Source organism: Phodopus roborovskii, unplaced genomic scaffold, assembly GCF_943737965.1.
Source record: "Phodopus roborovskii unplaced genomic scaffold, PHOROB, whole genome shotgun sequence".
In the NCBI taxonomy this organism is placed as follows: Eukaryota; Metazoa; Chordata; class Mammalia; order Rodentia; family Cricetidae; genus Phodopus; species Phodopus roborovskii.
This window is the reverse complement of record NW_026126412.1, coordinates 1,105,158-1,358,196: the sequence shown is the minus strand read 5'-3', so window position 1 is coordinate 1,358,196 and position 253,039 is coordinate 1,105,158. Positions and strand designations below refer to the sequence as shown.

Sequence of the window (253,039 nt, the reverse complement as noted above, 5' to 3'; positions counted from 1 at the left end):
ACAACTGCTTCCCTCTGGGCGTGGAGCGCAGCACGAGTCCAGACAAGTCACTGCTGACTCTACCTGACAAATGGGACCTGCTTCTCCTACCTTGGCCCCCTCAGCAAGCGGATGGTTTCTCTAGACTGTCATCTCTGTGGAATGTCTACTTCATAAGTGAGGGGCTGCAGCAGGGGCATGACTGATCCTTAGGACTTGCAATAATGTCTGGTCTATGTAGCATGTATGAAATACTGTATGGGTGAACGGAGACTGACTAGACAAGTGATTGGTGGGCGGACAGAGGCAGAGTAACCTTTTAGCATCTAAGCATACAGGTCAGGGCTTCCAGGAAGGAAGTACTGGACTGAGTGGCTTCAGTTTTTGTCTTCCTACTTTATGATGATGGGCGTTGGTTTGCCCCGATGAGTGGTAGGTGATGAGTGTTGGGGCAGAGGATGGGTGGTTGGGCTGAGCTGGTATAGAACAAGGGCATCACAACTTTGTAATTGGCCACCAGGTTTGCAATCTTGTTGCTTATTTGGGCATCTTGTATGGCGAGTTTCTGGAATTGCTCCCAGTTCATATGGTCAAACTGAACCTGCTGTTCCCAGTCACATTCCTAGCCTCTTGTACTAAACGAAAGCTAGAGGAATGAGAATCGTCTAATTCCCAGTTCAGATGTCCCTGGGTAAACCTAAGATGGAGCATACTTTCTAGATGTTCTCCTTGTATTTACACAGGAAAGCCAGATCCCATGACAATAGTGTGTCCATGATGTCCAACGGCCCTCCAAGGATTTTATCTATACCTGCCTAACCCAAGAGACCACAACCAAGAGCCCACACAATTCCAACAGAAGCCAAACAGAACTACAACGCACATGTGAGAACTCGATGAACACTGGTTCTATCCCTGACCATTAGTGTGATGTGCCACTTACACTACAAGCCATCTAAGAAAAAGGAAAGCATGTCTAATGGAGGAGAGACAGCAAGGAGCCCCTGCAATGTCACAGATGAGAGCAAGGCACCCTCATAACCCACTACTCATTGCTCAGGTGAGCTTGGCTATGTGTAGGGGTTTGTGGACATTGGGAATGAAAGTATGTGTGCCTGACTAGAATGCTTCAGCAATGAGTGTTCCCACTCTCCCGTGCCTGGGAAGAGTGAGGCAGTGGTCATGGACACCAGCCATGGCAAAAGCTGTCATGATAGGTATACGCTGTTGCACCTCATCAGTGAACTGGGGCCAGGGTGCAGGCAGCTCTCATTGCCTGCTTTTCTTTTACAAGGCTATGGTTTTAGAAAGCCTAAGCCATCGCACAGGTACCCACATTTGGAAAACTCTATGAACAGTGACCTCCTATGGTGATGTGGTAGCTGCTGATTACCTCCTCCCTCCGACCGGCATGTGTAGCCTTCTTGTGGCCTAGACCTTTGTAGCTCTTGGGCACTTTCCTGTACACACCTAGAGGGCCCATGATTCAACTGGGGCTCAAAGATATTGAAAAACAGTACAAGAAGGACAGATAAACACACAAGCACCTAGGCTTCAAAGTTATGGAAATAAAAGTGGACAATATCTTACTTGATCCATTAACTTCTCATTATGAAGTTCATTTGCATGGTTTGTGAAAACCTAATAAAGCACCTAATAGTCGAAAATCTACTTGATTGTTGACAGTACGTGAAAGACAAAAGTTAATTTTCAGTCTAAATTCAAGAGGTTTGAGAACCTTTGACACACTGCCTACAGGTTACCACCTTGGGGGTAGAAGAATCTTGGAGGAAGGATTCATTACAGAGCTGCCCTGGCCTCCCTTCTTGGGCTGTGTATTGAAGGTGCTCACTGGGTGCCAAGCACTTAGAGTTAGAAGAGGCCCACCTGGTAACTTTTCCAGGAACCAAAACCCAAATCACCACTCAAGGTAGAGTTATTGTTACTTTTATTTATCATTTAATTTTTGGTTGCAAATTGCATTTCTCAAAAAATGAATCATGTTTTCAAGCCTTCCTATTAGTGCCTCTGACACTCCCTGCTCATGCCTGGCCTTCATCCAGTCTGGAACTTGCAGGAGAGTCGTTCTGAACACTTGACCTGTATTCTACTCCAGCCTGTATCAGACAGGCCTGAAATGGGTAGGCTGCTGTGTGCCTCTGGATTCTTGGGAATCTTAGAACTGATCAGGCTAGGCACATCAGAGGCCAACCCAGCAGCAGAGCCACTGCAGGGCAACAGGGTTTGTTGTGTTGCCAATCCCAGATGGCTCTCCACGGGAGGAGCTGAGGCTAGAGGCCTCTCTAGCTCTATTAGAGACAGTAGGCTGCCAGGGTCTCAGGACCACATCTTCCATAGCTCCTAGCCCTGCACTGCTCTCCCTGTCACCTGTTCATTCTGCAGCTGTCACCTGTCACCCGCCTTCTTCCACTCCATGAGGCTGCAAGTTTCCTGAGAAGTCTCCTAGTTTTTTGTCATCTCTGTGGGGTTTCAAGCTCTCTTCCTAGCTAGATCTGATTCCCAGAGGGCCTGAGCCATATTAATGTCCCAGTACAAAGACCATCATTATATACTCCTCTTTTTCATGGCCTCTGGGCTGGGTCCCCATATTTCTACTCCCCTATGGGAGACAGCCCCATAGATCTTTTGCAGATCTTGGCTGTAGTGCAGCCAAGCCTATGGGGGACTAATAGAAAAGGGTCACACGGGCCTGGGACTCATTCCCAATCTGACTTCAAGTGACAGGGTGCCCAACTGGGTTAGCCAGGGTACCCAGGCCAACCACTATGGGAAAGAACGAGGCCTAAAATATTTGGTAGACTGGACTGGGACACACAGTCACCAATCCTTTAGCAGATGAAAACCTCAACAAGCTGTGGCCAAGCTTGACAGGCAGGCAGGACAGTTCACAAGCTTAAAATAATTCCTCTGACCTGACAACCAGAAGACGAACTGGTGTCTCCAGGCAGCAGAGGAAGCGTGAGAACAGGGGACAGAGTAGGTACCTCCAGCCCTCTATGCATCTTGGTGTCTCGGTTGAATCTCTTGCTCTGAAATTGTACTTTGAGAAGGAAGGGAATATACCAAATTCCAAAAAACGACTCACAGGCAAATCACCATCATGCAGGCACAACTTTCACTATATGGGGACCCAATACACTATAGTGGGGTCATGAGTTGTATGGCCTATTGACCTCACCATAGGCTTACTTGGTAGGGGCAAACTGTGATGTTTACAGAAAGCCAAATGCCCACTTTTAGCCATGTGGGTCAGTCCTCCACTGCTGTGTTCTAGGTCTTGTTCACACAAAGCTTGGTGGGCATTGATGTCACCCAAGTCACACGCTTGGGTGATCATCCAGACATTCTCCTCTGACTCCCTTCTGGGCCCCAAGGACCCTCAGGATCTTTGGAGTATGTCCAACCAGGTTCAGGCTAATCTTGCAGGCGGGGCTTATGCATCTGCTTCATCACAGAATCCATGATCCTGATTCTTTGCTTATGTTTCCTGGGGTGGGGGGCATGTCACTAATCACACTGAAGACGAGGCAGTTCTTTTACCTGTGGGCTTGGATGAGTCCAAGAACCATCATGTGGTCTTCGGGGCCCCTGAAAACACCCATAATCAAGTGTAGCTGGTGAGAACAGACTGAAAACGAGCAGCTCTGCTGTCTCGGGGGAGTAGTATCACAAAAATGCTCCACCCCTCGACATTGCCTATTCCACTCTGAAAAATGTAGTCCTCGACTACAAAGTCTTCATGGGGTTTACTGGATTTCAGTCTGTGTGTGGTGTTGCCTGCTTAGCCTGCTGCCTCAGTTGCTCTCAGACAGCCGACCACTTTTGGAGGCCCAGCACTTACAACCAATCTTAGTGTAGTTCCTTTGTGCAGCTCAAACCCTTCTGGAGAAAATCTGAGACCTTGGCTCCTGTTTGGACTTCGCATTTTGAATCAGAAAGGGAGGGCAGTGCACAGATACTTCTGAACAGAAGCTTGATATGAGAGAAGAGTACTCTGAACCTGGCTCTTGGATAAGATCCGATTCTATCCGCCAGCTTTAGTTGCTCCAAGTGTCTATGTTTTACATGTATGAACAGCAACAAGAAGATGGAGAGGCCTCCTCTGCATTTGTATTGCTCCCCTAGAAGATGCCTGACAACACAGTCGTGGCCATAGTAGGCAGTGCCAACCTACCTCCTGTACTTCAGACCTCCTGGAGCGTGAGCAACCTGCAGCTCCCCTATCAGCCAAGGAGAAGGCTCCAGAGACAGGAACAACCCAGGGTGCTGGAAAATAGCCAAGTCCCTTTGGGCCTGAAAAGTGCAGCTGTCCAGCTGTCAAGGGCCCCTGCCTTGTCTGGAGATCAATGGTCTTAAGCCTTGAAAAGCTGGATGACAATAGGCCCAACGGAGAAAGACTGCTGGACTTTGTCTGTGTCTGATATGGTGTGTGCTAAAGGATTGAGGTTGGCACGGCCTTAGAAGCACTGTGCACATGAAGATATCCCATCCTCCAGGTCCAGCAAGGACCCCTGGATGTCGGGATGAGCTCTACTCCTAACAAATATTTATGCAGCTTTGTTTGCAGAATCGCTCCTGATAGCCTTTCTTAAGAATGCAGGGGGATTTCCCTGATGAATGACACTTTTGTTCATTGGAACAAGTCCAGAGATCCCAGAGATCGCATGCTGTAAAAATGGTCATGCATTTGTCACCAGTGGCATTCTTAAGTACAGCAGAGGCTAAAGTCTGTCAGCAGGCTTCCACATCACAGTGTGTTGCAAATCCTCAGGGAACCAGGTTAAGTGAACCCCCAGTTAGACCACTGCCCTCAGTACCAGGGAAACTTGTTGGGGGTAATAATGCTGTCCTCTGGAAAGTGAGAAATGGCTACTCCCAGGAACAGGGTGGACACCACTTCTCCGTCAGAAGCTTAGGCAGGGACTGACTGCAATGGTTATGGCAAGTGGCAGCCCTATCATAACATTTTCATGGTCATGTCATTCCTCTGTTTTGCTTTCAGCATATGCTGATCTGGATTGGTTGGAACCTCAACGGGTAAATGAGCCATTTTGGTTACCCACCAATCCTAGAGCAATCAGAGTAAGAAGGAATCTGGCCACACACTTGGTTTGGAGGGCCTCTTTTCAGACTGGAAAAGGAACTAGGGGCTTTTACTAACAGAGTCTCCGACCCTGGTCTGCACTCCATAGGCCTAGAAGAGGAGAGCAGACAAAGGGCCTCGGGGAAAACCCCAGGTCTTATGTCCCTGGCCACTACTGTCAAGGGCTCTGTCCACATGGAAGAGAAAAGCATCGCCCAAACCAAAGGTAGTACTAGATCCTGAAGCATCAAAGCAAGGCAGCATCAAACTAGCTCAACAGAGGGTGGAAAGTTTTCAGAGAAGAATGTTGTAATTGTGGAAGGATGGGGAATTCCTAGGCAGAGGCCAAAACACAACTCATTTGCACACATTAGCCTTTCAGATTGGAATGTCACTCATGCCAGACCCTGGTGGCACAGAATAATTTCTGGGGAAGGACTCAAAGTCCCAGCACACAAGGGCCCCTTGGCTCCTTCCAACCCCACAGACTTTTCCCTTAAATCTGTCATTACATTCAAGGACTATAGAAATGGGAATCCACCTACTAGCCCAACTCAAGCAGGGGGAAGTGGAGGCACACCAACTGAGCCAACCATTCCAGGGGACAGCAAGCGGGCTGCCAGCCAGCCTGCCCTGTTCAGCTGGGCCTGGGGACCCTGTGGGATGTACAGCTCAGGCTGCAGCTGGCCCTTCCTGAGACCCTGCTTCATCCCATCTCCTGTTCTGTCTCCACCAGAAGGGGACCTATTCCATCATTAGTACAATTCTGCAGCCCCACCCAGACCCACCTGAGACCTTGAAGGAGGAACTCAGCCACACTCTCACCCGAGGTGGGTACAGGCTGTCCTGGACCAGCCCTGGCTGGGCTTAGGTCAATTGGGTTATAAAGGAGACATGGCCATGCTGGACATAAACTCTGACTTCTTCCCAGAACCAGGAGTTGCGGGTTTATGGAGTGTAATCCCGAGGGAGGATTAGATTGCCAGCACCATCTGAGTCACCCTTTAGTGGCCCTGGAGAGGGTGTGGGAGCCTCCCCACCTGAGCAGCCCACCTGGGCAAGGAGATCTTGGAGTGGGAGGAGGAAGAGACCTCTTTCAAGATCAAGCTTAAGCTGGGGAGAGAGGGGCACCAGTGAGCAGATTTGATGTCTTAGTGCCAGGAACACCAGCTGTGAGTTTATATTTCAGGAATAATATTTTCAGAGATCAATCTCATGCTTCCACTATTTCAGCTTGTGAAAACAAGGGTGTTTTCCTTGGACATGGGTGTGGGGTGCATTCCCCTCCCTGAGCGAAGTGGCCTCTCGGCAGCTTTAGATGCAAGCTGACACATAACTCCTACCCTAGCCATAGTGCCCTAGTGTCAAAGTGTCCAGACACACATTGCATGGATTCTGCTTTTCACTCCAGTTCAGCAGCAGCTCCCTGATAAGAATATCTCTCAGGGTCTCTCTTCAGCATCTGTCCTTACTGGCACAGCCAGGGTGCTCTGACTGTGCAAGAGAAAAGGGACTACTGGAAAGGAATGTGCCCTCCTTGAACTGAACACCCACTAGTGCTCCCTGTCTCCCACTATACTGGCTGCTGTGGGCCCCTGTAGTAGGCCACATGGATGGCCCTTTGTGCTGTCTGCACATGAATGCACTCATTGTTCTGTCTATGAGTTTCCCTATTTAGAGACTGGTATTATATACACAGAAAAACAACAACAGCCTCTAGCGGGCACCCCCTTATGTACCCTCACCTGGGTTTCATTTGATACTCTTGGGAACCATGAAGGCAGGCTGGCCTGGCATTCACATTGTATTCCTAATCCCATTTTAAAGCCAGGAAGCTGAAGGCTTTGGTGGCTGGCATAGGGCCACTGATTCACAGAGCCAGTGTTCTATACCCATCCAGCCCTGATACTCACCCTCTGCTGTTTATGCCTTGGGCATTCTCAGTAAGAGCCAGGGATTCTGCCCATGCCAAGGGCCTTTGGAATCTATACCATATCTGCTGTGTGTGAGGACAACAAGTTTGTAGCTACCTACTCTAGGAGAAAGTCAAGAAGCTAGGCTCAGTGAAGACAAATTGGGTAAATGGCACCCTGGGTATGAGTCCTGTGAGGGTGTTCCACAGGCACAGAAGGCTGTTCATAATGAACACAGATAAACTAATTTTCAAATTCAAGGCTAATATGGAACTTGGTCAGTATAATCTGCTCACCCTGCTGAGCTGCAGGTAGCTGGTAGACAAGGGGTGGCAAGCTACTAGAGAAGTTGATGACATGGACAATGAATTGGTTTATTTATTCCATAACTCTGATGGCAATGCTCTGTTAGTCATTGGTTGGTCACAGACTGTGGTGATTTGAATAAGAATAACTCCCAGATGCCTAGTCACCAGGGAATGGCAATATTTGAAAGGATTAGAAGGATTAGATGGTGTTGCATTGTTGAAGGAAGTGAAACAAGGTGTGGGAGTTGGCTTTGAGGTTTCAAAAGCCCAAGCCAAGTCCAGAGTCTGTCTCTTTGCCTGTGGATCAGTGTGTAGCCCTCAGCTACTGCTCCAGCTCTATGTATGCTACCATGATCTCTGCCATGATGATAATGAACTAAACCACTTTAAGCAAGCCCCAAGTTAAGTGCTTTCTGTCCCAGTAATTGCCTTGGTCATGGTATCTCTTCATATAATTATAGCAGGGACTAAGACAAAAGTTGGTACCAGAGAGTGGGGTATTGCTATGGTAGGCCTACCCATGTTTTTTTTTTTTTTTTTTTTTTTTTTTTTTTTTTGGAGGAATATGGAATACTTTGGAACTTTGGACTAGAAAACTGATTGAATGCTTTAGGCGGGGGTTCAATGAACCATTCTAGTAGGAAGATGGTAAATAATAGTGCTACTGATGTAAATTATAATGACCCCGACCTAGAGGTTTCGGGACGGAAGGAATATTAATTAGTAAGTGGCCTAGAAGCCATTCCTGTGATATTTTGGTATCATAAAAATCTCCCTAAGAATATATTGAAGAGTTTTGCATTAATGGCATTGGCATAAAAGATTTCAAGAAAGGCTAGTATTGACACTGTCTTGTGGTTATTAGTAATCACTCTTACGCAGATCTATAATGAAAAGAAGCAAGCTAGACAAGGAGAAATACAGTTTGAGGAGAAAAGGAACACCAGGAAAGCTGAAGTTTTTTTTTTAAAGCCTGATACTAAATGGAATAAAAGAAATTCAAGACTTCTCTCAGCTAAGCTTCCAATTTGTGAAAAGAAAAGCTTAAGCAATGAAGGAAACCACCAATAACAGGAAGCTAATGCAAATGTAATTGAACCTAGGAGCAAAGTTTCATCCCCAATTTGGCAGCTTCAGCCACTTGGTTCTGGCTTTGTTAAATGTATAAGACAGGGCTTGCAGACTCTTTCTCCATGCCTAAGGAAAACTGTTGAGGTCAGGGTGTGACAGGGGTATCTCTACATGGAGGGCCAGAAAGGCTATTTATTGCATGAAGGTGTAATGGTAATGGTGAAGCCTGGATTGTGTTAGAGATCCCAAAATGTTGCAGATGCTATATTCATGGGATATTCAAGGAGCGCTGCAAACTGGGTGTAAAACCGGCCCCAGAGAGGGGTATGCAGTCAACAAAGCTGAAAGGAGATCTGAAGAGCACTTTCACATGAGACATAGAGATTGCAGAATTTGGCATTTTGGGGTTTTTTGTTTTGGTTTGGATTTTTTTGTTTGTTTTTTGGTTTTTGGGTTTTTTTTGGGGGGGGGGTCTAGTGCTTCCTTACTATGCTCCCTTTCCTCCCTTTTGGAATGCATAGTCTGTGTTGGAATAATGCGATGTATTTTCCATTTTAATTTTTTCAGGGGGGTTACAGTTAAGAGATTGCCATGAGTATCAAAAGAGACTTTGAACTTTGGACTTTTAAACGATGTTCAGACTGTGATAGACTATGGGACTTTTGAAGTTAGACTGAATGCATCTTTTCCATTATGGGTACAGGCCCATAGGGGCTAGGAGTGGGACCAGTGGTTTGAACAAGAATGGTGGTCTCTGAGGTTTCATAAGGTCATGCAAAGGCCAGAGTCTCTTTCTGTCTATGGATCAGGATGTAGCTCTTAGCTACTGCTACAGCTCCTGCCTGCATGCTGTCAAGCTTCCCACCATGATAACAATGGGCTGAACCTCTGAAACTACAAGCAAGCCCCCAACTAAGTGCTTTCTCTTCTAATAACTGATTTGGTCATGGTGTCTCTTCACAGAAATAAAATAATGTCTAAGACACAGACCATGGTCATTGTCTCCAGCTTCAGCACAGATTCTCAACCTACCTAGTGCCCTGCCATCAGGAATTCATGCTCCTCAAACCAGTAGTCAGCACGCCACAGAAATTGCACAGGGCGCCTGATGAGTGCTGGGGTCGGGTCCAGGAGTCCCAGTTGTCCCTTAGCAGCATGTGGACATGCGTGGAGAACAGAAGGATCACTGGTCCACCACACACATCTTTGTGATGTTGCTGTCTGGGTGCAGGCTTGACTTGCCTCTTCTGACTTCATTCCGGCTTTGGCTGGTCAAGTGACTAAATATTTGCTGAAGAGCACCTTGCTTCCCTGTTAATGCTACAAGCTCCCAAAACTACAATCCACATTTCAAGGTTGTACCAGCTATGGTTTGTTTTGGCTGGTGACACCAGATACTGGACACCAGAATATTTTCTTCTAGGTTTGTTTTTAGGTGTTCCTAAATCTAAGCTCATAACGCCCATAATGGCTGTAGTCAACTGGGCCAGATATCACATCATCCAATACCAGTGAGGGATCATCCCTGTTGTGAAGTAGCTCCTCCAAGTAGCCTCAGCACAGCGTTGTAGTGGGAAAGGGCAGGGCTTGGAACCAGTCCTCAGCTGCAGCTGCAAGGAGACTGTCCTCAGGACTAGTTGTCTGAACCAGAACATGTTAAAGCATATGTGTGCTGGTGTATTATGATCTAGGAAGTAAATAGGAACTTTGCTTCAACCTCTTCAGCTTAAGGACCTCAGGTAGCAGCTGAATCTGTGGTTCCAGGCTCATGAGCCTGTTCTCTTTTTATTTGTTGTTGCCTGAACATAAATTCCCACTTTCCCCTCCTATAATCAGCTCACATAGAAAGCTCAGAGGGTGCTACCCGGGGCTCTGCCTCCCTTCCTGAGGAGTTTACAACTCCACACCTCCTGGACCAAGGAATTTGGTACAAAGTGACTGACTTGGCTGGTGGGACGAGCATGGCATATGGGCAGTGTTGAAAAGAGTTATCAGTTCCTTCTCCCGAGATTAATTCCTCTGGGCCCTACAAAGGGACAGACACCTGCCCCCAGAGCCTCTCCTTCTCTACTGGCAGCTAGGTCTCTCCATACCGCTACATAGTCCATACCTCTACAATAACATCTCCCTATCATCTCCCCTACTCTCACAACAGGCTGTGAGGGGCACCGTTTAAGGCAGACTAGTTTCCTTCCATAACCTGCCTGCAGGAAGGGGGCTACTGGAACTGAATAACTGTGATGAGAAAAAGGGCTTCTGTAGGCAGGAACATCCTGACTCAGCCTGAGCTCCTGTGACAGCTGCTTATATAAACAAGTACTCACCATGGCCTGAGATTGAGTGGACAATGGTATGAGATGCGTCAGTAAGACAACCTCCAGAAAAGTTTCCAATAGCAATGGGTTCAAAGAATCCACAGTGGTGGGTGCAGACAGAGGGCCAAGACCTAGGTAACTCCACGCCCTTCCCTGGTGTGTTGTCAGGGGTCACTGGTTCCCTTCCTTCATGACCTTGGCATCTCTCAATGAGAGAAGGCTCTTATCAGTTTCCCTTCTCCTCATTAAATCCTTATCGAACAATAGCTCTGGCATTGATGAGATACTGAAGGGTGTGGAATTATATATTAACTTGTTCTAATTAATGTTTATGACTAGTGTGCCACTAGTTACAACAGCAGCTTTCATTCAATGGTGTCTAGAACCTCTCTTACCCTTCCGGGACATAGGAATGGCCAGCCTGGAAAGCTGCCTCTGTAGCTCTTGACTTCCCAGGCTGACTGGTGTTCCCCACCAGAACCCTCCCTCAGCTCCCATAAAGTTGTCCTCAGATACCTTCCCTGCTTCACTTCTGAACAACATTGAAAGGTGGAGATACCACTACCCCGAGCCCAGTCACTATCTGCAAAGGGTCTGGTTGAAGTGGAAAGAAAAGCGTCACCTCAGCCCAAGTTCCTCACTTGTGTCATTTACCATGACACCAGCTACAAATGGTCCTCTTCTCTCTCTTTGCAAGTGTTCAGACTCCACCTTGCAATTCTCTTTAACAAGCTCTCCCAAATCAGTTTGCTGAGGGTTACATGTAGTTTCCGTGCCGCCATCTCCCACCACTGGAGCAATATTCCATTGCCCTCTACCTCCTGCCCTGCCTTTCACCTCCAATAGAACCAAGGAAGTTTCTGTCTTCATGGTCTCCAGATGGTATCTCTCAGGCCTCAGGGTCTTTTCATGATGAAGGTTCTCAGCTTTCAGAGTTATCCTCTAACCTATGGACCCTACCAGCCTCTCCTCTAAATAATCTGGTTTCTCTCCTAAACTCCAAGCTTGCAGTTTACTCTGGATTCATCCAGACATGATAAGCTTTCGTCTACAATAATGAAGATGACAGTCATGTCTGTAGGTCAGGACAACAGTGAGCTAGAGTGACCTTGGGAGACCATCACAGAATGGCCAGAGAGGACAGTGAAGTAATCTGTCTAGTGGGCCTTACAGAACACTGTGGATTGCTGTGGTCATGCAAAGGCATTTCTAAAGTCCAGACACACTGCAGACCTGGATGGCTTGAGTGAGACAGGGCACACTGGGAAGCCTCGGGGTGACCTTGACTGAGAAGTAGCCAGTTGCTAGGCATGACTATGAAGGCCAAGAATCCTCAGGGTAGGTATGCTAGACATCAAAGTCAGAGGGCCACAAAGGGACAGGAACCTCACCAGTATAGGGGCATACACTGCCTGGCTTTGAGGAAGTTTGGGAGCACTAGAATAGAAGCAACTCCAAAGGAAGAAGCCTAGTGCTGGGGACCACCCACCGCTGTCCTGATGACCCAGTGCTGGGAACCACCAAGAAGTGATTCTCCAGGAGATGCACTGCCTTCACAGATTATGCCTCTGTGATCTGGCTTCCGGTTCACCAAAACACAGCTTTCAGTTTCCAAGAGCATGTAGTCCAGATCGTGAAACTACCTGTGGGCCCAGCATACAAGGAGTTTTTTCTCGGCATAGTGAATTTCAAAATTCCAGCCAGGCCAGCCAGGGAGAGAAGCCTCAAGATGATATTGAAGAGGCAGACGATGACACAGGTTGAGATTACACTGAAAGGTAGTTGGGTTGTCCCCACCCATCTGTCACTGGGCCATCATCAGGTGCCCTGGTTCTTTTCCATTAGGGCCTCTTTTCTCTTCCAGCAAAGCTCCTTCCAGGATCCCTAGGAAGGAATTCTATGGGTGTCTCCTCAGACTTCCCAAAGAAGGGGAACACATTGTGAAAGGCAGATCCTACTGGCTGTTACTAGGCCATACTATAGCAAATCTGGGTGTGTGCCGACTTGGCTGGACAGCTCTCCCGCTGACTAGGTAGCCCAGTGTCTGTAGGATGGGGGAAGACATATCTGTGCTGACCTTTGGGGTTGTTATATTTGTCCATAGAGTCAGCCATATAAAGATATTATGACAAGGCTGGGACCAGGCTCTTCTATCTTAGCATCCTGGTATCCTTCCACCCACAAGGCTGGATTGAGGGTATTAGATATATAAAATAAGAAAGGAGGTGGGACAGAAAACCAGAGATCCTGGGTCTCTGTCTGTAAACCTCATATATATTCACCAGGGCAGAACTGCATCTAGATAGCTTTTTCTTGACAAAACCCTTATCTTCAAACTGGAGAGCACCACACATTTCTTTTGTTGGATGCAGACAGAACTCAGAGAATGGGTATGTGTTCCATGTTTCTTATCACTTCATAGGGAATTCAGAGGATCTAAATCTTGCCTCCCAGCATGACTATTGCCTGTTGCTTGTCCCTGCTGAGGGTCTGGGATCAAGTTAAGGACCAGTGATAGACTTCTCTCTTGGGTAGCTATACTTTGTGAGAAGCAGGTCTCTAAGAAGAGGCTGAGCCTGGAGCCAGGTTCATTCTGGATAGCATAGTCCTCACTGCCTTGCATCCCTGGGTCCCTCCCATCCTTCTGCACCCATGCAACTTCACCAACATCCCTTCTGGACTAGAGCAGGCCTGTGGGTGGGGCCTGGAGGTCAAGGGCTTTAGCAAGGTCAAGGCTGGGCATAGTCTCCCCTGGGCTGACTGAGGTATGCATTACTATTGGCTATAGGTAAGGCAATGAAAACAACATGAGTGTTCCAGGGCCATTGGTTCTACCCAGCCCTACTGAGATTGGCAATGACCCAGACTCTCAAATGGTAGTTTGGAATCTGCCATCCAGCCTGGAGATGATCTGTTTTCCAATCACAAGCCTGAGATGTCTATAAGTCTGGGAAGTCCTCAGCCCTAAGGCTGGTGCCAGGTCCTTCAGTTGACCTCCTTGGACCCCAGATCAGAGCAGTTATACAAAGGGCAGTCTAGCAATGACACTGTGGCAATGATATTCCATGGAGCTGGATTCGCAGGAGTAAAAGTGAAAACCATAAGGGCTGAGCTCAGGGCACCAGGTGATCCTTCCAGCAAAGAGACAGGCATGGAGCTGTGGGAGTGTCTGGGGTGTGTGTGTGTGTGTATGTGTGTATGTGTGTGTGTGTGTGTGTTGTTGTTGTTGTTGTTGTTGTTGTGTGTTCAGCAGGAAAGACACAAAATGTGTTTAGATTATGGAGGAACTAACTAAGCTGAAGTCCCTGAAGTACAGTAGAGGTAGGCAGGTCATGATTAAGTATGCAGTGGCCTGGTGAGGCTGCAGAGGTCAGGAATATTCATTTCCCAAGGTTCCTTAGAAGAACTCTGAACACAGAGAATGGGATTCTGTGGTGACTGTTAGATAAGGTGTCTGGAGAAGACACCACCACAGCCGAAGGGTCCTTCCAGGCACAGTGGGGGCTCATGGCATGCAATGAAGCTGTCTTTTGAGAGAAACAGGAAAAGAGTATAGGGAGTAGAATGGGAGCCATCTGTAGTGTGGGTGACCCTGTGACCACAAAGAAAAAGTAGGAAATACAATGCCGCCTCTGTAAGCGGCACCATGCACTGGTGACCAGGATGTGACAATGAACCTGGCAGTGGAAGTAGAGGCTCTCAGAGAGAGACTAGAGGAGCCAGGCCATCGGGGGAGAAATCAAGGAACAAAGGCCACAATGGCGTCCATGATTTGGAGGCGTGAAGTCTGTACCTCTCAGAGGAGCTTCAGAGATGTGGCTCTGACTGATTATCATCACAATGGACATTCTTGGAGCTGAAAGCTATCTGAAAAGTCAGTGTGATCTGTTCTTGAGGGAACTCTGGACAACTGCTCTATGACCCCAATGGCTAGTCCTGTTGCTCCCTCTCTAGCCCTGCAGGAGGCTGAGCTATTCTTTTAAAGATGGAGCAAGTCATCTTCTTGTGACAACCCTTCAAGAAATGGAAAGTTCACTCTGACCTGCCCCTTCCGAGGGAAGCAGAGCATGGAGGACCCTCTTACTGGCCAGTCTGTTCCCCTCACACTCTTATTCCTAATCTTTCTCAGTTGGGTTGAAGCCCAGGATAGAGGAGGAGTGTGAGGCATAAGCTTGTCTAACCTCTGTAGGCCTCTCAAGGTCTTCTGGGCCCTAATCAGTTAAGGAGAAATGTTTCCCTTCCAGGAACTAGGCCATTCTCAAAAGCCACGTCCAGTCTCACCTGTATTCCCAGCCAACAAACAGGACTACTCTGAGGAAAGTCAGGGAACTGGAAATTATTCCACGATCTCACCTTGAGTCACTCTTCGTACTGGGAGGAGGTGAAAGGCCGGGAAGCCAACAGGGCTGCCAAATCAGGCCAGTGCTCTGCAGAGGCCAAGGGAGGGTGGGGGCCTCTCACTTCCACTTCCTCACCTCATTTAGGTTTATATGCTTTTAAACTGCACTGGTGGAGCCAGAGGGCGGTGTGTTCTGCAGCGGGGCTGCAATCAATCACAAGCTGGGCTTTGGGTCCTTGAATCCCAGGCAGGGGAGCAAACAGGGACAAGTGCTTAGAAGTCCTTCTGGGTATCAGCCTCCTTTCCACAGGCATGCTCTTGGTGGTACTGTGGGAAGCCCTTGGTGAACTACACAGCAGTGAACAACCATCCAAAGGCACTTGTTTCCTGCTGTTTGATCAAGACTATGGTGGCTAATCCCTCCCAAGATTCTGTCTAGCTAGGCCATCAGGGAAGTCCCAGCTGTCACACAAGCTACATAGGGCCCAAAAGACACCAAAGGAGTCTACCCTGAGGCCAAAGTAGAGGAGCCAATGCTTAGAGCAGGCTGGTCCTGTCACAATGTCTTCCTCTGCCACTAGCCTCTGAAGAAAAGAGATTATTACAGTATGTTCTCAAAATCCCAAGCCCTCAAACAAACCATAAACGAATAAACAGGCCTTGTCCTTCTTTGTTTGTTTGTTTGGCTTTTTGAGACATGATCTTACTATGTATCCTAGGCTGACCTCAAACTCACAATCTTCTAGCTGCAGACTCCCATGTGCTGGGATTCCAGATAAACCTAGCTTTCTATATACTTTTCCCCCCCTGTCTATGCCTCTCTTTCTTTCTCTTTTTCTGCTGTATTTCATGTGCATTTGTATATATGCAAGTACACCTACATATGTGTGCATATGTATGTGGAAGCCAGATGTCATCCTCACAAGTTGTCTTTTTGTATAATAAAGGACCTCTTCACTGGGCCCTGAGAATCACCAAATAGGTTAGGCTGGCTGGCTTAAGAGCCTCGGGGATCTGTTTCCTTAGCATTAGGAGTAGAAGCCCACACCACCACCCCTGGCTTTTTACCTGGGTGTTGGGAATACAACTCAGGTCCCCCTGCTTGCATAGCAAGTATCTTACCAGCTGAGCTGCCTCCCCAACCCCAAACCCAACCCCAACCCCAACTCTGTCTCTCTAAAAGTGTAGTCATCTGGGTATCCCTGTTGAAGTTAGTCCCTGGTGGTTAGGAGCCAGATAAGCTCATTGACAAGCCCTGGTTATTGAGGGAAACTGATCAGCATGGAGCTCTGACAGGTGCAAAGCTCCTGGCTAGCTGCCCGGGTGTCTCTTCCATGGGTGATGCCATCTGTGGGCACCCAGGGTTGCCTTATGGTAAAAGGTTCTGCTTCAAGGTGAAGAGTTAACATGTGCTACAGGTTGGGGCATATATTCTCATGCCTCAAAAATCTGTTCCAATAATCTCTTCAGACTAGCACATCTATTATCTAGTCCTAGATTTTCCTACCCCTTCTCTTGATCATCCACACCCTGTCATCACCACTGAAAGTAGTTTTATGGTTTATAGTTTTAAAGTATCTCAGTAGTTTTTATAACCAGTGGTCATCACTGGCTAACTGCCCAAGTGGTCAGAGGGCCTGCACTCTGTGGATGACCTCAGTCTAGTGTATGCCTTGGACTACCTGCCAGCAAAACCAAGATAAACACAGATTACTCAAGACCATGACTGAGGTAGAAAACTTACTTTCTATTCAAGCAATAATTTAAGGGGTCTCCTTCCCTCTTAGGCCAAGGTCAGGGATTACAGTTGTGCCCAAGGCCTCAGGCTTCAGGTACCCTGCCCTCCCCAACCCCATTGATGTATAGTCACCTATGAAGCTTACAGAGTCTATGCCTCCAGCTTGAACTGGTTTATAAGCCCCTTGCTATCTAGTAGGCCTAGCGCCATAAGTTTGTGCCCTTTTCCAGCCTCTGTAGTTCCTGGAAAGCTTGGAGAGCTTTGGGAAGATACCAGGAAGGAGAGGTATGGAAGGTAGAGAAAAGTCACTTTGTTGGACCCTGCCAAGGCCAGAGCAGCTGCCAGGGGCTTATCAGGAGGAAAGTCCGCTCAAGGCCACACCTGTCCTGGTATGACCCCAACATTGACATTAAAGAAACCCTGTGATTTTGCTGGGGGTTTTAGTCTGAACTATGGGTGTCTCAGTGGGACCTTGGGTCACACAGTGACAGCACAGTAACAGTATGCCAGTGGGACCCCACACACTGGCAGCTCCAGTCCCAGGGAGCCAGACCTCAAGGTCTTTCTGTTCACTCTTCCCTGTCCTCTGCCCTTTTCCCCACTGGAGGCCAAGGCTCAGAGCCTCATGCACTCATCAGCCTTGCTCTGGGTTGGGACATCGTATGCTCGTGCCACAATGAGTTTAGGATGGGGTGAACATGTAGGGAGACAGCCACTCCTACTAATAAAGTTCACAGAATTACAAGGCTTGGACTTTGTGACATCTGATTATTCCTGCCGCTCAGACAGCCACACAAACTTCCTGCTCTTGAATAAGGCAGGAAAGGCCCCTTCACAGTGTAACCCAGCTCCTCAGGTCCAGGCCCTCTTGATGCTTAGAGCACAGCTCCTGCCTATATCCTCCTCCATCTATAAAGAGATTAAGACTTCAGTTTGTATGGAGAGACAAGAGGCTCCCCAGAGTTCAGCTAGAGGTCCTCAGCCCACAGGGAGAAATAAGATTAGCTAAGAAGTCAGAACAGATATTGCCTTGGGGGTCTTTAAAGAGCCACAGGGCCTAAGGAAGGAGGGAGCTGCCATAAATGAGATTTCTAGGTATTTCACAGGCTAAACATTAGAATCACTAACATGAGGCTATTTTGCCTGCCAGGTAACTAAGGCAGGCCCCACTTTCTTAAGACCTTAGAGCTCATTCACGTCCCAGGCTTAGTATACAACACTGTTAGATGTCAGTCTGCTATCCACAGTCCAGAGTTATCGGCTGTCAGGTGGTAAAGGTGAGATTGAGCAGTAGACAGACCTCTACTTTGATAATGGTGGAGATTAAGATAAAAAGATGGAGTGCTCACTCTGGAAAAGGTCCAGGTCAATGTCCTCATAGTCCAGGAACATGTTAACTTGAGGCAGCACCTGCCCAGGTAGTAGGACTTCCCACAGGTCCCAAAAGGTTCATGCCCAGATTCAGGTGTGTCCTCTAGAGGGTATGAGTTGTCAAAGTAAAAAGTGGGGGGAGGCCATCTTAGCAATCCACTGGCTATACACACATCTATCACCATATGGTGTACCTCGACAGAAAGAATGGAGTGTGGTCCCTGTCTAATATTTCTGAATGGCCAGCTGACCTCCACACCGCCTTGAGGAGAGCAGTCCAATTTCCATAGATAATGGTGCCACTTCTGTGACATGCCAGTTCCCACGTAGATGGTGACATGCCAGTTCCCACGTAGATGGCCATCTATTTCTGGAGTTTTAGCTCTCTCCTGACCTACTTTCACATCAGACCGGTCGTTAGTCATGTACCTGAAGCTCTGTTAGTCAGTATGGACCCTTATGTGAACCCAGCAAATAAAAAGTTATAAATAAACAATACTATAACTGAATTTTAAGGATAGGAAAGCTATATGATGTCAAGAGAAAAAATTCAGACCCGTATTCATTATGATTGTCATTAAATAGAAAAGTAATATCATACACAGATGTGTGCAAAAAAGTATCTGGGCAGACAGTCTGGACTTCCTGTACACTGGAAGCTGATATTTAGGGTACACTGTATTTATTTTCTTTTATTAACCTTTACTTTTTGCCTAAAGCTTCCTTTTTTTCTTTTTTACTTTGAATACAGATGACAGGGAACAAAAAAAAGCTATTTTTAAGTAGATTATTTTTGACAACTATTTTAGCTGAAGCCTCTTCCAAGTAAGGAGTAGCTAGGACCAGGATTACACTACCAGTGGTTTGAACTAAATAAAGACTCAGAAGTAAAAGTTTTCAAGACATGGGACATCTGGCATTGTGTTGCATGATGTCTAAGATATGAGAAGCAAAGTATCACGGTATAATAAATAGCATTATGGCATGTGTAGGAAGAGTGTGTGACAGAAACTGCACAAAGGCCAGGAGAGACGAAATGGAAAACAATTTTAAGATCCTCATTTCAATGTTGTCAACTGAAGATAAACTATTATTGATCATAGATGTAAATCACAGAGTCTAATACAACAAAAATAAAACCAAACCCCAAAGGAAATAAAATGGAATCATAGAAAAAAAAAAAAGAAAACAAAATAAAAGATAACAAAGAGCGGGTGGAACAAATAGAAAACAAAAAATATACTTCTTTAAAAATCCACCTTTCACAATCACATTAAGTATAAATGGTTTAAATGCTACAAAAAAACAATGTCATATTGGAAGTGGGGATATCGAAGGCCCAATCATCTGCTTCTTACAAACAGAAAACAAACAAAAGAAGCAAGCTAAAATTAAAGTCTGGAAGGAAAACCCTATTGTTGGTTCTAATCAAAGGAAATGAGAGTAGCTAAGGTAATGTCAAAGTGGGGAAGAGTTCAAAAGGGCACAGTAAGGATGGAGGGTTGCGGTACACTTACACAGCGGAATGCAACTGGCCTGTGAACGGGACTAAGGCTGTGCTGTGATCAGAGCTGAATCTCAGAACAGGTCTTCTTAGTGAAGGCAGAAGGACAAAAACATTGAAAGTAACAATGCATAATCACATTTCTGTAAGAGTTTTAGAAGATGAAGCCTAGTGATCAGTGACAGGGTGCGCCAGTTTGGCTGTGCTGAGATGGGTCATGAACAGGGAGGGAACTTCAAGGGACCCAAGGACCTATGGGTGATGAATAAATTTCTTATCTTGTTTATGGTGGTATTTTCTCCAGTGGAGACACATGTCAGAACACTGAATTGATGCTTTATATGGTTGATTGTATGTCAATTGCCCCTCAGTAAAGCTGTTAAATGAAAAGTGGGTGAGTGAGGAATGAGTGAGGAACTTTATATTAGTTCCACATTAAAAAAAAAAAAAAAAAAAGACCTCCACAGTCCAGTGCTATGCAGCTCCCAGTGGTCCTTGCCAGAATAAATCTCTGCTCATTCCTGTCTTAGTGTAGGGTCCAAGCCTTTACATCTTTCCTAATAAGCTATATGTACAGGAGGAAAAGAATCCATTAGGGAAAGAGGAGCCTGGGATCTGGTAGGAAAACCATAGCGTAACCTCAGCAAAGCTACTGACCGTAATTAGTGAGATGTCATATGGGATGTGCATGCTACCCTCTGAGCACCACTCCCCCTGGGATCCCTGTTCATCCTGCATAAGGACAGCTGAAGAGGCTGTCCAGACACACTGAAAGAGGAACCGGAAATCAGGCAACTGGGGTGCCCACCCTTGTTCTATTCTTTCTAGAAACTTCCTTCTCATTTTGAGTTTTTGTATGCAAATCAGAAAGTGCTGTTTCCACCTCCTGGGCCATCTCCCAGATTGTCAACTCTTGCTTCACTCAGATTATAGAACATTTTTACAACAGGGGAAATAAACGAATGTTACCTTTCACCAAATCACAGGGCACCTTATTTATTTATGGTGTACACTCCTATCTACTTCCCAGAGAAATTTCAAGCAAGTTATAAAATCAACCTCAACATAGAACAAGATAACTAAAAATAGAAAAGAAACTCGGCAGCCAGCCTCTTCTGGGGTGCCTGGGAGGTTACAGAAGACAAATACTGGAGTGGGCTCTAAGATGACGTGTGGCCACCTCATTGGGTGACCTTGCACTTCTATGAGACTCTGCTTCCGCATGCACAGCCAGGGACAATGCTGCCTCCACACATTGCTATCTCCTGAATAATCAGCACAGCAATTCCAGTCAGCACAGGGTAGGTATGGCAACTGGACAATCTGCCTTCAGGAACCGTATCTTAACTTGCAGCTGGTGACTTAACCCTACAGAATGAGACCCTTAAGGAATTGCCTCTTCTCTTAAGAAGGGTAAACTGGTAGTGCCTCTGGGAGAACCTGCATCCCCTGGCTGTCTGGGGAACAGAAGCAAGATCTTCTGCTCGGATGCCTAGCCACGCTGCAAGGAGCTCTGACTCCAGGGATCCCTTAGGTGTGAATCCCACCAAATGTCTACTCACCACCAATGATAGGGGTTCTTAGTACATGCAGAAATGTAATCAGTGTCACCGTATTACCAGTCCAATATAAGGTAATTATGTGTGGGAAAGGCCAAGTTCAACTGGGCATGGCTCCTAGATGTGTCCATGCAGAACAAGTATAAAATCTTGCTTGTGGCTGCAAATGCTCACACAAATGGCACGGTCAATATAGTGGCACATCCCTAGAATTCCAGCACCTAGGAGTCAGAGAAAGGAGGGTTTCCACAAGTTTGAGGTCAACCTGGGCTATACAGTGAGTGAGGCCAGCCAGGGATACATAGCAAGACTGTCTGAAAAGAGCCAAGTTCAGGAGCTGGGGAGATGGCTCATTCAGTAAATCCCTTGCCTTGGAAGGCATGAGAACTTCAGCACAGATCCTCATTATCCATGTGAAAACTGGTTGTACTAGCATGAGCCTGTAATGCCAGTACTCAGGAGTCCAAGTATAGGCTTGGATCTCTATGACCGGCTATCCTAGCAAGTGATCTCCAGGTTCAGTGAGAGTCCCTGTCTCAAAAATTAAGATAGGGAGGCATAAAGGGAGATATCCAATATAACCACATAACTTCTGGCCTCCACAGATGTCCATGTACACACACACACACACACACACACACACACACACACACACTCACAGGTATAGATAGCCAAAAATCAAGAACAAAACTCAAAATAACAACAAAATTCCTCATGATGTAAAGGTGAAAACAGCTCCAGGATCTGCAGTGAGAAAGAAGTGCAGGCCAAAGGAAGTTGGCCATCTGCTGGACTAGTCTGGGTCTGGGCCACTGTCCTGTGGTGGGGCAGCCTTCTCTCTTCAGAGTTTCTGGACCACCAGAAAATGGGGGTCCCAACCTCTTCAACCCCTTTAAGCCTGGCTGGTAGGAATAGGGTGGAAATGAGCACAAGACTGAACTTCATACCAGTGTGAGCATAGTTTTGAGGCCTGCACATTCAACAGTAGAATCGTGGCCAAGTCTGAGTGTGCTAACCTGCCCCTGGGCTGAGGTTTGAACCACGGGAGTCTTGGACAGGCCAGTGCTTGTTAGTCTTGGAGGAACAGGAGCCACGAAGAAGCTACAGGTCATGACTGTACCTGAGTACTAAGCCATGAGACATTCTGCAGTTTCACTACCTCTGACACCAACCTAGAAACTTGCCAGTCCTAGAAAAATCTCCAACATTAGAGTCTTGTTGAAAAGTGGCACAAGGCCTCACATAGTGACAGGAGAGGGCCAGGTAAGCCTCCACCTCAGCATGGCACCTAGAAGCACATCCTTTCTGAGCTCTGATACAGAATAGTATGCAAGAGACAGCACAGCCCAGGAAGCTACCTCAGTGTCTGCAGCTATGTTAACCATGGGGATTAATAGGGGTCAGGGGCCACAGAGAGTGAAGTTCTGAGAAGGCCTGGTCCTATTGTTTCCTCAAGCCCACAACAATAGGGAGGTGGGGCTGAGGAGGAGACAGCAGACTCTCATCCCTAGCCTGACTCACCCTTCCCAAGGGTGATTTTCTTTTCAGCTGTGGTTTCTGACTTCTAATCATTATTTCTGATAAAAAGCAAATACGGGGGGGGGGGAGGGAGAGAGGAGAGGAATGAGCACATATGATCCCAAGACAAATAAAAAATGATTAGTAGAGCAGAGTTCCCCTGAGCTCACTGTTGGTGGACCTGAACAGGTGACTGCCTGCCCCCTGCTGGCTGTGACATAGTAGAGGCCCTTGGAAGGAGAGCCATTGGTTGCCCACATGAGCAGCACACAGGTAGTTCATGATGGGGATAGACGTCTTGATAGTCTTGCTGAGAATATGGCAGGCTTTGTTGTGTATATCGAGGCAAATCTCTACCCCAGATCCAGCACTTTCATCCACAAACCCAGCCCTGCATAGACCCAACACCTGCATAGACCCAACCTTGCCCAGACTTTGGGCATGAATAGACCCCACCCTTTGCAAGCATCAGTCAAGTGAATACTTGACAAAGATTTTCTCCCATGATTTTTTTTTTCTTTTTTACTATGCAAAGACTTTTTAGTGTAGATGCAGTCCCATCTTCAATTACCGCTTCAGTTCAACTGCCCTATATAAATACATTAAAACATTTCCCTATGCTTTCCTCTAGTAATTAGTTTCTCCTCTCCTCCTCTTCCTCCTCTTCTGATGCTGATGCCAATGCTGCTTCCATTTCTTCTCTTCCCCAACCCCTTCCTTCTTTCTGTCTTAGGAACAGAATACAGGACTTAGCATATGTTAGACATTTATTTTTCCAGATGTAGCTTCTGAGTTTCAGAGCTTACGCTTTGGTATTTGATTCTTTCACTATTTATTTATTTTTGTACAAGATGCAAGATGGTGTTCAAATGTCAATCTTTTATGTATGAATGCCCAGTTTCCCTGTATCACTTGTTGAAGATCTGTTTACCGATGTATATTTGGGTGCCCTTGTTGAGATTTGGTTGGCTATAGCTTGGTGGGTTTATTCCTGGATTCTCCGTTCTGTTCCATTCCCATTCACCTCCATGCCTATTTTTATGCTATACCACACTGTTTTTGTTACTCGTTCTCTGTTATGTAGCTTGAGATCAGGTATTATGATATCTTCTGCACTGATGTTCTTACTCAGGATTGATTGTTTTGGCTATTCTGAATCTGAGTGTCTTTATAAATGTTAAAATAATTTTTCTGGCTTTATGAAGAATGCCATTGGTGCTTTGATGGGGGAGTATGTTGATTATGCAGATTTCTTTGTAGTGTATACATTTTAGCAACAGCATTGCTTCTAACTCATTAAACATGGGAACCTTTCCTTCTTTATTTTCTTTCATTGGAATTCTATAATTACCATTGTAGAGGGTCTTCACATACTTGGTTAAATTTATTCTTGGTTTTATTTTATTTACTTTTATGGATATAGTAAATGTGATTGATGTTATGACTTTTTTCTCGGCAAGTTTACTATTAGCATATAAAAACCATAGTGGTGATTGAACTCTCCCACAAGAGTGCCTGGAATGTAAACTTGTACAGCCATTGGAGGACAACACTATGAAGGCCCCCAAAACACAAAAACTAGAGAACTATCATATGATTCTACTCTCTTCCTACACATCCACAGGAAATTAAATTATCATGCTAGAGAGACACCTGTGTTTGTTGTACTATTCTCAAAGGCTAATATATGGAATCAGCCTGGGAAATATTGACATTTTCTGCAAAATACATGACGCTGCAAGACATGTTAACAGGGGAGGAGCCGGACACATGTGTGCCTATTCTTGCTTATGTGGAGCCTATACATGTCAATCTGAATATAGGAGTGTTTATTAGAGATTGGAGCAAAGGAGGGGGAATGAAGGGATTTGACCAGTGCAAATATCACTCAAAATGCCACTAACATGTATACTTAATACATGCCAATGAAAACAAAATAATTTAAGGGGACTGTGTAGTCAGGAAGAGTTGCTTCATGTTCTCAGGGCCTCTGATGACCTCAAGTAAAGGTTGGTAAGCAAGAGCCCTCAGAGGACCGCCCCCCCCCATCCTTGAAACCCCGTACTTCCCTAGCTGGGGGCTTGGGGAGCAGACCTAAGACTACCAGTAAAATGATGGTTTCTGCAGTATCTCTGATATTGTCCACTGTCCTCAAATGTTGGTATTCAGGGGGATTTAAAGGGACTGATGAGGAAGAGAACATTAGTATGGTTGCATTTAGGCTCAAGGGCAGAGGTCTCTCCCTGAGAAATCAAAGCTCAGGAGGCCAAATGCTGAAAGGTAGGAAGGAAGGGTCAAATCCCTGGGAGGACACACATCCTTGGTAGGCATACATGCCCTTCCCTCACTTCCCCTGGGACAGCTACTGCACAGGCTACATAAGACATCTCAGCACGCTTGTGCTCTGGGCTGACAGGGGAGTGAGCATGCCTGCAGCCTTCATCACAGTCACTGTGCCAAGCACAGTTCTTTATACATACACGAGCCCCCTGGGCACACTTGAGGCTGCTATTAGCAATATTATAGACAGGAAGCCCAGCTCTGTGATCCTCTATGGCCCTGTACTTCCTCCAAGATGGCAGAGTTCTGGGAGGTCCTGGGTCCCTGACACAGTTGGAGAGAAACAAGGTCTTCCAAGGGCATCATTCCACATATTTAAAATGACCCACTAGCTTATCATTAACGGAACCAACATATGCAGACTTGTTAAAACAACAGCTTTAGTAAGAACTGTGTGGGCTTCAGGGGAGGTAGGTTAGTGGAAAAGTACCACTGAACCATGCAAAGACACAAAGGAAAAGCTTTACAGCAGATTAGTTTCACATTTTAATACATTTAAATTAAAACAGAAGCTACTACTGACCAGGGGAAGTTGGACACAGCTCAGAAAACTGACCAAAGATTCATACATGGGAAACAAAGTTCTGTAAGGACATGCTACGATCTCCTGCTACACATGAGCCCGTCCTGCATGGCTCTTCTCAAATTTCACCTCCAGCCCAACTGGCTGATCTATATTCATGAGCCCCAATGGAATTAACACTGGAACTGCATCCAATAATTTTTGAAATTTGTTTCCAAATAAGCCACAAGGAATTTACAGGTCATTTTAAAGGAAATTATGTGTTTTGGCTAATTGTGTGTCAATTTGACCCAAGCTAGAGTTATTTGGGAAGAGGGACTCTTGATTGAGAAAATACCCCCATAAGAAGGGCTGATAGGCAAGTCTATGGGACATTTCCTTGATTAATGATTGATGTGGGAGGACCCAGCCAACTGTGGGTCATGCCACCTAGGAAGATGGTCCTGGATAGTACAGGAAAACAAACTGAGCAAGCCATGAGGAGAAAGCCAGTGCACAACATTCCTCCATAGCCTCTGCGACAGTATCTGCCTCCAGGTTCCTTGCTAAGATTTCTCTGGATGGTGGACAACAACTGTAGATGAAATAAACTCTTCTCTCTCTGAATTGCTTTGATCATAGTGTTTATTATGTATGTGTGCATATATGAGTGTGGAGGAGGCCAGAGGTCTTAACTGTTGCTCCTCAGAGGCCAGCCACTTTTTTTGAGACAGTGTCTCTCACTGGGGCCTATAGTTTTCTGATTAGGGTAGGCTAACTAGTAAGCCACCACTCCAGCACTGGTGTAACAAGAGCACATTAACTTTTCTTTTTTTCCCTTTGGCTTTTCCGTAGCTTTGGAGGCAAGGAACATGTCCCTCTCTGTGCAGCTTGTACACAGATGGACAGCAGCCAGACACAGGATCCCTCCCCAACTGTGGATAAGGTGCTGTTGTACAGCACCTGTATGCACTCAGGGGCTACTTCCTAGTGTAGAAAGAACACATTTCACTTCAGTGTGCCCTCAAAATCTAACAGGCTTCAAAGTGCAGCCTCTTTTTTCCTGACCAGCTGAGAGCCCTGGACTGAGAGCCCAGAAGGCATCTGGGTCTCTGTGAAGCCTTGAGAAGTTCACCAAGTGACAAGAGCCAATAGTTGCATATCAGGGCTTTGGAGGCCCATTCCTGAATGGGAAGAGTAAGGCTACTGTATTATTCATGATGCCTAGGAAGTAGGACAAGAAATCAAAAAAGCTCTGTTAATGAACATAGAAAAAAACCTCAAGCCAATGCAGGCTGCTTACCTAGGGCAGAGAAAAGAGCCACCAAGGTCCATGAAGTGATGAGGAAGGGAGCCCGTACAGAGATCCACTGTAGACTGACCACTGAGTACCCACTGTTGTTCCAAGGATGGAGAAGCTCTGGACCCAGGCCTGGCCCAGAAAGTGCCTGGGGGTAAGCACTACCCACCAGCCAGGCCAGTAGAACAAGGGTGCACAGACTGTCCAACTCCCATGTCCACATGTTGGGGAGTATGCTCCACAAGGTTGAGTTTCTACTCGAGCTTCTCAACAGGCAATCCTGATCTGGAAAGGCACATACCCAGTTGCTCTATAGCTATCAGAGGGACAGCCGGCTCCCCCTCCTCTGCCTAGACCCTCCCCTTTACTCAACACAAGCCCAGCCTTGTTCTAGGCAGCCCATGTCTCCTGCCATCTCAAGACATCTCCTACAAAGCAGCAGGCCACTTCCTCCAGGCAGGAGTTCAAAGCCTTTGCCCACTTCCCTGTCCTGGGAGATAAAAGGCCACCTGTCTGCAGAGATTAGTTACTGCTGTCACATAAAATAACAGTGGATGAAGAAGCAGGGTTTAATTGACTCTTTATCAAGGGTTTTGGCCCCTGATAGGAGCACCACATGAGACAAGAGAAACTTCAGATAACACCCAATTCAAACCAACATCACGGTGCAGCCTCAGGTTTCCAGGCTCTTTCACTCCTCATCCTGTTTGGGGCCCTCAATCCAGCTGGTCCTTGGTGCTACTGACTCTCCAACTTAATTATAGTCAGGTAGGCTTACTGCAGTGTAAGATCTCTGCCTCCATGGTTCCTAGAGGTATACTCTGCACAGCCAAGCCAAAGCATACCGGGAGAAGGGACAGAAACAGCACATGACCTGTTGTGTGGCCCATGAGAGATGGAAGGATGGTCATCCACAGGGCCTGATGAGATGGGACCTATGCTGAGGACAGCTGGTATCTTCCTGTCAGAGAAGCCCAAAAAGAGAGACAATGATGTTAAACTGACTCATACTGAAACTGGAGAAACCCATATTAGACCCAAAGTGAATCGTGAATCAGAAATAAATTCTAGATAACCATGTGTTGTCTGAGCGTGCATGTATCTGAGTATGCACATGAATGTGCTCCCCATTTCAGGCCTGGGAGGGGCAGGAAGTAAAATGCCAGGTGCAGCAAGCCACATCCAGTACTCATATTGTGTTTTCTAAGATCCTTCTCTACTAGGAGCACACTGGGCTGGGCATAGTGGCATGAGCCTTAAATCTCAGTTCTTGGGAAGCAAAGGCAGGTGGATCTCTGAGTTCGCTGCCAGCCTGGTCTACAGAGTGAATTCTAGGACAACCAGAGCTACACAGAGAAACCTTGTCTGGAAAATAAAACAAACAAACAAAGAAAGAAGAGGAGGAGGAAACTGGAATCCCTGGAACAGGTGAACTCCAGCCGAACACAGAAAGCTTGAGATGAGACGGGATATCTCACTCCAAAGAGTCAGGAAGCAGTCAGAGAATAGCAGCCCCATGAAAAGAGGTGTGGTGCCACCCTAGACCACTGCCAAATAAAGTTCCATTTATCCAAGTGGATCATAATAGTCTTGCAACTATTACCAATAAATTTCAGAGGGAAGAAGATACTCTCATAGTCTTAGAGAACCTCCCACAAAATGCTTATGAACGCAACAACATACCACCTTCTTCCAGAGGATCCATGGCTGTGACCAATAGGATGTGTACCAGCAACAGAGAGTGGGAGATGTTCACCTGTGCTGCTACAGACCCCTGACCTGAGGCCAGTCTCCAGCAAACACCATAGCAAAACGGAGAGTTATTTTGCCCAGACACACTGAAGCCTTTGGGGTGCAAAGGATAACTGCAGGCACTAGTAAGTTTCCAGCAGGGTCTTTGCCAGGAACACAGGGAGGAACATTCTAGATTCTAAGCTCATGTCCAGACAAAGAAAGAAATGGAAAGTAAGGCCCCGAGCAAATAGTTCCACCCTGTCTGTCTAGCATTCTTAGCAAAGTAAAGTTTTAAAAATACCTTATTTTTTTAATATATTTATTTATTTTTATTTTACATGTTGATCCCAGTTCCCTCTCCCTCCCTTCCTCCCTCCCTCTTACCCTCTCTGCCCCCTCACATGCACTCTGACTACCTTCCCCTCCCATCCTCCCACCCCAGTTCCACATGTAGGGCAATGCCATCCAGGTAGGGTCGTGTAGATCTGTCAAGTCATTTGAAGTAGGGACTAGGACTTCTCTCCACATTTTTTAAAAAACCTTACAGAGTTCAGGGATAGGCCCTAGATTCTATCTTCAGTACTAAATAAATTCTACAGATAAATAATACTTTACTTCTGCTTCTGGTAATGTTATAGGAAATCTTGTTCTTGTTATAGGAATTTCTGTTCATTACTGGAACAAGCCACTTAAATCATAACTTAGATGAACTAAGCCATAGCAAGTCAGGGACCTCCACAGAAGGAAAGGGTCTCCACAGATAGGGAAAGAGAACTTTTGGTGCACATGGTAGGGTACGCTACTTTTGAAAACAAAAAAATAGGACCCAGTGATGAAGGTAAAACTAGATCCAAGCAATAATTAAAGGGTGAAGGCCAACGAGTTCCACAGTGGTAACTAACATCAGTGTGCATTCAAGAATCTTGAAGAAGCCCGCAGGGTACACTCAGAGACTCACTTTGACCACACTGTGGTCAGACTCTCCAGCCAATGTCAGACATTTAATAGGACAGTACAAAAAGATCAGGGTCACATTTATGCATATAAACTTGACAATTTGCAAAATAATTTTAAAACTGCAATTTATCAAAATTGGCATTGATAGAACAAATTTAATAACCCTGGATCTATTAAGACCTTGATTTGCTGTCAACCTTTCCACAAGAAAATCCAGAGCAGGATGGTATTAATGATGAATTCTGTCAAGTTGGTGAAGATACAACAGATGCACTTAATAAATATTGCAAACTGTCTGGGAGAGAGATATGTCCAGCATAATTTGTGAGGCAGCTGTACTCTGATATGAAATATTGCCAACATTCATCAAGAAATATACACCAAACATTTGCCAGCAAAGCACCTGTAAGCACAAGTAGAGCTTAGTAAGGAATCCAAAATTACTTTGCTATTTTACAATCAAATCAATGTATTTTAATATATTAAAATGGGAAAATGTGTAATCTCAATGGGGAAGAAAGAACATTTAATGAAATTCAAAATTTATGCAACATGAGGGTTGGTAAGATGGCTCAGCAAATAAAGTGCTTGCCAAAAACCTGATAACTTGAGTTTGGTCCTGGGAACTCACAGTAGAAGGAGAGAACCAATTCTCCAAAGTTTCCACTGACCTTCACACAAACATACATGCACATACATGTACACAAAATAAACATAATTAAAAAAGTATACAAGACAAAAATCTCTCGGCAGCAAAAGGCATCAGTGTAAGACATCCAGCTGACATGGCACTGTACACAATTCAGTGTGTCACTTGCAATGGGAACACAGCAAGGGCCCAATGCCATACAGAAAGAAAGGAATAAAAAAAAACAAACTTTAGCAGGAAAAAGTGAGATTATTTCCACTTACTAATATCATTATTTATGTGAGAAACTTCTAAAGTTCTTCAAAACAAGTGCTTGAACTAATGTGGATTTAGCAGTATCTAAGAACATACATGAGTTCTTTTTCTATACACTAGCAACAAATTTCAAATTATTCAGTCTACAGTAGCATCACAACTATAAAGTACTTTGACCTAATTTAACGAAAGATGTTTTGTATACCTGATTGGTTGAACAAACATTTTTCAGGAACTGGAACGTTTACTAGTATTAATTAAGATGCAATTTCTACACAGACTTGTCCTTGGGTTCAGAATTATATTATACTAAAAGCATCCCATGAGGTCTAAAATTGATGCAGGATGAGAGTGGGCTGGAGCAGAGGAAGGAGTAGGTATTGGAGGGGCCTTAATTTAAAAGGAGAAAGGAAAGAAAGGAAAGCAAAGCAAAGCAAAGCAAAGCAAAACCAGTTCTTTGCTCTCAATAAGTGACAGTACTGAACAATAATGTTCTACGTCCTCGTGGCTCAGATAGGACCCCACCAGCTGTTGTGGAAGGCACAGAAAGCACAGAAGAATGTATGGCCAGGCCAGAGCCACACAGTCCAGGAGAGGTGAATCTGTGGTCTCACTGGTCATTTTTATTTTTGCTTCATACATTAGAGTGTCACAGATTTTCCTATCAGCATTTTGTTTTCTGGAGGGTGTAGCAGGATTAAGGAGTCCATTAGAAGCCAGTTAAGGGAAAGCCTTTATGAATTCTGAGTTGAGAAAACCCTGATGATCCCAGTCCGTGTCCTACCCTGAAGCACAGCTTCTCATATGTGGATCATAATGTCATACGAAGACAGGTAACTGAATATGGAGACTGCAAACTAAATTGGCAATAGTAAAAGGTTATGAGAACCCGATTCTTAAAACTTGACTCAAACATACCCTGTATATGTTTGTACAATCTCACTGCAGCCTTGATTCTGAGAAAAAAAAAATGTGTATTTTGCACTGTGCAAACCACTTGGTGTGGTATACACAACACCAAGAAATGCTGCCCGTTAATACCTTGGCTCAGATTGAAGATTACTGTATGCTATGAATTGCTACATTTGTTTGTTTTTTAAGATATGGCTTCTCTGTATTGCTTTGGAGTCTGTCCTGGAACTAGCTCTGTAGACCAGGCTGGACTCAAACTCACAGAGATCCGCCTGCCTCTGCCTCTGGAGTGCTGGGATTAAAGGCATGCGCCACCAATGCCCAGAGAATTGCCACATTTTTGCTATGCATATAGAGATTTCTACTCTTCAAGAAATAATTCTTTAATTATGGAAAACACTTTTAGTATTTTGACTGGGCCCTTCTACGTCAATTAGCAATTAAGAAAATGCCTCACAAACATGAATGCAGGCCAATATGATGGCCTCCTCAACTGAGTTGCCTCTTCACAGGTGTGTCTAGCTTGTAACAGTACAACACAACTTAAATCCGACAAAGACATTGCTTTATGTCCTATACTGTCAAATATTTAGCAATATTTAATTATTTATTTAAAACTCAAAAGCACATCTCATTGGTGTATGATTTTTTTGTTTTTAACAAGTGCTTAATTATAAGTATACTATGCCAGACTTTGTTGACTCCCCAAGGAAGATCTTACCCCCTATGAGGAGTGGATAGGAGGTACGAATGGGGATAGGTGGGGGAGAAGAAGGGGAGGGAGGGGGAACTGGGGTTGGTGTGTAAAATGAAAAATAAAGTTTAAAATTAAAATAAAAAATTATGTGTATATTAAAGATTGTTTTAAAATACGATTTTTTATGTTTTATCATAAAATGTTCAGTTTACACACACACACACATTTATATATCTATTGTGTAAAATTTTTGTGTGAAGAGTCACAAGTTTATAAAGTTTAAGAAGCCCTGCACTTGGAATGGGGAAATAGTCCAATGGGTAAAGTACTTCTTGTATGATCATGAGGACCTGAGTCTGGGTCCCAGCACAAATATAAAAGCTGAAATCAGAAGTGCATAGCTGTATCCCAGGGCTGAAGGGTATCCTATGATCAGATATTTCAAGTTCCCTTTATCCTGTATAACAATTAGTCTCCCATATTTTTCTAGTCACGCCTGAATATCTTCCTTCTGTATCATGCACAGACCTAATTAAAAGAAATGGGACCCAACCCTCCTACAACATCCCATAATAAAGACCACAATCACCTCTTTTCAAGGGACAATGATTCAGTCCTTATATGACTCTTCATTAGCCTGAGTCAACTCGTAAATTAAAAAGACTTTTTGCTTTTGCATCAGATCTGGTCTCTTGGTGGTTTGAGTGGTTCAGAGCCTGGGTACAACACATATAAGTGCACACATGTGCTCATGTGCACTTCCCTAAACAAACACAAACAAAACAAAAACTAAGAACGCTCAGATGGACACTCATACTATTATCAAGGTTAAATGCCATGTGTATATTACTGGTAATTCCACCAATGTCTCATCTGCTTTACAAGATCTACAAAACCAGAGTCAAACCTCGCCAGGGACTATCATTCCTTCTGGAGGAAAGTTTTACAACAGAACCTTCAGATTTTCATTGTAGAGGTGGTTTTTTTATTATATTACAAGCTTAGTGCTAAGTCTATTAGTCTTTTTATCTGTGTGCATCACTGTTGCTGTAATCTTATCTCCTCTTATTTGCAGTCAAGTCACCCTCTTATGGCCCTATGGCAATACAGAGCTGCATACCTGGGTTCCCTTGATCATTCCAGAAGACCCAAAAATAAACAAGAGTGAAGACACTGCCTACATTCCAGAACCAGGTGCTCCCCCGCCCCCTACCCCACCCTCAATCATCATCATTACTAAGGGCCAATAGGACAAGTGCCATGTCACCACAGTCATGCATTTTTCCTATGTGCATGCTCCATGCCCCCCCCACACCCACACATAAAGCCTGCACTATCCTGGCCTGTTCCCTCTCTCCCTCTCTTTCTCTGCCTCTCCTTCTCCCCCCTTCAAGCTCTCCTTTCTCTCTCTAATATCTCTTCTCAGAGGCAGTCTTTTGCACAGCCCCCCCCCTCCCCAATAAATCTCTCCCATAAGGTCTTCCACTGGTGTGATTTCTGCAGCATTCCTTGGCCTTCCGTGGCCTCCTATTGCCAGGGTACCCTTATGCCACAAAACCCAGATACTGAATCCTTCATGCACCATGCCAGGTCAACTTGACATCCCTCTTCATTTTAGGGTCTCAACTCTAGAGTGAGCATTATTAGGAAGTTATTTGGGAAGTAGCAGGCCTGAAAGTCACTGGTGAGGGACCTCTATTTTACCATTAGCTTTGGGCCCTACCTTATGTGTTTTTAACACAATGATTTTAAAGAAGGGGAAAGTACCACAAACGCTGTCTTTTGAATTTAAAATATCATATCAAAGAATAGCTAAAGATGAGAGGAAGGTGGAGGTAGCAGGACTTTAAGACCTATTGAAGAAAAGCTGTTTCTTAGTAGTAAAAGGTGGCTATTTGTACAGTATTTTTTCTTTCTTGAGTTTTTAAATCTACTCTAAGATATGCTTTTTGGTCTAAGGGAAGAGTCCTGTCACTGGCCCCAGATGTAAACACAACTTTTCGAATTCCCAGAAAGATTGTAAGATTATCTAGTGGCTGGTTTACTGGTGAAGAACAAAGGCATGCCGCTGCCCTCCCCTTAAGAGTCCATTCAAATGGGCCTCTCAACCACCTGGAAAGTTGTCTACTGTAGGTAGTTTAAGAAGATAGTTGATTCTATGGGTTTTCTTGTGGTGTCCTTGATCCTTCTGGCTTTTATAATCCTTCCTCCCCCTCTCTGGAGGATTCGCTGAACTTTACCTAATGTTTGACTGTGGTCTCTGAGACTGAATCAACAATCAGAGAGTCTACATGGGTCTGCAGGTACTCTGCATGTATGTTATGATTGTGTAACTTGGTGTTCTTGTGAGACTCCTAACAGTAGGAGTGGGGGCTGTCTCTGACTTTTTTTTTTTTTTTTGCCTGCTTTTTGGACCCATTTCCTTCTACTGGGTTGCTTTGTCTAGCTTTAATATGAGGAGATGTGCTTAGTCTTATTGCAACTTGATATGCTATATTTGGATATAGCACATCCCTGCTCTATCCCTGGGAGCCCTGACATTTTTCTGAAGGAAAACAGAAAAGAAATGCATCTGGGGGAGAGGCGATGTGGGAGGAGGCACAGGGAGGAGAGGAGGGAGGGGAATACTGTAACTGGGATGTAATATATAAGAGAAGAATAAAAATTAATAAAGATGTACCACATGTTCTTTAATGATTCTTCAGTTGAGGGACATCTAGGTTGTTTCCAATTTCTGGCTCTTACAAATAAAACTGCTTCTGGGTGGTGACAGCACACATGCCTTTAATCCTAGCACTTGGCAGATGGATCTCAGTGAAGTTGAGGCCAGACTGGTCTACACAGGGAGTTTCAGGACAACCAGGACTTTACATAGAAAAACCCTGTCTCAAAATAAAATCAAACAAACAAACAAAAACAAATAAATCTGCCATGAACACAGTCAGGCAAGTGTCCTTATGTTAGGATGGAGTATCCTTTGGGTAGATGCCCAAAAGTGGTATGGCTGGATCTTGGAGTAGATTGATTCCCAGTTTTCTGAGAAACAGTCATAATGATTTCCAAAGTGGCTGTACAAGTTTGCACTTCCACCAGCAATGGAGGAGTGTTCCCACTTGCTTCCATTGCCAGCTTGAACTATCATTTGTGTTTTTAATCTTAGCCATTTTGACAGGTGTAAGATGGAATCTCAGAGTCATTTTGATTTGTATTTCCCTGATGTCTAAGAAGGTTGAACATTTCTTTAAGTGCTTCTCTGCCCTTTGAAATTCTCCTGTTGAGAACTTTCTGTTTAGATCTGTATCCCATTTTTAATTGGATTATTTAGTTCTTTTATGTCTAGTTTCTTGAGTTCTTTATATACTTTGGATATTAGCTCTGTCAGATGTGGGGTTGGTGAAAATCTTTTCCCATTCTTGTAGGCTGTCGTCTTGTCCTATTGACAGTGTCCTTTGCCTTATAGAAGCTTTTCAGTTTCATGAGGTCCCATTTATTGATTGTTGTGATCAGAATCTGTGTCTGGGGCCAGGGAGCTGATAGAGGGACAGAGTACCGGGAGAGACCACTGGAATTGGAGGTTATTTCAGGGTGAGCTAGAAACCTAATACAATGGAAACTCCCAGGAATCCATGAGGGTGACCCTAATGAAGACTCCTAGTGATGGTGGATATGTAACCTGAACTAGTTATTTTACATAACCAGACCAATGTCTAGCATAATGGTCATCAGAGAATCTTCTTCCAGCAACTGGTGGGAACAGATGCAGAGTCCCATAGCAAATCATTAGGCAGAGCTCAGCGAAGCCTGTGGAAGAGAGCAGGGAAGGATTATAGGGCCCAGAGAGGTCAAGACACCACAAGAAAGCCCACAGGATCAGCTAACCAGGGCCCACAAAAGCTCACAGAAACTGAACCAACAATCAAGGAGCCTGTATGGGTCTGACCTACATCCTCTGCATGTATGTTAAAGATATATATCTTGGAGTTTCTGTGGTATTACTAACAATCGGAGCAGGGACTGTCTCTGACTCTTTTAGGACCCTTTTCTTCCTTCTGGGTTTCTTTGTCCAGCCTTCATGTGATGGATTATGCCTAGTTTTATTATAACTTAATATGTCATGCTTGATTGATATTCCTGGGAGGTCTTCCCTTTTCTGAAGAGAAAAGAGGAGTGAATCTTGGCAAGGGGGGTGTTCTGAGAGGAGGGGGGGAGGGGAAACTGTGGTTGGGAGAAAAAAAATAAAAAGAAAATAGTACAAAATCTATCTAGATACACATGCCAGCATAATGTCCACTTGGTCCATTGTTCACTGCCACCCTTGAGAGTGCCTCCTGCTGTCCTATAATAAATTGCCTTTCTTCCACACCATACTCAGAGACTTGTCTGCATTCATTCAGCAGGGACAGAGACCAAAGAGACAGAGACAGGACCAGAGAGACAATGGGAAGTCAGAGTGAGATCCTAATCCCCAAGTCCATAAAATGCCATAGGCAGCTTGCTGGAGTACCAAGCACATATAGCCAGTTCCCTTCAGGACTGTGGCGAACCACAGGGATGGCATTATTCTTGACACCCAGCTCTCCCACAGTAGCATGTCATAGCTTCTTCTTGTGTGCTACAGCTCAGGTCTCTACCACCTGGTGAGAAGGTAATTCTGTATTATCTGACTTCAGAAGCCCTAGGCTTAGCAGAATGTTGCTATCTAGACTCCCAGCTGAATAGGTGATCCTCAACTTCATTTAAGATCGAGATCTACTTCCTTGCCCCACTGGATTGAACTTTAAGAAACACAATTAGATGCATGCTGTCGACCCTAAAGACTTAAGGCTGCTGAACTATCACTGAACATGAAAGCGAAGATGTCAATCATCCACAGAGATCAAACTACCAAATTGTCCCACCTAAGTCATCCAGTATTGCTTGTTTCTTTGGGGTTTTTGTTTTGTTTTGTTTTGTTTTTTCAAGTCAGAGGTTCTCTGTAGCTTTGTAGACCCGGCTGGCCTCGAACTCACAGAGATCCACCTGCCTCTACCTCCCAAATGCTGGGATTAAAGGCATGTGCCACTGCCGCCCAGCTGTCATCCAATATTGCAAAGAAACAAATCTCTGGGAATGTGGCAGCTTAAAACAGGCACAAGGCTTTACAAGGAACGTGGGAGAGATACAAGGGGCTGGTTTGGTGACAGTGTTTTATGTGGCTGTATCAAGTCTGGATAAGGTGATGGACCACTGAAAGTTGTATCTTTTCCAGGTCATGTTCATGAGGTTGACAGAGACACTGAAAATTCTCCTGAGGCTACAAATTCTGTCAATCCAAGAAAGCATTCAGGCTGTCACCACAGCCTTCCACAGCTGTATCTCAGATGACACCTTCCACAATTTATACTTTTAAATGGTTTCCAAGTCTACCCACGATGTGATGGCAGATGGCCACACACCCATGTGTTTCCTATAAACAGGACCAGGATGGAGCTGACAGTGTTTAGAGGGTTTGTTTTGCTATGAGTAAATGCTGATTAGATGCCTAATGTGTTTCTAGACCTTGAAAATGATAGTCATTCCTCATTCATGACTTCATCTTCCACAGGCTAGCCCAAAGTCAAATGTGGCATAAAGATAGTAAAAGAAAATTTCCAGAAATAGTCTTTAAATTGCACTCTTCTCTGAGTGTATGACTATACCATGACAGTTAATCTGACAACTAAGACACCTAGTCTATAATTAATAGACATCAGCGTCTGTAGTGAGAACATCTGTACAAAGTCTTGATTCTTGTCCAAGGCTGGAAGGACAGAGTTGGGCAGCCTGCAACTCAGGGCAACTTCCCAGTGAATGGGGATTATCTCAGCAGATGCTTCACCACCTCATTACCTGGGCTCTGCAACCTGCCACAGATTCCCAGGAGGAAGCAGAGGCTAAGAACCATACAGGGAGGTCCTGAGGAACACACTCACATAAGGTATATTGTGGCATATGGTAACGATTTCTCTATCTTACTGTTGTTGTTAATCTTTCCCTTTGTCTGATATATACATTGAGCCTCACCACACACACACACACACACACACAGGAAAGAACATGTTAGTACTAGCTGAAGCCCTGGGCATCCACTGAGACTCTTGAGCATGTCCCCAGGGACAAGGGAGATAACTGTGTATTGTTGAATCTTCCTATTGCTGCAAAAGGGACTGCTTTCACCAAGATGGACAGAGGGTTGACTCAAGTAGCTAGTGACAGAGCGGTCAGTCATGAGACCATACCAAAATTTATGGAGGAACCTCTTCATGACTGGACTCTGTGGTCAGAGAGGCATGTGTGACTGAAGAGAGAAGAGGCTGATCCTGGTTGTTTCTTGGATTTCTGGGTTTTGTCAACTTGACACAAGCTAACGTCATCTGAGAAGAAGGAACCACAGTTAAGAAAGTACTTTCATAAAACTGATTTGTAGGCAAGTAAGGCATTTTCTTGGTTAATGATGGATATGTGAGGGTCCTGTCCATCGTGAGTGCCACCTGAGGTAGTCATGGGGTGTTTAAGAAAGGGGGCTGTGCGAGCCTATAAACAGGGTTCCTTCGAGACTTTGGCTTCAGCCCCGGCCCTGAGTTCCTTCCCTGACTTCCCTCCGCCATTGAGTGTGCTCTGAAAGTGTAACTGAAATTAATCCTTTTCTCTTCAAGTTTGTTTTGGTCATGGTGTCTTATCACAGCAATAGAAATCCTAACGAAGATGAGGCGAAATACATGAGCACAGGAATGTGGGGTCTTGGGGGCTACAAAGCAGAAGACTACACACCAGGTAGCCGAGAAGGACAGACATTCACAGTTCTGAGCTGTATCTCACCAACACTGTCAGGACCAGTCTCCCTCCCTGGGCTCTAGAGTGGAAATTTACCAGCCTCTCCTTGGTATCTACACATCACCAGCCTCTATGTTTCTGTGTGACCAAGTTTCACTCTCCAAACACACACATTAGTCACAGGCCCAACCTTATTCAAGAGGACCCCCTTAACTTAGTTACATCTGTAGACTTTTTCTAAACAAAGTTTGGGTGTTGGGATTTGTGGGATTTAAATGTTTTTATTTATTTTTGTGGAGTGAGGGCATGCACTACCTAGTGTTTGTGTGGAGGTCAGAGGGCAATTTTCCGAATTGGTCCCCTCCTCCCACCTTTATACAGGTTCTGGGAGTTGAACTCAGGTCATCAGGCTTGCTCAGCAATTGCTTAGCCACTGAGCCATCTTACAGTTCTCAGGGTATAAGGATTTAAATGAGTTGTTAATGAGATCACAGACCTATAGGGTGCTCTCTCTTGCAAGAGCCTGGGTTGCTCCCTTCCCTTAGAACCTCTTCTGCTCTTTCCAAAATGCCACAGTAACCAATCAACCTGCTTCCATAGTTCATATCAATCAGGGAGAGCATCTATCAGCATCTGCTTGCTACTAGATGAGAGATCTTGTGCCGGAGTTTCATGAATGGCAAGTATTCAATAAAAAATTGATTTGAAAAGGAGATTAAATTACTTAATTTAATGCCATGGAAATAACTGGAGAAAAAAATAAACATTCTCTATGGACTGGAACAAGAGGCACAAAGTAGGATATTAAAATTCCCAATCAAGTAGGGCATGGTGGCACATACCTTTAATCTCAGCACTCAGGAGGCAGAAGCAAGTAGATCTCTGGTGTATAAATGGATGCCATGACCACTCCATTATATAGTTAAGAGGAAGGTTTTTATTGTAGAAATGATAGAGAGAAAACAGTCAGAGATACCTGGGAGAGTCCAGAGCAGAAAGAAAAAAAAGTAGACTGAATATGGCCAGCAGACTGGACTTGGGCAGGGCTATGTGTGAGAGAAGGAAAAAGCAGCGCAGAGGAAACAGTGAGAGAAGCAGAAGGGAGGGGGAGGGGGAGAGGGAGGGGGAGAGGGGAGGGAAGAAGGAAGGCGGGAGGGAAGGAGGGAGGGGGAGAGAGTGGGGGGAGAGGGAGGGATGGAGGGAGGGGGAGGGAGAGAGGGGGAGAGGGAGGGAGAGAGGGAGGGAGGAAGGAAAAGAAAGGGAGGGAGGGAGAGGGGGAAGGAGGAAGGGAGGGAGAGGGGGAGGGAAGGAAGGAGGGAAGGAGAGGGGAGGGAGGGGGGAGAGAGGCAGGGAGGGGAAGGGAGGGGGAGAGAAGGAGGGAGGGAGGGAGGGGGAGGGAGAGAGGGAGGGAGGGAGGGGGAGGGAGAGAGGGGGAGAGGTAGGGGGAGGGAGAGAGGGGAAGAGGGAGGGAGGGAGGGAGGGAAGGAGAGGGGGAGAGGGAGGAAGGAAAAGAAAGGGAGGGAGGGAGAGGGGGAAGGAGGAAGGGAGGGAGAGGGGGAGGGAAGGAAGGAGGGAAGGAGAGGGGAGGGAGGGGGAGAGAGGCAGGGAGGGGAAGGGAGGGGGAGGAGAGGGAGGGAGGGAGGGAGAGGGGGAGTTATGAGGAGAATGAGTAGGTGGGGTAGGAAAGCCTGTGAGTTGGAGTGAATCTGAGGTAGGGGAGGCGTGGACTTTGAAATATGTCACATGTACCATGGCACTGAGGGGACTTGGAGACCAGGATGAACTTGGAGATGCTAACAGGCACCTCAGGTGATCATCTGCTTCTCCTGCCAGAGGTAAGGGAGATGACTCCTTTTGGTAGATGGGAACCAGTGTCACAAGTTCCTGAGGAATTCTGACTTTTATCTAACAGCCAGAAATCCTCCTATAGCCCAGGCTGAGCTCATTTCTGTATATTTGGACTGACTTGCGGAATTGGAGTTTCCCTTGGACCTAACATCTGTGAGTTTGAGGCCAGACTGGTCTATAGAGAGAGTTCCAGGCCAGTCACAGCTACATAGTGAGTATCCATCTTTAAAAAATTCCATGTATCATCATATCATAAAAATAAATGATTTGGGCAGAAGAAAGCATTATAGGCTACATTCTACACCGGCTACGCTAGCTGGTTTAGTCCACAAATACTCTATGTATTCTAGTTAAACCACATCATGGTGGAGCCAATAGTGATAGTAAATCAAAAATGTAATAAAAGCTTTTGAGTTAAACAAAACAAAACAAACAAACAAAAACAAAAACAAAAGCAAAAAAAAAAAAAAAAAAACCCAAACCAACGGTTGGGAAGATATCTCAGTCAGTGAAATGCTGTCTGTGTTAAATATGAAAACCTGAATTTGGATTCCTAGCACCCTCCCACCTCCACCCCACCCTGCAAAAGCCAAGAAAAGCAGCATGCGTTTGTAATCTTAGCAGTAGGGAGGTAGAAACAGATGGATCTCTGAGGCTTTATGGTCAGCCAATCTAGCCAAACTGACAAGTTACAGATTCAGGGTGGGGGGAGGAGGAGAGGGGAGAGAAAGAGATAGAGATAGCGACATTAAAAAAAATAAGATGGAGGAAAAATAAGATGAAGGAACCCTCCTACCTTTGACCTATATATACATGCACACTCACTCACTCACACAAATAAGAAGATAAAAGCTAAACCAAGAGAACCATTAAGCCAGAGCAGTGTGTCTGCAAGCACACAAGAAATTGAAAACCAACTAAGAGAACTACGTGGGTCAGCCAAATATGTTCCAGAATCTGGGGCTCCGATAACCTCCAGGAAGAGAGAGGAGGCTGCCCGCAGGGCCCAGATCTGGAAAGGAAGGAAGGGAGAACAGGTAAGATTTTCCCCTCTATTTGTCCCTTGCTCTGAAGTCAGTTTTGTCCAACATTCACACATCTGCTGGAGTTTCTATTTCGTTGGTGTTTGTCTTGTGTGTCTTTCCCATTATCCTTAAACAGTCCAAATCATTATGTTTAAAAAGGTGTGCTTGTAGGTACCATGTGGATGAGTCTTTAGAATATATATGATTGAAAGCAGTGTTCCAACATTGAGCCTACATTACATATAAATTTTAGGGACACAAATTAGAAAAAACTACTGAAGTAACAAAATAGATGTTAGAGTAGCCAAAGGGCCCAGGTCATGAGAGGCACCACAAATGACACCATAAAATGTGGGCACAGCTAACAAGAAGGCTATTAAGTGTCACCTGGACTGAAGGGAGACAGTTACATTAGTATTAGAGACTCGGCTCTTACAGGGTCAGTTCAGCCTACAGGCCAAAATACCCATAAGCAGTGCTTTTCATCAGGCTAAATTAATTTCTCACAGTTCTGGAGCCCAGAAGCTCAAAGTCAAGGTGGTGCAGAACTGGAGTCCATGAGGCCTCCTCTTACACTCTAGAGGCTATCTACTCCCAGTGACCTCTGCTTTGTTCTCGTGGCTTAGTGCCTAGTATCTCCTCCTGTGGTGATCCTTGTACCTAGCAGGCCAAGGTCCACCCTCTATCCCTCCTTTAACATCCACTGCCTCTTCAGAGCCCTCCTCTAAATACAGCTGCATGAGGGCTCAGACTTCAGTGAGGCAATGATGGGGCACATCAGTCCTTTCCACTCACCTCAGTAATCCCACACAGATCGGAAGAATATATCAGTGTGAGCGGCACTGAGTACCCACAAGACACACTCGGTTTTCTGGATCTCACCACTGAAGACCGGCACACATTCACCTGTAAGTACCCAGGGGATTTTGCCTTGATACACCCTGGCTGTGGTCACACCCTGACATAGATAGAAACTGGAAATTAGTAACATATTTCTCAGCTAAACCCCCAAGTAAGCAGAAATTGAACATTATTCTAAATAATCAGGCCCAAATAGGAATAAAATCATTTTTCAGGATGAACATAAAATAAAACTTACCCAAATTAAATAGTGCTCAAAGGGAAATTCATTAAACTAATTATTTCTATTAGCAGTATTTAACTACTGAATAAATTTATAATAAAAGATGTTTATATTGGGAGCAGAAGAAAGTTAGAAACAACAGTCTAAGTTTCCATCTTAAATTACTTTTAGGGGAAAATGAAACTGAGCTCAAGTAAAGGGATAGAAATAATAAACATGAGTAAAATTGTGTCAAAAACAAAGACAATAAGGAAGGAAGTGAAAAGCCGTTTTCTTTATGTAGCCCTGGCTGTCTTTGTAGAACAGGCCAGCCTCAAACTCAGAAAGCCACCAGCCTCTGTCTCCTGAGTGCTGCAATCAAAGGTGTGCTCCACCATTGCCCAGATGGAGCGAGAGTGGAAAGAAAAGGAAAAAATTCTATTTTCAACCTTACATACACTTAGCAAACTGAGATTGGAAGGAACATCGTGTGTGTGTGTGTGTGTGTGTGTGTGTGTGTGTGTGTGTGTGTGTGTGTGTGTGTTATTTTTTTCTTATTTTACATATCAATCCCAGTTCCCTCTCCCTCCCATGCCCCCTAACCCCCCTCCTATCCCATCCCCCCCACTCCACAAGGAGGGTGATGCCTTCCAAGAGGGATCATCTAAATCTGTCAAGTCTTTTGGAGTAGGGACTAGGCCCTCCCTCCTGCCTCCAGGTTAAGGGAGTCTCCCTCCATGGGGAATGTGCTCCCAAAGTCCTTTCGTGCACGAGGGATACATCCTGGTTCCACTGTCAGAGGTCCCTTAGACTTCCCAGGCCTTCTGAGACCCATGTTTGGGGGTCTGAGTCGATACAATGCTGGTTTCTCAGCTGTCAGTCTAGGGGTCCATGAGCTCCCCCTTGTTCAGGTCAGCTGTCTCTGTGGGTTTCTATAGCCTGGTCTTGTTCTCCCTCTCTGCATCTGGATTCCAGGAGTTGGGCTCAGTGTTCAGCTATGGGTGTCTGCTTCTGTTTCCATCAGCTACTAGATGAGGGCTCTAAGATGGCATATAAGTTAGTTATCAATCTCATTATCAGGGAAAGGCATTTAAGGTAATCTTTCTACTAGTTGGGCTCATTCTTGTAGGTCTCTGGACATTTCTCTAGAGTCAGTTTTCTCTTCAAACCTATAATGGCTCTCTCTATTATGCTCTCTCTCTCTCTCTCTCTCTCTCTCTCCGTCTGTCTGTCTGACTGAATTTGGTCTCATCTATTCATCCCCCAACTCAATCTTCCAAGTCCCACATGTTCTCCTCTCCTCCCCTTCTCTTTATCCTAACTCCCTCTCTACTCACTGCCCTCACTGCCCCCCCCCCCACTCCCAATATGCTCAGGAAATCTTGTTGCTTTCCCCTTCTTGTATGAATCTCGTAGGTTTCTCCTTGTATCCTAGTTTCTCTGGCGGTGTGAATTATAGGCTAGCTATCCTTTCCTCTATGTCTAAAACTCTATGTCTAAAATCTATATATTCCATATATGAGTGGGTACATACCATGTTCCTCTTTTTGTGACTGGGTTACTTCACTCAGGATAGTTCCTTCAAGTTCCATCCATTTGCCTGTGAATTTCAAGATTCTGGTTTTTGTTTTTTGTTTTTTTTTTTTCCCCACTGAGTAGTATTCCATTGTGTAAATGTGCCACATCTTCTTTATCCATTTTTCAGTTGAGGGGCATCTAGGTTGCTTCCATGTTCTTGCTATTATAAATAATGCTGCTATGAACATAGTTGAACATATGTCTTTGTTGCATGGATGTGGATCATTTTGGGTATTGTCATTTGGGGATTGTCAGGTCCTGTGGTAGACTGATTCCTGAGGAACTGACATACTGATCTCCAAAATAGCTGTACAAGTTTGCACTCCCTCCAGCAGTGGAGGAGTGTTCCCCTTTCTCTACATCCTCTCCTGGTAAGTTGTCAATGGTGTTTCTAATTTTAGCCATTCTGACAGGAGTAAGATGGTATCTCAGAGTTGTTTTGATTTGCATTTCCTTGATAGCTAAGGATGATGAGCACTTTCTTAAGTGTCTTTCAGCCATTTTGGATTTCTCTATTGATAATTCTCTCTTCAGTTCTGTACCCTACTTTTTAATAGGGTTATCTGGTGTTTTGGTGACTAGTTTCTTGAGTTCTTTGTATATTTTGGAGATCAGCCCTCTGTCAGATGTGGGGTTGGTGAAGATCATTTCCCAGTCTGTGGGCTGCCGTTTGGTCTTGTTGACTGTGTGGAAGGAACTTCTTTAACTTGGTGACGCTTATCAATTGAAAAACTTACAGCCAACACTGACCTTCACTGTGGTAGTAGAAACTCGGCCCTTTCTCCCAGAGCTGAGGTCACAAGGAGGTCTGCTCTTATCATACATTGCAAACACCAAAAATAATCCCAGCTAGTACAAAACACGAGGTGCCAAGGCTCAAGGCCTGCAGAGGAGGAAATGAAACCATTTGCCTGCTGATGGCATCACTGTTTATTCGTGTAATTCCAAGGAATTAATAATAAGACAAGCCTTGCTAGAACTAGTTAGGCAAGGCCCCAAAGCCCAGTGTTGACACACAGAAACCCTTCTCTGCTTTATTGATAGGCAGGGAGCACACAGGGATCACAACTCAGAGTTCAGTACCATCCCTCATGAGAAGGATTAAAATATGTTCACCAAAGGACATGAATGGATGCTCAGCATTGTTAGTCACAAAGGAAAAAACTCTAAAGCAATAATGTGATGCCACCACCCACCTAGGAGAGAGCACAAAAGAAAGGAAAGAAAGGGAACAGTGTGTGTGAGACAGCAATGCCTTGCCTTGGATTTAAACAAGAGGAAATAGCTCACCCCAACCAGAAACCATGACTGCGGTTCATGAGAAGAGCTAGAAAATGAGGCTCTTACTCAAGGGCAATTAATATAGGACCTTTGAAAAACTCTTGGTCACAAGCATTGATTACTTGTTTCTTCTACTTCCTTGAAGTTCTGCCCTGAATCTTTAATTTTTCTTCAAATCCCTAAGGGTTTCTGTTCAAGAGTATTAAACTAGTCATTTAATGCATTGCATAACAAATGTGATATTCATCTTGAAAAGCAAAATAAACCTAAGTAAAGTATGTGACATAGCTGCCCTTTGATTTAGTACAATGCAGGTTGGCACAGAAGTAGAGAAAGATCAAATGCAGAGAGTAATTAGATAAAGAAAAGGGTCTAATGGAGACAGCTGAAAAATAATCCCAAGCAAGAAGAAACATGAGGTAGAAAGAGTGGGGTCTGGATGCTCACTTGGCAATGGTCAGTGATGGCAGCATCTGTTACAAACATGACAGGTGCACATCCCCATCCCCAGTCTGTGTGGCAAGGGCCACCAAGTTGCCTGAATCCTTCTTTGTTGGATGGCTCCCTCCTGGTCAGCCTGTATTTCCCCGCCTCATTCAGCCTCATTCTGACCTGCAGCTTTTTGAGGTCTGTGATCCCTCCCTGTTCAAGGGCTTTGCACACTTCACATCCTAGCAGAGGACCTAGAGCCTAGAGGCTTGCAACAGACACTTGGGAGCAAAGGGATGAAGCCCTTTTTTTTTGGAGAAAGCCAGCAAAGTTTTTGGGCTCTGACACAGAGCACCTGCCTTCCACAGGAAGCCAAGAAAGATAGCAGTCAGGGAACAAGGCCAAGGGTCAGATCTTGAGACCGTGTCAGGACCCTGAAACTGGGTGGAGAGACTGGCATGGGTGAGCCCTCCTGTGATGGAGCTCCCCCTACTCCACCCTCCGCCACACCCCCACCACACACACAATGTCCCTTTGCCAGGTGGGTCAATCTGCCCATCCCTGCATTGCATGCTTTTCCGTTTTCCTTGTGGCTTCATGTCACACTGCGAATCCCACCTTGGGATTCTAAGACATCAGTGGTGCCGGCAGATCAAGAGCCAGTTGCTAAACACACCCCCTTGAAGTTGCTGGGAATTCAGGTGTGTGCGGGCTGGCCCTGCTGGTGGACCAGGTGTGGGTGACTTAGTACTTCAAAGGTCTGGGCAGGAAAGAGGTTGTGAGCTCAAATAGGTGAGTCAGGCCCATTGTTTTATATATCTGAAAAATCAATTGAGTCCAAAGTAAAACATGTATTTAACTAGCAAAAGCGTATGGCTAATTGGTTTTTAAAAGATGTGCTTCCTGATCCTTGATACCAAAAAGGACCTGAGATTAAAAAACAAAACAAGACAAGAGAAGACGAAAAATAAAAACAATATGCAAGGACAGAGTTCTGGAAATGGCTATCTGAGGCCAAGTGAGTACAGAGAATAGCAAAATAGCAGACTCCGCGATGGTAGCTCAGTCTTCCTTTTGGCAGGCAGTACTACTCCAGTGAGAGATAGAACAGAAAAACCTATAAGCATGTACCAACAAAAACATCAGGCTGATAAGGAATCCCTATATCTAACAAATAAAAGCTTGACCTCTGCATGGGTTCTGGGTCAAAGCCAGGCAGGTCCATGGCTCCCTGGCTCCTCAGTTTATTCTTCTGTAAGTTGGGTCTCAACTTAGCACTTACAATACTCCTGCCCCAAACAACCCAAAGGTAAAGTTGCAGGCTGCTGTGCCTCAGGTGTCCTCAAGGAACAGATTCTCAACCTGAAGAGTATCTGGTAGGTTTGGTGCCTCTTAGGGCAGCTGTGTCTGGATCCTTATCAACTTTGGATGCTCCTGCAAGGAGGAGCAGAAGCAGGTGCTACCATGGGCTACTACAGGAGCCAGCTGGACAGTATTATGTGATGCCTGCCTGGATATAATAGCTTCTACAAGAGAGAAAGGACTAGGACTCCGGAGTCATCTTTTGTGTCCCCACATGCAGATTCAGGACTGATACACCCTGGGAATGTGAATGAGAAGTCAGCATAATAGCAATGTGATCTGACCAGGCCTCTCTAGAATTTCTGAAGAGCCAGTGAACATCCGTCTCATCAGGGTGTCTTCTATATTCTATTGTCTTGGTACATTTTTGGATTTGGAATGTATATAAGTTGTCATATCAAATGAAGTTGTATGTATAAAAATTAACAAAAGTACATTGAAAACCTCCAAAGGTTGTGAAGAAGGGGAATCGCGTGCTCACGTGCCTGAATAGCAACAGATAACCTCACACCAGCAAAGCCCAAAGAAGGGAAACACGCAAACACTAACACCACCACCAAGACCAAACATAACAGGAATTAACAATCACTGATCATTAATATCTCTTAATAGCATGGTTTCAATCCATCTATAAAAAGACACAGTCTATCAGAATGGATATGAATACAGGACCCATCCTTCTGCTGCATACATGAAACATATGTCAACCTCAAAGACAGACATTACTTCAGAGAAAAGGGTTGGGAAAAGACTTTTCAATCAAATGGACCTAAGAAACAAGTGGGTGTAACTATCCAAGTATCTAACAAAATAGACTTCAAATTAACATTACTCAAAAGAGACAGTTAAGGACATTGCATATTCATCACAGGGACAATTCATCAAGATAAAGACTCAAGTCTAAATATCTATGCCCCAAATACAAGGGCACCCACTTTGTAAAAGAAACATTACTAAAGATTAAATTACATATCAAACCCAATTCACTAATAGCAGGAGTTGTCAACACCACACTCTCATCTGCCAGACAGAAACTTGACAGAGAAAAAAGGGAAGTAACAGATGTTATGACTCAAATGGACTTAACAGACATCTCAGAACATTGCACCCAAACACAAAAGAATATACCTTCTTTTCAAAACTTCATGGAACCTTCTCTAAAATTAACCACATACTTGGTAACAAAGCAAACCTCAATGGATACCAAAAAAAAAAGGAATAATCCTCTGTATCTTATTGAATAACTGTGGCTTAAAGTTAGAATTCAACAACAACACTAATAGCAGAAAGCCTATAAACTCATGGAAATTGAACAGTGCTCAACTGACTCAACTGGGTCAAGGAAGAAATAAAGAAATTACAGACTTCCTAGAATTCAATGAAAATGAAAGAACAATATACCCAAACTTACAGGACACTATGAAAGCAGTGCTAAGAGGAAAGTTCATAGCACTAAGTGCCTACATAAAGAACATGAAAAAATCTCACACACACACACACACAAAAAAAAAAAGAAAGAAAGAAAAAGAAATCTCACACTAGTGACTTAACAGCACACCTGAAAACTAAATAACTAAATAAAAAGAAGCAAAGTCATCCAAGAGGAGACAGGAAATAATCAAATTGAGGGCTAAAATCAGAATCAAAGAGAACAATACGAAGAATTAATGAAACAAAGAGTTGGCTCTTTGAGAAAAGCAACAAGATAGACAAATTCTTATCCAAACTAACTAAAAGGCAAAGAGAGAATTTCCAAATTAATAAAAGTATGTGTAAAGGGGGACATAACAACAGACACTGAGGAAATCCAGAGAATTATTGGGTCATAATTTGAAAACCTGTATGATGGGAGATGCCATTCTGTAAATATGTTTCTCTTATTGGTTAATGAATAAAGTCCTATTAGCCAATAGGAGAGCAAGATAGGCAGGACTAGCAGACAAGGAAGATGCAGTGGTAGATTCAACATGTAGGACTGAGAGAGCAGAACTTTGAACCCTCTCTCTGGTAAGATAAGACCACATAGAAATACTTAGATTGATAGAAATGGGTTAATATGTAAGACAGAGTTAGCCAATAAGAAACACCAGTAACATGCCAACAGCTTTATATCTAACACATAGTGTCTGTGTGTTATTTGGAGCTGACATGGCTAGGAACCAGACTGGCAAAAAACAACTTGTAACAAAATGGCACCAAAATGTGGACCCAAGGACATTCGCTTAAAACTTAATAAAGCTTAAAAGGGGGTTTTAGAAAGCAAAGAACAGACAAGCAAGTCTTCTTGGTAGCAGCATTTTTCTCGGTTGGGCTCTATTTTGCTAGAGACAGAGACTTGCACAGCTCCTTTAAAGATTTTCTGACTTATCATAAGCAGCAAAACAAACAAGCAAACAAACAAACAAAAAATCGCAGGGCTTTTAAGAAGCACTACTAACAATTCAATGGTGTGTATGAGCAGCTGGAGAGAGTAGCTGGATATGGTTGCACATGCATTTAGTTCCAGCACTTGGGAGGCAGAGGAAAACAGAGCTCTGTGATTTCAAAGAGAACCTGGTATACAGAGTTAATTCCAGGACAGGCAAAATTTACACAGAAAAATCCTGTCTCAAAAAATAAAAAATAGAAATAAAAGAAATATAGTAATAAAAAAGCCACGTAAAGATGGAAAGCACAAAAAGAGTCTGGATACTGTATGTTATTGTGTTGTCTTTGTTTGACTGCTAAGGGAATAGCAGCAATTGTTAAAAGAAATGCTGCTAGATTATTCCAATTTACATAGCTTAAAAATGCTTTGACTTCAAAATTTAAGTCCAAGGACAGGTAACTGGGGAAAAGGATTTCTACTTTTGTTTCCACAGAAAATGAAAAGCTATGGATTCCTTCTAGACTAACATGGTTTGATCAAGCAAGACCCCTTGAAGCAATGTCCCAGATGATCCAGCATTCAAAATAGCTGAGACAAGACAGTCTTGCAGACTACAGCCAGGATTTCTGCCTCTTCTTAGGTTTCCAATGACAGCGCCCCCTACCAGCAGGAAGCAGTTTAGAAAAAATGACACCCAAATTCCCAAATATTGTCTATAAATGTTTGTTTTCATTTAAGTAGGCTTGATTATAAATGGTTAATGATCACAACCAATCTCTTTAAAGGTAAAAAGGGAATTATTGTATAGATACTAATGCTTTGTTTTGGAATGTTTTCATTTATTGATACAAATTTAAGGTCAATTTTGTGATATGTATATTTCTCCTCTTGTTTGGGTATTGTGTTTATATAGCTCATTTAGAAATGTAATGTATAATTTAATACAGATTATAGGTAGTAACCTATGATAGTCAAAACTTTTAAGTTAGTTAGTTTTTCAAGATATACAGAGATGTATTTGAGATGAATAGGAATTCTTCAAACCTTTCAAAGACCTACAGAATATGGCATTTAAAATGGTTTAGAGTTTTTCTTGACAATGAGACATAACTGCCCCTGACACCACCACCTGCATCAGAAAGGAAGATGAAGATCAAAGAAGCTCATTATGGAGTTACTTCTAATAGAGCAAGACTAGCCATTTGGGCAAGATACTGCTCTTGTCTGGACTGTTTGACTTTATGATATATGAACTGAACATGCAGGCCACACAGAAAAGTGACTGCTGATTCTAGATGGACATTGCTACGTGGTTCCTACTTCATGGAAGAGTTTGCCAGACAGTCTGCAGGACACAGAGAAAAGTGACTGACAAACTGCCGATACAGGTGGACAGTTTAAAATTTCCTGCTTTACTGAGGAGTCTGCCAGACACACTTTGGCCTATAGGCTGAAGATGGAACATTACAGAAGAACTTCGGGTGACTGACCAGGCAGTGAGTTGTCTCTGTCATTTCTAGAGTTTACATATTATCCTTCTGTGGTTTTTGATGGAGTTGAAGACAGATAGTTCTGGTTATAGTTTTCCTTAGTTAAAGATAAGTTACATATAGACTCACAAAGATAGGATAGATGATGAAATATTTTCTTTAAATCTTGCTAAATGTTAATGGACTGAATATTGTTAACTGTAGTTCTTAGTTGATAACTGTTTTGTTATATATTTTGCTATGTTAAGTTTAAAACCCTTTTTATTTTAGACAGAGGAGATGATGGGAGATGTCACTCTGTAAATATTTTTCTCTTATTGGTTAATAAATAAAGCCCTGTTGGCCAATAAGAGAGAAAGATAGGTGGGACTAGGAGACAAGGAAGATTTAGGGATAGGTAGTGGGAGATTCAACATGTAGGACCAAGAGTGCAGAACCCTGGACTCTCTCCAGTAAGAAAAGACTATGTGGAAATACTCAGATGACTAGAAATGGGTTAATATTTAAGACAGAGCTATCCAATAAAAAAAAATGCTAGTTAACAGGCCAACAGCTTTATAGCTAATACATTGTCTCTGTGTGTTATTTGTGACTGATGCAGCTGTGGAACCAGGCTGGCAGAAAACAACTCATAACACCTGTACTCCATAAAAGTGGAAAATTTAAAGGAAACGGACAATTTTCTGAATTGATATCACTTACCAAAATTAAATCAAGAACAGATAAGCAGTCTAAATAGACCTATAACTCATAATGAAACAGAAGCTGTCATCAAAAGTCTCCCAACCAAAAAAAGCCCGGGGCCAGATGGTTTCAGTGAAGAACTCTACCAGAAATTCAAAGAAAAGCTAAGACCAATATTCCTCAAAGTGTTCCAAAGAATAGAAGCAGAAGGGTCAATGTCAAACTCTTTTTATGAGGCTACAATTACCTTAATACCCAAACCACACAAAGACACAACTAAGAGAGAGAACTACAGACCAATCTCCCTCATGAACATTGATGCAAAAATACTCAACAAAACACTAGCAAATCAAATCCAAGAATACATCAGAAAACTCATCCACCATGATCAAGTAGGCTTCATCCCAGAGATCCAGGGATGGTTCAACATAAGAAAATCTATCAATGTAACCCATCATATAAGCAAACTTAAAAAGAAAAACCACATGATCATCTCAGTAGATGCTGAAAAAGTCTTCAACAAAATCCAACATCCCTTCATGATAAGGGTCTCAAAGAGATAACAGAAACATACCTAAAGATAATAAAGGCAATAAACAGGAAGGCAACAGCCAACATCAAACTAAATAAAGAGAAGCTCACAATTCCTTTAAAATCAGGAAAGAGACAAAGGTGTCCACTCTCTCCACATCTCTTGAAGTTCTAGCTAGAATGGTAAGATAACAAAAGGAGATTGAGAGGATACAAATTGGAAAGGAAGAAGTCAAACTTTCACTATTTGCAGATGATATGATAGTTTACATAAGAAACCTGAAAAATTCAACCAGGGAACTCCTACAGCTAATAAACACCTTCAGTAAAGTAGCGGGATACAAGATTAACTAAAAAAAAAAAAAGCAACAACAACAAATATCAGTAGCCCCACTGTATATGCACAATCGGCTGAGAAAGAAATCAGAGAATTGTTACTGTTTACGACAGCCACAAACAACATAAAATATCAATATCTTGGGGTAACTCTATTCAGTGAAAGACCTGTATGACAAGAACTTTGAGTCTTTAAAGAAAGAAATTAAAGAAGATACCAGAAAATGGGAAGATCTCCCATACTCATGGATAGGTAGGTTCAACATAGTAAAAATTGGAAATCTTACCAAAAGCAATCTAAAGATTCAATGTAATTCCCATCAAAATCCCAAAACGATTCTTCACTGACCTTTAAAGGATAATACTCAAATTTATATGGAAAATCAAAAGACCCAGGATAGCCAAAACAACCCTGTACAATAAAGGAACTTTAGGAGGAATCACCATCCCTGACTTCAAGCTCTACTATAGAGCTATTGTCCTGAAAACAGCTTGGTATTGGCACAAAAATAGACAGGTAGACCAATAGAATCAAATTGAAAATCCTGATATTAACCCACACACCTACATATACCTGATTTTTTGACAAAACAGCTAAAATTATACAATGGAAGGAGGAAAACATCTTCAACAAATAGTGCTGGAACAACTGGATGATGGTGTGTAGCAGACTGCAGATAGACCCATGTCTATCTCCATGCACAAAATGCAAGTTCAAATGGACCAAAGACCTCAGCATAAATCCAGCAACACTGAACCTCTTAGAAGAGAAATTGGGAGGTACCCTTGAACAAATTGGTACAGGAGACTGCTTCCTGAACATAACACCAGTAGCACAGACACTGAGAGCAACAATTAATAAATGGGACCTCCTGAAACTGAGAAGCTTCTGTAAGGCAAAGGACACAGTGGATAAGGCCAAACGGCAGCCCACAGACTTGGAAAAGATCTTCACCAACCCCACCAGACATAGGGCTGGTCTCCAAAATATACAAAGAACTCAAGAAACTAGTCACCAAAACACCAGATAACCCTATTAAAAAGTGGGCTACAGAACTAAATAGAGAATTCTCAATAGCGGAATCTTAAATGGCTAAAAGACACATAAGCAATTGCTCAACATCCTTATCCATCAGGGAAATTCAAATCAAAACAACTCTGAGATACCATATTACTCCTGTCAGAATGGCTAAAACCAAAAACACCAAGGAAAGTTTATGCTGGAGAAGATGTGGAGAAAGGGAAACACTCCTCCATTGCTGGTGGGTGTGCAAACTTGTACAGCCACTTTGGAAATCAGTATGACAGTTCCTCAGGAAAATGGGATAGAGTGTACCTCAAGAGCCAACAATTCCACTCTTTGGCATATACCTAAAGGATGCACATTCAAACAACAAAGACACCTGTTCAACTATGTTCATAGCAGCATTATTCATAATAGCCAGAACCTGAAAGCAACCTAAATGCCTATCAACTGAATGGATAAAGAAGATGCAGTACATTTACACAATGCAATACTACTCAGCAGAAAAAAAAACATTGAAATATTGAAATTCACAGGCAAATGGATGGAACTAGAAGAAACCATCTTGAGTGAGGTAACCCAGACACAGAAACAGAAACATGGTATGCACTCACTTATATATGGATATTAGACATAGAGCAAAGGATTGCCATCCTACAATCCACACCTCCAGAAAAGCTAGGAAACAAAGAGGAACCTAAGAGAGACATACATGGTCCCCCGGAGAAGGAGAAAGGGACAAGATCTCCTTACTGTTCTTTTTGAAGATGACTGGCCCTATATTTTGGGGGCCCACAGGTTCAAGAATTCAGGCTGGGGAGTGAAAGCCTCTAGGGAAGATCCTAGAAAATGACAAGGGGTACCAGGTAAAAAGAGTCAGGGAGGCCTCCTCTAGCTCCCACTAGTGTTCTGCTGACTTGGATTGCGGGTCTTAAGCAGCACACATTTTGGCATGACCTGCAGAGATACCATATTAAAAAGAGGCAACCCTCATAAGCCCTATACATGGTCCAACTCAGACATCTAATGAATGCCAAGACAGGAGTCAGCATGGAGATTGTATGTGAGATTAAGAGAATGTTCTGGGTGGAAGAGCTGCCTACCAACTCTCTTGGTGTTAAGGAAGATGACACAGTGGGCCCCCAGCTAAATAAGGTTCCTGCGATGGGAAATCTTTATGAGCCAAGAGGCAGGGGGAGTAGCTCCTGATGTTGGCCCAGCCTGGTTCACAATCTGAGTCCATGTCACATCACTGTCCCTGCTTTGTGTTTTCACCAACACCAAATCCATTCACTAAAACACCTCAATGGAACTTAAGGACATTATCCAATTAGGTGTTCACCCGAAAGAAGTAGAATTTAGGCACATTAGCCAGCTTAAATACATTTGGGTTTGGCTCACAATCTAATGTTTCCATTGCAGATGGTATTTAATAAATCACCTTAAAAAGTACTTAGTAGTAGTAATCATTAGCATAACGCTTACTGAGGCTTGTGGGAATCTCTTCAGGATGCACAGCTAATCCTTGTCCTTAATTTCTCAGTGAAGATGCAAAACTGTAGTAAGCAGAAGTGCTATTTCCAAAGTTTCTGCTGGCACTTGCATTACAGCAGAAGAGCTGGTCCCAGATCTCTGTCCCAGATAGACTACCCCCCTCCCAAGGACTCTTGACCTCGGGTCTGGCAAAATAGGATGAAAGAGCATGTTTGAAGGTTGTGCTGTGTCTTGAGGTACCATCCTCTTAAGTGGCAAGCACAAAGGCTTTTATTTTGCTTATGAAAAGCTTGGGTATCTATCTGTTCACTGCCTGGAAGTGTCCCAGATGAACAAAGTTCTACTCAATGGACCCCGGGTTTGATGAAGGGAAAGTTTTGTGAAAGTGTGAGAAACTGTGAAACTTTTGCACCCAGCCTGTCTCTCCAACCACAGAATGTGAGCTTAAGGAAGCCTCTTTAAGATGAGACCTGGAGGGAAGTGGGAGGAGCTCCCCAGTTTCCATGAAGGAAGGAACCTCAGGAGGGAAGGCTCCAGAAGGAAATGGGGGAAGGTGAACCCAAGTGGGAGTGGATGCAAATGCACGGGCCACTAGCAGCTGCTACCACAGACCACACTGCGCCCAATGGTGCTGTCCTGGGAGGGTCCAGAGCAGGGTGAGATTGCACCTAGTTGGTGACGGTAGTGTAAGTGAAGGTGTCTCACAGAAAGTTCCAGATACAGCCCAGATACGGGCCTGCTTCTTGGGCCCGCCCCTTGCAGTGTTCGTCCCGCCCATCCAGTTCACCATACTGCGCAGGCGCTGCGTGGGGGTCCGGTTTGAAAACATGGCGCCAGTACAGCGGTTGGTTTTGTGCGAGGAGACTGTCCGGGAGCGCAGCGGCCTGGGTCCCCATCGGGACCTTGGTGCGTGCGGGGCCGACACCCCGGGGCTCAGGGTTTCTCCAGGGAGGCTTGCCTAGTCTGATAGCTCTGCCCCAGAGTGGATGCCGCTTCTCCGAAAACGGTCGTGGCCGGTTTTGGGGCGGGGCAGGGTGTGGCCGGTTGTGGGGAGGGGCAGGGTGTGGCCGTGGTCCCTCAGAGCCTTCGGATCTGGCCTGCGCATGCTTGTGTTAGGAGTGGTGCGGTGGTCAGGCTGAGCCAGCGCCTCTTTTTTTTTTTTTTTTTTTTTATTTTGCAGCAGTTTCTTTCTCTGTCTCCTTGGGTTCCTACATGGTATTTCGTTGAGGGTTTCGTATTTGTGTTTATGAGGGATGCCGGTCTGTTTTTATATGGTTTGGACATCAGGGCCTCATGTTTTGTGCAAGAGGTCATGTAGAATGTGTGTTTTTCTTCACACATTTTTCATGGACTTACCCAGTGAAATCATGCAGGCCTAGATTTTCCCATTTTTTGAATATTTTGTTACAAATTCGACTTTGAAAACTAAACTGGTTTCATCTAAGTGAATTTTTTGTTATTTTTTTTCTTTTTTACTAAATTCATGTATTTTCATATATTTTTTGGTTGTGAGCCTAGCCTTTAATGGCTGAGCCATCTCTCCATCCCTAAATTCATGTATTTTCTTAGTTGTCAAGCATGTGTACATAGAGCTGTCTATAGCGTTCTCTTACTAGTCTACGAGTGCTTGTGGGGTCTGTAAGGATATTACATTTTAATATTAATATTAATATATATTCTTATTTTACATATCGATCGCAGTTCCCCCTCCCTCCTTCTTTTCCTCCCTCCCTCTCTCCCTCCCTTCCTGCCATGCCCCCCAACCCCCCTCCCAAGATATCCCTATCTTCACTGTTTTTAAATCTTTCCCATTTTCTACTTATTTTCTTTGTGCTTGCTTTGCATTTATTTTACCCATTGGACTATAGAATCAAAACCTCATAATATGGATTAAAACTTGTTTTATAATTTAAATATACATTTTCCTGTAAGTATCACTTAGCTGCATACACATTTGTTAGTATTATATTTCCCTCCTGTTTGGGATATTATTGGAGATGTACCCTAGGGATTCACATATATTAAGCAAATGCTCTGTCATGGAACTTCACCCCAACCTTTTATAATTTTTCAAGTGTGCTATCAAGCCAGTATGACCTTGATTTCCATATTTAGCCCAAGCTAGCCTTGGATCTTTAGTCAGATTCTCAAGTAGATAGGATTATAGGCAGTTGCACCATGACTGGCTCTGAGTTTCATTGATTTCAATATGCTTTCCAGATATCCCTTTAGGTTATCTTCTTAGATCTATGAATTACTTAAGAATTACTAACTTTTTTATTACTTACTTTAGAATTTTGTTTCTAAAAAAGAAAAAACTCATGTTTGGAGGTTTTCTTGTTATTTTCAGTTGTTAATTTTATTATGGCCAGAGAAATATACTGTGTATAATATTAAGTTGTGTTAAATCTGTGGAGATTGTTTAATGACCCAGAATCTGGGTTTCTTTTGGCAAGTGTTCCAAGTACACCTGAAAAGTGTGTCGTGGAATTGAATGTGTGAATGTCTGGTTGATCTTCTTGACTGTTAGTGTTCAGTTTAGTCAGAGGATTTTCTGTCTAGCGATTTTGTACTTTACCAAGAGGGTATATTAGTTGATAGTGTGTGTGTGTGTGTATGTGTGTGTGTGTTGTTTGTTTGCTTTTTCATTTCCTGCATGAAATGCCTGACAAGAAGCAGCTTGAAAGAGAAAAGGTTTCTTTTGACTCGCAGTTGGGGGAGATAAAGTCAAGGTGAGGAAGGCATCGTGACTAGAGTGTTCACATTGCATTTGCAGTTAGGAGACAGACATTGATGAATGCTAGTCCTCAGCCTGCTTTCATTTGGTGATTCTTTGGGAGACAAGGCTCTCTACATAGCCCTGGTGTCCTGGAGCTTGCTAAGAAGGGGTGGTACATACCTGTAATCCTGGCACACAGGAGACTAAGGCAAGAAGATCTAGCATCCAAGGCCATCCTTGGTTGCCTAGATTTGTCTCAAAAACAAACAAACAAAAAAATGAAGAACATTACTGAAAACTATTCTAGGCTGTTGAGATGGTCACAACCCTGTTGCAGTAGGATTTTGCAATGTAGGGGAAGAAGATTCTATTCTCAGTACAATATGGACAAATAGATGTTTTAGCTGACAAGCAGGGGTCCATACATGGGATGTTACTAAGGAAAAGAGGGAGCAGAATCTTGCTGGCAGTGGAGGGTGGTGAAGAGTAAGTGATAAGATGAGGGTTCAAGGGGAGGAGACACGGAGGGCAGGGAATTCTTGATAAAATGACTGATCAGAGTTCTCTGCTAACCTTTGGACTGATAAGAAGTACACTGATGGGCCTAGGATAGGCTTTAAGCCTAATTACACTTTGGTCAAGCATATTATCTGTCAGTATCTGCTGTACTCATCCTAAACTGAATTACTTTTACACTATTTTCAATTTTAAAAAGGATTAAAATCTTACAATTTTCTGTTCTTAGCTGAGCTTCGATCTTTATCTATTCCTGGAACATACCAAGAGAAGATTACTCACCTGGGGAACTCTCTGATGCGTTTGACAGCTCTAAAATCCTTAGATCTCTCACGTAACTCCTTGGTTAGTCTTGAGGTATGTTTTAGACTTGTTAAAATGTATCACTATCATAAGAACATATTTTAATGCTTAAAAAATGCAACATGTTTTGAAGCTACACAAAGAATGTGTATAAACTGTACATTTGGAATGATTATGTTATATTGTCACTGTTCATCTAAAGCTAAGTGTCTTGCCCATCCCATTATGTATTTAAACTACTTTGAAGGCCAATAAATTTCTAAAGGAGATGGATTATCTTTAAATGGAATGTAACAAGATCCCAAAGACTAAAGTGTGCATGCCCATCCCTTCCATCCTTTTTTCTACTGTGTGTTCTCTTTCTGTACTTTATATTTATTCATGGCCTAGCATTGACCTTCAGCCCTCAATGGCAGTGTGTGACTTTGAGGCTCATTGCAGGTACCCAGTCATGATGAGAAAATAAGGAGTCCCCCAAAGTGACACAAGTGGAAAGTTCATATAAATACTACTTATGGCTCAATTCAGAGAGGAAGGCCTTGCCTTGAAAGAAATGCATGGTGTCACTGCCTAGGAAGATGTTACTTAGTAGAGACCATTCTTGACATTGTTTTCAGTGTCTGACTCAATTAGGTATAGGCTCCAGCTTCAAATAAACTAAGGGTTGGCTCCTTTCTCAAACCTGAACATCAGCCTCCTGATCTGGGTGTGTGCAGAGTAAATGAAATGATGTAAATTGTATAGCTTGATTATACTGGACCCTCAAGAGAAAGAGAGTAGCTGTGCTTATTACTGTTGGGACTCACAGACCTGTCTGTATTCAGACACCCCATATGGTTGCTATCCTATATGGAACACAGAACTTCACAAATGATAACATGTTGCTTTGTTATTTTTTTTTTTCTGGTGATTAGTATGTGTCCATTATAAGTGTGTTTAAATTGGTTAGCTCCTATCAGTGCTTTGCTTTTCATAATACACTAATTGAGATGTTTTCTTACTTAATAGGGCATTCAGCATCTGGCCCTCTTGGAGAGTCTCAATCTCTACTACAACTGCATTTCTTCATTAGCAGAAGTATTTAGGCTCCACTCCTTAACAGAGCTCCAGGATGTGGACTTCCGGCTTAACCCGGTTGTGAAGAATGAGTCTGACTATCGCCTATTTGTGGTGCACATGCTCCCCAAGCTCCGACAGCTAGGTGGGTGGAGTAGCCATTGTACTCACACCCTCATGCAGTGGAGTCATTTTTGTGACTCCCTGGTGGAAACTGAAGCTGTGTTTTTATTTTCACTGATGGCCTAAATTCCTATTAGCTCTGGAATATCCTTCATCCTCACAGGGTTGGTCTTTCTAGCCAGTCAGCCAGCCCGGCCTAATCACCAAGTTCTAGGTGTAGTGAGAGGCTCACCCACTACACCTCAAAAAACAAGATGGATAGCATCTGAGAAAAGACACCAAGGGCACTTTACATTTGACCCCCATGTGCACACATACTTGTGCATGCACTAGCAAACACATGTACTTAACACAACACACACACCAGCAACAATAACAGCAACAACAGCAAAATGCCAAGTTTTCAGTTCATTCCTGAGTTGATATTTTTAAGTTCCCAGGATAGTTTATTGTAGGACAAGGAGCTTCTAAACATTTCTTGGCATTTCTTTTGTTATTGGGGTCAGACCTCCTGTCATAATGATCATTGAAATCTTGCCATTCTGAGCCCAGAAGGTCATCAAAGTAATAGAACTACTGAATGTCTATTAGAAATATTAGAAAAATGGACCACTTTTCCTTCATGGCAAATGCCTGCCAGCAAAGATGCATTCAGAGTCTTTTGGAAGGAGTAAAGTTTAGATGCCAGTTTTTGGGTCAGTAGGTAAAGTGAGTAAAGATACTTGCTACCAAGTCTGAGCTGGTTTAATTCCCTGTAACCACGTGGTGGGAAGAAAGAACTGACTGCTCCACGTTGTTCTTTGACCCCTACATGTGCACTGTGACACATGTGCACCCACACTCTTGTACATAAATATATTCATAAATTAGATACAATATTAAAAATATAGATGCTGCTTTTCAGTTAACAGTAGCAAAAAGAGACTGAGATGGCTTGAGTGTCTACAAGCTTCTCTGGGTAATTCTGCCTGTCCCTTGTATGTAGACAGGAGTGGGTTGGCCAGATCTGAGTCAGCCTTGCTTTTTTATACCCAGTACATAAATGCAGGAGAAACATTGTCAGTCAGCCTTCCCATAGATAGTCTACATGCCAGCCTTGCACAAGCCATTCCTTAGCCCTGTCATAGGTCAAGATCTTTCACGAGTGAACATCAGACTGAACTCATCCATATAGTCGGTGCTAAAATGTTTTGATCATGAACTGATCTTTCATGTGTAAATGGTGTTCTGATACCTTAAATTCCCTTTCTCTGCATCTTGGAGATGTTTCTCGAGATAGCAGAAGAATTTAGCATCACGCAAGCACATGTTCCTTTTGTTCATCCTTCTGTAACAGTATAAATTAGTAGGGATGAGTGACTCCTTGCCAAGCAGTCCTCTTCTCTGGTCAGCTATAGTTTGGATGTCTCCAGAAGTCACCTATTTAGTAACTCGGTTGGAACTATTTTCTTCAATCCTCTGAAGGTGATCTGAGAACCTGACATAATAGCCTTGAGTAAATAAGCTAGACTCCTAGCCCAGCAGGTTTCATTCTACAAGAGCTCAGCTCCTAGGGCAGAATGGGCCAGTAACAGTGGTGGGCAGACTTGTCTTATTTGTAGCTGGTAGTCCATTGCCCCTACAGTGGTAACCATGTGTCTCTAGCCTCAAAGTATAGTGTAGGGAGTACGGTTTTTCTGCCCGCCACCTGGTCTTGTCCCGCCGCTGCGCCAGCCACAATTAACACACCGAGACTCTGTATTAGATACAGTTCTGTTGGCCAGGTACTAGTTTCTTATCGGCTAGCTCTGTCTTAATTATTAACCCATTTCTATGTATGTCCATGTGGTCTTACCAGCGAGAGGCGGCTGGCGGCTCTATTCTCTCCAGATTCTCCATCTTCATTCCTCCTTCTTACTTCCTCTCTCCTCCTTGTCTCCTAGTCCCTCCTATCTTTCTTTCCTATTGGCCAACAGTGCTTTATTCATTAACCAGTATGAGAAACATATACAGAATGACATCTCCCATCAGTATAGTTGTTGGTCAAAGGCTAGAGGGTGCTGAGTACCAGATCTTCTGTGTCTTGACTCTGAAAGCCAGCTCCATCATGTTGTGAGCTCTAACACTAATGTTCCAGTGTTATGTAGAAACCCACGTCATACAATTCAGTTTTGTTTTGTTTTATTTTGTTTTTAATTGAGACAGGGTTTCTCTGTATTGCTTCAGAACCAGTCTTGGAAGTTGCTCTGTAGACCAGGCTAGCCTCACAGAGATCTGCCTGCCTCTGCCTCCTGGGTGCTAGGATTAAAGGTGTGCACCACCAACGCCCAGCTCACAGTTCAGTTCTGACAAAAACACAGATGTGTACTGTGGATCTCCTGGGGGCATGAACACCATTAGACCACAAGTGCTAAGCAGATGGCCTAAGTCCCAGAGCACATTGTTTAGTTAAAACATACTTGGAATTTCTATGTTTAACTTGAAGATAGTTGGGAGGGATAAGTGCTTATGTTCTATTCTTTATTTGACTGTTAACTTATAAACAGTTGAGTATGGCTTTGTTTGTAGAAGCATTACAGCTATGAGTAATATGAAATTCTTCAGTTTTACATTACTGCCTTCCCCTTGCCAAAAAAGTTTAGATTCAGAATCATAAAGAGTTTATATGGAGAAAGTATGTAAGATGTAACTTCATACACAGCAAAGGGATGTTACTGAAATCAGAATCATTGGGAAAATCCTGTCCAAAGGTCCAGGATCAACAGATGCTAGAAGAGGAGCTTCTTAGTCCTCTACAGGGCCTGCAGAAGGGCTTGGTCCTCATTGGAGGTGGGAATTTGGAAGGCTCTGGACAGGTTGTAGAGGAAGGAGCAAAGGATGCTTTAGGGTCAGGGAGGATGCTGCTACAGGAAACAGTGTAGAAGGGGGTAAACTATTGTCTTTGGAAGTTTTGCATTTGAATTCTGGTGGAGTAATCTGGGATTTGTACTGCCTCTGAGGGGAAAGTAGATCTGTTTAGACATTTTCTGCTAGTCTAGAGAAGATACATGTAATTACATTTATGGGTTTTCCCTCACTTTTTACTATTTTCTATAATTTTGTGCCTAAATGGTAAATACCATTTAGGAGATAGCATGGAAACTTAACCACATTTGCAACATGAATACTGTGATAAAATGGGAAAGTTCCAAGAGTGAGGGCCTCCTCACCCTCAAGTATTTATGTAAGAGGTCCCATGAACTCTTGGTCAAAGTCTTCTGAAGCCTCAGATCTCTTTTTGGGACATTTGGGATTTCTCCTTTGTCTCCATGTTCCAGCACTGAGATTCTGAGGACTCAACTCACCCTTAAGAGTAAACTCATGTAGTCTCAGTCTTCTTCAGTGTGCTGCTGACTCATGGTTTGCTTATGTGACAGGACTCATCCAGTGCCTGGCATGCACATGTTTAATAAACATTTAAGGAGCATGTCTTAAATGTTTGTGCACCTCACATGTGTCCTGTTTTTACAAGGGACATCAGCCTGTTCCAGTAGCAGCTCATGGACAATGAGCTTTGAGGGCATAGGCTAGCCTCATGACATTGCACTTGGCATTATTGGGAAGCCAAGTGTAGCCAGCAGAGCTCATCATTCTAGGATGATGCATGCCATTTGCTGATGAGAGCTTGTGGTCTACGTCATCCCTGAAGCACCAGGGTGTTTCCTGAAGCACCAGCTCCGGAGTGGGGGAACTCAGCATGTCCACTCTCATGAAGAGTAAGGCAATCACCTGTCCCTGTTGTTCTCTACAGTTGTTGGGAATTTTCTCTCTAGATGATCGCCCTGTGAGAGAGAGTGAGCGCAAGGCATCTCAGCTTCATTTTTCTTCAGAGGATTCATTGGACTCAAAGCAGAGCTTCTCAACCGCTTTAACAGTTGGAAGGTATGGAGTGATGTGGTTCTGCTCAGAGGTGGAGTTCACACATGCCATCAGGCATGAATGTTTGTGTGCCCCTGCCCCTGAGGGACAGTATGCATAGCAGACTGAAGACGTTCTCAGTACTGACTAGGGCTCAAGTAGATGGTGGTGCAGGGTCTGTCTCTCTGTTTCTTCAGGCATTCCCCCAATACTGCCGGCCCATTTCAAACAAGGTAGCTGCTGTGTAGGCAGCCATACCACAGAACATTGCATTTTGGATCTCTTGGTGTCTCTTCTGTCAGCATGTTCCTTTATTTTGCCGTTCACATTATGGCAGTAAGGGAGTTCATTAGCATACCATCTTTATATCTTGACCTCTATGTATAGTTTATGGAGAAAATGTTTTCCTTTTGTTTTTAAAACTTAGTTTGCTTTCATATATGTATATTGTCATATATGAATGGAGAATATCTGTAGATATTTAATGTCATATATGTTAGGGTTTCTATTGTGGTGATGAAATACTATGTCCAAGGCAACTTGAAGAGGAAAGGGTTATTTCAGTGTCTACTTGCAGGTGGCAGTCCATCACCAAACAGAGCAGGACCCTAGAGGCAGGAACCGATGCATGGGCATGGAGGGTGCTGCTCACTGGCCTTTGCCTCATCCTGTTATCTTATAGAACCAGCCCACCCACCATGAGTTGGGCCCTCCCCAACCCATCGCTAATAAAGAAAATACCCTACAGGCTTGCCTACTCCCTTGATCTTATGGAAACATTTTCTTAATTGAGGTTCCCTCCTTTCAGATGACGTAAGCTTGTGTTGAGTTGACATAAAACTGTCCAACACACATATATTTTTAGGAAACTTCTACAGTAGCAAATTTTCATATGGCTCCCCAAATGGCTTTTAGTGTTAGTTGTCCCTCATCGTATTCCCTCCTTTGCCCTTTACTTCTATCACCTCATCCCGCTCCAGTCTCCTCCCTATCTTTCCAGAACAATGCATTCCTCTTCCCCTTCCTTGGGAGATCCTCGCTTCCCTTCTAATCTCTTATTAGTTTCCTAACATCTGTGATTATGTGGATTGTAGCACACATAACAATATCAAGGGCTTACAAGCTAACATCCATATATGAAAGAAAGCATATAGCATTTGTCTTTTGGGGTCTGGATTACTTTACTCAGGATGATTTTTTTTTTCATAGCACTATCCAGTTACCTGCAAATTTCATTTTCTTAACAGCCGAATAATATTCCATTGTGTCAATGTACCATATTTTCATTATTCATTTGTCAGTTGATGGACTTATAGGCTGTTTCCAGTCTCTGCCTATTATATATAAGCAGCAATGAACATGATGAGCAAATGTCTCTGTAGTGGGATGTAGAGTCTTTTGTGTGTACCCAAGAGTGGTATAACTGCATCTTGAGGTAGATCTATTCCCAGCTTCCTGAGGAACCACCACACTGATTTCCACTACCACTGGACATGTTAAGACACATCTTCCTGTAGGTGATGCCTCTTCTGACACTGTTCATGTTATAGGTGTGGCCGTGAGTCACTGGGTACTTGTCAGTGTACAAGTACAAATTCTTTTTTTGTTGTTGTTGTTGTTTTTTTTTTTTTTTTTTTTTTTTTTTGCTTGTGAGCCTAGCCTTTAATGACTGAGCCATCTTTCCAGCCCTGTACAGATTCTCATACCCCAGTGCTGAGAATTATACCAGGACACGTGGTTAGAAATAGAGTTTATTAAGAAAGGGAAGTAGGCTCGTGAGCAAGGAAAAGCATGCACTCCAAAAGAAGAGTCCCAATGCTCCTTACCTGACACCTCTATCAGGTTTTTACTGTGGTGATATTTTGTTTGTGTTCTAACAAATAAACCTTGCCTGAAGATCAGAGGGTGGAGCTAGCCACTAGTTAACCATAGAGACCAGGCAGTGGTGGCACACTCCTTTATCCCAGCACTTGGGAGGTGGAAGCAGGAAGATCAGGAGTTCAAGGCCACACTGGGCTTCATGAGATTTAACCAGTCTAAAAGAGAAACAGAGCCCATGCCTTTGATCCCAGCACTAGGGAAATGGAGACAGGAAGTGATAAATGGAGAGATAAAGCAGAAAGAGATGGGAGCTCAGCCCTTTTCGGTCTGAGGATTTTGTAGGAGAATTTTAGAGGCTGTCTGCTCTGATTTTTTGATCTTTCAACTTTCACTCCCTAATATCCGACTCCTCGTTTTTATTATTAAGACCAATTAGAATTCGAGCTACATTTTACATCACAGGCCTTTCTTGCATATGATGTATTCATTACATGGAACCCAGGCAAGAAAGGATTTCTAGCTTTTCCCTGCAAATTCTCATCTTTTGTATGTTAATATTGATGCTTCAGCTGTAGCCTTTTCTCTCTTGTCGTACTCCTTGCTAAACTCTGTATCTGGGCTGTCCAGTATCCTTTTCATTGGGCTAAGGCAGTTTTTCTTTCTTCTTTTTTGTTTTGAAGATATTCTCAATGAAGTTTATCAATGGCAGTAGAAATCCATAGAAAAAGGAAAAGAAAACTAAACAAATTACCAAAAGAATAATATTCCATTGTGTCTGTCGACATACCATGTCTTCATTATTCTGACACTGCTCAAGTTTTAATTATAGGCAATATTAATTGCCTATAACATCTGGCAGATATGGCTGTCAGCTTGAGTTCCATCTCTGGAATGTACATGGTACAAAGGAGAACAGATTCTTGAAAGTTGTTTGATAACCTGCACATGTATGCTGTGAAAATAAGTGCTCACACATACACACAAAAAATATTGCTTAATTTCCTTTGCAGAATTTTGTATATAAAAATTTTAAAACAGCACATATTTTTCGTGACATATATAAATGTTAACATACAAATGTCTTTCCTGGCCTCACTCTCCCTGGGGAGCAGAAAGGGGATGGGATGAGGGAAAAGTACCTGATATTCATTGTAAAAGTTTTAATTTCTACTCCTGGCTTGATTTCCCCCTCTCCCCTTCAGTGGTCAGTATCTATGCGTAAATTTTAGCCTGTTTGTCTCTTTGTATTTGAAGTGGGTTTCTTTTAGAAAATGTGTGGGCATGGTTTGTCAGAAACAAAACATGTTTGTATTTGCATAATGTTAGAATTTATTGAATAACAATAAATTACAAGTTACAGCAGCAATTTGTGAAATAATTCCACTTTCCCAGGTAGGCTAGCCAAGAAAAACACAAATTTTTTATTCACCCTTAATTACTAATATTAGCTATCAGGTCACACATCACCCAGTAAATATATCTGTCTGTCTGTCAGTCTGTCTGTCTGTCTGTCTGTCTGTCTGTCTGTCTCTCTCTCTCTCTCTCTCTGTGTGTGTGTGTGTGTGTGTGTGTGTGTGTGTGTGTGTGTGTGTGTGTGTGTGTGTATTTTCCTTCTTTGGGTTTTGCTGGTATGAGATTATCTGTTGCCTGTGTTTTGTGGGTGAAACTAACTTCCTTCATTGGAATTTTTCTTCTAGTACCTTTGGACTAGATTTGTGGATAGGTATTGTTTAAATTTGGTTTTGACATGAAATATCTTGTTTTCTCCATCTGTGGTGATTGAAAGTTTTGCTGGGTATAGTAGTTTGGGTTAGAACTTTGTTTTCATAGCTAATTCTAGTGGTCACTTGTGCTAAGTAAGTAACTCTTTCAAAGAGCCATCCTACCACTGAACTCTTCCCAAGAGATGCATGTGTGAAGGTCTCCTGTGGGCTGTAGTATACATGGACCTGCTGACACTGAAGACTTTTCTTTTCCCTTGCAGAACACACCACTCCAGAACCGATGCTTCAGCTAAGAAATGCTTGGTTATGGATGCTGATGATGAGGCTGTCCTGAACCTCATTGCTGAATGTGAGTGGGACCTAAGCAATCCTCCCGGAAGCACAAGCTCCAGCCAAAAGGAACATGAGGCAGATCTCCATTATGCTCAAGGTGCGCTGGGCAGCACAGTAAAGGCTCCATGGTTTAGGCAGGCTCCGGCCTCAGCATGGACTTAGGATGCTTATAGTATTGACTTTGAATGCTAATATTTGAACTATGGAATTACAAAAGGAAAAGTTAATGGATCTAAGTTGAGTTTAGTCATAATTACAGTTGTTTGAATGTCATTCTTTCTCAGAACATAGAAAAAATACCCAATGTAACGCCCATAGCTCCTGTGAGGAGGAACAGTCAGTCGCTTGGCTCTTATGATATGCCAGGTGCTCAGGAACCTGATTTGGCCTCTACACCTACCAGGGTCTCAGAACTTCACAGTATGTGAACTTTATGTGCACCAGAGACTTGTTTATAAGTTTTAATTCAATGTCTTCCATTCTATGAGTTAGTTTTCTAGAGCCATTCATACTGGAGCCAGCAGCTCTTGAACCTTATCTTCTCAATTCTGCTGTCCTCGGTCCTCTTATCCATGACTCTCTTATGGATGTGTGGGTGTGTTTTTAATTTTACCTTGCCTTTTCCTGAAGGGTTTTGATGCCACATTGGCCATTGTTGTATCTTCTCTTATACTTTAAAACCTGCCCACCCTGTTATTTAATGGGCTTATTTCTCTTTTTGGTCTTGAATCATACAAATGACATGTGGGTTTTGGATCTAAGACCTTTTTCTCAATCCAGTTATTGATTGGTTGCCTTTTCACTTTCCTAACAGTGCTTCAAAGAACAAATAAATCCAATTAACCATTTTTTGGTATACTAGAATGTGCTTTATTGTGTCCTAATCTGTGACTTTTCCCACCTCCTGCTATAGAAAGACTGACCAGATTTGCACACAACCCACAAGTGAAGTGGGTGCTGAGTGGGATGAAAGTACTGCATTACTGGTCAAGACCTCTCCCTGTAGTTGGTTTGGGGCTTTTTGTTCTGTTTTGTTTTGCTCTTATTTTTCACTCTTTTGGGGCCCATCACCCAGCTCCCAATGGCTTGTTACTAGCCAGCTTTTCTTAACTTAAATTAACCCATCTACCTTTTGCCTCTGGGATTTCACCTTTTTCTATTTCTCTATATCTGTTCTTTGCTTGCTGTGTAGCTGGGTGGCCTGGTCTCCTCTCTCCTCCGTTTCTCGCTCCTCTCTCATACTGTTCTCCTTCCGTTTATCCTCTCTGCCTGGCAGCCCCACTTACCCTCTCCTGCCTTGCTATTGGCCATTCAGCTCTTTATTAGACCAGTCGGGTATTTTAGGCAGGCAGAGTAACACAGCTTCGCAGAATTAAACAAATGCAGCATAAAAGAGAGTAACACATCTTCACATCATTAAACATATTCCACAGCATAAACGAATGTAGCACAGGGTCAACTAATATTCCAGAACATCTCCCACTTCTCGTTATTCTGAGTATCTGTTAAGAGTCATCATGTAATAACTCTGGACATTTGTTGAGGCAGCTGATCTGTTTCCTGATGTGTAAATCCTGTCTTCCATGCACTGCCTCCCCATTTTTGTTACTTGGGAATGAGTCTTGTCACCCTTGAGCACTGCAGTTTCCTGCCTGGAAACTACCTGGAATTCACTGCAGTGCTGACTGCTATATTAACCTACTCAGTCCTTTGTTTGTCTTGCTTAATTGATTTAAGGAAAGTATATTTTATAGATTTCATGTGCTCTTGCTTTTAATAAAATAAGACTTAAAGTGTTTTTAATAAAATAGAGTCTGGACATCTGTTGAGTCCTTTGTCCATCCAGCACCAGTGTGGGGACTCAGTGAGAAGGGGCCATGAGAAGAAGAAAGGCACCTCCAGAGGGTGCTGTCCAGCTCATTCACCACAGGACCAGCTTTGTGGGGAGCTCACTCTGCAGCATGGAGTGCCAGAGGCCTGCCACGTGCATGCTCCGCACACCCGCTTCCCTTCACACCCAGGTAATCACCGAGACCTGCCAGGGCCTTTCTCAGTAGTTACGTGTTGTTCACAGTGTTTGCGGCGACTCTGAGATTTTTCCTGGTATCTTTATCCTTATTATATATGAAGTTCTAAAATATTTCTGGAAAGGATTTAGCACATTGGAATTTATCACATACCCATTTTTTTGATTGAAAGTGTGTAAATATCTTGGTATTTTCCTACCGCGCACACATACTCTTACTCGGTGGCTCACATTTCTCTCTACCCTATGTAGCCCCATAGGCACACATTTTCTTCTAAATACACAGGCCAAGCTCATTACATTTTTAATACCAAAGATGAGGAAAATTAAGTAAGTTAACTGAGAGTACTGTGAGCATCTGTAGTGTAAGCATGAAGACTTGCCATGTAATGAGCCTGCCATCTTGAGGCCCCTTGTTTTGCTCACATCTGTGAGACTTCGGAAGTACAATGGTCAGTTATAAGGCTGCCCAGAGTTGTGGCTGTGGTTAGCCAGGGTCATGCTGCGGTGTAATACCTTCCCTGCTTTCATTGTTCTTCCTGGACAGGAGTACGTCTGCCCCAGCAAAGAGGGTAGCAGTGAGCAAGTACATGGGATATCCATGTCACTTGGCCATCCTGGCCCATTTAAGCTCTCGACAACACACATACGGAACGTTGTATGGAAAATTTTGTTGGCACATCTCTTCTGTTGAGCTGATGCAGAGCAAGTCCTCGCAGATGTCTGCTACTTCACAGGGATGGATTCTGTCCACTTCACCCGTGTTGTCACATTTGCCTCTGTGTGCCGCCCTCCGTCACCTCCTGCTCCTTCCTCTTGGGTGTCCTTTTGTGTTTGTGTGTGCATGGATGCTCATGTGTCGGTTGCATATGCCTGTGTTTGATGGACATACATTCACATTATGGATATATTTTTGAAATTATAATACCAGCCTCTATATCCCAGAGAATTCAGTTTAATGAGGACCGTGCTCACTTTTCCTGTGTTACAGACTCTGTGAATGTTGAAGATTGTGGTTCATCTTCTCAGAAGTCAAGTTTGTCATCACAGAATATATTAAATCTTTTGCCTCTTCCTGAAAAGTACAGGAAGCGAAGGATGCCTGGTGGGAGATTCCAGGTGCCTTCAGACCGGGAGTGTCTGAGCTGCCTAGAAAGGCCTGATGGATCCTCTGGCCTCGAGGACAGTCTGAGCAGACAGGATGGCTTGGAGGGCCACAGTCAGGCCATGTCTCATTCTGAGGCTTTGGAGGTTGAAGAGCGGACATCTCATGGCACAAATGACCCCAGAGTGGTAAGCATCTAGAGTGGAGGGGTCAGCTGCTGGAGACGTGCCTCGTTTCCATTAAGTGTGTATTAGCAGCACAGTTGTCTTGCTTGCTGTGTCTTATTTTTCAGTACTAAGTGACTCCACAATGAGTGTTGCTTTTCAAACTGTTTCCCTGGCGCTTGATCTCATGCTCCACTGTTGAGTGCTCTGGTTCTGAAAGGCAAGCATAGTAGGCACGTGGTAGGTGACTTTCCAATATTCACTTGTGTCTCCAAAGTTGGAATCAAGCAGGCTGAATCATCAGTGACTGCCGTGAAGGGAGAATCCTGGAAATAGATTTTATGGTTTCTGAAGGATTCAGTCCTGCTGAGGGAGCTAAGAATTCTTATACCCTGAAGGCCCTAGAGGCTTCAGGAACTACTTCATTTGGCTTTGAAGCAAGAGGGCCTTCAAGGTGGTTGATTTTCTGTTTGGTCCTAAGCTGGATCTGAGGCAAAAGCAAGGGAAGCCCGTACCAGGCTTTTTCTTTTGGGCCACCACTCAGCTCCCAAATGGTGACTTGGAAACTTCTCTCCTTCTTTTCGAGCCTAGATTTCTTTACTTATTTACTCTCCATCTGCCAACCCTGCCTACCCTTTCTCTGCCTAGCTGTTGGCTATTTATCTCTTTATTAGACCAATCAGGTGCCTAAGGCAGGCAAGGTGAAACAAAAGCAATACATCATTACGTCGTCATTAAACACACATCCTTACTTTGTTAAAGAAATGAAGCATAAAGGCTGGGAGGTGCTGGCACACATCCCTAATCCCAGCACTCAGGAGGTAGAGGCAGGTAGATCTCTGTGAGTTTGAGGCCAGCTTGGTTTACAGAGCTAGTTCCAGGACAGCCAGTACTATTACACATAGAAACCCTGTCTCAAAAAAAACCAACCAGATGCCAGGCAGTGGTGGTGCATGCCTTAATCCCAGCCCTTGGGAGGCAGAGGCAGGCAGATGTCCGTGAGTTCAAGGCCAGCCTGGTCTACAGATGTAGTGCCAGGAGAGGCTCCAAAGCTACACAGAGAAACTCTGTCTCGAAAAACAAGACAAAACAACAACAAAAAAACAAATACAGCTTACCCAAATGAGACACACCCTTACACAGTTAAACTAATATTCCACAGCATAAACAAATGTAACACAAATTTACCCAATTAAAATAATATTTCACAACAGAAGCTGGCTTTTTGGAGCCACAGATAAGGTCACAGTCTGGAATTCTGGAACTACTCTTAGAGACAGTAGTTAGTTGACTACAAAGTGTTAGTTCTGGGAGCTGTTTTCGTATGTGATGTAATTGTGTTGCTTTGCAGCCTCTGTTTCTTAGGTTCTGGATTGAGGGAGAGAAGGGAAATGGGGGAGGGTAGTGATATGCTACCATAGCCTCATGAGGAGCTAGCTTCACAAATGAGTGTCTCCAAGAAAGATGTCTCTCGTTCTCGGCTCAAGGTTATGACCCTGAATGTGAGCTTCTGCCATTATGGAGACAAGCATTTTATACTCTTGGCATGTTGTGCTAGAGACCTAGTTTTTGCAGTGAACTGCCAGCTTAAAGCCAGTCTTATGATTGTGTCTTCGTCATAGCTGTCTCCTAAACTCTGCTCAGCAGCAGTGCCTGAGCGGAGGCCTGCTCTGGAGGTGGCACTCCTGGAGGCACTCCTCGACCTGATAGACAGGTGCGCAAGCGGCAGTGGATCCCTGCATGGCAACGAGGCATTCCTTGGTGAGTCCTGGCAGCATCTATTGGTAGATGCTGCTCGACTGCTAGGTTTGGGGCTCCGAGTGTTCACACAACCTGGGGTTCCAGAGAAATAGATTAGTGTTCCTATGCTAGATAACAGACATCCTCTTTTGCGTATTGCATGTTGTTACATGTCCTGCCTCCTGTTGCTGCCCTTCTTGGTGACTGGAGTGCTTTGTTGTTAAGGGCTGCACCTGCAGTACTATAAATGCTGTGCCCTTTGTTGATCTCTAATTACTCTGTCCTCTTGTGGGCATTTGGAAGACTGGGAACCTCTCGGCTGTCCTGTGATTTGTGTGTGTGCATCTGGTTGAGTACAGGGCCCTGAATTCATAAAGCTTCAGGTATGTGATAGGAACCTGAAAAGATGGTCTTCCCTAGTGACGACTCAGGTCTATTTGCTTCTGCAAACTGGAGAGTGAGGATGAGAGCTTGCTACAGTTCCTCGTGTGGTGTTGTGCTTTGAGCCTAGGCAGTGGTTGCTTCCTCCAGAAGCCTGGGCTACAAGTTCTTTGGGAGCCAGGCCCATCAGCACTGAGCTGCCTAAGCTACTGCATGCCGTGGCTCCTGTCATGGTTACTATTGCTGTGATAAATGATAAAACACCATAACCAAATCAACTCGGGGAGGAAATGTTTTATTTGGCTTATTCTTCCACATCACAGTTCATTATCAAAGGAAGTCAGGATAGGAACTCAGACAGGGCAGGAACCTGGAGGCAGGAACTGATGCAGAGGCCATGGAGGGGAGCTGCTTATTGCCCTGCTCCTCATGGCTGGCTTGGTCTGCTTTCTTACAGAACCAGGACCACCATCCCAGGAGTGACCCCCCACAGACTGGGCTCCCCCATTAATCACTAATTAATAAAACGCCCTACAGGCTTGCCTACAGCCCTATCTTATAGGGCGCTTTCTCAATTGCAGTTCCCTCGGGTGACTTTAGCTTGTGGCAGGTTGACTTAAAGTAACCAACAGTTCCTGACCACTCCCCACGGGGGTTGTGACCCTTTTAGTTATTCCTGGATCAGAGACCCTGGGGACTGCGGTACTGGATCCTGGTGACTGTGTATCTGCTCTTTAGTCAGGGCCAGTGTCTTGCTGCTACAGAAGTGGTCCATGGTAGCTGTGATGGTCGCAATGCTGTTGCCACCTTGCAGTTTTCAGGCCAAGCTACCATGCATTCACCACACTTCCTTATGTGGCCACCTAGCATATTGGGCCTTCTCTCGAGGGTTGCCCTTTGTGTAAATTAAAAAGCCATGTCCATCATTCTCATAGAGAAGCAAGCAAGGTGATCTCAAGGTACCAGTGTCAGTTTTTTTCTGTGCTCTGCTTTCAAGTCACATAGCTATGTAGAGAGCATTTTGTTTGTTTGTTTGTTTGTTTTTTATAATCCATCCTTTAGCTATGATACAGTAACTGTGTTTCCTTTTGACTTCTAGCTCAAGCCAGGCATGTTTTGTCATCTCTTCAAGAGGTCACAGCAGCTCGGGACAGTTCAACCCTTGAAAAGGAAGAACTTAATTACCTATCTCTTGAGAATAAGTCTCTGCAAAGCCGCCTTGCTGAGCAGCAGCAACAGTATACTGCTACACTGGGCAAGGTGATTGCAGAACTCAACAATTCAAGGAAGGAGCTGGTGAGCTATGCTCTTCGCTGTTGGTTCACGGGATAAGGGGACGACAGGTCTGGCCCCTCAGAACAAGGACCGTGCTGACTGTTCTGCCCCACAGCCACCGTTGGGCTCCCTCTCGCTGCTCCAGGACCAAGCAGTTCCCCCCTATTAGCAATTGTCGCCTCAAGGGTTCCACCTGACTGTTTCACACCCAGAGCCCAGAAAACAGTAAGCCTATGATGGTGTTGCCAAAATTCTGTGTGGTCCTGTTTTCTCAGAGTCTGGGTGGAAGAGATGGAAGGAGATAAGAACCAGACTCATTCTGTCTCTGCCATAGGCTTCTAGGTCCAGTTAGCTGGGCCATCTGTGGTCTTTGCTCTGTTCTGCACCAACCAGGCAACATTTGAAGGTTGTATCGGAGTTTAGGGGACTCTCTAAGAACCATGCAAACTTGATCCTGGCCTCTTAAGCTTATCCTTGTGGGATTGTATCGTATTTAAAGATTGGGGTGCCCTTAATTCTTTTGAGTTTATGCTTATTGTTCTATCAAAGGCAGAAGGGCTGGACTACAGAGCCACCTACCAGGGCACCCACCCACCAGAGCAAGTACTAACCTTCTGCTTAGCTCAGTGGCTTTGTAGTACATAACCTCAAAATGAGCCATGGACCAACACACTGTGGCCAACTTCTGCGATAGACAGATTAACTAAGCACACATCGGTTGCCAAGACTTGACCCTCCAATATGAAAGCCCAATAGGTCTTGATGCCGTGTGGGCCTCTGTATGGGCTGAAAGAGTCTTTGTGATACCAAGAAGGGGATACCAGTCTGTCCCCTCTGCCAATGTGTATTGGTTCACCCCTGGCAAGGTGAGCATCTGGCAAGGGACCATGTACGCTCTAGGTCAGTGGGTTCCTACAGCAACTGCCTGGCTTGCCGCCTGCATTAATCACCTCATTTGTAAAATAGATAAATATACCACAGTATTTATGGGGGAAAGTTTAAAGTTGCCTGGCAAATATCTTGATTTGTGGAAGATAAGAGATAACATGCAAAACCTCATTTTAGAGGAAAAAAAGTGAACTGACACAGATGGTCTCTGGAATTGAAAACACTATGAATCTCCTGCATGTGCACAAAGCTCTTGCATTGGCGAGGGCCAGAGCCCAGTGTGCCTGGACTGCAGTGCTATGCGGAGTATTGTCTTTGTGGGATTGTTAGCCACACGGGGCACAATATAGTCTTAACAGAAAACAGTCAGTAGTACCTGTTAAGGCAGACACAGCAAGTACAAGTCAACCCTGCTGTATCTGGAACAGCAGCACCCAGAAAGACAGAGTCTAGAAGTCAGCATTGCCAGCTGCCGTATGGAATACACAGAAGTATCTGTGCTGAAGAGCAAACTTAAGTGCCCAGACAAGAACAGGGTAAAGTTCCCTGTCTGAGTGAGTGAACTGAGCCATGCCCCTGCTTGTCCTCCTTGAAGAAGGAGAAGTAGCCCAGCATGTAGATCAGGAGTGCATATAGTAATAACCACCTCCTGGGATAGCTAGAAAAGTGCATGTAAGAGACCAACAGGAGCCACCATACAGAGCAACTATTGTCAAGGCCTAGTAAGCTTCACAGGGTAAAGACATTAGCCTGCATGGAGCTTGTGTGACCTCTAGAATTATGTCTTGAAACAGAGGCTCTGCCCCTAACCTGTTAACTTGAATATAGTTTCCGAGGCAGATGTACCTGCCCAGCCCAGGTGTGTTCAGTCCCCTGCTGCCTGTGACCATCACGGCCTGGAGTATGTATGATTGAGAGGTAGAAGCCAGCACAACGCACCACCGAGAGCTAGTGCCAGAAGGAAGAGCCTGTGTGGGGAGGTGTTGATTTAAAGCTGCAGCTGAAAGAAATGGTGTGGCATCTGGCAGTCAGCCTTTAATAGGAGGCATCATGGCTGGTGGGCATACATGTGTGGAGAGGGTGGGCTTGCCACAAACATAATAACCTCATCAGATGCCTGTGAACTGGACTTGGGTCTTGGTGCAATGCTAGTTCTCTCTCCTTTTCCAACCCTTGGTGGAAGGAAGGGGTCCTGTCTAGAACTTGACCTTTATGAGTATGGCTTCTGGTACCTGGGCTGCAGGCAGATGAGTACAGATCTGTGGGAGCTCTGACTTCACAGTTTGCATGGCTCCTGTCAAGAAGCCTGGTAACTTGCAGGACCTTTGCCACCTTTGCTGTTACTGGCTGTGATGGTAGTCTTGGTCTCTGTCTTATGTTTCAGTCTTAACACCCCAGCTCATGTTCAGCATTTCCCTGCCTGTGAAGATACTAAGGAGCCCAGGCTCAGTTCCTTCTTGTGTATAACAGATGGAATTCCCCACATTTGTAGACTGAGAAGCCAGCTCATAATAGAGTTCCAATAGGAAGGATGCCAATAACCCTGAATAGTGTAGAGGCCCTGGGGATGCTTGTGATGATGGGATCCTTGAGGAGAGAGGGGATGTACCAGCTACCAGTCATTGCTCTCCTAGTATTGCACCTGAATTCTTCTGGCACATACCACATCTTCCCCCTCCCCTTTCCTCGTGTTCCTCCCCTTCCAGTCAGTAGTTAGGGTAGCCTACTGGTGGGAGAATGATTTTTGCTTTGTGTTGTGATTCAGAACTAATGCTATGAAAAGGGAAACTTGAGACTGTGCCCAGAATTTTATTCCATTCATTAAATATATTGACTGAATTTGAATTGTCTACATTTGTTTTTCTCTGCCTCTAGGACACATTGAGACAGCATTTAGACAAATCTTTGGAAGAGAATAGTAACTTAAAATCTCTTCTGTTGAGCGTGAAAAAAGAAGTAAAAAATTCAGACACTTCAGCTGCATTAACTTTGCAGATCACTGGTAAGTCCACAGTTTACACGCATAGAGTAGACATAGTTCCAAGTCACTTTATGCCAGGAGTTGGAGTCAGTAAATACTGCCTGAGTGGGTCTGGAGACTCAGTCCGATTGTCAATGGCTGCCTATAGCAGCTGGTCTGGGGCAGTATGTGGAGGTAACTTCTTTGGCTGTTTCTGCCACCATTTGGATCTTGAATCTTCTGCTTCCTGAGAAAACAGGTGTCTTGATGGTTGTTTTTGATGACTATTTCTTTCAGGTCCAGATCATTTTTATTTTTTTCCCTTTTGGGGGTGTTTTGTTTTTCCATTTTAAGAAGAGGCAAGTTCCAATGCCTAGAGTGTTCATCTGTGTTTCAGGAGGGTAGACTGTTGAGCACACATTGCTCTTGTTTCAAGGGAAACTCAGAAATAAATAAAAGTCACATCGATGGAAAGAGAACACCCACTTTGGCACTGGTAGGAAGGAATCGATGGATACATCAGATATGTGGCCACCACAGACTTAATAATGCTTCTACCTCAGCCATAGGCTCCCTCATGGGTCCAGGTTGCTTCCTGAAGAAGGAGACTCTTCAGGCAGATCCCGGAGAGGAGGCTCCTGCTGGTACCGGGTCTATATCTGTCATCACCCTCTCCTTCCACATAGGGATGTGGCTCTTCAGGGTTACCAGCTTTAGGGTATCAACTATAGGTAGCAGTGGTATTAATTCCCACAGAGGGAGACAAGTGTTGCCCATATCTTTTAAGTCTGGTATTCTTTTTCTGGCTTTAATTGAAACCAGAATGTTTAAAATGTGTGAGTGAACATCTCTACACAATACCACTTCCTCTCTTCCTCCCTCAGGACTTCAGGCAAGTATGAAACAGCTCTCGGGGGAAGTTGTGGAGTTGAAGCAGCACTTGGAGCACTATGACAAGATCCAGGAGCTCACACAGATGCTGCAAGAGAGCCACAGGTCCATGTCTGAGTGGGCCACGGGTGGGGGGAGGGGGAAGCTGAGGCACGGGGTGTGCGGCACCGAGAATCAGCGTTAGTGTTCAGGACCCACATGCATTGCCATGTTAACTCTGAACATCAGTTAGTATTCCCTGCTAGGTAAAAACTGACAGGATGAAGACTGCGAGGAGTGTACACTGAGGGTTAGACTGGAAAGTACACAGCCTGAGGTGGGCACACTGAGGTGAACATCCTGAGGTGCATGTGAACCAGGAGGTATGGACTAGGAAGTGTGAGGGGTAGGTCCATGTGACAGACTGTGAGGGGTAGGTCCATGTGACAGACTGTGAGGGGTAGGTCCATGTGACAGACTGTGAGGGGTAGGTCCATGTGACAGACTGTGAGGTATGATACAGTGTTCTCCTCTAGATTGCAACTCCTGTGGGCATGTACTTTCCCTTCCGCCGCAGCCCGTGGCTGTTCACTTCTTAAAAGGGAAATTTTATTTATATTTCTTGCTGTGTGGGTAGTCAAAGGGGGACTAGGAACGTTGGGTTGGACAAGGCAAACCCTCACTTTATTGAGGAAGTTTGTTCTGGGAAGAAGGCAGGTGTCTGAGCGCGAACAGGTCATCAGAGCAGCCCTATTCCTGGGGTCTACGATAGGTTACCACTCTCCCTTTCTCCCTTTTAACCCTTCTCATTGTTTCCTGACTAGGTGACCACATACCTTTATGTGGAGTCAAGCAAAGCCAAGCTCTCCCTTTAAGTCATTACAGGCCAGCCGCGGGCCCATCACAGACCTGGGTTACAATAGTTAGAGGGAAAGGCTTTTGGCGGAGAAGACCGAGCTGAGACTCAGTAGGGAGGAATGGAAGGAAGGAAGGAATCTGAGCTACTAATTTGGGGGTAAAAGCAATAGCAGGCAAAACAGTACACTCTTGGAATCCAATTGGCCATCCATGGTAGCTCCAGTGACATTGGTGGCTGAGCTCTCAGCATCCTGGCCCAGATATGGGTAGAAGAAGGTACAGAGCTCTGGAGATAGTGGGGCAGGCTTTTGTCCATCCGTGTGCATGCTGGTGCTATTCAGCAGCTGTTTTCTGTGATCTAAACAAACAGGGCCAGCACCTGCTTGTACATTATTCAATGGGGTGACTGTCTTCAAAAGTGGCAGAGGTTAGTTAGCATTGCCTTGCTTTGTCTAAACTTGTGATGCTATTCACTGTGGCCACCTTGAGGAACTGAGCAGTACGGAGAAATCGTGAAAAATGCACTAGCACTTCTGAATCCAGCTCTGCACTGTACTGTCACTTCATGGCAATTGAATTAAAACATTGTGGTATTGGGTCTTCCTAGAGTCAGAATATGGTTTTATTAGCATAAACGCTATCCTTGTTTTGTCATAGAACTGTGTGGTATGTCAGGAAGACATCACCATTTACTCCTGCAGCTTATTCCCAAGCTCAGCTCACGGTGACCAGCAGTGCCTTTAAGAGGCTTGCTCAAGCCAAGGGATCAGGTTGCACCCCATGTGTAGTATGGAAAAGTCACATACAGGGCAGAAGCCAGTATAAACAGGAAGAAAATGGGGCCATGAACAAGTGGTGGCCTTGCATCGCTGCAGTTAGGAACACCTGGCCACGACAAGGGTCAGGGATGCCTTCATGCTGGAGGATCTTGAGCTAGGCTGTGGCAGTTGCGACACAGCAGCAGTCTGGGTACTGGGAGGGACTCAGCAATTATTCTCCTTTTATTTCTAGTTCCCTGGTCAGCACCAATGAGCACCTCCTGCAGGAGCTGAGCCACACACGGGCACAGCATAGAGCTGAGGTAGAGCAGATGCACTGGAGCTTCCAGGAGTTTAAGAAGACTGCTGCCCTGTTTCCACGCCACAGCTCCCGGCTTGGTGGCCGCCAGTCCTGCTAGCTCCTACTGAGCTGTGCTGTCCTCCATCAGTCATAGCTCCAGAGCTGCACCTAGGCATGTCCCTAACTGAATATTCTGGTGAGACTGCAGTTACCTTGGGATCCTAAAAATGTGTTGATGGTCTGAAGTTTAGCTGGCATATGTGTCCTAAACTGACAAAGTCGACCCTGGGTCTTTGCCATACTTGGAACACTTGCTTTGCCATTACACATCCAGTTGTAAAGTACCTGTAGTATTTTCCTTCCCAATTTGTGAAAGTTTTATATATGTAAAGTAAGTTTTTATGTGATAAGCAGTCCTTATATAAAGAACTAATATATTGTTATGTTTAAAAAGTAAGCCTTTTATGTGGTTCTTTATAAATTATAACTGACTTTCTCATTCTTCTATAAAACAAATTACACATAGTAAATAATCAGGGAGAAATAGTTCCAAGTTTAATAAAAAAAATTATAAATGTGAAAATCATATTAAGAATTTGTATGATGTTAACATGTCATAGTTTAAAAAAAAAAAATCTTCCACTCGCTGCCTCACCCTTGCTTGCAGTAAGCAGACTCCTTAGCCAAAAACCAGGGGCAGACTTAAATACTCACTGTACAAAATGAAACCCAGATGACTGAATGTATGAAAAGTGGTCATAGAAGAGGCAAATTCAGTCCCCCAGGAAGATAGTCCTTCTAGAGGGAAGCGTGGGCAGACAGACAGATGCTCTTATGCACTGGTGTTGATGCTGCTGACCACAGTCACTCTGGAAACTGCTTGTGATTGTCTAGAAAAGCTATTGTGAACATGCTGAAGGAGTTAAAGGAAGCATGAACATAACCTTACTAAGAAAGGACTGAATTTCTGAAACTTTCTGAGCATTATGTTGGTAACCAAACAGTTACACTTGGACTAGAGGTGCATCTCTGTGTGGACCGCCTGCTGGACACACAAGAGGCTCTGGATCCCATTTCTAGCATCAAAACAGCATGATACATAGAAAGATCTACATTTTTCTCATTAGGAATGCTCACCTAGATGTCTGTAAATTAAAAAAAAAAAAAATGAAGGAAAAAATCTGAATCCTAGAACATTTGTCCCACATATGAATAGGGGAAATAGCCCATGATTCTGTGATTTGGGATCACATCTATAAACAGCTGCTTTCCATTTATTTATTTGTTTATTTATTTATTTTAATTTTTTCCCCCACTTTATGTTCTAACCACAGTTCTCCCTTCCGCCGCCTCTTTCCACCCCCTCCTTTTTATTTTTTTAATAGTGCTTCTGAGAGAACTTTTAAACTTTATTTTAGTTCTGTGTGTCAGTCTTTTATAACTCATTCTGGGTACTGATTTTTATTTTTAAATTTTCCCTTTGGGGTCATTGTGCTATTGTAAAATAAATATTTGGGTTTTGTTGGTTTCCAAACACACAACACCTAAAACCATTAGATTCTCTGAAGGATGGTATCATTGTGTGCTAACGAGTGGTCTTCTGTCCAACTCCAAGTAGCTTGAGGATGTGGCTGGCCACTGGAAAGATACAGGCAGTATGGCCCCAACCCTAATCTCCAAGAAATGAAGGGGATGATAGTTAAATTGATCACCAATGACTAGAGTTAGTAATGCCTACATAACACAATTTCCTCAAAAAGACAAGAGGACTGGACTCAGATGCCAATCAAAGAGGTGAACAGCTAGAGGTTCCTGGAGGGTGGTACCTGTTACAAGTAGTTTTCCACCAGCCTAGTCCCACAGCTGCGCCAGCCCCAAATAACACACAAAGATGCTGTATTAGCTATAAAGCTGTTGGCCTGTCACTAGTGTTTCTTATTGGCTAGCTCTGTCTTAAATATTAACCCATTTCTATCAATCTAAGTATTTCCACATGGTCTTGGCTTACCAGAGAGTGGGTCTGGAGTTCTGCTCTCCCTATCCTACATGTTGAATCTTCTCCCACCTCTTCTGAATCCTCCTTCTCTCCTAATCCCACCCATCTTGCTTCCCTATTGGCCAACAGTGCTTTATTCATTAACCAATACGAGAAAGATATTTACAGAATGACATCTCCCATCAGGTACCGAGAGGGAGTTCTACACCTTTCCACACCTCATTCCACATCTCTTCCATCTACATCCATTGTAGGGACTTACAATAAATCATTAATGTGCTTTCTAAATTCTGAAAGCTGTGTAAGCAAATTGACTCTAAAAAAGGAGGTTAGAGGGACCATAGTTTTTGCCAGTCAAAAACAGGAGAAAATGTTATGTTCTGAAGTTCTGAGGCAGCCTTGGCCCTCAACCTGTGAAAGCTGATTCTTCCAGGTGGATAGTGTCTGAATGGATTTGAATTAAAGGATGGCTAGCTAGTGTCTGCTTCAGGGTTGTTTCCTTGTTAGAGGACAGAAATCCTGTATGTTTTAAGATGACATAAATCTATGTTGACTGCGGTGTGGCGTATGTTAAGTAATAAATTTTGTTCTTTTGAGTTTGTCTACCATCATATTTGGTAGTTTTGTCTATTTGGAGCTTTTGTGCCTGTTAGGAAGGTTAAGGGTCTAATGCCATTGTTCTCCTGGGATATGCACAGCTGTCCTAGCTCCAAGATTCCCAGAAAACACGTGCATTTCCACCCTCAGTCACTTTCCCAGACTGCTACCTTCTTTAGGACACATCCTTCCATCTTATATTCAAGATGTTTGCCTGGTTCTGATCCTTAGCATTTCACAATGTGCTGAGTACTGACTTCCTGAATGAGTGATTATAAATAAAAGTTCATAGCAGTATCTGACACTTAGTCAACACTATACCATTCATTGTTGCAATACAGTGAGAGATAACAGTGGCTTACAATCCATTTGTCCTTTCTTCAACTGGATCTGCAGGACTGTGCTGAGAATAGAGGTGTAATTTTTCATCCCTGACATTTGGTAGAGCTTGCTGGTGAAGTCGCTTATGCCTGGAACTTTCTTTGTGGGTATGATTGTTTTAACATGTGGCAGAGCCTGTTCTCACCAACAGCCCAGCCTCTCCGGAGCTGATTTCAGGCCATGTTACTAACAGAGGCAACAGTGTGTGAGGAACTAAGGTGTGTCCTAGCAGGACCAGGCAGAGGAAGAGCCAACTGCTGAGCCACTTCAGTAGATGCCCTAATGGACCTTGGTCTCTGCCTCACAAGGTCAGAAAGATTTCCCTGCCCAAGCTCTGCATTGGCCCAGGTGGATTTTGTGTTCAGAGTAGTGAGTTTCCAGCCTGGACTTGGAGGCTTTGGGGGCTCTCAGCTGGGTACTGTAGCTCCTAACCCGAAGGCAGGAGTTGTATCGTCAGCTGTCTGTGAATTAATTTGTAGACATGTTGTGGCACTTGAGGTTTTAAATAGGAAGAGCTCACTATCTGGGTAAGAAGATAGCCTGTGGCCATTGGCTCTACCTCAGCTTCCACACTACAGACATGCTCATCAAGCCAGTGAACCAGGAGGGAGGCCAGGTGTTCCCATCTTCAGTGAGTCACTGGTGGCTGGACTTGAGAGCACTCATTCTGTTGGCTGCCCTTCATGTTTCCAGCTGTGTGTCTGCTGAACCAGCTTTCTGTCTATCCTTCCCCTTGATGCCACTCGTGGCATTATACATTTTCCAAAATTACAAATGTATTTGGGTTTATTGTTTCATAAGTTTTCCTGTATTTATTTCTTTGGTTCTATCTGCCATTTCATTTTGTATGTTTGTTCATGGGTTTTTTCCCCCCTCTGGCTCCAGTATTGTTGTTTTTGTTTGTTGGTGGTTGGTTTTTCTGGGGGGGGGGCGTTGTTTGTTTGTTTGTTTTGTTCTGTTCTGTTTTGAGAGATGTTCCTACCATGTAGCCTTGGCTGTCATGGAGCCCACCAAGTAGACCAGGCTGATCTTGAACTCACGGAGATCCTCTTGGAGGGATTAAAGGTGTGCACCACCACTCCTAGCCTCTTTTAGGTTGTATCTTTTCAGCTTCTCTACCCTTACTAATCAGGAAGCTGGTCAGCACTTTGGATAACTCCAAAGCACACAAGAGCCTGTGAACACTAGCCTCACTATTTACGTTTGGGTTTGTGTGTGACTGTTTCCAAGTTTCTTAATGAAATATTTTTAGTCTCACACAAAATTCTTGCATAGCTACTATTAATCTGAAGCTACCTGCCTGCTTATTCTCTTTGCTTTACTTTATGTCAATGACATTTCCTTATGATCATTTTGTATTTAGATTTTTTTGTTGTAGTTGTCTACTTGTAGCAAATTATTACATTTCTAAAAAAAAGAAGAAAAAAAAAACCTACACACCCCCCACCCCTGTTTTTGAGCAGCAACCACAGCAACCTCTTTGGACCAGTGTTTGAGGTTGACCTGAATTTTACTCAGCAAGTTGATAATGTGCCTGCCTTTGGACTGCACCCTAAGTCTGGACCTCACCTAAGGGCTGTACCAAAGCCAGACCTGGCCTTGAATCTGACAGATGGCTGGTCTGTGTACCATTGCAGTCCTGCCTAAGCTAGGAAGCAGAAAGTCCCTTAAGTAGGAATAATGTGAGACTCTCTGCTGGTGAGCTTTGATTCAAGAAAGACTCTGGGTACCTCTATGTTAGTATCCAAGTGTCAAGGCCCTGCTGGCCCTGTGACAGCTAGTATAGACAGCATAGACTTTGAGGAAAATAGAAATCCACATTTTAACACCTTTATTCATCACTTTACCAACTTGACACACAATGTTAATAACAGCAAACACAATGAACAAAATGTTGATAGACACAAGCTATTCACTAAAGCAGGTTGAGCCAGGCCATGATGATATGTCCAACAGGTGACTAGTTGCCTTGCACTCTACAGGAGGGGCAGGAGGGCCATCCTGACCTGACAGACATTCTGAGCAAGTGTGGTTTAGATGTCAGCATAAGTGCCTTTCTGAGCCAGAACACCCATGACATCAACATTATCCATCACTGATAAAGTGATATACTCCATATTCCCTAACATTAATAAAATAGTGTAAAAATATATATCACATATATATATATATAAACTTAACTCCCTTTCTTGGAAAAAAAACTTAGTACAAACTAGTAGTAGTAGTAGCATATTATTTCCCTTCAAGTTTAAGTTGTACAGGCTTCCTTTGTTGTTTGGCTTTGTTTAGTTTAAGAGGTCTAAAGGAAGAGATAATTTAAGCGTCCCAAGATGGCCACACCCCTGAACCATAAAGTTCAGAATGGTCAGTAGTATGTTGGTGAAGAAGAGCAGTTTGGCTCAGTGTTGGAAGGATACTCTTGTCTATTGATGTCTTCACAGTACAGCTAAATTGTCACCCTTGCCATACTTGAAAGGTGTTGGCAGGGCTTTCCCATGTGCCCATGCTGTAGCCAGGTAGTATACAAATCTGCAGAGAGAGAGAGAGAGAGAGAGAGAGAGAGAGAGAGAGAGAGAGAGAGCAAGCCAGGCAGACAGGCAGTTTTCCCTGATAGGGGACAGGTGGCAAATACCACAGGTGTCTGTGCCATGGCATTTGTCTCAATCCTCCCAGCCAGTTCTAATGCCAAAGCAGCTACAGAACAGTATGTAAACCCATGGGTACAGCTGTGTGCCTGTAAAACTATTCATTAAAACAGGAACTGAAGCAACCCAGGGCCTCTGGGAGTGGGAAGGTTGAGTCTTGGCTCAGGGCAGGCACCTGTCATCTCCCTGGAAGAGACTGCAGGAAAGTGGCAGAAGCTGCCGTGCAGCCCATTTCAAGACTGTCTCCATCTGTCATAATGTCCCTGTGCCCTTATGTAAGATAGGATACTGAAAGGTGTAAAAATACTCCAGTATAAATATAGAACTTTCCACAATGTTTAAACATAATTTGAACTTTGATTTTGGTAAAGCATTCCCACTAACTAGTTGCTTTTCCTATAGCATTAAATAGAAATAAATAAATACTCTACTAGAGTCAGTGTTCTCAAACACTCTCCTGCCTGCCTACCTTCCTTCCCCGACACTTAAAATACCATTTACATTGTTCTTCCTGCAACCTGTACCTTTCTCCTGAATATCACCTCCAACAGAATATGTCCCTGTATATAACGCCCCCACAGAGCATTTCTTGAGGGTCACCCCCGAAAGAACATGTCCAAGTTTCACTCGGAACATATCCTGAGTGTCACCTGCAACAGAATGTCTCTGTCACTCCAACCTATATCCCTGAGTATCGCCCCTGACAGAACCTCTTCTTATTTTCTTGCTGTCACACCTTAAGAGAACCTGTCTGTCTCCTGGGTGTCTTCCTCTGATAAGAATGTATCTTTTTTTTTTTTGTCTCCTGGGTGTCCCCTCCAGAAAAGACCATGTCATCTCTTGGTTGTCATCCCAAGAGAACCTGTCCCTGTCTCTTGTGTGTCTGTCACCTAATAGCACATGGTCCTGGGTCTCAGTTTGCATGCTATGCAGTTGTTGTTGTTTTTGTTTTATCTTTTTTTCTTTTTTTTTTTCTTTTTTGGTTCTTTTTTGTTTTATTCACAGATAGATACTGAATTCTATGTATCCATGATTAGTAAAAGCTAATTGGTATCGCATAAAACATGCAACAGAGACAAACACTGTGCCTCTGTGTTCACATCAGAGACTGAGGGAAATGCACATCTGTTCTGTGCAGCGGAGTTGGAGTCCAATCAGTTTCTATGTTGAGAGGGTACACAGATGCCACAGTGAATTCCAAACACTTTACACTGACAGTATGGAGAGACACTGAGTCTTTGTAAGCTCATTGTTACCACCCTATCCTTGCCAGATGACCTCTCATCTAGAGGAAGGGTGTATTTTCCAAGTTAGACTTAACACTGACTAAAGAAAGGTGCTGTGTGAGGAAACTGGGAGTGAGAAGGGACACAATGAAGACCAGTTGTCTGGCATAATTCTGGGTGCTGCTGAAGGACAACACGGGAGGGCTTAGGACTATCCCTCAGGAGCCCTAAGGTGCTTAGGTTCTGTGCTAGGACAGTGAGGACCAGCAAGGCAGTGACGTACTTTTCATTTACAGAGCCCAAGTTGTGTTAGAGCAAAAGCTCCCATCTCACACTAGTGGAACAACTTCCCAGGACTGGTCTGGACCAGATGCTCTCTGAAGTTCTTCTCCTGCTGAGGATTTCTCCTGTGTGGGCTGAGATAGCAATTCTGGACCTCTGCTGCCCAGAAGTTATGTGTGCATGCCACTCGGAGCTGTTCTGTTCAATCCCCAGCACATGGGCCAGGTGGCCAGTTTGTAATGAAGCTTCTCCAGGAGGCTAGGTGGTTCTGTGAAGGTGGACACTTACATTGTTTCCTAGATGCTCCTAGGTAGCTAACCTTGAACTTCTCCTGGATCTTCATCTGGACATTATTAACCTGGCGTCTTGGCTGTTTGAATGGGAGACTCTGTCCAGGATCCTTCGACTACTATGGGGTCAAGGAAACTTCTGACCTACTGCATGGTGTAGGGACCCTCAGACACCACCCTAGCCTGTCACTCTGCCCTGGCTCATATGCAGTCACCTCCTGATTGATTTGTGTGTGTTCCATTTCACTCAGCTGTGATGGTGGCAACTGGGCTGTTACTAGGCAGTAGAAAAGAATAGCATCAGACCAAGAGACTGCCAGCCACATGGGGACTAGGGGCTCTGAAGGAGGGTGTGAGGAGGGCCAGTGTCCTCTTGTTTCCTCAGACCAGCAAGGTCAGGTTTCAGAACCGAGGCTCCGCTACTTGTTTTTTTTTAATGCCTGGTACTGAAGACTCCCAGAACCTTGGGAAGAAGCTGACGGCTATACCACCCCATCCTCCAGTTGTGGCTGTGTTGAGGGGCTTCATAACCTTGGACCTTCTGAGGGCCTTGTGGGAGGTCTGGTATCGAGGTCCCTGCCTTTCTCTCGGGCTAGTAGGCAGCCTTCCCTCATGCTGCAGTGAAGACATGCTCTCTGGGCCGCTGAGGCGTGGGTAATGTCACTATGTGCCATGGCAGTGAGGGAGGCAACTTTGCTGTCTACCTGTGCTGTGTCAAGCCATGTAAGACGTCCCACCTTCAACAACCACCTGTTCTGGGAGCCATGTCCTGAGACCACTGTGGGTTCTTTCTAGAAAATGACCACGTAGTCCAGCAAGTTGCATGCAAGGGCAGGGCTATGTAATGCAAAGGAACAGTTGCTGTGAGGCTGTAATGATAGAAGCACATGCCTATGGGACTGCCTAAGTGGCATCTTCACACATGGCTGAACTACTGAGTCAGGTGTTCTCCTGTGGCAGAAAAAGAAACCCTAGTAGATGCTGCAAGAGTTTTGGGGTGGCCTAGTTCTGGTGTCCTGTGCCCTACACTTTCACTCTAGAGAAAAGTTAGGAAACTGAATCCAGACGTGTCTTCATAGAGCTGAGGACACATACTTTTGAGCAAAGCACAACAAAACTTGGCCCTGGCAAAAGCTCCCATCTCACACTGGTGGGACAACTGCCCAGGTCTGGTCTGGACCAAATGTCTCAGCATCACATGTGTCTCAACCTGGTGATGAGTCAGGGCAAGGAGGAAGTCAAGGCAGCTTCACGTTCCTGAACCATTCTTGAGGCCAAGCACATAGTCTTGTCATGTCTTAGAAGAGCCCTGAAGAAACGTTCAGCTTCATGCTCCAAGTCACTCCCCTGACCACCAGGGGGCTTCCGTTGTCTCTTGGCCACTCAGCACAGACTTTGTTGATGAGCATGCACATGAGTGTGTGTGTGCATGCATGTGTGTATGTTTGTATGTACATGTGTACTGTTCCACACACACCATGGCACAACAACCAGGTAGCCCCAGTCATGTCCTGTGGGTAGAAAGGACAAAGGGACCTGTTCAAGCTAACTTTATGCAGTTGGTTAGTTCCTTAGCTCCTACTGCCCAAGAAGTGCCTGGATAAGGTCAGTGTGAGTTCTGATGTCTGACCTGCTTGTCTTTATACCTACCAATGCTCAAAACACCCCTTTTTACCTGCAGAACAAGTGGCCAGTGTGGTATGGTCCTAGGAGACAGTTTGGAAATAGCAGTCCACTTCCCATTTGTGAACAGGGTAGGTATGTTAGGAAAGGACAGTGAATCATGGCCCAAACCTGGGGTCTGAGAGAGAAGTGTCAAAGCACCCAGCAGGAGGAGGCCTGGGCATTGCCCCCACCATTACCTAGTGGAGGTGCATTCTGAGTTCTGCCCAGTTGAACATAGGAATGTAATGAAGTGCAGTGGGTGTCAGTCCTGTGCCTGGCCCCCGCAGTGTCCAGAGTTTTGGCCTGTAAGGCTACTTGCCCCCCTGCACCTTCTGGTCATAGGTGCCTGCATGCTTGTAGCCAGGCACATAGCCTGACTCATCCACCAGGTCCACACGGCCAGCTTTGCCTTTGCCCTTTCCTGATTGGTCAAAGCGCTCTTTGTGGGAGCCTGTGAACTTGGTTGTGTCTGTGAGCCGTGACACGGTAGGTGAGGACACAGCTTTCTGAAAGAGAACAGAAGAGGGCGTTATCACAAGCCAAGTGAGGGAGCTGGGTAAGAATTGCCGCCATCTCCTGCAGCATGAAAATGGGAGGCGGCAGGGGCTGTGGGAGGAAGTATCAGGGACTGTGAATCTGCTAGGTCACAGGTTCAGACAAGGGATTACCACTCCTGGCTCCAGGCTCTCCCCAGACTCATGGGGCTAACAAGTCTACCAGGCCATGGTCTCCCCAAGGGCAGATGCAAGCAAGAGTACCAAGCCCCCGCCCGTGCCTCATCCCCTCACCGTGACACCAGAGATGACTGGTGATCGTCCCTCAATGAGCCGGTGCACCTCACGCACAGCCTCCTCGCTGCTCTTATCCTTGAACCGCTTCTTAGCCAGCTCCTCCAGCGCCTCCTGGAATTGCTCAAAAGTGATGGTCCTGCAGGACTTCCCTCTGTGGGGGACAGACCTTTTAAGTCCTCAGGTAGCGCGGTCCTCCAGAACCAACCCCACATGTATACCGTCCCTTCCTGCATTCTGCAATAATCCCCACTGGTCATGGCCAAAACCCACCAGCCACTGCCAACAGGCTGGAAAGAGTGAAGAAAGCATATTCTTTAAGAACTGCTGAGTGTCAGGACGTTTCTGTCTGTTCCACAACAGGCAGTGTGGTCTCTCCTGGGTGCGAGGACAGAGGGAAACCCAGGAGAGAAGATCCCTTTATCTCTTGCAGGAACACACCCTAGCCTGTCAAGAAGCAAGAGGAAGCCCAGGCCTACACCCCGGTCAAAAGCGGTCCAGGAGGGGCCTAAGGCTATGGCTATCACAGTAGGCAAGATTAGAAGGAGCTCTAACACCTGTCCCTGATCAGGGTCCTAAGAGTGAGCAGTGCCGAGCAGCCTGGTCAGCAGGATGACTTGAAGCACTAACCCACCACGTGAACCCAGCCACCTGGGAGCACCCTAGATACCCTGTCATTTCACAAAAACCTCTCTCCAAAGGCTGTTCAGGTAGTACCTTTAAAAAGTTATAAAGTTTTTATTGTAATTGTACTTTAAACCATTTTCAACTTCACCTCCAACTAACCCAAATTCGTTAAGTTTTCAATGTTCTCACATACTGTGAATGAAGCCCAAGTCTGCGAGGCCTGCATGTTGCTGGGGAGTTTTAGACAAATGGCCTGATATAAGCTACCTCTTATGGCCAGGCATGCCACTGACCCCAGCTGCAGTGCTAAGAGTTCAGGACTTTAAAATAGCTGACTGGCAAAACCCCAGGTGGCTTTTATGACTGTCTATCAGCATAGGCTCCAGAGCAGACAAGATGAGTTTAAGAAAACACTAGTCCAAGACACCTCACCAAGTATCATGGAGGAGACAGTATGAGAGAGACATACAGATCAGGGTATCTGGAGCCCAGAAATGCCCACACGGGTACCTAACTTGAACAAGTGCAAGGAGAAAGGACTATTTCAAAAAAAAAAAAATTTACTGGAATAACTGCTACCTCTGCAAAATAAACCAACAGCTCGCACCATGTGCAGAGATAACTCAGAGCAGGACTCCAGAGCTAACCTTCTCACATGTATCTAGATAACCTGGGTGACCTTAGGGTGGGCAAGGTTTTCTTAGAAATGATGCCAAATCATCGTGTTCAATAATAGAAAATGGGCACGCTGGACTTCAGAATATTAAGAGCCATGTTCTTTAAATGACATTGAAGATAAATACCACAGAGTTGGAAAAAAAAAAATACTTGGAACACACTAACTTGAAAAGGGCCTTGTATCTGAAATATGCAAAGAACTTAACAGTAAGAAAAGAAAATTTCAGCATCTCTGTGAGTTTGAGACCAGCCTAGTCTATAGGTGCTAGTTCCAGGATAGGCTCCAAAAGCTACACAGGGAAACCCTGTCTGGAAAAACCAAAAGAAAAGAAAATTTCGAATGGGCCAAGTATTTGGACAAGATACCTCCCCAAGGAAAACCCATTGATGGGAAACCATCAAGTCACCCAAGAGAACAGCATACACACTGGGGGAAAGTAACTGCTGCTGCTAAGGAGGAATGGCCATGAGCCAGTCTTCCGGGCTAGGGAGAGCTGCTTGAAACGAAACGAAGAAAGATTTAAGCTCATGTTAAAGCCATCCGTGAACATTGTACAGATTTTCTTCAGTCATTCAAATCGGAAAAGCACCCAGATGTCCTTTAGCAGAGGCCCCATAAAGCAGCCTGTGGGCAGCACCGTGAGGATACACCTGGGACAACACAGTGACAAGGTGGACCCCTAGTGGCTGGGCTAAGGAACCAGAAGTTCCCAAACACCCTCAATTTTTACTGCTGCCTAGAAGAATCTCACACTTTACACTAGTCCTGAACACATGGGCATTCTAAACAAACAACTAGGAGCGCTGAGCCAAATATCCTTTGGGGCATGCACAGAACCCCATGCCGTGGGCTACACCTACATCTCAGGAGATTGGGGAAGCCACTGAGGCGTTACACTTGGATCAAAGATACAACATTACAGTGGGACAGCAGGGTCCTAGAATCTTGCAGAACTGCCTGTGCTTCAGGTAATGCAGCCTCAGTAGATGCCTGTGTCTTAGAGGGTGGGTTCTAGTCCTTCAGTGCTCAGCCCCAGCACTTCCCAGCTATCTCCGACATACTGGGTGGTCCAGGGCAGTTGAGCAGCTTGGCCTCATGGTCCAGTGGTGCCTGGAGCTGACAGCTTTCCCCTCTCTGCTAGGACCTTGGAGGATGTGTTGCTTTAATGCCCCTCAGGGCTGCTCTGTTTGTCCTGAGAAGTCAAAGGCGCTCTTGTCTTCTACTCCCAACCCTTCCTGGGCTGACATGAGGATGCCAGGCCTAATGCCCAGCCTGGCAATCAACTGCTGGGGCACACAGCTCTTTCTGGGCAGCCTCGGCACCAGGCACCACCAGCATGAGTCACTGGGGGATGGGGTAACTGAGGGGTTCTTCCATCACAGACCACATTCAGATAGAGATGGGTGTTTGTTCCACTGGCACCAAGAATCCCCTCTGGCCCGTGTCCCCATAAATCTAACTGTGCTGTTGGGGAGAGGGGGACCTGCTTCGGTTCCCAGTTCACAAGGAACTCCCAGGAGACCCAGGCACTTCTTGAAGCAGAATCCCCAACTAGCTCTGGGAAGACAATGCCCATTTCTTCCTCATAGAAGTGAAAACGGCAGGGTTCTCCTACACAGTGAGCCTGTACCTAGAGGCCCCAGGACTGAGGGCCCTTTCTAGGGCTTGGCCTTCCCTGCCTTTGGTTCCCAAGCTGTCTAAAGCTGGCCTACAAGTGGCTGTCTGCTCAAATGTCCTCCAGGAGCCTGGGATTGCACCCCAGGCCCTGTCCCCATACGTGCAGGACACTTTCTCAGTCTCTTGGGAACCCTGGGACCTGGCTAGGTGCGTTAGGACCTAGCGTCAGGCCACAGAGCCCTCTGAAGAAGGTCTACTCCTTTTGTGGCCAATCCCACAAATACTACCACTCCCCATCTCAGCTTTGGGCTTTCACAGAGCCCCTAGCCCAGCCCATCCATCGCCTTTGTGAAGGGGTCCCTGTCAAGGCTTGAGGAATAAGTAATGAAACTGGTAAGGGGTGAAGGAAGGAGTGGAGTGTGCAGGACAAGACGGGGATGCCTGGGCTTCTCAGTTCCTGGAATTTACAGAAGCTGTTGCTTCTGAAGTAACCACCAGGGAGTACCCTTGTTAGCTAGATACCACGCAGACAGAGAGGGTGCTTCTGAGAGTAGAAAGATATACCCTCTCCGTACCTGTGATGGTCGAAGGGCAGCTGAAGGACCTGGAAGGGGCCCCTGGGCAGTGAGGACCTCTAGTCCAGGACCCTGCCTAGCAGGGATGCTACCCCATAGGAAGCCCCCCCCCACCTTGCAGGCCTTCTGTATAAATAGGGAGCTGACCTGTGCCTGCTGAACCACAGAGCAGTCTCAGCTGCCATGGACCTCAAGTTGCCTGTTGCTATCAATGTCTCTGACTCTTTAAATGTGTTCGGGGGGGGGGTGTGCAGAAACCTTGTCATTCTCTTCAGATGCCACTCTCTTGTTCCTTTCTCAGGTCTCTCCCATGCCCACTGACTCTACCACAAGGCCCCGCCCTGCGCTCTGTTCGGAAGACAATGCTGATGCTGTTGAAAGCCTAGGCCTGTCAGTTCTCTGTACCCTCAGCAGGTCACTGGACTCAAGAAGTCCCCTGGGAGCAGGAGATGAGCTCTCTGCCCAGAGGGGCCTGGATGCCGGTCAGCCGCAAGGACTCTGCCTGTTTCAGGAAATCAGAGGCCGTACAGCAACACTGCTGTGTTCCTGCTCTGGACACATTCCAGACGTCCGTTTACAGGCAGTCACCAGCTTGCTTAGAGTGGGCATCTGTGGCCTGCAATGTTGCTACTTCCCTCTGTTGGGATCAAATCATCTCAAAGCGTCTTCTCACTTGTCACTTAGTGTTTTCCAAGGGGCTGGAAGTTGTGAGATTACCATTACCCAGGTGACCCCAAATGAGCACCACGTCTGCCCGCCCCCATCTCCTCAAGGCTCTGGCCTGGACTGAGTAGGGGTAAGCCATGAGGTTAGATGTTCCTGCAAGTGTTCGGTAAGTTATGGATGTTCATTCTCCTGCATGTCCTTCATGCACTGGCCAGCGAGCTTCCCACGGCAAGGTGGAGGAGCCGAGGAGCAGAAAGATGCCTCCCGTCACAACAGCCTGATCCTTACCTGGTTACTGCAGACTCACCAGAGCACATGAAGCCTTGACCACAAAGGATCACTAGCCCAAATGATTATCAGGCAAAAAAAGTTCTACATGTCCTGTCTGTCCTCCACCTGAGTTTCCCTGCAGACATCCTGAGGGGTCACACTGCACTGCTACATGTAACCACTAGAGGGCCATGCAGAAGTAAGAATAGCAGCAAGGCTTCAGGCTCTGGGACACCTGAAGACTATGCATGCTGGATCTTGCTCCATTCAAAGCCTGCAGGGTCAGGCCACTTTTCCCTGGAGCATGTGACTGCTAGTTCTTACCCAAGACCAAGGGAGTAGAGCCTGAAGGAGGAACTCCAGGGACATGTGTGCCATAGGTGACTGGAACTGGGTGGGTCCCACAGTCAGGGACAGAGGCTACCTCCAAGGGTCCTCACATGTCCAAGGTTCTTTACATCTAGATTTCTGTGACGTTTGGGCGGGTAGACACAGAACCCTGTCCTTCCAGTGGGTTCCCAAAACTCTTGCCACGGCTCTCTCCAGCCCTGGGGCCTGTTACTGGGAGTAATGGGCTACATTAGCCCAGGTGGCTGCTATGCTGAGCCTTGCTGACTAGCTGTGGCATGTAAGGAACACAAAGCAGCTCATATACTCAGCAGTGGCTGACAAATCCTCAGGCCAGACAAATCTAGACCCTAATTTCTACATGTAGGGACTGGCTTTAGTTCCTTCTGACCTGTATCCAGACATAATGGACACCCAGCCCTGACACCCCAGCCAAGTTACTTTCTGACTCTGCACAGTGTTGGCAGGAATCCGTGCATTTACTCTGGAGGGTACCCAACACACAAACAATCCAGGCCCAGAAAGGCCAAAGATTTCTGGGCCTCCTCATCTGGTAGTGTGGTGGTCAAAATAACGAGGCGGGCAGGAGATAAGCCCAGCCCAACCCCGAGGCTCCTGCACCTCTCCTTTCACAAGCGCATGCAGGTTCAAACCAGACACTCAGGCACATAGACCCATTATAGACAGTCACACACAGATGTGAGCCCTAGGGCCCCCAGGTGTCTCCCAAGCTGCACCCACCTCCCTAGCCTCGCTTCGGTGTCAGGTCTCCATTAACTGTGGAAACTGGCCATGCTGAGCCTTTTTTGCAGGATGGAGAGTCTAGATTAACAGTAGTCCACAATAAAAGTTGGTATAGAGCTTCAAGAAATTTGTTTAAAATTTAACACATAGTAACATCAAAACAAACAAGCGCTGCCATGGTGACAAGGACCTAAACAAAGGCTGCAGATACCCCAGCTGGCGCCACGCCTGCAGAGCCATGGCAACCTGCCCCAAAACAGAAATAGTTGAACTTTTTTTCTCTCAAGTCCTGTCAGAGTCAGCAACTTCCTGGAGGTACCTAAGCAATTTCCTCCCAGGCCCCAAATTCCCATAGGAGGCAAAGGCCTCTGCAGCTGCCATTGCTGTCCCTCAAGGGACCACAAACACCCAGCTCTCATAATACAAACAGTGCCACCACAGCCACAATTTTCCTGGAAATCTCAGTCCCAGAGCGGATCCCTCTCAGTGTTCTCCCACCATCCTGGTACTCGGGATACTGTCCCCCTACACTTGAAGACAACATGAGCCTGACTCTTCTGTTCACACATGCCTGTGAGGTGAGGAACTTCCTCAAGAACAGAGATGTTCCAAGTGGGACATAGGTCATAGGAAACCTCAAAGGAGTCTGGGCTCTGAGAGAGAAGGAGAATTCAAAGATGGTAGAGGTGAGGGAATGGCAGCCTCTGGAGTCCCAAGGATCCACGTGTGAAGGCAAAAGGAATGTCAGAGTTTCTGGGCCTCCCCTCAGTGCAGGATCCTCATCTGGGCTTCCCCAGCCACCCAGTTAGACACCTGCTCAGCAAGCACAGCTGGCATCAGAATACAGCGCTTACAGCTTGTCTGCCTAGACTAGCATAGCCTTGAGCCTTCTCTGGGCTTGCAAGGCAGGGACCCTCCAAGGTACCCAGGCAGCCCAGAGTCTACAGTGAAGGATGGTCCTGGAGTCTGAGTGTCCAAAGTTCTTTATTCAGGGAATAAGCATTCCCTTCACATGGCTCCCTCATATGGGTCTAATGCCCCCATCTCCACCCCCACAGCAGGAAGGGCATGTGGAGTTGGAGTTCTCTCTCAGTCCTTTGTGGCCCACATCATCCATGACCACATAGTACCACCCACTAGGAGAAGAGCTTGGTGATCCCACTGGCTTTGCTTAAAAGACACCCTATGTGCTCCCAGTGTAGGAATAGCTTCCAGGGGTTCTGGTAAGCTCAGGGCTGGGTCTGAAAGGGCCACCTGCTATGGAGAAGAAACATGGGGAGAGATAAGGCAAGGAGCTGTCCAAGTTCATTCGCCAGCTTAGATATGGTGGTGAGTCCCATAAAACAATCAGCTTTAACTGTATGCAGATGCTAGACATAGCTAACCTGGTTTTTCTAGGTCTCTGTTGTGGGGCATGGTTACTGGCCTAACACGAGTGCTTGATACTAAGATGAGAGATTTGGCTATAACAGAGGCTCTAGTGCTGATCATTTTTGCAGCCTGGGTCAGTGCCCCTCATTCATGGTTGGTCAACCTGCAAGAGCACCTTTGTTTACAAGGACCCACCTGTCTGTTCCTGCCTGGAACCGTCCAGTGGAACCGTTAAGGCCAGTTTCTTTGAGGAGGCTACACATTTCCCAGCAGTTGACAGCTGAGACAGGCCATGTGACCAGCACATTGAGCTCTACCAATCCTGGGTAAGCTCCCCACAGACAAGGCCAATGGTGGTGTCAAAACCCAAACTCAGAGGTAGTGACTTTGGTGAAATTTAGAAGGTCTCAGGGACTGTAAGTGTCAAGATATCCTGGTCATCTATGGAGCAGCATCAGTGTGGAGGTCCTTCAAGCTGATAGACATTTTGCTGCATGCATATGCCTGTGTCTTTATCCTGTAAACTCCTCATGGCTCCCTATCAACAATGACTATGCTGTCCTATTTAGAGACAGAGGAAAGAGCCGTCTCCTGACTCTGTGTCTTGGGTCCTTCCTATAAAAGCAATAGAATGAATATATGGTGTTCAGTAGACCCTCCTCTTTGGGTCAGTGCTACCTAACAACATTGCACACAGAAGAAGCTATGGAGAAAGAACGTGTTAAGAAACCCAAAGACCACAGTCTAGAAGTACATAGGATCCCTGGCCAAGTGTCTTTTCCTGATAGGCTTTGAAGGAACTGGTCCTGGACTTATCACAACAGAACCCAGCCAGAGTAGAGATGAGAGCTTTCGCAGAGACAACTAGGAACAGGGTCTGAGATGGATTGGAAAGGGTGACTAGAGATAATTAGGTACACACAGCATCTGCTTCCAGAGGTTGAGGCTTTGTGGAGGCTCTTCTCATTGGAGCTGAAAGCCTCAAGGAGACAGAGCATGCAGAATGCACCAGTTCAGACTTCCCTTCAGAGTTCTCTGGGGTCAGTGGAGCCTGGAGAGGGTTAGGATGCACAGCCCCTTCAGGATACTTTCCTCGGCCTTTCCAGTCCAACCATTCAAACCTAAGATGCTCCAGACACAATCTCATGTAATTTGTGCAATGGGAAGTTCGCCAGGAAGCATGGAATTGAGATTTTCTTCCTGGCAGAACCTCAAACTCCCAGTACACAGCAAGGTTGATATCAGCATTGGGATGGGTGGAGACAGCTAGGCTCTGGCTCATGATCTCCACAGAACCCCTTCCTAGGGCCTAGGACCTTGAAAATTCTCGCTCAGCCTTCTTGCATCTCTCTCAACCAGGATCTGGAGGAAGCTATAGAGGGCTTCATCTAGAACTGAAAGATGTCAACATCCCAAATCCCCTGGTCATGGTGCCCTGCATCTGGGTTCTGGCTTCCTTTACCTCTTTCCATTAGGACACATGTTAAATCCTCCACATTGCCTGGAATGCCTAGATTCCTGGCATGAGATACTTGTTGGAGCTCTCAGGAGCCATATGCCAGGCCGCTTCTACCTTCCCACCTGTTAATGAAAGACCCTCCAGGCAAGAGTGCACAACCGGGGGGGGGGGGGGGAAGCAGGGAAGCCTTCCTGTACCTAGAGAATACTTTCAAGTCCACAAGCAAAATGATGATCAGCAACCATTGTTATGAAGAGCGTATGGCCCACCCAGAGCCAGAGGAGGAAGTAATGTTCAGCTAGCACACCCACAAAGATCAGCCACAGGACCTGACAGCACATAGATTTCTGACAACATAGTGGCTGAAGGGCGGTTTGTTTGTTTTTGTTTGTTTTTTTTTTAATCTGTGTCACTTTGGCTGCATACGTGAGCATTTCTCAAGTGCAAAATTAACGGAGATGGACAAGGAGCTGGAAGAGGTTGTCCTGTGAGACTGTCATATCCCAGAAGCAAGGTCAAACAGGCATGGCCCTCACACTAACCTCATAGACTCAGCCCATGGTGGCCAGGTCTCTGTTCACCTGAGCAGATCCTGATCACGTCTAGGAACAACTCACTAACCTGGGTATTGGTTAGAGTTAAGTAAGTTTTCTCAAGGCCAGAACACCCCCCCCACACACACACACCCTGGCTACATCCAAGACCAGACAGACTGAGGCTCAGGTCATGGCCAAGGAATTCCAAGGCACTGAGAGCCAATGTACTCCCAAGACTGTCTTAGACACTACAGGTTCTGTGCCCACTTCCTAGCTTCAAGCATCCAGAATCTGCAAGCAAGATACTTCACAGAGCCACACAGCTGATATAAGCTGTGGTACCAAAGCATGCATGACACTTACTTGATCTTGCTGAAGACAATGTCCACATCAGTGACAGTCACATTCTTCCCATCGATCACGTGGCAGTCCTTGCACAGTTTCGACCAGTTCTTGCCATGCATCTCCTTCCCTGTTGCCCTGGTGTCCCCATGCACCGCGAACCGCCGGAAGGCTTCCTCCAGGGCACTGAGCTCAGAGGCTGCAGCTGCCCCCTCATTGGCACCCTCTGACTCCAGTGACAACCGCTTAGCAGCCTTGTCCTTGGCTGGTTCTCCTGGGGACTTGGGTGGTGTCTTGTTGGCAGCTTTGGCAGGCTTGGCCTTGCTGTCAGCCATGTTGCTAGGGAAGAGAAAGAAAGGGGTCATTCTGCTCCTCACAGCCCATCTGTCTCCCTAGTTCTAGCTGCAGTATGTGGTACCAGGCAACAAGATATGTCAAGAGCTGAAGAGCACCCTCCCTCTGAGCTGAATGCCGCACAGGACACTGTTGGTCCAGCTGTTGGACCTGGCACTGACCCTGACAGCCTGACAGATGCAGGCTCTGGGAAAAGGAGACAGGGTCTGACTCAGCAACAGTGGGTTCTACGTTGACTCCACCAGCTGCTTTTCCATGGCCTCCCTGGGCCTCACTTGCTGTGAATGATTGCTTGAAAGAATGCTTAGGGTCTATAAAATGATGTCATCTTTAGGATCCAGGCCAGTCATACCATGCTTACTGTCCCTCAGATCTGAGCCTTCTGAGCGGAGGCCGAGTCTAGGGTGGTAAGTGACCCTAGACACACAAAATAAGAGCCTGCCCTGGGATCTTAGAACATGTGGTTGGTCCTTGGGCTCAGAGGAGGGAACCCATAGTGAATTAAGCCTAAAGTATAGCCATAGTATTTGGGTTTTCTGGGCTGTTGATTACCAAGACAGGCAGACATCCCTGAGAGCTAAGAACACCTAGGAGGGGGTTATCACTTCCCAACAAGACTCGGAAGCACAAACATATGCAGATAATTCTGTCATGGCCACTGTTGTTCCAGCAAGGGTGAGCACATGCATTTCCAGCTCAGGGGGTAGGGATGATGAGCTCCCAGTTAGCACATTTCTGGGAACTGAGAGCTTAACAGCTCAATGTAAGGAGAAGAACTCCATAGAGAATCAGTGACAAAGCTAAAATGTGCAGACCCTGTCCAAACCGGAGATCTCAATGGCAATGTGGCCAAGGCATATCGTCACCACCAAGGGATGAGAAATATGGCCCCTGCTGAACTCACAGTGGTGTGAGTTCCATCAAAAGGCAGAATAACACAGATGGCAGTCATTCACTGGGCCAGGTGCCCTTCTTGCTCACCTCCTGTGAAAACAGTAATAAAAGTGTAACAGAAAAGTTCAGCCTTTTTAATGAGACTCTTCTTAAGGCACTCCAACTCACCCCAAAATGGAGCTTCTCTGGGGGGCCAAAACAGAAAAGATGGGAACGGCAAGGTTAAACGGGAAGCTCTATCAGTGTGAAGCTCAGGAGTTCCTGCATCCCCACAAGACATGACTCATGGTGAATCAACTCCAGGCACCTGATAGGTTATCTGAGCATCTGCCCTGAGCCCTCACAGGATACTGAAACACGAGAGGGGCTCTGCCCCTTCTGAGACTGAGGGACACTAAGGCAGGTCAGATCTGGCAAGCAACAAATTCAAACCAAGCAAAAGAACAGTGAGCAAACCAGCAGCTGGGTAGTGGCACATTAGGAATGAGGGCATGTCTCATACTGATGAGGCCACTCCTTCTCAGACAGGTGCCAGCTGCGTTCTGTCCAGGTTCCTACAGCACATTGGCCCCACTAGATTGTGGACAGAAACCAGGGTGAGGATGGTCCTCATAGAAGGAATCAGAAGCACAGGGGTTGGGGATGACCCTCACTTGCAGCCCCACATCCAGGGTACCAGGGGTTGCAGAGAGAGCTCAGAGAGCTTATTGGTTGCTGTGACACTCTAGAAAGATGAGTGATCATTACTCAGGAGTCAGGGCATCAGTGCAGACTGAAAGGCATCTGCACAAAGCTATCAATCGGAGTCTGAAGTAACATTCAAGTTGCTGCTAGTCTGCAAAGCAGAACCCGTCTAAACTCAGCCCTGGAATAAGTCAGCCTGGAGCTTTTTTGGACCCCGTGGCAGAGCAGCTGACATCTATGGCTTCACTGGGTAACTGACAGCATGGCCACACTATTTTAGAGCCCGAGTGCCAAGATTTTTCAGCAGGATCAGCCCAGTACAAGACGTACGTAGCAAACACCGAAGGGCACCAGCAACACACTTACATGAAGGATAGGCTGATACAGGAGGGCTGGGACCCTTCCCTGGGTGATGCTTGGGGACTGCAGTCCAGACTCTACTTACGTCTTTGCTTGGTTTTACCCTGATCATGTATCACCTGCATAACATACCACAAAAGTTCTTTAAAATAAGAATGGGTTAGGTCCAAACTGTGGCCATACAAAGACCATTAAACTATTACTTGTTCTGTGACAGAGAAAGAAAAGGAGCTGTGCTATCAGAGCATACCCAGGAGTAGTCTGTGAGGACAGAGGGCTCTTATCTACAGGCTGTCTCTTCTAATGTGAGCTGCTCCATTAGCTCACAACAGCAGCAGTGAGAAAAAAAAAAAAGCTGAATCTAAAGAGAATTGAGACTGCAACCAAGGCACCCTGGAATATGGAGGTACCTACAGGCTAATTCTCCCCTTCACTCCTCTAGCACTGCAGGGTGGCCAGCTACAGCCTCTCTCCACCTCCATTCAAAGGCCCTGGCCTCCTGGTTTTCCTGCCCCACGGCACCTGAGGAAAACTTTAAAGAGACCTTGGTGTGTCCCACCATGGAAGTTAGGCCACTTAGAAGAGGTTCTGAGAAGGCACCTGATCCACCAAGTGTGGTGTTCAAGGGACAACATCTCACGTGTACTCTGCACTTCAAGGTGTGGGTTTTACACTTCAAGTATGTATCCTAGATATGCATTGTATCCCTAGGATATGGCTTATAACACTTTCCCGATGGCCTATAATTCATTATCTCTCAGCCAGAAGGGAAGCACCCCAAACTCCATCCTATCGGCATGGCACATGCCCTTTACTGGACCAGCCTCCTTCAGAGTGATTGCCCTGGGAGCAGGTATGGTGGAGGAGGAGGGTGGCGCCAGGCGGTGGCCCAGCAATGACTGCTTGTGTTCCCTGAGGGGTCAGGAGGACGGGAGATGGTAATGTATCCACAGCAGCACTGGTGTAGGGACAGACTATGTTACCAGATTTGCATCTCCAGACCAGGCCTGAGGAGGGCAAGAGAGGCCAGATAGAGGTAGAATTACGGATCTTCAGTGGAAGGGAACAGGGACAGATGCAGGGACTGGGTTTTCTGCAAACCCCAAAGACCCCCTTAGCTCAAGCAGATTTTCTTGCATCCTATACGCCCCAAGTCTTTGTTGCCAACTCCAAAGGATTGACTTGTTCCCAACAAAGCACACAGGAAATCAATTGAACCCCCCTTTTTTTCAGAATGAAAAATATTGAAGCAAATCCTAAAAATAAACTAATTTTTTAAAGAAAAACATACCAGTTAGTTTGGGAGAGAGATCAATTAGTGCTGAAGAGATGAATTTGATTCCTAGAACCCATGGGTTTTTTTGTTTGTTTGGTTGGTTGGTTTTGGTTTTTTGTTTGTTTGTTTTGTTGTTTTTTTTTTTAAATCAGCTGGGCAGTGGTGACACATGTCTTTAATCCCAGCACTAGGGAGGTAGGGGCAAGCAGATCTCTGTGAGTTCAAGGACAGCCTGGTCTACAAAACTACATAGAGAAATCCTGTCTCAAAAACCAAAACAAACAATTGTAAGTTTGTACTTACAATCCCCCTATACATTAGGGAGATGGAGACAGAGCAATAGCCATTGAGCCTAATCTAATTAGTGAGTTCTAAGAAATGACAGTGAGGTTGCTTTCTGGCTGCCAAATGTATACACACATGCACAACCATACATGGTACACCCAAACACATACCCACATGTACCTCCACCATCAAAAGGAAAAAAAAGCAAGAAAAACCTAAAGGTGACAAAGGAGAGACTTTGTCACCAAGAATCAATGCTACACACCTCAGGGCACAGCCCCATTAAGGAGAAAGGGAAATGAGGGCATCAGTAAATAGTCTGTAAGCAGAGAAAGGAATCTATTACTACAACCAGAAGCCTACAACCAGGACAAGGTGCCCATGAGCAGAGAAGGCATCTGTGAATGTGACCAGTGCCCATGAATAAGACTCATGCCACTCAAATCCCTGACCACCAGCCAAGCGGTTCTCAGTTCCACAGGCCTCATCAACAAAAGTGAGCCCAGGCACAGCCAACTAGAAAGACTGTGCCCTGAAATGAGAGAGAGAGAGAGAGAGAGAGAGAGAGAGAGAGAGAGAGAGAGAGAGAGAGATCTGGCTAAGATGAGGAGAAGAAATGGACAGTATCCACTTGGAGCTCGCTTCCCCCACACTACATCCCACCAAGGCTTGAGTCCTATGGGACCCCACGTAAGAACAGGGTGAGGCTGAGTGTGTGGGATGTAGACACATCCGACCAGACCTAGAGTGCTCATCTGAGGATGGGACACAGGCAGCCTGCCCTGTACCAGCTCTGTACTTTAGAGTGTCCTTACACACAACACATCCTTTGATAATTGTTCGTTTCACTAATAATACAACCATACACCCTGCTCCTCATCAGGGTCCTCCATGTGAGAGGCCTCTTATCTCAATGGGGACTGCCGTCCCTTGAAAAAGTGAACTCACACAAAGTGGGCATTTTCTGAATGTGTGTATCCTGCAGGCACACAGAGGCAATGCCACAAGCCCAAATCTATCAGGAAACCCAGCCAGGCCCCTTGTCACCCATGCCACATCTGCATAGTGCATCCAGAAGGCTACAGCCCGGAGTATGACTAGGGCTGCCCAGGATGGAGCACAGTCTCAGTCACTCTTGGGGTCCGAAGGCTAGGCTGCTGCCTACAGAGTGACCTGAGAACCAAACTCTATGCTTCTCACTGTTTCTAGGCCAAACAGAACACAAGTCTCCTGGGCATTGTAGGGAAAGGGGAGCCCAGTATTCATGTCCACTCATTTCCTATACCCCTGGCCTGAGCTTGACTGTAGGTAGAGCAGAGCTACATGCTCCAGAAAACCCCATTCTTAAGTTAGGAGAGGGGAATCCTGGGCAAGGAGAATGGGAAACCAAGGGAGGTAGAAAACTGAAGAAAGTCCTAGACCCCTCTATCCACCTACACCCTGCTTTGTATTCAATATCTAGAGCAACAGAAATGGGCCCAGAACTCCCCAAAGCCACTGGCTGCTCTGCCCGGCTACCCAGTGTCCCTACCTTCCTGGAATTCACATGCCAAGCCTTGCTCACAATGTTGCCCTGACTGCCCCTTAGTAGGGAATAAGGATTCGGTGTGACCATTTGAACATGTGGCTTACAGTTCTAGAAAAAGAAAAGAGAATGAGAATAGCAACCATTCTTGGTTGTGGCAGTCACAGAAATACCTTCTAAAAATGATGAATACAACAAACCCTTGTCAGTCACTAAGTGGAAGCCTAAGACTGAGCATGTAGAAGAACCAGGAGACATTCCGGAGTGTCCAATGACTCCGTAAGGTTGTCCCCACTGTCCAGGCAGAGACTAGGTTTCCCCATTGTCTTAGATGGCTGTAGAAATGTCAATGGAGAGTAAGAGAGGGTAGCCCCCACATTCATAGCATTTAGTATGAGCTCTAGGCTCTAGACAACTAAGGCCAGTAAAGAGTACTGAAATCAAATCCCATCACATCATCTGATCAAACACCATTTCTAAACCATCCTCCAAAATATTTGCCAACACAGAATTCTACAGATGCATACAATTCAAGATCAAGAGGTGTGGTTATTGTGGGTTCACGTTCTGGGGCAGAGTCACAGCAGAGATGCCACATAGCCACTCCCTCAAGTGCCTATCTTACAGTAACATGCCAGGGTCTGCCATCATGTTCCCTTTAGAGGCTCCATGTGGCAGGTCCTAAGGATGCTGATGAACCTGTAAATCTCTAGTTCCTAACTCAGCATCAACACAGCTTCATGATCACCAAATGTACATAAGCACTCCCAAATTGCATGCCACACATCTCAGCATTGTCCTTGAATAGTGAGAGGAGCTGTGAAGACTGTTGCAGCTGAACTTGGGCCAGGCAGCTACCTAACAGGGGCTGACCAACCAGGATCAGGATCTCTGCATGGAACCTGGTTTGGAAATAAGGTCTCGACATGAAGTCAACCTAGATTATCCACAGTTGGAAGGTAAATTGTATGCCAGTTCCCCCTGTAAGACAGAAACCAGACAGTGCTGAGTCTGCATGTATCTCTCCAAAAGCATGAGACTTCTGGGAGGAAGGGAATAAATCAGGTCCTGGGCTCTTATGAGTGGAGTAAGATCTCCCAAGAGGGCTGTGAGGAATTGGCTGAGGCCTTTTTTATCATGTAATGACATGGGGCCTGACCTTTCCTCTGGAGAATGCTCCAAGAAGGCACTACCTTGGAAGCAGCTACTCTTAATTGTGGACTTCAGCCCCCAGAATTGTGAGAAATACATTTTAGCTCTGTATAAATTCCCCAACATTGGTAGGAGTAGCATAAGTAGGCTTGAGAGAGAGTTACAAGAAGACCTCTAGACTGTCAGAGTGTCAAAGCATAAGGCCAGCAATGCCTGAGTAAACCTGAAGCCCAGAGGCAGGAAGGACCTGCCAGAGCCCGGGCCAAACACATCTTACCTGATACATTGAACTTCTGGCTTCCAGAACTGTAGCAGAATGGGCTTATGTCATCTTTAGTCACACAACTCCTAAACACTGACCAGAAGAGGAAGCAGGGCCCCATGAAGGCAAAGCCATGGGAGGGGGTCAGAGGGTCAGATGGGACTAGAACAAGAGGTCCTGGGAAGTCAGTCCAAGTAGACTGAGTTTTGCATGTAACTACATATGGCACTGTCTTCTGTGACACCCATCTCACCTTCGACTGTTATGTGCAGGGGCAGAAAACAGGAAGTGCACAGACAAGGTGAGCAAAGATGTAGAACAAACACATGACACACCTACAGGGAACTTGAGGAGGCTGAGCTCCTGTGCCCATCTAGTACTGCCCGGGGTCAAATACTCTTGGGTAGGGAAGATTTGCCACAGGAAATACAGTACACACTGCCAAATGGAAAAGATTGTAAACAGCACCAGAATGGCATTAAAGACTAATGCTTATCAAAGGGTATTAACAGACTAAAAGGGCAAAGATCAAATAAGGAAAGATTCTTGTTCTATACAACAAACACTGATTTGTCCAATATATACAAAAAACATAACAACAATAACAGAAACACAAGTGTTCGGGGATAAAGTGAGATTGGTAAGATCCTTCTACCCCCACACTTTCTACCACAGGACAAAGGGCAACGGGATTGACTGCCAGGAGGTGCTGAGCAGGGTCCCTATGGGAGGGACCTTGAGAAGCCAGCCATCTGGCAGGCAGGAGAGGAGCCTGAGATACGATTCATGAACCACTCTCCTCACATTTGCCTGAAAGACCAAAGAAAACCTTGTATTTGGACATCTAGACATCAAACACAGCTTACAGCTGAGTGACATCACTCAGTTAGGAGAGACGATGGACCCAAGAAGGTTTCATTCTTCATCAGGAACTGGCATTCTGTCCGTGGACTTTAGCCTGATAACAGTAAGCCATCTGAAGAGCACACAAGTACAGGTTTCAGTTCATTGAAACCGTATCCTCTGGGACCCCAGCAGAGATGTTCATGGGACTGGCATAAGACATTGGGAGGAGGCTTCCCACATATTGCAGAGGTAAGATGGATCTCAGATCTGACGGTGCTATGGAATGATGCTGGGGGTCCTTGGTGGGGCTGCCTTAGGTTGGGAGTGACCTGAATGAGTGATGCCATTGGTGGAAGATGCCATAAGGAGATTCCTGTGGGTCACTGGTAGGGCCATGGGTGGTGGCTGCCATGGGCGAGGTTGCTTTGATTGGAAGGTGTTGTGGGTAGTAGGATGCTGTGGACAAGGGAAGCCCTGGCTGTAAATAGAGGATGCTAAGGTTGAAACACTGTGACCCTTGTCTAAGAGGAAGCTGGTCTTACCTGGCTCAATCAGCAGCAGGAGACACACGAGGGTTGTAGGGCTGTTCACCGTATCTGAACCCAGGCTGTGGTTGAACATCTCTAACCCTTCCCCTCAGAGGGAAGTGGGAAGCTCTACTCTCCTGCATGGGTTCTCTGGGCACAGCCTTGCTGGGCATTGGGGAAGACTGGACATGACTGCAAGATTCCCTTTCCTGGCAGAACTGAAATCACACCTCCTACAGGCTCCTCCTTCAGTTGTGCACTATAAATAGGATAGCAGGCTCTGCTGAGGAAGCTAGTTTTCACCTCTGTGGAACCCAGGAGGGCTCTTTTCGGGGCCCAGAAATCTCCACAAAAACCTCCACCCCTCATGGGTGGTTTCAATTTTCTTCAATGAAAATTTCCAATGCTTATTAAAAAAAAAAAAAAAAAAAAAAAAAACTTAGGTGACTGCTAAAATTGCTATTTTCCCCAACCTCGAAGAATGGAGAAGGTGGATCCCAGGGGCACCAGGAGGATATCGTGCCACTGCGCGTGTTACTCTCACTTCGCCATCGGCAAAGACAAAAGATTTTCAATATGCCACTTGAACTAGGGCACCTTTTCTAATGGTGGGTCCCTGTGGCAATCACGAGCTTTTCTGAATAGAGGAGTCCTTTGCAGACACTAAGCTCAGATTGTGCCCCTCCCCCTCGCCAGTCCTCCAGGGGGTCACGTGACGGGAGAGGGGCTGGCACGCGAGCAGAAACAGCAGCCCGCCGCCTGAGAACCCAGCTGAAGGCTAATCAAGCTGCCCCCCACCCCACCTCCCACCCCATTGCTCCTAGGGAGCTCAGGCCGCCTATGTGAGCCACCTGCGCCGCTAAGAGAGGCCAAATACGCAAATGGGCGCTGGGTGGAACGCCATCATAAGCCCCAGGACACGCACAGAACCGATCACCAGGACAGCAGAGCCTGTCCAATGCCGCGCCACAAACGGCATTATTCGTCTTCCTCACCTCGTTCAAGGCCTCGTTTACATAACCGAAACCTCCGAGTAAGGATCGGATCCTCCCTCTCCCGCGCGCAAACATGGGCGTTCAAGACACGACCCTGATAGAAACCTCGCCGTCTCGACTGCGAGAGGTGGGCTCGCAAGGAGAGTGGAGGAGCGAACAGGCTCTGTCACCTGCAGGACGCAACGCGGGCTCAGGATTCGAGACCCGAGAACGCCCGGGCAGCTCCTGCTCCCCTATATGCGCGGCTCGGGGCAGTGGCTTCTCTATACACCGTTTCCCACCAGGTTCCAAGGGAAGCGACCCGAGGACCGGCGAGGCCTAGCACCTGGGTCTGGTGGGGAACCGTGGGGTGCTTTCGGTCCACCGTATTAAGTAGCGACGCAATGCGCTTGGCTCAGTGTACACGCATACCCATTCTTGACACCACTGCCCCGAGGTCTCTGAGGAACCACTGCTCCAGCAGTGATCGAGCCACCGCAGAGTGGCAGGTGGCCAAACTCACAGACCTGAGCTCGGAGCCTATGGCCCTGGAGCCGCGCCTCGGACCACGGACAGCGCCCAGTGCTAGCTTACCTCGGAGATGAGTCCGCTGGTGCGCCTCCGCGACTAGACTTGCGCCCGGGGGCGCTGAGCTCTCGGAGCCTCCCGCCCGGGCCCCGCCCTCCAGCCCCTCCCACATGCCCCTCCTCCTCCTGCCCCTCCTAGGCGCGCACTGAGACTCCTCCCGAACCGAGCGCGGCGCACCGAGACAGGAGGCCGCTACTGCCTTACAAGGCTGCCGCACGCACCGCCGGCCTATGGACGCAGCTCGACCCAGGGCGCGGTCGGCTGTGGAGCTGTGGAGCGTGGGAACTGGGTGGTGGTTAGGGAAGAGCGAGTGAGACACACCTGGCCCTAGGGCCCCGGGCGTGCAGCCAGTCTCAAGAGGGGAAGCTGAGGCTGGTGGCAAAGTCTCAGCTTATTCTGAGCATAGTCGGTTGCTGATTCCTACTTGCGTGGAGAGCTTGATGCCTGTGATGAGATGCTGGCCGCTCCGGTTACCTGTATGAGAAAGATCCTGAGAGCCTCTGCTGATTTTCCTTCCTTCTAGGGATGCTTGCCACGGGATCTCTACCCCTGCTGACTGTGGTGAGGTCATGGCCACACTGCCTCAGTAGAAGATTATGGGATTGGTGCGGCGCAGCGGGACTGGAGGCCGAGGCGGTGCAATACTCCTTAGTCCTCCAGGTTGTCTCAGAGTTCAGCCTCTAATTTCACTTCAGACTCTAGTGAAGTCAACCCAAAGGGGATTGTGTGGAGGGGAGGGCGGTATTGAGTATCTAACAAATTAACTCATGCTTGGAGTAACCTTGCTTTGAAACTTTGAAACGAGACCCACCTGGGCACTTGAAGCAGTAACCCCCCCCCATGGTGATCTCTTGACACTCAAATCCCTCAGACTCCCTGATATCTTCAGCTACTCAAAAATGACTAAAGTCACGTCTAATTCTTGCTCTCCTGCAAATTCCCACTATAGAAGTCACATGAATACAGGACTGTGGGGTATGAGGAAAGGAAAGCCAGACCCAGTTATGGGGCCCCAAGCCCTCTCATCCCCTGAACATCAAAATGTAAGCCAAGTACTGAAAACTGGCATTCATGGTTATGTAACTCCTAGCATATTTTCAAAAAGGTGACTTTTTAATTTTATTTTTATTAATTGCATGTGTATATGCCTGTTGGTTAGTATATGCACCATATGCAAACCCTTGTAGACCAGGTGGGTATGTTAAATGCCTCAACTGGAGTTGCAGGTAATTATAAAATGCCCAATGTGGGTGCTGGGAACCAAATCCAGACCTTCTCCAGACTTGTATCAATATTATAAAGTGATGGAGGGCCTGCTGTTAACAACCATGGTCCAAAATGTCAGCTTGATGGGCCTTAGGGTTTGGATAGTGATTTCTGAACTGACCCTCCTACAGCATGACAGCTGCTGAACCCTCAGGATCTTGCCTGTAGACAACCGGTACAGGGGACCTGCACCAAATCTGTGTGGAAGTGCCTGTGGTAAGCATCCCTCATAGTGACCCAGCAAAACACCCCTGCTGGGATAATGATGGGCCCCAAAATTCACTATATTTGAAACCTCAAAATGTGACCAATGTGTAAACAGAGTCTTTATCTGGGGGTATAGTTCAATGGAAAAGACTTCTTCCTATCTGGATCTCCAGGACCACAAAAAAAGTGCCTAAAAAGTGTCTACATATGAAATTAGTATGTATATCTTCAGATGAAACCTTGTCCTAGATTATCCTACTGGACCCTAAACCCAGTAACAAGGGTGTGTCCACATGACCCCTGCAGGATCAGAGTTCCTAAGCAGACCACTGTATGAAGGTCCAGGTTCCCAGGGATGCAATGCTGAAGACCAACGTAAGGTCCAGCTGTCTTCTTTGTGATCCAGGCTTAGGGGAGACACCCAGACCAGAGTAGTAACCTGGCTAAGAAGGGTCCTATTAGAACAACATGGAGTTCAGAAAGGAAACAAATGATCATTAATAACCTCCAAAGTCTGAGAACAATGGCTGGGGGAATTGGAGCTATGCTGAGGTCAGGAGGATGTAGCAGAGGAGACTGGGACACTGGCAGGTTTCCAGCTGGATTGTACAGGTGCTCCTGTCTCTCCAGGGAGGGCCTCAGCAGTCTGTGTCCTAGGAGTCTCCCTCAGGGTCACACAGAGACCAGAAGGTGCAGCCTACTGTGTAGTGAGATATTCACGTTGTCCACATCTGTGGCACTGACCATGCCCATTGGGGTGGAGACAGGGGTGGAAGTGACCTGGGGGAACTAGGTCTGAGGAGGAGCCCAGGAATGCCATGGAGTTGGGTCCTGCTTTGCAAGTGCACATCAGGGAGGATGTGCACAGGCCTTGAGCCAAGACAGTTCCAGGAAAGTGATAAGGGTAGCTGGACTGTGGGGTGCCGGGGCTGTTCTGAGGATGGGGGACTGTGAGAATGCTCTTACTATCGGGGAAACAGTGGCATATTTCAAAGCATCATGGACAGATATGGCCAGTTTCTTTTCACACCACTGCTGAAGATACCAGGGAAGCCCCTGCCTGTGGCCCTCACTGACAATGGGCCATGAGCAAGTTTCAGCCCCTCTGTGGCTGTCAAACATGAACAAAGCCTGGCAGCTAGACCAGGGGTCTCATAGAGCTGGGGCCTGGGTCAGAGGTTAAACTCCAAGGGAAGAGAGGCATGCCTAGCCTGGGTGTCCTGCCACCCCTCTGTTCAGTATGATCCTGATAGTGTCCTCAAACCCGGTCACTACCTGAAGGCCTGAAAATGGCAAAGTGTTCTCCCTGCATAGCACCTACATCTTCCTACCCATGTGGGGCCAAACTTAGAGACCCTTAAACAAGGATCTGCTTTGAACCTCCACTTAACTTACATTTAGCACTGCTCCATGCAGAGAGCTTGTCTTCTAGAGTCACAGGCAGGGTCAGGTTGTCACTGAGCTACAGTGTAGCCCAGCCAAGGAGTCACAGAAAACTCTTCAAGCCTGGGGTCCTGCTGACTGTCCCCCTTACCAGCCACAGTAATATTCTGGTTGATTTTGACCCCCAGAAATCCCATGTGAGACAGAGAAAGAGCACATTGGAGGCAGCTTGGCCCACGGAGAACACAGAGCTGGGCAAGTGGGCCTTTCCACTGGGAGGCATCTGAGCCAGCCCAACAAGCCCTTCTCACCTGGCCAGGGGTTCTCACTGAACCTCTGCATGACAAAATTATATTTATGTATTCATCACATATGAAAATCACATACTATTATACACACTATTAACTACATTGTCATATTTTAGTTTTCAGCTATAACTCTACAAATTTAGTATTAAAATTTTTCAAGTTTTAAGAACCTAAAGTCTTGCTTCTTTTGGCTAAAAACATCCTTGACCATACAGCTTCAAGGGTGTACATGGTATCTCCCTCCACAAGAGATAACTTAGCTTGTATGGATTGCATTTGTAGCCATGAAAGAAACCTGTGGACACAAAATGTGGCTCAGAGTGGCTATAAGACATCCATCCTGCTACAAAAGAGTTTTTAAGAGCTTCCTTCTTCCTGGGAGCACACACTGGAATTTGCCTATGCAGCTCTGTCCTGGGAGTCCAGTCACACTGGTCAACAATGGGAGCTTAGCCATAACGGAAGATGAGATCCAAATGGAACTACAGTAACCTGTTATGGAAAGGAAGTCTCCATCCCTGTAGGAGGGGCACAGTCATCCAGCTCCACCTTTCCTTCTAAGCCCATATCAGTGATGAAGAGAATGACATCTTTGTACTCTACCCCATGTGGTAGACATCTACTATATCCTGACAAAAGATCACCCACCTTCCTGTGTACAGAGTGGCAGGACAGGTCTGAAGGCCCTGATGTATGAAGTGTGGTTCACAGCCCACCCAGTAACAGAAGGAGCCTGAGTGTGTCTGAGCAATGTTTTGCTCATGAGCAGTATTTATAAAGACATGTATTTATTAAGAGTTGTAAATAGCTGTCACAAAGGGCCTCCCAGCAAGATGGAGTTCTCTATCCCTAGGAAATAATACAAAACAGATGTCTGGAAGCAAGACAGCAAAGGACTATGGTCTCTGAAAGATGAACACCCAGCTCTAATAACTCCCCAGCTGTGAAGCAGAATGGAGAACCCCAGGGAATGATCTCCAAGTTGGGAAAGCCGTGAGACCTAGGAGAGGGAATTCCATAAGGTCCTTCAAGTGTTCAGCCAAGCACAGACCACTCAAAGGGAAAACCATCTAATCCTGGAAGAGAATGTGAGAGCATGTCAGAGAGACCAGGGCTGGGACAGAGTCAGGAGGCTCAAAACTCATGGTCACTACAACTGAACTGCACAAGTGTGTGCCTTCACTGGGGCATTCACCCCAGAATGAGCTCCACTCTGGTCTTATCCAATACATAATAGCAAGGCACAAAAAGACAAAACTTTTTAAACAATGTTATCACAAAATAATACAAAATAGAAAAATAAACTCCAATAAAAGGTAAGTGTCACACATTCTAGCCTCTAACTAAAAATATTAGGCAAAACAGCAAGAACATTTGACCCATAATTAAGACACAAACCAATTTACGGATCCTAGACAAGCAAAAGAGTGTTTTAAAAAGTATCTTAGCTATTTCCTTGTGTTTGGGAAATACAACAATCCAATCAAATTTCTAGAGGTGAAACTGTGTAACTTGTGATGAATACACTGGATGGGATGAGTAATGAAGTAGATTTTCATGAAGGAAAGACCATCCATGGGAAGCCAGAGTTATATCAGCTTTTCATAAGGAAAAGCCGAGACCTGGGTAATCACCCGGGTGATACAGGGTTTCAGAAGAAAAGCAAGGTGGACATCTCTGAAGTTGTCCTCTGGACTAAATACACACCACACACACAGACAGACACACAGGCACACACACACACACACACACACACACACACACACACACACACACACACACCAGAGACAAAGACACAGCAAGAAAATATGAAAGAGAATGAATAGAAATCCCTTATGATACACTGTTAATGGGAATCTTAGAAGTAACCACGGGAAGGAAGTAAAGCCCTGACCTGGACCCGGACACTAGGTAAGAAACAAAGTCTGTACCAGAGACAATTCTACATTTCTGGAACAAAATTTGATCAGTTGTGGCATATAATACTATATTTACAGTACCAGGCTCGATATTTCTATTTTGTTAATTTTTTTCAACAGCATTAATGTATGAGCAGGTTAGCAGAGACAGAAATAGCACTGATGCTTCCGTTTATGGAAAACACAAATGGGTTAAAGATGGAAAGTTAGGTTCCTTCCGTCTTAAGTCACAGTGACCTTCCTCTGCCAGTGACTCCCTGGCCATTTGAACTTTAGTCCCACTGGATATGAGAAACCAGGGTGGACTGAAGTGAGGGGATATATGTGGAAGGTGACCTGGAAATGGTGGTGACATGTGTCTACAACACCCTGAAAAAGCTCAGGTATGCGATATTGACCACAATACAGGGAAGCTAAGGAGTACAGGGAGAGGAGTGCAGTGTGAAATACATAACCCGCTTCATCACGACACTCCTCATAATGTTCACTCAGGTGAGAGCCTCCACGCTCGCCATCACACATGCGCTCAGGTGAGAGCCTCCACGCTCGCCACCACACATGCGCTCAGGTGAGAGCCTCCACGCTCGCCACCACACATGCGCTCAGGTGAGAGCCTCCATGCCCGCCACCACACATGCGCTCAGGTGAGAGCCTCCACGCTCGCCATCACACATGCACTCAGGTGAGCTCCACGCTCACCATCACACATGCACTCAGGTGAGAGCCTCCACGCTCACCATCACACATGCGCTCAGGTGAGAGCCTCCACGCTCACCATCACACATGCGCTCAGGTGAGAGCCTCCATGCCCGCCACCACACATGCGCTCAGGTGAGAGCCTCCACGCTCACCACCACACATGCGCTCAGGTGAGAGCCTCCATGCCCGCCACCACACATGCGCTCAGGTGAGAGCCTCCATGCTCGTCACCACATATGTGCAGGTTCTCCTCTGTGTGAATTTAGTGAAACCTGCAGAGATGTGACTTTTGGAGAAAGGTTTTCCACATTCACCACATTCTTAGCTATTTGTCTTCATAGCATTCACTGATGCCAGATTTTCATTTAAAAAAAATGTTGACTTAGGGCACTTTTTTATTTTGTTTTTCATTTTTTAAAATTTATTTTTCATATCAACCACAGCTTCTCCTCCATTCTCTCTTCTCGCTACCTCCCCACCCCCATCCACTCCTCCTCCATTTCTACTCAGATGGGGTAAGGACTCCCATGGGAATCAACAAAGCATGGCACTATAACTCTGATAAATTATCTGAAAGAAACTCTCATTGTTCCCACTGTGGTGGTTAGGACTACTTGACGAGAACTATCCACTCGGAAAGAGACCCAGGAATTCATAGTTTTCACTCTACCTGCTGCGGGACAAATTTTCATCTGCTTAAAAACATAAGTGCCCAATTCCTGGAAGTAACATGCTAAGATAGGCACAGTGATGTTAATGGATCCAGCCTCATAAATCTTTGTCTAGTTCTAAATCTTTCCAAGATAACTGTTTGCTTTCTAACTGGCACAGTTGCTTTTCTCGGACAATGAACACAAATTATTATTGCAGGTTCAGTAAGACATAGAAAACATCGTCTATAATAGGAAGCCAAATTGCTGATTTCAGTTTTTCACCCAATGAAAATTCTGGCTTAATGGTTTGTGAATTAAAGAAAAACAAAATTATAATAAACTTTATGCAACCTCTTTCAGGAAGTGGAAAAGGAAGGAAAACACACCAACTCATTCTCTTTCCATCTGATACAAAGACTGTGATGTGGTCATTAAAAGTGCTCTAAGTCATGACAAAACTAGATTCAAACAATACCTATCCACAAATCCAGCACTACAAAAAGTACCAGAAGGAAAATTCCAACCCAGGGAGCTCAGTTATATCCACAAAAACACAGGCAAAAGATAATCTCACACCAGCAAAACCCAAAACACATACTACCATCACCACCACCAAACCAAAAACTAACAGGAATTAACAATCACTGGTAGGCATACACAGCACATATATCACACAGCAGACATCACTATCAAACTCCAGACACACCACGCAGACACATCACAGACATCTCAAACACCACACAGACACACAATTCTCCATATACTATACAGATACAATGATACTATAGGTGCCATACACTATCACACAAAATAGCCACACATACATTACACACTGTATACCACATTATACACAACATAACACATGAACTTTTGCCATGTTTATTTATACCAAGTCATATCTCAACATTTTAATGTGAAAATTTTCAAACATCTAGAAAATTTGAAAGTGAAAATTCTTATGTACTTAACAACTAGAATCTATTATTGCTAACATTCTTCTATATAAATGATTCTTGAATGGCAACGGGGTTTGCATTCTGAGGAACTCATCATAAACTGAAGATATCTTAAGTCCAAAATATACATAATGCACATACTCTACTGAAGATCACAGCTCAGCAACATCATGTACCACATAGTAGAGGCGTCTCCTCATGGTCTTGGGCTGATGGCTTGAAGCTGCCATCCTGAGAGAGGCTCATACTTGTCACTAACCCAGGAGAAGATCAAAATTCCAAATTAGAAGCATGGTTTGTAGTATTAATATGGTACCATATCAAAACCATCATCACATCAGGGAACATTAGTTGGCCACATAACCATCTGTCTTCACCACTTAACTGTAAATCTTATTTCTAGGTATATGTTACAATTGTAGCCTCCAGTATGCTTTACTGACATGTACAAATGTTGCTTCAGTTTTAGTAGTTTCATTTCTTTACTTCATTGTCTACCCCCACCTCCTCTTGTCCTCCAGACACCTTATGGTTGAGAATCTCTGTCCCTCCATTTTCCTTCTGTTTCATACTTTTGTTCCTACCTGAGTTCCATTCAACAGCTGTAAAACTTAGTATCAGTCAAACAGGAGTCCAATGCATTGCTTTCTTCAGGTTGGGGAAGCCGTGGACCTACAGGTGACTTAGGCATATGTCCTGAAGGCCCAGTTAGCACTCACCTTCACTGTGGAGGAGCCTTTGGAGCTGGAGCTATGAAACACACATTTGACTGTTGTGAAAGAGTAGACAACAGGAACTTCTGGGGCTCCACTCTGAGGAGAAAAGACAGACAGCAGTTTGGGGGAGATCCCATAATTGGGGCTAAAGAATCTCATCCTGGCTTCTCGAGGGCATAGCCATGTGTACTACAAAATGGGAAACCAGGATTTAATTCTAGCATGATGGACCCTCACTTCTAGCCAGTGGCATACACAGAAAGGTAAATCCTCATACTGCTTGGGCCCTGTGTCAGACCTCTATTTCGGTAAAAGGTCATACCATACACCGCCAGCATCTCTTGACTCATGGGAGTTTCTTGTAGCAGATCCAGCAAGCTAATGTAGGAGGCTGATCTGGAGTATCCAGGGAGCATAAGAAGGCAGAAGAATGCAGACTCAACATGAGAATGACAATACTAGCCACGCTGCCAACAGTGTTGAGGGTGAAAGCAGGAATCTCAGGAGAAGTAAATTTCAAAAGCTTCCCGAATGTACTTAGCCAGATTCATCCTCAACCCCTCTGGGTAATTCTGACCAATAGGAGGCAATGCTGCGTGTGAGACACTGGAGAGCCCAGCTGTGTGTGGAGACAATGAGCTTGTGCTAATGTCTTCTGTGCTAATGAGAAAACCAATTCATACCACATGGAAGGCGGCAGCTGGCCGGAACTCCCTCAAAGTCAAACAAGAACATTCTCCCTATGTGAAATCCCAGTCCTTGTTCCTATTTGCTTTCCAACTCTATCCATCTATTTCATGGAATATTTCACAACAGACACAGATGCCAGAGGAGATATTCCCAATACATGAATGGTCTACCAACCATTAGAAAAAGTTGTCTGTGAAGCTAGGCCCAGAATACTCCACTAACCAATAGCTATAATTGATACTTATATCTCATGGGCACTTACTGCTTGTGCAGTGTCACACAGGACTAAGACAATAACCATGCTCTCTGGAACTTGGGCTGTGGTGTGCCAAGGCACACCAGTGTCTGTTTATTATCTACATCCACATTGTTAGGTTGTCATAGAAACAGTTTCTGTATCCGAAAGTATAGGGACTCAAGAAAGCCCTGAATGTGTCAAGTCCTGGGTGAATGTGTGTGTTTACACAAGCCAATCATCTCAAGAAACCCAGAGCCTCAGACCAATGGAGGAACGGCAAAGTCTTCTCCCTGGGGTGAAGTTCAGAGGCATGTCAAAGTGTTCCTTGGGAGACCGATTGCAAATGTTGACAGTGTGCAGAATATGTCCACTATAGCTTTCTCCCTCCCAATGTTTATGGCCTGAACACTGTCCCTTGCAGAGGCTGTGCCTACTGAGATTAGCTAAACCTGTCCTCTTGATCCAACTGTATATCATAAACTCTGACTCCTTTATTATCTGTATGTAATAACCCTCTCTCCTTAACTAGCTGTATGCAATAACTCCACCTTTTTGTCCAACTCTATGTAATAAACATGCTGAGTTTCTGGGGTGCTGTGGCTTCTCCAGAAGAGAGCCCAGACCACCTGATGTTGGCTTTCTGTCTTTCTGTCTGTGAACCTGCCTATGCTTGTATTTTTTTTTTCTTCATTACTTCATCACCCCAGTCAGGTCCAAGTGCCTGGAGCCATGCTGGATGTGGCACTAAAGGGCAGGTACTATTATATTGACCATTACATTCTGTCAACATGCACACACACACACACACACACACACACACACACACACAGATCTTTCTAGTACAAGGCTAATTCATCATCATGTTGGAAAAGAATACTATAAAATAAAAATAATATTTGAGGCATGTATTCGCCCCAAAGATGAAGGTATTTATCTCCACAAAAATGTGGTTCTCCTTCTTTTAACAATGTTGAAAATATGTGGAGTTTAAAAAGTTGTCTCCGAGAGTGAAAGGTATGATTACATTTTTATTTAACAGCGGATTGAATATTTGATGAAAAAGGACTCAAAAGGAAGACCTTGGGAATGGCAACAGGGGCTCCTGGTAGTCAGGAGACTTGAGTGAGGGGACTTGTTTTACTTAGAAAAATTTGTGATTTCCATAATTTTCTGTAATATGCATCCACTTGGTAATCAGAAACAAAATGAAGTGGATTTGGGTTTGGAATGGAGTTAATAGTCATGACCACAGTTAGATGTTGCCAGTCTTTCAGGCAAAGGAGTGAGGAGGGGAGAGAGAGGTGGACGGAGGGGGGAGAGAGAAAGAACACTCGAAGTCTGCTTAAAAGATTGGACAGCATTTCAAACCAACATTCACAATGATTTGGTTACACAATGGTATTGCCAATCAAGTTTCTAAGAAAGGCAATTTAGACAAGAAAAACAGTTCTTTAAAAGAAAATGCTTTTTCTTTTTCAGAATAAGCTGTCCTCACTGGTCAATAGATGGGGGGAAAAAACTAAAGCAACTCTCAGTATGTTAATGTATGAAGTGTGAACCTTCAGCTGTGTCTTGAGGCCTGGAGTACTTCTGACCCTGAACAGTAGGGAGGAATGGGCTGACTAGCAGAAAGATAGTAAGTAAGATATAAGCTTATATCTGACAGAAGTAAGATGACATAAGCTTCCTGGGCACAGAGGGTGGGAATGGGCCACAGGGCCAGCCTATTGCTCATCCTGTAGAGATGGGCCCCTGGGGTTTCCATTGTTCCTCTCTGAACAAACACCAACTTTTCCTCAAGAAAAGGGAGTATCTGATTCCCAGAGACTCATGGAGAATGTATCCTCTCTCCACTAGACATGAGTGAAGATTCTCCCTTCCATCTCCTATTTAGTTCCTGCCTCCAGCCTGCCACCTCTTGGTACCTTCCATGGAGAGGCCTGTGGCTTTCTCCTCAGAAGAATAGCTTCCTGAGCTCATGACAGAGGCCCCTGAGGTTTGGCCAGCAGGGAAGCAGCTAGAGAAGCCATTATGCAGATCTAAGGCTGCCCTGGGCAGGGTCCAGAGTAGCTGCTTCTAGCCTGCTCAGCAGACATGGTCACCTGCAGGGTCCTGACTGGGGGACCATGACTGACGGCTGGGTCGGGCTATGCATATGTGTGTCTGAGGAGGCTCCGGTGAATGCTTAATTATTTCTGCTGTGACAGAGGCGAGAGACTAAAATTGCAACATCCACAAACCTGAAAATACTTTGTATGGTAAGTCCTCAAAACACACATGCATTTGTGCCTACGGTGTGACGAGGAGAGCATGACAGAAAACCAAGGTGGAACATTCAGTTAGTGCAAATAGCCCTGTCTTGGTTATAACTTTCTTTGGCTATACAAAAAGCTTTTTCCATAAGAACAGAGAACACTATAGAATGTGTGTCATCTCCACAATCCCCCACCCCCGCTCGCCCGGCTTTGTGTTAGGGCCAATTGCTTCCCGTGGCACATGCCTTGCTCTCGGGCAGAGCCTGTCGCTAGGGAGCATTCTTACTCAATATCTCCTTGACTCAAGATTGAATTGGATGACAAGCTCTGACTCTCGGGATTGTATAATCTAAGCCAAACACTGTTAGAGGTTAATAGGGACACATCTAACTGCATGGCTATACATGGATGTAGAAAACAACAAACAGAGCTGGGGAAACCATTTAACAGGTCAAGCTCTTGCCCTGCAAACGCGAGGGCATGAATTTCATCCCTAGCACCCATGTGAAAAGCTGCATGTGGCAGCACATGCCTGTCATCACAGCACCAGGGGAGCAGAGACAGAAGATCCTGCAGCTCACTGGTCTGCCAATCTGGCCAAGTCAGAAAGCAGCTGGTCGCCTGGGGCTGGGGGAAAGAGAGAGACAAAGACAGAAACAGAGATGCTGTGTCTCAAAGAGTAAAACGGAAAGCAACCAAGGGGAGACATCAATCTTTGGCCTCCACACACATGTGCGCTCGTGCACACACACACACACACACACACACACACACACACACACACACACACACAAACTCAAATGGGCACAAAGAAGCAGCCTTATTTATGCATTAGTACAGCGGTCAGAAAGTTTCTCAGGGTATACAACTACATAAACCGTGATGAATGTCAAGAAGCTAATGGAAAACCATATTTTACATTATGCCATCCCGTCATTTAAAACATCACACCACAAATTAACTGTTTTCTAAAGCCCCTTAAGTGAAGATGCCATAGCCGTTTTTCAGATAAAACATCACCAGGAAGCTACCACCCACTCACCTCTGCGAGGACTGAGACCAGCCCGTGCTGTTACTCTTCTCCTGCAGAGAAAATGAAAATGCATGAATGAGACAAGAAGCTACTTATGGTGAGCATCCTGCCTGCTACTTACTAGAGTCTGTCTTCAGTTTTGAGAGACAACACCTGGGAAGGTCACCATGGGGACAGCTCCCTTCCTCAGACAGCACACTTCCTTAGAACCACTTTTGTGTGCACATGTTTTCCTCTCTCAGAGGCTAGGTGGGAGAGGGCCTGAAGCTGGCGGGTGGTGACGTTTATGTAGATTTCTGAGTACCACTTACTGTTCTCACCACTGGTGAGTTTATATTCCCATTTCACCTTCTGCTCCTTGGGAAGAGTCGCTAACATTGGTACTGTCAGACATTTTGGTGGAGGTGAGCTGGTGGATGTGTGGGTATCTTGGTCTTATTAAAAGATGCCTACCATTTTCCATAGGCTTCCTCAACCATCCCTGTTCTCCTTAGCAAAGGATTTGGTCAGATGTAGGGCCATTTCATTAGGAAGCTCTTTGTGTTTTTAGTACAGGTGTGTGCCTTGGAAACACCTTGACAATGCCTTACGCTTCATTTCCTTAATGACGATTTTTGAAAAGAAAATCTTTTATCTCATAAATTCCCATTGTATCATTTATGTAGACATTGATTTTTCACTGTTGCATTTGGTGGCAATTGCTGAGTTCAAGGTCACAAAGGTTTTGTTTTCCCTGGAAATTTAGCTCCCAAACATAGACTTATGTCTATGAATTTTCTGCAGGGATAAAAGGAAAACTCAAAATGGTTTTCAGTCTTGGGCATATTCAGTTCAGGATCAGCCAGAGAAGCCAGCACTTCTCCCCAGTTAGCCTTGTTCAACACAGGCTGGTCAGAAATGAAAGCTGTAATTCTGGGCCCTTATTCCATTTATCTGATACAAGGCTGTTGTAAAGCCGTTAAGCTAGTAGTTTGCCCGTTTTTTAAGGATTATGTTGCCTATAAACAGTTTCCTGTTGTTTACTATATGCCTTCAGCTATCACTGCCCTGGCTTTAGTATGATGTCAGAGGTGGTGAGAATGGATGTCGTCCCCTGTTCCCAGCTGGGGGAGGGGCAGGGGGAGGCAGAGGAGCTCATTGTTCACCATGTAAGTGGCAGACTAATGAGCTCTTCATAGTTTTCATCTTAGTTTTGGGCTGTGGGCATTTCTTTTAAACAGAAGTAGGGTTTTAACAGAGTCCACATTTATTTTCTGTATGAGTTGATATGGTTAAAAGGTTCTTAACCCTAGCTGGGCAGTGGTGACACACACCTTTAATCCCAACACTTGGGCAACAGAGGCAGGAGTAACTCTGAGTTCGAGACCAGCCTGGTCTATAAGAGCTAGTACCAGGACAGGTTCCAAAGTCACAGAAAAACCCTGTCTCCAAAAACAAGCAAATAAACAAAAAGTTTCTTAACCCTTATTCTATTAGTTTATTACAATAATTGATTTACAGATATTAAACAAATGCATTTCTAGAATACACATCACTTACTCTTGGAGTACAATCAGTCTTATGTGTGCATTTACTATATGTGTTGGTTTGATGTTTCATGTATTTTGCTTGCATTTACTGAATATCTTTGGCTCACTATAGTCTTCTCTTGTGCTATTTTCTGGCTTTAGTATCAAGTTAATCCTGGTGTCACTCAATGGGTTACTCCCTCTTCTGTAATCTGAGTTTGTGTGCAACTGTTTTCCTCTTCCTCCTCCTTTTGTTTTTATGGAGAATTCCATACAATATATTTTCATCAAATTCTTTCCTCTCCCCAAACTCCTCCCAGATTCCTTTCAACTTCATGTTCTTTCTCTTAAAAACAAGACAAAAACAAAAATCAGAAGAACATGCACACAATAAGAAAGAAAGAAATGGAGTCTGGTTTGTGAAACTACTCCTGAGAATGAAGCCTGGCCTGGAGTGTGCTTGAGACAGAGATACTGCACCACATAGACAGGCCATATAAACATTATATACTTCACACACCACACAGTCACACCACATACACCACACCAGACACCACATAGACACATCACACAAACATACCAACATCTCACACAGCATATTCCCCACACACCACACAGGCATATCAATGCCATGCACATCACATACCAAACAAACACAACCCATAGACACAGACGTACCACCACACAGATGTATCACATACCACATACAACATATAGACATACCAGCTAATGCACCACATGCCACATAAACATAGTATACAAAAACATCACACACAAAGGCATATCACATACCATACATATACATCACATGTTACACACTTAACACATACACATTATATGCCACACAAAGATACACATATACATTGACACAAGCCAAACTATACTTATACCATGCACTATGCATACCACATAGAAATATATACCATACCATATGTATGCACATACACATTACACACTATGCAGACAGCCACACTAAGTACCCTATGTACACAGACATGCTACACATCACACACTTCCAGTGACTCTTAGGAAAGTAGCAACAGTGAAACTCAGTGCAAAGCTGGGAGGTCCCCACACATTGGGCTCAGCCTTCCCATGAGCATGACACAGAAGGACAAGCACACCTGGGAAATGGTCCCCCTTTTCCGTACAGATAGCTCCTTTTTTTCTGCTGAATGGGAATTCTTCTGGAATCGAGTCTTCATCATGTAGTCAAATGTGCTCAGGTTCTTGGCAACTTCAAAGGGGAGGGCAGGAAAGGACAGGGTTATCCAGCAGCCATGCACAATGTCATATAGCACCCCATGTTCACAGTTCACTTTTCCAGGGAGTGACTGCCTTTCATGTGCCCAGACCAGGAGGAGGAACAGGTATGCTAGACTAGACAAGCTATGTTCTGCACATTTTATGAGTGACAGGACCTGACTGTTTCCTGTTGCCCAATGCAAAGCCTCTAGTTAAGCACAGAGGTGGGGTGTCCCAGAGGAGCTGGACTGTGACATCTCTCATGGGTCCCATGCTTTCAGCATCTTGACAGATCCCAGGAGGATCCCAGATCTGGGATCCTCCTGGGATGGCTCCCGCAGGTCAGGCTCAGGAAAAACTACTCTTTCCAAGGATTCTAGAAGCCTTCATCTTCAGAGGGATAGCTACCTAGGGGCGACAGAGGTCCTGCTGGTAGGAGTACTGGATCCCTGGGCTGACCCTGCTGCTTACCTACCAACCCTATGCCTATTTACCTCCACCCCATGCAGCCACCTCACCCTAGGTACTCTGCCTCAGATAATACAGGGCTACCAACAAATGTGAGGCATAACAAGCAACCCCAGCCCAGGCTGAGACTTTGGCAACCACACCCAGCAGAAGTAATTTGGGTTATTGCAAGAAGACCAGGTGTGTTTTTTGAGAAAAGAACTGTAAGTGCCTATTCTAGCCCCGTGCTTCTAGTGAGGAATCTGACTTTTCAAAACCAACACATGTGAACCAGTACTTTGGAAGTATTTCTGAGGAGCTACAGGGCCACCCAATGGCCTTATCTGTAGCTAAAGAAGCAGATGCCCCATCCCCAGAGGTCCTACAGAATTTGGCTTTGTGTCGTTGGAGTGATGAATCTCCCTAGCCCATCTAGCTGTGATCCAGTCTCATCAGCTTCTAGCACATGGGTAAGAGTAAGTAGCCATAGGTAAGTCAGGGTAAGCCTGTGGGCCTGCACTTGCTTACATTCTCATTAAAACATTCCTTCTCCCCATGGTATATGTAAATGCAGTCCAGGCCAGGTGATGAACACATCTGAAGCTGAGTAATGTCCCTGTGTGTCCTTTATGGTGACCAAGCACCAACAGCTTGCTCTGGCAGTGTATGGATCCTGTCCTTTCTCCACTGAGTTCAACACACTATTCCTCCCCCAGCATGACCACACAACCCCTCATCCCTCCATCGCAGGCTTCAGCTTCCCACACTTGCTGGGCACTGGGCCCTAGAATCTACAGCCCATATTCAAAGTGGTACCTGATAGAGGACAGTTCACATGGGTATTCATAACATGAGGTCCAGTCCTTGAGTGTGGGCTAGATCTGCAGACTGTGCTTTTAGTGAGTTTGGGGCAGTCTTACTAATATATAACACTAGCCAACATGCCCTGGAAATATTTGATATCTAAATGCCCTGAACTCAGCATGTTCAGCCTGACTCCAGCTCTCCCATCTCAGAGGAACATCTTCATAGCGAACAGCCCTAGCCTTAGTGTAAGTCCAGCTCCAGCTGCCACTGGATCTACCTTGTCCTGCTTTCGGCCCTCTGAGCCCATTCTGAGTGGTGGCAGCAGCTCTCAGTGGCTGGCTGCCCTTGACTTGTTCTCCAGGGTGTGGCCTGGAGAACCCCGACATTTTTGAAGCTTAATTTAAGTGCCAAATCTGTGCATGTCCCTGGCCCACTGAGGATACTCTGAATTGAAAATATTCTCATGGCTCCTCTCAGTATCACCTTCTCTCAGAGGTTATGAAAGGAAGCATGTCATTCTTCAGGAATATAGCACCCTGGCTCTCTATGAATCCCCTAACCACTATATGAGGAACAGTGCAGGCATATTGCAGCTCACCATGGGCAAAAAAGCCAAGCCATATCAGCAGCTACAGGAACAGAAGTCTAAATCTGTGGCCACGCCACACACATTTCCAGACAACTCATAGGCCTTTGGCTTCAGAGCAGCTGACCAATGGGATTACCTTGGCCACCACATACCTTGGTGATATTTCTGGAGAGGAGAGATGAGAGCAAGTCCTAGTCAGTGTTCTGGGAGGGGAAAGCAGCTCAGTGAGGGCACCTGAGTGTCACTTCACAGCATGAGGCCTCTGTCACCTCCCCCCTTACTGGTATACCAGTATATCCCCTTACTGGTATACCCAAGAGGCTTGGTTGACCCTGAGTACTATGAACAAATCATTCCCAGCATCAAGCATCTTGGGACCAAAAGCTAGTAGGTAGTCAGTCTCCTACACCTTGAAGCCGGAAGTTCTGTCAAGAAATGGAAGAAGCCAGATGTGGTGGCACACGCCTTTAATCACAGCATTCTGGAGATAGAGGCAGGCAGATCTCTGTGAGTTCTAGGCCAGAATGGTCTACATAGTGAGTTCCAGGCCAGCCAATGATGCCTCAAAATAAATAAATAAATAAATGTAGAGGAATTCCAGGTTAGAGAAGTCACCCTGTAGCCTAAGTTATCCTGGAAGTCAAGTCAGGGATGCCATAGCAGAAGTTCCTGTCTATGCACTGGGCCTTCCTCTCAGCATATTTGGGCCTAGTGCTCAGGCCTTAGAGGTTCAGTCAGGGCTCTCTGTATCTTCATCTCTGAGTTTTGCCAGGATAGAGCCCTTGGTTTCTGAAGTTTTCAGTCTGGGGGTCTATGTTCACAGAATCAGGTAATGATATCATGAAGAGTTAAAGGGCATGCCTGTCTTGGGTCATGTGAGGCCTCCTCACTCTTTCTGGTCCTGACAAAAGTTGCTATGGTGTATCTTTGTCCAGGAAGCTTGTTTGAGAGGGCAGGCGTGGTGGTAGAAGATGAGAGACCTGGGAGAACTGGGAGCCAAAATCCTGACTACATCTTGGAACCAGCACTCCTCAGGAAGTATGTGGCTCTTCTGTGGGGTTTGGGTCTATGAATGTCAATGACACAGTTCTCATGACACCAGTGAAGCATGCAGTATCTAGGGTCCCCCAAAGTTCTGAGTGAGATTCTCTAAGACTCAGGATGTGTCAGTCAACATGTCGTTAGGCTGTACTTCAGCCTGAATGAGCAACCGGGAATGCACCAGACTGTCTGGCCTCCCTGTGGTGTTGGATGAAGGAGGAAGACTGGGTGCAGGTTTTAAGCTCTGAAGCTTCAGTTCTGGTAGCTTCATGCATGGGCTAGACTGTGCAGTCCTAGAACCTCGTCTTAAAGAGTTTCTATATAAGAGCATAGATAGGAACAGCTGACAGCTCCTAGATCCTTGCTGCTAAGTGACTCATATGTGGCAGAGTGGGACAAAGCAGATCAAAGTGTCTGGCAAGTTCCAGGGGACATAGTCCCTTCCTTCCAGGGACACGGTTCCTTCCAGGAGCCTTCTGTGGGATGAAGCCTCTTGTGCTCACTATTCTGGACTCAGCACATTCAGACCTCACTGCAAGTTCACCTCAGTCCGACGTCCACAAAGTGTGTCTCAGCAAAGTTCCACTCACACAATGCCCCTCACTGCCATGGTCCCCCTCTCTGCCAGAATGTGGGTGCCTCCAAACCTCATCCACACATGCAGAACTGACCCCTACGTCAGTAGACACAATCGCCCCTCACACAGCAGACACAAAGTCCTTACTATGAAGTGGAAAGATAAAGTGACTAACACCAAATGTGTGTTCCTAAGCAGAATGGGCCCAAGTAATCTTCAGGCTTATAGGTCTAGGTTCTATGGGAATCACTGGGCATGACACCAGCTGCTGGACCTAACTCAGAGAGAGAGAGAGAGAGGCAGAGACAGAGACAGAGACAGAGAGACAGAGAGAGAGAGACAGAGAGAGAGGGGGAGAGAGAGAGAGAGAAAATGACTAGATAAAGAGGGAAATGAGTTCTACATGAGGTCAGGTGCTAAGAAAGGTGGTATTGTTGATAAATCTGAAAGCATTTAGACACGAGAAAATTTTCCTGATAAGCTTAGAAATTAATGTTTTTATAAATCCCGGTTTATAAAAGCATGGAGGTTCTAAAGGCAAACCCAAAGATGCATCATTCTGAGGGTTTCAGTCACAAGGAATGTGAGGTGCCCTCCCGGCCTTGTTACCGATGAAATAGCATACGGTGTTCTGTTGAAACATATAGGTTCAGCTGATGCAGGTTCTATCTCACTCTACAAACACATCTAAACACAAGTAAATAGTAATGAACCAGGTCATTCCTAACCCCCCAAAAAATCTAAAACCTCAAGTTTCACCAACAAGATTTAACTCATGGCTCTGCACTATATTAGGAGGAGGAGAAGAGGAGGTGGAGGAGGGGGGAGGGGAAAAGGAGGATCTAAGTTCCAAGTAATCACAATGCTGAAGTCAGGGATATGTGCTACTAAATACGCTCGTGGGTTGTGAAGCATGAGGTTCAGGGTGATGCTGCTGGTAAGAACAACTGGCCATATGTGTGGTCTTTCTATGGGAGGAGGTCAGCACTCAGTCAGGCACTGGCCTCACAGCCACAGGCATGGCCTACACCAGCCTTGAGGTCTGGGGTAAGTCAAGCTACAGGAAACCAGCACTGTACGAGTAGCCCTGCTGCCCTCCACCAGGCCTGCCACTGTAAAAGGCCAGAGAGGTTTCATGTCCAGTTCCCCACAGCAGGGGAAGAGGTGGCTCTAACTCAGCAGAAACAAGTCCTTAGGCAGGGGATCTTAATGGTATTACCAGGTGTCTGACACATGTTTGTAGATAGAGACCTCTTCTTTGGCTCTATTTGGATGAGGAAAACCAGTCCCTTGGGCTTTAAGTTTCATTGTTACAATTTCCACTTGGCACTTTCCTAAATCTTCCTGGTCCTAATGTCCTATTCTTGCATAATAGTAATATTCCTTTGTCTCTGAATATTTTAGTATCTCCCGTGCTTTCTGCAGGCTTTCGACCATGAGCTCAGTTCCTTGCTGTACGTGCTGACCTTCTTTGCCTGGTATCTACTTCCTATGGCCTGTCCTTTTTCTCTATGAGTTCATTTCTGGCAAGGCTTCACTGGGCACTGTCTACCTCGGGACAAGGGAACTAAAGCGGCAGGTCCAGAGTGGGTACATACTCAGGTAGAAGTGGAAGATGAGCAGGTGCCCGAGCAGCACAAAGCTGGCGATGGCTAGCAGGAATACCACCACCGCGATGGAAAGGACCACGGAGGTCTTCACAGGCACAGGCCACAGTGGGAGGAACAGCAGCCATATTTCCTTAGAGCTGATCTCTATGAAGACAGAGAGACATGTCCATCTAGCACCTACCCAGACTGCAGCACCTGTAGTCAGGTAAGCAGAGGGACAGAGCATGCTAGGGTGAGTGAGGACAGCCAGCCAGGGGATGTGCTTTTGCCCTGTTCTACTGTGGGTCCCATGGGCTCACTGGCTGTGGCTGGCCCTATGATCCCCATTTTATGAATTCAAGATGATGGCTAGAGAGAAGTTCCTGAATACTGGAGTATAGAGCCAGACCCCCTCCTTCCCTTCCCCGAAGCCTCTCCCTTTTATTTCAGATAAGTCGCCCCACAGACATCCATGAAAACTAAGCTCCTTTCTTGGTACATTTCTTGAGCACTGTCCACCATGGCCCTCAAAATCAAGACCATGGATAAGGGGTTTTCTAGCCTATGTGACATAACACTAGATGACTAGACTTCAAGCCCAAGCATCTTGACCCACATCACATTCTAGAAAGGTGCTTAGATCTTTCTAGAATGGCCTCCTATATGTGCTATCTGAAAAGGAAATACTACATGCTGCCGCGTGGGTGTAGAGGGCCATGGGCCATCTCAGTAATGGCGTAAACTCCAGTCCATTAGATTCTGAGCTCAGACCATGAACTCTGTAGGGTCCTGGAATGGCAAGTCAGGAAGTGACCTCCACCCACACACACTCAAAGAACCACAAGTCTGCTCCAAGGAGAGAAGTGATCCACTCCCCTGCACCACATCTGATGTCATGGTCAATGGCCCCAGCCATATCACCACCACTCTGAACATCCCTCTTCCCTTCGTTTTGCTTTTTGTTTCCTTTTCTCTGCTTTCTCAGCATGGCAATTGTTTAAGAAAGGTAACATTACTAATGGAGAGGTCATTGTGGTGGCTTCCAGAGAGTGCTCCAGAGTACCAAAAGTCCTAAGTGGTTACAGGAGATGTAGAAGCTGAGGTCCTGTCACATGGAACTTAGAAAGCTCTTTCTTAAAAGAACATTCTGTCATGTTGACTCCAGGGATGCCCCAAGATAAATGGCAAACAGGCCTTATCATCTCCTGTTGCAGGACTTGAGCAAATGCCTATGATGCTTGGAGCAGAGGTGGGTGGTTTCCCCCTGGCCCATAGGAAAACCAGCAAAGGGACATCCCACTTCAGTCACCTGGGTCAGTATCTTAGGGCTGTTGTGACAAATGGCCATAAGCTGGTGGCAGTTAGACAATACAGTAATCCTCTCTTATCTGTAAGCCACAAGCCCGAAAACAGAGTATCCTCTCTCCGAGGTTCCAGGAAAAGGCCCTTCCATCTTCTTCCTGCTCTGAGTGCCACGGGCACTTCTCATCGTGTGGTCATCCTCTGCCTCCTACTTCCATTGGTCCTTTACAAGTCCGCATTTCCTCTTTTTTCTCCTGAGGACGTTGGCATCAGATTTGGGCACATGGGGGGCTTAAGATGGGCTCCTCACCTCAGAATCCCTAACCATATCCAAAAGATCCTTTTCCAGATAACAAACCACCTCAGGTCTGAGTCAGGACTTAGACACTTTGGAGGCCAAGTTTAGCCCAACCCCTTCCCCTCTTATTTCAGACATTTGTGCCATTGGCTTGTGCCTCTGGACCTATTTAATCATAGAATCTCTGAGCTTCCCCTCAGAGTCTGTGGCTCAACCTAATAGCCTCACTTTCTGTCGTTCTTCTCTACAAGTAATTGTGTCCTACAAGGTAGGCCCCTGCCTTCTCCACTCAGCACTGCTAAAGGATTCATTGTCTAGGTGCTCAAGAATGACTGAAGGGACAGAAGGGTCACAGGGCATACCTCACTCCAACCCCTGAACATGAGGTCTCAGAGAAGCTCGGGTCAACTGGGGAGTGAGGGAACATGGAGGGGGAGGCTGGGAAGCCTAACACGTGGCACATGGGAACCAGGTAGAAACAGTCCCCGAGCATCAGAAGGGTACCTTTATACAGGGGGTCTGTGCGAAGCTCGTCGGGGTTGACAAAGTACTGGATGAAGATGTACAGCAAGATAACCATCGTGCCAAGCAGGGCAGCTGCCGCTGAGGCCACAGAGCAGAAGAAGAACCTGCGTGAGAGGAATGTGATCCTGCTCAGAGATGAGAGAGTGGGACGTCGGGACAGACTGGCACCCACCAAGCACATGAGGGCATCATACAGGTCTGGTGTGGGTAAAGAGCCCAAACTCTACTGGCGTCTTCCCTACTCTTTCTTCGTGTGCTCTTTCTACCATGTCCTTCGCATACTCTAGGCAGATGTTGGCTCCTGATTGCATGGACCGTGCTCCACATTCCCTACCACCTTTTGTCCTTTCATCCTGCAGTCTAGACAAGAATACCATTCCCACCTAATGGGAAAAGCTAATCCCCCAAATGGCAAACGATCACCCAGGTAGACAGAACCTCTTCCAGCAAGCATGCTGTAATCATGGCCATACAGGAACCACAGTCTTCTTCCTCCTTCTCCTTCTCTTTCTTTTTCTTTATTCTTTTCTTCCTTTCCTCCTCCCCCTCCCTATCCTCTCCCTCACCCACTTCTTCCCTCACTGCCTTCCCATGCATTGGGCTGACCTCCCCCAGCCTTTATTGCACCCCATTCTGAAAGATCTATTTGTCTTCCTGTTTATTAGGACTATGAGACATGGGACTCTCTTTCAGGGTTTCTGTTCAACTCAGGTGCCAAATTATATCAAAATTCTATTGCAGAGCTAGAAAGATGGTTCGGTGGTTAAGAGCACTGAGTGCTCTTCCAGAGGACCAGGGTCCAATTCTCAGCACCCACATAGTTACTGTCTGTAACTCCAGTTCCAGGAGGATATGATTCCCTCTCTTGGTCTCTGAGGCCAAGAAGTACCCCAGACATACATGCAGGCAAAATATCCATATACATGGGATGAAAATAAATGCCACTGCCTCCTCATGCTTTTTTGGGCCACAAAGAATGAGGAGACAGAGAGTGAAGGTGTTAAGGATCAGGGCTAGCTAGTGAGAATGGGTGGTACCTATCACCCTCTGCTCTTCCCCAAGCCCAATTTCACCGCACAGAGGCTATGTCTCAATGCCAAGTCAAGTGTGCCTTCTTCTGCCTTCTCCCCACTCATGGGCAGGCCACACACACCCTCCCCTATTACAATTTGTCTTCCCAGAAGAATGTGGCTAGTTGAAGAACCTCAACTAGCTCAATATGAGCCACTCAAAGAGACTGAGGTCAAGGGTCTCATGGCTAATCCAGTCACTGCCAGAACCATCGTGGCACATAAGTAACAGGCCACACTGGGATGCCTAGTAATAGTGACTGCATTTTTCAAGCTCAAAAGCTCATTCAGGAAGGAGCAAAAGCTACACCTGTGGTGGCAGGCACCTCTCTAGATAGATGGCAGAGACCTCAGGCCAGGGTATTGTCATGGCAGAGCAAGGCATCAGGTTGGGTATAAGAAGCTACTATATCCTCCTGTTCATCTTTAGGACTCCCAGGGCGGATGGACAGCCTGGGCCCGTGGTTCTTAACCTGTGGGGTAGAGACCCCTTTGGCAAACCACTATCTCTAAAAAGACTTACATTATGATTCACAACAGTAGTATAATCACAGCTACAAAGTAGCAAAGAAAGTAGTTTTATGGTCGGGGGTTACCACAGCATGAGGGGCTATATTAAGGAGTCACAGCATTAGGGAGTTTGAGCACTACTGTCCTACACCCTGACCTGGTGCCCAATAGCACTCATGACCAGGGAAATGCCTCAGGGTGGTCTAGATGCTCATGAGTCTGTCCACTGCTCTTGGGTTGGTAGCCGTGGCATTGAGAAGGTAGGTAGTTCTGAAGCAGGGAGTTTAGAGAGCTCAGCCAGGCTGTGGCTTACTGTTCATGGTGAGCGCTCTGATTATGGGCTTTGTGAGCGTGAAATTATTCCACGTGCTCAGGGGCAGCTTCACCAACACATATCAGAGCCAGAAGCATATGGACACTAACTAGCTAAGCTCTGCCCTCGCTGGAAACAGAGACATGGCTCAAAGGTCACCCGTCCCCTGTGCTGTTGCCAGCCTTGATGGCCCCCTCCACTTTGTTACCTGCCATCTATTCCTGTGAATTCCAGGCCACAGATCCTCCCCCCAGGCCATAGCCTTGACCCTGAGAGCGCCTCACCGGTAGTTTCTGCTACCCACGCAGTTGTTCAGCCATTTGCAGTGGTGGTCAAAACCAGAGACACATTTGTTGCAGGAGCTGCAATGTTTGGCTTTCTTGCTCCTGGGAGAGAAATCAGGAGAAACAGCCTGCTGACCCCAAGTGCACCATGGGAACTGAATGTCGAAAATGAAATGAAAGCAACAGGGTACTAGAAGTCGGTAGGAAAGACAAGGCCATCTTGGGAAAGAGATGAGCCCGTGCCCAAGGGCATTGTTCTTGAAAGATGGACTCTGGACTTCCCTGTAGCTAGATGGGAGCCTGAAAAATCTAGGAGTTGAAGGCCGGTATCTCACCGAGTACCCACAGTGCCTTCCAGTAGCCAAGTCAGTGTGCTGCCCTCCTCAGGTCCTGGAGACCTTGGAGCCCACCAGGTATCAGCTGAAATTGCCTTCTCTCCTTCCCAGTTGGGGATGTGAGGTTTATCAGAAAAATCACAAGGAAGTAGCGTACTTGCCCCACAGCCACCACCACCACCACAAAAAAGGGCCTGTGCGTACAAGAGGACCTGAAAATGACACAGCGGGCTTCACACTGCCATTCTTCACACCAAGGGAGAGAAGTGCTGGGAACCGGAAGGCAAAATTCTCAGCCTATAGGATAGGTGACATAAGTGTGGCCTCCTGGGAGGCTCTGAGCACACGACTGAATCCTCTATGGAGTGCCGCCAAGGGCCAATGCCTAATGACGGCAGGCTCAGCTGGCCAGCTGTGGGACCATGGGTCGGCAGTACTCTACACCCGAACTCCTAAAAGTGCCCCTGCCCCACTGCTCAGCAGATACTCCACTCACACGGTAACCTCACACAGGTGGCAATACTGGTTCTGGATCACGTGTGCATGTTTGGACCGGTCGAAGGTCGGCACAGGCTCCGAATAGTCCTTTTTGAGTCGGACATTGGTGTCAGCTGGATCGATGGTAGTTGTGATCAAGTGCACGATGAGGTGGAACAGGGACAACCCACCCATCACCTGGGCTGTCAAGGAACACACAGCCCTGGGCCTGGGCCTGGCTGACGTGATGTAAGGTATCTCCCAGGGGGACAGATAGTATCAGAGACTAAGGAAAGACCCTGGAACTGCTTCCTCAGGCATTGCTGTCTGTAGCACCTGACAATAGATCCCATAGAGACGCTCACTTCAGGGACCCTGCCAAGCCAGCCAACTACTGAGCACAGTGTGAACAAGCCCTTAATGCCTCCGTGGCAAAGTACAAGGAATGGGTGGGAAAAAGAGCAGTCTATACCTTGGGATGCTAGCTTCAGAGGCTCAGAGGAGTTCACCTGGTGGTGGGTGTTTCGTAGGTGGGAAAGGCCTAGCCTATACGTGGGGCCAGGGCATGCCAGCTCATGAAGATATGAGGATCACATCGCCCGTAGAGTTACTGTGGATAACACAAGACGAAGCTATATTCACCAGAGACGTGAAGGCTGGGAAGCAGTTGGAGGGTACCCAACCTCAGCCTGAGTTAGAACTTTCAGGGTTACCAGACTCCCAGGCACCTTTGAGTTGTGTCCATCTAAGCCTAAATGACCATCTTTGTCCCCTCCACCCTTCTCCTGTCCCTAGGATAATATACAAAAGGAGATGCTAAGCATAAGGACTCTCCTCTCTTGCCCTGCCTTCTGGGCTTGTGAGCCAGTATTTACAGCATCTCTAGAGGGAGTCGACAGGGTCCCATGTACCACAGCCTAAGTTTGTGCCAGTAGTCAGGCTCCGTTGTGTCCAGGTAAGACAAAGGCCAAAAGCATTGACGACATAGACATAAGACATAAGTGCTCATAGGGGAGCCCTAATGGGGGTTCCAAAAAGATCAATGATGTAGGACAAGCCTGTAAGAGGCCCAGATCCTGTCTGACACACCCCATCCTCCGGCATGAAACAGTGCCCAGAATTCTAGGCATGGACACAGGACTGAAAAGCAGGTTCAGAACAGAGAAGTGACTGTGAAAGCTATATGCCAGGAGGTCCAGAGTAGGAGCTGGTGCAGGGCTGGGTGAGTGTGTGGCAGAAGTGGCTAGGCAGTGGGAAAGTGCCAGATGAGCCCCAGTGGCTCACATATGCTATGCCAGTGAGGCATGACAGACACCCAAAGTCCTTCCTAAGGCCACTCTGACCCCATAGTGTTGGCCACAGATAGTACCACCTGGGCTATTGCAGAACAGATTGCAACTATAGTATAGGCCAGTGGGACTTGGCACAGGGTCACTCACAGTTGTTGATACTACCATAGCCAAGAGCATGTCCAGCAGCTACTCCCAACCTTAGAGGCTGAGTTGAGGGCTGATGTGCTGCCCTCATGATGATGTGTAGTAGGGAACATGTTCAGAGCCTGGGACATTGATGGGCAAGGGCTGAAGTCACAGGAAGTCTCACACTGCCTGAGTGCTGTCTCTCTCTCTCTCTCTGAAGCACTAGAGCAGACCTGTTTTTAAAGGAAACCAATAGGTGGGAAGGCTAGGTAGGAAGCCCAAGAGGAGTTTTGAAGAACAAAGGAGGTAAGGTGAGGAAAACTGCCCAGGCCCTCCGTGACCACCCCTCGCGGTACCCTCACACATTCTCTAAGCCACCAGTATTCATACTCTGCTCACACACGAGTCCCAATGTTGGAGACTCCTGGGACACAGGCTGATCATAGGGAGGCTATGGTTGCAAAGTAGTTCTCGGGGTGCAACTGAGCCTGGTTCCCTTGAACCTGAACCTGCTCACTCAGATCCTAAAGGGCAGCCAGTACCCAGCAGCATGTGGGAGACCGGGAGACCCACCCCAAAAGCACTAACATGGAACTCAGAAGTCAGACACAAGGTCACCTGTCCCTCTAGGACATGGAGATCTCTTATGAAAGACAAAGTCACAGCACATCTTTTATCACATTTCCCTGTGCAAAGCTTGTCTAGTAGCACTTTGCCAGCAAATGTTGTACCATTCAAGGATATCCCTGTCACCCATAAGAATCATGCTGGTGACCATACCGTACTATATTCTGCCCCAAATGACCTGGCTGGCCACTCCCTACCACACACCAAGGTGAAGAAAAACTTCATGGTCTGCCCCTGCCTGCACATAAGCCTTGTCTCAGTGGATAGGTAAATGAGAAAGAAGCAGGGTGAGGCATCCTCTGTGGAGGCCTCCCTCCAACTCCCTCTGGAAGTTTCCATGTGGGAGCCTATGAGAACCACAGCTGGCTGGAACATTCCCTAGCAACAATCTGTGTTTAGTAAACAAACAAAGGAAGGGCGCCAGCTCAGGACACCACCCTCCTCAGTCTCCTCGAACCAGTGACCTCTCCCTTGTCCTGTTTCCGCAGGAAGAGGGGAAGCCCAGGAGAAGCCAACATTCTGGTACTGTCTGGGCTCATGGTTTCTCCAGGGCAAATTCTGTGGCTGAGCTACAACAGCAGACTTAGACACCTTGCTTGATGCCCCCTCTCCTAGATCACATTTGTTCCAAACACAGGACTCTAAAAGAGATTGATATGGATAAATTTTGATACTGCACAGTGGGCCCTGTTGTTCCCTTGTCAGCAAGGTGGGAGTCCCACTGATGACAGGACCCTCATGGGCCACCAGAATGGTGGGCCCTTTTTCTTCTGCACCACAAGAAGGATCTTCAGGCTTTTCTCTGCCTCTAGTTCTCTCAGGTGTCCTCCACAGAAAGCCCTTCCTCTTCTCCTAACCCAGACCCCCACTTCCCAAGCCTCCCATGGTGCCTAGCAGGTGCCAAATGATGCTGGCGCCCTCTAGTGGCTATAAACTAGCACCAAGTGCTGCTGGTTTGAGCATAATGCCAGTGTAACCAGGCTGGGGACAGACTAGTAAAAAAGGATTCCAGAGAAAGCAGCCTGACCTGTAAAGCCAAGAAAGCTGCTGGGGCTGCAGCCTCTCTGGACACTGGCTGAGGACTGAACTGCTCAGTGGATGTAGGGCTTTGGAAATGAAGGTCGGGCACTGGGTGTGCGGGAAGAAGGGGCAGAGAACATGTAGAGCTCAGACCCACTGCAGTAAACACAAAACCAACTGACAAGATGCAGGGCCAAACAGGGCCAAGTTAGGAATAAAAATAAGAACGAAAGTAGTGATTATAAGGCAGTACATATCTCCCAAATATATTCATGTTCTGACACCAAAATTAGCACACCTCACTTGCAAAACAGAGTTATCACACATCAGGTAAATGAGGCCAATGGGAACAATCAGGTCATTGTGATCACAGGCCTTATAAAATGGCAACTATAGATTGACAAAGTGGTTCAGCAGCTGAAAGAGCTTTCTGTGTAACCTGACAACCTGGATCCTGTGGTAGAAGGAGAGAACCGACTCCTAAAAAGTGTCCTCAGAACTCCACAAACATGCTACAGTGTGTGTGCCACACACACACACACGCACACGCACGCATGCACGCACGCACGCACTGAACACACATATGTGCTATGGTGCAAACAACGCACATGCATGCACATACATGCACCCACACAATGCCACAATGCAAGCATCACACACATACGCACACATGCATGCATGTTCACACATACACACACTATGGTACAAGCAACCAACACATGCATGCATACACTGGCACACACACACACACACACAACTAAACATTTTCACAGGAAACACAATAGACTAAATTTCCAGGACAGAAGACGGGTGAACGAACACAGAGAGAAGACTGCATCCCTGGGGCCAAGGATCAGGTGACATAGTACTCTCCAGTACCTTTCAGGGGACTCTAGCCCCGTGCCACTTTCATTTTAGACTGCTACCCGAGAACTAAGAGAAAAACATCACCTCTCTCCTAAGACACCTTGAGTAGCTCTGTCGAGACAGCCGTAGGTCTCACACACATTATTCTGCAGAACTGATAAATACAAGACAAAGGAAGCAAGAAGGAATGTAGGGAGTAGGAAGGAAATCCCTCCTTTATAGGGTATAGGTGGGCAAGTTCAGTGACAGAGCTAGAGATTTAGCACTGACTGTAGCTATGCCTCCGCAGGTGCTATACCCTAATGACAGTGTGTTGTGCCGACACCTGTCAGCCTGTCAGGCCACAGGTTACCTAACATCTTAGAAATGCTCAGCCAAGCTCAGACTGGCAGCTGCCATGCTCCACTAAAGAGACAGAGAGGCTAAAGCCTCATGTTCAAGACTCAGAGCTGTCTACATTCTGGGTTTTAAAGACTCTTACAAAGGACATTTAGGAGACATTAGACATTGCTGAATTAATGCCTGTTTTTCACCCATGCTAACAACATCTAGTGAGGATGCCACGTCTGGCATTGCATGGACAGAACCCTTATCATGATCAGGGGCCCAGGAGGCCCACAGGCTGCACTGAAGAGTTCATAGGGACCACTAGCATTGCTTTTCAACTCTGCAGATCTGAGGCATTAGAGGGTTCTTAATAAGAGGGGACTACCCAAGGCAGATGCTATTGGAGGACAGAGGATCTGGGTTTCAGTACACAATGGAGGCTCATTAGGCCAACAACAAGGTCTAGAGATTCTGGAGGACCAAGGAGGGTACATCAGGGGTTGTGGGATACATACTAGGTGTAGTGAGATGAACCACTACTTAGAGTTGTCACTTATCACCCCGATGAGAAGATAGAAAGACTGTTGGAGTGCTATGTGTTTGAGGAGCATGATGACTCAGGCAGCTGTACCTTCCTGTCCCCTCCTTTATGAACACTTGAACTTCTACGTGGTTTAGACTTGCATGGCTCAAATGCCAACCCTATCCTGATAACTGGATAGAACCTGGGCTTTAGCAAAGGCTCCTCTTAGAAGAGGGTGCTGCTGTCTATTTTGACCCAGGGCATAGGGCAGACAGGGATCTGAAGCTATTCGCTGTACTTGTAGCTGATACCTATAGACCACCCTCATCCTATCTCCCCCAAATAGGACCTGATGTTGCAAGATGGACTGAGTAAAAGTGTGTCTAGGATTCCCATGTCTGGGATGTTTGTGCCCCGGATGTGTGCATATTCAGGGTGTGTTACTGGGGGTGGGGTTCTGCCAAGGATGCAACTGTGTTTGGGATGTACATGTGCCCAGGGTATATGTATCTGGGATATGTGTGTATGTGCTTGGCAGGATGCATGTATAGGGTGGAGGAAGCCTTCTCAGGAAGCATGTGTACCTGAGATATGTATATTCAGGATGCTTACATCTGAGAAGTGTGTGTGTGTGCATGTATGTGAATACATATCCAAGATGCATGTATGCCCATGATGTGTGTCAGGATGAATGTACCTGAGATTCAAGTACCCAAAGTATATATGCCCATCATGTGTGTTCCAGGATACATGTTACCAGGGGTACATGTTGCCAGGATGTGTGTGCTCAAAGTGTCCCTGCCAATGGCATCATTAGTTTCTCTCTAAAAACAAGTATCCAGTCACTAGCAAGATGCATGGTCAACTCCTGCTCCAGGAGTGCAGGAAATGGGGCCTGCCTTAGTTAGGATTTCTGTTGCTGTGATAAAAACATCATGACCAAAAGCAACTTGGAGAAGTTGTATACTTCCAGGTAATAATCCATCACTGAGAGAAGTCAGGGCAGGCACTCAAGCAAGACAGGGCAAGCACTTCAAGCTGGAGCTGAAGCAGAAGCCATGTAAGAACACTGCTTACTGTCTTACTATGGCTCACTCAGCTTGCTGTCTTATTCCATCCAGGTCCAGGGAAAGCAAGAAAATGCTCCACAGACTTGCCTATGGGCCAGTACTATACAGGCTTTTTCTCAACTAAGCTTCCCTCTTCCTAAATGACTCTAGCTTGTATCAAATTGACATAAAAACTAGACAGCATAGGGCCCTACTTTTTGGGAAAGCATAGTAGCATAAAGCGTTTATAAGGCCCAGAGTTTGCACTCTAAGTTTCTGGTGAGGCAGCCAAGGACCTGAATTTTCTCCTAAAGGTGATAGAAAAAGACCATCACAGTAATCTTGAAGTTAGTTGAAAAGAGTAGTAAAAAATTAAAAAACTGAAAAGTTAAAAATAGAAAAAAGTCAACAGTAGAGAAAAGTCATAGATTGTAAAGGTGATTATTTACAAGAAAGTTGGGGTAGTGGTGCACACCTGCAGTCCCAGCATTTGAGAGGCTGAGAGGGAAAGTCAGAGCTCACAGTGAGCCTGGATGCATGGAGCTCCAATTCCAGGTAAAAAGAAAGGGGGGGGGGGAGGAAGGAAGGTAAGGAAGGAAGGAAGGGAGGGAGGGAGGGAGGGAGGGAGGAAGGAAGACAAGAAAGGAAGGAAGACAAGAAGGAAGAAATACAGGAAGTCAAAGAAGACATGTTGCAATATGTTCTGAAGCCAGATGTAGTAGAGTAGTACACATTTAATTCTAACACCTGAGAGGCTGGGTCTGGAGGATCACAAGTTCATAGCCCAACTTGGCTACACAGAAAATCCTATCCCCCAAAAATATCTGTGTCCTTCAGAGATGAAATGAAAAGCATAGGAAATATTGTGAATGACTTTATTCAAGAAATTTGACATTTTAGAATATTCAAATTTCATGAAAAATACAACTTACTAAAATGAACATACAATGAAACAGAAAACCTGAATAACTGTTTACCTGTCACATTGAATTCATTATCAAGAGCTTTTCCACAAATAAGTCTCTACCACGGAGAATAAAAAAAAAAAATTAGCCACAGCTAAACTGGACTACATTCTGGCCCAGTTTCTTCAAACAAAAGCCTAGAGGTGCCACACTGTGGGAAGTTTCAGGGTATTGCAACCATGAGCTATGGTACAGAGTGCTCTGGGTTCAATCACTAGCACTCACTGTAAAATAATAAAGAAAATACAGGTGTTGGCAATAGGGATATTGATTGGGAAATCAGTGATAGAGTTTGCTGTGTGAAAAAGCAGAAAGATGGCTATAATCATAAAAGCCAGGATTCTATACAAACTGCAGCATTTACAGGTGGTACTTTATGACATCTGAGGTTTTTAAAGATGATCCCATGAACATGCATGTGAAAAGCGGAAAACTGGCCAGCCCTGACTGTGGAAGTAGGTGACTGTGAGGTACCTCTGTACCCAGTCTCAACAAAGCAGCCCCCAAGAAATCACAGTATTGGCCCTGGCTCTTTTAACAGTCACTTCCCCCTTCCTAACCACTACTCACATATGCCTGGTTCTCTCCACTCCGGGACCTGCGGAATGTCAGCCAGAGCAGTATGTCCCGTAGAGCCCACTGCCAGATTATGTTCTCACTAAAGTGATCATGCAGGGCTCATTTATGGCTTTGGGGATGTAATTTTCTGGGCCCAGGCCCACTTTGCAGCAACTTGGCCCTGGCTGTAATGTGAACCCATGCCTAAGGACCTGGTTTCTCTGAACAGATGTTAAGTGTGATGCCCGATCCCAGATGCCCACCCTGATACACACCATACCACAAATAAGTGAGTGTATGGACATGTCTCCCCACTGTCCTGTGGAACCATGTCTAAAGGCCTGTCCTTCCTTAGGGCTAGGCTCCGTAGGGCTATGCAAGCACACTGCCAAGATGTGGATTGGAGGCAGCCAAGCACAAGCTACTGAAGTCCTTTCTCGTTGATGTAGCTACTCTGTCAGTCAACAGAGAGGGGTCTGTCTGTGCACTGCAAGAGAGATAATATGACTGGAGTCTGTCGCTGCTTCCCTTTCCTTGGGTCGCCACTTCCAGGACCCCTACTCTCACCTTGTATCTAGCAGATTCTACCTTCACAGTAGCCAGAGCACCTCCTATCGGGCAATGTGGAGTCACAGGACTGACTTCAGGGCCACAGAAACAAGTGGTCTAGGCAGAAACAGAGCCCATTGCACAGGCATGATGGGGCTCAGGGCCAATTCTCTTAAGACATCCAGAAGCCCCTCCACCTCCAAGAGACAGGCAGCCCAGGGCCCCACCCCACTAGCACAAAGGATACAACATAGGCAGCATATTTCCAGCTAGTTGGTAGAAAGGGGATGAAGATCCCAAAGGTGACAATGGACATGGCCAGATAGGTGGTCCAGGATATTGCCTGGAAGGAGTGGAGGGGTGGTGACCAGCCATTCACCCTGGACAAAGGGCGTGGTAGGATCTTCTTCACATTGCTGGCCTGGGCTTCTGGGAGGACCCGGCTCCGGTTCACACCACAGATGTTCATCTGAGAGATAGAAAGGGCACAAAGCTGTCTGCTGCTGGGTATAGAATGACTGGCCTGCAACACTGCTTGACATTGTCAGGGGAATCGCCAGGGCCAGGATCAAAAGCTGACATCTCTATGGCAGGTCAGTATGGCTGACTAGGCTTGGCAGGAGGTTCCTGTGATGACAGGTAGGTTTGCAGCCCCCAAAAGAGTGGTCACAAGGTTAGGTATATCTATCCCACTTCTGTGGGCACAGCTACCCATGAATAGACCCCCTGGTCGGGCCAGATCTGCTAAAGTGTCACCTCTGTCCTTGACACAATTCTGTCCTGAATTTTCAAGTGACAAATATCAGAAAATACTTAAGAACCCAAGATATATAAGAACCCAAATTCATCCATTTCCCTAGGACCTTACCACCCACGATACTCCATGATAAAAGATGCTGCTATGAAGGGACAGCACCAGACAGGAGCCTGGGACAAGGAGAAAAGCACATAATACACTGATTTATAGGAAAGGGCCCTGGTGGTGAGCCAACAAGTGCGTCCTCACATTCCTAACAGGCCCAAAGTTCAACTCTGGTGTCGTTGCTGTGTGAGAACATCCTTATACCACATATACCACACAAAGCTACACACCACACACTCAACATACAGCTCAACACACACAGGACACTACTCCCCACATCAAATGTGCGCATCACACAGTTCTTAGGACCTCTGGACTCTTCCTCTTTCTACCCATGCCCATACCATGCCCATCCTCTGCCAGGCATCTGTCCATATTCTGCCTGTGATATCTGCCAATACCCCAGCTTGCCTCCCTCAAAGTCAACCCCCCCAATCTGGACTGCAGTCCCTTCATTCAATCATTTCATAAGAGCATAATTGATCCTCTGTGGTGCTGGGAGCTTCTCCCATCTCTGACTGTCATGGCTGAGGTCTCTTGCTTCCATACTCTCCACCTTCATTGTAGGCTTCAGTGTGACACTATGCCATGACTACTAACACAGCTACAGCCAACATTTCCAGAGCTTCCTGAATGTGTTACACACAGCCATGAATTCTTTCCTTACATCTGGCCTTAGGTGCCTCCCATAATCCTCTTTGAACGGTCCAACACTGCTGTTATCCACCCATCCCGCTCATTATTTCCCATCAGTACCCTCACTTCTCAGGAGGAGCCTCCCCAGTCTTGGACATCTCATTGTGTGCCCCATGGAGAGGTTCATCAGACAGAAATCCTGTCAGCTCCAAGAAATCAAACAGGCTACGTGATAGCTGGGGTCTCCGATGGGCTGAGTCTCCACCTGTGAGAACCTGGCCCAGGGAGTTATGAGGTGAACCCCAGTGCCCGTGGCCAAGTCTACTTCTGCCTTCTCACCTCCCTCATCAGGATGAGCAGTAAAGGTTAGATACTTCTTGCTCAGTGCTGACACATTAAACAGTGGAGGGGCCTCCCCGTGTACAAAGCAGGTATGGAATACCTCACAAAGGAAGGTTCTACAGCTCATAAAGCCACCGCCCCTGCAACCAAGGAGATTACCTGCTGTTGGCTGGGGAACAGAACAGAGGTGGGAGGCAAATGGGTAGCATAGTTAGGTGGGGATGGGGCTAGCTGGTTCCCACAGCTGGCACTCTGACGGCAGAGCCCAGCTTCACCACCCACCCCTGGATTGGCTTTACATGGTCCTAAGTTTTGACTAGAAAACTATTGTAATCTCTTAATAAAGGCCATCAGTTTGTGTATGGGCCTCTGACATGCACCTCCAACTCCAACTTCTTGATCCCCATCATACTTCACTATAGAAGCTGAGGGGCACATGCTTCATGGAGAAACCCAAAACTTTGAGCCTATCCATTACTGCTTGCAGACTACTCTCTGGTGGCCATGGGTCTGTATGGCCCAGTGATGTTTCCTAGACTATGGATGCTGAGTGGTGAGTTGAAGCCCCATGCTCGCCTGAGAATTTCCAAACACATCCCTACTTGAGTCTTTTCCATGTTTTTCAAATTTAGCTTAAGAAATGTTTAGTTCCATCAATCTCATTATAGGGAAGGGTATTTAAGGTAGCCTCTCCGCTATTGCTCAGATTCTTAGTTGGGGTCATCCTTGTTGATTTCCTGGAGATTTCCCTAGTGTGGGCTTTCTCTCCTTAAGCCCATAATGGCTGCCTCTATTAAGGTAACTCTTCCCTTGCTCTCCTCTGTTCCTCCCCCAACTGGACCTTCCTGATCCCTCATGTTCTCCTCCCCCCTCCCTTTCTCCCCTCCTCTTTCTCTCACCACCCCTGCTCCATGCTACCAATTTACTTAGGAGATCTTGTCCCTTTACTCTTTTGGGGGGGCTCCATGTATGCCTCTTAAGGTCCTCCTTGTTTTCTAGCTTCTCTGGGGTTGTGGATTGTAGGTTGGTTATCGTTTGCTCTATGTCTTATCCATATATGAGTGAGTACATACCATGTTTTTCTTTCTGTGTCTGAGTTACCTCAGTCAAGATGGTTTCTTCTAGTTCCATCCATTTAACCGGCATATTTCAAGATGTTGGTTTTTTTCACTGAGTAGTATTCCATTGTGTAAAAGTACCACCTTTATTCATTTTTCAGTTGAGGGCTTCTAGGTTGCTTCCAGGTTCTGGCTATTACAAATAACGCTGCTATGAACATAGATAGTTGAAGAGATGTCCTTGGGGTATGAATGTGAGGTATATGCTGGATCTTGAGGGTAGACTGATTCCCATTTTCCTGAGAAACTGGCATATTAACTTCCTAAGTGGCTGTACGAGTTTGCACTCCCACCAGCAGTGGAGGAGTGTTCCCCTTTCTCCACATCCTCTCCAGCACAAACTGTCATTGGTGTTTTTTATTTTAGCCATTCTGGCAGGTGTAAAATGGTATCTTAGCATTGTTTGATTTGCATTTCCCTGATGGCTAAGGATGTTGAGCAATTGCTGAAGTGCCTTTTGGCCATTTGAGATTCCTCTATTGAGAATTCTCTATTTAGATCTGTATGTCGTTTTTTAATTGGATTATTTGCCTCACCCTCCCTGAGGAGTGGACGGGGGTGGGATGGGGAATAATAGGGGTGGAAATGGGAGGATGGGAGGAAGAGGGAACTGGGATTGGTATATAAGATTGCTTTAAATAAAAAAACAAAAACAAACAAAAAAGAAATGTTTAGTTCCTATTTGTGGACTCCTACAGTGTCATGGCTGCCCCCAGTGTGGGCTGACTGCTGAGACTCCCCCTGGAACTGTGATAGGATGGGCAGCATGCATCCCTTTGCATCCACAGAAGCCCCTATGGTGGCATGCATCACCCCGGAAAGCCACTTGCAGACAGGACAGCTGAAGGCTGCGGAATCTGGCTATGCTGCCAGTTGTCCACATAGACCAGGGTCTACATTCTCACCTAAAGCCACTGTCCAGAGTGTATGAGAACATTATTAAGAGGCCGGGACATACCTCCACCTGTACATCATCCCACCTCTCCTTAGCCCATCTGCACACCCTCCTCTGCACACAGTGGTCCATACCTTCACCTGTGTAATTTTTACCTGGAGACACTCCAGTGCTTATCACTGCATACACACACACACACACACATACACATACCTTCACCTGCACACGTCTTCATCTGTATAACCCTCATCTGCACACACACCTCCCGTTTGACTTGCGTTGTACATACACATTCCGATCTAAACGAGATGCGAAGTGTGTTTCAACTGTCTCACATCTCGACCTCACCTTTTCCTTTCCTGAGATGTTGGTGATTTCCCAGGTGTGAGCAGCAGGTACTGGGCAAGCCAATGGGTGACACTCAGCGAGTGAGATTGGATTTACCCTGAACCCTGCCTAATCAGCTGTTATGATGAGTTTCTGGTTTGTCCAGGAATGTCTGGCTTCCAGGGCCTCCCCAGTACCCAGAATTGAACAGTGGCCAGACTGCAGTATCGAGTGAAGGGAGGCCACCTGAATAAGGTTGGACTTGGATGTAACGATGAAAGGTAAATACAAGGTCCTACTACTATGAAATACCCAGAACTGGTTAAGTCCAGAGAATGTGCTGGTGACCTCAGTGAGCACGGAGTTTATAGGGTGATGGGAATATTCTGGAACTTAATGGGGGGTAGTGGCTGCATAATATAAATATGCCGAATGTGTCACACAAATGGTAAATGGTTAGATTTATGCCACCAATTTCACCAAAGATGAAAGGTCTTTCAATAGTGAAGGCACTGGGTTGTTTCTTCTGTTCCTCTGTAAAGGTGGCTGGGTGCCCAACTGTCAAAACAGTCTATGTTCCCATGGTTCTACCTGTACCTCAGGTTGAGGCCCAGGAAACAGCATCTCCCAAGGCTCATGTTAATCCTCCTACTGTGGGGACCACAGAACGTGGACCTCCCGAGTGCAGCCCAGATGCTCTTTGCTAGCCCAGGCTCCCACTGCAGCTTCACTACACTGACACCACCTTGGTCACGTGTAGAGGACCTAGGGCAGTGCACCAGTGAGGAAGAGATCCTAAAGAAAAGCTCAGATCCTATCAGGTTAGCACTAAGTCATGCTGCAAAGCTAGCTGGGCTTGGAAGCCTCATGAAACCTAGAACAGCACATCACGTCACATGATGCTGTGGACCCAGAATCAACCTTTCCAGTCTCCCTCCCAGGCAAGGGCACTGGCCCAGAACTAAGTTAGCCTAAACAGAGAGGTGGCAATATCAAGGCAAGACACATTGGTCCCCCGGAAGCAGGCAGTCTTTAACAAGTGCTGCTCCTGGCTCAGATAAGACACAGCTGCAAATCACTTAACTAGTGCTTTATCCAGATGTGAGATGTTCTGTCCTTTGCCGACGACTGTGGCAAATCTCAAGGACTCCCATAGACCGCTGCTGCTTGTAGCCCTGCTTGTCTGTGCCTGGAATGCCAACTGCTAAGCCCTTCTTACAGCCACAGCCCTTCTCCCTTCAAAACTTAACTTCCTTCTGCAGCTGGCCTGTGAAGGTGGGGTCTTCTTTGCTTTTTTTTTTAATTCCCAAAAAGGAGCAGGTGTCCAGCTGGTCTACAGGATACAAGAGGTGTCCCCACCATCACAATAGACAAAATGATCATAGAGTCACCACCTTAGGCATCTCTTTATTAGGACCCGTGTTCATGTTTTTTGCAAATACAAACAAGGTACTCAGCAAATACATCCAGTTTTGAAACATTTTATGGCTCTGAATTCTTCATTCTAAAATGTGGGCTGGTTCATTATTTGTCAGGGACACAACTCCATCCTCAAGTGACCACATAGAAAACAGAAGCTACCCTCTGAAGGCCTGTTCTGCAGCCACCCCTTTGAGAGCTGCAGGACAGCTAGCTGTTCAGGACTCGTGTAGAGTGACTGTGTGCACATTATTCATCATAAACAAGCTTGGTTTCTGGGACGCAGAAGAGACCAACCCTGTTGTGTTCTACTGTCACTGCTCAGAACTTATGGGACATTACTCCGTTTTGTTGGGCCGCTTCTGTGGACATGACAGTACAGACAAGCCGCCATCTTCCTCGGGCCATATGCCAGAGGGGATGAGACAAGTTTCTGTCTTGTGACAAAAAACTGTGTATTGGAAAAAACTTAGAAAAAAAGAAAAAATAAAACATCTGGAAAGTCCACAAGTTAGTTCTTGGCAGAAGCTGGAGGTTCTGGAGACTGAAGGAATTCGTAAGGGTCATGCGTGACATCCGGCTGCTCTCCAACACTAAGGCGAGAAGGACTTCCTGTAGGTTTAAAAGAACATAGCATTTAAGTACACCAAACAGATCTGCAAAGCTTATGGAACCAACATCTCTGATATCTACAGAGATAAATGTCCTCCCTGTCACCACACACAGGTACATTCATATCCCAATCTGAATCAGGGCCACCTGTGACCTCCTCGGGCTCTACTTTGACACCCTGATCACCAGGTGATCAGAATAAAAAAACAAATCTTAGGCTTTCTTCTGGCAGCTGCAGTCAGGCTTCCTTCAAAAAGAGCAGGATTCATTCTGTACACAGCAGGATGCATGTAAGGTCAGAAGAGAACAAATGGCGGTGGAGGCCCCGGAAAGTAGTTCCTAAAAGGCACTCGCTCTATTAGGCAGGCTTGGTTATCGTTAATCTCACAGATACCAGGGACTAGAAGACCACAGAGAAAAGACAGACATTACCGAAGAAGCTAGCATGAAGTGTTTGATGCCGTGCTCACCAGATTGGAAGTTAAAGAGGCTGACTGAGCAGAGATCTCAGGATTGATTTGGAGCTATAATGGCTTTGCTGAGTCCTGTGATGGGATGGGACCCATGTGGGAAGAGGAGACTCTGCTGGACGTGAAGGACTCATATCAGCATGTACATTTTAAAGTACAAAAACAATCGAGAGGTGATAGGGAACAGGAAAAGCAAACGAAGGAATCCATCTAGGTCACTCAAAGGCAAATAGTGTAAGATTTGTGTCAAGCCAAAATTCACACAGAAAAAAACTGACAGAAAGTCAAATGCTCTGCTAGTAAGCTGCCGGAAGGCTTTAAAGTCTAAGCAACAGTTCACAGAAGACATAAGTGATAAAACTTCAAATAAAAATATCTTCCCCTGCCCCCGAGTTTATTGTGTATATTTCTCTCCTGTAATAAAGTACACTTGGGGTGAAGGGTTTTCTTTTTGTTTGTTTGTTTGTTTTGCTTTTTAACCCAGATCTGGTCCTTTCAACAGTTAAGTATGGCCAATGGAAAGACAAGAGCTGTGGTGTTAGCCCAGAGCCTGTCATAACTAGGTATCTAGTTCCAGTGGCGGGCATGGCAGGCTAAGTGCAGTCCTGATTTCCCTTAAGTCTTATGCCGGAACAAGCAACACAAGCTGGCCCAACCAAGACTATCTGGGGCAGGGAAATGCACACGCACAGTGGCCCCGTGGTGGCAGCACTGCTCCGGGATAAGGGGGCTAAAGGCTCATGGAAAACAACTGTGTTTACAGAGGTCTAGATGGGATAAAGTCTCCGTCCATTCTACCCCTCACGCTGTTCTGGTGAAACAAACACAAATGGCGAGTTTGTGTTGTGCTATAATGGATCTTGACAATGTTCTCTTTTTAGTTAGCCATCCAAGACCAACTGGGACTTGTTTGGAGTGGACTGAGGTAGGCCTTCAGAGACCTTGCTCCTACTCTGTGAAAAGGCTTCATCATGTAATGGTTCAGTGCCTTACAGACTCGGAAAAGCACCTGGAAGGTGAAAAGCAGCAGTTAAAGAATCTGAATGAAGGCTCCGCGCTGGTTAGTTTCTGTCAACTTGACTCAAATTTGAGTCATTTGGGAAGGACCTTCGGCTGGCTTGTGGGGGTGTCTGTGGGCTACTTTCTTGATTGCTAATTGATGCGGGAAGGTCCAGCCTACTGTGGGTGCTACCAACCCTGTGCCGGTTGGCCTGGCTGCATAAGAAAGATGGCTGAGGAAAACCAGAGAAAGCAAGCCAGTAAGCAGCAGTCCTCTGTGGTCCGCTGCCTCTAGATTTCTACCTTGGGCTCCTGCTCTGGCTTCTCCTCATGTTTCAAAGTTTAAGATGAAGTAAGCTCTTCACCAGGTTGTAGTTAGTGTTTTATCACAGCAACAGAAAAGCTAACTAGGGCAGAAACCATAAGGTTGTTAGGTGGAAAACCCAGAGTGGGCCAACTTCCCGAGTTGTTGGAGAGGGGCTCCTCAAGCCACTGCACTGCTGTTAGCTGCATGCCAGAAGGAGGCAGTAACTCCACTGCTGATGACACGCATGATGTGGCTGAAGGATATGGCAAAATCAGGTTGAGACTGAGTTACACGCTCTCTTCCTGCTGGCTGGTTTGCATAGTGCTAGATGGTGAGCTACTACTCGGGGAAGAGAACTTGGTCTCACTTGGTTATGGACTCACTTGGTCAGCCACTGTGTGTGGTGGTTTGAATGAGAATGGTCCCCTACCCTCATATTTGAATGTTTGGTCCTCGGTTAGTGGAACTATTTGGGAAGGGTTAGGAGGTGTGGCCCTGTTGGAGGAGGTGTGTCACTGCAAGCCGAGGCTTCAAAAGCCCATGCCGAGCCCTGCCGCCTGTGGAGGAAGATGTAGCTCGTAGCTACTGACCCAGTGTCATACTTGCCCACCTCCATTCCCTCTCCACCATGATTTTGATTTCTGAAATTGCAAACTATAAGCAAGCCCCCAATGAAGTGCTTGTCTGTTTGCTTGCTTTTGTTGTTGTTGTTGTTTGTTTTAAGACAGGAATTTCTATATAGCTCTGACTATCCTGGAACTCACCACATAGACCATGCTGGGCTTGAACTCATGGAAATCCACTTGCCTCAGCCTCCTGAGTGCTGGGATTAAAGGTGTGTGCCTGGCACTTTAAATGCTTTATTTTATAAGTTGCATTAGTCGTGGTGTCTCCTCATAACAACAGGAGAGTAACTAAGACACCAGGCAGAGTGACAGAATAGTGACCTGACTTATGTGTAACAATCTACTTTGATTGAATTAACACAGGAAGAAACTCACATATACATTGTAGTCCAGGGCAAAGGCCCTGTAGCTGGGGAGGTCACAGGCCTCGCTAGGGAAGCTTTGCTAATTGGATGTGATGTGCCTGTTAACCTGCCTTTGAAACATTTGTTCACGCCCATAGAGTACTACTGCTGTCAGCCTCAGTTCTTAAGAAAAAAAGACTGTTGATGTGGCATAAGGTGGAGGAAAATATCACTCACCCCAAAGCTTAAGGAACATCATGGAAGGAGAGACCGAAGGAATGACCTACCTATGCTCCTATAAATAACTCCAATGAACTCACTGGTTCACTAAGGTACACTTGGGTAAAACTGTGTCTTTGGGCTACTTTGTTGCCAGTGCTACACCTGGGGAAACCCTACAACATACGCAAGCATTTTAAAGAGCCAGTATCTGAGATCCTACACGTGGCTGGATACCCAAGGGTGTTAGCGGTGAGGCTCATCTCTCCTTAAACAAAGAAACCCCTCACCAGGCATGGTGACCATTCCTTTGGTTGATACAGCCAAGGAATACAATATGGAATGGCAGAGGACAGGTAGCAACAAATCTATAATAAAAACAAATATCCTGGCCCCCACAGATGCACAAGGTAGACACCTCCCAGAATAAGTCACTGCATGAAGGCCACCATCTTGGCTCTGTGGGCCTGGTCCCCCAACTCAATGCAGCCTCCTTCTATTAGCCTTCGTGAGGCCCTTACCTGGAGGGTGCTGCTCCCTTTCAGAGGCGGTGGACAGAGAGCTAAGGTTGGAGGATGGCCGGGAACCTCCTCGCTCTGCTTGTGCTTCATGTAAATCCTGCAGAAGCCTGGTTGTCTCATCTAAGTTCAAGTGGCTATCATCATGGTCTAGCTCCTTCTTCACTTTCCCTATATGACAAAAATGATGCAATGCTGGTAAATGTAGTCAGCACACACAGACACAGAGCCCAGCTGTTGTGTAAGATCACTCCTGGAGGAGCTCACAGCAGAAGGAATCCCATTTGATGACAGACCAGGACAGGTAGTACGCAAGGGAGCAGACCCAGTGTCTCTCATTCAAGCAGAATGCCACGTTGAATCTCAGCCACCCAATGCACCAACACTATGGACAACTTTGTCAACAGGAAAGATGTGTCTGTCTGAGGCTGGCCTCCTGCCATAAACAGAGAAATTGGACAGAGTATGCAAATAAGGACACTGAGCAGAGTCTCCACCCAGATCCCAAGCCTAGAAACAGACTAGGGCCCAGTGTTGACTTGTCTCAGCAAAGTACTACCTTGAACCTGTGAATGGACACAGCTTAGTCAGAGAAGCCAGGAACCCACATTTGCCCTGGATTAAGAATGGCCTTAGGACCATTATGGAAGAGGGCGGAGAAAGAAGTGAGTCAGAGAATCGGGGAGTATCCTAGGAGATGTGTCTCCTAATCGTATCAGAAACTACACCCATGGTCTCACCAACATGACTGCCCAAACATGGGCTGAACAAGGGCAATACATTGCAATGGTCATGTCAGAGTAGATGGGGAAAAGCCCATGAGGCCTCAGTCCTACACAAAGAACTATGGGCAACTAAGAATAGCTGCGAGAGGAGAGAGGTGGTCTTTCCCAGGGAAGAGAACCTCAACTCATTGTCCAGTGCCAAATGGTCAGCCTGAAAACACACATACAAGAAACACTATATGGACTGAACAGGTCATATGTAGGAATATATATGTATATACATACTCATTATACCCATGTAACAACAGTTAGTGAAAAAAAAGAGGCCATGAATTTGAAAGAGTGGAGAGGACAAATGGGAGGGTTTAGAGAAAGGAAAACTGAGGGAGAAATTCTGTAATCTCAAAAATAAAATAAAACATTAAAAACAAACAAACAAAAAACCCCGAAACAAACAAGCAGGCTTAAAAGGTGTCTCTGGGCCATTCCCAACAAGACCTGGGAATGGTTCATGGGATCCAAACCACTTACTGTCCTGACAGCACAGGGAGCCACAGTCCAAGGCATCACCCCACCCAGAACCTGGGATATAAACTCTGACTCCTGAAAATGAACCTATAAAGCAGCAAGGAAACACACCCCACACCGTGAGGGTGAAAGGGCACAAATGACTGGGGTAAAGCTCGCAGGCAGAGCACTGAACAGAGCGCCTGGGGTAACACACTGGAGTGTTAGAAGACAAGTTGAATGGGACTTCCCAAGATAAGGGTAACGGCATCTGTGCTGACACACTACAGAGCAAGAGAGAGAGGAGGCCTCAGCCGCTCAGCTGGCAGAGGGCAAGGTCAGCCTCAGCAGGCAGGGGACCCTGACCTGTCTAGGGTCAGGGACAGGTGTCATTTCTGCTCAGCCTAGCCTAGCAGTCTGACCAAGGGAATCTGAAGTAAACACACTTATGTTTCATGTATTTCCTAGTCTCTTACAAACCAGTGCTTTTTGTTGTTTGTTTAGTTTGGGGTTTTTGTTTGTTTGCTTGTGTTTGGTGTTTTTGGGAAAGGGATTGAACCCAGGGCACTGTTCATGCTAAAGCAAACACTCCACACTGAGCCGCACAGTACTTCTGACACCAGCCTCAATTGGGTTTTTAACTCATAGGGAAACCAGCAGATATTACCTGGGCGTCCTTGTCCTCTAGCTTTGACACTGTTCCCCTGGAGACAGCATCTGATCCCATATGCTGGGGATGCAGCTAGGCCCTTGGCCACACACAGCCCACAGTTCTGACTAGTGGTAAGTTAATCCTGTTATTTGCCAGGGCAGCTTGTGAATCCAGAGAAACCACATGATGATGCTTTCTTACTACATCACACATCACAGGTAGGGGTGGAGTCCATGTGAGAAGACACATCAAACAGTGCCCAAGGTGCCTCACCCAGAGAGCTGAGCATGGACACATCCAGAGAGACATCAGGATACGGTTTCATTGACATAAAATCCAGAACGGGGCCACTATCTCCCAGTGAGTCCCCAACCTGCAGAAGATGAGAAAAAATACTGATTTGAGCCCACCCCTCAGTAAGTAACATGAATGCACACTATCCTAGAGGCTGCAGTCCAAGCTTATTAATGGAAGTGCAAACCCACACCCAGGGACCTACTCAAATAGACACACCTCTGACTTTCCTCTCTACTAAGAGCCAACGTCCCTTTGCTAACTTCTTAGGGAATTCATTTACACTATGGGAATATGGGAGGCAGGCCACAGGGAGACCAAGTAGGCACATGGAACTCAAGGGCCCACCGCCACCTTTTTCAGGAGCAATGTGGCAGATTCCAAAAGCAAGGGTCAGTCTGATTTCCCAGGGCTCTGGGAGCTCCTGCCCCCCAGCTTCTGCTCTTACCCTCAAACTAAGGACTCACAGCATTCCCTGGTTCTGAGACCCAACCACACAGGCACACAGGTCTCTGCTGGCAGTGGATAAACTTTGCAGCACAAGACCATAGTGCTGCGTACCATGTTAAGTCACATAGGAAAAGGGGTCCCCACTCTCCTTGAGGACAGAGCCTAGGTGATTGCTTTGAACTTGTTTCTGAGCTTAGATTAGAGCCCTAGGTGACAGGAAAGTGGTGACACTGAAGTCCCTCTAGCAGCTCCTGAGTGGAGTGACAAGAGGCTGCCTGGCCACTCACTGCAAGGACTGCCCACACAGACCCCAAACGCTGAGCTTGGACACTCACCTTCACTTCATCCGCAGGTCTCATGGGGATGCTCCTCCTCTGCCAAGTAACAAGATAGGAAACAAGTTTTCCCACCATTTTACATTGCAGGGTAATTCATGTACACTACACTAACAGAGGCTCATTCACTGCCTGGGGTTCTGCTCATTATAACCTCACTATATCCACAGCTGAAGCAGGGGTTTTACAGGACTCTTCACAGGTGGTAGTGAAGTTAGACCACGAAAGCCTGGGTTTGGTCCCTGGAATCCACAGTGGAAGAAGATAACTTTGTCCTCTTTTCTTCATATGTGCACCAAACATCACACATCCACAAAGTAGTAAGAGAAAGGTTTTTAGACAAATGGCCTGTGCTAAGGTTAACTTCTTGCTGGAAAGAAGTAAGTACCAGAACAAGAGCCAAGTACATGCTGGTAGGGCTGAAATCTGGGTGGGGCACAAGATTTCTCTGCTCATCTCTTCAGACAAAGAGGAGGCTACCAGGCCAAAATAGTTCCAGAGCTAATGTGGACAGATTTTTTAGAACTCCACCCAGCCAGAGGCTGCCTCCCTGGAATCTGGGAGGGCTGAATGGGCTCTTTGCACTGGTGTAGCTCCAAGAGTTGGACCAAGAGCCTGGGCCCACATCAACTTCAAATCCCACCTGCTTCAGCTGGAAGATCATCCTTGAGTGATCTCCACCTGTGATTTGGTCCAGGAGGTCATCTACCATTTTCTTGCTATAGCTCCCAGCATCCTTCACAAATTCCTGCAGGCTAGAAGGGAATGAATAATGTGAGGGAATGTGCTGAAAAAGCATCATGTTCCAATTTCAAGATTCAAGTCTAACAGCATGACTCCTGATTCCAGAAGTCCACTGCCAAGCCTCTCCTCAGTCCTCTGGAGCTTCCCAGGTTCCCAGGTGTGTGTGTGTGTGTGTGTGTGTGTGTGTGTGGTGGATGGGGGAGGCCAAGGGGGGGCTCTCTAACAATTTTCAAAGTGGTTCATGGCCAAAAAAAAAAAAAAAAAAAAGAAAAAGAAAAAAAAAAGAAAAAGACTGAAAGATCTTCAGGAAAATTAAAGAGAACAAACAAACACACAAAAGGCAGTAACACATGCAGGTACACAATCCACATAAAATTATAAGACATACTGGTTAATCTAAAGAAGGCTGCCTGTATCGGCTAGTCTGACTGCTAAGTGGGCACATTTTTTGGTACAATTTTATTTCTGAATCAAATGAATAGATTAAAAGTAAATAAAATCCATGATGTAGTCAGAGAACAAAAGTCCCCTAGAATATAGTATCCAGGATGACTCCATAAGACTCCTAGGCCTTGAAGACCTTCAGAGAGAGAAGCAAGGCTGCTGGCTTAGAGCTAAAGCTAGATAAACCCATTTGCTGACAGAATACAGAATACAGGGTGCCTGGGATACTCTGACCATGTGTACAGAGGGGCACTCTTGAAGTGCTCACAGACCAACCCTGATGGCCCCACGGGCCTGGACATTTGTTTGTGCATTGCCCCTGAACTGTGAGGTGCTGCCATCTCCAGGTATTGATTGCTGTGTGACATGTGGAACACATTCCAGGAGCAGACACTTGGGGAAGACAGTAGGATGTTAATGGCCTGGGGACAACATACTCCCAGTGCCCTCAAGGAACAGAGCTCAGTAAAGGCGACATAGGGCCTGCTAGTCAGCATGGGCTCTGACTATGGAACTGAAGCTCTACCTGCTGACTTGTCACACTTTTCTCTCCCGAAGGAAACCCTTCTTTCACTTCTATTTTAATGCCTCTTTGGTCACAAAAATTTGGGTCAGGTATTCATTTATTAAGGACGAAATCGAATGTTTCTGTTTTGTGTTTTCAAAGATTCTAATTTTTTAGAGGCTAGCAAGGTTTAATTGTCCATAAAACTTTATCTATAAAGATGGCCCACTTCTATTTTGTAGAGAAAACAAAACAAAATGCTGACAATATGGAGATACAGTCTTTCCTCTGTGTTTCTAAAAAGATTTATTATTTCTTTTAATTATATGTGTGCAATCATACCTGTGTGGGACGTGCTGCCATATGAGTGCAGATGCTTGCTGAACAGGCAGTTGGATCTTCGGGAACTGAAGTTACAGATAGTTATGAAGTGCCTGACATGAGTGCTGGGACCTAAACTCAGGTCCTCTGCAAGAGCAGTGTATACTCAGTCACTAAGCCATCTCTCTAGCTTCACAATGTACTACATTCTAGGCCCTGTTATAGACTGAATTTTGCTTATGTCATCCTACCTCACCCCACTCAAGTTCATCAGTTTCTATCCTAATCCCAGTGCTACAGAACGTGACTGTATGTGGAGACGGAGTCTTCTGAGAAGTGATTATGGTCAAAAGGGACCACTACAGTAGTTGCCGATCCAATCTGACTGCTGTCATAAGAAGAGGAGACCAGGACAGAGGGAAGGTTATGTGAAGACAGGAGAGAAGACAGCATCTGTATTGAGCCAAGATTACCAAGTCTTGGGCCTCAGAACTCCAGCTTTAAGCACAGTGAGGCCTTCTTTAGTCCTTGGTGCTGGAACTTGATTACTGTGGCCCCAGATGACTAATAGTCTCCAGGAAACATATCTTGAAACAATTGTGAAAAAGCTTCTTGTAAGTATATGTTTGCTAACACATTTATGCTACAGCCTGAACCACTGCCTTCTTCAAACTGTGCTGAGCTGCAAGACAGGCCCGGGCAGGAGAGTGGACAGTGGCAAATGGTACTGGAGTTTCTGCTGACACCACCTGGCTCCATTGCAATGCCAAGCTCTCGCGTGTATGTGCGACCTGGCTTACCTCAGTGCACACTGCACACCAGTCTCGTCCCCATATGCCGAATACAGAAGTTCCATCTCATCTGACTTCAGGTCCCCAAACACAGAGTTGTTCTGCATTGAAAGTGCAGTGCTGGCACTGGAGAGGAATGTAACTAAAGAGAAGGAAGCAAAGGGAAGGTCAGAGTCATGCTCAATGCACAGCCACTGCCATTTTGCCTTCTAACCTGAGCCCATGCCTGGTTCTTCCTTTTTCTTCCTGCTTGAGCACAAATGCAGTAGCAGAAACTGCCCATGGGTAACTGCACTGTCTATTCGGCACCCCATTTCACACCTGTGGACCACATATGTACAACCACACACATTGGAGCCAATATGGTTTGAGAAAAGTTACACAACCAGGGGGGGGGACAACCACACCCCCCCCCCCCCCCCAACCCCCCCCCCCCCGGGAAACCCCTCCTAAAACCCCCCCCCCGGAGAGTGAGACAACAACTAACTTCTCCAAACACACTAGTAGATGCCAGTTGAAAAAAGGAGCAAACACCCATACATAAACACTGAGTCAAACTAGAACCCAGAAGGATGGAGAGACAAGACCATGCGGTAGAGTACATAGAGACAGCTTACCTGACAAGGAGGGCTAGGGCCCCTAGACTGATAGCTGGGAGCCAACAGGGGTCATGACTCGGACCCCCCTGATGGGTCTCAGCCAGAAGGCTGAGCAGTCTAAGAGACCTCAGCAGTGGAGCCAGGATGTACCTTGCGCCCAAAAGGGACTTTGCAAACATATCCCCCATGGAGGGATAACTCCTTTTAGAGATAGGAGAGAAGCTAGCCCACCACAGGACCAGCTCTACATGACCCTCAACCGGGTGGTTTCCCCCTACATATTGTAGTGGTGGGGGTTGGGAGGGGAGGGTGTTTAGAGTCCATGGGAGAGGGTAGAGAGGGAGAAAGGGAGCCCGGCGGGAGGGAGGGTAGGCTGGGGGGGGGGGGGGGGGGGGGGGGGGGGGGGGGGGGCGGGACGACAGAAACAAGAAAAAAAAAAACGCTTTGACTCCAATTTAAGTTGAAGAGCACGTGACTGGGGAAAAGTTTTATTTTTTTTTCCACAGAAAATGAAAAGATGTGGTCTCTTCCAGACTAATGTGGTTGATCACACCTGACCGCCTGCGGTCAAGCTGTCCTACATTCCAAACAGCTGGACAACGCCCTACAGAACGCTGGATTCTGAATCTTCTTCGCCCCCCCCCGACACCGCCCCCTACCCCCGGGGAATTTTTTGGAAAGAACGACCCCCAAATTCCCAATTGTGTTTGTTTGTTTTCATTTAATTGGACTTTGTTATATAATTAAATAAAATACTCTATATGCATAAAAAAAAAAAAACAACCACACACATTCCCAAACACACTAGTAGTCCATTTATGGCACACATACCCCCCCCCCCCCCCCTTTGGGTTTTGGCGCCGGCGCTCATCACCTCAAGTGGTTTGTAGTCCGGTGTAAGAATGACCCGGCTGGAGGTGCTCAAAGGTTAAGAGCACTGACTGCTCTTCCAGAGGACCTGAGTTCAATTCCCAGCAAAACATGATGGCTCACAACTATCTATAATAAGATCTGGTACCTTCTTCTGATCTGCAAGCATAACACCATTACATAATAAATATTAAAAAAAAAAAAAAAAAAAAAAAGAAATGAATCCCTCCGTAAGAACGGCAAGAGTCAAGGCTCCTGGGGAGGGAGGGAATGGCAGCCTGAGTGAGGAAGATTAGGAGCTCAGTCTGAACTCACCCTTAGTGGAAGCAGAATGCAAGCAGGAACTCTTCACCAAGTATGACTTTAACCCACCTATTTAATGGATCTAAACTTCATTTGTCTTAAAATCTGAATGCAGTCACAGTAACAAAACCATGAAGAAAATCATGGAGGAGGCACTGGCGATTTCAGCATCCCCACTGCCAGCCAAACCACCCTTCAGTTCCAGAGAGCTCCCGCCAGTCACTGTACTTACCTTTATTTCTTCTTTCGTCTTTGAAACCCAATGTTGTAAAACCTGGGAGCAACTTGCTAGATAGTGAACTCAGATCCACAGGGTGTGTCTCCTCCTCTGCAGAAGACACAGGAGAGGGAATGATCAAGCCAGCCTGATGGCTCATCAGCAGTGATGAGCATGTTCTCTAGAATCACCTTGCACAGGGAGGGGTGGGAGCATAAAGACTCTACATTTAAAAATGATTTTGCAAAAGCAAAATGTAATTCTCAGAACTAGCACCATTTCAATTTGGTTTTGTAATTACCTGAAAGTTAACACCATGAAAAAAAAAAATACCTAAAGCTAAACAGATGTCTAAATGTCTAAAGCTAAACAGATGGTTCCATTGGCAAAGTGTTTGTTTGCCTTGTAAGCATGAACTTCTGAGTTCAATCCCACCAATCTGTACTTAAAAAAAAAATAAATTTAAAAAGGCCACGATGGTGCATGCTTATAATTCCAGCATTGGGGAAGTAGAAATGAGTACATGCTTGTCCTTGTCATGTCTGTGGGCTATCATGCCAGTAATACTTTCATCTTTGCAAACTGCTCACTCAGCACCTATATGCGATGGTTAACACTCACTGGCCATCCTCTACATGCTCATCTGGTTACACAATCTGCTTTCACATATACATAATTTCTCCAGTCCTGACAGGAACCTTGGTTTCCACACTGACTTCCTAGCCTAAGTACAGGCTACCTCATCTAGTTTCTCCTGAAGACCACAAAAACATGGTCCACTAACAGTTAAAATCAGAGTGTCTATCCCATACACACTAGGAAAAAAAACAAAAAACAAAACAACAACAACAAAAAACTGTTGATTGAGGGCTGATTGAGGGCTGATTGAGGGCTGGGAGGAAGAATGTCAAGAGGCCCAAGAGCTGAGGGAGATGTCGACCTGTGCAAGAGAGACTCAGGCAAAGCAGGAAAGTGTGAGCCAACATCACTGTGTCTCATCCTTCCAAGTGTGTCTGTGGGCATACTGCAATCCCAGGGACTCAGTCACAGGCACAGCTGCTATCTTAAGATGTTCTGATGAATGAAATGATCCTCCAGGTTGGTGTGCCTGGTGGCATTCATGTTTTCACTAAGACCTACCCTGACGTGATCACCTAACCTTCCCTCTAGAATACTTCTGAGCTTCAAGTATGTAGGTCAGCATTTGGCCCATGAGGAAGCAGTACTGGCAGAGCTGGACAAAACCTTCCTCCATCATCAATGAAATTCAGCCCTTAAGAATCGATCACCACCCTGAGAAACCCAATGGATGTCCAATGACACTCTAGCCCCTTTCATGATACACATAGGCCCCACTGTGCACACACTCAGGATGTATGTAGAAATGGGAAGGCAGGCAACTGTCCTGCAGTCTCATTACCAATAGTGGTGACATGTGAATGTGTTATACGTGCTCAGCACCTCAGAGCATGTATAGAGTTTAGAGGACAACATGCAAGCAACCAGGCCCTGCACCGAGCACCCACCATCAGCATCAGGCTCAGCTGAATTCACCACACTGTAGAGCAGACTTCCATCTCCAAGCTTCTTCAGGTACCCCATCTGCAAGGAAGTACCACCAAGTGTCATCCACTAGGGGAAACCTTGTGCCATCTACTAGAGACATGTGACATGCTAGTCACTCCTCCAGCAGTTTCTCCATGAGAAAGAGCCAGACAATCCCTCTCACAGGGGCAGGGATTAGACTGGCCTGCTTGTGACTGATGGCACCTGCTCATGATTAAATACACCTGATTATGACCAAAGACACCTATATATGGTCAAAGCACTGCTTAGGCACATGATCCCTGCCAAAGAGTTTCTGAATAAAAGCTATGTGCAAAAATTAAAAACCATCCATTAAGCCTGAACAAAATGAGATGAAGAGTGCCAGCTAAGTAAAAGGATCGCACCACACTACAGAGGTCTGCACTTCCATCTCTAAGTTCGGAAGAAACATTAGAAACATTGCTCCACTAAAAACCTTCCACAAAAGGCCTTGACTATTTCCCACAGGGGCCTACGGTCTTATACAGGGACTCATGTCAGGGGGCGGAAGGAGTATATGTGCAGATGAAATGTGCAAGGAACTGGCCAGGTGCATGAAGGGCAAGCTCTTGTGATTGTAAGGGCCCCTGCGACAACGTCAGAGAGAATACAACAAGTAGGGCAGAGGCAGGGGAGGTGGAAGATCCTGGATAGCGGGCACCAACAATATACCCAGGGTACTGGGGCCAATGCTTCTCAAAGCAGTATTCACACTAGAAAGGAAGAAACATGACGTGGCCTGTGGCACTGGAGGAAGCAGGAAGCTTCACCAGACAGCTAAGATTTCAGTAGATGCAAACACAGTAACCAACACAGCCACTCTAAGTTGTATATATACATAGTGTGTATCCACACAGGCACATTTCTTGGCTCTACCTGACAGCGTTTTACCTACCACATGGATATCTGTCCTGGTTAGTTTTATGTCAACGTGACTCAAGCTAGAGTTATCTGAAAGGAGGGAACCTCAATTAAGAAAATACCTCTGTAAGATCCAGCTGTAGCCAGGAAGTAGTGGCACTCACTTTAATTCCAGTACTCGGGAGGCAGAGACAGGCAGAGGCCAGCCTGGTCTACAGAGCAAGTTCCAGGACAGCTAAGGCTACACAGAGAAACCGTGGCCCCAACCCAAGCTGGATGTAGTGGGGAAATACCATATTCTATGTTCAGGGTGGCACCGCCAGCATAGCGATCTCAGACCCCTCTGAGGACATAAGACCAAGACAATCAACGAGCTGATCTGGCTCTGGCCTGAACTCCTGGCAGTCAGGAGGTACTCTGGCCAGATCCTAGGACTCTCAGTTCTGATAGTGGTACCTGGTTGCAAAGGCTTGAGTGAGTGAGGCCAAGTGGCATGGCCCTCAGGGGAGGGTCACAGATACTACCTTGCCACCTGGGAGAAACCGGTTAATCCTGTCCCGAGCCTCATCAGCTGCGTGCTCTACCAGGGCTAGCACATGCTCCTCTGCAGTGCTGTCTGTCAGGCTGCAGGCATTCCCTTCAGGCTCAAACATGCAGCTGTAAGGCATGAAAACCAAGTGTTATCATAGGCACTGCCCATTGCTCCCCAACAGTAGCTTCTATGAACAGTCCCCTTGCAGAGGCCAGCAGGAAAGTACTAGATAGAGTTTATTTCTCATAGCATTCCTGTGTTCTAACCATGTCCTTATACTTAGGGTAAAAAATTCAAACCAAATAGAACCGCTTATACGTTCCACATCTCAGAGAAACACTTGTCTTCTTACAAACAGGAAAAATAAAAAGTGACAGAAATTACATAGACATTAGAAGGAAATGGGACAAAGCCCCTCTGTGTGGAGTGTCACATTTGCAGTGACGTAAAGCTGCCAGAAGCCCTGGGCTTCCCAAGGAGGGGCCGTTCTGACTGAGAAGCGCTGGCAGTGCGGAGCTAGCCTGTCCCCTACAGAGAGTACAAACAGGTAGACAGGCGCCTCTCTGTCCTGGAACAAACGGCTGGAGAGATGTTGCAACAACAGGACAGCCTGTAACTAACACAACAGCTCCCTGGAAAGCCAACCCAGGAATAACAGTGCCCCTTGGCCGAGCCCCACGGCACTGGCACTGACAGTCAAGCAGAATCTGTAGCATTTGGTGGACAGTACAGAAACTCAAATTCTGAAATTTGGGAATTCAGAAATAAATAAATAGAACAAAACAAACAAACAAACAAACAAAAAAAGACTCCACAACTATCCATTCTATCTAAAAGCCGTAGAACCCACAGATGAGGGTAGAATCTTAGTGACAAGACCATCTACACCAAGGCTACTAACTAAAACCTCTGCAAACCTGAGGCAACCTGAGAGGCCAGGTACACATGAGGGCAGCAGATGTCCCTAGAGAGGACAATGGGCACCAGGAAGAACTGTCTCCTGAGAGGGAACCTGCCTCAGGAAAGTATGCCCTTCTCCCAACTTCACATGATCCGAGGCCACAGGTTGGTCACTAACTCAAAGAGGTATATTGCTTAAATGATGAGTGTGGTACTCATCACTCCATTCTAAGCTACTCAATTAGTCACACAACATAGCTCAAACCACAGTCAGGGCGGCCACATGCTGGACAGTGATGGTAAAGAACCATGTAGGGTTCCAACTTCCTATGATTGCCTACATGCTCCTTTGGTCTGCTACTGAAGACATAACATCGGTTCAGCCTCGGTGCTCACTATCCACAAGACAAAGGGGCACCATGAAAACCTTCTGGTGTGGGACATAGATAATGCCCTCTGAAGGTCCCTTAATTAGTTATGGCCAGACAGACAGGAGAAAAGCTTCAGAGAGCCATGTCTGAAACACCCTGACCTTCCTGATGCTCATCACCAGGCCACCCACCTTCCTAGAGCCCTACAGTAGTCAGCTTTTGGACACTGTTTCATGGTGAGTGCTGGTGACCAGGGTGGGCTCCCTGCAACTGTGCTCTGCACAGGTTAAGAACAAAGGTCATTAGCAGGCGCTATGTGTGGAGGGCACATACTAAAGAGATGAATATCAGCAAATAGGATGTACATCATATAGTAACGACTAACTGGCAACATGCACTGCAGGGATAGCTAATGGGCCTGTGGGTCCCAGTGCATGTGGCTAGCACACAAGCGGGTGGTCTTAGCACCCTTGCATCTCACATTTATCAACAGCATGAGTTGTGATGGTAGCAATGACAGCATGTGATGAGTGACTATCTTACCCCACAGAACTGCCCTGCAAGATCCAGAGTCTGCAAACATACACAGGTGACAGACTAGTATCAGCTATGAGACACAATCACCTCATTTTGGGGCAGGCAGAACAGGGTAGCCATTTCCCTCTCAAGTTCTAGTGCCAGGAAGGCATCCAGTTCAACGCCTCTGGGCTGCACCAAGGGGCTTCGTGGAACCTAAGAGTCCTTAGAGACCGTGCTCCTCCATCCAGGATGAGATGCTCCACAGGTGCCCCTCGCCCTTGTCTGGGCAAAGCACTGCTGTCCTGCTTGTAGGTAGAAGCTCCACGAGCCTTACCTGATAACTTCTCTACTCGGCTTTTTTGATTTCTTGGTAGTTTCTACTTGCACTGGGACAACCTCGGGAACAGGTTCCTCAACTGCTGGGTCTTCACTGCCCAAGAGAGCTGCCTGCTGAGAGAAATCCATGTCCTGCATAAACGACATGCTGCGCTTCAAAGCTAACAGCCGCTCCTAGAATCAGAAAGGACAGAGCAGCAGGACTTTACCTCTCCCTCAGCCACGGAGCCGTGACGATGGGATGGCATGGGATGGCCACGGCCTCACCTGGCCTAATCGCCACCTTCCCAGACGCTGCAGCGGGAATGGTTGCGAGGGCTCAGCATTCAAGGTATGGCACAGAGATGGTGGTGAGGGAATGGTGGAGCCCAGCAAGTGTCCCTTGACTATCTATGTCAGGCTTCTACAGCTGGGCTTACAGTTTAGATCTAGGAAGCTACTTGGAATGGCCAAAGGATAAGTTCATACTGTTGAGGGTGAGTCAGGCTGCCCCCACAAAGCGAAACCACAAGGTAGACTTGTGATCCAGTAAGACTGACCCTAGATCCAGAACGTTTTACCAGCCTCATATAATGGCACCTCTAAGCTGTGTGAAGGTGCAGACGGGGGGCAGTGCCTGGAGGACAGGGCAGTCTAGAGCAGGGGTCAGCACCTGGGTGTGGCGGATGGATGAAGCGTGTCATTCATTGTGAGCCTGTGAGGCACAGAAAGTTAGAAGACTTCGGCTCAGTGCCATTGCTCTAGTGGGTTTCTTACTTTGCTCATCATCTTAAAGCCCGCGTGCAGGATCTTCTTGGCTAACTTGTAGTACACCGTGTCTGGTCTATTGTAGGTCATCGCATTATCACACATTAATTTGAAATCTGCCTAAGAAGGAAAAACAAGGAATTTGCCATATAAGGAACAGCAAGGTTCTCCCATTCTTGTCAAATGATGCTAAATGGGAAGGAATGAAATTCAGCAAGAAGAAGCTCAGGAAGACAGATTTTTAATAACTAATGAGAGACTTTTCATAATAATCCATGAGTTTTTATTTGCATGAGGCATTCCCCAGTGAAAATCTGGTTAAAATCAATATATAGAATTCTTTTTGTATGTTAATAGTATATTTTATGAGAAAAACTATACAAATATTCTAAGATCGCTTCTCTCCTCCAGCCCTCCTTGCTATCTGGTAGGAGGAACATTGCTATAAATAGGAATAAGAAGCAACATGTCTGCTTCTTTAACCAGAAGTGAGGAATGGAGCCGTTCCCCATCACTGACAGTTTCAGGGAATTACATGCCCTCTTCGGACCTCCAACACATGTAGTGCACATACACACACATAAAATAAAAATACTACATCTAAGAGGAATTATTTAAAAAATGACTTGAAGCACATACACAGCGTTCAATATGCGAGTGGGCACAAGCACACCCACACACATGCACATACACACATTTTGCAAACATTATTTCAAGAAGTAAAACTCATTTACCTTAAATTCCGTGACCGATTTATATTCATTAGCTACAATCTTGTCTTTCATTGTGCCAAAGTCCATGGGATGTTTTATTATCATCGAATACCCAGGAGCAATTGCATCCGTGACAGGAAAAGCAAAAAATCCATGAGGATCTTTTCTGAAAGCAAAGATATCTTCGAAGTGAACAAATTCTAAAGTCTGAATTTCTAAGTGACATAAACATTTTTACAATCCACAAATTTATATAGCTAAATTTTAAATTGTTTTAAAACTTCAGTGGAAAAACATATATGCCTTTTAAAAGTTGTAACTTATATTTTACATACAACAAAAATGACACTGTCCCAGCTCTATCCCTAACAGGCAATGCTCTGGAGGCAGCACCACAACACCAACTTCAGATGGGACAGGTTGGAACACAGCATATGATCTCCCTGGCCCTAAAGTTGTGGCCTGCACCCTGTTTGTCCACACTGCTAGATTGGGAATGCCTAGAAAAGGCAAACTGTCACACATCTTGTGGTGACACTGGGTGAAATTCAGGGTTCAAAGTGTCTCAAGATGGGGAGGAAGTGCGGGGAGTGTCCTGGAGAGGCAGGAGGTGGAGCATGGGGTTTAGAGCACCTAGAGAAGACGAGGCATCTGTCTCATGGATGACGATGACAGGCGGGACACGGGGTTACCTCTGTAGCTGGCGAAGGAAGTGCTCCAGGAGCCTCTGGATGGGTGTGCTCTCATTCTCAGCTGAGTTTATAAAGAGAAAGCAAGGAAATAAAATCAAACAGCAAGACTTCATTTCCCTCAGTAGAGATCTCCATATCCATCTGCTTGTGGAACTGAAGGCCAAGCAAGAACTGAGAACTTGGGGGCACTGCTCCCTCAACACAGGCAGGTGCGGCATGTCTCAAGTCCCATAAGGCTACTTCCAGTTCCCATCACAATCCAGTCTGGTGCCCAAGACAAGATATGGAGGAAGCAAAAATGTGGACTCCCTGGTCAGGACACAGCATGCACACAGATCTCCTGAGGACTGTGGGTATCTGCTGAGTCTCTGAGCTCACAGTCAGCCTGACAGCAATCTTCCTGACTGCCCAGGGTATGTGCAAAGCAGCACTAATCTCACAGTGACTGCACTGTGTCCTTCAGATTCACTAAGGTCAGCAGCTGTGCCAATTTGAAGACAGCCCTGACTGTTGTTTCCTGGAAATTTACTATGATAGTGAGCTGCTCAGGGATGCGAGTTACTAACAAATAGCACCCTTTCCCACAAGGACTACAATGGTTATCTCAAGGAGCCTTGATAATTTGGGGATTGTCAGATCTGCAGAAGAACAATGAAATTCTTCCTATCACTTCTTTTGTAGCCATCTCAATCTGATTCTAATATTAGCTTTCCTGATAACCCATGTTCTGACACCCAGCCTCTTCAGTTTCTCTCCACGTAGGAAGACATATTCTTGCCTAGAAACGGAAACCTTGGAGTCCTATACAGGAAGTCTGGGAGCCAGGGAATCCAAGAGCCAAGACTGAGACTCCATGTAATGTCATCCCTGGCATGCACGGGCAGCCCCAGGTGAGAAATTTATCAAAGACCTCTAGCTTCCTACATGTCATTTTGAGGTCACTTTAAATAACTCCAGACCTACCATGAGAGCCTGTGTTGGGGTCTCTTCTTCCCAAGAAGAATTCTCCCAAGGAGAATTCCCATGTTTCCATATGTGTGTCTTATGTGACTCATGAAAGGCTATTAAACTGATGGTGCTGTTTGGAACAGTAAAGCAAATAAAGCCAAACTTCTAGACTAAATATTGGCAAGCTTTAACCAGATTTTAAAAAAAGAAATACTGTAAGCTGGGTGGTGGCGGCACACACCTTTAATCCCAGCACTCAGGAGGCAGAGGCAGGCGGATCTCTGAGTTTGAGGCCACCCTGGTCTCTAGAGCTAGTTCTAAGACAGCCAGGACTACACAGAGAAACCCTGTCTCAAAAACAAACAATATTATGGGGTTTGTGTGACACATACATATGGTTGGTGTCTATGGCATCTGTGCTTCTGTTACTAAATGCCCCCAACAAGTGGATAGCCATGCTACAGACAAAACAGAAAACGTCCAGGGACAGTCTTGCCTGGCTGTGTTCGGCAGGCTCTCACTGGTCGATCTGGGGGTGGCTCCACCTCCACCTTCTTTCCAGGGTCAAAGGCATCAGCCTCTCCCTCGGAGTCGCAGTGCTCCTTCTCCCGCTTCCGTTTCTTCTCTTCCTATGAGTATCAAAGAACAGAGGCCACAGGACTGCGGGAGCTCTTTCAGATCAGTACGGTAGGCCCTGCACACCTCTGCCTTCCGCAGACTGGGAAGAAGACCCATTCCCGACACTCTGTAGGCATCAGCCAAAGATGCCCTGCCCCGGGAGCCCAGCTATGGCCAGGTCATTGCACCTTTACCTTCCGCTTTCTCCTCTCCTCCTCATCGAGGTGCTTCTCCTTCTCTGACTTCTTCTTCTTTTTCTTCTTCTTTTCTCTGTGTCTCTCGCGCTCATGGTCTGACCTATCATCATAGTAGCTGGAGTCGTGGCCAGATCCTGAGAGCTCTGTCACTTCACTTCCTCCCACCTTGAGCACCAGTTTCAGAGGCTTCTCCAGTGGTGTGTCTGTGTAATCTGCACACAGACCGTGAGTCAAACTTGCAAAATTCTGAGGGGGGGGGGCTACCGCACCCCTGTGGGTGTCACTATGGTAGGTGGCACCCTAGGTGAGTCTAGACAGTAAGGAGTTGTCAAAACCACGGGGACTCTCGGACTAGCAGGACTGTGTTCAGGTCCTCTATCAAACCACAAAATCACCACTGAGGCTACTCCGGGGATCCTTCCTACCAGGAGAAAGTACATCACCCCGACCTGAGACCCCAGACCCCAGTTCCTTTGCGGAAGCCCCTCTTTTTTGCTGTAGGTCTTCCTGGTGCCAGGCAGGAGGTCCACAGAGGCTACAGGACTCGAGATGCCCATGGCCTCTTCCTGTGAACCAGGAAAAGCCGCTGATGCCCCCGCCCCCTCCCACGAATGTCCGCGACCCAGCTTTAAGCCCCTCCCTCTCAAGGGACCCGCCCGCCTCAGGCACCTCCTCCACAACCCCGCCCAGCGCAGACCACGCCCTTCCCCTGGAACACCGTTTCCCCCCCCCCCGCCAGTCCCCGCAGCCTGGGCCCCGCCCGCGGGCTCCGCACCTTCGTACGACGAGCGCCACTCCGCCTTGTGCTTCTTGTGCTTCTTGCCCATGGCTGCGATCGCAGCGGATCGGGGGAGAAGCGGCTGCCCGCAGCCCGATCTGCGCCAGTCGGAAGTGGCTCCTCCGCCACCGCTGAGTACTTCCGGGTCGGGGGCGGTGCTTAGTGCGCGGCAGATTCGAAGCACGGCCGGGCCGGGCGGGGCGGGGCCGGTTGGAGGCTCGGTGCGGCGCGGCGCGGGCGGCGGAAGTGGATCGAGCCCGGGCCCAGGCAGGGTGCACCGTCGTACAGCTGAGGAGGTTGTCCCACCGGGCGTGGGGCGGCCGCGTTCCCTCGGCTCCCGGCGGCGGCGCCATGGACGAGGCTGTGGGCGACCTGAAGCAAGCGCTTCCCTGTGTTGTGGAGTCGCCCGCGGTGCATGTGGAGGTTTTGCAGCGCAGCAGCAGGTGAGCTATGCGGGGTCCGACCACGCGGGGCGCGACCTGGCCCGACCCCACCGCGCGTGCCTGCGAACGGCACTACCTTACCCCACCTCTCAGGATCCCATCCAACACAGCATCTCACGTCCTCGGCATGACCGCACTTCACATAGCACGGGCAGCCTGACTTTAACCCAGCCAGTAGCACGCGACCCGAATAACAAGAGCCTACTTTGCCCTGCACGAGATTCCACCTGCTGAGGGACAGTGATCTCCAGGCAGTCGAGTACAAGACAGTGGCATGTCAATAGAGCAAGGGGGCAAATAAGTGTTTAGTTTACTAAACCTGTATCTGGCGGTAGAATTCCTGTTACAAAAGATAGACAGACTCAGAGTTAGACCCTACAGCTATGCACTTTCATCCTTTCCATAACAATGGCTGCTAACATAGATCGGATGCTCATTGTGTTTCAGGCTTGTCCCAAGCACTGAATTTTTGATTACTCTTAATAGTGACAGTGCCAAGAGCTAGTGTCACCTCCTTTTTCTAATGAGGAGCTGAGGGTAGCCTGCACACTTGATCCCTAGACTGCCAGTCCTCATCTTGACTAATGGCTTTCGTAAGTGGGAAGTCTGAAGGTTTGTGTGTGTGGTTGGTTTTTGCTTTTTGTTGTTTTTAAAATTTGAAACAAGTTCTCTTGTCTCAGCCTCCTGCATACTGGGATTTCAGGCATACCACACCACTCCTGGCTGAACTTTAATGTTTTGTTTTGTTTTTTAACTAAGATATTTTATGCATGTTTTATTTTTCTAGTACTGCGAAAAGAGAAGACATAAAGCTGAGTGTTCACAAACTGCTCAACAGGCATAACATTGTGTTTGGAGATTACACATGGACTGAGTTTGATGAGCCTTTTCTGACCAGAAATGTTCAGTCTGTTTCTATTGTTGACACAGAATTAAAGGCCAAAGACCCTCAGGTAAATTCCTAGTTCACAGTGCTGGTCATTGAGTCCTTAGAGAGTATGAGGTAATTGTCACAAATAACTAATATTGACATTGATAGCAGGTTCTTTGTCTGTTGGTTTTGGTGGCTAGGTAAGCCTTGGCTGGGTGTCCTAGAGCTAGGTGCTAGAAAGGATACCATGTGTCGGGATTCTCTGGACAGAGCCAGGAACAGACAGAATGAGAATCTGAGAGCTGGAGTACAGAGTTATAGAATATTGGACTGTGCTTGAATACCAGAATCTCTCTCTGTCCATGAACAGGTGTCATGGTGTAGGCTAGGACAGTAGATTGTATGGAAGTTATAGAAATAACATGGGCCTGCCTCTTCATCTCATATACAAATGACTTGCCCACTATCTTCTGATCTCATTTATGGGCAATTGGGAACTTTGTGTTGACAGTGTTGTGCATTAGGGCAGTCTATCACCAGTATAAAAACGTTTGGAAATGTATCCCTAAGGAAGAAGTGTCAGTGAGCATTATATGGCTCTTACTTTATAAAGAACTGATTTTGAGGGTTGGGATAGAACCAGTGGTAAACTCTTGCCTAGTTTGCACATGGTCCTGCATTCAGTCTTTAATATTGTAGAAAGAAAATAAATATGTAAATAGAAATAAAATAGAAAGTTGATTTTAAAAAATAAGCCCTAGGCCTAAAATTTTTTTATCTGCTGTGTTTGATGGTACATGCCTTTAATCTCAGCACTTGGGAGGCTGAGGTAGAATTTCTGTGAGTTCAAGGCCAGCCTGTTCTACATAAGAAATTTTAAGCCAGCCATAGTTACATGACTAGACTTCATTCATTTGCTAAGACTAATGTTTGGATATTGTCTACTTTTATCAATACTAAAATCTGGTGTCCTTGATTTGACTAGGGCTTAGGAACTGATGGGTTTGGGCTCTTTAGTGCTGCAGTAGAAACCAAATTAGTACAGATTGATTTTAGGGTACTCTGAAAAGTTCCAATAACCTGATTACAGACTCACCTATAGGGATTTCTCTTCCCTGATAATGAGGCAGTTCCATACATATATATGAACAAATCTGTGTTGCACATTGTTGCTAGCCAACACTCTGATATAGTCTTATCAATTAGATTGATGAAACAAATTTGATACATATACAGCAAATATGATATCATCATTAAAAAGAAGAAATAGATTTCTGCTTGTTAATGTAAAAATGTCTCCAAGTGATGGCTGGAGAGATGACTCGGAGATTAAGACTACTTCTTGCTATCGCAAGATCACAGGTTCAGTTCCCAACACCCACATGGTGACTCACAACGATCCATAGCTCCAATTCTAGGGGATCTGATACCCTCTTCTAACTTCAGAGGGCACCAGCTTATATTGAACACACACACACACAGGCAAAACACTCATATATGTAAAAAAATAAAGAAATTTATCCTTTTAAATACCTGCAGGCTATAATAAGTAGATAAAAGTCCAGTTAAATAACTGTGTGTGGTTTCCAGACCCCTGCAGTCTACCAGTCTACAGCAACACTCTTACCAAGCACTTAGTCTAGGAACTGAATCATGGTCAAGGAAACAGACTATCCAATAAAATTACTTAAAATAGCTCAGATCCTTAACTGGATCTTCTGACATCAATTAAAGGAGCTGTTAATATTTATGTTGCGTTACAATATTTAACAGACCACATGCTCTTTTTATGTAGCTCTGTCATACCAAAGTTCTCTTAGTTGCCACTCAGTCACTTTAATGAAAGCCAAATATTCTATAATATCTCTTTGTCAAACATCTGCCCAAAACTTAGAAATTCTTCTAGTCCTATCTTTTCCTCCATTTCAGAGGAATCATGACCATAATCTGGTTTATTTTAAAGGTCTCAAGAGAAGACCTTTACACAACTATTGTCATGTCTATAAAGTTAAGATACAACCAGAAGGAAAACACAACATGATCATTTAAATTAAAAATTTCCAGTCTAATTAATTACTAGCTAGCTTTAGAGACATAAGGAATAAATTGGGCTAGTAACCAAAAAAAGTACAGATAACCTTAAAGATTATATGATAATATCGTTATATAAAAGCAGACTTATGGGGGTTGTCCATTTTGTAAGGCTATAGTATCTGTTAACTTCCAAACAACCTCACCTCAGTGTGCATGTTTGTTCAATTGTTGACTGACTTTTCTAATTCATATTAGAATTTCCCTGGTTATCGGTATGACATGATAAAGTAATTTGAAGACCTAAGGTAAAAATGCAGATCTCTTTCATCATAGCTCTGTAGCCTTTATCTCACAAAAGGGACACAGATTTGCACAGCCTATTTACCTGTAAGCAAGGTATAAAATTAAGCCCCACCCACATTGTGCCACATTTAATAGATGGAAAGAAGGAGTAGGCCATTCCAGACCTTTTGCTGTTGTTTGATGAGGGGAAGTTCAGGTCTCCATGGACCTACTGGGTCCGTCTCATAATGGCTGTCTCGTTGCTAGAAGGAGGGAGTGGAGGCTTAGCTTCCTGCTGATATGTCCTGGATATTATCCAGTAATAGATACTTAGGTTTCTTTATTACATAATTAAATCCAGAGTCGGGCAGGCAAATTATAAAATTAGACTGAGTTGTCTTGTAGTGACAGAATATTATCAAGATATCCAAGCAAAACGATAGGGATGTTTCATATGAACACAAGGGTAAATCTAAATTTTCTCCCAGTATCCAAATCTAGAATAATAACAGTGACGGTAAATAATGTAGTTTTGAATCATAACCCAAAATAACATAAAATTCCTAGTGATACAAGTAAGTGATAAATAAGCAAGTGAGGGAAAGATACAAATATTCTTTGTAGGATACTTCTACATAAAATATGTGCGGCTTCCCTTCAATCCCTTCCCTTTAATCCCTCCCAGCTACCCAATTACTCCACTTTGGACCTTCTTTAGTATCCCACTTCAAACTAGGTATCACCAAACTGATAAATTAGAAAAGGGAAGATACCATTAATTTCTCAGTGGACATACTTGACAGCATTCTCTTGGTTAGGACTGGCTAAAGTAATCAGTCATTTGTGTGTATCCTGTGTCTTGACAAAATGTCATGGTGAGGTGGTACTTTATTTCTAATTTTGAAACTCAGAATCCTAGTCTGATTTGAGAGTGAACAAGACATTTAACCATTTAAATGAAGGACAAACATAAAAATAACCTACTGGAAAAAGAATTGGAAAGGACATTGTACAGAAAACCATTTCTGCTCAAGCCCATATGAGTAATTGCAGTAACTCTGAGTTTGGTCATAGGGGACTTTCTTTATATAAATGTTGTTTTCCTCACGTGTTACTTCACAATGTTAAAAGAAATAAAACCACTTAAGATTAGGTTTGCTAAGAATGTTGGAGCAGACCTGTTTAATCCCAGTGTTTGTGAGGCAGAAGCAGTTCCATCTCTGTGCCATTGAGGCCAGCCTGATGTATATAAGGAGATCCAGGCAGATATCCCTACACAATGAAATCCTGTTTCAGGAGGTGCGGGGGGGGGGGGGGGGGTGGGGGGTAGGGGGTGGATGGGTCAAGAGCTCAAAAGGAGAGAAGTGGATAAACACCCTGAGAGCCAATCCTAGATCAGAAATGAAATGCCAGACTTCATCTAGTCTGAGAACTAGCTTTTAACAGCAGTATACCTTGGTCTTTATTTTGAACCCCAGCATACAGAATTGTAGTAAAGAAGGAGGTGTTCTGAGTTGCACAGATGTGTTTACTTTTTACCTCATAACAGCCCATTGATTTGAGTGCGTGCACCATCACACTTCACATCTTCCAGTTGAATGAAGATGGCCCCACCAGCGAGAATTTGGAAGAAGAAACAGAAAATATAATTGCAGCAAGTCACTGGGTTTTGCCTGCAGGTACAGGGTCCTGATGGGTGGGTAGTGGTGGAGGGAGGCAGCCAAGGAAGGCCTGAGTCAGAAGCTTAAGACACCTGGATCATTTAATGCCAGTTACTTAGTGAGAAGATTTGGTTCTTTGGTTTTGTAACGTTTTAGGATGCTTGATCCCTTATGAAATGTATGAAAAGGAACCACTGTTTTAGCTCTCCATCACTCTAGTAAATGTCTGAGACAATTAGCATGAGGAGAAGAGTTCAAAGTTTCAGTTCATAAAGGAGGGCCTCCATTGCTTTGTGCATTGCAAGGCAAAGCACCATCCTGGGGGAGGGCAGAGGAGGGGAGAGTGGTAGAGGAATCCTATTGTCTTCAAGGCCAGATGCAGGAGAGGGAGCAAGAGACCTGTGTCACTGTCCTCTTCAAGGACATGATTTTAAACTTCCTTCTGGGCACTGCCTTTTAAAGCTCCACTACCTCCCAGTAGCATCATGGCGATGATCAAGCCTTTAGCACGTGGGCCTTTGGGGAATGCTACAGATTTGGCTGGTGGTGGTTGCAAAGGAAGGAACACGTTTCTGGGCTGAGACTGTTGTTCCTTTAGACAAGCTCCTCAGAGACTGTGTCAGATTGAGGATGTCACTTGCATTCCTTATCCCTGCACAGCTGGTCTCCCCTGCTGGTCAGTCCTGACCTCCTATGACAATCATTGCTTCTCTGGGGACTTTGCTACTAGGTTCCAACAGGTGGTGTCCAGGGATTAATTCAGTCAGCAAAGTTGTATGTGTTGCCATGTAGGGGGAGCTCATTTCTTTTGTGTCTGTCTAAAACACACTTTAAACACATAGCTTAAAAGGCAAGTCTAAGAGGAAATATAAATTGTAGCACTCAGTGAAAACAAAAATACAGAGTACCAATATTTGTGGAAATATATTAGCCAAAATAAATTTATAGGCTTGCATTTGAAATAAGAAATATCTTAGGCCAACAGCCTGGGCTTTTCCTTTAGAAAGGGGGAACTCATGAAAAAAAAATAACAAACCCAGAGAAAGCAAAAGAGGAATGGCAAAATTGGAAATAAGGAAACAATGAAAGCATTTTCTCTGAAAAATATTTTTGATGCTTAAATGCGCCATGCATACATGTAATGTTTTTTGATCAAATCAACTCCCATTCCCTTCCCTTCTGTTCCTCCCCATCCTCACCACCGCTTTTGCCCCCCAGCATCATGTACTTTTTTCCCCCTTTAGCCCACTGAATCCACTCTATGCTGCCTGTATGTGCATGGGTATGAGTCATCTGCTGTAGCATGGAAGGGCCTGCAGCCCTGATAAAAACTGACTCTCTTTCTCCTAGCAGCCATCAGTTGCCAGTAGTTCCTGAGATGGGGTAGAATCTCATGAGCCATGTCCGACAAATACTGTTATGCTGCAGCATCCACTAATTCTAGCTCTTAAGAAGATTTTCCACTTCCTTGATAGTTCCTGAGCCTGAGGATGAGATGTGTGCTATAGATATCCCATTTATCGCTAAGAATTCCACAGTCTCTTATTCTCCACCTTGACCTGTTAGCTGCCTCTGTATGGAGATTATATCTATTACAAAAAGAGGCTTCTTTGATGAGAGTTGAAAGACGCACTAATCTTTTGGAGGGTCGTGCAGTTTATTACTATGTTTATTTAACAAATAGTATTAGGTTCTCCCCCTAGGACCTACAACTTAGGTAGCCATGGAGTTTTGGTCCAGTTAATGGTACCAGAGTTGAGTACCATTCTGTGATGTTAGTTTTAAATGCAATCAGAAGGTGGTTGATCACTCCCATAACATTTAGTCCACTAATGCACCAGTCAACATATCTTGCCAAGCCAATCATTATTGTAGCTTCCAGGGCTCACAGCTGTGTAAGACTGTTGCTAACCTTTCTTTTGCAGTAGCATGCATAGAACCTGTGAAAGCTAGCCAGAAGGGATGGGGAAAATTCATTCGTAAAAGCACTAGTCCCCAAAACATGCGGAATAATTCATTTTCTCCCTCTCTTACATTAGAGATTGACTTCAAGGCCTCACATAAACTAGATGAGCAGCCTATCTCTGAGCTCCTTGCCAGGTCCTCTTGTTTTTGTTTGTTTGAGATAGGTTTCTCTTAGCTAGCTGGCCTTGAACTCACAGTTAACTGGGACAGGCCTTAAACTTGTGATCTTCCTCTCCTCAGCCTCTCAAGTCATTGGGATTACAGGCTTGAGCTTGGTAAGAATGATCCTTTTACTTCACTTATCTGTCAAAATGATATGACATTTATTTTGGATCTGTAATTTTTAAGAAAAGTTGAACTTTGAAAAGAAAAAAAAAAAGGCTGTACTTGCTGCATCTGTCTTGATCAGCAGTTGGAAGCAGTGGAAACATTAGGCCCAAGGTCTTTTCTGAAATTGGGTTTTGTCTTATTCTCCCTGACAGCTGAATTTCATGGGCTTTGGGATAGCCTCGTGTATGACGTGGAGGTCAAATCACATGTAAGTTGCTGTACTTTTTCTCAGAATGTACTTATTGCCTTGCTCTCTAGCCTCTTCATGCCCCTTGATTCAGGTGGGCTTTTGGTAATCCTTTCTACCATTGGCCCACATCCTGAATGCCAATCTGTCAGAGGGTTCCTAGCATAGAATTGATCCTTTAGGTAGGAAGTAGTCAGAGAGGCTAGGAGAGGATGAAATTTATTTTGAATTGCTTTCTTCCTGTGAGCCCTTTTGGGGACAAACTAGAAAACTGTCACTTGGTGAAGGCACCTCCTTGGGCTTCTGACAGATACGCTCTATGCATAGCCAGTTAACTGCTATGTTGTTTTCAAGGAGGGAGTTTTCTATTTGTTAAGTACCTTGGGCCTCTTATCGTCATTCTAAGTAAAAGTAATGACTTTGTTTCTCTTTTTAGAGTGGTACCAAATGGTATCTTACCTTCTTAACTTTATTTAAAGATGCCTTCTAGAGTGATAGCAACGGATGGGAGATGGTCTCTAAATGTCAGAAGGTGACAGTCCTTTCGGGGGTGGCCATGCTGACCGCCCCTTTGTTCAGAAGCAGGACTTCGAAGCATGCTTTTAGAAACCTTTGCCTTACAGGGGCCTTATCTGCTTTTTCATACTAGCTCCTTGATTATGTGATGACTGCCTTGTTGTTCTCAGACAAGAATGTGGACAGCAACCTTATCACCTGGAACCGGGTAGTGCTGCTGCACGGTGAGGTGGGCGGGTTTTCATGTGACAAAGTGAATGGCCTGGAATTGATTTGTAATTTATATCTGTTCCTTCTACAATATTATACCTCTTTATTTTTGAAAGAGTCAAAATTGTTCTTGGGTATTCCATGTCTGTGACATTGATTCGATTCACTTAAGTGTGGCAAGTTTGTTTGTTGACTTTTTCTTAAGGACAAATCCTTTGCTTCCCTCTAACTTTTTTTATATAAAATGATTGCCTATTTTTCCCAACTGAACATAATTGCTTAGAATAGAACAAGTCTCCATTCTTTTTTGTGTAATAGTTCCTGTTTTGCTTTGTGAGTGTGAACTACAGAAGCCATGTTTTAAAAAGAAATTCTGTCAGGTCCTTTTTAGAAGGAAATATCATTGATATGAACCCCACCCCTACCCCACCCACACCATTGCATAGAGATGGAGCAAAACCCAGACAGTACCCACAGTGTAGCAAAGGCGAAGCCTCGGATAATTAGCCTGTTTATGCTAATTACAATTGTGAGACTGCCCAAGATCTTTTAAAAAGTGTCATTTAAGGGGCCAGAAAGATGGCTTAGTAATTAAGAGAACTTGTCACTCTTGCAGAGGACAGATTTCAGGTCCCAGCACCTAGTAATTTGCAGCCATCTGTAACTCTAGTTCCTGAGGATCTGACGCCCTCTTCTGAGGGCACTGCATGCACATGGCACACTTAACATGTGGTAAAAATAAAACACTACACATAAAATGTAAGTAAATCTCAAAAAAAAAAAAATGTATTTTGGCTCACAGTTGTAGTTCAGTCCATGATCAATTAGCTGTGCTGTTTTGGGCCTGTAGTGAGTCATATTTACATGGGGAGCGCATGGGAGAGCAGTTACATCATAGCCAAGAATGAAAAAGAGGAAGAGATCAAAGTCCCTCAGTCCCCTTCAGGTGCATACCCCCACTGACCTGAGACCTCACTTCACCTCTCATTTTCTGCAATCACTCATAGTACCACTGGGGACCAGACCTTTAACAAATGGATCTAAGTAACATCCCAGCTCTAAACTGCTCTTCTGCTCTGATGTGGAATACAAGCCCCCTTTGGTTTATCTACAGTGGAAGATGTCTCTGCAGTAATGGTCCCAATGAGATGGCATGCTTGCTAAGAAAGGTGATATTTGATCTTTGAAACATACATTGCTAAGTGTGAACTTCCTCGAGGAAGTGTGGAGACAAGGGTTTATGTTACTAAGATGTAGACCAGAAGTGGTATGTATTCAGTATGCCTAGAGAAGTTACGAGCCAGGAAGCAGTGTGTCAGCCAGGAGACCAGAAATCCCTGTTAGTGATGTCTAGTAAGAGCTACAAAGTGAGACCCTAGAGCCTTTATAACTTAACCATTAGTACTTACAGTAATAACAGCTATAGTGCTTAACTATGTTTAAAAGTAATATTACAGCACTGGCTTTAATATATTTCCTTGGTTATTATTTCAGGTCCTCCAGGAACTGGAAAAACATCCCTTTGTAAGGCATTAGCACAGAAACTGACCATCAGACTATCTAACAGGTAACTTTGATGACAGCAGAGAAGAGAACAAGAGGCTCAGGACTTGTAACATTTGAAACTTGTTTTCAGTTATTCATGGATTCCTCTGTACTCAGTAGGGTTGATTAAGTCTTATAAAGCACCCTGAGTGCATGTGGGCTTAAGGAAAGGTGTTTCTGCAGATTTTCTGTTCATGTGCTTTTATCATCTCGGTTGAAGACTGTGGTGATGACTCATTACTTGGGAATCTGTTCTTCAGCATGTTAGACTCACAGGTGCTGTTCCACAGACCACCCATGCACTTTGCCCTTGTATTTCAGATTTTTAGTTTAAAAAAAAAATAATTTATTTTATCATGTGTATGGGTATTTTGCCCGCATGCATGTCTATGTATCACATGTGTGCCTGGTCCCCAGAGAGGCATCAGACCCAAAGAGCTGGCGTTTCAATGGTTGTGAGCAGCCATGTGGGTACTGGGAATCAGCCCCAGGTCTTTGGAAGAACAGCCAGTATTCTTCACTTCTGAGCCACCTCTCCAGCTCCTCTTTTTCATCTTTTAAAAATACCTGCACTTACTTTTAAACAATTTCTATTGCTACACCCTTAAGCATTTTTTTGTGGTGTCTAGACTGCTTTTACTCCCGATCAGTAGTTCTTTTATTTCTCATAGTTTCTTTTCTTTCTGTGAGGATTCCTTTTGGCTCTTTTTCTCCTCTTCCTTCATATGTTTTTGTTAAAGTCCTGAGCCAGTTTACATGGCTTTTTTGATAATCTTGCCTATCAATTGCATTGTTATCTCTGTTGACTGACTTTTGGTCTACTTTATGGGTCATAGATTTCTACTTCCTGGTATGTGTGTTTAGTCTTCATTGTTAATCTGAATGGATTTGGAATCTTCTAGAAGACATAGCTGTCAGTCCGTCTTTGAGGGAGTTTCCAGAGCAGTTTAACAAAGAAAGGAAAGCCTACCCTAAATGTGGGTGACACCATCCTACAGACTAGTGTCCTAACCTAAATAAAAGGGGGAAAGGAGAAAACCAGCTGACCGGTATCATTCTGCTTCCTCTGCTCCTGGTGATGCTGTGGGCCAAGCCACTCTGCATCATGTCTTCTGGACCATGATGGACTGTCTTCCTCTGAACTGCAAGCAAAAGTAATGCCTTCCTCCTTTAACTTGTTTCTTATCAAGTATTGGGTGTCAATGATGAAAACAAAAACAACTAATTCAGTGTGTCAAGTGGTTTTTTTTTTTTTTTTTGCATAAATACTAAACATTGTGATTAAACTATCTAGATTTTTACATATTCCTTTTAAACATCTGTCTTGATTCTGGTTGGGTTGCCTTTTCAGCTACTTGTAATATAGTGAGTCTTTCTAGGGTTTGTTTTCAGCATTCTGGGGAAAGGGTTTGGGTAGTCTTGCCTTTATCCTGGTGTGTGCTCTTGTGCTCTGCCTAGGGTCTCTGCCTAGGAGTCCCTGTAAGGTTAAGACAGTGCTCTCTCTACTTGGACCATAGGAGCTTGGGTTCTTGTAGCCTGTATGAGCTTTAAGGGCCTTCAAGCCTCATGGGTTCTTCCTGTTCACATGCCTTGGTATTCATCAGACACAGAGTCCCCATGCTGGTTTCAGAGATTTATTTCTTCATTTCCCCTTCCCGTCTGTGGAACTCTGCCCTGCAGCCTCAGCAGCTCTCTTCAAACACGAGCCTTGATTTCCTCAGCTCTTATGATGCCTGGGTTCTCTTGGGTTATAGTTGGAAGATGCCTGGATGGACAACCAGGGTACCTCTTAGAGCATTTCCCTCGGGAGTCACCTTCGCTCATCTGTATAACAACATCCTTACCAAATGCACTTTTTAAACTCTTGTCTTAATTTGTCATTGCCTAAAACAGGTTAAGTTTGGCTTCTGCTACTCCAGTATGAGTTTGGGTTCCTAAGAGATTTACTGGTATATGGCAATATTGTTTCTTTAGAGAGATGTCTTAGGGGTATTTTACATGTCTTAGGAGTACTTCATTTTGACCAGTTACATCTAGCAGCTTGGCCCTGTTCTGATAGATTTAATTGCATCTTTTCTTTAACGGCCTCCTCTAAAGGCAAAGTTCTACAACACTAGAGAAGCAAAATCTTTTCTTATAGGATTCTAACTTTCACTTAGAAAAATGTGGAAATTGTGTTTATCTTGTGAGTTAGAAATGGATGCTTGTGTCTGTGTGAGTTTGCAGTTATTTGTTGTTTTATAATTAATGCTATTTAATATCCACCCCAGTCTCTTTGTCATGTTGTTTTTAACACCCTTCTCTATACTTTAGAAGTAAAAGTAATTAGTGCTATGATTTTAAAATAGAATAGTAGTGGTGTTTTTTAAGAGCAAGAAATTCTTCGGTGGACCTGTAACATGGGTGAGCTATAAGGAGTCCTAGGAAGCCTAGTCTAGATAAAGAGTTCTAGGACAGTCAGAGCTATATAGACCCTATTTCAAAAGGGGAAGGGGAATGTTTTAGGAGCTTCCTCCTCTCCCTTTGCTTAGTGAGGCTGTGTGTGTACTATTTCTGAGTGAGGGATGGAGCCATTTTAGATGTTCTCTGGTCAGCAGCATTAGTGTGTTTTGTCCCTTTGTGTACTCCAGGGCTTGAATCTATGGGAATAGGGAATTGTCACACTTTGGGGTTTGTGGAAGAAAAATAATAAAAGTGTAGGTCATGTAAAAATTTCTTGATGCTATTTTATTTGGGTGCTATATGATTCAAATTAGAATATGGGAAAACTGATTTTACTGTCACCTGGACTTGTTAACTGCATCCTATGCTATAATTATTAATTATATTCTATAATTATTAATTATATGGAACCGCGTATCTTAAGAGGGGAGTTTACTTTCAGAATGTGGGCAATGGAGGAATGTTGTGTCAAGGGCAATGTATTAATTGTAGTTTCCTTATCTTTTACTAGGTACCGGTATGGTCAATTGATTGAAATAAACAGCCACAGCCTATTTTCTAAGTGGTTTTCAGAAGTAAGTATTAAATGTTTTAATTATTGATATTTCTAGCCATAATTGGAAACAGTGTCTTCTGTCTTGACCAAACATTCAAACACAGAAGCTCCTGGAAAAAAAATAGGTGAAATGAGAAAGTCAACAAAATACCTGACTTATGGTCAGAGATGGACTCCAGAACTAGAGCACTTGGAGACAGGCTAAATTGAAAAAAGAAAGCCCCCCCCCCTCAGGTCATATCCCAGACCTCTGATTGGGTAAGGTGGGACATCCACTAGGTCTCATTTAGACTCTGCCCTTTGGCCAAGCAACCTTCAGACTCATGCACTCTGGATCTGAACTGAGGGGGTGTGGTACCCCAGTACGATGTGGGTGCTCCTAACTCCTGAAAGCCTATGTGTCCAAGGCATACCATTTCAGTGTGCTCTTGTAGTAGTTGTTTAGGCAGAGTATAGGCAACTGGGAACTTTCCCTCATCAGTTTTTGTGTTGCCGTCAGTGGTTTGTCTTATTCCCAGGGTAGTAAGTTCACAGAGGTGATTATTAGCGGGGCTACTTGCACTGTGCCACCCTGAACAATAACACATGCTATCTCCGGTCTCCATGTCCTAGAAAGCAGTAGCATTTGTGCTGGCCTCTAAAGCCGTCTCTGGATCTTGTCCGATGCTGTGAGTTTTCTGAGGCACCATCATGAGCTCCTGTAACAATTGACTACAAGTTGGCACCACTAATAAGAATGCTTTGGTTTCAGAGTGGCAAGTTGGTAACTAGGATGTTCCAGAAGATTCAGGACTTGATTGATGATAAGGAAGCTCTGGTGTTTGTGCTGATCGATGAGGTAGGCACTCACAGGTGGCCAGTCTTTGCCTGAATTGCCTCTTGCTACTACTGTCTGAGCTCTCTCACTTGGTCAGCTGTGTTGCAAGCTCTTTCCTGTGGGTCTTTTCCTGATGCCCAATGCATTGAGCTTCTGGGAGCAGGTAGCACACATAGACCCAGTCAGTCTTCTTATTCGGTCAGTTGACACAATCCATAGCTGCCGTGAGGTGCCAGTTACCCTTCGTTTGACCTGTTGCTCTGTCCCCACAGGTGGAGAGTCTCACAGCCGCTCGAAATGCTTGCAGGGCAGGCGCAGAGCCATCGGATGCTATCCGTGTAGTCAATGCTGTCTTGACTCAAATTGATCAGATTAAGAGGTAACACTGGGATAAGTGGCGAGAGTGCACCTGAGTAGTGATAGAGAAGTGTGCTGACCAAACAGCTTTAGATCTTGCTCTCAGGCAGCTTGATGACTTTGTAGTCATCTCCCCAACCTTAGCTTCTGCCGCCAGTGTCTTCCTGCAGTCTCCAAGGAAAGGTCCTTCCATGGCCTGTCAGAAACCCCCGCCACTCTCTCTTCTAGTGTCACTCCCAGTTCTGTGTGCCAGGTTCCCATCGCAGAGACCAGTTAAACACTAAGCTAAACACTCCAGATTAAGTCTAAACCATTTCTACCTAGGTCCTGTGGTAAACTGGTCAGCTGCGCCACTACCCAGGATCTCTGTCCATTCTCCTTCCCGAGGTCCCCTGTTACGTTGATGGGCTTCACACTTGCCTGCTTAGAATCCCTTGTGATGCTTGTGACCCTCCCTCCTCATCTGCCTGCCTGGAGTGCCCCATTATGATGGCTTCTTCCCCCATTGCCAGAAGAGACAGACAGTCATCCCTCCCACTAGTTAAAAGGTGATGTGGGGTCAGAAGGACGCTTCCCCATGGTGTGCCTTTTGCCTTCATTATGCTTAAGGCTGACAGTCTGCATTGCCTCAGGTTCCCCTTAGGGTGGGTAGCCGGGGATGCTGCACAGTGAGATCTTCCCCAGAGCTGAATCGAAGTAGGTGAGACAATTGCAATAGAGTATATCACAGCTTTCTAGAAGCAAAAGCCTAAAAGCCTTGGGAGTGTCTGTTGGTCATAGACCTGCTGCAAGTCAGGACTCTCAAGGTATGGAAGCTGTGTTGGAAGGTTACTCTGACATGAAGCAGAGCCACCAAAACAAAGCTGGATAGCACTCAGACCCTCTGTTCCTTCTACCCACCGCCTGTCAAATACGGCAGAACAGAACTGGGGCTTTAAAAGGCACTGTGCCTTATTCTTGCCTGTTTACTACCACAGGCATTCCAATGTGGTGATTCTGACCACCTCCAACATCACTGAGAAGATTGATGTGGCTTTTGTGGACAGAGCTGACATCAAGCAATACATCGGGCCTCCTTCTACAGCAGCCATCTTCAGAATCTACCTCTCTTGTTTAGAAGAACTGATGAAGGTACCGTTCTTTATTTTCACTCCTGACCATCACTGGATTTGTACACTACTTCTAATAAGGCATTTTATGATAGGCATCTTATCTTTTAAAAAAAATACACTTATTTATTATGTATACAGAGTTCTGTGTACACGCATGCCTACAGGCCAGAAGAGAGCACCAGATCTCATTACGGTGGTTGTGAACCATCATGTGGTTGCTGGGAATTGAACTCAGGACCCCTGGAAGAGCAGCTAATGTTCTTAACCACTGAGCTATCTCTCCAGCCCCTAGGCATCGTATCTTACATTGAAAATTATAGTTATATTGCATCTAGATTTTGCCTGCTGACTCAGTACCTTTTATCTTTATATCCTATAAAAGTAAAAATAAAATCAAAACAAGAAACAAAAAAGAAAAACCCCATCCCCCCCCCCCGCCCCGCCCCAACAGGTAGCTAGGAAATACCTTGGTTAAAAACTCAGCATCTGCCTTGCTGCTGGTTTCTGAGTTGTGCTTTATTGTTTACATATTGATCTGTGAAGAAACATGGGTATGTATGTTGGGGAAGAATGTTAAAAGTGTGCAGAGCTGTTTTCTAGTGCCTGTATTTGGGTGGTTATTTTGGATTTGTATAAGTCTCATAAAAGTTTCTGATAGTTCTGGAAATACTGGCTCATGGTGCCTGAACCTTGTCTTATGTGGATTCTGTCATAACTACTCTGCCTTTGTTCCCCAGTGCCAGATCATATATCCTCGTCAGCAGCTGCTGACCCTTCGAGAGCTGGAAATGATCGGCTTCATTGAAAATAACGTGTCAAAGTTGAGCCTCCTTTTGAGTGAAATTTCAAGGTACAAACTGATGCCATTTTTTACCTAAGAAAACTCATTTGCTGAGGTAACCAGGTATTGTGATTTCCTTTGGAGGCCAGAGAAGGCCCTGGAGGTGAGCCATCAGGGCACTGCAAAAGTAAGCACTTGTAGCTGGCAGGGGCAGCAGAGGCCTGCAACTCATAGAAAGAAACTAAGAAGGGGCATAACTTTAGTGACTAAGGTAGGATGGGGGGCAGGCAGAAGCTGACATAGAGCCTCAAAGGACAGGCTATGTATAAAATTGCAGCGCATCAAGAGGCTGCTGGGCAGTGTGTTGGCAGCCATCTTCATGGAGTATTCCCCACAGGTCAGTGTGGTAGTGCTGGAGAGGCAGAGGGACCATGCTGTGAAACTTACTTTCTGGCCAATTTGAACTTCATTCAGAAGCTATGAAACATGTGGAAGATTTTGAGTAAAATGTTAACATGAAGAATGCAGTGTTAAGTCTAGAGAAGAGGCTTAAATCAACAAGAAGGAGAAAGATGCTTTAGATATTTCTGTAAAGCGTAAGACACCGAGGCCTGGTTGGGGACTCTTGCTGGCAGCTTTGTGCCAGTGTCTTAGGCTACACTAGATGCTCCCTGGTGGGCACTTGGTCCTAGAGTCTCACTTGGTACAGGAACCAAAGATGACAGATCATGTTGGGGAAGAAAGGACAGCAGTCTTTAGTTTTTCTAGACAAAGTTTCTTTGTGTAGCTTGTGAGCCTGTCCTGGCACTCACTCTGTGGACCAGGCTGGCCTGGAACTCACAGAGCTCTGCCTGCCTCTGCCTCCCAAGTGCTGGATCAAAGGCGTGTGCCACCAACACCCAGCTTTTTTTGTTTGTTTGAGGACAGCAGTCTTGGAGGCCAAGTCTATACCCAGGGTCACACAGTTCACCTTAAAGAGGGAAATCATCCCTGAATAATGCATATTTGTATATGAAGTTGACATCCATGAATGTGATTTTTATACAGGAAGAGTGAGGGCCTCAGTGGCCGGGTTCTGAGGAAACTCCCCTTCCTGGCTCATGCACTCTACATCCAGGTAAGCTTCCCTTGGCCCAGTGTACTAGATACCCAGGTCTCTCACCCACATTTGTAAGGAGTAAAGTTTTTCCTCCCGCTGCTGGTCTGGTCCCGCCGCCGCGCCAGCCCCAATTAACACACTGAGACTCTGTATTTGATATAATTCTGTTGGCCCGTTACTTGTTTCTTATTGGCTAGCTCTGTCTTAAGTATTAACCCATTTCTCTTAATCTAATATTTCCACGTGGTCTTCTTACCGGGGAAAGAGGTCAGCGCCTCGCCTCCCCAGTCTCTCCATCTTGACCCCTCCTATCTACTTCCTCTTTCCTCCTTGTCTCCTAGTCCCTCTTATCTTCCTTTCCTATTGGCCAACAGTGCTTTTTTATTTACAGAATTGCATCTCCCATCACACATTGGTCACAGGATTCTAGAGTAGCATCTTACTTTCTTTTCCAGTAAAATATTCTTTAAAAAGTAATTTAAGGGAGAAAGTTTGTTCTGGCTCACAGAACAGACCATCATGGTGTGAAAACTCAAAGCAGTAAGAACTTGAAACTGTTGGTCCACAATCAAGGAGCAGAAAATGAGTGATGAATAAATGGTGTTGCACGTTTTTTTCCCTTTTCCATTCATATAGTCCAGGCCCCAACCAGGGCCCGATGCCACCAAAGTGGGCAGGTCTCACCACAATTGATGTAACTAAGATAACTCTCTAAAGACGTGTCCAGAAGCCTGTCCATCATAGGCAGTGGGTACTTGGGAAGAAATGGCTCACATGTATATATATGCAATACTCACAGGCACACACATACTGTGGTGCATTGGGAATTTGTGTCTAGAGCCTATTCCGTATTCCTCAGTACTTGTGCCCCATGAGCCTGTGTTCTGTTTAGAGCCAATGGTGACCTGGAGTCATTCCCTTACCTGCCCAGGACCAGACCCCCAGCACAAGCCCATCAACCTCACAGCTCTTGTAAATCCATTATCTGGCATTCTGCCTTGCCAGTGGCAAGGAAACATCCCTGGGCTGTGTCAGTACCTAACACAGAAAGCAGCAGTGCTGTGCCTCAGCACCAGCACATGGGGTGAGCTCTTTAGGAGAGGTTCCAAAACATGAGGCCCCATGTTCTGTTCCCAACAGATTCTCTTCTTTTTTAGCAGGTGGATAACTGCTGATCTCTCCTGCCTACTCTGGTAGCCTCTTCTAACCAATAGGAAACAGCAAGTTACATCATCTTTTACAAACCACATCTGGGTGCCCTGTTGTAGGCCTAATAGGTCATGGACTTGTTTAGTCCACATAGAGCTGAGCCTCTTCCTAACTCCGCAAATGTATAGATAGTAGCTGCCAGGTAGCCCTTCTGAGGCCCAGGTCCACTCATTAATGGCATGTATCTTTTCAGGCTCCTAGTGTCACCATCGAGGGTTTCCTCCAGGCCCTGTCTCTGGCAGTGGACAAGCAGTTTGAGGAGAAAAAGAAGCTCTCAGCTTGTGTTTGATCCCAGACATCCATATCTGTGGTTTGCAATGGACAACTAGTAGGTGACACCACCTACCTCACAGTATGCATCAGAAATTACACTAAACCATGTAGGTCTGCAAGCCAGACAGGAGTGGGCAAACTTTCTCTAAAGAAGGACTGTTTTGTGTTTACAATGCATATTTAAAGGCAAACTGCCTGTCTTTTTCACTGTTTTTAAAAGTTCAAATTCTATTTGCATCTATGTAAATACCCATCTAAATATTGATTGCCATCCTGACTCTAGCCTGTCAGAATCCAAAATTTGTTTAAAAACAGAGGAAGATCAAAACAGCTATCCTAAAACAAGAGACGCTAAGTAAGTACACAGTTTCAGCATTCAAATACACAATTTCAGCATTCAAAGTTTGATCCTTTGCTCAGCCTAGAAGGGAGCAGTTGCTTTCTGGCCTGAGCCTGCTTCAGTTAGCACAAGATGCTTTGTAATGGGTGAGAAAGGCATGTTCCTATGATACAGAAATTGAGAAAAGGATTGAAGGTAAGGACTTCTGTGACATGATCAGATGTCATGTTCACAGGAGCAGGGCATACTTTGTATGGGCAAGTGAAGCTGGCAATGTGTGGAAATTTCTGCTGGGTGTTTTGTTCCTCCAATAATGTTCTTCATATTTCAAGTGAAAATTTATGTTGCCAAATATAAAACAAGTCAGTAAGTGCTGCACCTCACAGAATATCATGTTTTACTTCATCTTCTGCTAAAAGGAGTTTGGCATTGATGCTTTGTATATGAAGCCATTTTTAAAGGGAGTGCTGCCTTTGTCATGGAATTTTTAAAATATTAAACTTGTTTTCAGAATGTTCTCACTTTTATTGTACTATCTGCCTCAAATGCTGTGACTGGTGTGCTCACACAACATCAAACCTGCTGGTCTGAGGACTTCACAGTATAGGTGTGTTACTGGCGGGAGCACACTCACCCTGTCGGTCAGGTTTAGGAGCAGTATTTCTGAGACACCACAAGCCATGGCTACTGCCTATCAACTCAACTTTACCTCCTGATACAGGCATTGATTCCTGGGGCTCCCGTGGGTGCTTTGACTTCACTTTTCCCCTGGGAAGCGGGCCACTTCCTACTTCTCTCTGCATCCTTTCTATTGATCTGTGCTTTTCAGGATTTCCAACTGATCCACTCTGTTTCATGATTCCCAGTGTTCTTCCTTTTAGGACAAATTTGTCTTTTGTTGTTTTGATTGTTCTCTTTCATGGACTTGCAGAAGAAGCTTCTAAACCATTCTCTTGCCTTAGACGCTAACTCCAACAAACTGGAAAGGAAAAAAAAAAAAAAGCTAACAAGAACTCTACACAAATTTTTGAAAAAGAAAATCGTCACTTCAAAAGAAAACAGTGTGCTGTTGATACAAAAACACAGAGAATTGGAAAACATCAGTCATTCTCATGAACAGGATAACACCTCAGAACCAGGACCAGCAGTCCAGCAGCTGTGGTCGGGGACTGCTCTTGAGCTTCTCCTTGCCCTCAGGGCTCAGGACAGTACAATGAAGACAAGCTCTAACACGGGAGCAAGCAATCAGGGTGAGTGATTGCTTCTACCTGGCAAGACAAGGAAATTTCCTGAAAATGACTTAGAATAAAAACCTGTGCTAATTGGCAGTTACCTAATGACCATAGCAGATACTGGGGATATGTAACTTGTTCAAATGCAAATCATGCATGGAGGACACCATTTTTTAATGTTTGGCTGTGACCTCATCCCTGTCTTGGCTTGCTACTGGCCCCTTCATTTGCCACTCTGGCCAGCCCTTATGATGTATCCTAACCCTTTGAACACTTTCTCACAACCTGAGATAATGAGTGGGATCTGAAGGCACAAAGGTAGGAAAGGATGAGGGAGGGTTATTCCATACTCTGGGATTTAGAGCTACAGTAGTCAAGGACCATTTTCCTACTACTAAGATATCCTTCATCCAAGTGTCCAGGTAGGAAGGTGAGGTTTGGGGACTGAGGAGAAGAGAGAGGTTAGGAAGTGAGAGTATGGACTGAAAGGTACCTAGATAGAAGACAGAAGAACAGGAGGTGGGGAGGTGTGGATAGGGATGAGTCCCTCTTGGGAGAGATGGTCTGACAATCTCAATCTGACAGTTCTCTCTTAGACCAGCAGAGGGCAATATCATTCTGCAAATGGGCAAGACCAGGGAGGAGGTGGTGAGCATTGTCTGTGGAGTTTTTCTCAGGCCAGCCATCAGCTACAGCCAACCAGCCCTTTCCTCCTCCTGGTCCTATGTGTTCAGTGCAAGGGCATGTATGGTCATCTATATGTGCTGTGTGACATTTCCTGGGATATATGAGCAAATATCTTTTCACCACAGACTGGGCATGGTGACAGATCAAATAAATTATTTCATCCAAATACAGCTTTGGAAATCAGTGTTTTGGGGGGATAACTTTCAGAAGAATGGTGACTTGGACAGCTGCATCACATTGAAAGCCCCACTCCATCGTAGCTGGCAATTTATGAAAACTTATCATTGGAGTTTCTTGAGCAATTTGCAGAAATCCACTAAGGAGTCTCTTTCCACTAGCAATTGTTTGCTGCTTATATAAACTCAGTGATGGAGATGGGGAACTTGTAAGTTGCCTGAGTATCCTGCTCATGAATTCCGTCCTTCCCTCCAATATTTTATATTTATGTGTGATTGCCTGAATGCATGTATGTGTACTGTGCACATGCCTGCTGCCAGCAGAAGCCAGAAGAAGGTGTCAGATCCTCTGGAACAGGCAGTTGAGAGGCTCTTTATGGGTGCTGGGAGCTAAACCTGGATCTTCTGCAATAGCAGCAAATACTCTTAATCACTGAACCTAGAACCTACTATGTCTGTTAATCTTCACTGTCACTTGTGAATGAAATTTTTCCTTGTCCGTTGATTTATTCAGGAACCCATATTTGAATTTGAGTTGGCCTTTGTGATTGGAACTTTATCTTTTGGTTTTTCTTTTTTTATAACAAACACTTTTTTCTCAAATGAATTAATGACTAACCCCCCTCCCCCCCCCCACACACACACACTTTGTGATATCAATGGGATCCAGGGCTATTTGCATGCTATGTAAGCATTCTGCCTTTGGTGATCTTCCAAGCTCCAGAAGCTTCCTTTATCTGTCAAGTTATTTGTGCCTGGAAAGCTTCCTTCCCTTGATACTTTTGACTGAAATGTTCAATGTCTTATCATCTGAGTTGCACTTAACTCTGACAAGAAACCTAACATATCTACCAGCCTGGAGATCATCTATGACTAAGGCTTTTCCTTGTTAATGACTCAAGGTTAGGGTTATCTCGAACAAAAAACTTTATCACTTGAATTATCATTTGTGATTGATAATTTTTGTCACCAGGTCATAATTTATTACCGGATTCCTTCTTTCTCTGTCACCTGACTTATTAATTGTGACTGAGGGCTTTGTTTTTGAGTGTCACCTGAATTATCATTAACTTAGGGTTGAAAATTTACTTTTTCTAATGTGTGAGCTTTCTTTTATGATTGGAAATCTTTATCTGAGTTTTTGTGTCTAAAAGCCAGGTAGCTTATTTCTCTATTGCCTGAATTATAACTTGGAATTATAACTTAGCTAAGTCATTTCTGATCACGCTGCAAGCCTGCTATGTCACACGGGTTGCCTTCATGACAAAACTCTCAGTTGTGACTTCTCTTTTTAATTGGTAGAGTTATCATTTTTACTGAAAAGCCATTCTTCATCACTTTAGTCATAACTATGAACAGAAAACTTCATCATGTCATTACCACTAATAACTAAAAATGTTTCTTCAAATACCCAAATTATTACTTGTAACTGGAACCGTTTTTCCCCTCATCTGACTTTGTTTTTCAACCAAAACTGTCCTTTTCAGCAACCATCTTCACGACTGAAGAATTTTTGTTTTCTTATGATCTAGGCAACTTAGTCACTCTGTTCTATTGCTGTGAAGAGACCCAATGACCAAGGCAACTCTTATAAAAAGAAAACATTTGACTAGGGGTTTGCTTACAGTTTCAGAGGCTTAGTCCATTATTTTCAAGGGAGGAAGCATGGTATTGTGTAGGCAGACAAGTTACGGAGTAGTAGCTTAGAGCTATATCCTGATCCATAGGCAGAGAAAGAGAGCAACACCAGGTCTGGCATGGGCCCTTGAAACCTCAGAGCCCTACCCTAGTGACAGACTTCCTCCAACGAGGCCACTCCTACTCTAACAATGTCATACCTCCTAATCCTTTCAAACAGTTCCCCTCTCTGGTGACTAAGCATTCAAATATATGAGCCTATGGAGGCCATTCTTAATCAAACTGCCACACACAGTTTACAATACAACTTTCTTGGCCACCTGAGTTATTAATGGTGGAAACTTTTCTTGGTTATTTCAGGTATCATATATCACTGGCATTATCACTTGTGACTGATGTCTGTCACTATTGTGTAACTTATCACCTGTACTTCAGGCTCTTCTGTTGTAAGAATTAAGGCTGAAAACCTTTTGTAGCTCATCTTACTTTTGTTTGTTTCATTATGTTTTGAAAAAGAAACTTATCAGGCAAACTACTATTTCAGGAGTTATTTCCTATGGCAGTTAATGTTATTTTGGGAAGTTAGCATAGTAAGTATTAGATTTCATCATGGCATCCTATTACATATGCGTTATACTTTTAATTCTGTAACCTACAAACATGGATACATACATATATATCATTATATTTAGTTTCCTTACATGACAGAAAAAGCATGCAGTATTTTTTTGAAATTGACTTTTTTTTATAAATGGTTTCTAATTATATCCATTTTTTTCCTGTAAGTGCATGTTTAATTTTTGTTGTAAAATATTCTTTTAAGGTATGTTACATTTCTTCCTGCTGCTTTTGTTTACAATGCAAAAACATGTTCCATTTGTTTGACTAAATAAAATTAACCTGTGGTCAGTAGGCTGAGTCAGCAACTAGCTGACAGGAAGTGGTAGGGAGGAGCCAGGTGTGGAGAGTATTCTTAAGTGGGAGCTGTTTGGAAGATCTCGTGGGGTTTTCTGAAGACACCAACAAGGAAAGGTTAGCTACCTGCAGTTCAGCCTCTGTGAGCTAGCAGAATTTCACCTCAACTTTTGAATCCTGATTAGAGGGGTAGAGATCTAGATAGTTTCCTTTAAAGGCTTTAAAAGAGCCAGTGTGTGATAGTTTATTTGCTTGTACAAATAAAACCTGTCTAGGGTCAGAGAATGGAGCTTGTCACTAGCTAAACATAGAGGTCTGGAGGTCTATACAGACAGTCAGAAAGTAGATAGCTGGGCAGAAACGGGATATAAGCAGGAAGAAAGAGGAAATCTCTCTTGGTCTGCTGAGACGCTAAGGAGGTAAGGTTCACGTGGTGGTGGCAGCGGTGGCTTGCTCCTCTCTGATCTAAGCATTTTCCTCTGTTTCTGACTCCTGGTTTGTATTACTTAAGAACTCCGTTTACACCGGTGCATGAGGAAACAATTCCCACTGGCTGCAGCTCTTACCAGCAGCAAGATTGCAGTTGCTGATTAGGACAACAGTTGCTTAAGAGGCAGCCCCTGAATTGGGTTAAAAAAAAAAAAAAAAAATTCTTTACGGCTACATAAAATTCCATATTGTATATGTACCATCTTTTCTTTAGTCATTGTTGATGGATGGCCAGACTGGTTCTATTTTTTGGTTGTTGTGACAGTGCATAGATATATCTCTGTGGTTCATTGACTTCAGAGATTTTATATATATATATATATATATATATATATATATATATAAAATCTCCAAGACCGATACAGTTGGGTCACATGGTAGTTCTACTTTGAGTTTTTTTTTTAATGCACCGCCATACTGATTTTCATAGTAGATGCACAATTCCCACTAGTAGTGAGTGATTTTCCCCTATATCTTTGCTGGCTTTTGGGGGTAGGGGGAGAAGAGTCTTAGTTTTCTTGATGATAGCCATTCTGACTGTAATGAAATGGAATCTCAAAGCAGTGTGAATTTGCTTTTCCCTGATGGCTAAGGATATTGAACACTTTAAAAAAATATTCACTGTCCGTCTGTGTGTCTTTGAGAACTGCTCATTTTCCCACCTGTCTGTCTCCTTTTTCCCTCTCCCCTGTCTTTGACAGAGTTAGACCATGAGAAGGTCTCATAGGTCATCCTTTTCTCTCAGGGTATTTATTCACTTGTTTCTACTTTTCTGCTGTAAAATTTACCAAGCCTGCCTTCCGTGTGGTTATGTAAAGTTGTAGGGTATTCTTTTATTATTGCTAATTATATACATGTAATGTATAATTAACAAATATATATATATTTGTTCAGTATGTTCACGATAGCTTTTCTAGATAATCACAAGCAGTTTCCAGAGTGACTGTGGTCAGCAGCACCAACACCAGTGCATAAAGAGCATCTGTCTGTCTGCACACACTTCCCTCTAGAAGGACTATCTTCCTGGTGGACTGAATTTGCCTGTGTCAGTTTGATATAAAGAAGTATAGGGCAAGTCTTCTGTATCCTGTACACACACACAGATGCGTGTGTTCATGTTCATGAATACACACACACACACACACACACACCTGCAAAATTCATCACCCAAAGCCAAATCATCCAATCAAAAGACAAATGCAATAGATAGTCCTCAAAAGAAGAAATACAGCTGGCCAATAAATACTTGAAAAGCATTCAACATTTTAAGATTTTTTTTGAGATTACCTTACATTTCCAAAGTTTGTTAAAAATTGCAATGATTTTTATCTGATTTTTATATTTGTTATTGTTGATTGATTGATTGACTGTTGATTGTTTTTCTTTCCTACTTCAACAATGTTTCCTACAGATGGAAAGTGTGATATATTATTTATTATTTATTAAAGCTTGCCTGGGGATTCAGAAAGCAAAGTCAACCTCAAGCTATAGAGATCAGGCAGTGGTGGTATACACCTTTAATCCTAGGACTTGGGATTAAGAGGTAGACAGATCTCTGTGATCTAAGGCCACCCAGAGCTACACAAGATTGATCCAGTCCTAAAGAGAAACAGCTCACACAGAGATTATCTCAACACCAGGGATCACATGCCTTTAATGCCAGCGCTAGAGAGGTATAATTGATAGCAGGGTCTTCAGTAGCAGGCATTCATTCTCCAGCCATGCTGAGCAGAGCTTCAGTCTGAGGTTTATGAAGCCAGTATTGCATTCAGTCTGAGGTAGAATGAGAGCTAGTGCCCAGCTGCTTTGCTTTTCTAATCTTCAATTTGAATCTTGAATTGAAACTTGAACCCCCTCCCCATAATATCAGTCTCTGGGTCTTTTATTTATGGAACAACAGGAAAGCATTAAATAGTATGGTTAAGAAATAGTTTTCTATGCCAGTGTCCTGACCCTTCTTGATCTGTCACTTGCATCCCACTAAGAGCTCAGAATTCATTAGCTGGTGATGGGAATCCCTAGCTCTTGAAGGACTTGCCCAATCCTCACAGCTGTGCCATTAAAAGGTCAGAACAAATGGCTAAAGTTGAGCCTCCACCTGAATTGTGAAGGAGCCTACCAAAGCTTAAGGGAAGGTGCTCTGTATCATATTCCTCACGTGAAAGAAGTTTCTGCATTTGGGAACTTTTGGGAACATTTGGGAACATTGCTTAGAAGGCTGCTTGCTGTTGTGGAATATTACTATAACGAGGCAAAGGTGTGTTGCATTTATTTATGCTTTGGAATATTACTTTAACTGTGTAAAGTTGTGTTGCATTTGTTTCACCTTGCCTGCCTAAGGCGCCTGATTGGTTTAATAAAGAACTGAACAGCCAATCAGTAGCTAGGCAGAGAAAGGATAGGTAGGGCTGGCAAGCAGAGAGAATAAATAGGAGGAATCTAGGCTTGGGATAAAGGAGAGAAGGAGGGGAGAGGGGGAGAGAGGGACACACCCGGGGCAAGAAGCCAGGCAGCCTCCAGACAGACAGACACAAGAAGACATACAGAAAGGAAGGAAGGAAGAAAAGGAAGGAAGAAAAGGAAGACAGGAAAGAAGAAAGGAAAGAAGAAAGGAAGAAAGGTAAAAAAGTCTAGAGGCAAAAATTGATAAAAAGAAACTTAAGCTAAAAGAGCTAGCCATAAAGAACCTAAACTAGGCAGCATTCATAACTAGTGTCATGATTTGGGAGCAGGTTAGTGGCCTAAAAGAAAAATCCTGCTATAGCTTGCTTTGCCTTTTTGTTGGCTTCAAGGGTCACAGTGTCCCAAGCAGCTTGAAGCTTTTAATTTACTCCCATTTTCATTTGATTGTATTGAAACAGGAGCTTAATATGTAGCTACGACTGCCTTAGAACTTGAAATACAGCCCAGCCTGGCCTTAAACTTGATGTTATCCTCCTGCCTCTACCTCCTGAGTGCTGGGATTACAGGTCTAGGCCACTACACCATGTTTCTTAGTCCCATTCCTGGTGACCATTGTTTCCCAGTGATACATGCTGCCTTCCGTTCTCTGTCCTTCATTCCTCTAAGCTGCATTTCTGGTCTCTGAGATCTCCACATTCTCTTCATCTCTAGAAATCATCAAGAACAGCTTAGTCTGCAGATTAAACTCAGCTACTTCGTTCAGCCTCATGGGGGGCATGAGCACGGAACCTGGGTTTCAGAACATCCCATCCATAGCCCTTACACTCACATCCCTGGGGTCTGATACAAACCACTTGTGGGTCTCTGCTGACCCTCACTGGAAAACAGGGCCAAGACTGCAGACTCAGGACTGTACACCCCAGAGTGGGTACAGCAGGTGCCCCCAGTGACTGAGGTACCCCGTCAGCTGATGGCTCTCTTCGTGGCCAGCCTGTGATCCACTCTTCATGTGGGCAGCAGACGTAGCTTCAGTTCCAAAATGCTGTTCCCTCCCCCTTCCTACTGGCTGCCACATGTACTCCATTCTGCCAACACGAGCACTTGTTTTCCAGGGAGCCAGAATAGCGGCTGTCTTCTTGTGGGGCTGCTCGTGAGTCCTTCTAATATAATGTTATTTTACATTGACTTGATAGTTTTTTTTAAAATGTATGTAAACCAGCAACCTCTTCTGAGATATCTCAAATTTTCACTCTGCTAATAGCCACCTATGAACTACATAATTCACATCTATATACTTAAACAATGGTTCTCAACCTGTGTGGGTCATGATCCCATTGAGGTTGGAACGACCCTTCCACAGGGATGGCACATCAGATGCCCTGCATATCAAGTTTACATTACAATTCATAACAGCAGCAAAATTGCAATTATGAAGTAGCAACAAAAATGATTTTATGATGGGGGGTCACATGAGGAACTGCATTAAAGGGCCAGGGTGTTAGGAAGGTTGAGAACCACAGGCTTAGAAGAAGCTTTGCCTGAGGCAAAGAGGTACCGGCTAATATCAGTGGTGTCATCTAGAAAAGAATGTTCACTTTAAAACTGTTTAGAAATCTGGAGTGTGAACTTCTCAAGTCTTCAGTGTCCGGAGGGAATGTCACTAGCTCATTCTCCTACACATGCCATTAGCTATAGACTCCAGTGTCTGGAGACTTAGGTTGAAGAAAGCAAATGACCAGGCCAAACACTCAAGTGTATTCATTAGAGTGTCCCTGAAGCACAGGAGCCTTCACAAGGAAATGGACACAGTGGAATGCCCATGTGTCAAGTCAGACCATCAGGAGGTTTGAGGAAGACTAAAAGAAGGTGATTTTAACAGAATGGGTTGATCCTTGCAGAATAGAAAACAACAGCGATAACAAAATGCTTGCCTCTGTTTCAGGCATCCCCTCTCATGGAATTTCACCTCCCGATTCTTAGAATGGGACCATTGGGAAGTGACACCTTACAGCTGTCATTTCTGAGTGTCCACATGGTCCACACCCAGAGCAGAGCCTTTTGGGGTGCATAGTCTTAGCTCCTTCACATTGTGTCGTGAAAGGGGATGGGAGGTAGTCTGACCCCACACTTAGGAGGCTGTTGCTTCTCAGAATTGAAACAGCAAGCCATTGTCAAACATTTGTACACCAACTGGTTTCTGGAGGGCAGGGTGTGGACTTCAGGAACTGGCTCTTTTCCCAGACAGGAAAACATCAGCAAAGCAAATGGTCCAACTCTTGCAGATCACTCATGTTGATGTAAAACACAACTTTCATCTGAAAGGGAATAAGTTAATTCTTGTGCCAAATAAGAGTGACCATGACCCAAGAACATGAACACCACCCCTTGCAAAAAAAAAAAAAAATTCATGTACCACTGTGGAAACAATCTCACCAAGTTTCTAATGTTTGTAGAATTTTTAAAGTCATAAATCAGGATTTTTTTTTTCAAATATGTTGGTGGAAACATCAGGTTGGACACATTAGCTATCAGGTTGGTAGAAGCTAGTGGTCTGTTAAGATACTACATTTCAAGCCAAGTGGTGGTGGCGCACACCTTTAATCCCAGCACTCACAGGCAGAGGCAGGCTGATCTGTGAGTCAGAGACTAGCCTGGTCTACAAGAGCTAGTTCCAGAAGAGCCTTCAAAGCCACAGAGAAACCCTGTCTTAAGAAACCAAAAAAAAAAAAAAAACTACATTTCAAAAGATTTTATTTCATAGTCACAAAGAGACTATGTCAGACAGCAGTGGACAGTGAGGGGCCTTGAAGGAGACTAAGATTCCCCAGAGTGGTTTTGCTCTAGATAAGTGGTTCTTAACCTCCCTAATACAGTTCCTCATATCCTGGTGACCCCCAACCATAAAGTTATTTTTGTTGCCACTTTATAACTGTAATTTTGCTACTGTTATAAATAATGTAAATATCTGATATGCAGGATATTTGATATGCTACCCATGTGATATGCCCAAAGGGGTCACAGCTCATAGGTTGAGAACCACTGCTCTAACTCCTCAATATTTCAACTTTCTAAAATCACAAACTCCTAAATTGGCCAGTCATTCTTGTACAATATTGAATGTAAGTGTGGCTCTTTTCTAGGAACTTCAGGTCACACTCAGTTTGGAGTCAGCCCACACCCCATCAAGAGGGTCTTTTTCCAGAGGGGCTTTTGAGGTCTCTCTAGAAGGGTAGCTGAGTGTAGCAAGAGACAGTGATTTGCCAGCTGTTTCTGGCTCTGTGTGTTTTCTTTTCTGGTGGACTCAGCATAGACAGTCTCTTGGGCATTGTGTTTCTATAGCTGGGTTTTCAGTGAGGTGTTGGATGTGAGATAGTAATACCATCATATTCTGGTCCTGTGTCCTGAGTCCATAGTATGCACTTTGTATTTCAGCCATCTCCCCCTCTTTGGAGGGTAAAGATAACTGAATTATAAAAACATGACAGCCACATCCCCATATAACTGAGCATTTGCACATGGTGACTGCATAGGTGTGGGATGAGCCAGTCTGTGTGAGTGAGGCCTTGTCTTCATGAACTCAACCTTGTTATCCACATCCCAGGCAGATCTACAGATCTAAGAATTAACAGTGATGATCAGACAACAACAGGGCGATGGTTACCCTTATCCATTCTCCCCAGCTGCTCTGGCTGGCTGAGAGGAACCCATCTCCACATCTGGCTCCAGTGTATTGCTAATGGAACATGGCTCAGGTGACTCTTGACTTTGGTTGAACAGAACTCCGGTCTTCTGTGTGGAGGAGAGTCAGAGCCACGTGAGCACCAACAGAAAGCTAATCCCTGGACCCAGCGCTGACTCGGGGCAGGGCTCTAATTTGCTAAGAGAAATGCTTTCTTGTATTTCACTTTTGGAGAACAATCGCCAAGTGACCTGACTAGTTCTTGTTTGGCTTACATTTTAGAGTGAAAATGAAGCACAGCCTATTACTGAACTTGGCCTAGCAAATGGAGAAACCTAATGTGCCACGTCCTGCAAAGGGGACTTCTAACAAGAAACCAGCCACCAATGCCAGGGCAGCCTCCATTGTGTCTGGAACCATGCTAATTCTATTTCTGTGTATATATTCACTATTTCTGTGTATATACCCCTTCCAGAGAGGAAGAGGTCATTGTCTACACCAAGAAGAGAGTTTAAGTGCTGGGACCTGAACTTCCAGCCAACAAATGACCAGCTGTCAGCTCTAAATGACCAAAAGCTTTGATCGTACATTGAAAACAAACAAAAAACAAAAGCAAACTACCAGTCAGATCCTTCATCTCCTCTTTGTGGGAAATGGAGTTGATGCCGGTTGACAGAGTCTTCAGGATCCACAGGAAGCTAGGTGTTGTCAAACACAAGTTCAGACACTGCTACCGACAGCGGTGTCGGGGACCTCTCACTGACCATGAAAAGAACTCTGCTCTGACTGGCCCTCCAAGTCCTTGCTGACTCCTTTCCCTTTACCTGAGGAGTGTTGCACCCAAACAATGGAGCAGTGACTGAACTCTGACCTCACAGGTGACCTGAGGAAGGTGCATTGCAGCCAGCACCATCAGGCCACCTGGAGGACTGTGGCAGCACCCACACCTGTCCATTGTTTCCTACAAAACCCCTATACATAGACTCCCCTGATGTGACTCTGTTCCACCAGTGGCAGTTGAAGCAATGCTATGATATCACACTGAAAGGGGTGATCCTTCAGAGAAGGAGCCATTCCAAGGATAACATAGGGCCTGAGGGACAGAACCAATATCCTCCAGGTCTTAGTACTTCAAGCACAAAGATGCAAAAGGCAATAACCCCATTCAATACCAATGCCTCTGTTTGCTGGGAATTTTGAGCACCTGGAAAACTATCCTGTCTCCTAAGCTAGGGCAGAAGTGTCCAGAATCTCTCTGGAGGCCTTGTGCTTGCCACAGATCTCAGGGATGGTTTTTGGCAGACTCCGGTTCTTCTTTCTGATATGGCCAGGCAGTGGGACTCACCACAAATGCTTCCATGTGGGGACCTCACTTTCTCCAGTAGGTGTGAAAGCCACATACATGTTCATCATTGTTCTTGAGTTATCCTAGCTGTGGGTTCACACTTGAGACTGTTTCCTATCAGACTAATATTCTCCACATGGGGTCTCTGCATATCCGTAAGACTCCGACCATCCAGTGTGACTTTGGCAGCTCTTGTAATGAACTGTGGAATAGTTTGTGTGAAGTTCATGGTGAAGATGATCGCCTGGCTCTGCTATCCACCTACATTCCTCTGCTAGTGTGCTCTTTTCTCCTAGACCTTGATCTCTGAAGCTTTCTTACCATGGTTGTGATGAGGACCTGTACCCATCTTCTCAATGATCCATATGTCTACTCAATCTAGGCTAATTTTTATTCTGAAAACTTGCTGGTTATTAGTTTTTAGCATATCCTGCTTTTCACTTATTTTTCTCTGCCCCTGGACCCTGTGTGGATGTGACCATTGGTTTGGACATTAGCCCCAAGGTTCCAGCCAGCCCCCTTCCATGACACTTCACCCTCCTGGTACAGCCTTCTCCTTTAGGGATTTTTCCCACTGTGCACTTTACTGATGGAAAAGGAAGTTATCATATCCTAACTGCTCTGTAGGAGCTGCTCTGAGGTATAATAAACCCAGTATCCTAATGCCTAAATATTCTATCTGCCACTGCCCCTGGAGTGTTGGTCTGATGACCCCCACCAGGGATTAATGACACTCTTCCTTGTACCCATTTGCTAGCTTTATTCACATCACCTTAGCTCCTTCCTCCTCTCCTAGGATACCTCATCTGGGTTCTCTGTCAACAGCACCCTTCCAAGTCTTCCCACACGGTGGCTCTTGCATTGGGCCCCACTGCCTGGCTGGATCAGAGTTCCTTTGTGTTGTCCTCCTTAGAATGTGTTCTGTTGCCTACTGCCTGGAGTATGCTTGTGCCAACTCCCTTAGGTTAGCAGCCCCACAATCAAGCCATGTCTCCCTCTAGCTGGGTACTCTAGGGCCCTTCTCATCTGTCCTGGGAGGATTCTTCTCTTGGGCCAGGAAGCTGCAGCCTCAGTTCACTTTGGGAGCCTTTGGCCATCAGTCTCCCTCTTGTTTTCTTTCTGAGGGCTCTGGTCCTGAACATCACTGTCACTCTGCTATTCTCTTGTGTTCTGGGCTCCATTCCAGATGGTTTCTTCATGACTTCCTGCAGGTCTCAAGTTCTTGTGTCTAATATAATACTGAAATTCTCTCTGACTTAAGTTTCAATTATTGCTTAATTTCCTGGTTTTGATTTTCAGGTTCCCCTTGCCTTTAACTACTTTTAAATCTCTCTTACATGTCTAAAAGCACATGGAGCCCGTTTATTTTTTACCTCCGTCAGTGATGGACTCTGCTGCCTGTATCAACAAATAGTATTCTCTCTCTGCTATTTCTAAGAACTTTTATTGCAAGCTACTAAGCTTTCTTGAACCTCCTTATCTGGAAGGCCCTTAAGAAGAGACCTGCATGGAAGTATGGTACCCTACACAGCAAACTCATGTTTTACTGCTTTGGGGAACCTGAGAACCACATTAAAGCAAACTCTTAACTATTGGGTGTCAGACTCCCAGGAAGATGACTGCAAGGCTGCAAACTTACTTGACCTATAGACTTGCTATGAATTCCAGGGGAGATGCTTTTCTCAAGCTTACTCTCTTTAGTCCTTGGATTTTGTTCCACTCACTGGCTGACCCTGGGTCCTTCCACTGTGGTTACTTTTACTTTGGATTCGTCTCCTGTTGTCTGTCTTCTAGGATTCACCCAGAATCTCTAGAAGATAAGCAATTGCTGTTTGTATCATCACAGTGGCAAACTTCCCAAGGATAAGACAGACTCTGGTCTGGCTTCAGTTTCTTCAAGATGGGGATACAGAAGACATGCTTCCTCAGTGATTGACAATGCCTCTGGGAAGATGCTGTCACAGCCACCCAACATGCTATGGCTTTAGATGAGTCGCAGGCACTGTCTCTCTGCTCCCGGTGTCTGGATGTTTGCTAAGTCTTAAGTCCACGTTAAGAAGCCTTCTGCGTCTGGTTCCAGGCTGACTGCTAGCCCTGCCATCTTTCTCATAGAGGTGGCACTCGCGGATCTGTCACAGTCCTCAGTTTGAAATGGGGAAGAGCCAGTGCAAACAATCATGTTTGCTGTGAAAGGCCACTGCCCAATACACAGGGTGTAGGGAGGGGGCTCCAGGATCTGTCCTGGGCAGAAGAGGATGCTAGGCTCAGATTCCTGATTTTAGGAGGCATCTTCAGAATGACTCATACATAGTGGGCCGCATGCAGGACTCATCTCAGAAACCTAACTACATTTATCTCTTCATTTCTCCAGCTTTCTTCTAGCTCTTTGCCCAATGTGGTCTGGTATGTGTGAGAGCTTGTAGGGAGTAAGTGAAATCCTGAGTCAATGTGTGTTGCTGACATGGGCATAGCCATGTCAAGGACTCTAATGCTTCAGACCTATGAGAGTGTCAGAACCTTCCCCATGTGACCTCGGGACTGGAAAAGCCTTCTTCTGGTCCAAGTTCACATGTTGACAGTATATGCACAAAATGTCCATTATAACCACTGCTCCTACAAAAATTAGCCCTGCCTCCCTGTTCAACTATATATAAAACCCTGCCTCTTTGTTCCTCTATATGCAATAACCCTGCCTCCAAGTTCAACTATATATAATAAATATGCTGAACTTATGGGCTGCTGTGGTTTCTCCAAAAGCCCAAATTACCCCATCCCAGCTTTTCTGTATGTGAGTCCGTGTGTCTATCCTTTCTTCCTGCCCTGGACACCCTGAGCCTGGCTTCCAGGACCCAAACCAGAGACAATAGCTAAGGGTGAGGGGCTAGAAACAAATCAAATTCCTTAAAGTTGGGGGTCACAAGGCACCAAGTTAAAAAGCCTGGGTTTAGGCCTGTTTGAGGCTGGAGCCTGGAGTTTGAGCCAGATGGGATTGGAGCTGCTATGGTTCCTGTAAAGACTAGAAACTCTTGACCACTGGGCTCATTTTGAAAAAGAAGTCATTCCTCTATCATTTGTATACAACCTGAATCTGAGTTCCTGGGACATGAGCCGTGCTCCTGGGCAGATGTGGCAGTGTCCTCCATACCTTTGCCTCCTCTCAACTTCTACACAAAGCAGAAGACAACTTAGAACTCACAGAGTCGAGAGTAAAGTATTTTTAGGTGAGAATAAAGAAGTTGGCTAGTCACTAAGCAGGGGGCTGGGCTTTTCAGTAGTTACAGGATGGGATGGCTTGGTAAAAGGCAAAATCCATTTATCAGGGGATAGTGGGGGAATCCATGAAGGGAATTTGTGTTCATGTGTTCATAGGAAGTATCTCTTCTTTGGGGACCAGACACCTAAAGGAAAGAATCACAAAATGTTTAAGTGGAGTTTAGGACCACTCGGCCGTCAAGCAACTGATCCCCACACCTGGAGAGACCACTAGCACTAGGGCTCTGAAGAACTGTCTGGAGCAAATAAGCAGAGTCCCCAAGGACAGAACCTGGCACTACACCTACTGACCAATCCTGCTCAGGAACTCCAAGGGAGAACTCACAAGCCTCTCCAAGTTCTCCCAACATGCTGTGCTTCTCAGCAACTGGTGGTGGTACACTCCTGGGGGTCAGTTGCATTAGATGAACTTCTGGAACTAACAATGGCCAGAACCTATCACTCTAAAGTTGCAGAGGATATCATGAGTATGAACTGTTCAGGTGGAAATGTGAGCTGATGGGACATACATTCCACAGGCCAAGAGAATGTCACTTGCCCACATTACAGGGTTCCAATGCAGGTTGTCTCGCTGAGAATATAACACCATACATAAAACATCCCATTTCTCTGTTCCTAAAAGCCAGGTATGGATCATAAAGCCAGAACATCTTTCATGCTCAAAAGGAACCCTAAGCTGTGTGTGTAATGGTGCACAAGATGCCATCTCCTTTAAAAAAAAAAAAACCATCACCTTCAAAATACATGAAGCTTTTAAAGAAAGGGCAATTTTCTGCGTTGATGACCATCTCACATGAAAAGATCAAGGACAAGATTGCTATGAATTCTAAGGGCCATGCAAACTGAAGGTCTATCTGTGAAATTTGTTAGTAGTAAGGGATTTACAATCCACATAATTACACATAGGATTCTATTCTCACTGAAGCAGTTTCTACTGTGGAGCAACACCACAGTCTGCCTTCCAATCAAGAAACAGCTCAAAGACACCGCTTCACTTCAGAAGGTTCTGCAAGGCTCATCTACCTGGATCAGTAAGAACAGTACTCAGAATTTGTTCTGTGCTGACTCACAGTTACCCATCTCCAAAACAGTTTCCCAGATTAGTAACTGCAGCTCATCAGGGGAGACTAGCTTCTCATTTCCTGCCCTAAAGCTGCCTATGGAAGAATAAAAGTCCATCCTCCCTTTGCAAAAATGGCCTCTTGTTGAAGACTACAAACAGAAAAAACACAAAAGACCACACTTATTTAATGCAGCCCACCTGTCTGCTAGGATCAGTTATTAGGCTGCTTTGTCATCTGATGACATGTGACCTCTTACGCCTGGTTGAAGAAGAGGATGTAATTATATCACTAGACTCAAGATAAATGATAAATGGGTGTTTATTGGGAACAATTACATGGAAAAATGCAAAGAACCGCTGGAGCGTTTCCCAGCTCTTCCTACCAGATCTGCTGACCCACCAGATAGAGCTCTCAAGGAAATCCATACCTCAAGCTCCTCTCTTTCCACTTCATCTGCCTGAAACCACACCTAAAAGGGTGTGGCCATTGTTATGGATTCACAGACCAACTGCCTACACCTGCTGGTTTCAGTGGGACCAGGTGTAATCTGGGCCAGGGATGCAGATCTGGGATCGTGTTGTTTTAATAAAAGCGATGTGACCAGGTGGGGGTCCAGTGCAGGTTTTCTAGCAAAGCTTTTCACTGTGCAGTTCAGATGGGGACACTGGTCAAGTGAAGCTGGGGCATGGCCAGAGTGATCTACTTTTGGAGCCTCCTGTTGGGTCTGGCTCAGGGAAGCCAAATGATACCGGGCAGCTGGCAGCTATCTCCCTAAAGATGGAGATGGACTACACTGGGAACAGAAAGGGAAGCCCTGGGGATCCTGGGATGTCCAGAGCCCTAGGAGGTAATTCTTGCCAGTTGTGTCTGAAGATCAGTTGCGAGGGTGAGCCCCAGACTTGGACAGTGACTGTTCTTTCTCCATCTTGCCCTGAGTTGTAGTCTCTTATCTCTGTAGGATCATACTCTTTCACAAGTTCAGTTGATAATACAGTGATATCACAACAATCCTCATACTGCTGTCAAGCTGAGAAGGAACAGTACCCCACCCAGAGGCTGACAGTTGAAGTAGACAGCCTAGTACTAAGCTCACTTGGCATTGCTGCATAGGGAGGACCTTTCCTCCTGGTGGTAAAAGAAGAACTAGAAAGACCTTCAAGCAGTGCTTTGGGGCCCCTGTTTTCCTAGCTACCAAGCTCACAAGATGGGTCTGCCACTTGGGACCTAGCTCTGGATAGAAATGCATTAGTGCAATCTTTAAGGACAAGGATCTCCACATGTAGAAGCCCTGGAAGGCAGAAGGCTATTTGTTCTCAGTAATTTCCCTGGAACAATCAGGAGAGAAACTTTATTCTTATGCATTGTCCAGTTTCTATGCTCATTCCTCTGCATTTCAGTTGAGAAAGATCTCCCTGGCCCATTTTCCACCCACTGGTTCTTCTCTTAGTTCTTATCACTCTGAGGACATGTCTGGCTCTGCTTGCTGCTGTCCACTCTTTTACATTAGAACCCAATTTTAGTATATCCAGTAGTTACTCTATATTCATAGTGGAATAGTTTCAAAATTGCATCTATGCATGACTCTTGTTCTAATGCCTGCATTTGCTTTTCGAATGATGGGCTTTTGGAGGGTTTTTGTTTGTTTATTTGTTTTGTTTGCATTTTTTAGTTAATTTGTTTTTTACATTCCAATTCCAGTTCATCCTGCTCCCCCTACCTCCTGTCTGCTTCTCAGAGAGGGTAAGACCTCCCCTAGGAAGTCTGCTAAGTCTGTCCCATCATCACGCTGAGGCAGGACCAAGACACCTCTCCACCCCCACACCACTGTGTGTAGGCTGGGCAAGGCATCTCCCCTACAGAATGGGCTCCACTAAGTCAGTTTGTACATTAGTGTTAGATCTTGGACTCACCGCCAGTGCCCTCATGTATTGTCCCAGCTGCACCATTGTCACCTATATTAAGGGAGTCTAGTTCAGTCTTATGCAGGTTCCCCATTTGTCAGACCTGAGTCAGTGTTCTCTCACTAGCTCGGGTCAGCTGACTCCTTTGTTCATATTATTGATTCTCCTCATGACAGGTTTCTTTTGCCTTAGGCCTGCCCTGTCTTGTTTGTTGACAGCCCAACAGATATACTAGATGACAAAAGCTGAGGCAAACAGGCCTTTAGAATGAGGTGTTATTTTAATCCAGCCAAGTCAGGCTGCATTCAATGTTCATTGTAGTTCCAGGTGTCGGAGGCCTCAGCTTCCCTTGGTATCCATGATTTGTCTCTCCCTTTCAACTGGGGCTTCCCCTGTGTGCCTTCCTTGTATACACATGGGTCTTGGGCTCACTAGGCCATGGGTTACAGCTGACACACTTGAGCCTGGACTTACTTTGTGAGTTAATATGTGGTCAATTTTGGAGAAAGTTCCATGAGCTGCTGAGAAGAAAATATATGTATATTCTTTTTGGATTGAATATTCTGTAGATACCTGTTAGGTCCATTTGGTTCATGGTGTTATTTAGCTCCAACATTTTTCTATTTAGCTTTTATCTGAATGACCTGCCTATTGGCAAGAGTTTTGAAGTCACCCACTGTGGTGATTTGAATGATAACAACCCAATAGGCTCATATGTTTGGATGTTTGTTCCCGAATAGTTGGTGAACTATTCAGGAAAGACTATTCATGGCCTTCAGACTTTTGTTTGACATCTTAAGTTTTTAATTTCTAGTTTTATTTCAGTTTGGGTTTTCTTTAGTGATTCTGGTTTGTTTGTTAAATTCTACATTCATACCATTCAACTATGTTTTCACAGTCTTCATTAAGACATTTATTCACATCCTCTCTGTCAGGGACCCTACATCCACCACACTTGGATAGAACCTTGAATGAGCAACAACAATGGAACATTCACCTAACAAAGACAAGATCTTGAAATAACAAATGACCAAAGTCCATTGTCCTTCCTGTCCTGCTTTCCACTCTTTCCAGACTTACTCTAGTTCTCCTCCTGCCTGCTCACAAAAAGCCCATTCCTCCAGTCATTCTGCACCCCTTTGGGATTCTCTTTGAAATACATACATACGGTGTCTTTGTAGGGTGAGTGTGTTCCATTGCTATTGCCCACTCAGAGTCTTTGCCAAGTGCGGTGGGTGGAGTACCTGAGAGAGAGTGATTTTGTGGGTCAGTGGAATCACAAAGGATTAGAGATGCGCTAGAAGAAAAAGGCTGAAAGGGGTAGTGGGAAAGAGCTAGGGGACGCTTGGTCCACACCAAGGTGCAGATGGATGAGAGGCTCCTGTGGGTAGCAGAACCAAGAGTCAGTCTGGAGACAAGGACAGTGGTCTCTGGTCACTTGTTATCTGACCCGGGCAGGGAAAATATTGGCTGGCACAAGCATATGCATACACACCCACCACACACAGTCTCCTTGGACACTGCTCCACTGTTCCATGTGGTGCTGCCTAGTTTTTAAGTATTAGAAAATGTGGTTGTCATCTTTCTGTCACTGTCTTCCAACTCAGAGCACACCTGCCTACTATCAATTTTGTGCACTGAAATTTTCCTATGACTCAAGACATGATGTGCCTCAGGAACATGCTTTCTGCAGTTGTGGCATGGAGTCTGGCATGGTTACATGTGCCAGCTGTCTACTTTGTTAATGAAGTTCCTTACTCTATACATCATGGCTGGCTTTCTTTTTACTGTTTTTACCAATTTTTGAGAATGTAGTATTGACATGTCATCCTATAGTTGTGGTTTTGGTCTAATTTTCTTTTTAGCTTATTCATTTTCAGCTCATGTGCTTTGAATCTCTTGCTTAGTATTGTATTCTTCCTTAATTTATTTTCTTCTCTTTTTAGTTATTATGTAATATCTATCCTTACTTTTTGGAATTTTATTTGTTCTGAAATACACTTTGACTTTGACTGTATTTATTCCAAAATTTATTTGACTAGTGTTTCCAGTATATATCTCTTCAATAATTTTAAATCCCTTCTATTACTATTATTTCAACTAAGTTTTTTGACACAACATGTATTGGGTAATTTTTAAAAACCCAATTTTCAGCACTTCTGCCATTCATTTGATTTTTAAGACTATTTACATCTCACTTAATTGTTCATACTTTGGGACATAGGACACCATTTTGTTATTTGGTCTTTTTTTTGTTTGTTTGTTTTTTCACACCCTTGCTTCTCATTTCCCACCTTCTTGTAAGTTATTTAGTCATATCCTAGGTGTTAATAAGTTTTCCATCTCTATAATAAAATATTTCAGATAATTAACAAAAGAAAAGTTTATTTTGGTTCACAGCCTTGAGGTTTCTAGCTCAAGATCAGCAGACTTTTACACCCCTAGTGGGCATTTCAGATGGCAAATATAGGGTACTTGTGGTGCATCAAATTGCTCATGATCTGCCCTGGAAGGAAAAGAGAATGATAATGGGCCCAGGACTCCACAATCCCCTTCAAGAACATTCCCACAATGACTTAAATGCCTTCCACCAGGCCTCACATCTGAAAAGGTTTACCACCTTCTACCAGCACTACTACTCACATGAGTAGGAAAATGGTCCTCCAAATCCTATCCACACAGTTTTATTTTTTAGAAGCCTCCATTTGGTTGTTCTGTACACTAAGGCTGTGTGCCAACTGCAATAAAAACAAAGCCATTCTTCCCACCATCTGAGACCTTGGACATTACGATAAGGATACGGATAGAGTACGTCTAAATATAGTTCCTCCACTGGTCTTATTTACTTGTGCCCTATGCTTACTACCACATACACTCATAGCTGTACAAAATTGGAGAGGAAGGCAACTTTGGTGAGTGCAGCTGCTGCAAGCCACCCAGTGCTCTGTAAGTAACCTCTGACTAACTCAGTTACTCATGACGCTGGACTAGTCTGAGTTATTCTTTGGTCTGTTGGTGCTGTCCCAATTTTGAGGTTGTTCTTTAACAACTCCCTGGAAATTCACACCAGATGCCAGTGCAAACCCTGGCATATAGTAGTTTACTTCCGTTTAACTACTCTCACCACTTGGGCTCTGGCATTCCCATTTTCACTGTTATTCCGTGTACCCTTCAAGCAACTTGAACTTCTACCTCAGATGTGCCTGTTAAGCGAAACCTTACTACAGAGCCATGGGCATGTAGTGATTACAATGATTAACTTGCCATTCATTCACTGCATCGGCTTTACATTTTAAAGCAGGTATTGTTTATGTTTTATTTTGTCATCCAATGCATATTCACTGGGTTCAGTCCCACAACTAAATATATTCTGTACCAATCCCCAGAGACAGCCCTGTAGCTTTCCTGGTTATTTTGTGGTTGGTAAAAGTTTAGACTTTAGTAAATTCTTCAAGAAGGATTTGTAGGGGCAGTGTTCCCTGAGTGGTTGCATATTTACAACTGCTTTTCACTTTGTTCTTGATGAATGGTTTGGCTGCATACAATATTCTTGGCTCATAGTTTCTTCCCTGGAATCTGAGATGTTTCTCCACTGTTTTCTAGTAAAAAGATTGTTGTTAAAATATTTGGAGCCAACCTTCTGTTCTTTCTTTTATAAATAAATTAGACATTGTCTTCCTTTACTATCTGTCTTGGTTAGGGTTTTTGTTGCAGTGAAGAGAAATCATGACCACAGCAACTATTATAAAAATAAAGCCTTTAATTGGGAATGTCTTATAGTTCAGGGGTTCAGTCCATTGTCAGCATGGCAGAAAGCATGGTGGCATGCAAGCAGACATGTGCTGGGGTAGGAGCTGAGATTCCTACATCTGTACCTGCAGGCAGCAGGAATAGAGTGACCTTAGGTCTGGCTGAAGTATTTGAAATGTCAAAGCCTGCCCTGCAGTGACACACTTCCTCCAACAAAGAAACATCTATTCCAGCAAGGACACAACCCCTAATAGGACCACTCCCTAATGACCAAGCATTCAAATACATAAGAGTATGGGGACCATTCCTATTCAAACCGCCATACTATATGGATTTTTCCTGTTTTAATGTTAAATGTTCAGGGATGATTTTCCAGTTTATTTGTACTTTGTGTCTTACTCATATTCTGTTATGTCTATAAATTATCATTATAAATATTTTATGTCCCACTACTCTTTTGTATTGAAGATTCTAAATATATTCACATATACACACAGCATATACCCCCACATACAACTTAATCCCTTGACCACCATTATAATAAGAAAAGAAATAATTTCCACATGGATGGCAAGAATATATCATAAAGATAAGACTGAAAAACAAGTAAAAGAAGCTCCCAAATATTTTTAGTTAATTAAAGTAAGCACTAACTTCTACCTCTATTCTTGGGCCAGCATAGCAGTTCAGAACAGTGGCTGATTGATGAAATCTACCTGATGCTGTCTGTATTAGTTACTTTCCTGTTGCTGTGATAAAACACCATGATCAATGCAACTTAAAGAAGAAATGGTTTATTGGAGCTTATGACCCCAGAGAGTTAGGGCCCATGATGGTAAAACAGAGACTATAGAGGGCAGGCAGTATGGCTAGCACAGAAGCTGAAACCTCGAATCTTGAGTGCCAAGCACAAAACAGAACTGGGAATGGCTTCCAAACCTCAAAGTCCACCATTCATGACCCGTGGACATACTTCCACCATCAAGGCAAACCCTCCTCAACCTACCCCAACAGTGCCACCAACTAGGCACCAAGTACTCAAATGCCAAAGACTCTAGGGGACATGCTCATTAAATTAGCAAACTCCATGGAGTCCCCTTACCTTTGTGTAGCAAAGAGGCTGAGATTACCTAAGCTCTGCAGTTCTGATCAGTAGGCTCCACCCCAGAAATCACCTTAGATTTCTGGAGGCACCTGTGGTCACCAGAGGTTCCAAGTCACTCCAAGCTCAGGAGTACCTGCCCATGGCCTTGAGCCATGCGCATGACCTGCCCAAGCCATGTAGGTGCTACCAACAGCCAGTCAGTCAGTGGCCCAGAACACTAGACATTTTGGGTCAGTCATATTTATTTCTTTTGTGGGGGTTGAGTAAATGTATGCTATGGTGCATGTGCAGAGGTCAGACAACAACTTTCATGAGTTGATTCTCTCTTTCCATCACATGAATCTCAGAACTTATGTCATTAACCTCAATGGCACTTGCCTCTACCCACTGAGTCATCTTGTCAGTCCAGAACACTTGGATCTAATGAAGTTACTGGTAAATAGTTTCCATACAAATTTGTTAATTTAAAGCAAACAATTTAATGGATTTTCACACCCACAGATATGCCTAGTCATTACCATAGTGAGTTCCAAACACATCCATCACCTTACTGCCTTTCGGTGTCTCCCCAATCTACTACCATGCCTACTTGCTATCTCAAAAGTATTAAGCATTCCAGCCCATGAACATGAGAAACATTTTTATCATTTCTTTGAAAAACATTTTAGTTTTCAGTGTACAAACCTTATACTTCTTATGTTAACTTTATTCTTAAGTATTTTTATGGCATTAGAGCTCAACAAGCTCCATTAACATTATTTCTGGACTGTCATTGCCAGCACAGAGAAGCAGACTTAATTTCCCCATGTTGATTTTATATCACATTTACTGAACATATTTACTAGTTCTGTCAGATTCGTTGGATTCCATAGTATGTTCTACCTATAAGATCATGTCATCTGAAGAGCGTTTTATTCCTTCCCTTCTAATACAGAAGCATGTAATTCCTTTTTTGTTGCCTAACTGCCCACCCCAACCTCAGGACCTCCTTGTTCTATTGGACAGCTCCATAAGAGTAGATACCTTTGCCTTACTCTTAATTGTGAGAATCAGCCTCCCAGCTTTCCCCTGGGGCTGCCCCTCACTAGTTCAGTCTTTCACCCCATCCCTCACCCTCAACCCCCACCCCCAGGTATCACCAGCACAGCAGCTTGGAATCTATAAGGCTGAAACTTAGCAGCTTGGCTCCCAATCTCATATGACATCTCCTTCCCCAGTGAGGCCTTAGGAAATCCACACTGAAGAACTTGGTCCCATTTATGCATACTTAGATAAAGGTCCAAAAAAAAAATCCCACTAACTACACATGAACTGAAGCTGGGAGGTAGAACTGATGGATGCATGAGGAAATCAAGTCTAATTAGATCCGTCCTGGGGTACAAGGTTTGGGTCAACAAGATGGATGTAGTGGGGAGAAATCCCTTCAGTTGTTACTGTTAATAAGACTGAAGACCTTGCATGTGCTGGCTTGCTTGCCCTTTCTGCTGAGCATCTTTCATATTCTGAATATTTGGACTGTGCAGCAAGCATTGTAGGTCTCTTTTTAAATCCTGTAGCTATCTCTTCTCTCTGTGATATCTTTGTGTTAATTTGCAGGGACATGTATATGTGTCTGTGCAGACGTTTATGAAAGGAGGCCAGAAGTCTCTTTAAAGTCTCATTCCTCTGGAGTCTCCCCTCTTGATTTTATTTTATTCAATTTTATGTGTGTGCCTACATGTATGTCTGTGTCCACTTGCATGTTTGGAGCCCATGGAGGCCAGAAGAGGGCTTTGGAATACCTAGAACTGGGGCTACAGATGGTTGTGAGCTTCTGGGGAGCCAAGTAAACCCTGAGTGAAATGTGTAAAGAGCTGATGTCCCAAGTGACTTATTGTTTGACATGAGCATGGCCATGTGCGAGCAGAGAAGCCTTCTTCTGGGTGAGGTTCAAAGGGATAACAAAGTCTTCTGACCTGAGTGCAAAAATAATCAACCAGGAGCTTCTTTCTGGTTGACTGAAACCTGAGACTGCTCACCCACAGAAACTTCCTTCTGATACTAGCTAAGCCCTCCTCCCTGTGCTGTACATAATTAAAGGGCTGAGGTTTGGGAGGGAGTGTTGTACAGTTAGAGATGAGGTGGGGTGTTGTTGTGTAGTTAGAGATGAGGTGGGGTGTTGTATAGTTAGTAATGATTTGGGGGTGTTGTACAGTTAGTAATGATGTGGAGCATCATGATGAGTAGTTAGTGATGAGGTGGGGGCATTGTTTAGTTAGTAATGAGGTGAGGGTGTTGTGTAGTTAGTAATGAGGTGGGGTGTTGTGTAGTTAGGGATAAGGTAAGGGTGTTGTTCTGTAGTTAGTGCTGCTCCATCAGAGTGAGCACAACCCACCTGATTCTGGCTTTTCTATGTGTGTATCTGCTCTTTCTTAATTCCCTTGTCACATCAGTCAGGGCTCCAGGACCAAAATGCATAGGATGCAGCATGAACTGACATGAGGATGCTGGGAACAAAGCCTGGGTCCTCAGGATGAGCAGCCAGTGCTCTTAACCACTGAGCAATCTCTCCAACCTTCTCTGTCCCTCATTTTTTTTAAGTCTCTCACTGGAACATGAGGCTTAATTTTGTTATAGCTATTTTTCTATTGTAAAGAGACACCATTACCAAGGCAACTTATAGAAGAGTTTATTGGAGCTTACATTCAGTCTCAGAGGGCGAGTCCATGACCATCATGGTGCAGAACATGGTAGCAGGCAGACAGGCCTGGCACTGGAGCAGTAGCTGAGAGCTTACATCTATCTGATCCATAAGCAGGAAGCGGGGTTGGGGGGACATGGGCTTTTGAAACCTCCCACCCTTTCCAACAAGGTCACACCTCTTAGTCCTTCCCAAGCAGTCCACCATCTGGTAGCCAATCATTTTAATATATGAGCCTATCAGGGCTGCTCCCAGACACTCACACTGTTTGATGGCGATAAGATGGCCAATAAGGCCCGGGGATTCTCCTGTCTGTCTCTGCCTCCCTGGTGCATAAGATTATAAGCACGGGACATTATGCTCAGCTTTTTGTTTATTTTAATGTGAGTGCTGAGAATTGAACTCAGACCTTCATACTTGCTTGAGCTATTTCCTCTGCCCCGCTGATATCTTTGGATGTATAGACTGCCTTGATTTTAATGAGACTGTATCAATCCTTCTTTGGTGTTTTATGCTTTTGGGGGGGAGTTTTAATATCCTCTCTATCTAGAGGATGTAATATTTCATTCCTTGCCATCTTTACTTAATTTCTTGTGTATCATTTGGGTCTTTAGTATACCCATGGTAAAAAGTAGAAACATGACTTAATTTTTTCTTAACAGATGACAAACTTTCTCACAGTTGTCATTGCAAGTTCTGTCCACAGCAGGACCCATTATCTGCCATTCTCTGGGGGGACATGTTTCTGTCTCCCCCTTACGTCATTCCTTTTGCTCATTTACTTGTTTGGGTCTCTTTGTAATAACCTTTTGATGTAGCCCACTGTAGCTTTTCTGCTGGGGTTTACCCTCACCTAAACTTATCGATGTGGACATTATAGTCACTTGTCAAGTTTATAACACTGATTATTAGGGCGAAAGTTGTATGACTGTCTTTTTCTTTTTCTGTCAGGAAAAAATGTTTATTTTGAAATTATTTTAATTTAAAAATAGAAAACCTCTTAGGGAGGAGGAAGGGGAGAAAAAAACCCACAAAGTATCCAGGTAACAAAAAAACCACAAAGTATCCAGGCAACTTTTTACTTCATGAGCTTTTCACACCCTCATTTGCTCACTAGTTCCCATGAAGAGAGAGCAATCAGCCACCCACAATAATGTTATTAATAGGAATATGGATCAGTTTCGCAAAGAAGCCAATGAATCCCATGATAGCAAATCCTATGGCTGTGGCCATGGCAATCTTCTGGAATTCTTTTCTATGGGGTTTGGTGCATCTTTTAACCAGCCGAATTGAGTCCTTGATGAACTGCCGACTTGGCTCAACAAACTGCATTACCTGGTCCATGACTGGTTGTGGGATGTCGGTTTGAGAAGATAGAGATACGTAGCTTAGAAAAGGAGTGAGCCCAACAGAACCTGAAGCCGGTTATCCCGTATGACTGTCTTTATAATAGAGATTTGCACCATAAACAGGCTCCACTTGAGTTTAAGTCTTAAGTCTTCCAGCGAGTTCATACGCGTTTGCCTTTGATATTGTTATTTGCATTAAAATTTTAATTTTAAAAACATTTTTCCTGAGATATAGAACTTCAGTTGACTCTGTATGCCAGATTTGCATTCTACATTCTCCTCCTCCTCACCTTGATCTCACAGAAATCCACCTGCCTCTGCCTCCCAAGTACTAAAATTCAAAGGTGTGTACATCCAGCTACTGCTACTTTTAAATTTTATATATCACTGTGTATATATGATGTGGGGGAGGGACATGCACATGCCATGGGGGTGTGTAAATGTAGGTCAAAGGATAACTTTATGGGGTTGGTTCTCTACTTATACCCTTATGTGGTCCTGGAGAACAAACTCTGGTCTCCAGACTTTTGTAGAAAGTTCCTTTACCTGCTAAGCCATCCTCCCATCCCATTTCCTGCTCCTTGTTATGTGTGTATGCATGTATGTATGTATGTGTATGCATTACCTAAAGAGGGCCCTTGAGTCCCTCATGCTTCCTGACCAAAGTGCTAGGGAGTTCTGCTCCACTGGTTACTGTCAGAAAGACGTGTGTGTGTGTGTGTGTGTGTGTGTGTGTGTGTGTGTGTGTGTGTGTGTGTGTGTGTGTGTGTGTGTGTGTCTGTGTGGTGTGGGGGGAGCGGGGAGAGATCCAGCAATCTTCAAGGGAGATGGAGCTGGATCAATGTACAACTGAGTTATGAATTCATTTAGATTTTCCATCATGTAATCTATTTTTTTCTTATATTTATTATTTCCTCTCATTGTTTTCATTTTCTTAGTTTGTATGGTAATGCCACTTTCAAACAGTATTCTTTTTGTCTTTTCCAAGTGTGATATCACTTCCCTGCCACCTCTCCTACTAACATGACAGTCACAGCAGCCTTTCCTGAAATGTCAGCCGGAAGCCACCCTGACCATGCCCTGGTCACGTGGGAATGTTTGCTGAGGGTCCTTTGAAGAGACCCGTATTCAGCTAAGGAAATTCCTTTCTATTCTTAGTCCGCTGAGGGTTTTTTCATGAATGGAAGTTGAGTGTTCCCAGATGTGTGTCTGTGTCTATTAAGGTGGCCATATGCTTTCCTTCTTCCTTTTGTGAATGTGGGCCCCAGGAAGTAGGTCTGTTCATGTCCCCCTGCAGCCCTCACCACTCAGATGGGCATGGTTACAACGTGCCTTCTTTCTGCCTCTTCATTTTCCCATTTAAAAAATGGGTCCCTCTCAGTGACAGAAACCCGGGTCTCTGTTGCTCCTGATGGGTCAAGGTAAGATGATGCCCGGGCTTAGGAGGGGCAGGAGATAGACTGGCCGGGGAACCTTCTCACTTCACTTGGCTCCTTCTCAGCATGGCTCCGCCAGAAGCTGCCTCTGAAGGAACTTCCCAGAGCTCTAACAGGAAAGAGCCAACAGTCTTTGGACTTGCCTGTAAAGACCCAGGAGCATGAGGGGCTCCATTGCACCTTGCTGTTCCTTTAAATAGTACTGCCACAGCCAGTGCTATGGCATTTCATAAATAATTACGCATTCCTTAAGCTTTTGCAAAGCCAAGAGAAAACATAACTGCGATGAGATTCTTGGAATGTTCTCCATTTATTTGGGGCTTCACAATCTTCACTGGGGCTCAGCATACCCCTCTTTTCTGTGGCCTCTTAGAATGAAGTGATGGAACTGTTGTGGTGCCTGTTAGATCCTGCCAAATGAGTGTAGCGCCCGCACTACAATCTGTTCCACTAACCAGGCAAAGGCCTAGAGATTAATAAAAGACAAGACAGCGGGTCATTCACGCAGCTGGACTGCTGAATGCCGAATGACGTTTATTGAGGGGATGGAGTGGGCTTATATACTGACTCACAGCACAGTGGAAAACAATCAAGGGTCAAGCATGCAAGTTCTCGGGCTTAGTTCCTACCCAGCAGATGTGTGTTAGCAAATCAAGAAGAGTACCAAGAACTACTCTGGTGCAAGATGTTCCAGCCAACAGCTTCAGGCTTGCTCAAGGTGCCTCAGAGGTCCATGCAGGGCCCTACAAATGAGGATAAGCTTCTCAATCCTATGATGCCTATTCTTGGGGAAGCTCTGCATTTGCCTGGGGCTGATCTCACCTCAGGCCAAGAGACCCCTAGAGTTCTACCAAGACTTCACTGGGATCTCTCAGCCAGTCTCCTATCCCTCAGAGGACGGCTTTAAGATAATGGCTATCACCTCTGCTTGCTCTGGAGTTATCAATACTCCCCATTGAGGCTCCCTGCAGTTTGAGGCAGGCTCATCTGTTTGTCTTTCTGTGAGCCTTTGACAGTTGCCCTGTCTTAACCTGGCTTGGTGTCTTTGCTGGTCTGATTTCTTATTACAAACTTGAGGATCAAACAACTGTTTGGATTCTGCCTTTGTCTCAAAGGGGCTGTGGCATGGGTCCTGGGTGGACCTCAGGACTGCAGTGGCTAGCAGACATCTCTGCCACCTACACCTTTCATGTTCAGGCATACTTATGCTAGACATTTCCAAGATGCTTCACCAAGTCTATTTATCCTATCACTGTCTGTTAGCTTCTGCCTTGTCTCTGAAGGGCAACAAAGCAGAGTCGAGCTCACAAAAGGTAGATCACAGCTCTGTATGGTGGCTTTAGCCCTAACCAGAACTGAAGGTGTTGGTCAAAGAAGGAGAATCCACTGGAATATGGGGGGCTGGTCCAGCTGCGTGGTGATGTGTTTCCAGAGACTCCTTGACACTCTTGTTTCAGTGAGCATCTTGGGTGAGGACTATGATATCTGCAGGCCCAGGCTCACGAAGAAGCCAACAGCATAGAGGGGGATGGCTTAGCTCCCCAGGGCAATATATGACCAAACCCCTATTGAGGCTTTCCACAGCTTGAAGCAGGGTCACCTGTTAGTCTTTTCTGAGCCTTTCTTTGGCAGGCACCCTGGCTTAACAGGAATGACACCATGGTGGTTTTCCTTGGAGGCCACAAAAGTTCATTACATCCCAGACATCTGAGGTTCTAGGGTTCAACATCTTCCTGTAGGTCATGCAGGTTCTTTTTTATTGGGGGAGGGGGTTAGAATGTTGTACAATAGAAAAACAACTATTCTGTGTTAGTTTGAATCTTCTTGGTAAAACATTTTCCACTTGCTGCCCTCAACATCTGGCTTCACTAGACACAGAGGAGACTCTTCAGCTACTAGAACTCGAGAGCTTGCCCCTCCATCAAGACACACACACTCGCATGCAGGTAAGGACTATAGCACCAAGGGTGGTGTCACGTGGCCCTTTAATCCAAAGCCAAACTCATGATGCTTATGATGAAATAAACCAGATAGATGGAAATACATGCTTAGCTATATGGCTGAGGTCTGGGCAGTTCCAGGTATGACTTAGGCTGTGCTGGCCTTGGCAACATGGCTCTGGCTGTCTGGTGCCCACAATGAAGTCTTTCCAGGGGTCAGTGGCCAGAAGCTTGCTGCCAGGCAGTTCACTGCAACTTGTCATGACCAATGTAACCTTGGCTCCCCTGGTTCCCATATAGTACTGCTGTCTGAAGGGCACTGTGTTGAGGATGCAAGCAACAAGTCATAGCTACATTTATACCTAACTGATGTACTGCACCTCAAGACCAACTGTGAACTACACCCCAACCTTCTTCATGAGCAGGTGACCCAACTTGGGGAGACAAAATTTATTGAGATGAGTGTAATTAGTGGACCAAGACCTTGGGTACTGGGGAGGAATAGTGCCCTGGAATGTCCTGGCCTGGCATTCTGCCAAGGGCAGCACTTAGCCTTCTGATCAGCCCAACACCTCAGGTTAACCGGGTTCTGCTTATTCATCACATGCCCAGAGCTGGAAGCAGAAAGAGGCTTCCCCAGTGTGAGATCAGCACATCAGACAGTCTCTCTGGTGGTCTTCCCTGGCTAAAGCCCCTAAAGGGCCTCTGCTTATAAAGCAGATTTCTCTAATCTTAGTTTCTCATATGAAGCAAATGGGTCCATTTTGGAACATTGTGAGTATCAGGTGACTTAATAAGATGGGAAATAACCACTAGGACAGTGGTCATAAGAACCACTGAGCCACCGGACCACAGGTGCTGGAAGCATGTATCAACATAACAGGAGGGGCCCGAGTCCTTCTGGGGCTCCAAGTCAGGCAGGCATGGGGTATATGGATCTCTGTTGGGCTAATCACCCTGTCCTTCCTTCTAATTTCTACTGCCATTCAGAGCAGACTGTGGGTCCATCACCTGGGTCAGCCCCTTCTTTAGTGCCAGATCATCTACCACTGACTTCCTGATGAAGTCCCCAGGACAGAATGTGTCTGTGGGCCTTGTGTAGGTCATACCTAGGTCTAAGGGCTTCCACCTGGTAGGCTGTTGATTGCCATGTTCTCTAGGCCTTCTTGGCACTCACATCTCATACATCATCTTGGCCAGCCCACCTGTAGGTCAAGGGTTTTGCCTAAGTCTCTGATGCCCCCTCTTCTCCACAGGCCTGGGCATAGAGTTGAACTGGGGTGTCCTAGTACTTTTGGTTTTCAGATTCTTCCTTCTTTTTTCCAGCAAAGAGGGTTTCTGATAACATCTGAGCTCACTTGAATCCAGACTTTTATGGCAATCTGGGCTCATTTCATACCCTTCCTGCATCTGAAAGGGTAAACTGCCAAGGCCCCTTTGCCCTTATGGGGGAGCAGGTGGCAGCTGAAGGGTCAGCCATGCACCCCTATGAAGATGGAGACTTCGGCAGCCTAGTCCAACAGCAGCTTTGCCCCAGTAAACACACGGACACTATATAACTAAAACTGTTAGCTGATGGCTCTCTCTTAATTATTAACCGATTACTACTAATCTCCATGGCCTTATCTTACCAGAGAACGCCTGGCACATCCTGTCTTCCCAGTCTCTACATGGCGTCTCTCCCTGGTAGCTTCCCTCTCTTTCTTCTCTCCCATCCTCTCCCCAGCCTTCTCCTGGTCTCATAGCCCTGCCCATGCTTTCTGCCTGGCCAATCAGTGTTGTGTTTATCAACCAAGTAAAGAAACATATATACAGAAGGACATCCCCCATCACCCCTACCCCTCAAAGATAGATTCTGCTTTCAGAACACCAACATCTTTCTGGATCTGCAACTTCCCTCAGGTTCTGATTTGCCCTCCAGACCAGAGAGCTGAGTACTTTGGGTCCTGAATACACTGCCTGTGACATTGTTTCATGCCATTTTTAAGTAACTGAACAGTGTGTCTGTTGCTGCTTCATTTCACAGAACCCGACAGAGACCTCTCTGTTCCAAGAGTTTGCTGTAAGCCCGCCCACAGCCACCTCAATGTCCCCTCTTCCCCTGCATCTTTGTTCTCACCCTCATCTGAGATGTTGGGATCTAGACCACGATAGCCCACCCTTGTGCTAGCGCTGCTCTGTGTGAGGAGTCAGTCTCTGGGCAGCCCTCTCTGAAGCTTTAACAGCTTCTAAAGACAGTCAACATTTGTACAGAATGTGAGAAAACCTTAAGAGTGATTACCCACCTGATCAAACCAGCAGGAACCCAGACTGCCTCTCCTGACATCCACATCTCATACAGGGTTACCTTACCAGTCATGGGGGTGACTCACAGTCCTCTCTCCAGTCTGGGCCATAGTGGCTAGTTGCTTTTGGACATAGTCCATCTCCAGAGTTGCTCCTGACTCCATACAGCCCACTGGTCATCCCCATTCAGCCAGCAAAATGCTCTCTTGCCACATGTACCACACCCAATCACGTGGGCCAGCGGCTTGACATCCCTGCCTGGATGGAAGGCTGCTGTTCTCTGAGCTTCCCCACTTCTACACCTCCACAGGGAAAGGGGCTGTCATGGTGCAGGAAGAAGTCCAGATGTGGCAGCTCTGGCCCAGCACCAAGTGGGACCCTTCTGGAGATGGCTACTCCCTGACCAGTGTCCAGACATAGGCAGCACAGCCAGCTAGACATGAGGTTCTCATTATACACTGCGGCAAGAACAAAGCAGATGTAAATGTTTCCCTTTTGGAAACAGCTGAAAGCAGAGCCCGGGCTCTGTTCCGTACTCCCAATAAAACCAGAGACCACCTGAGTTCATTTCCTTCAAAGCACCCCGTGCTGGGAGGGAGCCTTTCTAGGAAATTCCAGCTCATGCAAAGTGAGGTATAAGAACAAAAGCAGAACCTGGGTCCCAGGCTTGTGCCCCGGGCTGAGCTAGCGTCTGCTCAGTGTAGCTTGGAAGTCCAGAGAGCTGACCTCAGACAGCTTGGCAGGTGATCCACCTATCTTTAAGCAGGGCGCATGCTTCATGGTATGAGTGGAGACCTTCTACTCTCCTAGGAGTTCCTCTCAGCTATTCCTGATAGGACAAGCAGAAGCAGCTTTGCCTTCTTGAACCCTATGGGTGCCAGCTGCTCTACAGATCTGACCCTAAGGTAATGATGGCATGTGGGACAGAGTATGGCCCCAAACAGTGGGCATAGACTAGCTCAGAACATTTGTAACACACTCAAAGCAGGCATGCCTGGCCTCCCAGGGCTCAAGTGGTCACAGCATTTGATACCAACCAACCAACTCAGCCTCTTTCCCCTGCCCATGAAATGACAGTGTGTGGTACTGCACAGACAGGAGGCTCTAGAGTAGCTGCAAGCCTTGCTTTTGGAGTGCTATTACCCTACAAAACCTGTCCCCCTCCAGTTTTGTGAGCATATTATACTGCCTTGGCTGCCTCTGCCAGTAGATCAAACCAAACTGCAAACTTGGCTTGTGTCCATGTGCAGCTGGTTTTATGGATACTGTATTTGCAACTTCCAACTCACACTATTCTACACTCCCAGGGCCCCAACTCGCCGCAGTTCAATCGGGTCTCAAGGTTCTATGCAAGAAGCAAATAAAACAATTAGAACAAATAATAATGCAAATACATGCGTGGTAAGAAAGACTCACCATAATGATTATTGTTATTTGACAGCTGAAGAGCAATACAGCCACCTGAGAAGCAAGCAGGCCAATAGGTTACAGTTGTGAAAATCCTGCACCTTCCAGACTGGGCTCTGGGTCATCTTCCTCTCCTCACCTGTCAGTCTTCTCTAGGCAGACTTTGGCTTATGTGGTACAGGCTCACAAGGCTTGCAAAGTCCCTATGGATGACTACCGACATACTTCTGAGGGCTGCTCAGGACAGTGAGCCCCCCCCCACCCACACACACTGCATACTCACAGAACTTAGCAAGCCCTAAAAAAAAATGGTGAAACAAGAAAGAACAAATCAGGGAGCCCCAGTCATCTTGTGAGTAAGGGACGTATACAGCAGTCTAGGTGGCTTGCAAAGGCCTGGTAGAGCCTTGGGACCCTGGATGAGTATGGGTGCCAGCCCTAGTCACCCTGCACATTGCATACCAGAGAAGACTGTGCCACAAAGGCATAGCAGGGGTCACCCTTCTCAGAAGCCTGTGTTCGTGTGTGAAAGAATAGCCATTACCATGCTCAAGGCAATGTACTGTGATGTGTGTGAGGTGGGTTCGGAAATGCCACCGAGCAAGACAGGGGGTGCTATCTGCCTTCCCCTCCCAGTGGCACAGCCACACAAACTCAGCTTTAGGGTTGAGAGGCAGGACCCCGAACCCAGACACATGACTATGCGCACATCTCCAAGCCTCGTGTCTCCCACCTGTGAACAAGGTGCAGGGTGAGCGGCCATGGCAAAGCTATTGGATTGGGTCATGCAGGTGGGACTTCTGGCCGGGCTTCTTGGAGCAGTTCTGAGAAGCAAGTTTAATTCTTATTTGTTTAGTGATGCACGTGGCTATTTTCTTCAGCTGTCAAGTGCCAATTTGCTAGCTCTGGGCTCAAGAGCAGCTCAGCTAAGGAATTCTGACTGAGTCCTTCACAGTCATTGAAATCACGCTACATGTCTGCTGTTTACTCCATTTGGACCAGGGAATCCCCACTCCCAGCTCAATCCATAAGGTTGCTGCCATTAGCTGCTGCTAGTGACCAAGGCATCTTGAGATACAGAAGTAGCTCCTCCTGGCAAGTTGCCTAGCCTAGAGGATTCCCAGTCTCAGGAAGGGAGAGAGGGAGGGAGGAAGCCATGGAGGAAGGAAGGAAAGAGGAAAGCAGGGAGGGGTAAAGGGGGAGAAGGGGCTGGTGACACTTGTCAGACCCTAGTAGTTTCAAATTCTACTGATTTACACAGGGCAGCTACAGCTGAGGTCTACAAAGAGGACTGGGCTAATGGCCTTGCCAACTGTCTATGTCCTCTGGGTGGGGGTTGGCCTATTTGTTTGTGGCCCTGGCTGTCCTGGACCTCATAGAGATCTACCTGCCTCTACTTAAGTGCTGAGATTAAAGACAGGCACCCTGCTCAGCTGGGGCTGGACTTTTAAACTGGGCTTGTCTATGACCAGAGGGTGTGGATAGAATGCCAACCCTTGGAGTTGGTTGTTTTACTAAAACAACCAACTCCATTTTGGCTTTGGGCACCACCCAGCTCCCAAATAAATCACACATGGAGTCTTAGTCTTACAAATGCCTGCCTTAGCTTGGTTTGTTTCTAGCCAGCTTTTCCTAAATTATGCCATCTATCTTTTGCCTCTGGGCTTTTACGTTTTCTTAATTCTGTATATCTTACTTTCACTCTTACTCCATTGCTGGTTATGTAGCTGGGTAGCTGGCCCCTTCTTTTCTTACTCCTTCTCTCCTCCTAGATTTCCCTTCTACTTATTGTCTCTGCCTGCCAGTCAGCCCTGCCTATCCTTTCTCCTGCCTTGCTATTGGCCATTCAGCTCTTTATTAGACCAATCAGGTGTTTTAGACAGTCAAAGAGTCACAGCTTCACAGAGTTAAACAAATGCAACATAAAGAATGCAACACATCTGTGCATCATTAAAACAAATATTCTGCAGCATACACAAATGTAACACATCTTAAAATGATATTCTGCAACATGCCCTTCTTTCCTTATGTCTTAGTCAGGGTTTCTATTGCTACAACAAAACACCATAACAAGAAAGTAAGTTGGGGAGGAAAGGGTTTATTAGGCCCTCAACAGCACTTCAACGGTGCTGTTCATCAATGAATTCAGACAAGAATTCAAACAGAGTAGGAGCCCAGAGGCAGGAGCTGATGCAGAGGCCATGGAAAGAGCTGCTTACCAGCTTGTTTCCCGTGGCTTGCTCAGGCCACCGTCTTGTAGGATTTAGGACTTGCAGTCCATGGATGGCACTACCTACAACAGGCTGGGCCCTCCCCCATTGATCACTAAATGAGAAAATGTCTTACAGCTGGATCTTAAGTGGGCATTTCCTCAGCTGAGGCTCCTTCCTCTGATAACTCTAGCTTGTGTCAAGTTGACACACAAAACCACCCAGTACATCTCAGTAATCACTCTCCAAATTCAGATAGCCAGGAATATGATTTTTCAGGGCCAGAGAGCCCTCTCTTATCTTTCCACCCAAAAGATCCTGCTATCCTCTGACTCTAAGGACAGGGCCATTCAGAAGCCAGTGACTCATGCTGGTGGATCCCTTCTCTGCTCCGAATCTTCTCTGCTCCAGGATCGATGTGCCAGCCAGGTTGGGAAGCCCATCACTGAGAGAAACTCACTTCTGACCTTCTGACTAGAATTTGAAGCTCACAGAGGCCTGAAGACCTCAAATTTGAACAGGTGGTTTGGGATTTGCAATTCTGAAGCTAAAGGTCACCTTGACTATGTAGAGGGAAGATAGTCACTAGTTCCTGGACACCAGGCCCAGAGCCTTGGGCAGGATATACCCCAAAGGAGCTGGGCAGTCAGCAAACTGGCTCCACCCTTCCCTTCAGATTCAGCACAAAGTCATCCTGTGGTTTTAGAGACTGTCTTAAAGGATGATTGGATAAAATACCACATTGTTTTGCATGCATCCACTTTTCCAGGTCTTAAACATAAGCATAACACTGATGTTAATGACATCTGTATGCTTCAGTTCAGGGAGTTTTTGGTATTTTAGGATACAGCCTTTACTCAGCTGCTTCACAAGGAGCCACAGTTATTCAGAAGTCCAACATCAGAAACTTCAGGGTACAGGCTTCTGAGAAGCTCTGGGGGGGTCTTCATCCCTTATGAGGTATCTACTCCCTCCCATTTGTACAGAACATATGCCTGACAGTTTGCTTATATCTGCAGAAGCGTCTTACCAGCAAAACATCCAAGTCTCCTTTCCTTTCTCAGTAGGAAGGAGGAATATTGAATCTCCAGAATATTGAGCCTTCTGTCCTTCTCCAAAGTCTGCCTCTCCTTCAAGACCTCCCTGAGTTTGAATGAGTCTGTTTGCTAAGATCTACACATGGGCTCTTTGTTCAGGATGTGCATTGTGAGACGTCTTATTTTGGCAGTGGTGGCTGTTGCTGCTGCTATTATTCTGAAAAAATGACTATTGTGTTGGTCCTTTTTTCCCAATTCCTTTTTACCTACCTGGTCCACATCCTTAAGTTATAGACTCAATATGGAAACTTAAAGCAGAAAATGGATGATCATTGTCGGAGATCAACTAAACTCTGGGGCTGAATGGAGAGAAAAGTTACTCTTTAGAATGAGGCCAAATGATGCCACAGGGACTTGCCTGTGATTGCCACACACTGGCCTGAGGCTCCAGGGGAAGTTCTCATGGGTCTTCTAGATGAAAATGGAATTCCTGCCTACCAAGACTAAAGGAGGATATGGAAGTGAGTGGTTCTTCACTGGATCCAGGTGCCCCCATATAAAAAGCAGGGCAGGAAGGGGAAGGGCCATTGCACAGATGGGAGACAGTTCTGCATAAGGGCCTGGCACCCCAGATTCTGCTCCAGCTATGTTTTAAGCTCTCCGTGTCCCCTAAACACCCCTCTGTGCCTCCAGAACACCAGTAATCTTCCATGGATCCCAGAGAAATGAAGGCAGAGGGATCCATACTGATGGACAGCAGTGGGTGGAAATCTATGGCACCCAGGGTATCAAAAGCAGCCCCTAAAGCCAGACAGGTTCAAAAGCTCCATAAATCCAGTAATACGGCCTGTGGCCTCAGTCATAAGCCATCAAGGAATTGTCCCCAAGCAGTTAATGTTCCTAGGGACCAAGAAACCCAGAGTTCAGAACATCTCACCATTATCTTCACTACCCTGATGTCTAGACATCTAGATGAAAGTGTGTGTGTGTGTGTGTGTGTGTGTGTGTGTGTGTGTGTGTATGCTTGCACATTCCAGTCAGCCTCAGGTGTCATTCCTCAGGAGTCATCTACCTTGTTTTTCGAGATACAGTCTCTCAGAGGCTGGATGGAGCTGACAAATGAACCCAGAGGATCTACCTGTTTGGACCTCCCAAGCACTGAGATTACAAATGTGTGTCACGGTACCGAGCTTTTTATTTTTTTTTCCATAGGTGATGGGTATCAAACACAGGTCCTCATGCTTTTAAGGCAAGAATTATCAAGTAGATGTAGCTGGACTTTCTTTGGACAGTCAGCTCCCAAATAATGACATGGAGATTTATGAATTATCAAAGCTTGGCCTTAGTTAGGCTTGTTCCCAATTAGCTCTTAAAACTTAAGTTAACCCATTTACATTAATCTACATTCCGCCATGTGGCTCATTGCCTCTCCTCTATACTGTATATCCCATTTCCTCTGTGTCTAGTTGGTGAAATCTTCTTCTTCCAGGGGTTCCTATCTCTTTCCAAAGTCCCACCTGACCTCTCCTGTCTAGTTGTTGGCCATTCAGCTGTTTATGAAACCAATCAGAAGGTACCTTGGCAAAGACATAGCTTCATAGTGTACAAAAAGATTATCCCATAACAAGTAGGCCTTAGGTGAAAGTCTCACTAAGACAACACAATAGGTTTGCTATAAAATCATGTGTATGTGCAAACACAAACTTACACATTCATACACAAAAATGCACGTGTTCACCCTCCTGCCCTATGTCTGTGAATACACAAACATGGGCACATAGCCATGCCTGTGCATACCTTGCCTCCTTTTGTCAACTTTGGAAATAAACTTGTCTAGCAAAGAATCATTCAGGTCTCCTTGGTATAAAAAGTGTGTCTATAAAAGGACCAAGTATTTGTTCTGACTGCTGAGCAAGCCTGCTCCACCCGGTGCCTATAGAAGAGTCTGTAAGGGTCAGGGATCATGCTGGGATCAGGGTAGCTACAGCCTTTCTGCTGGTAGTCCTATTCAAGAAGGTGGGGAAAGGTGGACACGAGATGAAGGGATGCTGTGAGGGTGAGGAATCCTGCCATCCTCTGTCACTTTCGGCTTCTGGATCTCTTAAAGCAAAAACAGGCAAATGAAGGTTGTCAGTCCTTGGTGCCTACACATGGTAGGGACTTGTTAAGTGCTGGTGGTATGGATGGATCAATAGATTAATAGATGGAGATGGATAGATGAATGGCAAGGGAAGGAGACAGAAAACGGGAGATTTATGTGTAGCAGTCTTGCCAGCAACCGTTACATTTATGACCTTAATGGAACCTCCCAGTCATTGTGAGCTGGAACTGAGTCTTCTGACTCAGTGTGTTCCCATCTCCCTCACAGGACCACACCACACCCTTGCCTGGCAAAGATGTTGTAATAGTGAGGATGGGCCTGTATTGTGGGCATTTGTACTGAAATCTGCTTGGATGTCCACTTCCTTGAGTAACTTGGAGCACAGCCTTCTTGGAATAGGGTACCAAAGCTCCCGGGTTCAGGGTTCCTGGCTCTAATGAAGATGAAAAAGCAAAGCTGGTAAAAATACTGTCAAGGGAATGCCTCTCCAGACATAACTGAGCCACAGTGATGTCACATCCCACCAGTTCAAGCTCTCTGGTCATTCAGCCCCTCACAGACACACAATGGGGGCTATGATTCAAGTTTTGCCTCGGTTGACTTCATGTGTTGGTGTCATGGAGACACACACAGAATGGCCTCCAGTCAGGGGCTCAAACACAAGAATTTCCAAGAAAGGCTCCATTATTCTCCTCTCTGGAGACTCCATGGAGGGTATTTGGTCAGCTCTGGGCAGTCATATTTGTGGCCGGAAAAAGAAGTCAGGAAGACAGACATCCCAAAGGCCTGAAACTGGGTGGTTTTGGCGCCAGATGTCACCAGAAGAAAATAGACAATGCTCTTATTTATACCCATAAAATTAGAATAGGAGGAAGCCACAAAACAGGACGAAGAGGTTGCCATCCTTATGAAGACCAAGCCAGCAAACACCTGACACAAACCTTTGTGTGTTCTAACAAATTCCCCAGGTTGAAGAATCCTTTGTTTTCAATTTCCAAAGGCAGCCAAGGGAGGCACAGTTGTCAGTCAAGAGGCTCTGCAGTGAAGTTTACCTAGAAAGTTCTAAAAGCAGAGACGTTGGATTGCTTTTAAAAGTAGCAACAGTAAAAACAAAAGCTTAAACAGCAGTTTGCTAAATGTTGGGAGGTCCCAGGGTGGATGTCTAGAAGAAATATGCCTTCCTCTGTTAGAAAATTAGAGCCATGGACACTTGGTGGGACACAGTGTCTGCAGATGACAATGTTTCATTGTCCAGAGGAAAAATGACATTGAACAAGGCCCACACACCCTCATTCCACAATCTTTCACAATCCCTTCCCTCGAGACAAAATCACCAGGCACTTGCCGGCTCCAGTTCAGAGCTGGAAGCGAGGTTGTTTTTTCTGCTTTGATGAAGAAGTACTTTTTCCTCAGCACTTTGAAGTTTATTTATTGTCACTAAATTGCATTAATTATTTTGAAGCTTATACTTTTGTTCACAACTTAAGGGTTTCTGAAGGGCATACCATCAGCATAAATTCAAATAATTTGAAGAAATGGATCCAACAGTTACTTTTAATTGGCAGCAGAGCATGGCCCCCGATTTATTACAAACTTACACGCCATGGCTTAGAACTAATTTTAGGTTCCCCTTGAAGCTGGAATTCAAAACTTCACCGTGGCTCCACATGGTATTATCTGAGGAGAATGTTTGTTTCATAATTTGAAATAAGAACCTGGATCTTTTATGAGGCCAATATCATTTCCATATGAGGTCGCAGAAACCAAGGAGCCTCTGGGGTTGAGTTGACATGCTGGGAGCCAATTCAGCACCAGCCTCCCAGCTGTGGGACCCCCAGTACAAGTTTCCACAACCCTGTGTCTTTGGTCAGCTAAAAGCCAGCCAGAATCCTAGGGTTTCTAGAACCTTAGGGCCAGGACACTAACTGAAAACCCTTCAGGCATGCCCACAACAACAGAAGCCCCAGCCACTCAATAGCAGACAGGACCATGGTCTCAGGTTCCACCCTGGCCTGGTTTCCAACTGGCCCTTCACCAAATCAGAGAACCCATAGCCCATCCCTGAACCCTCCTCCATCCCTTTGCTCTTTTTGTTTCCCTCACTTTTACTGCTCTCCAGACTGTCTCGTTTGCAGCCAGTCTTTCTCAGCTCCTCCAGCCTCTTGAGTGAATGAGATAATGTCCCGGCCCTCGAAAGGCCCTGTTCCTACGGGAACAGAAAGTCCCAGAAAAAGGACTTAGCCTCCAAATGGGTCTGGGAAGGTGGACCTGGGAACAGAAAGGAAGGCGAAGAGAAAGGGAGATGGGAAGGGGCCTCTGAAATGTTTCCCAATGCTCTGCTCACAAGTAGAATGTTCACTTACTCCAACTCAGCATCTTGCTGGGCACTGAGCAGACTTCCATGATGCTAGATACTGCTGTGTGGTGAGATGTGAGAACGGTGAGTAGTTCTATGAGAGCTGATGGGACCAGGAGCCTGGTGATGGGGGAGTCCTCTGAGAAGGAACTCAAGGCCCAAGTCTAGATCTCAGGAAAAGCTCTCAGACCCAGAGTCAGGACTTAACACGGTGTACACCGAGTGGCTTTATGAGGGCCTGGCCCTAGAGGGCTGAGGGAAGGGTAGGAAGGGACCCAGTGAGGCTGAGGGAATCTAGTTCTTACTGGGAGAGACTGGAGGCAGTAAAAACTTGGGCAAGGAGTGGCCTTGGCTACCCTTCTGTTTAGGACCTTATACTCCTTCCAAAGTCTCTGCTCTGCAAAGGGATTCTTTTGGGCTCCCGGGTAAAGGGTGTGTGATGTGTGGTGCAGCTGCAGTGACCCTCCAGGGGCATCGGTGGGTTCAACGATGGCTCACAGGGCAGAGTGTAGAACAAAGCAGGCAGAGGTGAAAGATGGGCTGTTCTGGATCCCCTCCTGGAGGCAGCTTGAGCCCTTGAGGTGGGGGGTTGGAGGTGTTTTCTGTGACACCGTGTAAGCATAAGTTGGGCATTTAAGCCGGGGTCCCAGGGAGACAGCCAGGGATACAGAAGATAGGAATGCCAGTGTTGGAATACAAGGTCCTCACTAGCTGGACAGCGCCTTCCCTCGGAGCCACACCTACACTGCAGGGCAAGTTTCAAGACTTGAGAACACAGAGGGAAGTTGGGCACATGGGAGACACAATGAAGGGTGTCTTGCAAATCCCACAAAGGTGCTGTCCTCCACTGGTTCCCTTCCCTTCTAAGGTGGTCCCTATGGGGCTTCCAGGGCCTTGCTATACCCACTGTCAACACCAGTCCTAAGCTGAATGCCTCTATACTTTCTCTACACCTTGTTGATTCTGGTTGGCTCTGCCCTTCCTGCCTCCCTGTTCTTGTGTCCCTTCTTTGGCTGACATGATTGTGAGGCACCTCTGTCCAGACCCACTCTTGGCCACTTTCCTATCCACTCCCTGTCACCGGCTTATTAGTCTGGCTGGGACCCTTGTTTGCGTGTGTGTGGTTTTGGCTTTTTCAAAGTCAACAACAAACTTCGTATTGTTTTAATCTTTCTTCCTCTCTTCTCATGTCTTACAGCTTTCCCTGCCCTCATTTTTCTTTTTATTTGGAGACTTCATTGTGGGTTCTGTTGGCAGATCTTCTGAAGCCTTGTGGGAATATTTTTATTGTGTCTTAAGATAGTTCTTTCTTTCAAATCTAATATTTCTACTCCCTCTATTTCTATGGTGTTCTCTTTTTAGAGTATTTCTCTTTTTATATTGTTAATTCTTCCCTTGATTTGAGGAATGGTCTGTGCTTCATCTGGACCCTATGTCCTTCTGTCTATAGCCACTTCACCTGCCACTGGCTTCTAGTCTGTGACTGTTTTTTGTATGGTGTTTGAATTTCTTGATGCTGTTTCCTTGACTAAGAGCTTGTCTTGTCCTGTAAGTGGATTTGGTCACCTCTGGATGGAATACATCATCTGTTACTGATGTTTTTCTGTAGAGCGCCCAACATTCAGACTTTCCAGTGAGGCCACAGATAAAATGGCCACACACTAAAAGGAAGCAAGCTTCTAGATGTAAAATTGAATAAAGACAGAGGCTGGATGTTCCGAACATGATTTCAAATGGTTGTGTTTCATTTTATACACAATATAACAAAACAGCAGGAACACTGAAAACACTTTTTATTCAAATTAAAATGCTAAAACTAAAACCATCCGCTGAAATTAACCATCAAAAAGCCAGACACAGTGACATATATCTGTAATCTCTGAGCACGGGGGAAGTGGAGACAGAAGGGCCCTGGGGCCTCACTAGCCAGTCAGTCTAGCCAATAAGTCTAGTCAGTGCGCGCGCGCACGCGCATACACACACACACACACACACAGAGAGAGAGAGAGAGAGAGAGAGAGAGAGAGAGAGAGAGCCCTCAGGACTAGCTTAGCTTGGGACTCAAGATGAGCCACAGATACTTGACACTAAGCCATTTGTGTAAGTGCATAGAGAAGAGGCTATTTTCTTTTGGGTGGCATCTAATATTTTCCTTTTTTTTTTTTTTTAATTTATAATGAACACATAGTGTTTTGATTTTGTGAGAGTCTACCAAGGACAAACCTTGATGAAACAGAGTGAAACTATAAGTTGCTGAGCTGCCCAGGCCCAGGCCTCACTGACTCCACTGTGATTTAAGACATTTCCTTTAGGACTCTTGTATAAACAACTTTAGTCTTTTCTGATTGACTCAGGCATAACAGACAGCCGACTGGCTGCTGTAGAACAACCTAGCTTCAGTTCTGTTTTTAAATGTTCAGTTCCTAGCACCTGTAAACTAGGCATGCTAGTACATGCTACGATTCTAGTACTTTGTGAAATGAGGCCGGAGAATCGGAAATTCAAGATCATCTTTAGCTACATATCAAGTTAGAGTTTAAGGACAGCACGGAATATAAGAGGCCATGTCAAAACAAAATGGAAGGCACTAATTTTCTTCCATAGCTGATACTCAGCCAGTCAGAACCCCAACAGAGACCCCAAACCCCAGTTCTCCCTGCCCCAAGCACAACTTCACCTATCCACTCACAGTGAAAGTCTAGAGTCTTGCCATGTCCTATGTCCACACTCTATGGTGAGGCCCAGGCTACCTCTCAAGGTGTCTTTTGGACATTATTTTCATCAAGTTTAGTCAGAGAGTGACAAAAATTCACTCCAGGGCCCTATCTCAGGGCAAGGCTGTGTCAGAAGCCAGGCATTCCTTCCTCAACCCACCAAACTGTCTGGTACAGGATTAACTCTTTTGTCAGGTCTAATCTACTTGATGAACCTTGGTAGCTAGTGGGGAATAGCAGGGAGCCTGGGCCCAGAGGAACCCTGTCCTTGCTGGGCATCTTCCAGACAGGCTGTGTTGGTGGTTGAAGACTTCCAGAAACTGGTGCTATGCCAAGGCCCCAGATCCTAAGACGGTTTTGGAAGTATAGGTGTGGCCGGTTTGGGACTGTGCTTTCTGTTTTGATGCCTAGGCTGTCACTGAGGATCCTGCATGGTCAGGGAACACACCTCATATCCAGCTGACTTAGGATGATGCTTCTGCCATAGGCTGGTGTACCCTAAAACAAAACAGACCAGCCCTGAGCCGACACGGTCCTGCTGAATGCTGCTATGTGGGTCTTCTCCTTCCAGAGCCATGTTGAGCAGAAACCCCCATCAGGGACTCTGTTAAGTATGTGGGTATCCAAGTGGCCTCAAGTGACTCTAGGACAGGTCTGTGTTTGCTATATAGAATACTATGGTTTGGCTGGACTTCTGGGGAGCCTGTCTACACCTGGTAGTCAGTGTTCTCCAGAAGCAACAAAGCTATGCTGTCTGTTGATGTTTCTACCCCGGGCAAGGTCCTGCCCCGGGCAAGGTCCTTCCCCAGTCACCAGGTACGGCTCTAGCTTTTGACATTGGGCAGTGAGGAGGGTTAGAACTGTGTGATATTTGTATACGTGGCTTCTAGAGAGGTGTAGGGTCCTCGCTTTCAGCCTTGAAGGTGTCCTCTGCTTTCTGGTTGACAGCAGAACCATGAAAAGTCACTCTGCATAGTATACAGGTGTGGGTTTGGAGTGTATGTGTGTGCGCCTGTGAGTATACACACGCATGCGTGTGCATGTGTGTGGAACTGTGCAGTTGCTGGGAGGGCCCTGCGGAACCATGCTGCTTCTCGGATCGCCACTACCCACTCAGTCTTCCTCATCTTCTGAGCTTTGAGTGAGACAATGAGTGGATGGAAGGAAGGGCCAGGTAGGCCTAGGAGTGGTTTCAGGTGGGAAGCTGTGAGTGGGAAAGGCATGGTGGGCGTTCTGGTCAGAGGATGAGGAGAGAAGCTGTGGCATGGCCACATGGTCCTATGTGGTGGCTGAATGTGACTGAGACAGGACAGAAAGACCAGCAAATTCAGAAGACACAGGAAGGAAGTGGAGCCCCTCATCCAGTTCAAAATTCTTGCCAACTAAAAATTCAGCACAGCTTTTTTTTTTTTTTTTTTTTTTTTTGGTTTTTTGAGACAGGATTTCTCTGTGTAGCTTTGGAGCCTGTCCTGGAACTCACTCTGTAGATCAGGCTGGCCTCAAATCACAATCTCACAATCCGCCTGCCTCTGCCTCCTGAGTGCTGTGCTGGGATTAAAGACGCGTGCTATCACCACCTGGTTTTTTGTTTTTGTTTGTTTGTTTTTGTGGAAGTTTCTGTCATACAAATTTCCTTTTGTCTGCAGTTATTTTATGTTAAAAAGCAGTGACCCAGATTTAAGGTCTGGATGTGACCTTAGGCAGGATATCATTATTTATAGCTCTGTTTATAAATAAATTCTCTATCTCCCTGCTTTCCTGTGAGGTAAGGTTTTGCTGTATCTATTGTAATTTCGTCAGTGCCCCGCAGGGATAACCCTGTGATCTCATTTGTGTTCTTCAGCCATGCTTTAGATGATAGCTGCAGAATCCACCAACATCCTACGTATAACTCCAGTGAGCCCACGCCCATGCTCTTTCTCTGAGTGCCTTCCTTTTACCTAAGTCAAGGCCCCCGAAAGATTAAGGGAACTCCTCATACTGCTGTGGTCAACAAGCTAGAACCATGGCTCTGTCCAGCTCTGCCCCCTCAACCCCGGGTCATCTTTTTCCACATCTCAGGATGAGCTACCACTTCCCTCCTTCTGCCTTCACCACCAAGCAAAGCATAAAACAACTTGTGAGAGAAGGGAGGCTCCTGTAGATGGTTGCCAGCCAGTCCCTCTCCATTCTTTCTGTATTCTGGGCTGCCCCTTTCACCCTGAGGTAGACAGACAGTGTGGATGGCCCACACAGCTATGCTCTGCCTTAACCTCTCACTGTCTTGGCTAGGGATAAACAGTAACTGTGTCCTGTGGCAGAGTGAACACTCGCGCAGAGGCTTCTGTCCTCCCTGGACATCTATCAAGGGTAACTTGAGGGGTGGGTAGATAACTGTCTCGTGTATCTGAACAAGGAGTTCCCTCGATGATGGCAGGATCAATATGTCTATCCTAGGCTGTTTGGCTGCTGGGTGTGAGGTACTAAAGATGGCTGAGATCTTCCTAGAAGCCTAAGAAGACAGCTGGCCAAGGGCTTTGTCTTTAGACGCTAGCTGTGTCCCTCAGGCCATTTACCACAGCGAGGAGGCAAGAGCCACTACCCCTGGAGGACAAGAGTGGGTTTATCTCTGCCCTTTGAGGATTCACCTCCTTCTTTTATTCTGAAGTTTTCTATGGAGGGGGGTGCCTTTTTCTGGGGGCTTGAAAAGTCTCTTCCTTTTGTCTCTAATTAGTTTCCTTTCAAAGCCAAGCAGGAAAAAGAGCCTCTCTGTTTGGGGGCCCTTGTCCTTGTGTCAGCCTTCTAGAAAGCCCTGGCCTCTGAGAGCATAGCTATAGCAAACAGGACAACCCCAGGGAGGGGGGACAAAAGAACAACATTTGCCCTCTCCCCCACTTTCCTTCTCGTGCCATGCACATCTTGGAAGTTAGAGAGAAGCTGTTTTTCCTTTTCGTTATTGAAAAAAGAGAACCCATCTTCCCACTGTATTTTGCTTAGAAAAGGAGATGTTTTGTGCCTGGCGGTTTATGAAGACATCTGGAAAGGGAATGACCAGCCCAGAATCTGCCCTGAGGCTCCTCTTCCTCTCTACTCAAGCTACAGAAGCTCCATGTCCAGGATCAACCCCAGTGGCTGTGCCCTGGGAATCGTGCGGCCACCCTCTGTGCTTTCAGTAAGAAACAGCCAATAAGAGAGGAAACATTGCAGTTTCAAACCCAGCTGATTAAGATCAGATATGCCCCTCGTTTTCAGCGCTGCTAATATAATGACAGCATATCATTAATTCTTGATGAGTCTTTTTATGGAGGAAATATGAGTGTTTTTTTTATTTATTCATTTAAAGCAAAACGAATGATAAAAGAACATTATCTCAGCCATAAAAACTCAGATTCCATGGACCCATCACCAAAGCATTCCTTTGCCTTCCAGGTTGTAGTGTTTGAATGAGGATGGCCCCATGAGCTCACAATTTTGAATCCTTGATGTCCAGTTGGTAGTATCATTTGGGACAGATTAGTAGGTGTTGCCTTACTGGAGGAGATATGTCAGTGTCACTTGGGGTGGCTTTGAGGTTTCAAAAGCCCATGCCACTCCCAGTCAGCTCTCTCTTTCTCGTCCTGTGCTTGTGAGTGCAATGTGGGCTCTCAGCAAGTGCTCCAGGGCTGTTTGCCTTCCTGCCGCCATGCTCCCTGCCTTGACCGTTATGGACTCTAGCCTACCCTTCAGAACCGTGAGCCCAAATCACATGCTTTCTTTTATAAGTTACCTTGGTCACGGTGCTTTGACACAGCGGTAGAAAGGAAACTAAAACAGAGCTTTGTCGTTTCTCCACCATGCTTTGTGAGGCGTCCTGGGGAACAAGGAGCCATCCTTCTTACCTCTGAACAAAGGCAACTGCCCAAGACTCACAAGCTAGGGACCTGGCCAGACGGAACAGGACTTGGGACTCTGCCCAGGTCAACTCCATAGAGTGAGCAGCACACTTTGCTGTCTGCCTTTCTTTGAACTCTTTCTCTTTTTCTTTTTTCAGACGGGGTCTCCCTATGTAACCCTATCTGGCCTGAAACTTGCTATGTAAACTAGGCTGTCTCTGAACTCACAGAGGTTCCCCTGCTTCTGCCTCCCAAGAGCTGGGATTAAAGATGTGTGCCTTTTAAATCAAATTAAATGGAACTTTTAATTTCTAATAAGACTTTTCTCTTTAACCATCAAAATGTAAGTATAAAAACTACAAGTTCAGACCTAAAACAACTTCTAAAATAAGTAGCTTCCATTAACAATCCAGTGTGCATCTTCATGGATGCTGACCACATGACAGAATAAATGTGTATTTAAATATGCCAAGTGTGGTGATTTGAATAAACTCTTAAAATTGAACGCTTAGTCACCAGATAGTGGAACTGTTAGTGATTATGAGGTGTGGCCTTTTTTAGAAAAGATGTGTTACTAGAAGTCACACCAGGCTCTCTCTCTCTCTCTCTCTCTCTCTCTCTCTCTCTCTCTCTCTCTCTCTCTCTCTCTCTCTCTCTAGTTCAAGCTGGCCTGAAAATTACTCTGTAACCCAGTCTGGCCTCTAACTCATGGCAATCCTGCTTCAGCCACCCAAGTGCTGGGACTACAGGTGTGAGCCACCATGTCCAGCTTTTTAACAATGACACTGCTTAGCCACCTCCTATGACATCTACTGCCTAGAGAAAAGACCAGTTCAGCCAAGGATGGCTTGCTATGGCTTCCTCTTTCTTCCCTCCTTCAAAGAGCCTGGCTCCTGCTGGGTAGGGAGGACACCATGTAGTCTGTTGTGGTCAAGTTTGGATTTTCACTTAATTGATAAATTCAGGCAATCTGCTTATCAGAGGACAGGTCTGTGGCTTTGCCTGTGATAACTGACCTCATCTCACTCCCTGCACAAGGGCCCAGAACAGTTCAGTTTGTCTCCTTTGTCTCCTCTGAACACATGGGCTGTTTGTTTTTGATTCTGCAGGGCTGAGGGTGGAACCCAAGGCTTCCGGCATGGCAGGTGGAGCTCCAACAGTAAGCTGTACTGTTCTCTCTCTCTCTCTCTCTCTCTCTCTCTCTCTCTCTCTCTCTCTCTCTCTCTCTGTGTGTGTGTGTGTGTGTGTGTGTGTGTGTGTGTGTGTGTGTGACTATCTCTGACTTTCTCCATCCCTACTCCAAATTTTGCTATCTTGGAGGACTTCACACTGCTCAAGGAAAGTGGTCCAGACTATCCCTGAAGGAAGTCACTCTGTTTCTGATGCCTCCTCAAGTTCACAGGAGGGGGCCAGAGACATCTCTTTGTGTGTAGAGTGTCCATAAATTCTTGTTCGAGCATTTATAGACTCTTAAGGAAACTCCCCAAACAGAGAGCAGGTGGCCAGCCCTGCTGACCTCCCTTGCAGAGGAGCAAGAGTGTTTTGAAGCCCCAGGCTGACCCCTGCAATAGGCACTTGGCCTCGTGACGAGAGGCTATAACTGGTGTCCATCTTCCTATAGACTGAGACAATATTATATGGGCTATCACTGCCTGAGGACAGGATTTTGTGAGTCAGTGAAGAACATGAGCCTCAGAAGTTGGAAATAACCTCCCATGGGCTAACATCTTAGTGTTTCTAGTATTCAAGCACATTCAAAGTGGACAGTGTGGCCTCAATCTAGTACACCAGTTTCTTTATAAAGAACTTTAAATGGACTTGCTGATACGGAGTGGACAGGACTTGAAGACTGACATCAAGTAAAGGTGACCAGCCAAAGACCTCAGGGTTGTACTAGTCTGAGGAGCTGAGGAGGGTGGGGCCAGACACCCCTCAGCCTCCAGGGGACAGACATGCGCATACCTTGTTCCTAGACTTACAGGTGGGGTTGTGACACAATAAATGTTCACTGTTACAGCCACCTACCTGTGGTTCTTTGTCTTAGTGGCCACAGGAATCCTGTTTGCAGAGATCCACACCCCTGGCCACAGGATCTCACAGGCGGAATGCCCCACCCTTGGCCACAGGAATTTCAGGCTAGCTAGCTCCTCATCCTTTTGCTGGGGCTCTGGAGGGTTAAGTTGAGGCTGTATTCGCTAACCTATAGTGCATGTGGCAAGGTTGGTGAGTCAAGAGCAGTGGCAGCTCCAAGCTCAGTGCTTTCTCACCTCACAGCATTTCTGTGGAGCATGGGCAGTTAGACTGTTCCTTTTTCAGGGGAGGGAGGTGGTAAGACAGGGTCTCTCTACATAACTCTGGAGCTATGAAGACCAGACTGGCCTTGAACTTGGAGATCCTATCGCTTCTCCTGAGTGCTGGGATTAAAGGATATACTACCATGCCTAGCTAAGTTAGTATGTTCTTAATTGGAACAAATGTAAAATGTGGCTGATTTTACCAGTGAGAGACTCCCCCAAACCAAATGCCATGGAGGAGAGGAGGAAGGAAGATCTAGAAAGGAATTGGGCCAGACACATATGAACAAGAAACATGGTCTGACAGCACTTCTGGATGTCAAAATATGCCAAAATGCATTACAGGGGACAGGGTAAACTCTCCATAGAAGACTCAGACCAACATGAGAGAAGAACTGTGCTATGAACATAGCTTTGAAAATATAAAGTATCAACTAAAATTCATCAACAAATACACAGCTAGAGATTAACTTGCCTACTCCATAAGCTTCTACTCAGTGAATTAAAACATAGGTAAATGCATAGTTATCAAATTTAAAGTATTGTCTACATAGAAGGCCCAGAAATCAAAAATCAGAAAACCCAGAAAATCAAAAGTATATAGTCTTTTAAACACTCATAGAATGTTGCCAATGCCAACAAACAACAACAAAAAAGTATAGACAAATTACATAGTACAATACACAGTTTTAATTAGCTAGAACAACAAAACCAAAAATTCATTCATATACTTAATAACTATTGTATTGAGACATGAGAGTGACTGAAAACAAAAAGTAGACTAAGCATTGTATTTTAAAGAATAGGAAAAATGACAAAAATGAATACACTACAAGCAGAAGGTTTTTAAAAACAATATGTAACTATACCTGATCAATAAAATGGAAAGCCGACTCATAAAAAATATGAAAAAAAAAAAAAAGATGCTGTGCTCCGATAAAACATGAATTTTCTGTTCAAATGTTCTAACACCTCTGCTTTCAGACACAGTGTGGTAAGAAGGCTGGGGTCACACGCCCACCCCAATTCTAAAGTGTCAGGCGGTGACACCGCCAGAGAGTAAACGAGCAGGGAGGAGGGCCACATGATTCTCTGCACTTTCTACAATGGCCTCTAAGACCCAGGGAAGGAAGGCTCATTCAAGTGGAGCAGGCAGCCTCACTAAGCCAGGGAGGCTGAGAAAACAGAGGGCACAGGAGACTAAAGCTACTGAAAGAAGACGGGAGACATGGGTCCCTCGGCATGAAGCTGTCTACCAGGACAGTCTGTGGGCCTCATCCCAATACCTGCACAGGGTAAGCCCAGTGCCCATCACACCTGTCAGAGGAGTTTTGCCCCAAAGGTACACAGGTTTTCCTAGGGCTGTCAGAAAAAAAAATAAATAAAACAAAACAAAAAATCCACTATGAGTTAAACAAACAAACAAAAAGATTCAGCCCAGGGCTCTGGTGTCTAAAGACTAAAAAGAAGAATGGGCAAGGCCGGCTCCCCTGGCCACAAGAGGACCTCATCTCCTTGGCCTCCCCCTGCCCCTGATAGCTTTGACCCTTGGCCTGCAAGAGCACCAGTTGATGACCCTTTGTGTTCTCTCATAGCATCTGTATCCTAGTTCACATTTCGTAAGACCCAACCAATGACCTCATCTGAACTCAGTGGTTACAAAGACCCTATTTTCAAATACAGTCTGGCTCTCAGGCCCTCACTGTGCGTCAGGATTTCAAGAGGGGGTGAGTGGAGATCAGATTCAGCCCCAGCAGCAGAGGCACACTATTGTAGCTAGGCTGCTTACTGTCTGATCCCACTTTGGAGGGCTTCAAAGCAGAAGCACAAAGAGCCAAACTATTTCCGCATAACTTAAGCCCAGAGCAAAGCTTGGGATGTTTATAGTAAGATGCCCAGTACCTTGCCCAGCACAGTCTACAATGCCTGAGAGTCAACCAGAAGCTGGCAAACTGCACAGAAGGAAAATGTGACTCATAACATATCTCTGGATGACACAGATTCCACAGACAATGACATCAAAACATTGTGACCACATTTCCAAATACAGAGGATAGATGGCTTAAACAGGCATGTAGAAACACAAGGGATTTTGGAGAAAAAACAGATGTTGCAGAAAATAACATTGCTGGCCTGAAAGTTGTAATGAAGGAGTCTATCCAAAATGACACAGGTAACGGAAAAGAAGTTGGGGGGGGTGAATTTGGTATGAAAAGTGTGGAAAATTCCTAAGTGTGTTGTATAGCTGTTTCCTCTAAATTGAAACATGCTCTCCTAAGCTAAGGAAACTTAGAAGGCATAAGGAAACCAGTAAGCTGCCAGACTCACAAGGTCCCTCCTTAAATAATAACAGCAGCCAATAATTGCAAAGGAGAGGAAACTCCTTGTTAAGTAGGATTTCCAAAGGGTGGAAATTATATAAATATTCAAAGAAATAATAGCCTAGTTTTTCAAATGTTATGAAAACTACACACCCAAAGATTTGTGATCCTCAACAACATGCATGGGAAATAAAAGGACAGAAGGACAGACTTCTATATGCATGCATATGTCATCGACACCTATATGCATGCATATGTATTATGTTTATTTTGAGACAGGTTCTCTCTATGTGGCCCTGACTGTCCTAGAACTCTCTATATAGACTAAGCTAGTTTCAAATCCACAGAGATTCACCTGCCTCTGTCTCCTGAGTGCTGGAATTAAAGACATGTGCCATCATGCCTGGCACTTTGTTTGTTTGTTTTGTTTTTTTACAGATGCCTGTTGTTTTTGAGATAGGGTCTCTCCATATAGTCCTGGTTTTCCTAGTGCTTGCTATGTAGGCTGGCCTCAAACTCAAAGACATATGCCTGCCGCTGCCTCCCAAGTGCTGGGATCAGATATCTTGAAGGCCAGGAATAAAGAGAAAAATCTTAGTAGGAACCAGTAAGTTCCATTATACACACATTCATGTAAAATGACATCAGGCTTCATGCCCAGAGCTAGGAGACAAAAATGCAAACATCTTTAAAGTGCCAAAATTAAAAATCCATCAGTACCAGGTATGGTGGCACACACCTTTAATCCCAGCACCTAGAAAGCAGAGGCAGGTAGATCTCTGAGTTTGAGGCCACAGAACTAATTTTAGGATTAGAAAAATGCTGTTTCAAAAACGATAGATAGATAGATAGATAGATAGATAGATAGATAGATAGATAGATAGATAGAAGATAGATAGACAATTAATAAATACATATAATAAATATAATAAAAATTCACCAGCAAAACCGGGTGTGGTGGTGCATGCCTTTAGTCCCAGCACTCAGGAGACTGAGTTAGGAGATTCTCCATGAGTTAAAAGCCAGTCTGGTCTCCATAGAGAGCCCTAGGCTAGCCAAGGCTGCATAGTGAGACCCTGTCTCAAAACATCAAACACTCATCAACTAAAACATTTTACCAACAAAAACAAAAACAAAAAAAGAACTTGCAAAGCTTGGGAGATGGCTCAGTCAGGAAAGTGATTGCTGTACAATCCTGAGGATCTGAATTCATGTTTCCAGCACCCACATAAAAAGCTGGAGATGGCAGTACCAGCTTTTAGTCCTAGCATGGGGGAGGCATAGGCAGGCAAATGGATCTCTGGAGTTTGCATATCAGCCAATCTATCCAAATTGGTAAGCTCCAGATTTAGTAAGAGTCTCTAAAGAAACCTAATGTCAAGCTCTGGCCTTCACACGCATGTACACATGTGGACATGTGAGAGCATGTACACACACACATACACGCACGCATATGCACGCACACACAAACACACTGTGATTCCTTCAGACATTAAAAGCTGGAAATTCTAAGAGTGCATACATTATAGAGAAGGCTAAAGATCTTCATGGAGGAATGTAAACTCTAAACAAAGAACCGAAGAGCATGGGAGATGCATGCATGTGGGTAAACAAGGGAATAGGAAGGGTCTCGCTACATAAACCTTTATAGAAAGGGGAGCAACAGCTTCAAACCAAAATGGAAACACTGTAGGTGAGGTTTGTAGCTGTGTAAGTAATGTCAACAGGGCAGGAGAGGAGATGCCAGGGAAAGGACCTGTTTTTAGACCATTCATTATTGAGGCCTGGGATGTCTAAGGACAACCGGGAGTTAGAGTACATTGTAGCGGGTATTTGCTCTACCTGTGACCTTGGGCTGTCTGATCTGACAGAGGCAGTGCTTCTTGTCTGCCTATGTGACTGCTTATAAGAAAGTAAGGAGGTGAATGACCATAGTCTATGCTCTGGGACCTGCTGGATGGATCTCTTCCTACCCAGCCCAGGTTTGTGCCTTACACCTCAATGGACCTGGTGGTACCTGGCCATACTTGTCTACATGCACTTGAAACTCTATGGTCTCAGCTGGTGTATTCATCCTCATCCAGAACAGCTAGCCTCACCACCATCCTCCAGTGAAGGCCCTGTCCCTCTGCCTCTAGGATTCAGCTAGGCCATATTATTGCAGTAGTAATTGAGAAGGGTTTCTTCTGTAAAGCTTCAGATCCGCCGTGGTGTTGAGAACAGAATCACATGTTCTTTCTTAGTTGCCCCTCTCCCCCAATGTTGGAAGTAATGCCAACAACCCACAGTACAGACGAGGTAACGCCCAAAGCCCCTAACTTGAGGAATAGTACTACACTGAGGCCTAAGGGCCCTAGGAAGGAAGACACACATGTTCATAGAGGGTTCTCTTATGTCAGGAGGCATCCAGGGATGAGGTGTATGCAAGGCAAGCAGTAGCTGCCTGGCAGGCCAGCCACCTGATGTCCAGGCCTTCTCCAAGAGATTCTAGGTACAGTGTTCATCCATGAGTCCCTAAAGACAAAGTGGCATGTCTTAACATGACCTCAGTGACCCAGGCGCATCAGAAGGCCTCAGGAAGAGAGCTCAAGGAAGGGAGGTTTGGGTTCCTGGCAGTCACTGTCCATCCAGAGGCTCTCCTCTGTGCCAGTGTCCACATATGGTATAGTTAGCACTGGGACAGGGTGGGGGCAATGTCAGATTTCTGCTATTCTTGCTAATAGTTGCCTTGGTCTATCCTTACAATCAATCTGTTGACTGGAGAGGTCCATAATTATGCCTATTACCAAACCACAAGGTGAGGAACCTGCCCAGTGTTTCGCAACTAAACAGCCCTAAGCCAGACCCCACCCTGAATGTGCGCAGCGCTGATAGAAACAGCTCTGTGGAACCTTGCTGACACAAGGACCCTAAGTCAGGTTTCATGGGCAGCCAAGTCTGTGAGTCCCTGGGTAGAAGGAGCCCTGGTCTTTCACTCCCACATCCTCAACTCTAGGTACCTAAGAAGGAGATATCGTCATATCCCACCATAATCCACTGAGTGTTGTGTACTGGGAAGTTGTGGGGGCAGTGTCTAGAACCTTACAAATCCCCTGGGCTGACTGTTTTGTTGTTGTTTTTACCTAGTGTCTTATGTATGTGGATGCACTTAGAACCTTGGAAATGCTGGGGGCCTTGCCAACATCACCCACATGGAATTCCATCTGGTCTCTCAGGCCACAGTTGCACCAAGAGGTAAGAAACACTCTTGGCCTGCAGGTAACTGGAGGATGCGAATGGCCCGGAGCAGGACTGGCCTGACTTCCTGGGCCCTCCTGGAATATACTCCACTTCCTATGCATGGCCTGCCTGGGTTTCCATGGCTTTGAGCCAGTGAACTGAACATGTTCAGGGTCTGCCTATCCCTCCATGTGGAAGGCTTCCCATCCGTCTCTGGACACTGAGGAGGTCTGGTATCTTCCTGAACATGTAATGTCACATCTCACTCACACCTGTCACTCCTGTGCTGCGGGGAGCTGACCATTTCAAGCTCAGGGACTTGTGGGAGGATGGAGCCCAGATGTACAAGATCCACTTTGAGGGGCCCCCACTGGCCTCTCAGGTAGGCTGTGACCAAGAACAGGTGTCAGAGTCCCTAAGTGCTGAAGCAGATAAGTCCAATGAGAACAAGAGCACACACGTACACTGTCTCATGTGGCAATCTGGAAGAAAACCTCTGCTCAGGACCTCACAGTTCTCGCTTGGTGCAGGGTCCACCAGCCTCCTCTGCCCCCAGGGGCCAGGCCAGGCCTAATCCACTTTGTCCCCATCCCGTCTTTGCCTGGCACCAGTCTCCCAACCACAGGGCTCTGCCGTGCTCACCCTTCTTGCCACGGTGGTCTCAGTGGCTCTGCCTGACATAAGGGGATGGATTGCCTAGAGCTGGGGGAACATAGAACAAGCATAAGCCGGAAGTTGAGTCTATCTTCCCGGGAAGTAAAGAGAGCAGAATTGCATTGCCAGCTTTGTGTGAGTTCTGCTTTCTTTTAAATCAACAGAACTTTATAACTCTAAGCTATGAAACTGGTTGTGATTCTAGAGTTACAAGCTCTGACCATTTGGGGATGATGAAGCTGAGTTAAGTTGCCAACCCTGGAGACGATGCATCCTGCAGGTGCTATTTTGGTCCTGGAGTCCCACAGGACGGAACCCTGCATTTAGAACTGAGGACATCATTGTTCAGATAAAGAAGATAGCACTCAGACGCCAAGGTCCAGGTTGAGGAAATGAGGGGCAGCACAGCCTAGCTCATCACCTTCTGGGGAAGACATACAAATATGTTTACAAACACACTGTGTGTGTGTTTGCCAAAGCAAGTACTGGATGCATCTATGTGAAGATTAGGGACAAATGGAAGAAGAAGGTTGTCCCACACAGTCTTCCTTTGCCATGCTGGGCCGTAGGCACACCCTGACATTGAGGGAATTCAATGAGGACCACCCTTCAAGACCTACCCCCAAGAATTTATTGAAATTGTACAGGGGTGCTGATTTGTGGGCCTGGTCACTAGGAAACAGATGGCCCATGGGCAGGTAGTCTTCTGATCTAAAGATGGCCAGGAACCTTGTGAGAAAGTTATGAGCTGACACTTCTTATCTTGGATATCTGGTATTGCTCTGTCTAGACAGACTGTGTCCAAGACCACTTCCTGCTGGTGCATCGTGGATACTCAAGGCTAGTGAGTCCTACTATCACCGGGAGTAGGAGGTAATATATTTAGGCGCAGTAGACTTCTGACCACCTAGCCAGAATGCCATCATGCTTCTCCCACCACCAGAGCCTTCTGCAGGAGAAACTCCCAACCATGTCCCACTGGCCTGGGGGGTGCTAATCTTGGCCTTCAGTATCTCAGTCTCCTCAGGTGGTTGACCCTGATGAAGTGTAAACTGGCAAGAGCCTTGTGAAAGGCATTTCAGTTTCAGTCCAAGAGGGGAAGGCTTCTATCTCCCTCTGGAGAAAGCTCCCTGGAATAGTTAGCTAGATGTCCTGGAGAAGGGAACAGTGACTCTGAGCCCCATGTGGCACTGGGAGAATCAGACAAGAATGTAATTATGCTAGTCAAGCACAGGGGGAAACAGCCACGAGACAGTTCTGATAAAACTAAGCAGTAGCTTAAAAGGCAGCTCATCGGGTCCAGCAGAGAAGAAGGAATGGGGGAGGAGGGGTTGTGTTTCCCAGATGATATTTTCTCGTACTTCTTGACTTTCCTGCATAATCGTGCAGGACCATCATTGTCACAAAAGATAATATTTTATATTACAAAACCTGGGGAAAGTGACCCTGAGAAACCTGCATGTGACATGGCAGCTGCTGTCCTGAGTGGAGGTGTTCGGCACTGTGGATGCCCGGTTCAGGACAAGGCTTTGGCGTGCTCTCCCAGTGCTGGTCTTGGTGGATCTGGGTGGGCATCTGCTCTCATTCCTTGCTGTGAGGCCAGGTTATGGGAGAGAGAAGGACACCGGGTCCAGCAGAGCCAGCTGTTTCTCAGTTATGCCCCCCATTGCTGTGAGTGTTGTGGGATATTTGATGACACTGTGTGAAGACGTGTCTCTGTCCTTCCTTGCCTGCCCAAGGAACCTTCTGACTGCTTTAATAATGAGCTGAATGGCCAGTAGCTAGGCAGGAGAGGATATGTGGGACTTCCGGGCAGAGATAGGAACTCTGGGAAAGAATGTGGCACAGGGATTTGCCAGCAAGACACGGAGGAAGCCGGTTATGGTACTGAGGAGAGGTAACAAGCCATTGATCCATGTTACTTTCAGTTTAGAGTTTTCCCCACCTAAAAGCTGAAGGGGCCACAAAGAGCAAGCAATCCAAATGCCTATATGGATGGTAGTGGTGTTTAGAAGTGTGGCAGGTGTGGATGGTGGTGGTGGTGTTATAGAAGTGTGGCAGGTGTGGATGGTGGTGTTATAGAAGTGTGGCAGGTGTGGATGGTGGTGTTATAGAAGTGTGGCAGGTGTGGATGGTGGTGTTATAGAAGTGTGGCAGGTGTGGATGGTGGTGTTATAGAAGTGTGGCAGGTGTGGATGGTGGTGTTATAGAAGTGTGGCAGGTGTGGATGGTAGTGGTGTTATAGAAGTGTGGCAGGTGTGCAAGTAGTCAGGCCCTATCTATTATCTGCTGACTCTCAAATACACTTCTCAGACACCTGGCAAACTTGCACCACTAGATAGGGCAGGCTTTCGAAGTGTGCATGGGGCTCCTGGAAGGTGGCTGCTCACACGTGCTCACTGCCATCTATCTTTCCTTAAAGGATTCTCTGCCTGAGAGTGATATCTTTTAAATATGCACTTGCCAATGCATCTTTTCACTTGGGTATGAGATGGTTCAACCTCCATGTTCCATTGCTCACTTACACGTTCACATGCTCCTGTTTTACAACTTACCAAGCTTGATTTTAACTGTGATTAAAGTCCATAGCGCACACAAAATTATGCTGAAGATTTGTAAATACAATTTGTGTGAAAGGTTTGCACAAATATTGCCTGATACTGAAAGCTGCATTTCCTTTCCATCCACAAAGCAAGATCAATCCAGTCTCTTTGAATTACTTACTGGGGGTGACTCTCAGTCGGGGTGATGAGGTAAATGCTTCACAAACCTCTGGTGTGTAGAAACCTCCAGAAGTGCTGAGGTAAGACTTATTACCTCAGATTCTCTTCCCTTTAGCTTTTTAGCAGCTTACACACCCACAATGACACTGTAACTAATTTTGCCCAGGATGAGCTCTTACATGGAGATAGTCATGAGCACATAGCTTGAAGTGTAAGACACTTGTGTTTTGTGAATCTGTGTTGGCTTTTCTGTCAGGGCCTTAGAAGGACCTGTAAAATACCGAAGGGTGTTGGTGCAAAGGGATCAGATGCCTGAGGAGAGCTGGCAGCCAATATTCCACAGACAACCTCCACTGTAGCAGAGCTCTGTGCATCAGAGGAGAGACCTGTGGAAAGCATGGGGCCTGGTTGGGGACTGCAAACATTCTGTACAAGAGAAGCCGTGACCCAGCCACAATGTGATGAGCACACTGTGTGAAGGAAATTCCCTCAGTCTCAGTCTCTGCATGTGTGGGGTTTCTGCATGGAAGAGGTTGAAGAGATACTGGCATATTCTGACTTTGTCACCTAATGTGTTGTGTTTGTCCTATTGTACACCACATTTCTTCTTTTAATTTTTTTTAACTTACTTTTTACATTCCATTCCCAGTTCCCCTTCCCTCCTCTCCTCCTGTTCCTGCTTCCCCAGCTCCCATCTGCTCCTCTGAGAGGGTAAGGCCTCCCCTAGGAAGTCTATTAAGTCTGTCTGTCATCTTGTTGAGGCAGGACCAAGGCACCCCCCCACCACCCCCTGCCCACCCTGTGTCTAGGCTGGGCAAGGTATCTGTCCATCCAGAATGGGCTCCACTAAGTCAGTTTGTGCATTAGTGTTAGATCTTGGACCCACTGCCAGTGACCTCATATCTTTTCCCAATTGCACCATTGTCACCTGTATTAAAGGGAGTCTAGCTCAGTCTTATGCAGGTTCCCCATTTGTCTGGCCTGAGTCAGTGATCTCTCACTAGCTGATTCTGTGGTTTTCCCCATCATGGTCTTGACTCCTTTGTTCATATTATCACTCATCCCTCACTTCAATTGTACTCCAGGAGCTTGCAGGCCCCATTTCTTAAGCAAGACCCCAGGCTCACAAGGAGGCTGGTTTGTATGAGCCCTGGTCTACGATTCAGGCAGTCCGCCCATGTGCTGAGAGGACTCAAACAGGACAGTGTAGGCAGTGTTCAGTTCTGGGTCCCAGAGCCGCCTTCTACCAAGGGCCCTCTGCTCTACCCCCCCCCGCTTCTGCCTGCAGCTGGCCAAATCATAGCACACCACACCACAGACCTCCCCTCACTTCTGAAGAGGGGAGAGTGATGATTAACACAACCTTAACAGAGCCAATCACAGAAACAGGACAGGTCTGCCTCTCTGCAAGGTGCAGCACCGTGTAAGAACAGCCCATTCAGGGGCCACAGCCAAGAGGTGATGTGCGCTAACCCAGTGAAGAACACACACAGAGGGCTTCTTTCTGAATTTCATGAAGGCCATTGTCCCCTTCCCCTGCCTAAGCCAGACCCAACTGGAGATCAAAGGGAAAGTGGGGCCCCCCCCATAGCTATGCCTCATTTACATTGGGGCCCCGGCCTTGAAGGGCAGAGTTCACATTGCTATTGGAGATCTTGAGCCTTCCCTGTTGGAAGTGGCACAGCATGGGACGCCAGCATGGACAGGGATAAGTGGCTGTAGCTTGGATGTAGGGATGGACGCCAGGCAGCGTCTCTTCATCTTAGAGATAAGGGCACTGCCCTACCCACCTCTGACAGATAATGACAAAGTGCTTTGAAAAACTTCAAGCCCACAACTTAATGAGACAGGTGTGGCACCAGCACAGCCTTGCTCTTTGAAAGTTCTGAGAGTTGATTTTTATCAACCCATGAACTCTTCCCAGAGCCTCAGGCCTGAGTAAGGCAGGACACTAGGTGTGGGATGCATGATCCAAGCTGATAGGCCAAGGGCACAGGACGTTGGATACTGGGCAGAGATGAGTCCTCACATAGCCAGCCCGATTGTGTTCAATCTTCTTCCCACGCTGGGCAGCCAGGAGAACAAGGGCATTGGCTGGAGAAACTGCTGCTCCAGCCAGAGGGACCCAAGCTCAGGCTGTTCCAAAAGATGATAGCGACAAGTGGGAGGTGGAACAGGCCGAGAAGCTTGTGTCCGGGGGCAGAGGCTGAGCCAGAGACAGGTTCAGAGTGGACACATCAGGCAGGGTGTTGGCTCCACAGGATTTGAGACCAGACCCCAGTATAGTCTAAATGGTTTCTGCTTTGACACTTGGATGAGGACAGGCTTCCATACATGTGGATTTGTAGTATAGCATTTTCCACCAGGTTGGAAATAGCCATTGCTATCTCGAAGCAGAGAAGCTGTGGCCATCTGCTCTGAATTCTCATATTATATTAATTTTCCATCATGGAGACCTCCCTAAGCTCCTCTCGTCTCTGATATTATGTAAGAAGCAAACAGTTGCCAGGGGGTGGGCTTCTTGGTGAATTAGCTGACTGTGCATCCCCTATGTTCCTGTGAATAATAACACTAATAAACTAATTAATTTACCAAGCTGTACTTGGATGTAAATCTCTTTAGTCTGTCTGGACTCTATGTCTGGGGCAAAAAGATGTTTCTCTGTATTTCCCTAGGGAGTCACATGACAGTCTTTGTGTTCTTTCCTGATGTCAATGCCTTTGGTTCAAAGTTCAGAGCCCACAGCAGCATTGGGGGGGGGATGACTTCAAGGGACAGAGATAGGCCTGGACACAGGATCAGCGAGTGGAAATCCTCTCCCACTCCATGTTGCTTCCTGGGCCTCTAGTCCCAACCTCTCCACAAAGTCCAACCTGAGGCTGCTGTTGCTGCAATTTTACATTGGGTCCTGTCTCCTTGGGCTGATAATGTGCCCACACAGCTGAGCAGTGGCTGAGTGGGGAGGGTAGAAACAATAGCCATTCCCATCCAACTCTGTCTTCACCAACTGGGAAGCTACATCTGAACAGGATGAAGCGGAGAGAATGGACCAAGTTGACCTCACCTCGTTTGCCCAAAGGTGAGACTGGAGTGTGGGAGACTGGAGCACCATGAAGCCCGCCCTTGTTGGAAACTTCCTCATGTGGCTTCAATGATGGTGATGGCTGTATTTGCAAACACTCCCACAACACAGCTGTGGACACTCATCAGTGAGTCCTTTCCCAGAATTCCCTTTCTTCTTCCTCAGTTGCTGGTTGTAGGTAGAACCCTCTCTCAAATAAAGGAGGGAGGAGGTTAGGTGAGTAACCTTGTGGGTAAGGAGTCCCCATAGTTACATGAGTCCATTCCATCTCTGACATGTCTGGGGCTGTGAAATTGCCCTGGTTAGGGTAAGTAAAATTTGCAGTTTTGTTTTGTTTTGTTTTCAGTCAAGAATCCTCAGAATGAACAACTCCAAAGGGCTTCAGAAGTTCAAGGTGGGAGAGAGCAGACATAAAAACCTACACATCAAATGAGTCAGTTTGTGGAAATACCAGAATAAGGAAATACACAGAGAAAAGGGGAAAGGGCCTCATGGCTCCCTGGGGATGTGGGGGGGTGCTAAAGGTAAGGAGTCACTCTAGGAGATGGCTGTTCTAGGACACACCTATGTACAGACCAAAGGCCACGTGATAGTGCATCTTGAGTGGGAGACTTCTAGGGTATGGGAACCATATCTCAAGAAAGCTGGGGAAGAATAGAAGCTGTGTTTCAGACATGGCTTACAGGGAAAATGGTGCATTTGCTCTTGAAGCCATTTGCAGAGGCACGTGTGTTAAGACAGGGCTCTGTGGTCAAAGTAGGTAGCCAAGCAGAGACGTCTCACCAGAATAAGATGGGGCTCAAGGAAGAAGGGAGAAAGAGATCTCTCTGGAGATAAGCAGGTCATAGAATAAGAGTGAGCAATCCCCTCCAAGGGAAATGCTACAGGAGAGGCATTTCAGAGGTTAGCCAGCCAGGGAGGGGCTGGTTAGAGCCCGATGGACCAACTACAGACCAGCAAGGACCCTGCCCCAGCCAAAGTCAAAGGGAAGGATGCAGAGCCTGTCCAAGCTGATGGGCAGTGCTGGTCTTTCATCATTGTGGGGCTGAAAGAGGCCAGAGTTAGGCAGGCATTCTGGAAGGAAGGGAGAAGGGTCCAGGCCAGCAGGCCAGGCAAGTTTAGTCCTGCTCTCCCTCTTCCCCTCCTCCCCCCACCCCGGTGAGCCTGTCCCTATCCCCTTGCCCAGCCAAAGTAATCAAGAAGAGTCCCTAAGACCTAGGCTGACTCCAGGGTCCTCCCTTCCAAAGGACTCTTTCACCGACCTCTTTAATTTGGAATCTCCAGGCCACCGTTTGGGAGGG

The 253,039-nt window shown here is 45.5% G+C and overlaps 5 protein-coding genes across 6 annotated transcripts; 2 read left to right on the top strand and 3 right to left on the bottom strand.

Annotated features, from left to right (window-relative positions):
- Positions 1-56,183: 56,183 nt before the first annotated feature.
- Positions 56,184-80,558, top strand: Cep72 (centrosomal protein 72). The gene is made up of 12 exons (XM_051182736.1): positions 56,184-56,276; positions 58,835-58,962; positions 59,917-60,109; positions 63,879-63,987; positions 67,769-67,938; positions 69,653-69,862; positions 70,859-71,160; positions 72,759-72,897; positions 74,357-74,553; positions 77,296-77,422; positions 78,265-78,376; positions 80,120-80,558. The coding sequence occupies exons 1-12, from the start codon at positions 56,198-56,200 to the stop codon at positions 80,283-80,285; spliced, it is 1,932 nt and encodes a 643-aa protein (XP_051038693.1). The 5' UTR covers positions 56,184-56,197; the 3' UTR covers positions 80,286-80,558.
- Positions 80,559-84,957: 4,399 nt separating this feature from the next.
- Positions 84,958-109,099, bottom strand: Tppp (tubulin polymerization promoting protein). 2 transcript variants are annotated; one of them, XM_051182735.1, is made up of 4 exons: positions 109,005-109,099; positions 99,293-99,610; positions 90,038-90,191; positions 84,958-89,755 (listed from the first exon to the last, which is right to left on the bottom strand). In XM_051182735.1, exons 2-4 carry the CDS (start codon positions 99,604-99,606, stop codon positions 89,561-89,563), a joined length of 663 nt encoding a protein of 220 aa, XP_051038692.1. In that variant the 5' UTR covers positions 99,607-99,610; positions 109,005-109,099; the 3' UTR covers positions 84,958-89,560. The 2 variants fall into 2 exon arrangements, with proteins under 2 accessions (XP_051038692.1, XP_051038691.1); XM_051182734.1 differs by lacking the exon at positions 109,005-109,099 and adding an exon at positions 101,570-101,593.
- Positions 109,100-116,496: 7,397 nt separating this feature from the next.
- On the bottom strand, positions 116,497-143,937 carry LOC127220930 (palmitoyltransferase ZDHHC11). The gene is made up of 10 exons (XM_051182823.1): positions 143,760-143,937; positions 142,389-142,610; positions 134,258-134,436; positions 133,427-133,528; positions 131,229-131,353; positions 129,134-129,289; positions 123,954-124,066; positions 121,331-121,371; positions 117,109-117,201; positions 116,497-116,643 (listed from the first exon to the last, which is right to left on the bottom strand). The coding sequence occupies exons 2-9, from the start codon at positions 142,608-142,610 to the stop codon at positions 117,111-117,113; spliced, it is 1,029 nt and encodes a 342-aa protein (XP_051038780.1). The 5' UTR covers positions 143,760-143,937; the 3' UTR covers positions 116,497-116,643; positions 117,109-117,110.
- A 3,763-nt stretch (positions 143,938-147,700) lies between these two features.
- Brd9 (bromodomain containing 9) lies at positions 147,701-169,553 on the bottom strand. The gene is made up of 16 exons (XM_051182733.1): positions 169,389-169,553; positions 168,611-168,825; positions 168,277-168,427; positions 166,851-166,911; positions 166,180-166,324; positions 165,455-165,565; positions 164,697-164,872; positions 162,565-162,697; positions 161,119-161,194; positions 159,608-159,703; positions 157,613-157,745; positions 155,442-155,553; positions 154,799-154,837; positions 153,993-154,092; positions 151,839-152,006; positions 147,701-148,352 (listed from the first exon to the last, which is right to left on the bottom strand). Exons 1-16 carry the CDS (start codon positions 169,438-169,440, stop codon positions 148,252-148,254), a joined length of 1,869 nt encoding a protein of 622 aa, XP_051038690.1. The 5' UTR covers positions 169,441-169,553; the 3' UTR covers positions 147,701-148,251.
- Positions 169,554-169,638: 85 nt separating this feature from the next.
- On the top strand, positions 169,639-188,427 carry Trip13 (thyroid hormone receptor interactor 13). Its single transcript, XM_051182732.1, has 13 exons — positions 169,639-169,834; positions 170,622-170,787; positions 174,571-174,700; positions 177,130-177,185; positions 177,814-177,904; positions 179,385-179,457; positions 182,389-182,452; positions 183,185-183,271; positions 183,523-183,629; positions 184,585-184,738; positions 185,457-185,569; positions 186,548-186,617; positions 188,002-188,427. The coding sequence occupies exons 1-13, from the start codon at positions 169,743-169,745 to the stop codon at positions 188,095-188,097; spliced, it is 1,299 nt and encodes a 432-aa protein (XP_051038689.1). The 5' UTR covers positions 169,639-169,742; the 3' UTR covers positions 188,098-188,427.
- Positions 188,428-253,039: the final 64,612 nt, after the last annotated feature.

Bases quoted from the DNA above. Each gene is read 5' to 3' on its own strand.
- LOC127220930 (XM_051182823.1), bottom strand. From the start codon at position 142,610: ATGAACATCTGTGGTGTGAACCGGAGCCGGGTCCTCCCAGAAGCCCAG. The intron at 131,354-133,426 runs GTGAGGCGCTCT...CCTCTCACGCAG, and splicing joins GTGGGTAGCAGAAACTACCG to GTTCTTCTTCTGCTCTGTGG. The intron at 121,372-123,953 runs GTGTGCTTGTCC...TTTTCTCTGCAG, and splicing joins AAAGGGGGACCATTTCCCAG to GAGAAGAGTAACAGCACGGG.
- Tppp (XM_051182735.1), bottom strand. From the start codon at position 99,606: ATGGCTGACAGCAAGGCCAAGCCTGCCAAAGCTGCCAACAAGACACCA. The intron at 90,192-99,292 runs GTAAGTGTCATG...TGTCCCCCACAG, and splicing joins ATTGTCTTCAGCAAGATCAA to AGGGAAGTCCTGCAGGACCA. The intron at 89,756-90,037 runs GTGAGGGGATGA...GTTCTCTTTCAG, and splicing joins CAGTCATCTCTGGTGTCACG to AAAGCTGTGTCCTCACCTAC.
- Cep72 (XM_051182736.1), top strand. From the start codon at position 56,198: ATGGCGCCAGTACAGCGGTTGGTTTTGTGCGAGGAGACTGTCCGGGAG. The intron at 56,277-58,834 runs GTGCGTGCGGGG...TTCTGTTCTTAG, and splicing joins GGGTCCCCATCGGGACCTTG to CTGAGCTTCGATCTTTATCT. The intron at 69,863-70,858 runs GTAATCACCGAG...CCTGTGTTACAG, and splicing joins CCGCTTCCCTTCACACCCAG to ACTCTGTGAATGTTGAAGAT.
- Trip13 (XM_051182732.1), top strand. From the start codon at position 169,743: ATGGACGAGGCTGTGGGCGACCTGAAGCAAGCGCTTCCCTGTGTTGTG. The intron at 177,186-177,813 runs GTAAGTTGCTGT...TTTTCATACTAG, and splicing joins ACGTGGAGGTCAAATCACAT to CTCCTTGATTATGTGATGAC. The intron at 183,272-183,522 runs GTAGGCACTCAC...CTGTCCCCACAG, and splicing joins TGTTTGTGCTGATCGATGAG to GTGGAGAGTCTCACAGCCGC.
- Brd9 (XM_051182733.1), bottom strand. From the start codon at position 169,440: ATGGGCAAGAAGCACAAGAAGCACAAGGCGGAGTGGCGCTCGTCGTAC. The intron at 166,912-168,276 runs GTTTTCTGTTTT...TTATAAACTCAG, and splicing joins AGGCAAGACTGTCCCTGGAC to CTGAGAATGAGAGCACACCC. The intron at 164,873-165,454 runs GTAAGAAACCCA...TTCTGATTCTAG, and splicing joins GCTTTAAGATGATGAGCAAA to GAGCGGCTGTTAGCTTTGAA.